Source organism: Ceratotherium simum, chromosome 21 (assembly GCF_057802395.1).
Source record: "Ceratotherium simum simum isolate JZ-2026a chromosome 21, ASM5780239v1, whole genome shotgun sequence".
Classification (NCBI taxonomy): Eukaryota; Metazoa; Chordata; class Mammalia; order Perissodactyla; family Rhinocerotidae; genus Ceratotherium; species Ceratotherium simum.
The window spans coordinates 50173909-50462266 of NC_141920.1; the positions used below are offsets into that span (position 1 = coordinate 50173909).

General features: G+C 47.4%; 4 protein-coding genes, 1 long non-coding RNA gene and 1 other non-coding gene across 12 annotated transcripts; 3 read left to right on the plus strand and 3 right to left on the minus strand.

Annotated features, from left to right (window-relative positions):
* Positions 1–94863: 94863 nt before the first annotated feature.
* CST7 (cystatin F) lies at positions 94864–111345 on the plus strand. 5 transcript variants are annotated; one of them, XR_015555672.1, is made up of 5 exons: positions 94872–94961; positions 97517–102230; positions 103276–103448; positions 103527–103757; positions 105335–111345. XR_015555672.1 is itself a non-coding variant. In XM_004441930.3 (4 exons), exons 1-4 carry the CDS (start codon positions 94892–94894, stop codon positions 106276–106278), a joined length of 438 nt encoding a protein of 145 aa, XP_004441987.1. In that variant the 5' UTR covers positions 94864–94891; the 3' UTR covers positions 106279–111345. The 5 variants fall into 5 exon arrangements, 3 of the variants coding, with proteins under 3 accessions (XP_004441987.1, XP_087301836.1, XP_087301837.1); XM_004441930.3 differs by lacking the exons at positions 97517–102230; positions 103527–103757 and having other exon boundaries at positions 94864–94961; positions 105452–105568; positions 106201–111345; XR_015555673.1 differs by lacking the exon at positions 103527–103757.
* Positions 111346–111429: 84 nt separating this feature from the next.
* On the minus strand, positions 111430–142979 carry APMAP (adipocyte plasma membrane associated protein). 2 transcript variants are annotated; one of them, XM_087445709.1, is made up of 9 exons: positions 142815–142979; positions 134837–134953; positions 130060–130175; positions 121843–121935; positions 120280–120375; positions 119056–119230; positions 118345–118479; positions 117760–117952; positions 111430–112597 (listed from the first exon to the last, which is right to left on the minus strand). In XM_087445709.1, the coding sequence occupies exons 1-9, from the start codon at positions 142904–142906 to the stop codon at positions 112388–112390; spliced, it is 1227 nt and encodes a 408-aa protein (XP_087301835.1). In that variant the 5' UTR covers positions 142907–142979; the 3' UTR covers positions 111430–112387. The 2 variants fall into 2 exon arrangements, with proteins under 2 accessions (XP_087301835.1, XP_014651888.1); XM_014796402.2 differs by lacking the exon at positions 120280–120375 and adding an exon at positions 120416–120532 and having other exon boundaries at positions 142815–142978.
* LOC147914311 (U6 spliceosomal RNA) lies at positions 122470–122572 on the plus strand. Its single transcript, XR_015555684.1, has one exon. It is a non-coding gene; the product is annotated as a U6 spliceosomal RNA (small nuclear RNA).
* A 72-nt stretch (positions 142980–143051) lies between the features above and the next one.
* Positions 143052–153539, plus strand: LOC147914312 (uncharacterized). Of its 2 annotated transcripts, none has more exons than XR_015555674.1 (3): positions 143052–143264; positions 145543–145605; positions 149092–153539. It is a non-coding gene; the product is annotated as an uncharacterized LOC147914312 (long non-coding RNA). The 2 variants fall into 2 exon arrangements; XR_015555675.1 differs by having other exon boundaries at positions 143052–143246.
* A 1315-nt stretch (positions 153540–154854) lies between these two features.
* Positions 154855–208952, minus strand: ACSS1 (acyl-CoA synthetase short chain family member 1). Its single transcript, XM_004441954.3, has 14 exons — positions 208601–208952; positions 199533–199629; positions 181971–182170; positions 174113–174288; positions 173562–173714; positions 170155–170302; positions 168747–168884; positions 164264–164356; positions 163000–163112; positions 162470–162596; positions 161579–161706; positions 161376–161439; positions 157735–157853; positions 154855–156544 (listed from the first exon to the last, which is right to left on the minus strand). Exons 1-14 carry the CDS (start codon positions 208935–208937, stop codon positions 156365–156367), a joined length of 2073 nt encoding a protein of 690 aa, XP_004442011.2. The 5' UTR covers positions 208938–208952; the 3' UTR covers positions 154855–156364.
* Positions 208953–233983: 25031 nt separating this feature from the next.
* Positions 233984–240617, minus strand: VSX1 (visual system homeobox 1). The gene is made up of 5 exons (XM_004441953.1): positions 240194–240617; positions 237653–237731; positions 237078–237201; positions 235761–235941; positions 233984–234273 (listed from the first exon to the last, which is right to left on the minus strand). Exons 1-5 carry the CDS (start codon positions 240615–240617, stop codon positions 233984–233986), a joined length of 1098 nt encoding a protein of 365 aa, XP_004442010.1.
* Between the last annotated feature and the right edge of the window lie 47741 nt (positions 240618–288358).

Genomic DNA, 288358 nt, shown 5'->3' on the forward strand with positions numbered 1-288358 from the left:
TTCCACCTCTGGTTCCGGTTTCGTTTCGTTTAGTTTGAAGCCCAGCCCCATCCCTGGACTTGGGTCCTGTGACACGTTCCAAGATCCTTAAAACAAAACTTTTGTTTTATTTCACCGGCTTCAATGAGGATTCCTTCTCTTGCAGCACAAATGTCTAAAGAGTGTGTCAGCCATACCCCTGACCTGAGCAGTGCATAGAGCTTTGATGAAGCTCCCCAGGGCCCTGAAATGTGTGTATGCAAACTGGTGCTCCTATGAGGGACGGGGGGACAGTGTTACACTGGGACTCATAGATCCAACCTTCCAAAATTACTAACACCCAGAATTCTGGGCCACACATGGAATTTTGAAGACCAGCTCACTGATGTTTAGATCCTTGAGCTCAGGGACTGCACTTCTTCTGTGCTGTATCCCCAGCATCTAGAACAGTGCAGGCACAGAGCAGACACTCCACAGATATTAGCTGAATAATTAGCCACGTCTACAGGAGCAAGGCCGCAGCCTGCCGTGCAATGGGTGTGAAGCCCAAGCTGAAACACCCTGAGCCCCGTCCACCTCTGCTACCTGCTGTGGAGTGGAGTTAGACAGTCGCCTCTGCTCCCCCGCCATCACATCATGGACGTCAGAACCTTCTTCATGGAGCTGCTTTGAACCTCGACTGGAATTGTCCCTGTAAAAGCCATTTGTAAACTGTAATGTGCTGTGCAAATGAGCTGATGATAGTGATGCCAGCTTTAGGACCACATGGAAAAGGCACAGCAGGTAGGTTAAGGGTTGGAAACGAAGGCTAGAAGTCCAAAAAAGCAGAGACGGGACAGATCTTGATTTAGGAAAACTTTAGGGAAAGGACAAGACCATAGTTAGGAAGGGTCTTGAAAGGCCAAGCCCTGGACCACGTAACCCAGCCAGGCCCAGGACCCAGGAGGACCAGGCTCCACACCTTCCTACGGCCGCTCCCCCATTGTCATCCTACACCCAGCCCAAGGGGCACCCCGTCAGGTGTCTGATCCCCTACTAGACGAGTGTTGACAAGGCCAGGATGCCTGTCTCCATCTCACTGGTAACCCACACTGTGCTCTGCCAGCCTCTTCCTACCTCCAGCTCCTTGGTGTGAAGGGAGAGAACTAAATGAGCTCAGTGGTTTTCTCAAGTTTTTAACAGCAGAACTATGTTTTCAAACAAAGCCCTGCATATATAAATGTCAAAGTAGCAGACCTACTGTTAGTATACACATATAAATTATAAATGGGTGCCTTTCCTATGTGAACGGTTTACAGTGAGTGTCTAGTTGGGGCGTGGCTGGGCCCAGGACACACTGTCCCCCATCCACTCAGCCCATCTCTTTGGTGTCTCCTTTAGCACTTCCATAAAACGTTAGGACCCAGGGAACACATCTGAAATGGCTGAGCAAGGTGATGTCCCCGGTGGTGTCTTTCTGCTGCAGAAAATAGGCAGGTGTGACCCCGACTCACAACTTCCCCATATGTCATCCTGTCCTCTCCCCAAGACACACTCCTCTATTTCTGTGGAAATGTGTCTTTTATTGCCCTTGTTTGAGGGAGATGACCTGAATGTGTGTGTGAAATCAAAGGTTAATAACACAACCCTCTCCAGAAGCCATCCTCTTGGTGGGCACAGAGCCCTGGCTCACCTGACTGCATAGATGCTCACTAGGTTTTCCTTTCTGAAACCACACATGGTGCAGCCACAGGAGCCCAAGGTGAGCCACTTCTCTACTCAGGAAGCATTCCAACCATCTGCTAATGCCACCTGGCCACAAGGGCTCCCGGAACACACAGGTGCTCTGAGTCATTATCAACATACAATAATGCGCCTCTGTTGGACAAACCATCCCACCAGTTCTGTTTAGAGCAGGTGTGTTTGTCATTTTGGGCTAGCTTCGCAGGGGATCGGGGGTTTTTTATTATTATTAAAGTTCCATCCACCTAAATCTTTGTGCCTACTGTTGGTTTACCTTCCTCAAGAATCAAAATATAAGCATTAATCATCTCAAGCTTGGGGACCGTTCCCGCAGTTGGCCGTTAACCTGTGTCACTGTGGCAGGTGAGGAAGGTGGGCAATAATTAGAAAAGAGAGGACGAGTATCTTCCAAGAGAAGACTGAACCAGGGTCATTTCTTTACTCTGCTTCCATGGCCAAAGACAGAGGTGACCCAGGCAGGATGACGTGGGACACAGCACACAGCAGGCAACAGAAAGCTCAGTGGGCCAGGACCACACCTTCCACACCAGCTCACATCTCCCAGAACCAGCCAACGTCGGAGCCAGAAGGAACCTGGGAGGACAGAAAGAAACTGCGAGGCTCAGAGCGGCGGGGTGGCCTGCCCAAGGCCACACAGCAGATGAGGCAAGACAGATACAGGACAGGACTCCTGGCCTCTGGTTTAGATCTCTTATAGCCTTTGTGGTGTCTCAAGAATAAGTTACTAGAGGAAGTTCAAGAATGAATGGGGAGCCCTGGGCCACGCCCAGGGCCAGTGCTGTGATCACAAGGGTATTTCAACCAAGCCCCAGGGCATTTCCAGCGTGGTGAGATCCTTGGCCAAACATGGGACTGGGGCCTAGAGATCTGTTCTCACCCACTGCTGCCCGCACCCTGTCCACCCCAGTCCACAGGTAAACCTTTACAGCTGACCCTTATTTTCTCTGTATGTGCAGTCATGGGCCTTGGAATCCAATAGTCCCAGTTCAAATCCCCATTCCTCACTAACTAGCTATTGGGATAACTTTGGGCTCATTACCTAACCTTGCAGGGTCTCGATTTCTTCTTCTATGAATTGGAGACAACACAGAATCCTCAAGGGCAATGACTAGTTCAAGAATACAAGATCCAGGGGCTGGCCCGGTGGCACAAGCAGTTAAGAGCACGCGCTCTGCTGCGGCGGCCCGGGGTTTGCCATTTCGGATCCCCGGGCGCGCACTGACGCACCGCTTGGCAAGCCATGCTGTGACGGTGTACCATATAAAGTGGAGGAAGATGGCCATGGATGATAGCCCAGGGCCAGTCTTCCTCAGCAAAAAAAGAGGCGGATTGGCAGATGTTAGCACAGGGCTGATCTTCCTCACAAAAAAAAGATTACAAGATCCAGCATCCTGTCTCAGTGCCTGACACGCTGGTGTAAGTCCTTCTCCAGAGCTCCCAGGGGGTCAGCCCCACACTGCCCGGCCCCTCCCCTCCCTGTCTCCCTCCTCCACTCCTGCTGGCTTCCCCTGGGAGCACTTCCTTGGAAATCACCTGCCCGTGAATCTTCATCCCAGAGTCTGTTTCCGGGGCCTTCTCTATCTATATCAACCCCTGAGGGTCAGCATCCTTATGGAGAGCTCCTGAAATTGTGCCTGCATCAGGGGTATTGCCCCCATGGACAGACACAGGTATAATTCTCCTCTTTCCCTTCCTTGTGGGGCCTTGCTGACCGTGGGGATGAGCTTTTCTGTCCAAATAGCAGAGGAGCTGTCTTGTCATCTTATTAACCCTGGGAAATTCCCCTGCCTTCTCGCCAATGAGAGAGCTTCCCTGATTCCTTCCAGGCCTCTGGCACAAATCCTTGGGAACTGAGGAGTTCTAGAGGGAACAAATGAGCACTCCCTGGGATTTGGAGGTGTGAGCAATGGGAAGAGTGCTCCCCTTTGCTGTGGAGAGCAAAATTCTGTAGTGCTTTGATTAAAAGATCACAGGGAGAAGAAGACTGAACTTCGACAGGACTTGTGAGGCTCTCCCACCACCGGTCCCACCCGCCCCACTGGCTTCTGGGAGCTTCCTTCAGTCCCACTTTGATTACTCAAGTGTAAAATCAAAAAGGACTGAGCTGGAAGATTCTACTTTGCCTTCCCCTGGCTCCCCAGTGGAGCCTGCCCGGAGCCTTGGCTCTGGTTCCGTCCCCTTGCAGGAGTGGATCATTCCTCCTTTTAATCAGACCCTCCGACTTCTGCATCATTTGTGCATCTCCACGGGTTCACATGAGACCCTGCAAAGCACAGAAACGTGAAAAGCCTGTTTCTGTGTGCGCAGACAGACATGTCTGTGCTGAGAGAAATGGGTGGGGGAGCCCTTGCTCAAGCCACGCAGTTGCCAGGAGCGCCTGTGACATTCCTGGAGGTGCCAGGCCCAGGGCACTAAGCCACTAACTCCGGTGATGGAATGCAGACTTGGGACAGAGGCAGAAGGTGGACAGAGTGTCCAGTACAGCCTAAGAGGTGGGACAAATCGACAGCCATCTCCGAGAGTAAGGCCAGAAATCAAGGTGGGTACAAGGCAGGAAAACTCGGTTTACAGAGGAAGCAAGCCTTATCTGACCTTATATGGTCACGTGATAACTAGGTGACACAGTCGTGCCACACCAGGGCTTCTCATGGGCCATCAGAATCCCCTGAAGGGCTGGTTAAAACCCAGATTGCTGGGCCTCAGTGCAGAGCCTCTGATCCAGCATGTCTGGGCTGGGCCCCAGGAATCTGCATTTCTTTTTTTTGCGTGTGAGGAAGATTGTCCCTGAGCTAATATCTATGCCAATCTTCCTCTATTTTGCATGTGGGATGCCACCACAGCATGGCTTAATGAGCGGTGTGTAGGTCCGTGCCCGGGATCCACACCCATGAACCCCAGGCTGCCAAAGCAGAGAATGAGAACTTAACCACTACACCACTGGGCCGGCCCCCAGGAGTCTGCATTTCCAACCTGCCTTCACGTGGTGCTGCTGCTGCTCTTTCAGGGACGTCACTTGGAGAACCACTGGCTACACCAGACATCGTCAGAGGCCCCCTGGCATACCACTCATCGCAGCTCACGGTTGCTGTTATTTACATAATTGTCAGTCTTCCTGATCAGAGCAAAAATTCCACCAGTGTTTACACAGGTCTTGATCCTTAGGAGGTGCCAACTTACACTGCTGAGTGAGTGAATGGCCTCAACAGCTGGGCAGTGGGGGTGCATTCCAGAAGACAAACTCCACACACACAAAGAATGAATATTTACTGAGCAGTTGCCAAGTGCCAAGCACTGCACATAGGCTATCTCTTTAAATCCTTACAATAATCCTATACAGAAGATGTTATGAATACTCTGTTTTCTCAGATGAAGGAACTGTGGATCAGAGAGGTTAATTAATTTGATCTAGGTCACACAGCTATGAAAGAGCAGAAGCAGAAGTGAGTCTCACAGTCTCACTGTGGTCATAACCCCTGTATCATAACCCGTACATCATAACCCCTACACCATAACCTCTACACCATGACCTTACAACATAACCCCTACATCATAACTCCTACACTATAACCCCTACAACATAACCCCTATACCATAAACCTTACACTGTAACCTTACACCATAACCCCTACACTGTAACCTCACACCACAATCTTACACCATAACCCCTACACTGTAACCCCTACACCATAACCTTACACTGTAACCTTACACCATAAGCCCTACACCATAACCTTACACCATAACCTTACGCCATAACGCCTATACAATTATCTTATACCATAACCCCTACATCATAACTTTACACCGTAACCTTACACCATAACCCCTACATCGTAATCTCTACACCGTATCTCCTACGCTATAACCTCTATACCATAACCCCTACACCATAACCCGTACACTATAACCCCTGTACATAACCCCTATGCCATAACCTCCACACCTCTACAGACACAAATCAAGAGACTCTTCAAGCATCCTTTCTCCTGAAAAGACTTCCCTGAGATCCCTGGCACCCACAGCCCAGGCGGAATTCACTGCTCATCTCTTTTGACTGGAGTTTCAGTCCTCTCTGAGAGAGGAGGGGTGATGACAGCAATGGCAGGAGGTAGGGGTGATGATGGAGGGAAGTGGGTAGGGTGATGATAGAGGAAGACAGGTGCAATGATGGAGGGAAGCAGGCAGGGGGATGACAGAGAGAGACAGACAAAAGCAATGATGGAGGGAAGGAGGCAAGGGGATGATGGAGAGAGACAGACAAGGGCAATGATGGTGGGAGGCAGATGGGGTGAGGACAGACAAGGGCAAGGATGGAGAGAAGCTGGCAGGGGGATGATGGAGGCACGCAGGCAGGGAAGCCCCGGGAAGCACCTAGTAGGCCATGCAGTAATGCTGGCACCTTGTTTTGAAGGTACAGGTCAGCTACGATAGGGCTTCAACATGGAAACAGGATCAGACACACATTTTCTAGACTGTTGTAGCCTGGATCCTCCAAAAACCAAGTCTGAGTCAAAGATGTGTGAGGCTGTGACCACAGGCACAGGCGTGAGGCATGGGAGAGTGAGACAGAGAAGGGGAAAGTCCATTCAGCACTGCCACATTGGGCTGTGGTCACTCAAGCCCGAGGCACTGCATGAGAAGCCTCATAACCCTCCTCGGCAGGATGCAGAAACACATGGCAGGCTGCTCTCACCTCAGAATGCTAGTCAGTAGCAGAAAGGAGGGGATCCTGACACAGGTCCCCGCATGGCTGAGTCACCGAAACATTACACGAGGTGAAAGGGGCCGGACACAAAACCGTGCCTGCTGTGTGTGAGTGCAAGAACAGACAAAGCAATCTGTGCTGAAAGGTCAGGATGGGGTCATCTGGGGGGAGCAGGTTTGGGGACTGAGTGGGACACATCATGAGGGAGACTCCTGGGGTGAAGAAATGTTTTATATCCTATCTGGATGATGGTTACACAGATGTATAAAATTACCAAACACTCATCACACTGAATCTGAAGATCTGTGTATTTTGTTCTATGTAAATTATACTTAAATAAAAAACAATAATAAATGTGGACATCTGACCAATAATAATCACTCCCCTCCGCAGGCACAGACAGTCCTAAAGCCCTTTGAATGTGTCAACACGGGAGAGATTGGGATACAAGCGAGGAATCTTGCCTTGGTGTTCACGGATCTCTCCCAAATCCTGGAACAGCACCTTTATTTATTGTATGAATAAATGAAGTCATGATCAACGGCATTCCATAGACTCAGTCACTGAATATTTGCTGAGAGCTAAGATGAGAGATTTTCCCACAATCCTACAGCTCAGGGATCGGGGACAAGCCTGACCCCACCATCCAACCTCTGAGCTGTCCCCTTGCCAGGCTGAGGGACCCCGACCCCCAGCCCCCAGTTCAGTTGCCAGACAACTGCAGACAGCAAGGAAATTCTGGCCCTCTTAGTGATGACTTTTCAGAAATTCTGAGCCCTTAGCAATTGTGCCAGCCATGTTTCCCAGCAAATTTCTCTCCCTCTGGGCATAAAGCTCATCTAAATGCTAAGCTGGGGTCCTGAGGACAACTGTCAGCTGAAACAGTAGAGGTTCCCAAGGCTACATAAAACCGGGGATCTTGGGACCTGGGAGTCAGTGCCTCTGCTAGGAAAGAAAGGGCATGAACCAGGGACTATCAGGTGTCCCATCCTTCTCACCTTTGCACTCTGCTCTCTTCACTAAGGTGCCCTCCCAGGTCACCTCCCCAGCGCCCAAGAGCTTTCCCTGAGCTGGGAAGATGGAGGTGCAGGTGGTGCATCTTCCTGTCAGCAAGGAAATGATCCCACAGAGGGAAACCTATCAGGCCAGAGAGGACTTCACGGCCACCATCGCTTCAGAGACTCTGACTAGGCCAATGCTGGCCCACAGGCATGTTCCAGAAGGCTGGACCTTGGACACAGGTGGCACAGAGCCCAGGTCTCTGCCATATCTGAGACACCATGTTCTCTGGACCCTCCACTCCCAGCTGTTTGGAGCATCATGGGGCCCACCAGCCCCTTTCAGGTGCTCTGAGGCCCCTCGCCCAGCTAGAAGGATCAGAACTAGCCATGTTCACCTCATCAAAGCCTTCTGAAGGCAGATACTGGCCAGGCCCAGGCCCAACCAGACCCCACAGCCCTGGCTTCTGGCCTGGGAAGACTTGAAAATCCCACCCAGTTTCGCTTCCCCAGGGAGATCTGAGCAGAGCAGTGCATTTCATCCTTTTAGATGATGCTTGAAGACAGACTTTAAATAAACCAACTTCATTTTACAAAATTCATAGAAATGAGGGTCATCATGTTTGGTCTAGTCCCCAAATCCTGAACGGGGGCTGCTGTCCACAGGGCTGTATCAGAAAGTCAACCACAGAGGGTGAAGCACCTCTGTGAACCTAGGAAGACCCCCTTCATCAGTCTTTTGCCCCAAAGCCTCCATTACACACCCATTCGGCAGTGACTTGTGTCCTAGATCCCACAAGGAGCTGGAGCTGCAGCCAGGACACTGGGCTGGAAGCTTCATTGCACACACAGGCTTGTGCTGGGAAAGAGCAAAAGGCAGCACTCACACATCCATTCATCTGTCCAAGGAAAGTTTGTTGACCTCCATCTATGCGGTGCACTGAATCTGTAAGGCCAGGGCAGGGCACCCACTGTGTCTGCTAAGGAAGGCTTCTCTAAGGGAGTGACGTGGGAGTGGAAACTGAAATTAAGAGGAGGAGCAGGCCATACAGAGCGATCAGGGAAGAGGCAGAGGGAGGAAGCAGCATGACTGCCCCACAGCGTGAACATAGTCAGCACGTGAGGAAACAGCCAGGCCTGTGTGGCTGGACATGTGAGCCTGAAGGAAAGGGGCAGAGATGAGGCCAAGAGGTGGACTGACGCTGGATCACACAGAGCCTGAAGTTGCCAGGGTTGATCCAGATAAGATGGGAGGCCGCAGGGACCAGGGAGTGCAGCAGGTAGTGAATTAATGGATCTGTAGTTTAATTACAGATTAATTAAACTGTAATTAATTAAACTTCCCTGCTATGCAGGGAAGAACTCGAAGGCAGGAGGAGTGGAACACGGACAGGGACAGGGCACTCTCACAGCACCCTCAGGAGAGACCACGGCGGCTTGGCTGGGGGGAAGGGGTCAGGTGCAAGAGGTCCTCTGAAGGCAGAGCTCAGGGGAGATGCACATGGATCGAGGGAGTGGTGGGAACAAAGTGAGAAAATCAAGGCTGGCTCCCAGTCCTTTGATACGTAATGCTGGGAAATCAGTGGTGCTACAAATTGAGATGAGGAAGCCTATGACAGAGCGGTGCTGGGGAGTTTTTTTGGGGGGGGGGGGGTAAGGCAAGAGTTCCATGTTGGCCAGATTAGGGTCAGGATGCTCGTTAGACAGCAAGCAAGATGCTGAGCAGGCGGCAGGTGCCGGGCTGATTCGGGGAATGGAGGTGTGACAGCAGTGTGAGAGCCACCAGCATTGAGGGGGCATTCGCAGCAGTGAGCTGGTGAGCCAGCTGAGAGCGGGAGGGTGAAGGAGAAGAGAGGAGAGCTGAGGACTGAGCCCTAAGGAGGAGCCAGCAAAGGAGAATGAAAAGAAGAGGCTGGGAGGGAAGAGGGAATCCGACCTTTCCAAAATGAGGGGGGACCAACCACTGCCCTCCAGAACTGGCTAACCAGTGTTGGAGTGAGGACCAGCCAAGAGATCTGGTAACGGAGGCCACTCGACATGAGCGGTTCTGCAGGGCAGTAGGGGCTAGAGCCTGATTCGATGGTTCCAGGGAGACTGGGAAGGGAGCAAGTGGACATGGGCAGAATAGACAACCGGTCAGAGGAGTTTTCCTTGGACAACAGGAAAACGGAGCCACAGGGGATGTAGGACTCAGAGTGTTATTTTCAATACAGGACATGCTTGAAGCAGATGACCATGATCCAGAATGGTGAAGTAGGAGGGAGAGGGGAATATAGGGGCCAAAGACGTTGAGAATTTGAGAAGAGCTGGGATCCAACAAACACTGGGGGAACTGAGGATGCTTGGAGGGGGGCGAGGCAAAAGAACCACAGGCCAGGAGCAGCCCGGCAAACTCAGAGCATTGATGGGGCAATGCCCAGTGGACGGGTAGCCAGAAGGAGGCAGGCTGTGCCTGCCAGGCAAGGGCGGGCATCAGAAATGAACTTGAACCAATAGAAAAGGGGCTACCAGATTTATCGGAAGGAGGGTTCCTTCAATTTCCCATCCTATCCCTTCTTTCTGCCCCCTTGCCTTCATTCCACCAATACCCAGTGGGGGTCAGTTATAGGTGCACTGCCTAATGTGTGGTACAGGACGGACAAGAGAGATGACCTGCTTTCAAAGGCATCATCTTGCAACAGAACAGAAGTTAGAAAGCCCAGTCCTAGAGCGCTCCTCTTTGCTTGTTTTCGTAAGAGGCCGACGGTCTCTTCAGAGCCACAGCACTCTGCTGGCCACAGTCCACAAAATGATGTCATCCCCCAACCAAATCCCTACTGTAACTTTGTAGGCAATTTTTCCTACTTCAAATTTAACACATAGTTTTAATACAATGTTTATGAAATGGGAACAAGACAAAAGAAGATGAAAATCCTCTGTATTCCTACTACCTAGAGATATTCCTACCTATGTGTATACATACCTATTACTGGTTTGGTTTATATCCATCATCATTTTATGCACACAGACATGTGTTCTTTTTATAAAAATAGAATAATTTTGTACCTGCTGGTTTATAACTGTTTTCACTTAAAAATATTTCATATTTATCTTTTCAAGTCATTAAGTATTCTTCAACACCATTTTTGATGGAACTCCACTCAACAGATGCAGCATCATGTAATGGGGGGTGGTCTGTGTGGTGGTGAAATTCTAGCCTTAGAGGACACATTGCCCTCATCAGACACCAGCTCTACTACTTATTGGCTGCCTTCACTGCTCCATGCCTCAGTTTCTTCATCTGTAAGGTGGGGATAATGATAGTATCTACCTCAAAGATTGTGGTGGAGGTTAAAAGGGATAATTTATGCAAAATGCTTGGTGAGACTTAATAAACATCAGCTAATGACAATTTATTTCCCCCTTGTCGGGAATTTAGCTTCTTCCCAATTTTCTATAAACAATGCTTCAATGAACAATGGTAATAGTCAAATCATTTGCTTATTCTAAAATATTTCCTAAAGATTCATTCCTAGAAGTGGAAAACCTTCTCATACCAGTTGCAAAATTGCCTTCCAGAAGGAGTCTTCCAAGTTATGTTACGACCAGGAGGATGAGAAGTGTCGGTTCCCCACACCTGTACAAGACTGTATGTGTGTATTTTTATTTGTTTATAAAGCTTTCCAATTGTTAAACAGAAGACACTACCTCACTGTTACCTTTCCTTTTTTATTAACCGTAACAATTTCTCAACATGAACTGACCGTTTGTTTAATCTACACGATGCAGCACCTGCGTGTGGCTCTACTCCATTTTTCAATGTTCACCTATTTTCTTTTTAACATGTGAGCATTCTTTATATACTACAAATATTAACCATTTGTAAGATAACCGTGTCATTTATTGTCCAAATCAGGGCACTTTTGAAAGTAAAAGTGTTGCAATTGATAATTACACAGGACACAGAACTCTGGAGCAGACCAGAGCCACAGTACACTAACCATCCACCACTCGTTGCAAATGTTTCCCTATTTGGCCATTTGCCTTTCAATTTTGTGCAAAGTGTTTTTGATGTGCAGAGATTTGAATATTTATAGAACCAAATCTCTCTCCTTGTTTTATAGCTTCTGGCTTTCATATCTTGCTTTGAAAGGTCTTCCCAAGCCGAGATTACAAGACTCCATGCGAGTGTTCCTAGGAGGTGTCCACCTGTCCCTGAAGGCCGGCTCCAGCTTCGCCTCAGTGTCCCAGACTCCAGGCTTCACAGAGACTGGGCAGGCGCCCTGGGAAGAGCATGTCCTGCTTAGAGCCAGGCAGTGCCAGACTGCAAGGGAAAATCCAGACTCCTAACCGAAATCACTCAGTGTCTGTATTTGGCAACTAATTACAGTTTTATAACTAAATAAATACTCTGCTAAGGAAAAAAAACCCACAGCAACACAGAGCACCAGTACAAACCAAATGTGGCCCACGAGCTGCCATTGGACAGGCTCAAGGCTTTTGCTTCTGTGACGCTTTCCCTGACTATCCTGGCTCGGCCTCTGCCTTCTTACAGCAGTTATCTGTGCTATCCTGAACACTGAAGATATTTCTCTCTTTGGTGATTATATACAACTGGATTCTTTGATTATAAGTGGAGTCTGGCCATGGGCTTTACTATGAGAGGTTTTTGACATTCAGACGGCAGGTTGTTGGTTTAAAATCTAAAATGTGGCTATTTTCAGCCCAGCCCTGAGGTCCAGGTGGTAGATAAGGAGCCCACACTTCTAGCCAGCTGCAGCAGCTCCATGGGACATGGCTGGATTACTTTTCCAATAAGGGCGGTGGCGCTAACGGTACCACCAGCAAGTAAGCAGACCAGGAGAGCTCATGAGGAGCAAAGTCAGCTCAGGAATGGAAACCATGGCCATCACCACATTGGTCCCTTGCTCTGGCCAACTAGGCTTGCAGCTGTGCCATTTGCTGACCATGCTGAGCGCCCCAGTGTGCACAACACTCTCCTACACAGGAAGCTCTGGGTCAACAGAAATGGCTTAAAGAGAACTGAAAGATGTTCCTCTGATATGTGATTCAAGCCAAGTGTACCAGCAACCCAGAAAGGATCTCCCTCCTCACTACATCGCCCAAGCTAATTACATGAGGTTTCTGCAAAATAGACTATTGATTTACCATCCACCGTCTCAAGCCAGTGTCTGGGAGACGGCCACCAGGGTCTGAGAGTTCATTCGGTGGACAGGTGCAGAAGTTTCTGCTTGGCAGCTCATCGAACCCTAATATTCCATTGATTTCACGGCAGGCAGCAGCACATGAAGCATCTCTTGCTCCTCAGTGAAAACTCCAGCCTAGTCTCTCCCTCTCTCACAGGTGCCCACAGCTTCCCAGGGTCATCCCCAGCACCAAGCTCCAGTGGCCAAGCCAGACTCTGCTCTTTGCAGAGCTTCTCATTGTGGTGTGGGGGACCACAATCCTCCACAGGCTGGGGGACCTCTGGTTCTTGCTCAAGGGGCCACAGGGAGGAGTCAGGTTATAGATTTCCCACTCAAAAATCTCTCACCTGCTTCTTACTCATCGCCTCTTGTCAATGATGTCTTCAGTGTATTTGACATCCAGAGCAGAACTTTTTTTTAAAGCCCACTTCATCTGTACAATGAAATTATTTTCAATAATAAGCATTACTGTAGAGCTACAGAAATAAAGACAGTGTGGTATTGGCATAGGACATCATATAGATCAATGGAACAAAATAGCCCAGAAATAGACCACACATACATGATTATTCGATTATTGACAAAGATGCCAAGGTCATCCAATAGGGAAAGGATAGTCTCTTCGACAAATGGTGCTGGAACAAGTGGACAACAATATGTACAAAATACATTTCAACCCACACCTTGCACCATATATGAAAATTAATTCAAATTGAATCATAAATCTAAATATAAAAGAGAAAACCACAAAACTTCTGGAAGAAAACATAAGAGAAAAATCTTTCTGACCTTGGGTTGGGAGGCAAGTTCTTAGCAAAAACACCTAAAGCATGACCCATAAAAGAAAAAATTGATAAATTAGACTTCATCAAAATTAAAACCTTTTGTTTTTCAAAAAGACAGCATTAATAAAATCAAAAGCTACACATTGGAAGAAAATATTTGCTGAAAAGACAGCACATCTGATAAAGGACGTGTAGCTGAAATACCTAAAGATCTCTCAAAACTCAATAATAAGAAAACAAACAATCCAACTTAAAAAGATGGGAAAAGATTTGAACAGACGCTTCACTTAAGTAGAGATATGGTAAAGATAAGGTGATAAGCACATAAAAAGATACTCCACATCATTAGGCATTAGCGAAATGCAAATTAAAACCATGATGAGTTACCACTACATACTACATTAGGATGGCTAAAATTAAGAACACTAACAATGACAAGTGTTGGCAAGGATATGGAGCAATTATAACTCTCATATAAGGCTGGTAGGAATTCAAAATGGTACACTTTGGAAAAGAATTGGGCAGTTCCTTATAAAAGTACACATACGTTTACCACACAACCCAACAATCTCATTCCTAGGTATTTACCCAGGAGAAGTCATCAAACAACACATTAGAAGGGTGAGTTTTACCTTGCGCAAATCATACCTCAATAAACTTCACTTTAAAAGTAAACAGGGGCCGGCCCGGTGGCGCAAGCAGTTAAGTGTGCCCACTCCACTGCGGCAGCCCAGGGTTCGCTGGTTCGGATCCCAGGCGCGCACCGACGCACCGCTTGGCAGGCCACGCTGTGGCAGCATCCCATATAAAGTGGAGGATGATGGTCACGGATGTTAGCCCAGGGTCAGCCTTCCTCAGCAAAAAAAGAGGATTAGCAGATGTTAGCACAGGGCTGATCTTCCTCACAAAAAAAAAATTTTTTTAATTAAAAAAAATAAAAAATAAAAGTAAACAATCATGGGCCGGCCCAATGGCGCAAGCAGTTAGGTGTGCACTCCGCTTTGGTGGCCCAGGGTTCATGGGTTTGGATCCCGGGCATGCACCAATGCACCGCTTGTCACACCAGGCTGTGGCAGCATCCCATATAACGTGGAGGAAGATGGGCACAGGTGTTAGCTCAGGGCCAATCTTCCTTAGCAAATAGAGGAGGATCAGCATCGGATGTTAGCTCAGGGCTGATCTTCCTTACAAAAAATTAAAAATTAAAAAAATTAAAAAAAACTATTGGGTAATAATCAGTAATGGTTTTTTATTTGTTATTTAGATTTAAAATGATTAACATTTTAATAGAAGCAGAAATTTCTACTATAAAAATATTGTTCAAACTCAGTGAAATATTTCATGTAAGAACTAAAATTTGCAATTACCAATAAGAAAAGAAAACCTCAAAAATAATTCCCTATTTCACTGTTTTAAATTTTAAACATAAATTTAAGCTCCAAGTGGTCACACCACTGAGTAGTCACATGACAGAATTGAAGTAACTCAAGTTCTACTCGTTTGTAAAGTACTTGTTTGTCTTTACAAACACTTTGCTATTGTGTTTAATTTAGAATCTACTGTGGTGGGTTTGGAAGATGGCAATGCAGCAAAATCCTAAACTCACCTCCTCCCACAGACACAACAAACCTACAACAATCTGCAGAACAATTTCCTCCGAGAGAGATCTCAAAACTGGATGAAAAGAACCTCCATAACAAGAGACAACACAGAGAGGGGTGGAAGAGGCAGAGACACAGTCCTGCTGAGGAAAAAAACCACATCCTAGCTTCAGTGCTTCATGGCCAGGAGTAATCTCAAAGGTATGGAGCTTATCCTGGAGGAGAGGAGGGTCTGAGTCCCACATTAGGCACTTGTGCCCTTGGATCCAGCACAAGACAGACGAGATTCCGTAATAACTGGCTTTGAAAACCAACAAGGAATACGCCCAGGAAAACTAGAACTTCAGAGAAAGAAAAACGTCCCTTAAAGAGCCCACAGGCAGACTCACTCAACCTGGAAACTAGCACAAAAACACCAGATAGAAAACTGCATGGTCTATTGGTAAGAGAGACTCGCTTACTAAGCTCAGAGCACATCCTGGAGAAGCAGGAGGTGGCTGGGCCACCCCCAGGGACTGCAACACTGGAGGCAGTCATTTTTGTGACCTAGTTCAATCACACTGACAGATGCTGGCAGCCACCATTGGATTACTTCCTCTAGCCTGTTAGCACAGGGTCTGCCCCACCCACTAGAGTACCCCAGGCAATCAGGCACAGCCAGGGCAGGCAGCCTGCCCCAGGGACTGGCCCTGCCCACCAGCAAGCCTGCTGCAAACTTGTGGGCCCACATAGCTGGGCTGTGTGGGACCTCTGAGGCAGGGTGAGTGGGTCTGAGACCATGGGGCAGGCTTGGGTCCATGTTGATGAGGCATGTGGCCCATGGGTGGTGGGGCATGTGGGCCCCCAGCAGACTTGTGCTGGTGACCATCACAAACAGCCACACAGGGGGTCTTCCCTGACTTCCAACACCTGAAACAATCGTGTACTGCCACGCCTGGTGCCAGCTCCACCCATATGCTCTCCTGAGGCAGCTGTGTATGGCAGGTTAGTGTAGCCAGATCTGGCCAGAGGCCTGCCCCAACCAAAAGAGAGTTTAAAAAAGCCGTGTGCCACAGGGGGCCACACCAGAGGCCTGCAGCAATTGTGAGCCCCTAAGCCTACCAACTAGCCACACTGGGGGCCTGACTTGCTTCACAACAAAACAGCAGTAGTTGTGTGGTATTAGACCTCATAGCCAGCTATGCTAGCACTCACCCTGCCCAATGAAGTGACCATAGCAGCCACACATGGCTGAGCCTTACAAACAGCTGGCCCAGGGACCCACCTAGCCTACCTGTGTGCCTGCAGCAATAGAAACCCTGCCACAACAGAAGGGCACATGCAGTCCACACAGGGGACACTCCTGGAGCATTTGGACAGGTGACAAGAGGGGAGTATATTGCTGGGCCCCATAAGGCATCACTTACATAAGGTCACATCTGCAAGATTGGGAGATGTAGCTGATCTATCTAATACATAGATATAAGCACAGAGAAGTAAGCAAAATGAGGAAACAAAGGAATATGTTCCAAGTAAGGGAACAGGACAAATCCTTAGAAAAAGAACTAAACAAAACAGAGATAAACAATCTACCTGATAAAGAGTACAAACTAGTGGTCATAAGGATGCTCACTGATCTTGGGAGAAGAATAGATGAACACAGTGAGAAGTTCAACAAAGTATTAGAAAATATAAAAAAGAACCAATCAGAGCTGAAGAATACAATAATGGAAATGAAAAATTCACTAGAGGGAACCAACAGCAAACTAGATAACACAGAAGAACAGATCCATGATCTGGATAAAAGAGTAGAGGAAATCACCCAGGCTGAACAGAAAAAAGAACTAAAAACAGTAAGGACAGTCTAAGGGACCTCTGGGACAACATCAAGTGCACTAACATCTGCATTATAGGTGTCCCAGGAAAAGAAGAGAGAGACAAGGGGGCAGAGAACTTATTTGAAGAAATAATAGCTGAAAACGTCCCTAACCTGAGGAAGGAAACAGACATCCAGGTACAGGAAGCAGAGAGAACCAAACGAGATGAAACCAAAGAGGCCCACACCAAAACACATAATTAAAATGTCAAGAATTAAAGATAAAGAATCCTAAAAGCTGCAAGAAAAAAGCAACAAGTTACATACAAAGGAAACCCCTTAAGACTATCATCTGACTCCTCAGCAGAAACCTTACAGACTAGAAGAGAGTGGCATGATATATTCAAAGTGCTGAAGGGAAAAAAAAAAAACACAGTTAAGAATACTCTACCTGGCAAGGTTATCATTCAAAATGAAAGGAGAAATAAAGAGTTTTCCAGACAAGCAAAACCTAAGGAGTTCATCACCACTAAACTGGGCTTACAAGAAATGTTAAAGGGCCCTATTTAAGTGGAAAACAAAAGGCCACAAATAGGAATAAGAAAATTATCAAAGAAAAAATATCACTGGTAAAGCAAATATACAGGTAATGTAGTGGATCAACCACCTACAAAGCTAGTATGAAGGTCAAAAGACAAAAGTACTAACATATCTATATCTATGATAAGAGGTTGAGGGATACACAAAAATAAAATAGGTAAAATATGATATCAAAAACATAGAACCTGGGAGGGGGTGTAAAAGTGTAGGGCTTTTAAATAGGTTAAATTTAAGAGACCATCAACTTAATATAGATTGCTATTTACACAGGTTATTATATACGAACCTCATGGTAATCACAAGCCAAAAACCAATAATAAATAAGTTTGTAAACAATAAAGAGAAAGGAACCCAAACATAACACTAAATAAAGCCATCAAGTCACAAGGAAAGAGACCAAGAGAAGAACAAAGGAAGAGAGAAGAACTACAAAAACATCCAAAAAAAAGTAACAAATTGCAATAATACTTATGAATAAGTTACTTTATCAATAGTTAGTTTAAATGTAAATGAACTAAATGCTCCAATAAAAAGACATAGGGTGGCTGAATGCATTAAAAAAACAAGACCCATATATACGTTGCATACAAGAGACACACTTCAGACCTAAAGACTCTCACAAACTGAAAGTGAAAGGAGAGAAAAAGATACTCCATGCAAATGGAAACAAAAAGAAAGCTGGGGTAACAATACTTATACCAGACAAAATAGACTTTAAAACAAAAACCGTAACAAGAGACAAAGAAGGGCATTACATAATGATAAAGGGAACAATACAACAAGAAGACATAACACTTGTAAATATCTATGTGCCCAACACAGGAGCACTTAAATACATAAAGCAAATAATAATAGACATAAAAGGAGAAATTGACACTAACACAATAATAATAGGGGACTTTGACACTCCACTTACATCAATGGATAGATCATCCAGACAGAAATCAATAAGGAAAGATTGGCCTTAAATGACACATTAGACCAAATGGACTTAGGAGATATATACAGAACACTCCATCCAAAAACTGCAGAATACACATTCTTTTCGAATGCACATGGAACATTGTCCAGGATAGATCACATATTAGGCCACAAAACAAGTCTCAATAAATTTAATAAGATTGAAATAATACCAAGCATCTTTTCTGACCACAGCAGTATGAAACTAGAAATCAACTACAAGAAGAAAACTGTAAAAGTCACAAATATGTGGATATCAAACAACACGCTACTAAACAACTATTGGATCAACAAAGAAATCAAAGGAGAAATTAAAAATGTCTGGATAAAAATGATAATGAAAATATGACATACCAAAATTTATGGGATACAGCAAAAGTGGTACAAAGAGGGAAGTTTATAGCAATACAGCCTACCTTAAGAAACAAGAAAAATCTCAAATAGACAATCAAGCAATACACCTAAAGGAACTAGAAAAAAGAAGAACAAACTAAGCCCAATCTGTAGAAAGAAGGAAATAAAAAAATAAGAGCACAAATAAATAAAATAGAGACTAAAAAAGACAATAGAAAAGATCAATGAAACTAAGAACTGGTTCTTTGAAAAGATAAACAAAATTGACAAAGCTTTAGCTAGACTCACCAAGAAAAAAGAAAGAAGGCCCAAATAAATAAAATCAGAAACAAAAAAGGAGAAATTACAACAGACACCACAGAAATACAAAGGATTATAAGAGAATACCACGAAAAGCTATATGCCAGCAAAATGGATAATCTAGAAGAAATAGACAAATTCTTAGAATCAGACAACCTCTCAAAACTGAATCAAGAAGAAATAGAGAATCTGAATAGACCAATCACTATTAAGGAGATCAAAACAGTAATCAAAAACCTCCCAAAAACAAAAGTCCAGGACTGGATGGCTTCCACAGTGAATTCTACCAAACGTTCAAAGAAGATTTAATACCTTTCTTTCTCAAAATCTTCCAAAAAGTTGAAGAGGAGGGGACACTTCCTAACTCATTCTATGGGGCCAACATTACCCTGATAGCAAAACCAGACAAGGACAACACAAAAAAAGGAAATTACCGGCCGATATCACTGATGAACGTAGATGTAATAATCCTCAACAAAATATTAGCAAAATGAATACAACAATACATTAAAAGGATCGTACATCATGATCAAGGGAGATTTATTCCAGGGATGCAAGGAAGGTTGAACATCTGCAAATCAATCAACATGATATACCACGTTAACAAAATGAAGAATAGAAATCACACGATCATCTCAACAGATGCAGAGAAAGCGTTCAACAAGATTCAGCACCCATTTATGATAAAATCTTTGAATAAAATGAGTATAGAAGGAAAGTACCTCAACACAATAAAGGCTATATATGACAAACTCACAGCTAAAATCATACTCAATGATAAAAAACTGAAAGCTATCCCTCTAAGAACAGGAACCAATCAGGATACCCATTTTCACCCCTGTTATTTAACATAGTATTGGAAGTCACTTGCCAGAGCAATTAGACAATAGAAGAAAATAAAAGGGATCCAAATTGGGAAGGAATAAGTAAAACTGTCACTATTTGCAGATGACATGCTTTTATACAGAGAAAATGCTAAGGAATTCACCAAAGAGTTATTAGAAATAATAAATGTAAATTCACAGTGCACAAAATCAACATACAAAAATCAGTTGCATTTCTGTACACTAACAACGAAATAGCAGAAAGAGAAGTCAAGAATACAATCCCATTTACAATCACAACAAAAACAATAAAATACCTAGGAATAAATTTAACCAAAGAAGTGAAAGATCTGTACACTGAAAACTATAAAACATTGAAAGAAATCAAAGACACAAAGAAATGGAAAGATATTCCATGTTCATGGATTGGAAGAATTAACATAGTTAAGACGCCCATCCTTCCTAAAGCCATCTATAGATTCAGTGCAATCCCTATCAAAGTCCCACCAACATTTTTCATGGAAATAGAACAAAGAATCCTATAATTTATATGGAACAACAAAAGACCCTGAAAAGCCAAAGCAATCCTGAGAAAAAAGAACAAAGCTGGAGGTATCACACTCCCTGATTTCAAAATATACTACAAAGCTATAGTGATCAAAACAGCATGGTACTGGCACAAAAACAGACACACAGATCAATGGAACAGAATTGAGAGCCCAGAAATAAACCCACACATCTACGGACAGCTAATTTTTGACAAAGGAGCCAAGAACATACAATGGAAAAATGAAAGTCTCTTCAACAAATGGTGTTGGGAAAACTGGACAACCACATGCAAAGAAATGAAAGTAGACCATTATCTTACACCATACATAAAAATTAACTCAAAATGGATTAAAGACTTGAATGTAAGACCTGAAAAACCATAAAACTCCTAGAAGAAAAAATAGGCGGTACACTCTTTGACATCCATCATGGTAGTATCTTTTTGAATATCATGTCTGCCCAGGCAAGGGAAAAAAAAGAAAAAAATAACAAATGTGACTACATCAAACTAAGAAACTTATGCACAGCAAAGGAAATCATGAAAAAAAATAAAAGATAACCTAACAATTGGGAGAAGATATTTGCAAATCACATGTCTGATAGGGGGTTAATATCCAAAATATATAAAGAACTCATACAACTCAACAACAAAAAAGCAAACAACCCAATTAAAAAATGGGCAAAGAATCTGAACAGACATTTTTCCAAAGAAGATATATAAAAGGCCAGCAGGCAGGTGAAAAGATGTTCAACATCACTAATTATGGAAATGCAAATCAAAATCAGAATGAGATATCACTTCATGCCTGTCAGAATGTCTGTTATTAAAAAGACAAGAAATAACAAATGTTGGAGAGGATGTGGAGAAAAAGAAACCCTTGTATACGGCTGGTGGGAATGTAATTGGTGCAGCCACTATGGAGTACAGTATGGAGATTTCTGAAAAAATTAAAAATAGAAATACCATATGATCCAGCTATTCCACTTCTGGGTATTTATCCAAAGAACATGAAAACACTAATTTGGAAAGATATTTGCACCCCTATGTTCGCTGCAGCATTATTCACAATAGCCAAGACTTGGAAACAACCTACGGTGCCCTTCAGTAGATGAATGGATAAAGAAGATGTGGTATATATATACAGTGGAATACTACTCAGCTATAAAACAAGATGAAACGTTGCCATTTGCAACATGGATGGACTTTGAGGGTATTATGCTAAGTGAAATAAGTCAGACAAGAAAGCCAAATACTGTATGATTTCGCTCATATGTGGAAGATAAAACAACAACAACAACAAACAAACACATAGACACAGAGATTAGACTGGTGGTTACCAGAATGGAAGGGCGGAGGGAGGAGGGTAAAAGGGGTCAATGGGCACAAGTGTATGGTGATGAATGGTAGTCTTTGGGTAGTGAACATGGTGTAGTCTGCACAGAAATCAAAATATGATGTACACCTGAAATTTATATAATGTTATAAATCAATGTTACCTCAATTTTAAAAGAAAAAGAAAGAAAGGATCTACTGTTTAAGCGCAAGAATACAGAGATTTGAAGACATGAATTGCATATGAAGCAAGCTCAAATGACTGTGAATGTTTGGGACCTGACTCTCAAAACAAAAGCGTATAATGACATCTAGGTGTGTTGGGGGCTTCCTCTACAGATGAGAGTTCTGCAGTTAACTGCCAGTAGAAAGCAATGTCTATTAAAGGATAAGTAATAAATATATCCTAATTTAAAGTACTTATATAACATATATAGTATACATATATATGACATAATATAACATATATAACATATTATATATAGTGTGTATAAATTTTACCTATCATACGTAATTGAAATGCAACAATAATCGAAGCGATCGTTTAGAACTTCCACCAACAGGAGTGTTTTTCCGGGAGTCCCATTTTGTCACTGGCATTGCTCAGCGTTGCCAGTGCAGGCCATAGGAAGCAGCCGGCGGCTCTCAGGAGGGTCCATCACTGCTGTTGGGCACCCACAGACAAGGGGAGGAGCACCGCCATCAGCACCGCCCGCACCTTCAGAAGGAGGAGAAGGGACTGTACTTCTGCCCAGGTCCCAGTGCACAGAGCAAGACAAGGTGAGCGGCCCCACGGCCCGAGGCGAGAGGATGGAGCCGGGGTGTAAATTCCAGAAAAGACAGGCCGAGGAGCCCAACGGACACACCTGCTGCATTTCTACCCAAATCTGGCCTTGTCTGCATGTCTTACGTTCCTGGTGACACACAGAAGAAATGGTTTTTGTCCGATTTACAGCTTTTTAACCTGCTAACCAACCACCAGGAGATATTCCTTGGCAACAAAACTTCTACTTGCCACCGGCTAACGTAAAACAATTTTGCTGTTAACTGCAGAAGGCGGTTTTATTTCCACAGCCTCCTTAGTTCTAGCAGCCATCCTGGCCACACAGAAGGTCTGAGCCACTTTGACCATCGCTCCTCCATAACCAAAGCAGAACAAGAGACAGATGGACTCGGAGTGCCTTGTTTATGCCCAGAACTGGGGGGCAAGCCTCGTGGAGTATCTTAATAACCTGAAACCCCAGTGTGCTATTGTGAGAACCAGGCCTTCATCATTCAAATTGGGACTCACCCACACCTCACACACACACTTTTCCCCTTCTAATTTGTCCGTCAATTTTTTTTTCCCCTGAGGAAGATTCTCCCTGAGATAAGATCCGTTGGCAATCTTCCTCCATTTTTTTTTTTTTTTTTTTTTTGCTTGAGCTAACATTTGTGCCAACCTTCTTCTATTTTGTACATGAGACATCGCCACAGCATGGCTGGTCAATGGAGTAGGTCCACGCCTGGGATCCAAACCCATGACATAGGGCCACCCAAGCGGAGCGCTGGAACTTTAACCCCTCGGCCACAGTGCCAGGCCCTCTCTATCAATTTTTGAAAATATGATGTTTAATAAAAATGAAATAAAAGATTTTTTACCACTTATACATATTTTCTAAATTTTTCACCATCCTTTCACAAATAATGATAAATTGTCTTGTAATTTGGTTTAGACAGCCCCTAGTGGGGGGGGAAATTTCCTGCTCCTGTTTCCTCCTTCTGAAGGAAGTGAGAGTCTTAGCTTCCTTCCAACTTTAAGGTTTTTCAAGGGACAGGAAGCAGGACAAAAATCAGAGTTGGACGGGTACATCAAGGACGGCCAACAGCACATGAACCGTGACCTCTGTTGACACACTCGTTCAGGGCCTATCACAACAACCTGGACTTCTCCTTGGGCAAGTGCCATCTTTGTGCCCCAGGTGGAGAAGTGAGAGGTGCTGGGATAGACGTAGGTGAGTTCCCCAGGGTGAGGAACACACCCAAAGGAGACACAACAGGGCTCAACCTAGAAGCGTGGAAGGCAGTTGCTCGGCCTCGCCACTCCTTGTCCCTGGCCCTGTTCCAGTCAATGCTTACCAACAGCCTGCTAATAGACAACTGCAGGAGACGCCAGCATGGCAGCCGGGGGACTGGCTGGGAGGGACAGCATGTGTATGGGGCAGCAAATCAGACAGGTCCTCATAGGCTAGTGTCAAACCAAAAACAACCAGACATGAGGTCCCGCATTTGAACTCAAAGGATCAGTCATCCAGAAATGAGATGAAAGAGATTTGAATTTTTTACCAGTAGTTCTGGTAAAAAAAAAAAAAAAAAAAAAAAAAAAAAAAAAAAGTCCTACTTTTTAGCTCACCACAAGCTGAATATGAACCAACACTGTCACGTGGCTATTAGAAATATTAATTAACAAGCTAAGACTTCCTCAGAGGGCATCTAAAAAATTTCTGTGGCTGCCGCCAGTCACCTCCGTGTCTCTGCTGCCCATCACCTACCTGTCCCTACTGCCTACCAACTCTGCATCCCTACTGCCCGCCACCTCCATGTCTCTGTCCCTATCACTTCTGTGTTTTTGCAGTTCATACCACCCTCTTGACTTCAGACGTTTCCAATGTCCATGAGACCTCTCCACCTAAACACCCCACAGACCCCTAAAACTGTACACCAACACCCACTATCCACCTGCCATACTCACACCTACATCCATCATGCCTACAGCCCGTTTTCCAAGGTCTCCAGGTGGCCCCAGCATTAGACACCTGAGCCTTGTCTCACACCCCTCCCATGTCTCCTCCTCACCTTCTGCCAAAGCCACTTCCCAGAGAGCATCCTCTGCTGACCACCACACTGCCCACCTCAGCTCAAGCCATCAACACCTCCTGCCTGGACAGCAGCAGTAGCCTCCCACCTGGTCTCTTTTCTTCATTCACCAAAAGACATCCAGAATAATATTTCAAAATGCAGTTTTTATTGTTATCACATCCCTTTGTAACATTCCCCATCTCTTATAGAATAAAGCACAAATTCTGTAGCAAGTCTTCCGAGGTCCCTCAAGATCCAGTGCCTGCACACCTTTCCTGTCCCACCTGCCACTCATTCACACAAAGGATATCCTCCCACACGTCACACATTCGTTCATACCAGACCCTCAGTAGGGATTGCAATTCCAACCCTGCTTCACGCCCCTTGGTCTAAGACCTAGCATAAATCTAAACTCTGTGAAGCATTCCCTCATCACCCTGCCCCCCACTCTCCTCTCCATTTGAATGCACTTTATTATAGCACTTTTCACAACGTATAATGAATCTCTGTTTACAAGTCAACCTCGACCATGAGACTGAGCAACTTGAGGGTGTTGGGAGAGAGGGAGAATCTCCCTCTGCCCTTTTCCTTAAGGTTCTTATGGCTGGCCAAATAATTAACATGACAGGTTAGCAGGAGAAAATAATACCAAGTTTAATAACGTGTATACATGGGAGAAAGCAGGGACACTGCGTTTCTCAACACAATAGCAGAAATTCTCATCTTAAATACCATGTTCAGCCAACGACAAAGGAGGATGTTGGCGGTGGGAGGAGTTAGTTACAGGAGATTACCACTAAAGCACAGTAAACAAGAGTAAGGTTATTATGCAGATTTAAGGCCTCACCTTCCACATTGATAAGCCTCTAGAAATGAGGCCATCCCCCCCCTCTTCCCAAAACAGAGAGGGAGATACCTTTACAAATGGAGATTTCCCTTATAAATGTAAATGTTTGTCTGGCAACTCCTTGCAGGGCCATCACCCAGAGAATGTGGCCAGAGAGACAGAACTTCCTATAAGATGGGCTTGTTGGTGCCTTTCCTATTGTAACATTTATCCTACATCATCTTTACAGCCATCATGATAGAAGATCTGTTCCAGGAAGGAGCCACCATGTCAAATTCTTTAGGCAGTTAGTGGGGGAGGTCAAATGTTCCTCAGAGAAAACAATCAAGGTAAAGAGATATATTTTAGGATGGCCAAATCTTGATCTCCCACAAGGGCAAGACCAGGTCTTGTCTTTGTAACCGCAGCACCAGGCGCAGAGTCTTCAAATGTTTGCTGAAGAAAAAAAGAAATTAATTAATTAATGCCTAAATGCATGGATCGATGAATGGATGAGTGAGTGGATGGATGAATGGAGGGAGTTTGGATGGGTGAAGGTTTGGATGGATGGATGGGTGAATGGGTTCCACCCTCCATTCCTTTGCACGTTACATTGCCTCCTTCCTAGCTAAGTCTCCTCCCAGGCATCTTCTCCTGGTGCCATTTACAGCAGTAGGGACTGTCACTCCAAAGTCAGCCCATGGCTCATTGGTGTGCAAGCATGTCTGTGAAAGATGTTTCTAATAAGACTCATGAAGCAGAGAAGCCAAGGCACAACAAGCCTGCCTCCTAATAAGTTGCTTCAGGAAGTTGTGGCATCAGCTGCCAGAAGAAGAAGGGGGCCTTTCCAGATGGGCAAGTGAGCCACACATGAGTTCCTGAAGGAACTTCTCAGGACCGGAGAGAAGTTGTCATATCTTCGTCTCTTGTAGGAAAAAAAATTGTGTTGGAGGAAAATGTAAGAGAAGAGACTGCCATCCAGAAGAGGAGTGGCAAACAAACTTCTCTGAACTTTTCATAGCTTGTGACTGCCAAGTAACCACCGACATTTTAAGCCATGCTGAATAATGAGCAGGTAGCAGTAATAGATTGCAGGTCCATTACAATGAAAAATGGAAAAGAATTTTATTGACTGCTAACTAAAATCTTATCCCCTTTCAGAGCATCTGGCAATAGAAGCAAAGGCATTCATTACACGTACAGGACTCGAGATATATGGGCAATCCGTGTATTTTATCTTTTGAGAAACATTCAAAGGACATGACATCCCAGTCTTGGGAAGATTCCAGCAATCTGAAGACATTCCAGCGGTGGTTAATTGCCAACATTCAGAACACCTTCAAAGGGCTGCATTTGTGTGGGTTGTCATTTTGTGCCATGCTATTTACCTATCTCTCATAATGACTCAAAGGCAACAGTGACTTGAATTCTGGCTGAAGATTTATTATACCAGCTATTGAGAGACATTTTTATGTTGAGGCCTTTTGTTTTGTCACCTGCCCTCTTGGCAAATCAGGGAGGCAATAAGAAAATAGCAGAACAGATCAAAAGGTGAAATATTTTCAAAGAAACTGTTATTATATCATAAATAGAGCTTTTCTCTAATTTAATACACAGCTCAGGGTTTCCAATGGCCATGGCCAACCATCCCTCTAAGTGAGGGAAAATGGATATAAAAGAAGAAAGAAAGAGAAAGGAAAGAAATAACTGGCCATTTTACATATGAGGAAACTGAGGTTCAGAGAAATTTTTTAAAAACTAACCCAGAAGATGGTGTCTTAGGCAGACTCTGACTCACCTCCTCCTGCGGACACAGCCGATTTACAACTACTCTTGGAAAACTTACCCTCGAGAGAGAACTGAAAACTAGATAAGAGGAACCTCTGCAACAAATGACAATCCTAATTAAGGTGGAAGAGACAGAAATTCCCTTCTGGAGAGAAAAACACCACCTTCACAAGCCGCAGCGCTACACGGCCACCCGGGGGCAGCCCAAAGGTCCGCAGCCCTCCCTGGAGGAGTGGGGGACCTGAGCTGGGGAACGTTCCCACTTGGGCATTTTTCGGACCCAGCACAATCGAGACAAGTGGCATAATATCTGACTTACTTGCTACTGACAACATTGGGGAGTACCCCCAGAAAAGCTGGTTCACAAAGAAATTAAAGCCTGTTCTTAAAGGGCCCACCCACAAATTCATCCATTTCAGAAAGCAACCCAAAATCACCACAAAGAAGGGTGCACAGTCCTTTGTCAAAAGAGACTCACCTGATAGGCTCTGAGTGCATCTCCTTGAGAGGTGAGACCTCTCCAGGGACTGGGACATTGGCAGTGGCCATTGTTGTGGCTTGGTGTGGGTGTGCTGACACAGATGCTGGCAGACACCATTGGAGTTCTTCCCCTGGCCCGCTAGCCCAGGCATAGCCCCACCCACTAGAGCACTGATTTAATCCACTCAGCCAGGGCAGGAAGCCCACCCTAGGGACTGGCTCCACCCAACAACAAGCCCTTGGGCAACTTGTGGGCCTGCTAAGAAAGTTGCCTGGATTCTCTGCAACCTGGTGAGTGGGTCCACCTCTGTGGGGCAGGGCATGCACAAGGAGCGGGTGGAGAGTGTGGGGTGTTGGTGGAGTGTGTGGGGCTCCTGCCTTGGAGAGACTGGTCCACTTCAGGAGGTCAGGGCATGCGCACAGGGCATGATTGTGTTCACAGGGTGTGTGGCCCTGGAGATGGTGGGGCCTGTCAGCTGCAGAAGACTTGTACTTATCAAACAGCCATATAGAGGATCGGCCCCACCTTCCAAAGCCTGAAACAATTGGGTGCTCCTATGCCTGATACCAGCCCCACCCTGATGCAATCCTCAGAGAGCTGAAAAGAGACTTCAATGCCAGAGGCTTATAGCAATTATAAGCCCCTGAGCCTAACAACCTGCCACGCTGGGGGCCTACTCACTTAATAGAAATACTGCAACAGGAGTGTGCTATTAAATCTTGCAGGCAACTGTGCTGGGGCTCCCAACACTTGATAAAGAGATTGAAGGGCCCACAACAACTACAAGCAGCTGAGCATTACAACAGCTGGCCAGGGGTACAGTTCAGCCTCCCTTGGCATCTACAGGAAGAACAACCCCCCCACAACAGAAGGACACATGTAACCCACACAGGGGTCACTCCTGGGACATTCGGAACTGGTGACAAGAGGGAAGCACACTGCCAGGCCCCAGAGGGCATAACTTACATAAAGTCACCTCTCCAAGATCAGGAGACATAGCTGACCTACCTAATACGTAGACACAAGCACAGGGAAAGAGGAATATTGAGGAGACAAAGGAATATGTTCCCAGTAAGACAACAGGACAAAACCCCAGAAAAGGAAATAAATGAAACAGAAATGAGCAACCTACCTGACAGAGAGTTCAAACAAAGAGTGTTAAGGATGCTCACTGATCTTGGGAGAAGAACAGATGAACTCAGTGAGAAGGTCAAAAAAGAAATGGAAGATATAAAAAAGAACCAATCAGAAAAGAAGAATACAATACAGGAAATGAAAAATTCACCATGGGGACTCAAAAGCAGAGTAGAGGATACAGAACGGATCAGCGAGCTGGATGAAAGACTAGAGGAAATCACCCAAGCTGAACATATAAAAGACAAAAGAGGGCCGGCTCCGTGGCTTAGCGGTTAAGTGCACGCGCTCTGATGCTGGCGGCCCGGGTTCGGATCCCCGGAGCGCCCCGAGGCACCACTTCTCCGTCCAACGTGAGGCCGGGTCCCACGTACAGCAACTAGAAGGATGTGAACCTATGACATACAACTATCTACTGGGGCTTTGGGGGGAAAAAACTGAATAAATAAAATCTTTAAAAAAAAAAAAAAAGAAAAAAGAATTAAAAAGAGTGAGGACAGTCTAAGGGACCTCTGGGACAACATCAAGTGCACTAACATCCGTGTTATAGGTGTCCCAGAAGGAGAAGAGTGAGACAAAGGGGCAGAGAATCTATTTGAAGAAATAATAGATGAAAGCTTCCCTAACCTAAGGAAGGAAACAGACATCCAGGTACAGGAAGCACAGAGAGCACCAAACAAGATAAAGCCAAAGAGGCCCACACCAAGACACAGATTGTCCAGAATTAAAGGGAGAATCCTAAAAGCCACAAGAGAAAGACAAGTTACATACAAAGGAAACCCCATAAGGCTATCAGCTGACTTCTCAGCCGAACCCTTACAGGCTAGAAGAGAGTGGCATGATATATTCAAAGTGCTAAAAGGAAAAAAATCTATAGCCAAGAATACTCTACCCAGCAAGGTTATCATTCAAAATGAAAGGAGAGATAAAAAGTTTCCCAGATAAGCAAAAATTAAAGAAGTTTGTCACCAAGAAACCAGTACTACAAGAAATGCTAAAGGGACTTATTCAAGGGGAAAGAGAAGACCACAAATAGGAAAAATTATCTATTTCCAAGATAAGAGAGTAATAGATACAAATGCACAAAAAAGAGGTTAGATATGATATCAAAAACATAAAATGTGGGAGGAGGGGAGTTAAAGAGTAGAGCTTTCAAATAGAGGTCAAACTAAAGAGAACGTCAACTTAATATAGATTGCTATATACGTAGGTTACAGTATATGAACCCCATGGTAATCACAAACCAGAAACCTATAATAAATACACAAAAAACTAAGAGAAAGGAAACCAAACATAATACTAAGGAAAGCCATCAAACCATAAGGGAAGAGAGCAAGAGAAGAAGAAAGGAAGAGAGAACAACTACTAAAACACTGAGAAAAAAAAATTTTTTAATGGCAGTAAGTACATACTTATCAATAGCTGCTTTAAAAGTCAATGGACTAAATGCTCCAATTAAAAGGCATAGGGTGGCTGATTGGATAAAAAAACAAGACCCATATATATGCTGCATACAAGAGACACACTTCAGACCAAAAGACATTCACAAACTGAAAGTGAAGGGATGGAAAAAGATACTCCATGCAAATGGCAATGAAAAGAAAGCTGGGGTAGCAATACTCATATCAGACAAAATAGACTTTAAAACAAAAACTCTAACAAGAGACAAAGAAGGGCACTACCCAATGATCAAGGGAACAATCCAAAAAGAGGATATAACACTTGTAAATATCTATGCACCCAATATAGGAGCACCTAAATATATAAAGCAATTATTAACATACATAAAAGGAGAAATAGATAGTAACACAATAATAGTAGGGGACTTTAACTCTCCACTTACACCAATGGATAGATCATCCAAACAGAAGATCAATAAGGAAATATTGGCCTTAAATGACACACTAGAACAGATGGACCTAGTAAATATATACAGAACATTCCATCCAAAAACCGAAGGGTACACATTCTTCTCAAATTCACATGGAACAGTCTCCAGGATTGATCACATGTTAGGCCACAAAACAAGTCTCCATAAATTTAAGAAGATTGAAATAATACCAAGCATCTTTTCTGACCATAATGGTATGAAACTAGAAATCAAGTATAGGAAGAAAATCAGAAAAGCCACAAATATGTGGAGATTAAACAAAATGCTACTGAGCAACGATTGGGTCAATGAAGAAATCAAAGGAGAAATCAAAAAATACCTGGAGACAAATGAAAATGAAAATATGACATGCCAGAATTTATGGGCTACAGCAAAAACATTTCTAAGAGGGAAGTTTATAGCAATACAGGCCTATCTCAACAAACAAGGAAAATCTCAAATAAACAATCTAACAGTACACCTAAAGGAACTGGAAAAAGAAGAACAAACAAAGCCCCAAATCAGTAGAAGAAGAGAAATAATAAAAATCAGAGCAGAAATAAATGAAATAGAGACTAAAAAACAATAGAAAAAATTAATAAAACCAAGAGGTGGTTCTTCGAAAAGATAAACAAAATTGACAAAGCTTTAGCTAGACTCACCAAGAAAAAAAAAGAGAGAAGGCTCAAATAAGTAAAATCTGAAATGAAAGAGGAGAAATTACGACACCTCAGAAATACAAAAGATTATAAGAGAATACTATGAAAAGCTATATGCCAACAAATTGGATAATCTAGAAGAAATGGATAAATTCTTAGAATCATACAATCTTCCAAAACTGAATCAAGAAGAAATAGAGAATTTGAATAGACCAATCACCAGTAAGGAGATCGAAACAGTAATCAAAAACCTCCCCAAAAATAAAAGTCCAGGACCAGACGGCTTCCCTGGTGAATTCTACCAAACATTCAAAGAAGACTTAAAACCCATCCTTCTCAAACTCTTCCAAAAAATTGAAGAGGAGGGGAAGCTCCCTAACTCATTCTACAAAGCCAATATTAACCTGATACCAAAACCAGACACAGACAACACAAATAAAGAAAATTACCAGCCAATAGCACTGATGAACATCGATGCAAAAATCCTTAACAAAATACTAGCAAATTGCATACAACAATACATTAAAAAGATTATTCACCATGACCAGGTGGGATTTATTCCAGGGATACAGGGATGGGTCAGTATTCACAAACCAATCAACGTGATCCACCATATGAATAAAATGAAGAATAAAAATCACATGATCATCTCAATAGATGCTGAGAAAGCATTTGACAAGATACAGCATCCATTTGTGATAGAAACGCTGAATAAAATGGGTATAGAAGGAAAGTACCTCAACACAATAAAGGCCATATATGACAAACCCACAGCTAATATCATCCTCAATGGTGAAAAACTGAAAGCTATCCCTCTAAGAACAGGAACCAGACAAGGATATCCACTCTCACCACTCCTATCTAACGTAGTATTGGAAGTCCTAGCCAGAGCAATCAGGAAAGAAAAAGGAATAAAAGTGATCCAAATTGGAAAGGAAGAAGTGAAACTGTCACTATTTGCAGATGACATGATCTTATATGTAGAAAACCCTAAAGAATCCACCAAAAAACTTAGAAGTAATAAATGAACATAGCAAAGTTGCAGGATACAAAATCAACATACGAAAATCAGTTGCATGTCTATACGCTAACAATGAAGTAGCAGAAAGAGAAATTAAGAAAACAATCTCATTTACAATTGCAACAAAAAGAATAAAATACCTAGGAATAAACTTAACCAAAGAGGTGAAAGATCTGTACACTGAAAACTATAAAACATTGCTGAAAGAAATTGAAGAAGACACAGAGAAATGGAAAGATATTCTGTGCTCTTGGATTGGAAGAATTAACAAAGTTAAAATGTCCAGGGTTAAAATGTCCAGGGCCGGCCCCATGGCTTAGCGGTTAAGTGCGCGCGCTCTGCTGCTGGCGGCCCAGATTCAGATCCCGGGCGTGCACCGACGCACCGCTTGTCTGGCCATGCTGAGGCTGCATCCCACATACAGCAACTAGAAGGATGTGCAGCTATGACATACAACTATCTACTGGGGCTTTGGGGGAAAAAATGAATAAATAAATAAAATTATAAAAAATAAAATAAAATAAAATAAAAATAAATAAAATGTCCATACTTCCTAAAGCAATCTATAGATTCAATGCAATCCCTATCAAAGTTCCAACAACATTTTTCACAGAAATAGAACAAAGAATCCTAAAATTTATATGGAGCAACAAAAGATCCCGAATAGCCAAAGCAATCCTGAGAAAAAAGAACAAAGCTGGAGGTATCACACTCCCTGATTTCAAAATATACTACACAGCTATAGTGATCAAAACATCATGGCACTGGCACAAAAACAGACACACACATCAATGGAACAGAATCGAGAGCCCAGAAATAAACCCACACATCTATGGACAGCTAATTTTTGACAAAGGAGCCAAGAACATACACACTCAAGAAGCTCAATGAACTCTGTGTAGTGTAAATACAAAGAGATTCACACCAAGACACATCATAGTAAAAACGCTGACAGACAAAGGGAAAATTTTTAAAGCAGTAAGAGAAAAATGACTCTTTGTGGACAAGGAAATCGCAATATCACAGCTGACTTCTTGTCAGAAACAGTGGAGGTCAGAGGCACTGGAACAACATATTTAAGGTGCTGAAAGAAAAAACTGTCAACTAAGAATCTTATATCCAGCAACAATATCTTTTAAAAAATGAAGGCAAAATAAAGACATTTCCTGGTAAACAAAAACATATGTTGCTATTAGACCCATTTACAAGAAATACAAAAGGAACTTCTTCAGAATTAAAGCAAGTGACCACAGACTAATTTTAATACACACACAAAAACAAAAACAAGGAGCAGCAGTAAAGGCCCAATAATTTTCAGCAGAGTGACCTTCAAGGCTACTATGCAACAAGAAAATAATGAGGCATTGAAAGCAGCGTTCACTGAAAGAGATGATAATGATGATGTTTATGCTGATGACAACAGTGCTCCATAGGCTAACAATGCAGGTCAGCTCACAAAGCCCTTCCACTCAGGCACAAACCTTTCACTTTCACAGCCCCACCAGCACCTCATCTATCTGCAGGACCACTGGACTGATCCCAGCTCTAGATTAATCAAATCGCTTGCTCCCTAGAGCTTCCAACAAAGGAAAGCATTGTCAAAGTCAGTAACATTATACTTGTATTATCTGTAACAGTGGATCTCAAACTCTCATGCGTCAGAACCACCAGAGGACTTTGTCAACTCAGATTTCCAGGCCCCAGCCCTGAGATTCCAGTTCAGTAGGTCTAGGGTAGGCCCAAGAATCTGATCTCTAGCAAGTTCCCAGGTGATGCTGATCCTTCTAGTCAGGAACCACACTTTGAAACAGCTTGGTTGACCACAGGCACAGCTGTCATCATTTCCTGAGAGTCTGTTGTCAAGCACTGTGCTGAATGATTTACACATAGGTTCTCACTTCATGTAGCCCTTACACAACCTTTGAGGTAGATAACATTGTCCCCACTAAGAGGTGACGTCCTTAGAGTGGGAAGCACAGTGTGCTATAGGAGAAGTAGGCAGGCCCTGATCAGAAGTCCCAATAGTGTATGCTGGCCATGTATCAAGCAGGGGCACTGCAGGCCTGCTTTCTCCAGTCTCCCAAGGACGTGCCTAGCATGACAGTCTTCAGCAAATGTTTAGTGAATAAAATTAATCCAATAATTTAATGCAAGAATAAAACACAAGGGACACATTAAAATAAAGGCTTCAGAAAAGTTGAAGCAAAATGACAGGAGGAACTCACCAGGCAAATACTAACAGAAAGAAAGCTGGTATAGCAATACTAATATCAGACAGGAAGCAGTAACGCAGATGAGAGACATTCCAGAATGATAAAAGGTGCCAATCAAATGGGAAATACAACAGTCCTAAACTTGTAGCATACAGTAACAGAGCCTCAAACATACACAGTGAAAACTGACAGAGCTGAAGGGAGAAATAGACAAATCCACAATCATAGTGGGAGATTTCAACCTATCTCACTCAATAACAGATGGAACAGGGAGACAAAAAAAAAGTCAGTAGGGATCTAAGAGACACAACACAATGAACAAACTTGATCTGACTCTCAACAATTGCAAAGTATGCATTGTTTCCAAGCGCACGTGGAGCATTTACAAAAATGAACGTGCTGGGCCACAAAGCGAAACTCATCAAAGCTCAAAGGACTGAAATCAGAGTATATCTATTGTGGAATTAGCTAGAAAACAATCATTTAAAAATAACGAGAAAGTCTCCATATGTTTGGAAATTAAGCAATACACTTCTAAATGCCACATGAGTCAATGAATTACTTCAGGGTGCCAAATTGCTCTTTTAAGTGTTTGTACCAACCTCAACTCTCATGTGTAAGAATGTCTATTTCCTACATTCTTGTCAATACTTCGTATTAACCACTTAATTTTTGCAAATCAGAGGGGATGATTTTGTTTCTTGTGATTTTAATTTACATCATCTGATCACTCACAAAGTCAACCACCTATCCATGTGTGTGTTAGCTTCCTCTTCCAGAGTCATCCGTTCACACCCATTGTCCATTTCTCCACTGAATTGCCAGCATTTTTCTTTTTAACTTGTAGAATTTATGAATGTTCAGAATATGCATACTTATCTGCTATATGAATTGAAGAAAAGATATCCAAAACAACACTATATGTTTGGAAATTTTAAAACATCTTCTAAATTACTCATGGAAAAAGAAAATAATAAGTCCACGAAGACATCATCACATAGATGAAAAATCCCTTCAAATTGAGCAATAGCAAAAACACTGCACAGCAAGTCTTGCAGTGTGCAGGCAAATTGATGCTTATAAGAAAGTTTATGCCATAAATGTCTAGAGGACTATTAGCTAAGTCCAACTTAGGAAGTTGAGAACAATGGCTAAACGTAAAAAAAAAATAGAAGGAAGAAAATAATAAAGATGAGAGAAGAAACTAATGAAATAGGAATAGATGGACTAGATATGGTCAATAACACAAAAGTAAGTACTCACTTGTACACATTAAAATGGTTGAGATAGTAAAAACAAATATCAAATTGTGTATCTTAAATATGTACAGTTTCTTGCATGTCAATTACACTTCAATAAAACTGCTTTTTTTTTAAAGGATGGTATTGAGCCTTATACAAACATGGAAAGACTTAAATAGTATGTATTAGCAAGTGAAAAAAGGCAAATTGCAGAATGGCATAATCTCAGTTTTGTTACTTGAAAAGGGGATTTGGGAGAGAAGGCAGGTTGAAAGGTGCCTCATCAAGCAGAGGTGGCCTCTGGGAAGGGAGATTGGCCATGAGCTGAGGACAGAGGAGGCCATGGAGACCCAGGGCTGGGTGCAAACTCAAGAGGGAGAAAGACACAGCTCCAACCACTCTGCTACCTCAGGCTCCTTCTTCAGTGGCTCTGTCTCCTGTCTTGGAAAGCACAGTGCCACGTGGAAGTCCCCAGACTGTTCTGCTCATCAGCAACATGGCAGTGAGCCTGCCAGTTCCCACATGCATACCCCATATTTGCTCACTCATCACATGGTCCCAGTGGCTCCTGTCCTCTTCCTTCCTTCCTTCTGGGGCAGATGCGTGATAACAGGAGCAGATGCTAGCCCTAAATCAGGCAAGGTGATATGAGAAGTGGCCCCACAGGCGGTGGCCACATGCTCACCTGGAGGACCCTGGTCCAGTGTTAATAGTATCCACATAACATGTGGGATCAAGAGCTGTTCTCGAAACTGGGTGACATGTGGGATCGAGAGCTGTTCTCGAAACTGGGTAAAGGACGGCCTGTTAGCACCTAACGGACACTGCTCAGCTTTTCTCTTAAGTTTCTTTCAAAGGGCTAAGTTTCCACCTACAAAGAATTTGAGGTTTTGTTCCTGCACAGATATGCCCAGGGGTGGAAATCTGCTCATATTCTTTCCGCAGCTTCTGGCAGGAAATCCGTGCTCCAGGGAGACACAATCGTGGCTTCATCAGAAACTCCAAGGGGCTTTCCTAGCAAACGAGAAGGCACTTGATCCACTTGATCTCATTTATCCCCAGAGTTTTCTCCTCCAAAAGGGCCTTGATCCCATAGCCTGAAAGGTTCCAGGTGTGGGAAGTCACCCCTTCCATCCCTAATGTAGGCAATCCTTGGCATCAGTGGTGTGTGCAGAGTTGGATGAGCCCACGGAGGCCATGTTGGGATGTGGTGTGGGAAGATGAAGTGACACCCTGCAGTGGGACAAGCCAGCTGTAGCATCACAGGCATTCAAATGCCTTATCCAGACCCTGCTCTCAGGAGCCACAGAGCAGTAGGGGAGATGGAATCATATATGAAAGATGATACAAGGGAGAAGATATGTTTCATTAAAAGCAATGCACAGGGAGGGCTATAAGGTTCATCCAAAGAAAAAATCTGCCATCTAAAGGAATCAAGGGACATTTTGTAGGGAAGCTGAGCCTTGAAAGGTGGTTCAGTTGGCACATGGGAATAGAAGGGAATGAGAGGCATGGATGGAGGGAAGATGGGTGCAAAGGCTTAGAGGTGGGTAACATTAGGCGTATGTATCAGTTACCTAGTGCTACATAACAAATGACCCCAAACCTAATGGCTTAAAACACCAAACATGTATTATCTCACACAGTTTCTGAGGGCAGGAATCAGGAGTGGCTTTGTTGGGTGTGTAGTTTCTGGTTCAAGGTCTCTCATGAGGTTGATGTCAAGCTATAGCCAGAACTGTGGTCATCCGAAGGCTTGACTGGGGCTGCAGAGTCCATGTCCACAAGGCTCACTCACATAGCTGTTGGCAAAAGGTCTCGGTGACTTGCCATGTGGGCCTCTCCACAGGGCTCGTGACATTGCAGCTGGATTTCCAAGCTCAAGTAACCTGAGAGAGAGAAGGCCACAGTATCTCTTATACACCAGATTCAGAGATCACCCACCACCACTGCCACCACTTTCCATTCATTAGAAGTAAGTGGCTCATTGCAACCCAGACTCCAGAGGGGACAATGAGGCACCACCCGATGAAGGGAGAAGTGTAAAACAATACGTAGACATTCGAATATATTTGAGGCATAATCAGAAGTTTAATTTGATAAAATTTGTGGAATAAAGAAGAACAGTGAAAAATAAGGTTGGAAAGGTGGGCTACAAGCAGATCATAAATGGTTTGGCACGCTGGGCTAAGGAGTTTCAACAGCCCGCAGTCCGCGGGGTGCAAACCAGTGCCTACAGGTGCCAGGCAGTCAACAAACGAGAAGAAGCGCAGCTGGGATGAACCGGGGAGTGATGGAGACAGCAGTAAACTGGGAACGTGGCCACCTCTGTCTAAGGAGGCATCTCCTGCTACTCAGATCTGGTCAAAGGTTCACACAGAAACGTGGACTCTTTTTTTTTTAAGTGAAATTGGAAGTTCAGATTTTTACCTGCAACTTCCCAATTTACAAATGTGGAAACTAATTTTTAAAGTGTCTAAACTCTGTGCAAGTCCAACAAAATGTGTCTGAACCAGAGGCCACTGCAAGGTGACATCCACGACCTTGGGTGCTGGGATCCAACGAAGCTGTGTGCACTCAGGGCAGCGTGATCAGAGCCGTGCTGTAGAAAGAGACTCTGGAAGCGGAGCCAGGACTGGGCTCGGATGGAGCAAGAGTGAAGGTGGGAAGACGCTACAGGTGTCCACGTAGTGGGGGAGGGGAGCCTCACCAGGCAGGCTGGCCAGCGATGCTTGATAAGGAGTTAAGGTGAACATATTTAAAATAAGCCTAAATGGAGGAGAAGAGACAAATCTTCCCTACAAAAAAAGTTAATTCACGTTGCTGCTACCCCTTCCGGAGGTAGAGTTTAGTCCCCTCCACCCAGCATTGAGCTTTGCTGGACTTAGTCACTTGCTTCCCGAGAACAGAAAGGGAGAAAGCAACTCGACACTGGAGAGACCTGGCAAACCTACATCAGCCAGGTGGCTGAGGTCAACCTCACTAGTCACGTCAGGTGGGTGACAGGTACCCCGGATAGGATGCGACTAGAAGGGCACTTCGCCTCTGTGTGTTCCTGCCAAAGCCCATCAGCCCAGTCTAATGTGAGAAAAACATCAGACAGACTCAAACGGAGCATGCTCTGCAGAACCCCTGACCAGTCCTCCTCACAACTGTCCGGGACGTGAAGACCAAGGAAAGTCTGAGCGACTGTCACAGGCCAGAGGAGACGAAGGAGACACAAGGACTAAATACCGTGTGTGCCCGGGGTGGAATCCTTGAACACAAATAACATTAGTGGGAAATCTGGTGAAATCTGAATCAAGTCTGGAGTTTAGTTAACAGCAATGTAGCGATGTACTGATGTGCACTATGATCTTAGTTTTGATGAATGTACTGTGGTAATTTAAGATGTTAACAATTGGGGAAACTGGATAAGGGTGATAGCTATTCTCTGTGCTATCTTTGCAAATTATTCCAAAATAGAAGTTGTTCACACACACACACACGCACACACACCACCTAAGAAGCTAAGCCCTCTGGCTGAGGAAGCCTCCTGGGAAAGAGAAGGGCCAGGGAGACGGAGGACTTTGCCTTCCAAACGCTAAGAAATACCTCAAAGCTTTAGCAAATATATGAATGAATAAATGAATGAATAAACGAATGAAATGCAAATGCTGGTGCAGAAATACATACATGGATCAAAAGCACATATTATAGAGCCCAAGGCAGACCCACAGACACACAGGGACAAGATAGACCATAAATTTGACAACACAAAGCAATGAGTAGCACACAAATTGGATTAGAAAAACTGGCACGCTACAGAGAGAGAAAGGCTAGCTCTCTGCCTCACCTCCTGAACAAACGTGGACTTCAGATGAATTAAATAGGAACAGGAAAATTACGAAGATCATTGAAGGAAATGTAGGAAAACAGTGTAACTCATGGCTGAAAATAAATTCCTTAAAAAATAATAATAATAATAAAGCAAAACCCGGATAGATCTGTCAATACCAGAACGAAGTGTTTTGATTCAATAAAGTACCCTACACAAAACTAACAGACAGATGACAGATTGTAGGCAGACATTTGTAACCTTGTAATCTGACAAAGGATTGATATCTAGATTGTACAAAGAACTCCCACAAATAAATAAGAAAAAAGACAGGAAACGTCATAGGAAAAAGGTCAGAGTATGAACAGGCAGGTCACAGAATGGGAGCCTTCAGGTTAGCAAACCACGGAGACGCTCCAACTCACTGGTAACCGGAGAAAAGCACGTTTGAAGCCTCTGGCCAAGTCGGAGCAGCAGGGATCAGATTTCTACCCCCACCCACCCGTACCCAAAACAACCAAAACACAGGACAAAACATGTGCAAAAACTATTTTCAAGATGGGCATCAGGCAGCAAAAGACAGGATGACTGAGGTGGGAAACAAGTACCCACAGCCAGGAGACAGCGTCCGCCTGCGGCGCAGGGGGCCCGCGGAGCCTGGGGTCTCCCCGCGCAGGGCAGCTCAGAGCTCCGTGAGGAGCGTGCGGTGCAGAGGGCGCTCGGAGACCCGCAGAGGCTCCAGGCCTCAGGTGAGAAAGGCTGAGCGCCTGCACGTGGGGAAACCACCTGAGGCTGGGACAGACCAGCTCACAAGCACAGGAGGGCATTCCAGGGGCTTGCACAGGGCCTGGACCAGGCCCATCCAGAGCAGCAGGAGGACCAGCTGCCTCTGCCCACCAGTCAGGAGTCGTGGGCCAGACTGGGAGCTGGCAGTTTCGGCAGGCACAACCCCAGAGACGTGACGGTTCAGTTGCTCGCCATTCTGCAGGCTGAGCTGAGCTTTCCTGCTGTCCTCACCAGTGGCCACTCACGTGGCTGCATTCAGCTGAAGGGTCAGTTGGGGGCTGGGCTCAGCCGGATGCTGAGACAGCTGGCCCTCACTCTCTCCACTAGTTTCAGGGCTCCCCAGTGCCCGAGAGCAGAAGCTGTCTGGCCTCTTTGCAGCTGAGGCCTGGACCGGCACAGAGTTACCTCCTCTGCGTTGTATTGGTTAAAGCAAGTCACAGGGCAGGGGGCTACACCAACAGGCTTGGTTCACCGGAGACCCAGTGTTTCGGACTACCACACAGCATGCCCCCAAATTTGCAGCACCCCCTCTCCTTCCTCCTCTACTGTGGCAGCCAATCCACCCCAAGTTCCATCCTTATCCCCCTTCCCAGGATTTCCACACTCCTTTGGATAGAAGCTCTGTCCTCAACTTCAGGCCACTCTCTGGGGTACTGACATCCCCGCTAGATTTCGCCAACCCTGTCCTCCCAGGGCAGGGTGACTGTGGCCAGACTGAGTCCCTGGAACAGCTTTGTTCATCTCTCCCTGACCTGAGTCTCACCTGACCCCAGGCTTCCTCTCCCACTGCACCCTCCTGGTTCCACCCAGCGCCCAGCGGCCCCTACGTTCCCACACAGAGAACCTCATTAGCCAGGCCAGGTATTCCCCAGGCCCCATCACTAGTGGGCAGGGTCACCGCACCTTCAAAATCGCCATCCTTGCAGGGCCCTGAGCTTTCGCTTCTGCTTCCTGTTCATCTCATCCTCTCCCCGACCCCACCCAACAGGCTTGGCTGAGCAAACTGGTCCCAAGATTCATGTTTGGTTTGAGGTAGAAGCGTGGCTTGGGTGGCCAGCGTAAGCTGCATCTCTCGCTCATCCTTCGGTAGAGGTCTGCATGAGGGCAGGCATCGGGGCATGCCCTGTCTACAGCCACACCTGCGGAACGCCTCCCAGTAGAGACGATCCTGACTCCAATACCCAGCGCATACAACAGGCATCTCTCAGCTGCTTTTTAAAAATATCTTTTGAATCAGTTTATTATTGAGATATAATTCACGTTCCATAAAAAAACACTTTTAAAACATACAATTCAGTGAGTTTTACCGTCTTGTCAAGGTTGTGCAACTATCTAATTTCAGAACATTTTCATCATCCCAAAAGAAATGCTATATCCATTAGCAGTCACTCCCCATTTCCCCCTCCTCCCACCCCTGGAAATTAGTAATCTACCTTTGTATCTGCTACAGATTTGCATATTAGAGGAATCATACAATATGTGTCCTTTTGTGTCCACCTTATTTCACTTAGCATAAGATTTTCAAGATTCCTCCATGTTGTGGCATGAATCCATACTTCGTTCCTTTTTATGGCTGAATAATACTCCGTTGAATGGATAGACCAGGTTTTGTTTATCCATTCATCCGTTGATGGACTCTGGATTGTCTGCATCTTTTGGATATTATGAACAATGCTGCTATGGACATTTGTGTACAAGTTTTGTGTGAACGTATATTTTCAGTTCTCTTAGGTATACACTTAGGAGTGGGATTTGTTGCATCATAGGGTAACTTCTGTGTTTAACTTTCGAGAAACCATCAAACTGTTTTCCAAAGCAGCTGCACTATTTTCCATTCCCATCAGCATTTAAGGGTTCTGATTTCTCCACATCCTCACCAACACGTGTTATTGTGTGTCTTTTTTTAATCATAGCCATCCTAGTGGGTCTCAGCTGATATTTACATGAGAAAATTTTATTTTTATATCCCAAAAATTCAAGACACAATTTTTAACAAAATGGAGGACAAAAAAGTCTTCACTTTCCAAACACAGTTGGCAGAATGTCCGAATCCCATGTGTCTTGAACAGAGCGCCAGTGGTCAGGTAGCAGCTTGTATTTTCCTAAGGTGGCTGCACCCCTCTCGCACCCGCACGCTGTTGTTCAGTGTGGCCCTGACACTCCTCCCACCAAGAGGTGGCCTCCATGTCCCTCCTTTCTGAACCTGGAGTGATATTGTGATATAATAAGAAATATATAGTTGGTCTCTGCCCTCAGTTCCCAGCACAGAGCTCCTAAAACCCTTGGGATTTCCTGAGTGGTGGAGGTGATAGGTGCATCTTTTGTCATAATAGTTGGTCTTAGTCCTGGATCCTGACACAAGACCTTCTAAGACCCTTGGAATCTCCAGAGTGATGAGTGTCTTTTGTATGCTAATGAGATGACTGGTGGCTGGGGGTCCCTAGATAACTTCAGGATGGAGGCTGGTCACCCGAAAGACCAAGGCATGATTAGAGTGTTGGAACTTTTAGCCTTACCTCCCAACCTCCTGGGAGGGGAGAGGGGCTGGAAATTGAGTTAATCACCAATGGCCAGTGATTTAATTAATCATGCCTACGTAATGAACCTCCGTAAAACCCCTAAGGGATGGGATTCAGAGAGCTTCCGGGCTGGTGAACAGATGGAGACGCCAGCACGTAGCCCACCTAGAGAGAGCATGGAAGCTCATGCACCCCTCCCCCCATGCCTTGCCCTGTGCATGTCTTCCGTTTGGCTGTTCCTAAGTTGTATCCTTTATAATTAACCAGTAATATTAAGTAAATTGTCTTCTTGAGTTCTGTAAGCCGTTCTAGCAGATTATCGAACCCAAGCCAGGGGTTACGGGAACCCCTGATTTGTAGCCAAGTCAGTCATAAGTACCAGAGGCCCAGTAGGTAGTTAGTGTCAGAACTGAATTGCACCCAGTTGATGTTAAAGAACTGGTTGTCATGGGTGAAAATCCCAGACACATTTTGTGTCAGCAGTGTTATGAGTAAAAACACCAGCATAGTACTGGGCCTCATGACTGCTTCAACCAGCAGACAGAGCAGTGCTGCCTGCCTCCCAGGGCTGAGTCCTAAAAGGCAGTGCAGCTTCCGCTGTGCCCACTGGTTCTCTGTCCTGCAGCCCTGAGCCCCAGCAGGAGAAGTCCCACTGCTGAGCCGCCATGCTGTGAGGAAGCCCCATCACAGAGTCCTGTGGAGGTTCCAGTGGACGGCCCAGTGAGCCCAGCCCTCGAGCCATCCCAGCCCAGGCTCCACACCTGTGGCTGAAAAAGCCTCCTGAGGACCCCAGCAGCAGACTTGGGGTCTCCCAACTGAGGCGTGACATCATGGAGCAAAGTCCAGCTGGCCCCCCATGCCCTGCCCAAATACTGGGTCTCAGAAGCTGTGAGCAGCATAACAGAATGGCTGTCTTAAGCCTCTCGGTTTTGGGGTAATTTTTCACACAGCAATAGTCCCTGCAGCCATGCTGGAGATTTGCTTTTGGATGGTGCTGGCTCCAAGGGCTCCAAGGACACCGAGGGCTCCAAGGGCAGCAGGGTCATCTCCTGCAACATAGCCACGATAAAGTCACTTTAGCTGGTGACCGAGAAGGTACGTGCTGAGCATATGACATCCTAGAATCATAGATTATCCCTTATGAGGAAGCGTGCTATGGGGTTTCAGCTACATGTTGGGGACATGTTTGGGGTTGTCACTTATGAATAAGCACTTTATGGTGTTTTAGATACATTTTAGGGGCTTGTTTGGAGGTTTGGATCCACAAGAAATGCATTATAATTTTTCCCATTTAAAGTATTGGGAACAGGCTCCTGGTTGGTGCTCTCAGACTAGAAGTCTCATTTCAGGAACAGATTGTGGGCATCAAGTGAGCGATGCCCGGACACTGAACTCCATCCAGCCTGACACCCTCAGGACCCCACAGGAAGGAGGAAGGACTGCCCAGCCAGCCAGTGTGTCCTCAGTTCAGGCTCTAATGCCTTCTGACCCCTTCAGATGGCGTCCCCCCAAATTCTAGCTGGTACCTGCCTGGTAGGGAGGAGCCCCTCTCCCTGGACCCACTCACCAGGTGCTGCACTGAGCTGCTTGCTAAACCGGACACCCTACGGCCATATGCGTTCCCCAAGCTGCTCCTTCCTGGCTCCACCTTCCCCCTGGCTCTCCTGGAGGCCAAGTGAGCCAACTGCCCCTCACTCACGCCCACTGCCCCTGGGGAGAAGCCAGGGGGTGAGTGTGGCCGGTGTGTAGAGAGGGCAGGAAGATGAGGGGGCGGGATTACTCCTGACTCCACTGGCTTCACTCTCTTTGCCAAGCCTTGGAGGCTTACGTCATGCAGAGGAGGGGAGAGAGCGGGTCACAGAAGAGGAAAGCTGGGGTGAAAAGAGGGTCACAGAGAGGTTTTGAAACATTTCTTGGAGGCCACCTGGTCACGTTCCCACCCAGAGTTTGGAGAAAGAATGAGGCAGGGGGTACTGTACTGCAGATGTTTCTGCTGCACCATAAACGAGAGAAGTAAGAGGAAGATTCACCAGGAGCCCTTGCTTCACTGAGAGCAGCTTCTGGGGGACCTTCTAGGACCTCATGAGATTAGACACGGGAGATTAGACACGGTTCTCCTGGCGACCCCCGGGGCTTAGCAAGTTCTCTTTGATCCTTAGAACAGAGCACTGAGCCCCAGATAAACCCACTACGCTTAGGGAACTTGTAAAGCCACACACACACATTCCCATGGTGGCCCTGGAGACAAGGGCACATGTGTCACCCTTTGCCCGCTTACAGCACACATCCTCCCCGCAGGGGACAGCAGTCAGGGTCAAGGCCGACTGAGGTCCAATAGAGGCAGTACCTCCTGGAACGGGGGAGACGACTCCCCGTTACTGAAGGCTGGTGCCTAGGCCACAATGCGGCCTGGGGAGCCCCCGCAAGAGGGTGGTGGTGGTGAATTTGACTCCTTCTGTCTGATAGTGCACCCTGGGGGGTGGCAACCAGCCCCAGCCATTCGGACTGGAAGGAGAAGACGTCCTGCCCAGTGGCCTGGCTGCCCCCACGGGAAGAGGGAGGGTCCTTCAGTTTGGCCCCCAGACCCCATGTGAGAAGGCGCCTGGCTCTCCATCTCCTCTCCTGCCCCTATCTCGTCAGAGCTGGCGCATGGCTGAGTGGGGTCCAGGGCACTTGGGTACAAGGACAGGCTGTCCTAGTGCTGTGCAGGCGTCCAAGACCTGAGACAGCATGGGGAAGAGGCCGGGGAGCAGTGTGTGATGTCAGGACTCAGCAGAGCCTGGCCCACTCCCAGCAAGGAATGAAGTGGAGACACGCCAACCGCCACTGCTTACCTTCCTGGACAACAAAGTGAGGGAACCAGCAGCCACCCAGGGCGGCAGAGCACCGCGGGCCCTGGGGCCGGCAGCGTACGAGAAATCACCAGGGTGGGAGGCATCGACAGCATCTGTGCGTGACGGCCGGGCCCACGGGAGCAGCCTCTCCTCCTGTCCTCCTGACAGCGCCCATCAGATGAAATAAAACTAAAGCTCACCGGGGCGAACAGAGCCCGAGAAGCCCCGTGGAGGCTCGTGCAGCCACAGGCACAGAGCAGAGCAGACCGGAGACTGGGGACTGTAGCCTGCAGGGCCCAGGAAGGCCGCGGCCCCCGGGCTCCGGCCACCCACACTGACAGCCCCGCCTCGCTGGACTGGAGGAAACATCTGGCTGCAATCGTGGCCCCCGCCGGCTGAGGCCTCAGTGGGGGATGGTCCCGTCTGGGCCAGACTGAGAGGAAGACCCCTGGCCGGCCAGTTGTCTTTCATCAGCTGGGGGGCTGAGGAGGGAAGGAGGCGCAGCCAGGCAGTGGAGACGTCCTCATTTACCTCCCGACACAGCAGACGCGAGCTCTGACTCAGCCCGGAAACAGCACCATCTGTCATGATAGAGGGGCCTGGGCTGCAGGCAGCTCTCTCAGCCCCACCATGTGACTGTGCTTGTCCCAGGGAGGGATGGGCCTGTGAGCACATCCCCAGGAGGACAGCCGGAGGGCGTGTGGCGGTGTCCCTGGCGCACTTTATATGCCCTGTGACGTGCTCGTGCTCACTCCACTGGGAGATCGCTACTGGGCTTGAGGAAGCCCGATGGGTAGTGTTTCGAAAGAGAAAGAAAACGTCACAGTTGGAGCCATCGCCACCAATCCTTGTACTGAAAAAGGAAGTTAAAAGAAGAAGAAGAACCTAAAGAGAAAAAGGCAACGACCTGCCTGTACTCACAGCATTTGGGACCACCTCAGACTCTGCCTGCGGCCTGTCTGGGGGCCCTGACACGGGAGTGTGCCTCAGTCACTTCACCCCACCCCGGGCGTCCCTCGCTCCCACCAGGGCTCCACCCACTCTGCTCGCTGCTCCGGACAGAGGCGGCCTGGGGCACGGCCTCTGGGAACTGAAGCCCCAGGAGAGCATGACCAAATGAGGGGCGGGGGGAACATGACTCTCCCAGCCCAGCACTACCCAGTCTTTCTCCTTCTCCCGTGCTCACTCACGTCTGCTCTCACTCCTGCCCCAGGATAGCACGGAAGCCCTCACTGGCAGTCCCAGATCTTTGCCCACAGCTTAGTGAAGGACTTCACAGTGAGAATGTAGCATGAGAACCATCTGACTGTCCCCTTTTGTGTTCTTTTTTTTTTTTTTTTGCTGGGAAAGATTCGCCCTGAGCTAACATCTGTTGCCAATCTTCCTCTTTTTCTTTTTCCCAAAGCCCCAGTACATGGTTGTATATTCTAGTTGTAAGTCCTTCTAGTTCTTCTACGTGAGCCACCGCTGCAGCACAGCTACTGACAGACAGGTGGTGTGCTTCCATGACCAGGAACCGAACCTGGGCCGCCAAAGAGGAGCACAACGAACTTGAACCACTAGGCCATCAGGGCTGGCTCCCCTTTTATTTTCTTGAATAAAGGGCTTGGGTGAAAACTTTTCAGGCTAATGTTTGCCAGTTAGAGTTCTAATCCCTTTACTTTCTGTCTGATAAAATTGGTCAATTGTATCAGCCGGGGGGCCTGGTAAGGAGAAAAAGAGAAAGCCCTGATATCTGGCCCAAAGTTCCCCTGGAACACCCTGGAGCACTGTCTCAACAGCCCCACTGCAGGGCCTGCCCCCAAAGGCCCCATGTTCAAGGTACTCCTGGTTCTCCTCTGCTGCTCCTCCCCTGAGTGCCACCCCCATCTCCTGGTGTTCCTTCTCCCCTGGCCCTGGGCCCCACTGCCTCCTGCCTTCCCCTTCAGACATGGCTGGGCCTCTCCAGCTCTCCATGCTCTGAAATGCCTTTTCAAAAACACTCTGATCAGCATCATTCATGCTAGGATGTAAGTAACTGCCAAGCTCCCCACCCCCACGTACAGTTGCCTTCTCGAAGGAGACCACTCTGGTCCAAGGCTTACCACACACACCTGTCTCTCCTCCCTCCCAAGCCAGCAAATGAGTTTAAAAGGGAATAAACCTGTTACCACAAAAAGAATTGGCAGCAGGCCATCAGCGAGCCAGCATGGGATTTCAATCAATTTCTGGAAGACAGAAAGCAGATGGAAATGAGTGGGTGGATGAAACAGAGAGTGGGAGCTGCATCCCAAAATACCAGCAGATGGGGGCGAGTGTGCCTGGAAGGACAGAGAGAGGGCTTGGCTCAACCACAGGGATGACGGTAAATTTGAGAGGAGCTGTTTAGAAAGAACACCTCAGACATATCCAAACAGGTAGGGGATCCGGTTTCCTGACCCTTAACCAGGAAAACTCGTGAGGACCAGCTCTCATCAGACCATAAAAGTTGTGTTTTCTTTCCTGGTAAGAGAAGCCCTTGAATCATGCCATACCTGGATAACAGAAAGCAGAGTGAAGGTTTTTCAAGTCCAGGTGACCAGTCGCACCTCCCTTGTGACCACTGACCAGCAAACCAGGTTACACCATAAAAAAGAAGCACCAACACCCAGGAACAGCCCCACCTAACCAGGGGCTGAGGCCTCCGAGGCTGGGGGATGGGGCTGCAGCCATCAGTAGTCTCCTGCTGCCCACTGGGCCCAAGAGGGACAGTCCAGCCCAGCCCTGTTGCCAGGATGTGTGCAGACATGTCCAGGACATGAGAGATACCGGGGAGACACAGAGCACCCCACCCAAACAGGGTCTTGGTACTACAGTGTGACACGAAAAAAGAAAGCCAACTGACAACAGAGCACTTTACAGGCACCGGAAACTTCCACCCCCATCCGCTCCTCCTTCCCCCACCCCCACAGACACACCACGTTTGGGGTCTGGAGATGCCTGTTATGATAACAATCCCTTACATGGCACCTTCTGCACACCGACCTGCCCACAAGCTTTGTATGGCCCAACCCTTTAATCCTCATTCTGACTCTATGCAACAGGGACCATCACCCTTCTTTCACAGAAGAGGAAACCAAGGCACACAGCGGTTGCCAAGGTCACACAGCTGGGAAGTCAGGGAGCCTGGATTTGAACACAGGCAGTCTGTCTCCAGAGGGCGCTCTCAACCCTGTGCTCAACTGCCTCTCAACAGCACATTGTTCATCCTTTAATTTCTGTGTTTTAAATTAACATACAGTAAAAGTCATTGTTTTGAGTTACAATTCTATGAGTTTTCACGACTATATACAGTCATGGTGTAACCAGACTAGAGAGTCCAATCGCCCAAGTTCTTGGTCAGCGTGAGAGAGGAATCCAGACACCGACACGACGGCAACAGCAAGCAAGTAAAGTTATTAGATGAAAGGTCAGATACACTCCAAGTGAGGAGCGGGCAGTGCCAGAGAACGCATCTGCCCCGTGTCTTGGGTTAGTTTTATTTTTATTTGGGCTGTTTAGAAGGGAATTTGCATTATCTGGTTATCCACCAATAATGGTCTTTCTTCCCCCCACACGTCGGGAGGGGGAGTTCTTGACCTTCTAGGGGAATCTCTGAAACTGTCATGGCAGCCATCCCCCATGGAAGGGGGGCTAATGCATATGGAATTCGTATGTAAATTAAAGAAAGATCCGTGTCCTCTAGAGGCGTAGAACAGAAGGCTTTGTATGCGCTGTTTGTGCACCCGTTATTTTATCGTCATGGTTGATGGCCTCAGACTCCGGTGATGGTGCCAGGTGGATCTCAGTTCTGCTTTATCTGCATTTTGTCGGATGCCAGCAAGATGCTTCACTGATGCGGTAAGGTCTCCAGCCATGGTCCCCCACTCATGTCTGCCTAGCTACCTATCTCAATGGAACCACCACCACAATTAAGATTCAGAACAGTCTCATCACTCCAAAACACTCCCTCATGCCGCCCCTTTGGGGTCAGCCCCCACCCCAGCCCCAGTGCCTGGCAGCTGCTGATCTCTCCATTCCTCCATCAACAGCACATTTTTAAGGATAAGCATGTTGGTGTTCAGGACTTTGCCCAACCCACAGCCATGGGCTCTGGAGCTTGGGGGTAACACAAATTGAGATAGAAAACATGTGAGTGACAAGACCTTAGAACAGTTTTTGACACATGACTCCACACAACTGGAGTCAAACAAGGTGCTGGTCTTGCCCAGCTTAGAAAAACTGCACAAAATTTCACTAAGACCAGAGCGTAGACTCCCCAGGTCTTCTCATTCCTGCCTGTCAAAAGGTAACAGTGCTCACCACCTGATACGGGATCCACACACGAGAGAATGAAGCAGGAAACCTACCTCACGCCATCTACAAAAATCAACTCAAAATGGATCCATGACCTAAATGTAAGACCTAAAACTTTGGGGCCGGCCCCGTGGCTTAGCGGTTAAGTGCGTGCTCTCCGCTGCCGGCGGCCCGGGTTCGGATCCCGGGTGCACACCGAGGCACCACTCCTCCAGCCATGCTGAGGCCGCATCCCACATACAGCAACTAGAAGGATGTGCAGCTATGACAGACAACTATGTACTGGGACTTTGGGGGAAAAATAAATAAATAAAATCTTTAAAAAAAAAAAAAAAAAAAAGACCTAAAACTTTAAAACTCTTAGAAGAAAACCGGGGGAAATCTTCATGACATTGGATTTCACAATGATTTCTTAGATATAACACCAAAAGCACAGGCAACTATAACAACCACCAAAAAAAAGAGCTCCGCCACGTGACTCAGGACATTAGGGACAGTTGGTGCCCTTGGACTTTGGTGCTAGACACAGCATTTTGTGGTCACTAGTGTCTGCCTGTAAATAATGAGACCCACAGCAAACTAAAGATTCCAATTGTTTGTACCAGATGTGGAAACAGACATTCTGCCCCTCTCTTGCTCACAGCCTTGTTTACACGAGAACTGAGGCATGCGGGAGTCTGGTGACACGTGTATGCAGCAGAGTCAAGGACCTGGGATGGACAGGGATCAAGGGAACTGCTCATGCACCTGCATGGCAAGGCAAAGCCCCACAGGGGGTAAGTCCTGGGAAGGGTGGTGGCCAGTCTAAAGTTCTCTGTCCCACCTCTTGCCAGCTCTATTTCATAATCATCCTCAATATAGGTGGTCAACATTATAAATCAAAATACAAATGCAATCATTGACTTCATTATGTTATCAATCTACTTAAGGCATTATGTATGGTTTATTGATTTTTTAAAGAGGAAAAGGCCTCATTTCTTTATATGCACATTCTCTTCTGGACTTATCAGCACTGCTTACACACAGACGTCAAATCAAATGAGAAATCCAGACCTCACGTAATAGGCAATAGGATCCATTCTGGGCTCTTGATTGGGATTGTCACTGGAGGGAAGCAAAAACTTGAGGTTATTCTGATAGCCCTATGCAGCCCTGGACAGAAGAGGGAGCCCAGACCTCACCCAGCCAGAGTCCCATGTGGAAGAATTGTTGTTGCCACATCCAGGGCTTGTGCCCACTGTGGGCCCTGGAGCTATCCGGATAGACCTCATGGAAACAACAGTAATAATAACCATTAATTAGACTAGTTCTATGTGCCAGATCCATCTCCCTCTCAGGTCAACCTGGGAAAACTGAGCCTTGGAGAGATTGAAACTCCTGAAGTCATGCAGTGTAGATGCAGCAAAGCCAGGATGCTGAAACTAAGCTGCTCTGGCCCTGAAGCCAGCACCTTCAACCACCAAGCTGTGTTGCCTCCCCTGTGCACTCTCTCCCTGACTCAATTGGTGATTGCCATCAGTGTCAAACACCTCCAAATAAAAGTGATGAGGAGCAGGAAAGAGTGACTGAAATACAGAGCTCCTAGGACATAAAGCTCAACAATATTTGTTAACATTCTTCTCAACTTGTGTATAAAACAGGACTACTCCTCTCTTCCATTGACAAGCACTTTTGTCATTGGAACAACAATCCAACCCACCACACTGCCTCCCTCCCAGTAGCAGGATTATACATCCAGACCTTGCCATGCAACTTTGCAGTTCCCCTACTAAAGAGGTAGAGGGTATTTCCCTGCCCCTTGCCTCTGGGTGTAGCCAATAGAATAAGGTGGAAGTGATGGTGTGCCAACTCCAAGCCAAGGTCCCATGAGGCCTTGTGTCTTTGTGCTGCTGCCAAGGCCATGAGAGCATGCCCAGGCCAGCCTTCTTGAGGATGGAGGCTTGTGGAGCAGAACCACCCTGGCCTCCATCGGCCCACTCGCAGCTAGCCTGCAGGATGCAGCTGAGCTTCGGAGCTGTTGGCCACACAGCAACAATTGGTAGGCTTAACGGTTATTACCTCATTGGAGGGAGATAGGCATTCTGGGCGCCATGCTTCCATCTCACTGCTGAGGAGGTTGAGGTTCAGAGGTGCTCAAGATCACATAAGTGATATGTGATGGGGCTGAGAATTAAATGCAGGTCATCTGACTTCTAGGACAGAGCACTTTGTCCCTTTCCTGCCACCATTTGTAGAACTGAGCCAGAGCTCCTGAAATTATCTCTAACCAAATGATTGTTTTCCACAGGAGCTGTCTCTTTCTTGGACTCTGCATCAAATTGGCTGGTTTCTGTTAAAAGCCAACACAAATGTGAAAAGAGGAAAGCTCTGGAGATTGACCAGAGCTTTTCTTTACAGGAGGGGGCCATGAGCTCCACGCATCAGGCTGGGATTTAATTGTACTCTCTTTGTTGATAAGGCCTCATGGAAATGTACTTACTTGTGGTCTCCAGCTTCCCAGCTAAGCCTTGTTAACAAATATGTGAAAAATAGAACTAACCTTTTTAAAGATTTAACACCAAATGTGAACTCAATCCAAAACTCGTGATTAAGAGGTGTGGGATATTCTAAAAGAAAAATCTTGTTTGTCAGCGTGCTTCAGGGTTGGGGCAGAGTCCTCGGGCACTTGCTTTTATACAGAATAGGCCTAACTTCTATACTACTAATGTTATCGAACCAAGCGGGCTGGCCTCCTGGTGAGTTAAACCAGTGGAAGTTGTTTCACAAAGTAAAGAGTATTTGCAGCAAACAGGAGACCATGAGGAATCATTTCCCAAGTCATGATGTCCTGGAACAAAGGGAAGCAGGAACTTTTATTTGGTTGGGGAATGAATATTCAAAAGGGAGAGGTGGGTATTCGCTTGCACAGGCTCAGTTGGAGAACATGCTTCCACATAATGAGGCCTAAGCTCCTCCTGGAGAGATCTTAGGATTAAAAGTAAGGCAAAGGTCATGGGCATAGCTCTCCGTGGTGAGGCTTGGTCAGTTTCAAGATGGTTGGTGGTTACATCTCCTTAACACACAAAAGGAAAAGAAACAACTTGGAAAAACAGTTAATTGTTTCCAAACCCACCTTTGAATTTCTCAAGGTGCCTAGTCAGTGACACTAATATTACAATAGCATTACCTACCTTCACTTCTGATAACTCAAGGAATTTTTAGAAGCCCAGTTCATAGGCACAAATTGAGTATTGAAACATGAGTCAGTGCTCCCCTATGGACAATTACCAGCCTGCTAAATTTCTTAGACTCAAGTGTGGCAAACAAAGTTAGCTGGCAGACATTTCTCCTTTTCCTGGCCAACAAATATCACTGGTGTTTAGACAACAGTGGCCCAACCCTAATGTGAAGCAGGGAGCAGAGGGAGGATCATGACTGCTCCAAGCTAGACTTAGGAGCCCAATTCTTTTTGTAGTGTTTGGTTCACATGTGGGCATATGACCTGGTTCTGGCCAATGAGTTATTAGGAAAAATCTTCTGTGGACTTCGGAGGAAGACATTTTTCCTCTATGTTAGAAAGAAAAGAGAAGCCAAGATAGATCGATCTATCCATCTAGTTATCTCGCCTCCCAGGCTATCCACTTGCTCCTTGCCTTTGAAAGTGATAACGTGGGGAGATAGTATGGGAAAACAAAGCCTGGAGCTGGGGCAGCCATCGTGCAACCATAAAGTAACAAGCCTGAAGACAAAAAGCCAACAGGCTGAGGATGGCAGAGAAGAAAGACATACAGAGCCTGGGTTCCAGATGACAACAATGAGTCCATGAATCAGCCCTGGCACCAGCTTCCTCCCTACTTTTCATAATGTGAAATAATTATGTGGCTTTTTAAGACACTATTAGTTTGATGCTCAATTTTTTTGCAGTTGAAAACAACAACGTGACACACAGGTGCAACAATTGGTTTATGAGGCCATCATAATCCTAATTCCTAAATGTGAAAAGGACATTTTGAGAATAGAAAACTAGAGGCTAATCTTTCTAATAAGCATAGATGCAAATATCTTAAAGAAAACATTAGCAAATAAAATCCAGTAATATGTTTAAATGGTAATAGAATGTCCAACTTGGTTTTATTCCAGAACGCAAGGTTGACCTATTATTTGGAAATCACTTACTATGTTTCAGCACATTAACAGAATAAAGGAAAAACACAAGACCATTTCAACAGGTGTAGACAAATATTTGATAAAAAAGCCACACATAGGTGGGGACGTGAGGGGCTATGGTGGGACTGATCTGGATGATGGTTTCACAATTGTGTTCACTGTGAAAATTCATCAAGTTATAATGTGAATTGTTTGTCTTTCCAAATTTATGTTACATTCAATTTGAAAAGCTTACTTAAGAATGATGGCCCAAATTTTCTCATAACAATTAAAGATATTTAATGATAGGTTAAAATCTCCCCACATAGAAAGCACCAGGCCCAGATGGTTTTATAGTCAGGTGACAGATCAGGTGATAGATCAGATGACAGATCTCTGCAATTGCAGAACCTCTCCAGACTATGTAAGAAGAGTTTGATTCATGAGGATGGTAAAACTTTGATACCAAACCCAAGTGGCTTACAAGACAAGCTCATTCACAAACATTAATTCAAAATCCTGCACAAAATTTAGGAACTTGAATGTAGCATTTAAAAACCGATAGCATTATCAAGTGGGATTTATCTCAGAAATGCAAGGTTGGTTTGAAACTGTGGAATGTAGTTTACTACATAATGGATAAAAGGAGAAATGTCAAGATCATTAGTACATACAGAAAAGGCATTTGATAAAATTCAATACTTCATACAAGTTAAAAACTCTTAGCAAACATTCTGGGAAGACGGGTGAGTAGGAAGCGCCACAAGTCTGTCTCCCCCCTTAGACAACAATTGCGCTGCAGAATCTGGCTGATGTAACTATTTGGGAACTCTTGAGTTTATTGAAGGCTTGCAATGTCCAGAGGAAGTCTTGAACAGCAAAACTGTGGTTAATTTTGGTCAATTTCTGCTCTCAACACAATAGCAGCTGTGCATGTGTTCCTGGAACAGCTTGCACACAAATTTGGAGACCCAGGGTCAGCAAAAAGGACCCTGTCCTCCAAATATGAGGGATTGTCTTCTGATCACTGCTGCTTCTGATCTCAGAGTTGCAGACAAAGAGGTGGGAAGCCATTGTTCTTGCACCTCCCCATTATTGCAAGCCCCTCCTCCTTCTGCTGAAGTGACTTCCAGGGGATTTAAAGATCCGATGCCTTTTTTTCTCCCTTCATTTTTCTCTTTTCCCCTTTTGGGAGCCATTAAAGACTAGGACATTCAAAAGCAACTTCATATACAGGGGAAATTAGAAAGTCACTGTGCATGCCCAGGAGAAGGTGAAGCCTCAGAAAAGACATGAGAAGACCTTAAGTATATACCTCAGGCTGACCTTCAGCACAAAGATAGCCTGAAACAATAATAAAAAACAAAAATAATAAACAAAAACAAAAAAACAGCACACACTGGGGAATGGGAGAATCTGATTTCCACAGTTAGCTCATTATTAGATTCAAAAGTCCAGTTTTCACAAAAAAAAATCACAAAGCACACAAAGAAACAAAAGTATGGCTCATTCAAAGAAAAAAAAATTAACAGAAACTGTCCCTGAAAAATACCTAATGGCAGTTCTACTTGACAAAGACAACTATCTTAGACACTCAAAGAACTAAAGAAAGATGTGGGCAAAGTCAAGGAAAGAATGTATCAACAAAATGAAAATATCAATAAGACATAGAAAACCTAAAAAGAAACCAAAAAGAAATTCTGGAGCTGAAAAATATAATAACTGAAATTAAAAATTCACTAGAGAGGTTCAAAGGCAGATTTGAGCTGGCAGAAAGAATCAGGAGATAGGAATTATTAAGTCTGAAAAAAAAGATTGAAGAAACGTGAACAGACCCTAAGGGACCTGTAAGATACCATCAAGCAGACCAGCATAGCCATTGTGAGAGTCCCAGAGGGAGAAGAGAGAGAAAAACGGGCAGAGAGAGTATTTGAAGAAATAATGGCCAAAAACTTACCAAATTTGATCAAAGACATGAATATAAGCATCCAAGAAGCTCAACAAACTTCAAGTAGGATGAATCAAAAAGACCCACACCTAGACACATTATAACCAAATTTTCAAAAGACAAAGAGAAAATTTTGAAAGCAGGGAGAGAGAAGTAACTCATCACAATCAAGGAGTCCTCAATAAGATTATCAGCAGATTTTTCAGCAAAAACTTTGAAGGCCAGAAGGCAGTGAGTTGATATATTCAAAGTGCTAAAAGAAAACAAACTGTCATCCAAGAATCCTATATCTAGCAAAACTGCCCTTCAAAAGTGTGGAAGAAATTAAGACATCCTCAAATAAATGAAAGCTGAAGGAGTTTGTTAGCACTAGACCTACTCTGCAAGAAATGCTAAAAAGAGTCCTGGAGATTAAAATGAAAGGCCACTAGACAGTAACTTGAAGCCTTCTGAAGAAACAAAGATCTCAGTAAAGGTAAATACATGGGCAACTATAAAAGCTAGTACTATTTTAACAATGGTGTATAACTCCAGGGTTTTTTTCCTACACAGAAACAATTATTAGTCTAAAAGCCAACATTATTATAACTGGTTTGTAACTCCAAAATCTAAAACATTTTGTTTTCTACATAATTTAAGAGACTAACGAATTTAAAAATAATATTATCTTATATTTTGGACATAATCTACAATGATGTAATTTTGAGACATCAACAACTGAAATGAGTGGGACAGAGAAATCAAAGGAGCAGAGTTTTTGTGTGTTCTTGAAGTTAAGCTGTTATAAATTTAAATTAGAGTGTTATAACTTTAGGGCATTAAATGTAATCCCCATGATAACCACAAAGAAAATAGCTAAAGAATATACATGAAAGGAAATAAAAAGAAATTTGTTTCACTACAAAAAAACACAAAAGAAGATAGTAATACAGGAAATGAGGGACAAAAAAGCTATAAGGCATATAGAAAACAAATAATAAAATGACAGAAGTAAGTCTCTCCTAAATCATAATGACTTTAAATGTAAATGGATTAAATTCTCTAATCAAAACACAGAGATTGACAGAATAGATTGTTTAAAAACATGAAACAACTATATGCTATCTAAAAGAGACTCACTTTACATCCAGACACAATGAGTTTAAAGTCAAAGGATGGAAAAGGATATTCCATACAAATAGTAATGAAAAGAGAGCAGGGGTGGCTATATAATATCAGAAAAAATAAACTTTAAATCAAAAAAGTTTACACGAGACAAAAAAGACATCATATATTAATAAAAGTTTTGATATAGCAAGAAGATATAACAATTAAAAACATTTACATACCTAACAGGCCATCAAAATACATGAAGCAAAAATTGACAGAATTGAAAGGAGAAATAGACAGTCTACAATAATAGCTGGTGACTTCTCTATCTCACTCTCAGTAATGGATAGAATAACCAGACAGAAGACAAGCAAGGAAATAGAGGACTTGAACAACACAATAAACCAATTAGATCAGACATATACAGAATGCTCTACCCAACAACAACAGAATATACATTCTTCTAAGTGCACATGGGACATTTTCCAGGACAGACCATACATTAGGTGATAAGTCTCAATAGATTGGAAAAGAGAGATATCATACCAAGTATCTTCTCAGACCACAACAGGAGGAAGTTAAAAATGAATAGCATAAGAAAAACTGGAAGATTCACAAATTTCTGGAAATTAAACAACACTCTCTTAAACACCTATGGATCAAAGAAAAAAATCAAAAGGGAAATTTGAAAATACTTAGAGGTGAATGAAAACAAAAACACACATATCAAAACTAATGGGACACAATAAAAACAGTGCTAAGGGGGAAATTTATAGCTATAAACACATTTAAAAAAAACAAGATATTATGCCGCTGGTCTCGATTGTGCTGGGTCCACAAAATGCCCACAGCGGGGGCGCTCCCTGGCTCAGAACCCCGCGTCTCCAGGGAGGCTGCGTACCTGTGAGCTGCTCCCGGCGGCCGTGAAGACACAATGGAATACTACTCAGCCATAAGAAACGATGAAATCCAGCCATTTGTGACAACATGGATGGACATTGAGGGTATAATGCAAAGTGAAATAAGTCAGAGGGAGAAGGTCAAATACCGTATGATTTCCTTCATTAAGTAGTAGATAATAACAACAATAAACAAACACATAGGGACAGAGATTGGATTGGTGGTTATCAGAGGGGAAGGGGGGAGGGAGGAGGGTGAAAGGGATAATTCGGTACATGTGTGTGGTGATGGGTTGTAATTAGTATTTTGGTGGTGAACATGATGTAATCTATGCAGAAATAGAAGTACAATGATGTACACCTGAAATTTTTACAATGTTATAAACCAATGTTACTGCAATAAACAAAAAATTAAAAAAAAAAAAGGAAGATCTCAAATCTACACTCTATCTTTACAACATAAGAACTAGAAAAAGTAGAACAAAATAAATCAAAGCTAGCAGAAGGAAAGAAATGAAGATTAAAGCAGAGATAAATGAAATAGAGAATAGAAAAATAAGAGAGAAAAATCAATAAAACAAATATTAGTTCTTCAAAAAGATCAACAAAATTGATAAATCTTTAGTTAAGGGAAAAAAAGAGAAAAGACTCAAATTACTAAAATTAGAAATGAAAATAGGGACATTACTACCTATTCAACAGAAGTAAAAAGGATTATAAGAGGATAATATGAACAACTGTATGCCCACAAATTGGATAACCTAGATGAAATAGACAAATTCCTAAAAACAAAACCTGCCAAGCCTAAATCACAAAGAAATAGAAAATCTGAATAGACCTGTAACTAGTAAGTAGATTGAATCGCTAATCAAAAATCTCCCAACAATAAAAGCCTGGGACCTGATGGCTTAACCAGGGAATTCTAGCAAATATTAAAAAAAAAAAAAAAAAAAAAAAGAACTAACACCAATCCTCAAACTTTTCCAAAAAGTTGAAGAGGAAGGAACACTCCCTAACTCATTCTATGAGGGGAGCATTACCTTGATACCAAAAATAGGCAAAGACACTAAAGAAAAGAAAACTACAGACTAATACTCCTTAAGAACATCGATGCAAAAATCCTCAACAAAATACTAGCAAACTGAATTCAGCAGCATGTTAAAAGGATTATACCCCACGACCAAGTGGGATTTATTCCTAGAATGCAAGGATGGTTCAACATATAAAAATCAATCAATGTAATACACCATGTTAACAGAATAAAAGAAAAAACAATCATCTCAATTGATACAGAAAAAGCATTTAACAAAATTTAACACACTTTCATGATAAAAATAAAAAACACTTGAACTGTCTCCAGTTGAAGATGGCAACACAGGAAGATCCTGAACTCACCTTCTCCCACGGACACAACAAATCTACAGCTATATATGGAACAATTTCCTCTGAAACAAAAAGACCAAAAAGAGGTGGAGTGACCGCTTCACATTAGGCAAATGAGGGGGAAACCACACTGAAACAGGTAGGAAAGGCTGAGACACAATCTCACCATATACCCCAACCCCAGTGCAGCAAAGCACAATCAAGAGGGAACTCAAAACCCAGAGATTCTCCCTAAGGAGCAAAGGGTTCATACCCCACATCAGATACCACAACCTTTAAGACTGGCATCTGAGAGATGAGCCCCCAAAACATCTGGCTTTGAAGACCAAGAGGTCTCTCACTTATGAGACCCACGGGGCTGTGGTGAACTGAGAAATGACTCTAAAGGGCTCACACTCAGACTCACCCACCCCAGGGTCCAGCACAGAAGCAGCCCTTTGAAAAGCACCCAGACTTTATGTGAAAGACACTCAGTTGCTAATTTTAAAGCATTGGTCTGAGGGGTAGAGGCCTGCTGGGTGGGACACTTTCCAGAAACAGAGGCTGGTGGGCATCATCTTCCTGCTTTCCCTCAGCCTCACTAAAGGCGGCAGGCACTATCTTTTTCTTTTTCTCTTTTTCTTTCTGTTTTCTGTTTCTTTTTTTTTTTTTTTTTTTTCCTTCTGCAGGTGCCATCTTTGTACTCCACCTCTGCCTTGTTCCAGCCAGTGAGGGACATCTTTGCACTCTCCCTCTGCAGTGCTCCAGAACACCAATCTCTCCCAGAGGGGCACTGCTACACACGTCTAGTGCTCCGGTTTTTACATCTGGTGACCCAATTTTTACAGCAGCCACCCAGGGGACACCTCTTGATCACCAGGCTCTAGAAGCCAGAGGTTCTTACATTCCTGGGTCCCATGGGACTGTAACCATCAGAGAGACAGTTCTCTGCAGACTACCACTCCCAGGGCACTGCACAGACAGCAGACTGAAACATACCCCAGTTTTTCTTAGAAAGAGGCCTATTTGCTTGCCCAGGAGCTTTGGTCTGAGGGGCAGGCTTCTGGTTTGGCTCACTCATAGGGGTCTACAGAGGGGCTCTCAGGAAATGGAGGCCAGTGGACACAATCTTTGTGCTCTCCCTCTGCCTCACTCCAGCTAGCTGATATCTTCCAAAAAGGAGCCTATACCCTTGTCTGGTGCCCCAATTTTTGCAGCTGCCACCAGAGAACACCTCTGCATTGCCTAGCTCTGGTGGCCTCTGGGGCTTACTCTCTTACGTCCCACAGGACTGTAACCAATGGAGAAAGCATTCTTAAATAGCTACCACCCCCAGGGCACAGAAAGAAGCAACAGACCCAGGAGCTCAGTCTTTCTGTGAAAGAGGCCTATTAGCTTATCATCATAGCTGCAGCCTGAGGGGCAGGCCTCTAATTAAATGCATATCTAAGGGCTGACTGTAAGCCTTTCCTGAGACCTTGGAGGGCAAGTGCTATCTTCACACTCTCCCTCTGCCATGCTCCAGAGCACCAGCATCTCTCAGAGGGGGGCTCTTATACATGTCTTGTGCTCAGTTTTTACATCTAGTGCCCTGATTTTTGCAGCTGCCACCCAGCAGATGCCCCCCAGATTGCCTGGCTCTGGTGGCCAGGGACTTGCATTCCTGGGACCCATAGGACTATAACAATCAGAGATAGTTCTTGGCAGGCTACCACCCCCAAGACACTGCACAGACAGCAGAGTGAAACACACCCCCAGCCTTTCTATGAAAGAGACCTACTTGCTTGTCCTGGAGCATTGGCCTTAGGGGCAGCCTTCAGGTTTGGCACACATCTAGAGGCTACAGAGCTGCTCTCAGGGAATGTAGGCTGGGGGGCACCATCTTTGCACTCTCCCTCTGCCTCACTACAACTCACTGGTATCTCCCAGAAGAGATCTTCTACACTCATCTGGAGCCCCGATTTTTGTGACTGCCTCCCCGGGGACACCTCCAGATCACCTGGCTCTGGTGGCCAATGCAGTTTATGCTCGCAGTCTCACAGGACTGAATATATGTGCATTCTCTAAAAGCTGCTGCCTAGGGTCTGGATTCCAATCAGCCTGAATCTAGATGCTGACTGAGATCCTCCCTTTTGGGACACTGACTGGTCTTGGCATACCTTCAACTATTGGGAGTTATTAAAAAATAAAATGCTGCTTGGGGAATCACAAAGCTTTGAGAGACAATCAAGAGCTAGGGCAGGGTTGAACAATAAGTTTCATCTACTACACAAGGCCAATCCTTCAAGACTGGGAGAGGTGGCTATTTCATCTAATGCATAGAAACCAACACAGCAAGTCAAGCAAAATGAAGAAACAAAGGAATATGTTCCAAACAAAAGAACAAGATAAAACCTGAGAAAAACACCTTAATGAAATGGAGATAAGTAATTTACCTGATAAAGAGTTCAAAGTAATGGTCATAGTGATGCTCACCAAACTCAGAAGAAGAATGGATGAACACAGTGAGAACTTTGATAAAAAGATAAAAAAAAATAAGAAAGTCCCAAACAGAAGTCACAGACCTGAAGAATACAGTAACTGAACTGCAAAATACAAAAGAAGCGTTCAAGAGCAGACTAGATGAGGCAGAAGAAAGAATCAGTGAACTCACTCAATCAGAGCAGCAAAAAGAAAAAAGAATGAAAAAAGATGAAGATACCTTAAGGAACTGATGGGACAACATCAAGTGGACTAACATTCACATTATAGGAGTCCCAGAAGGAGAAAAGAGAGAGAAAAGGGCAGAAAACTTATTTGAAGAAATAATGGCTGAAAACTTCCCTAACCTGGGGAAGGAAACAGACATACAGATGTAGGAAGCCCAGAAAGTTCCAAAAAAGATGAACCCAAAGAGGCCCACACCAAGGCACATTATAATTCAAGTGTCAAAAGTTAAAGATAAGGAGAAAATCTTAAAATCAGCAAGAGAGAAACAACTTGTTACATACAAGGGAATCCTCATAAGACTAGCAACAGATTTTTCAGCAGAAACTTTGCAGGCTAGAAGGGAGTGGCACAATATATTCAAAGTGCTGAAAGAAAAACCTTCCAACCAAGAGTACTCTACTCAGAAAAGATATCATTCAGAATTGAAGGAGAGATAAAGAGTTTTCCAGACATGCAAAAGCTAAAGGAGTTCATCACCACTAAACTAGCCTTAGAAGAAATATTAAAGGAACTTCTTTAAGCTGAAAAAAAGGGTGCTAATTAGTAACAAGGAAACATATGGAAGTATAAACAACACTCAAAAAACTAGGAATAAAAGGAAACTATCTCAACATAACAAAAATCATATATGAAAACACAGCAAACATCATAGTCAATGGAGAAAGACTGAAAGCTCTGCCTCTAAGATCGGGAATAAGACAAAGTTGTCCACTTCCACCACTTCTGTTCAATACAGTACTGAAAGTCATAGCCAGAGCAGTTAGGCAAAATAAATAAATAAAAGGCATCAAAATTGGAAGAAAGAAATAAAATTATCTCTGTTTTCAGATGATATGATCTTATATGTAGAAAATCCTAATGATTCAACATACAAAAGTCGTTAGAACTAATAAATGAATTCAGCAAAGTAACAGGATACAAACTCAATACACAAAAATCAGTTGCTTTTCTATACACTAACAATGAATAATCCAAAAAGGAAATTAAGGAAACAATTTCATTTACAATAGCATCAAAAAGAATAAAATACGTAGGAATTAACTTAACCAAGGAGCTGAAAGACTTGTACAATGAAAATTACAAAACATTTCTGAAAGAAGTTAAAGAAGACATAAATAAATGGAAAGACATCTCATGTTCATGGATTGGAAGACTTAATATTGTTAAAATGTCCGTACTATCCAAAGCAAGCTATAGATTCAATGAAATTCCTATCAAAATCCCAATGACATGTTTGCAAAAATAGGAAAACTCATCCTAAAAATCATGTAGAATCTTCATGGACTCTGAATAGACAAAACAATCCTGAAAAAGAAAAAGCTGGAATACTCACAATTCCTGATTTCAAAACTTACTACAAAGCTACAGTAATCAAATCACTGTGGTACTGGCATAAAAACAAACGTATAGACTAATGCAATAGAAGTCCAGAAATAAACCCTAACATATATGGTAAAATGACTTTCAATGAGGGTGCCATGATCATTCAATAGGAGAAAGACAGTCTTTCCAACAAATAGTGTTGTGAAAACTGGATATCCACATGCAAAAGAATGAAGTTGGACCCTTACCTAACACCATATAAAAAAATAACTCAAAACGGATCCATGGCCTAAATGTAATACCTAAAACTGTAAAACTCTTAGAAGAAAACATAAAGCAAAAACTTCACAAAATTGGATTTGGCAATGATTTCTTGGCTATGACACCAAAGGCACAGGCTACAAAAGAAAAAATAGACAAATTAGACTTTAGGAACAATTCAAAATTTTGTGCATCAAAAGACATTACCAACAGAGTGAAAAAGCAACCCACAGAATGAGAAAAAATATTTGCAAATCATATATCTGATAAGGGATTAATATTCAGAATATATAGAAAATTTCTAAAACTCAACAACAAAAAGACAACCCAATTCAATAATGGGCAAAGGACTTGAATAGACATTCCTCCACAGAAGATATACGAATGGCCAGTAAGCAGCTGAAAAGATGCTCAACATCACTAATCTTTAGAGAAATGCAAATCAAAAACTACAATGAAGTTATCACCTCACATCCATTAGGATGGCTATTATTTAAAAAAAAAAAGTAAGATAAAACAGCAAATAACAAGTATTGGTGAAGATGTGGAGAAATTGGAACACTTGTGAACTGTTGGTGGGAATATAGAATGGTAGAGCTGCTGTGGAGAATAGTACAGTGGTTCCTCAAAAAATTAAGCACAGAATTACCATATGATCCAACAATTCCACTTCTGGATATGTACTCAAAAGTATTGAAAGCAGGGTCTTAAAGAGACATTTGTACACTCCTGTTCATTACAGCATTACTCACAATAGCTAAAATGTGGAAGCAACCCAAGTGTCTATCAGCAGGCAAATGGATAAGCAAAATGTGGTATATACATACAATGGAATATTATTTAGCCCTAAAAAGGAAGGAAATTTTGACATATGCTACAACATGGATGAACTTTCAGGCCACTATGCTGAGTGAAATAAGCCAGTCACAGTAAGACAAATACTGTATGATTCCACTTATATGAGGTACTTAGAGTAGACAAAATCATAGAGACAGAAAATTGAATGATGGTTGCCAGGGGCTGGGGCATAGAGAGCAATGAGGAGTTGTTTAATGGGTATAGACTTTCAGTTCTACAAGCAGAAAGTTCTGGAGATGGATGGTGATGATGGTTGCACAACAACACAAATATACTTACTACTACTGAACTGTATACTTAAAAATGGTTAAGATGATAAATTTTATGTTATGTGTATTTTACCACAACAAATGGAAAAAAGAGATCAATTAAAAAAAAAAAAACTCTTAGCAAAATAGGAATAGAAAGACAGTTGTTCAACCTAATAAGGGTATATACAAAAAGACTTGAGCAAACCTCATACAACATGCAAAAATGTTAAAAAAAAAATTCCCGTTTAAAATCAGAACATGACAAGAACATCTACATTCACAACTTTTATTCAACATCAGGCTGGAGGTGCTTTGCCAGCCCAAGAAGACAAGTAAAACTCTTTTTTAAGTATATAAGAATTGGAAAGGAGGAAACAAATGTGTCATTTACAATTGATTTAATTGTCTACATAGAACACCCAAGAAAAAAGGAAAGTGACAAGCAAATTATGAGAATTAGAGTTTAGCAAGGCTCCTAGATAATAAGATCATATTCAAAAATAAATTGCATTTCTAAAGCCCAGAAAATGTTAGAAAATTAATTTGAAAAATAACAGTTACAAGTAAAAATTAATTAAAATTTGTAAAGGTACATAGGAACAAATATAACAAGAAATGTGTGAGACTTTATGAGGGGAAAATGAACAAAACTGCTTGGGAGACATTTAAGGAGACCTAGGTAAATGAAAAGCTATGGATAGGAAGACTCAATAATGTGACGATGGCAGTGCTCCACAATCATCAATTGATACAATGCAATCCAATCAAAATCTCCATGAGATGGTTTGTGGAAATTCACACGTTGATTCTAAAACGTATATGGAAGGGCAAAGGGCTTGGCAGAGCCCAGGTGGTCCTGAGGAAGGAAAGCTCAGGGGAAGACTTGCTCTACTAATTGTCAAACTTATTATAAAGCCAAAATAACACAGGGATAAACAATGGACAACAGAACAGGATGTGGAGCCCAGAAACAAACCTCATGTACTTAACACAGGGCAAAGGCAGAGTTCAGATCAGTGGAGGGAAATGAGCCTGGAGCAGTTGGTGAGTGTTACGGAAAACAGTGGAAACGGACCACCAGCCCATGCCATACACACCACCACACAGATGAAGACCTAAATGTGACTGCAATACCATGAAGATTTTAGGGGCCGACATAAGAAACTACCTTCCTGACTTTGTAGAAGAGTTCATTAAACAAGACATGAGATTGCAGACTGGTACATTTACTGTTGTTATTTAAAACTTGTCCCTCAAAAGGTGCCACGCAGATGTCAGAAATCCAAGTCACACACTAGGAGAAGATTTGCAAGACCTATTTTAAAACAAAAAGAATTTGAAGCCATAATATAGGGCTGGCCCGGTGACTTAGCGGTTAAGTGCGCGCGCTCCGCTACTGGCGGACCGGGTTGGGATCCAGGGCGCGCACCGACACACCGCTTCTCCGGCCATGCTGAGGCCATGTCCCACAGACAGCAACTAGAAGGATGTGCAACTATGACATACAACTATCTACTGGGGCTTTGGGGAAAAAAAAAGGAGGAGGATTGGCAATAGATGTTAGCTCAGAGCCGGTCTTCCTCAGCAAAAAGAGGAGGATTAGCAGGGATGTTAGCTCTGGGCTGATCTTCCTCACAAAAAAAAATAAAAAATAAAGCTGTAATATATAGAAAACTAATAAAAAATATGAAAAATACAAACAACCTAATAGAAAAATACATTAATTTGCATTTCACTGGAAAGGAAACCCAAATGGTCAGTAAACACATGAAAATGTGCCTAACTTCATTGCTAATCAGGGAAACGCAAACTATAACTGTTACCGAATCAAGTGGGCTCGTCTCTTGGTGAGTTAAATAAGACTCTACACCACTGGGAGTTGTCTCTCAAAGTAAACTGTATTTGCAGCAGATAGGAGACCGTGAGGAACCATTTCCAAAGTCATAGCATCCCCGAACAAAGGGAAGCAGGAACTTCTTTTATTTGGTTGGGGAATGAATATTCAAAAGGGAGAGGTGAGTATTCACTTGCACAGGCTCAGTTGGAGAACATGCTTCCACATAATGAGGCCTAAGCTCCTCCTGGAGAGATCTTAGCATTAAAAGTAAGGCAAAGGTCATGGGCATAGCTCTTGTGGTGAGGTTTGGTCAGTTTCAGGATGGCTGCTGGTTACATCTCCTTAACATACAAAAGGAAAAAAACAACTTGGAAAAACAGTTAATTGTTTCCAAACCCACCTTTGAGTTTCTTGAGGCACCTAATCAGGGACATAACCACAAAGAGTTACAATTCCACACCCACCTCATTGGAAAAAACAAACTTTAAATCTGAAGATCCCGAGAACTGGCAGGAATGTGGAGCCAAGGGAGCTCTTGCTGGGAGGAAGAGGAATGGCACACTCCCTTGTACTCTCAGCTAGGGAGGCTGCAAGTTCTCGTTCCCTTTGACCAGAAATTCTGTTTCCCAGCAGTGCCCTAGGGAATCTCACCTGTGCACACAAAGACCTCAATTAGGGCTCTGATTGCAGAGATGGAAGACTGGAAACACACAGGATTGGGGAATAAATTGTCACATGTTCTCTCCATGAGACCCTGTATGACTGCTACACTAATGAGCGGAAGTTACACGTATGAATATGAATAGTTTTGAAAACTTAATGTTGAGTGAAAGAAAGGAAGTTACAGGAGATTATGGACTGTATAAGATTCTCCATATAAACTTTAAACACCAAAAAAGTACCCTGCATGCCCAATTCTGAGTAGTTGAGCCCACTTGGAGAGGGGGGAGGAATGGAGCAAGGGATACACAGAAATGGCTCTCAGCTGTACGCATAATGCTTTGTTTCTTTAAGAAACAAGTAATCCAGAGGCTGGTCTGGTGATGTAGTGGTTAAGTTCACGAACTCCGGTTCTGGGCCCAGGCTTCACATGTTCGGATCCCGGGTGCAGGCCTACACACTGCTTATTAAGCCATGCTGTGGATGTAGAGGAATATAAAGTAGAGGAAGATGGGCCCAGATGTTAGCCCAGGGCCCATCTTCCTCACAAAAGAAATAAAATAAAGTAAAAGTAAGCAATCTGAAGCAAACAGGGTAGATGGTGACGCTGGTTGAGTCTGAGTGGCAGATGTCAGGTGCTTATTGTAGTACTACTTTGGTGCATTTCTGTATGTTTGAAATATTCCACAGTATTAAAAATTAATATGAGTTGTAAAGAATAAAACCTCAGGTTTGTAATCCCTCCAGAGTGGTTGGTCCCTCTTTGCTGGAGCCAAAGACTGCCCTGAAAGTTATGAACAAGAAACAAAATCCCAAAAAGAAGGCGCTGGGTTAGGACCAGCGCGGAGGAGAAGGCACCTGCGGACTGCAGGGTGGCTGCCAGGAGGCACGGCTGAGTCAGCCCTTGGCATTGAGGGGTTTTAGGAACACTGCCAACCTTCCTAAAGACCACGCGTGTAAAAGCAGAGAGAGGGCCAACCGAGCCAGGAAAACCAGAGGGGTGCGGTCATGAGTTCCCCGTTCCCTGAAAGCGCTGATCAAGTGATGAATGCAGCCGGTGCGCATGTTACAGGCTGACTGAAGAATCCAGGAGGATCCGTGCGCCGTGCCACCGCTGTGACCTCAATTACCATCAGCAAGAAACAAAATCCCCCCCCCAACGAGACCGCCATGAGGAACTTCACCCACACACCCACCCCGGGGAAGGGTCCAGGCCTCCAGGACCCGCTCTGGAGCAGAAGGGAAAACGCGGGGCTGGGCTCACATCAGACTCTGAAGTCTGAGGCTCCTGGGTAAATCCCTGCCCTCCTCGCCTGGCCTCAGCCACTTGATACAACAGAGTCCCCGTTCAGCGCTCCGGCCACAGCTCCGCACGTTTCCCCGCTGGTGAGGCACAAGGTTCTCAGGGGGCCGCATGGTTGCCCACTGTCACCCCGCTAGAGAATGAAGAGGCCTGGGTTCAAACCCAGTGTGGCCGACTCCAAACCCAAGTGTCTTCCACTCTAACCTCTTCTCCCAAGGAAAGCAGGAGGCAGAGGCCTGGGGTCCGGAGTGTCAGGGAGGACCCTTCAGAAGGGCACCCGCTCCCCGGATCTGGGAGTAGCAGCCCTGGCGGCAGATCCCTGCCGCGGAAGCTGCAGAAACCGGGGCAGGCCGGGGCTTGCTTTCCCCCAGACTGGCTGAAACCATCACCATCAAACCGCAGGAGAAAAGGCAGCCAAACCTCGCGTGCACCACCACGACGAGAGGGCTGCTGGGCTCACAGACAGGAAATGATATTCATAACTAACTGGCTCCCACTTCCTGGACTCGGGGAAGTTTCCTAGCTGTGCATTTAAGCCATTTTGAATTCTCCAGATTTTTTTTAAGATAAAAGCAACTGCTTCATTCCATTTTGTGATGCTCTTCATCTTATCCTCAAGCTGCTTGGAGTAGTTTTGGCAGCATAATTATGTTCTCTGGCGAAATTTATTGTGATGGAGAAAAAACACTTTCAGTCCTGTTTGTGAAGCCACCCTGCACTGCTGCAGGTCGCAGGTCATGCTCCTGCAGGGCCATCGAGGAGGCTGTGGTCACCTGCCGTCTTGAGGTGCCGAGGGGACTGCACAGTGCCGGGGTAGGGAGACAAGCCATTCAGTGGGGTGGGGCCAGGGTGGGGGGGGCGTTGAAGTGTGGCCTTTTGCTGCTGTCAGGAAACTCAGCCTGCCCAGGCTCACCTTTGACATAAAAGATACCCTCTCGCTTTTTCAAGTCTGAAAACCACAGTTTCTCTTTTGCAACCTCATTCCTTCTTCCTCCTGGGAGATCAGGGGCTACCTGAAGGCCTACGTGAGAGAGAGCGGTCTGCCGCCCAGCTGGGGCACAGGTGTGCTCCTCGCGTGGAAATGGGAAAACGGGTGCCCCTGAGCTGAGAAGATACTTCAGGGTGAGCAACATGTTATATTTATCCTTGACAATGAAAGGACTTTCCCGGAGAGCCAGTATTTTAGATTGAAAATCATAAAATTCTTACATGGAACATTTTTCATAATAAAACATAGTTTTGCAAGTTCTGTATTAAAAGGTCTAGAGCAAACATTTAAGTAGACGTGAACCCTCTCCCCATCTCATGCCACAGCACCACAGGAGTCTGCAGCACGCAGGTCGGCTGGATTTTCTCAGATCTCCTCCAGTCCCTGGTACTTGGACGTGGTCCACAGGCCAGCAGCGCGGGCCTCCCCTGGGAGCCGGTTAGAAATGCACAACCTCAGGCCCACCCCAGACTGCTGCATCAGAATCTGTGTGTTAGCAAGCCCCCAGGGAGACTAGCCCACTGGCGAGCGATTTATATCTCCCAGAGTGGAGTGTCCACACGCCCGAGGCACGGCACATCTCACCTTTCACACCTGCCCTCAGGCCGTCTCTGCTTCTCAACCTGCCACAATGACTTTCTCTACCCCCACCTCACAGAGCTGTTGCAAAGTAACTGGATTTTGTGCAGGGTTCAGTTTTGACACAAGGACTAGGAGGACATGTACCAACATTCTAGAAGGGATTCTCTCTAGGTGGTGAATAATTTCTCATTTCTTTTATGATCTACATTTTAGCTTTCAAATTTCATGCACTGAACACTTCTCTTTTGTAATCACAGCAAAAAGAATAACTAATTTTAAAAACAAATAAGTGTGAACATAAACTAACAGAGCATGCGAAATGGTAGATTCCTCATAGGTGACCTGTTGCATTCAGCACATGTCGGAACAGGCCGGGCCCAGGAGCAGCCTGCCCAGTTTCCCCAGCTGGTCAATCAGGACCTGCTTGCAGCTCCCGACCCACCTGGCTTCTGGCCCACTGCTGTCCCCTGTGCGCTGGAACCCTTGCAGAGAAGCACTGTCCAGGTACCGTGTTTCCATTAGCACCAATGCTGCCATCAAGCCAGCCCTTCCCCCCACTTAGAGAGAGATGCCTGGCCAAACCACAGGAGGGCAGCTACAAAACCCAGGATGGAGAGGGGGCCCTTTCCACAGGAGAGCTGCCTCAGTGCGTCCATGAGTGCACGCATTATCGGAGGGCAGAGCACGGCCCTCAAGCTCTCGCCACATTTAAGAACTAGAGAGACTGAGAAGGAAAAGGAAACCATCATTTCTCAGCCTGTGTTGGGAAGAGTGAGCTGGTGCTGGGGATGGGGATGTGAGCAAAGCTGGTTGAACAAGGCTGAGCAGATTGCAAATCTCAAATAAAACGCTGGTCCGAAGCTGTGGACCAAATTCCATGCACGGCACCTGATCCCCCACTGATCCTGAAGCTCGAGCTCCCGGGGGCTCCCATTAAGGCCCTGTGAGATCTTGCACAGGCCCCGAACCCTCTCGGCCACACCTGGAGCTGGTCAGAAATGCAGAATCTGGGTCCTGCCAAGACCCACTGAATCAGATGGGGCTGGAGGGGGGCAGCAGGGGCTGGCCAGCAGCTGCCTCATTTCCCCTGTGGTCTCAGCCTCTCTGTGGGTTGTCCATCAGAATCTGTTCTAACAGATCTGCACCTGATTCATACGCCTGTTCAAGGCTGAGAACTGCTGGTCAAAAGGTTCTCTGCAGTCCTGAAATAAGAGGTTTGGGGCCCTTAGTTTTCCGGGGCAGTGCAGAAGGGAGGGAGCTGCTCTCACATAGCGGCGCCCAAACTGTGAGCTGGACGGCAAGGAAGGCCGAGGTGAGCTCGTGTCTGCAAAGGGAGCGGCAGGAAGCTCAAGCACTCTTTTCTCCGGGGCCCAGATTCTCTAAGACGCTTGGAGCTCAGGACCCACCAGCCTCTCCTGCAGGGAGCACTGTGATGGGGAGGTGTCACACGGACGATTTTCCACCTATGAGTTAAACCGCAAGACACGGAAGCTCTGAGAAGTGCCAGTTTTGCCCCGGCTCTGTTCCTCGCTACACGCAGGGCCCAGTTGTGCCCATCTGTGGTGTACCCTAATCTCCCCTCGGCCCAAAGGTGAAGCTCATTAATCCCCAAACCTCCAGGGCCCCAGAGCTGCCTTGGCGTGGGGCATCGGCAGACACAGGCCCCCCAAGTTTTGGAGGACAAGACGGAGAGGCGAAGGTGACGCAACAACCCCACAGCTACAGCTGGAGGACTGTGGCACAGACTTGGATGTCTTGGGTTCAGATCCTGCTCTGCCACAACTCACTGCTGACTGGCAGGTTACGTGACCATTTTGTGCCTGGTGTTCGCAGCCAGAAGATGGAGATGGTTCAGCACCCACCTCACGAGGTGGAGATGTTGTGGGGACAGACCCAAACTCAGAGGGGCCGAAGACATCAGTGCTCAGGAAATGGCAGTCCCAGCCCCATTTGGGAGATGCGGGCAGGTCTCCCCTCGTCATTTCTAGAAACAGGAACTGCAGGCAGTTGTAGTTTCTCAGCCCAGAGGGGTTCTTAGGCTGAGACTTGCAATCTTATTCCTCACCCCTCGCTACAGGGCCTTTTCCTGGGAAGGGCACAGAGACTCAGCAAGCCCTCCGTCTGCCATGCCATCTGCGTCTGTGAGAAAGGGACACTGCAGGGCAGAGTCAAGGAGTCGAGGGGCCCATGGAGGGACATTCCCTAGGACCCTCATCACTGGGTGGGAAGACAGCCCTGGGCCCCTACTAGGAGTGACATTGACCAACTGGCCAGGAAAGCAATCCCAAAACCAGCCTCAGCATGGAGCGACCAAATCTGTGTCTAGTTCAATGAAAGAAGGATTTTCCAACCAAGACATGGTCTGGCAACCAAATGCAGTAACCCGAACTCTGGAAACATCGTGGAAGGGAAGTTGGGCCATCCGACCCCAAGACCCTTTCAGACATGAAGATGCTGGAACTCCAGTCACAGAGCCTGGGATTCACGCTGGAGACAAGTGTGTTTCCCATATGTGTCCCATGGCCACCTTGTCTTTCCCAGGGGACAGTAGACACCACCTCCGCTGGGTGCTCTGACATCAAAGGCCGGCGTGCAGGCCCCTTGCGAGCACAGGGCCCATGGCAGTGTGGACTGCCCTGTGTGTTTGCTGTCGTGCTCCCAGCACCAGACCACATAGAGTCAGCACTCACTGTGGGAACCTTGTCTGGAGCCAGGTTCAGACAAACCAGCTGTGAAAAGCTCTTGTTGGGGCCACATCTCCCTGTGAAGGGAATCAGGTGGTATCAGGACTTCCCGTGAGACAATAGCATGGAGGGCATGTTTACTAACTCATCCTCACAAAGAAAGTCCAGGTGGTCCCCAAGACCCCCCTGCACCCCACAGAGATGCCCGGGTCCCTGCAAGTTCCTCTTTGCTAAGCTAATTAGTTGGGATTCTCTCCCTTGAATGGAAGTGTCCTTGGGCAGTGCTAAGACCCTGAGGGGAGGGGCCCCCTCTGAGGCTGCCTAGATTTCCATATCCTTCATGGGAAGAACTGGCATTTATGGAGCACTGGGCAGACTTGGCATATGGGCTTTACATACCCTGTGGTCAATCCTCATGAGAACCTATGGAGGTGGGTGTCTCCCCCACTTTACAGCCAGGCTCAGAAGGTTCATGGAGGGTGAGTGATGGAGCCTGACGTAGGGGCTGGCACCTTCCTCCAGAGCCACCCCATGGGGACCTGTAAGAGAACTGACGTAGAATCGTTTCAAGCAGCTTGCTTCCCTAGTGTACATTGACCTTGACCTCCCACCCTATTTACCACTCATGCTTTGACCTGCAAGAACCGCCATGCAAAGGAAATCACATACCCCTAAACTCACAACCTGTCCACCTTGAAAATACTGGCCTATGCCGTTGTCACACAGACACCAATGAGATGGAGCAGCCCTTGCCGGCGTCCACTTGGTTCCATATCGACTCTGTCAGATTGTCTTCCTAACCTGTCCCACTCCCACTGGCCATGGTGCAGCCCTCAGCAGTGTCCTGGCTCCTCAGCAGCTCTCCAGAGATCCACAGCAGACCTTCCCCAGCACCTCCAGCACCAGCCCCTGCACCTGCTGACTGCCTCTGCTCCTTGAGTCATCTTGTCTGAAGCCTGCCATCTTTGTTCACATTCACAGGCACACACATGCACACACACAGACATTCACACTACACCCAAAAAAACATATACGCACACAAACATACTACACACAGACACAGTGTTCACACACACCATACACACCACACACAAATACACACTTCACACAAATACAGACACCCACAAATACATACACTCCCCCAAGGCCCATGTGTCTATAGCTGACTCTACTAAAGATGGGGAGAAATGGAGAGGACTTACATTTAAAGCAAGGTAACTTTGTATTTCACATCAGACTTCCCACCAGAAAAGTGCTCAAGGCTTCATCCAGCTCCGCCTCCTGCCCCCCACGTTTGCATGGCCCTTGATCCTCCCTCCTGACCCGCCCAAGGTCACTACCATTCCTTATGGGGCATGATTTCTTATCTCTTCATCTTCTCTTTCCAACACACACCATAGAGCCTTCATTTCCACCTCCAAGTCCTCCCAGCCCTTCTCCCTTGGGAAGGGACTGTGGATCCGCATCAAGTCAGTGCTGGGCCGAGGCTCGTGCAGCACCTCTGTGAGCCCCTCTCAGGACACATGAGGCCCCATACTGGGGACACCATATGGGGGGGCCCACAGAGAGGCTGAGACCACAGGGGAAATGAAGCAGCTGATGGCCAGCCCCTGCTGCCCCCCTCCAGCCCTGTCCAACCAGTCGCAGGAGCCGCCTGGGGCAGCCTGGGACCAGACCCGCCACCCTGAGCCCACACAGGTCCTGAGAGGGAAGAGCTGCAGATGATGGTCACTGTTTCATGTCACTAAGTTCGGGGTGGTTGGCTACATGACAATAGACCCTCTGACCACCTGCCAATCTCTGTATCAGGTCTCCATAGCCCTGCACTGACTTCCCAGAGCACAGGGGTAATGTTTCCTTGGACTCTGCATTTCCACAAAACAGTCAACAGCTGACAGAAAAGAAGAAAGGGAGGGACGGAGGGACAGAGGCGAGCAGGCAGTCAGGCAAAAGGAGAAGAGAAACCAGACCGCTAAACTGGAAGATCTCTCAATCTCTTGCATTCAGGAAGACCTCGTCCAAGGCAGGTGGAGGGCCTGTTTCTCCTTCGGGTACCCAAAGGCCTCGAGAGCCCGACGCAGGCCAGGTGCCCCTCCTCCTCACTCACACTGGAGCAGAGCTGTCCTGGGGGAGCCAAGGTCAGCTGGAGGTCAAGCCCTGCTCAGGACCCCACACCACCACTTCAGCCGGCGTGCTGGGGCCTGTGTCAGAGGCAGGCTGATGGTAATGTCCCCCTCGCCCAGCGAGGCAGGGACATGGCTGCCTAGATAAAAGGCAGAGGGGCGGCTGCTGCCTGAGATCACCAGCCACTGCTCCACCCAGTGGCCGCCAGTTGTGGCTCTTTATCCACGTGTCCCGTCCACGCAGCAACATAAACCAAAGCCTACAGAACTGGCACAGGAATGTGGCCCCTTGTGTAAAGGTCCTGGGTCCCCAGTCCCCAAAGCGAAAGCACAGTGGTACCTGTTCTCATCTATCGTGTATATTTGATTAAAAATCCGTCACCCAAGATACACCCGAAGATTCGTGCACAAGGATGTTCACCACAGAATATTCATCTTTGTGAAAAATTAACAACAATGGGCTGCACAAATAAGTTACCTGCAAGAGATTACTTTGTAATATAAAAATGACATTTTCATGTGAAAAGTCATTTAAGCTACATGTTTATGGTGTGTGTGTTACCGAACCAAGTGGGCTTGCCACCTGGTGAGTTAAATAAGACTCTCCACCAGTGGAAGTTGTCTCACAAAGTAAAGAGTATTTGCAGCAGATAGGAGACCATGAGGAATCATTTCCAAAGTCTTGACTTCCTGGAACAAAGGGAAGCAGGAAATTTTATTTGGTTGGGGAATGAATATTCAAAAGGGAGAGGGGGGTATGTGCTTGCACAGGCTCAGTTGGAAAGCATGCTTCCACATAATGAGGCCTATGCTCCTCCGGGAGAGTTCTTTGCATTAAAGGTAAGGTAAAGGTCATGGGCTTAGATCTTGTGGTGAGGCTTGGTCAGTTTCAGGATGTTGGTGGTTACATCTCCTTAACATACAAAAGGAAAAGAAACAACTTGGAAAAACAGTTAATTGCTTCCATACCCACCTTTGACTTTCTTGAGGTGCCTAGTCAGTGACATGTGCACTCGTGTGTGTGTATTATATTTCAATAAAAAGTTTATCCAAAAATTACCTTTTTAAAGAATACTTGATGACATAGTTAAATGCTAACAATATAATGTTAAATAAGAGAGAATTGCATATACAATATGAGCCAAATCTTAAATATATATAAAATTTTAAAATATATATAAATGCATGTGTGTGTGTCATTGAAAGAAAACCCCCAAAATATTGAGAGATTATCTGTGGATATAGAGATTATGTGCAAGTTTTCTTATACTGACTGTACTCTGTGGTATAATGATTCAAATTTTCTACATAGAACATTATCACTTTGACAGATTAGATAGATGATAAAGAGATAGAGAGATAGATAGCTAGGTAATGGATAGATAGATAGATGATAGGTAGGTAGATGATAGAGAGAGATAGGTAATAGATGAATAGATGATAGATTGATAGATAATAGATAGACAGACAGATGATAGATAGATAGATAGATATAGATATAGATAGATAGATAGATAGATAGATAGATAGATAGATAGATGATAGAAATGCCACCAAGGCGTAGTTCCTCTCAGCCGTTTCATTTGATGTTGTCGGGGGAAGAGGGAGAATCTCCCTCTGCCCTTTCCCTTAAGGTTCTTCTGGCTGGCCAAATAATCAACAAGACAGGTTAGCAGGAGAAAATAGTACCAAGTTTAATAACATGTATACATGGGAGAAACTCAGAAATGAGTAACTCATCCCTCTGTGTAAGCTGCTTGCTTAAGTATTGCAGCTAAAGGTGAAGGAATGTGTTGGGGCTGGGTAGTGGCCTGGGACTTCAGAGGGCAGAAGGACAATTCTTTTCAGGGTCATCTATTGATAATTTGGTCAGGGAGAGATAGAGTTTTTTGATAAAAGGGACTTGGTGCCCCTCCCATTGCAACATCTATTTTACATTATCTTTATAGCCATCATGATAGAAGATCTGTTCCAGGAATGAGCCACCATGCCAGATTCTCTAGGCAGTTAGTGGGGGAGGTCAAATATCCTTATTGTCTTCAGCTCGAAATAATCCGCATACCAGAGTGGTGCTTCCTGGGGCAGCTTGCCCTGAGCACCATCAATGTGTAGACATCAATGGATAGCCGAGAATGTTAAAGGATTCAAACCCTAGTTATGTAGGTGTCAATTCTTTGAAAAACATTTTTGTTTCCATAGAAACAACCTAAGTATCTGTCGACAGATGAATGGATAAAGAAGTTGTGGTATATATATACAAATGGAATATTATTCAGCCATAAAAAGAAGGAAATCCTGCCATTTGTGATAACATGGATGGACCTTGAAGGCATTATGCTAAATGAAATGTCAGACAGAGAAAGACAAATACTGTACGGTCTCACTTATATGTGGAATCTAAAAAAATAAGCCAAACTCATAGAAAAAGAGATCAGATTTGTAGTTACCAGAGGCAGAGTGTGGGGGATGGGGGAATTGGATGAAGGGGGTCAAAAGGTACAAACTTCCAGTTATAAGATAAATAAGTCCTGGGGATGTAATGTACAACAGGATGACTATACCTAACACTGCTGTATGGTATATCTGAAAATTGCTAAGAGAGTAAATCCTAAAAGTTCTCATCACAAGGAAAAAAACATTTCTTTCTTTTTTTTTTTTTTTGGAATCTGTATGAGATGATGGATGTTAATGAAACAGTGAGGTAGTCATTTTGCAATATATGTAAGTCAAGTCATCATGCTGAACACCTTCAACTTATACAGTGCTGTATGTCAATTATATGTCAACAAAACTGAAAGAAAAGAAAATCTGTGATTGATTTTCTCTGCAGTCCTTCAAACAGCTCTCCAGAGCCAACGAGGAGGAGAAAGACACTCAGAAGAGGGGGCTTCTGTCCCAAACTTCCATTTGCTGTGGCCTGTGGCACGCATTGGCTCACACTCGATGAGCTCCTCTTCCTCCGGACGAGGCGGTGTGGCCCCATAGTGCTCAGCCTGCTGACTGTCATCCACGGGGCGGCCCTCCCCACGGGCCACGGAGACCCTGCCATCAGTTGGTTGGGATATAACGGCGCTGAGGTGGGCAGTGCTGGTTCCACAGAGGCCAGGAGCCTGGCTCTCTAGCACAAAACCCACCAACGGGAAGAAATGCTCAGAAACCAGCTCAGCCACCACAGAGGGAGGTTCAGATTCAATCAAGACACATTTGATCCCAACTAGGATCAGTGCTCTAAAAAGGAAATGCATTCAGAACACTTGGACACAATTACAAACTGAAAAGCTTCCTGTAAAGCAAGCCATGATAAAAATCTTGCCTGGAAACCCCAACCCTGAATTCCCAGGGAACCCCGAAGCAGCCACACCCCCTGCGAGCAGGGCTCGGGGAGTGGAGGAAACACAGGAGAAAAGCAGCTTAATGAGAACCTGGGATCTCTCAGGAATTGTTTGAAACATGTCATCAGAAATGACAAGGTGAAGAGCAACAGAGAATGCTGGAGAGAAAAGGGGGAGAATAAAAGGAAAAGAACATTTCTGAACAGGAAAAAATCACGTAGGTAAATTTCACAAATCAGTTTTTAAGATGAGTTCACAGAGAAGCACGATTGGGCTGCAGTGATGATAAGAGTTTTATTACCTACGAGACGGAAAAACGAGTTAAGCAACAACACCCAGTGCTTATAGACTCAGGGACACGACACTCGCCCTCTGCTGGAGGCGCTGGGACTGGACTCCTACAGCCTTTTGGGGCAGAAATCTGCAATAGCTGTTAAGTTTCAAAACACAGGCATTCTACGGCCCAACGACCTCGCCCTCGTGCCTACCCCGAGAGAGAGTGCACTGGCCTCGGGGACCCGAGCACTCCGTGGCTTGCTCCTCTACTTCTTCTCCAGCATTGTTGAGGTGGCAAGAAACTGGAAACAACCTGAATGTCCAGCCAAATTAAAAGATAAAACTCTTTAAAAAGAGAACTGGTTAAATAAATTGTGGTAGAATCATTCTCTGGAATATTAAGCAGCAACCAACAAGAATGACTTAGATCCCTATCCATGGCCTCAGTGGATGAATCAATGCACCGGGGTCTCTGGTGAGGGGGCTTGTTTACTCTGCAACACTTTATTTTCTTCCTAATTTCTACTTCCTATGTCTGTGTTTTAACATAAATATTTCTAAAGCAGCACAGCCTTGAATTAAATTTAAAATGGTCTGAGAAAAAAAATATATTGTTTTTTGTTTGTTTTGCATAGGGGTCGTCCTGGAGTGGACATGAATGTGGAGAGGGCACAGGGCCCCAGAATGTTCCTTCTCAGCCTGGGCTCAATCTTAGTTGCATGAGTGCTCACTTTATTTTTATTCTTTATACAGTCCACATGGTTTAAATGCTCTCCAGTGTGTATGTCAAATTTCACAATAGATGAATTTTAACATTATGTGTGAACTTGGTTTCCCAAATCGTGAAATATGTCATAATTCAGTTTGTTCTAGTTTGTTCAGTTTGTTCTAGTACAGTGTAAAAAAATGGAGAAATGTTCATCAAAATAGGGAAAAATAAAGCAGTGCATTATCTGGTGGGGAAATCTACCAAGTGTTTGGGTAGATTTTACTTCCCTTACACCTATGGGAACTTTTACTTCCCTTACACCTATGCTAGCCTTAGTCTTTATCTTTTTTTACCTTTTGACCCTTTCACCCATTTCACCCACCTCCACCCTTCACCACTGGCAACCATCAATCTGTTCTCTATATCTATAAGCTCAGGTTTTTCTTAACTCCACATATAAAAGAGATCATACAGTATTTGTCTTTCTCTGTCTTTCTCTTTCTCTGTCTTATTTCACTTGGCATAATGCCCTTGAGATCCATCCATGTTGTTACAAATGGCAAGATTTCATTCTTTTTTATGGCTGAATAATATTCCTGTGTGTGTGTCTGTGTGTGTGTGTGTGTGTGTCTGTGTGTGTGTATCACATCTTTATTCATTCATCCATCAATGGACACTTAGGTTGTTTCCATATCTTGGCTAGTGTAAATAATGCTGCAATGAACATGGGAGTGCATATATTTTTTTGAGTTAGTGTTTTCATTTTCTTCATGTAAATATCCAGAAGAAGAATTGCTGGATCATATGGTAGTTCTAGTTTTAATTTTTTGAGGAAACTCCATACTTTTTTCCACAGTGCCTGCACCAATTTACATTCCCACAACAGTGCACAAGATTTCCCTTTTCTCTACATCCTCACCAACACTTGTTATTTCTTGTCTTTTTGACAATAGCCATCTAATAGAGGTGAGGTGGTATCTTATTGTGGTTTTGATTTGCATTTCCCTGATGATTAGTGATGTTGAGCACCTTTTCATGTACCTGTTGCTGAATATACTGTTAAATGAGAAGAATAGTTTCCTGGGTGTGTAGTGTACTCCTATTTAAGCAAAAAAAAAAAAAAAAAAAAGATCTCATATATGTGTGCATATGTTTGCAGGAGCTTGGAGACGATGTGGAAGGATGCATAGGAAGCTGTCAACACCGCCTTCCTTGGGGTGAGGGGTGTGTGTGTGTATGTGTCATGGGAATAATTAAAATTTTAAATTAAAAATCCTAAAGTTACAATCCAAGCTTAGTAGAAAGCACTCATCAACATTAAAAACTTCTGCTCATGAAGACAACATTTAGATAATGAAAGAACAAGCCATAGACTAGGAGAAACTTGTGTATATGTATACGTGATAAATGATTTATATCCAGAACATATAAAGAAATACAAGTCAATAATAAAAAGACAATCTAATTGTAAAATGAGCAAGAAACATGAAAAAATGCTTTACAAAATAGGATATACAGATGTCTAATAAGTACATGAAAAGATTCTCAACACCATTAGTTATCAGAGAAATGCAAATTATAACCCCAATGAGACACTGTTCTGCACCCACCAAAATGGCTAAAATTAAAAAGACTGACAGTGTCAAGTGCTGGTGAGGATGTGGAACACCAGGAACTCATGCAGTGCTGTTGGAGGGAAAAACGGTACAGCCACTTTGGGAAACAGTCTGGCAGTTTCTTATGAAACTAAACATACATACACCTCCCCAATGACTCAACAATCCCCCCAAGAGAAATGAAAACATATGTCCCCACAATGAACGAATTGTACAAGAATGTTTATAGCAGAATTTTTCATAATAGCCAAAACCTAGAAAAAACGTCATGTACAACAACCAGGAAAGGCACAAACGAAACCTGGTCTGCTCATAGAATGGAATATTCCTCCGTAAAAACGAATCGACAAACGATACACCCACCCACATTTAATCTCAAAAACATTAGGACACAAAAGACGTGTGGCAGGGAAGAGAGTCTACTGTGCGATTGCGTTTACACGGGGTCCACGGACAAGGGCGGTCTGTGCTGACGGATCACAACGTCAGTGCGGAGGGAGCGGCGGCTGACCGCCAGGGGCGCGCGGGAGCCTCCGGGGCGGAACTGCTCGCCATCTCCACAGGCCTGCGGTTACCCGAGTGCCTGTACTTGTCAAAGCCCATGGAATCGTTCACTTAAGATCTTCCATTCACTGTGTGTAAACTTGACCTCAATCGAATCAAAGCAGCAAGCCTCAAACATCAACACGCGGATTCATCTGGATTTGGAGCGAAAGGGAAGGCAAGGGGACCTGCAGGGCTGCCGCTCACACCGGTGCCCCCGGGAGCACAACGAGGGGCGTGAGGGGAGGAGGAGAGGCCAGGAAAGGTGCTGGCTGCTGGCCACCCTGGCCGGGCCCTTGGATCCATCCGCTAGAGCTCTGGGACTGGGGAAGGTGCCCCTGGAGAGGCGTCCACCCACCACCTGTCCTGGTTGTGGCTTGCTGCCCCCCAGCCCTTCCAGTCCTGTGAGCTATGCAAGGAGCCATGGGTGTGTTCCGGAATGTCTGCAGGTGGCCCCCGGAGGGCGCACATGCTGACAACTTCCGCCACCCCTCTGACAGCTGGCTTCCTGCTACCACTCGCAGAGGCCAGGCAGCTGCAGATCCCAGCCCACCAAACCAATGGAAGTCAGCAGCTCCACATCCACCTCTGGCCGTGAAGATGACCCCCAAGCCTGGCCTTCTGAGGGGCGAGATTCCTGCCCTCGCTTTCAAATGGAGGGAAAGGGGACCCAGGCAGGGGCGACACACCCTCCGCTCCACAGCTTCCGAGCGATGGTCAAGACCTGAACTAGAGCCCCAGACTCCACGTCTGCGCACTCAAAGTCCCAGAGACGAGCAGCCTCCATTGTCATTTCTGATGGCGAGGACCTGCCCTTGAGCTGGAGCCAAGGAAGTGACTTAATCCACTCTGCTTCGGCACAGAGCACCTTCATCACTTCATCACTTCATCATGGCTGTAGAACCTCCGAGGCAATTAGTCATGGGGGAAGGCGGTGGGCTGCGGAAGGTAATAAAACATATTGACACCGGCAAGAGTTAATTAAAGCTTTTACAAAAGTTCGCTCAAGGAGGGCCTTTTGAGTTCAAGCCAAACCCCAAAAGCATTGAGAAATTAATGAAATTCCCACTCGTCTCCAGCCTGGACATCTACAGAGGTACTAAGAAGCCATCAACAATGAACACAAGTTTACGCTTTCTTTCATGACTTAATTTCAAAAGCAGAGTGTGAAGGACAGTGTCCCCAGTCTACAGAAGGAGACAAGGGCATTCTTGGGGACATACACTTGCTTTTCGTACAGAACATTCTAGCTTTGGCTTGTGAGGAAATAAATTGGGCAAAGAAAGGTTATTGTGTGCGATGGTTCCTCCAGGTCTAATGATGACACTTCTCCCAGGGACTTGGCTGGGCTCCCATCCCCTGATGGTCAGCAGAGCCAGTGGACACTCAGGTAGAGAGGAAAGCCACAGAGAAGCTGCTGGGACAACTCAAGCCGGCACCTGAGGGGACGCGCAGCCTGCAAAGGACACCACACGCAGAACAGGACAAGTCACCACAGGCAAAGCCCCTGCCCCCATGGCCAGCAGCCTGTCGTTGGTCGGGCTGCCTAGGAGAGGGTGGGGCGGCCTCCCTTAGGGAAAAGACTGGCATCCTCAGGCCAGAAGCATGCTTCCAGACCTATTCCAGAAGGACACCCAAGACCCTGGCCACCACTTGAGGCCTCCCAGGTATTTGAGGGGTAACTGCACCTCCCAGTCGCTGTGTAAGCTTAGACCAGCGATTCTCAAAGTGGGGTCCTGGATGAGCTGCCGCAGTCTCACCTGGGAGCTTGTCAGAAAGGCGTGTTCTCAGACCCTGCCAGAGACCTCCTCATGGGGAAGCCAGGAGTGGGGCCCAGCCACCGGGCCCTAACAATTCCAGGGCCTCTGACTCTTAGTTCCCTTCCATGCCTTCTTTTGAATAGTCACACCTGGGAGAGCCTGTCATTGGCCCCTGGCACAGAAGGGGACTTGGTGACACCCAGAGCAGATGGAATGAGGAACTGTAACCGGTAGTGAGTTTCCCATCTGCAGGGGAGTTTAAACAGAGGCCAAGCAGTCACTGGGCAGGGTGGGGTCCCCAGGATTCAACATCAACTGAAGTGCAGCTTACTTTGTAATGCACAAAAACAATACGACAAATTGATGGATGGATAAAGCAAAAGTTGAAAAAGTTAACTGTGGAATCTGGGATGTGGGCATATGAGTGTCCACTGAACAACTCGTTCAACTTTTCTGAAAAGGTTTGGAAAATTTTATAATAAAGTGTTTCCAGAAGAAATCAAGTGAAGAACTGAGTTTGAGGACAATCCTGTGATCCTGGATTCGTGGTTCTCTGACACCAGCACCCTACCACACACACAATGTGTAGATCCAGCCAGTCTTGGGGTTGGTCAATACCAGACGTGTCAGGGGTAAACCCCCAGCAGACTCACCTACAGGAGCAAAGAAGGTCACTAAGGACGGGACAGAGGTGAGGGAAGCGCAGAAACCAGCCCTAGACTTGCCCGCAACAAGGGGCTTTGCTCGAGAAGGACCAAGTCAGGGTCCTGGAATTGCAATCTGGAAATTTTATATAAGGGCTACAGAAACCAAGGGTGGAGGGAAAGCTGGTAAAGTATGTTATCCTGGGTTCCGTGTCAGCATCAAGCCAAATGAATGACATTGAAGACTTACAGACGCCCGAGGGAAGACGCACCCAGGGCACCTAGTTAACATGGTAATAAGCAGGTCGTGAGACGCAGAAGGGGGATTGAGGCGGAGATGCCATCTCCGTCCACTGAAATCAGCAACACTTGTGTGAAAAACGAGGAGGGGACACGTGGAGGAAGGCCAGTCAGGCCCCGGGACAGGCAGGTCAGGTGGTCTGCCTGGGAATCCCAAGGAGACTCCGCTGTGCGTGGAGGTCTACCTGATCCGCCCGGAGCTTTTACATGCTCCTTCCCAGCTCCACCCCCAGACCCACAGAATGGGGTTCACTGAGGAACAGGTAGTCTGCATTTTTACCAAGCTTGCGGGGCTATTCTGACAAGCAGCCACCTTAAGAACCAAGAATCCCACCTGAAAGCTCCCGGGGCCAGAGGCAGGTGCCCATGGCGCCCAGCGCAGCCCAGTGCCTCGGTGCTGAGGAGGGACGCTGCCAGGGCAGGGCAGCCCTCAGCCCGGGAACCAGCAGCTTCCTTACCCTCCAGGGGGCGGGCTTTGAGACCCCCAGGGGCCCTGTGAGAACCTGCTCATCAGCCCACCTGCACAGGTCGTGTCCCTGTTGCACTCCTCCACCCATGTCCCCTGGTGTGGAGATAAACAAAGACCACCGGAATGAGAACACGCAAAAGCCACTTATTCAGAGCTTGTGACAGCAGGGAGTCTGCCACCATCTCCCGCACGTGGCAGAGACTCGGAGGTCGGCCAGGGAGTGGGAACAGTTTATGACGGAGAAAAGGGAAGCTTCAGGTTGGCCCTGGAGGCGGTGACTAGAGTGGGGCGTCCCCTGCGACTGTTTAGAGGGCATATTTGGTGTTCTTCTCTGATTGATGTGAAGTGGGATGCAGGGACAAAAATTAGAGAAGCTGGCAGTTATTGACCAAGCTTGACCGTTGGGCTGTTTGCTGCTGAGGTGGAGGTCTGGCTTCCTGGGCTGGTGCTGCAGGCTGCAGTCAGGTTCTCTTGTCATGTGTGGTCCGGCCACCGTCTGTTAGTGTATATGTCCCTCCCTGGGCCCCGCCTGGATATGCTAGGTACACTCCAGCCTTTCTCTCAGGGTCTGTTCCAGGGGATTCAGCAAAAGACCTGCCTGAGGGATGAGGATGAAGGTTAAGTGGCCTGTGAGTCAGCTGAGCCATGGCCTCCCCATCAGAGGCCTCACCAGCTCTCTGCCCGCCTCACATGGCCGCAGGGAAGGCCTATCTCAGGCCAGCCCTGAGCTCAGCAGCAGGGGACAGGGGTTTCTTCCTCCTGATACACCCTGTGGCCAATACAGTAATGGCCCCCAGAAATGCCCACGCCCTAACCCTGGAACCTGTGACACGGCACTTCACAGAGCAAAGGGACTTTGCAGATGTGGTTAAGGACCTTGAAGTGGGGGGATTCCCCTGGACCACCAGGGTGGGCCTAATGTAATCACAGGATCCCTAGTCGCAGAGTACCTGGCTTTGGACAGAAAGTTGTGAAGGGGAAGATGGGTCAGAGAGACGCCGCTCCCCACCCCCCGGCAGTCAGCAACCCCCATGTCCCAGTCCTGGGGCCGCACCAGGCTCCGGACACCCAGGCATCCTGCCCTGCACCTTCTCCTTCTCATCCTCGGGTTCCAGCATTGTCCAGGAATTGCCAAAGTGCCAACGCCAAACCCCTGGAGGGACGGTTACCCCCGACGGTCCTTGGATAGAAAAACCTGGTTCCAGGGACTGTAGCTCATGGTGGCCTCTCAACAGGACAGACGGGGGATGATTTCGGGTGGATGCAGAGTCAACCAATGCCAGGTCACAGGTCACACTGCTGCCACTGCTCTGCAGGGGGACTTAGCCCCGGGACACGTGTCCCGCTGATGACTGCAGAACAGTTCGCTCTCAACACCACCACTTGTTCCCCTCAAGCAAACAGTCTAGGGTCAGGCAGCTCCAAGAATGATGCGAAGATGGAAGACCACATGACGAGGCCTGGACTGGCCTCCTCTGTCTCCAGCTGCAGCCACATGGAAGCAGCACGGCTGTCCCAACAAAGAGCATCCCGACACCTGCGTGCCATACCTTTGCTCACACGGCTCTCTCCGCTGTTGCCCCTCTCCTTTCCTTCCCAGAAAACTCATATGCAGTCATTAGAACCCGACTTCAATATCTCCTTTGTGGAGACTGTGCGTCCTACTTGTTGCGGTGAGTTCCCTGGGAGTGAATGAGGTGGCACTAGGTGAGCAGGAGCCGGGTGGGGAGTGAGGGCAGCTGGAACTCTGGAGCAGCCATGGGCATGCAGAGGTGTCCTGCCATGAGCTGAAGGGGTTCAGGCTGCCCCTGGAAAAGGGCGTGACCCCGGGCCAGGCAGCTCCCTTCAGCAAAGGGTAACCCTCCCAGCTGCTGGGGGAATGAGCGCCCCAGTCCTGCCAGGGGCCTGTGATGCCCACAGGCAGCCCAGACAGAGGGAGCAACACCACCCTCTGCTCTTGCTAGACGGTGCTGGCCGGCTGAGTGACGCCCGTTCTCCCCTCCGGGGAAGCTCCTGGGGTCCAGGCCTGGGCCTTGGTCACCCTCAGGGCAGGCACACACTGCTCTGCAGGCAGAGCTCTGGTCTCTGGCCATCCACCCAGATCTGAGTGACAGGCTGCTGCCTCCTTCAAAATAACTTGATGATAACCCTCATAAGTAACAACGCTGTGAGTCCCTGACAGAATGACACAGTGGAAGCCTGGGCAGCCAGGCGGGGAGTCCAGCCCTCCTGGAACCACTAGGCCAGGTGCAGAGTCCAGCACCCACACAGGAGAGCGTGTATCAGGGCTTCTGAGGACGCGTCTTACCTGCAAGACGTAAGGCGAGAGGAGCAGAGGGTGCTCGTCCCATCCTGTCAGTCCTAGGTTCTATTTCTGCTCTGGTGACCAAACCAGAACCCAGCAACTGGCCAATGTGGTCAGTGGACCAGGCTGACCCACCAGGCCCTGAACTTCAAAGTCCCGGGCTGAGAGCTCTCCCATTCCACACAGAAGAATCATGTGTAAAGAGCTGGCAACTCTGTCCTTCTGCAAAGTTCACCAGGCTATGGAAAGAGAGGGCTGCCAGATTTAGCAAGTAAAAATACAGAACGCCCAGTTAAATTTGAATTTCAGATAATGAATAACTTCTAGTATAAGTATATTCCATGCAATATTTAGGATATACTTATACTAAAAATTTATTTGTTGTTTCTCTGAAATTAAAATTTAGCTGGGTGCCCTGTATTGTAACTGGCAACCTTAGGTAACAAGATGTCAGAAGCCGTGCCAGGCCCTTAAGTCACCTCGGGGAGATGCCACAGCATTGGCAACAAGTAAGGCGGGTTGTGTTCAGCCTCCAAGAACCAACCTCACTTAAGTCTGCTGAAAACTGAGCACGCCTGTGGCCTCTGAACCCAGCTCCGCCCTTGGGTCTGGGCTTCCGTGACCGCTGGGAAGTTTCTCAGTTCTCCTGGCAATAGCGTTACCAACTTCTCCACGCTCCTGACTTGCTGGCCACTGGATACCGTCCCCGCCACAAACCTGTTTCCCATCTGTGTCAGTTGGGCCCTTTTATGCTGAGAAAAAGAAAACAACGGGAAAATGCAACTCATATGGTCTTAAACAGAAAGGGAATTGATGGGAACTCACAACTGGAAACTCGACAGTCTGAGCTTCCTGGGGGTGTGGTGCTGGGACGTGTCACCCCTGAGTCTCCACCTCTCCCTCCTACAGCCTCCTCCTCGGCCGGGCTGTCCTCCTGTACCCAGACGGCTACCTGCAGCCCTGGGGGCTCCATGCTCTCCAGTCATACCCACTCAAGGAAGAGGGAAGGAAGGGGGGAGCAGGATGGAGAAAGGGAAGACACCTTTTCTTCCCCAACTATAGAACACAGTCTTTCACTGGGCTCTGACTGAGCCGCCGTCACTCACCTGCCCACCTCGGAGCCCACTGAGTTGACGGGAGCCCACAGAACCCCTCCACGAGCTGGGGCAGTGTCAGCCCCTCCCGAACCCTCCGCTGCAGGGCTAGCCCACCTACCGACCCACGGCCCTGCCCTTGGCTACACCCAGACGACAGCAGGCAGGTGGCACCTGCACTGATGGTCAAGTCAGGAGGCAGGGGTCCTTCCAGGGAAGTTTAGACTTTAATTCCCTCTGGACCCACATGAGGCAGATTACTTTCCAAGGACACCCACAATGATATGTCTCTCCCACATGCTCTTCTTACAATGTGAAGGTGACACTGTCCCTTGGAGGGGGGGGTGTTGTCTTTGTTTCCCATCCTTTGAATCTGGGTAGGTCTGTGGTTATGGCAGAAGTGACACTATGTGACTTTCAAGGCTAAGTCATAAAGATGATGCAGCTTCCCTGGCACTGCAGGGGAGTATCATTCTAGAATCTGGCCACCATGCTGTGAGGAGGCCCCAGCAGCCACAGGGTGGTGTTCCGGCCACAGTCCCAGCTGAGGCCCAGCCAACACCAGTCAACTCCAGACATGGGTGTGAACAGGCCTTTGGACCCCCCAGGTGACACCCCAGACCTCATGGAGAAAGGCTGTCCTCACACGGTCCCCGACCCACAGAGCGTGCGGTCATAACACAACGGTAGTTGGTTTACACCACTAAGCTTTGCGGTGGCCGTCACACAGCACTAGGTGAGGGAACCCCACTCCTGCAAGGCGCCAAGATTCTCTGGACGAGGCCCAGTGGGGTGAGTGCGGAGGGGCCGCAGGCCCTGAAGAGCTGCCGGGTCTTCCGACTCCCTGAGAACTGAAACTGCAGAGAGCTTTGCAGTGTAGACTGCATTTCCTCAGAGAGGTCAGAGGGCTGATGAAATCCCCATGACTGTTACGAGCAGGCTGGGGACTGGGGCGGGCCTAAGAACTGGGAGAGCGCAGGCGCCAGCCGCAGCGCATGAGCAGCAAGTCCAGGGGCCCTGAGCCAAGCGGGGAACTCGCACTCGGTGAGCCGAGCTCCTTTCTCGGACCACAGTGCCTCCAGGTGGACAACGTTCTCCTCACTGGCCCGACAGCTCTGGAGACTGAGAAAGATCAAAGCAAACACACGTCCTCAGCCCCACCACTCAGGTAGCCACCACCGACTTTCAAACACGAAGGACAAGCAGAACAGAAAGGTGTCAGAAGACCACCTGATCATCCTCTCTATGGCGACCGGGTTTTGTGTGTCTTCCATACAGTGTTGAGGTACACACACGCGCGCACACACACACACACCCCGCCCGAGACTCCTGAGGCCACTGCACTCCCTGCTCTGCGAAGCTCTGTGACTTTTTGCGGACGGGACACTAAGGCCGCCTGCTCTTCTGCTCCTTCCCAGGGGGGAAAGCCATGGGAGCCCCCCACACTACCGGGCCGAAGTCACTGAAGCCACTGGGCCGGAGCTCAAGCCCAACACGCCCACCACGAGGCCCACGGGCCTCCCACCGCCTCCAATCAGGGTCAACTGCTTGGTGCCCAGTGCGGCAGGAGCCCTCTAGTGACCGCGTCTAGGAACACCTCCTCCATGAACCCAAAACCCCAGGGCCGGCTGCTGCTGGTTATCCCTGGTAACTCACTGCCGGGCTCCTGGCCTTGCCCTGTCGCCTGTCTCCATGGCCCCCTACCTTTCCCACACTAGGACCCTCAAACCCAAGCCCCATATGGTGGTCGGAGACACCTTGGGCAGAGGTGGCTTCATTTTGCCATTGCAAATACTTCTGAGTATGTGCACATTATACCTGCTTTCTAAAGGCCCTGAGAAGTCTCGCATACCTCGTGCATATTTGCACAAGGAAACCTTTGGGTGCACACCCATATCCAGCAGTTTGGGAAACACCTCTCCAGCTCTGATGACAGCCTGACAACCTGTTGTCATCGGGCACTCTGTGGGCCAGCTCCCAGCTCATAATGCCCTCCTCCACATCACCTCATCTAAACCCCACAAGAAGCCTAAGAGGTGAACACTGTCACACCTCTCTCTCTCTTTCTTTCTTTTGTTACAGACAAAACTGCCAAAAACAGACTGGAGTTTGGAGAAGTTCGGTGATCCACCCAGCGTCCCACAGCTAGCACCAGGAAACCCCATCCTCATCGCCTCTCGAGAACACAGCATTCTGCAGGTCAAGGAGGGCTGTGGAGTTTCCTCTGTGCAGAAACCTCTGCACACGGACTCCTCCTTCTTGGAGCTCTGTGAGGGTGGGAAGGGCACTGGCTACAGCTGGGCTGTGGAGCAGGGACCAGTGGCTGGGAGAAGGGGCCTCACTGTTCCCACGGCCCTCCAAGGGTGCTGAGGGAGTATCATTATCATTACAATCATTATAAGTATCACTATAGACTCACCATTTACAAATATTTGGTGTGTTTCAATTCCCTGTAGTCGTTATTCTTAATGATGCTAACTTGTCCCCTGGGGCTAGTGGGAGCCTCTTCGGGTTGGCTCCCGTGCTCTTTTGATGTGACCCCAGTGGTCCTGGATGGTCTCCTGGCTCCCTGGGAAGACAAGATGTCCTGGCTCATCACATACGTTTCCTGCCCTGGCCTGGAGTTGGCCGTCTCCCTGAGCAGCCTGGGTTCATTCTGGTGACAAGTTGCATTGAGAGGTGCTCAGTGCCGCCTGGCTGGTCATTTCTGAAGGTGTCTCCGATGGAGAGAGTCAAGTGTTTGTACTGACCTTTACTTAGCAAGTGTGGCGGCCAGACTCTAAGGTGGCTCCCACGATGCCCACCCTGTACTCGGGCCTGTGTCATCCTCTTCTCTTGAGCGAGGGTGAGACCTGCGACTTGCCTCTAAACAATAGAATATGGCCTTCCACAGTGGCGCCCGGACTGCAGCCTGAGAGACCCTGAAGCAGGGGCCCAGCTAAGCCATGCCCGACACCTGACCCACAGGCGTTGTGAGATCATGAGTGTGCGCTGTTGTAAGCACTGAGTGCTATTCGTTATGCAGCAGCAGTAACTAACCCAATAACGGGATACGCTTCATTGATTTTCCTTTCAAATTGAAAAGAGACCCACAGTGGAGGCAACAAGTCAAGCACCCTGAGAGCAGGGCTGGCCGGAGGCTCGCTGCAGTGCCCTCTGAAGTAAGATTCAGTGTGGTGGAACTGACCGGGTGGCCTCCAGCTGTGTCCCATGAGCTGCAGAAGATGGGGTGGCAGGAACAGGAAGTGTCAGAGGACAGTTGGGGAGACTGGGCCCCCAGGGTCTGTGCCCCCTAAGCTGCGCCTCGCTCTTTTTTAGCCGGGGGGGTGGGGCAGGAAGAGCTCCCAGGAGACCCGCCCCGGGGAGAAGGGGACATAGACCACCCTGTCACTGCCGAGGTCTAGAAGTCTGGATCTCCTCAAAAGAGATGGCCAGCACTTCCTGTCCCCGGAGCCAGAGAGAGAAGGGTCCTCAGTAGCGAAGGCTGGGCCTTAAAAGTCCTGACTCCAGAGGTGCTGGAAACACCAGACTCAACGGCTTCAGAACCAGCAGAATGACGGCTCTGGGGGCGTGGCCACATATGCTGGAGAGGAAGAGCACGCACACGGCCTCGGCTTCTCCAAACCAGGCTTCCCTGGCCCACCCCATGTCCCTCCCACATCCGTTCACACCCGCGAGGACCAGGCGTCTCATGGAGGAGCCCTGCTTTATGCTCAGTTAGTGGGCAAAGCTGTGCTCGTCACATGGTGGGTGACAGGTGGCCAAGCAGTGGGCACAGAGTGGAGGTCAGAAGGACATCATGCATGCCAGCGGGAAAAGAGGAGGAGAAGAGTGACACAGTGGATCCAGTCAGTGTTTCCCAAACCTCAGGGGCCGGCAATTCTCCTGGAGAGTGTGTGAACACAGATCCCTGGGCCCCACTCACAGAGAGTCTGATTCGGAAGGTCTGGGGTGTGGCCTGAGAATCTCCATGTCCGTCAAGTCCCCCGGAAATGCTGACTCTGCTGGTCCAGGGGCCACACTTCAAGTAGCAAGGGGCTGAAGGGTGGATGAGTGACGAATGGATGAAGGATGAACGAATGAATGAATGACACCCAGTACATCACCCCGCAGCAGTCCAGGCATGCCTGGGATGGGACAGGAATAGTGCACATAACATGTACACACAATCACACACATGCAGAGAGACAGACACAGACACACATATGCACGTTTGCACACACATGCTTACATGCACAGAGATACATTACAAAGCCTTTCACGCAGACTCACAGAAACACATACACATATAAACATACAGATGTGCAAGCACACAGACACAGACATACGAACAATACACACACACACAGACACATACAGGCACAGACACATGTACACAAATGTATTAGTCAGGGTTCTCCAGAGAAACAGAACCAATAAGTGTGTGTGTGTGTGTGTTTGTGTGTCTGTGTGTGAAGAGGTTTATTATAAGGAATCAGCTCGTGCAATTATAGAGGCTGAGAAGTCCAGACCCAGGAGAGCTGATGGTATAGCTCCAGTCCAAGTTCAAAGGCCTGAGAAGCAGAAGAGCCAGTGATGTAAGTTCCAGTCTGAAGGTAGGAGGAGACAAACGTCCCAGCTTGAAGACAGTCAGGCAGCAAGAGAATTCTTTCTTACTCAGCCTTTTATCTTACTCAGGCTTTCAACTGATTGGATGAGGCCCACCCACATTGGGGAGGACAATCTGCTTTACTCAGTCCACCAACTGAAATGCTAATCTCATCCAGAAACATGCTCGCAGACACACCCAGAGTAATGTTTAACCAAATATCTGGGCACCCCATGGCCCAGTTAAGTTGACACATAAAATTAACCATCACAGCATACGTACACAAACACACATACTTACACACATATGCACATAAACACATACATACATTTCGTACACACTGAGAAACATACACACATTCACACTTAGACACACATAACAACAGAAACAAAGACAGATTCCTGGACACACACACACACACACACAGAGACACAGAGAGATGCAGACACACATCTGCACAGAAACACCATGCACACACACGTGCACGTGCATACCTTCCCCTGGGGAACCCTGTAACAATGCTGTTGTAACAGCTCCTTCCTAAGGCCCTTTGTGACTTAATGAGGGCCTCCTTGTGCCCTTGTTCACCCCACAGGCTTGGGGGAGGCGATGCTGACCATCACCCACATTCACAGATGGATGGGCCAAGCCCCAGAGAAGATGCAGTGACTGGGGCAAGTCTCAAAAGCCCTCTGAGCTTCACCCAGTGCCTCTGAAAGCGGGAAAACCCACAATGCTAACAGCAAGCAGTAATGATCACCTGCCCCTGCACTGGGCAGGGACACCAAGGCCGTGGCACCCCGCCTCTCCTCCAGCCCAGACCCCTGCTGGGGACGAATCCTAGCCGTGCCACAGTGATCAAGGCACAGAGCCTGTGGAAGAGACACCACCCTGGAGCCCTCGTCTCACAGCCCATGACTGCCAAAGTGTGAGCATCCCGGCACTGGCAGAGCAGGTCCAGCAGAACATGGGGCGGTCACAGCCACTGTTTATCGGATGCCACCGTCTGCCACGCCTGCGCTGACAGCAGTCCTAACAACCAGTCTCTGAGTAGCCAGGAACCCTAGAGGCCCCAAAAGTGTATGTGGCTTGTCCAGGCCACACAAACCCAGACATCCCTGTCTGAAATCCAGTACGACCCCACAGGAGCCCCTTGGGGCAGAGCTTCCACTAGAGGTGTTCAAGTGCGGCTCCTGGTTCAGAGAGTCGGCGGGCCCAGACCGCCTGGGAGCCTCGAGGCTTGGCATCCTTCCTCCCTCCTCTGTAACCCCGAAGTCAGGAGGGTGCACAAACCGCCCTGAAGCTAAGACCAAACAGCTTGCTCTATCCCAGCCTTGAGCATTTACATTGAGGGAGTCCCCACATCCTCACCATAGCCCTATCAGGGGGAAACTGAGGCACAGAGAGGGTGTCCCCCACCTAAAGTCACCCAGATGTTAAAAGGCAGAGCTGGATTCCAACAAACTATCTGGCTCCAGAGCGCCCACTCCCACTCGCTGGGCTGGGTGTAGAGAAGACTCTGCCAGGGCACCAGGGCCTCTGGGCCACACACTGGTCCCTCTCTTCCTGTGCCAGCTTGGAGCCTAAGATGGGAGACAATCAGTCCGTTAACCAGCAAACACTGCTCTCTCTCCATTCCAGGGGCAGAAATCGCCCCAAGGGAGGGTGTGCACTGACGAGCGGATGTACATCTTCTGAAACTGCAGTCTGCACCCAGCTTTCCTGCCCACTTCCCTGAGGATGCCCCTCACACCGGCAGACCACAGTCTCCTGCCCGGGCCACACAGACCCGTATCTGGGGCCTGAGAAGCGGACGGTTTGGAGAAGGAAACCCAAGTTATGCTGCTTCTGAAAATCTCTGCCGGTTTTTTTAACGTAACGTCTGTCCCATGTGTGTTTCGAGGGTAGAACATCGCAAGGGGTTTTGTTCACGGTCTTATTTTTCTTCCTCCTCCCCCTGCAAAGAACCGCTGTTTGGAAACTTTTATAAAGGAAGCGGTTGACTTTGTAGCCGATAAATGTAGAGGTGAGGAGCTTCTGGTCAAAATGATTCAGCAAGAAACCAGCCCGCCTCCCCCGCGAGCCCAGGGCCGCCAGCCCCCGCCGGCCGGCGGTAGGAGGGCGGGGCCCCAGCACTGCGCCCGGGGCGCAGCCCCGCGCCCTGCAGGCCGGCCCCAGCGCAGACCTGCCTCGCGCAGCCATGCGGCCGGCCAGGGCGCTGCTCGCCCTCTGCGGCCTGGTCTGGAGCAGCACGGGAGGCCCTTCCCGAGGTAAGAGTGTCCCCTCGCGCCCCCGCCCGGACTGGGGCCCCGGCGGCCCCGGGCGCTGTCCCGAGACTGGCCGACGCCGGGAGCCAGGAGCCTGGAGCCTCCTCCCCGCCGGAGCGCAGGCCATCCCCGACCCGCCGGCCATCCCCGACCCGCCGGCTCCAGGGGGTCCTCGTCCTGCTTCGGCTGCCTGCGGGGAGCAGGGGTGGGGGTCTGGGGACCGCGTGGGGACGAGGGAAACGTGTTCTGTCCCCTGCCACTCCCGGTTCTGCACAGCGACCTGAGAACAGCCCCCCTGAGGGAGGCCCCCAGGGTCTCTCCGCAGGGACCCAGCGCAGGGAGATGATGGTTAGGCTGCTTCTATCTGAGGGCTCGTTCCTCTTGCCTCAGGCTGCTGTCCTGTGCCTTGGCTCCAGGGACCCTAAGGATTAGACACTTTCTTCCTTCCTGCCAGGCCAGCGCTGGCAGGGAAGGCAAGGAAGGGAGATGCTGTCTGTGCGCTGGGAAGCTGAGGCACAGTGAAGTTAGGTGACTTGCCCATGTCACACAGCCAGTGAGCACCTGCTCCCCACACGTGGCCGCTGATGCCCTCCCAGCACCAGAAGCATCCGCCACGGATGCTGGTGGAGACTGGGAGGACCCCTTCCCCACCTCGTTCAACCAACGAGGAAGCTGGTGCCAGAGGGCTGAAGTGACCTGCTCAAGTCACAGCCCACTGCCCAGCAAGTGGGGACAGTGCAGGTGGCTGGTTTCTGCCCTCCTCCCTCATGGGAAGGGGGCTGGAGCCTGGTCACAGGTGACCAGGTGGAAGGTGTTCAAGCATGACCAGTGGCAAGGGGACAGCTCCAGCTTTTCGGTCGTGGAGGGGGTCACACCCTCTTGTGGTGACATTGCCTCAGGTCCCGGGACCAGCTCGAGTGGGTGCTGCTCAGGGGCCATGGGGCAGGACACCCTGCCTCCTTCCTCTGCCTGAGCATCGTTCTTAGCTCACAGCGGGCAGCCCCGACCCCTCTTGCCAGCCTCATAAGGCCCTCTCCTCCTGGCCCTGTCCTGATGGGACACCACTGTTTTCCTGTGCCCCTCCCTTAGTGCTCGTCTGAGGGGACAAGCCAGGGGAAGAAGCTGGGTATTCCAACCAGAGAAGCGCACTCCTTCTCAAAACCTCCGTGAGGGGTCTGCTGGGGGGATGTGGAGACAGCATCCCAGCCGTGCTGGGATGTAATCATTTGTACTTACTGTCAGTTGTGTTCCTAAGTTCCTTCTGCCTGCCTCAGTTTCCTCACCGAGCAAAGCTGGGACAGTACGGGATTGTGTGCCCTCGAAAGGAGGTGCTTACTTGAACCCCCAGAACACAGCTGGGTGGGTGTGGCCCCATAGAATTAATGGCAACAACCGAGTCACTGAGTTTTGGTGTTGTGTGAGAGGGGCGCAGGGCGACATCTCCAGGTGAGCAGACAGTGCACACCAGCACCTCTGGGCTTGTCATTCACTGCCCACCACCCCGGTCCTGAGGCACGGCCCTCTAGACGGTGAGCTCCAGGAGCCGGCCGACAGGCCCTCCCCCAGAGTCCCAGCACCTGCCCACGACAAGGGCTCCATGACTCTGGCGCTGCTTGGGGAAGGGCAAGTGCCGCTCCCCAGGGGAAGGCGCACCCAGCTGACGTGCGGAGGGGCACCAGCAGGGACCGGCAGTGTTTGGCTCTTGGGCACCCTGGCTCCCGTCTAGGGGATGGTTTCACAAGCTGGGGTTTCCTCCGCCTCCCTCCACATCTAGAACACTCCTGAAAGAGGAAGGTGGCAGGAACCCCAGCCTCCCCTGAGCACCCCCTTTCTCTTCCATATGCAGGAATTCCCCAGCAGGGCAGCTCATGGGGTGGGGCCCCTGTGGGGTGGGGCAGGTTGGAGGGGGCAGGGGCCCTTTCTAGAGGGCCTGGCTTCAATCTGTGGACTGACAGCCAGTGTCCTAGGTTCTAGTGCCCTCCTATGGGACATGCACAGGACAGCGTGCCATAGTTTTTCAGAAAAGTAAATTAAGGGATGTTTACCAAAAACACTTGCTACTGGATTATTTTACCAACTGTTCTTTGTCAGTTGACTGTGAAGTCCTTGTCCCACACCTCTTATTCGACAGTTGCCTGTAGGCTCAGTGGTAAGTGGAGGGCAGATTATATTCTCTTTAATCTGCATAGAAACAGTTAACTGTTGCTGCAACTAACACTCTGGCTCCTACTGTGTCCCCAAGCCCTGGAGTCACCTGTTCAACTGCAGATGTGATTTAAACTCAGAGATGTTTTCATGAAGAGTCTAGCCGGTCTGTAAATGAAGTACTCCACTCATAGAGGACGTGGGTCAGAGCCCTCAGAGGTGGGCCGCAGAGCCCGGCACAGGAATCGGGGGACCAGTGTTACAGTTCTGAAGAAGGGGGTGTGGAGGTGGAGCAGGAACAGGACAGGATGTTAGAGTAGAAATCATTTGTGATTTAGATGGAAAACTTACATTTTTAAGGGAGAGATATCAAAATGTTTGCTTGAAGCTTTGCTTCCCATTCTGATCACCAGGGAGAGGCCGGTGACCCTAGACTTCTTTGAATCATGGAATGTTGAAGAGGACTAGGGGTGATTTTACAGAAGAGGATGGCCCAGAGAATCCATCGGTGCAGGGCTCGGAACAGCGGAGGAGCCCCCCCCACCCCCGGATCAGTCGTCCTGGTCCCTGCAGCTCCCTGCGGTGCTGTTCTCTGGCAGGGCGGGGAGATCTGCAGACTCCCTCCTGTAGCTGATTCCCCCTACATTTTCGGTCTTAGTGCCAGCTCTACCGGGCCTGTTGCCTGAGGACACCAATATGCACGAGCCCAGGGAGGGGTCTACACCCGCTGGAATTCAGCTGTCCTCCCTCCAATTCCTTCAGCATCTTGCATCTCCCCTGTGCTGTCTCCTCTATGGTCACACCTGTGCGTCCAGGGGGCGGCACCTCCATCGCAGGCAGGTTGTACCCTGCTCAGTGCCTGGCTCAGCACCGCTGTCATCCTAAATTCCCTCCAAGTCCACTGACCTCCCAATCTCTTGCCATCAGAGTCATTTTTTTCAAGACCAGCTAAAGAGCTGTTTCTTCCCTAAGAGCAGTAGAGGGGTCCTTTGTGGAGAGTCCCGCCTCCAGGGCTGGTCCAGCAGCGTCTGCACTGGGGAGCGAATTCCTGCGTCTTCTCTCCTTCCTCACAGAGCCATCCTGGCCACCCCTGTCGGGGTTTACCCACCTCCATCTTCTCTGTTCCCAGAGGGCTTCCCACTGGCGGTAGACATGGCTGTGTGTGGCTCACGTCCCTCCCCCCGGAGGGCTCAGCGCTGCATTTCCGGCCCTGGGGCCCTGATGTCTTCTCTGTGGGCTCTCCCGGGTAGGCCGGCCTGGGGCGGGCGGGGAGGGAGGGAGTCCCGCTCATTGGCAGTCCTTCACTCCTTTCTGAGCTGCCTGTCCTGTCCCCACCCCAGCACTGTTCCTGTGCAGAAGAGTTTTCTGTTTCTTCTCACACAGCCACTCCTCTACTGATTGCCTCTCTGTTCACGTCACCCAGGCCGTCACCATGCCACCACTCTGAGTCACGGGGCCCCCATTGGCCCCACACCCAGCCTCCCACTGAGTCCTGTCACTTCTGCCTCCACGCTCAGCTCTCTTGCCCCCTCACCTCGGTCGTCTCCGCTGCTTTCTAACTGGTCCCCCAGCCGCCCTCCCTCAGCTCTCTGTACGCACGTGCAGGCAGGTTAGAGTCACTCCTGGAACCTGCCCCGCTGAGTCCACGGGCCGCCTCCTCTTGTGGACTGTGCGCTCCCTTCCTCCTGTCTCTGAGTCATCTTAGCATTGCCCACAGCACCTACAAGAAACACTTCTCTAATGAGTAAACAAGAGCGTGATCTCTGGAATGAGTTCAACCTGAGTTTAAACCCGCCCTGCACTCCTTTGAGGCCTCAGTTTCCTCACCTGAAGGATGGGGACATGCACGCCCCTGCAGAAGAGTGAGAAGAAGGGGAAGCAGAGGGGCCTTCAGAGAACAGCTCGCACTCGCCTCGCCCCCAGACTTCAGCTGCGGGCACAAACCCCAGATCCTGGTGCCTGAGGACAGGGAGGCCCCACTGAGGGGTGGGAGGGGCTGGGCAGGGCCCCCTCCATGTGCTCAGCGCTCTCGTCCCTGAAGGAGACCTGCCCCTTTGGGACGCTGATTTCCTCATGATCAGCCTTCCCTGTTGACTTCTCCTGAAGAACCATCCTAAAAATAGGTTTGACCTTTAAACTTGTTTAAAATTAGAAATGGAGCCTTCCTTGTTTGTTTAGATACCTGTGCTGATGAGGCTTTACTGAGGTGAAGCCTACATTTTAGGAAACATGTAGTTAAATAAAAGTAAACCAACTTCGATATTTTTCATAACCTTTTTGTAACTGTACCGAAATCGCTTAGGAACTGACCTCACATGTTTGGAAGCACATTCATTTGAGGTTCCCTGTAACCTAGTTTCACTTCATTTTTTTAATTCTGTTAAATTCAAGTGAAATTAAATTAATCTGTTTTTTTAAAAAAACAGTTAACAGTGGTTACCTATGCGATATTGACAAGGATTTCTAATGTTTTTGTTATACTATTCTGTATTTTACAAATTTCCTACCCAAAATAGGTAAGCTTATAATCAGTAAAAGCAATAAATGCAATTTATAACAAAGAAAAATAGCCATATTAATCCATGGGGTCGGGGAGGCGGTCCTCTAATCTCTAACAACAATACACTGAAGGCTCGATCTGTCCACAAAGGTGGCTTCTCTCTTAGCTGTTCAGACTACAGTGATGGGCAGAAACCAAGCTGTTTTCCAAAACATTTTTTGTTAAGACTGAAATCCACACTCAGCTTCCTGTCGTCAGTAAGGCCCGGTCCCCCCAAGTTAGCATCAGTACGCTTGGCACCAGGAGACCTCCCAGTGCCACCTGGGTCAGAGCCACCTGGGGAGTCTGGGGAAATGCAGATTCCAGGGCTAACCCAGCCCGACTAACCCGGCTGCTGGCGCTTTTCCTTATTTCCATCTTCAGAGACCTTGAGTGAAGGTTTCAGCCCAGCTTCTGTGGGGAGGTCATACGAGGGCTGGATTATTGCAAAGGAAATCCCAGAGGATGGTTGTGGGGACAAAGCTATGGGGAAAATGCAGACCAGCAGATGGCCTTACCTCTATGTTGGGAAGGGCCCCAGTGATGTGCTAGTTTCAGGGGGGACAGAGGGCCAGGTTCTTCAGGGTGCTAAAGCATAGGGAGCCTCACAAAGGAACCGTGAGCTTGGTCCTGACGTTTTTGCCTTCCAGCCCAGGGAACCAGCTGGGGAAGACCCGTTGGCCAGGTGGTCCTGCTTGGTCAGGCAGTGCCAGCCCTCCCCCGATGGTGGGACGCCCCTCAGGGTTGCAGAACTTAGCTGGACCCATGCCTCCTCAGTCCCCTCCCAGCACTCCTTCTGCTGCACTGCCCACAGGGGAGAGGAGACCGGCAGTGGGCTACGCGGTGCATGGGCCAGCCAGATGCCCCACTGTCCTGGCTTTCGCACTCGGGGCAGGGGGGTCAGATGTCCAGGTTCTAGGGAGGGCAGACCTCATGTGAGGGTGGAAATGGCCTCCTCTGGAACCCTGCTCTCTAAGCTGGTAAGATCTTACACCCTGGCAGGGCCTCTCATCTCACCCTGTTCTGTCACTCGTGTCACCCAGGCCCCTCCCCGAGAGACTGACCCCACCCTGGGACCATATGGACAGTCTGCTTCAGAGACCCTGCACCCATCTATAAAGCTGTCACCTCTCTCCTCCCAAGGCTGCAGCCCCCCAGGGCTCTAAGGCGCAGCCCTTACCAGCAGGCCAGAGCAGGCACATAGCGCCATCCTGCTGGGGGCAAATCCTCCCGCAGTTCAGGCTTCCTGTGCCCACCCTAGCTAGCCCACCCGCCCTGATTGCCAGCCCCTAATTCCTCTCAGCTCCCTTCTGTCAGTCCTCGTGAACAGGGGATTGCTTGTCCCCAGTGGGACATTCCATGGGAATAACACTTCTGTTAAAGCCGTGCGCCCTGTCAGTTCGTGCTGCTGTTTTCCTGCCTACCACTCACATTTCTTCACAACCCAGGGAGCCAGCTGGGTCTCAGTCCCTGAAAGCTGGAATCCCTTGCCACCGTTATCTTCCCAGACAGTACGTGTCTACAACCCAAACACACCTGGATCTCCAGGCTCAGCAGAGGCTGCCAGTGAGGAGGGGGAGGGGACAGGGATCTCCTTGCTGTCCGTTCTCTAAGCCTGGAAGCCTGTCTGGTTAGTGCCACTGCTGCCCACAGGCTCCGGGTTTCCACGACCTGCTGCTGTGGCACCTCCACAGATGAGCTAAACCCGGCCTCCCTGACTGAACGCAGAGGCCTGTGCCACAGCTGCTCCCCCGCGTCATGGCCACGGGAAGCAGAGCAGTTCTCCAGGGCAGTGCAGTCCAGTGGGACCCTCTGCAAGGATGCAACATCCCTCTCTACACCAGACAGGGCCACGTGCCACTGAGGAGCTGAACCTTACCTTCCATTTAACTTATGTAATAAAACAGCAGACTTGGCCGGTGCCTGCCTTGTGGGACAGCTCAGCTCTGGATCATCTCTGGCACACCAATATTTCAGGAGAATCTAGGGGAAATTCTTAGTAAAGAGAAGCAGCTTACAAATCCAAAAACGCTCTTCCCCATTCTCTTTGTCTCCTCAATTTATTTAGATTTTTCCCCAAAGCTTTAAACTTTTTGTTATTTGAATATACAGGTAGTCCATGGCCATTGTAGAAAAATTGAGAAACATGGAGAATCCTAAAGTCCAGTCACTCACGAGCCATCAACCAGAAAAGGCTGCCATAGTTGTTGCTACACAGAGTCTGTGGGGCTTTTGGTATCCTATTTTCTTTATAATAAAATCCAAAGTTCATAACTTGAATTAGCAAACACCCACGCAAGGCCCGGCCTCACTCTCGGCACTCTGGTCCCCTGAGGCTTCGGACGCCACTGCTTGCTCTCAGACCCCGTCAGGATCTGCGCAGATGGCACAGCCTGACCCTCGTTCCCGCAGACAGACCCCGACGGTTCCTGTCCCGCCTCTCCTGCTGCTCTGATGTTTCTCTTGCCTGTTTCCATGTGGAACGTGAGCTCCAGGCCGCGGGAGCCTCTGCGTCCCTGAGCCTGCAGGACAAGGACAAGGACTCAGACGGGGCCCGGCACGCGCCTGTGAGCGAGCTGGACGATGGGGTGAGGTCCAGGGCTTCTTCAGGGAGGGGTCTCGGGTCTGCCCGGGCTCTGCTTCTGTGGAGCTGGGAGTGGATGACATGGAGAGCAGAGGAGAGGTATGGGGTTCCTGTTCTGCCCGGCTCTGTCGGATGCTGGGTGACATGACTGTTGGGAGAGAATCCCTCATGTTGCTTCCGCCATCTTTTATCCAAATTGGGGCCTCCTTGGAGCAGGAAGAGCATGGAAGGATGGAAGAAATCCAGCCATCTGTCCCTCCTCCACTGAGTGCCCACTCTGTAGTGGAGCTGTGTGGGATGAAGTCGCCCAGGCCTGGCCCCCATCCACAGACTTGTACCCCAAACAGCATGGCAGGAGGCAGCACATGCAGGGCACCAGGTGCTATGGCGCTGCTGGGGAGCAGGGTCGTCAGGGAGCGGGGGCCCTCAGGGAGCGGGGGTCCTCTGGGAGCAGGGGCCCTCGGGGAGTGGAGGCCCTGGGGGAGCAGGGTTCTCTGGAAGTGGGGGCCCCTCTGGGTGGGCTGCCCTGGAACTGAGGTGGAGGATGGCAGCAGCCTCCTTAGAAGTGAGAAGGCAGGACGGGCCTTTGGGCACTTCCTCATGGTCCACTTCTTGGGGACAAAGCTGAGTCGTCGGGGCCAGATGGCAGCCTTGAAGGCCAGCTGCGGCGACCTCTCCTAATACCTTGAGGCTGCATCTTGTCCAGAGGCTCCACCACCTGGGGATGTGTTCAGGTTTTCTTTAACACATGTTGGAAATAACCCTGGGTCCTGAAAGGGGCTGTGTGAGCAGGGACAGGGGGACGGGGACTACATCTTATCCATCATTGTAGCACCCACTGCACATGGTCCTCAGCTCTACGTATGTGTAACCATGGGTATGCACAGCAAATGCACTGTTGGGGTGAGGGGTGGACAGGCAGGGGTGGGTGGGCAGGAGGCCACATTGGGAGCAGGGAGGAAAACTGCACCAAGGCATGAGGTGTGACTCCTGGACCGAGGGCCCTGCTAACAGCATTGTTCTTGTCTGGTTCTGTGTTTCTCTCTCAGATTTTTGTTCCCAGATCCTTAACTCAGATGTGAAGCCAGGATTTCCCAAAACAATCAAGACCAATGATGCAGGAGTCCTCAAAGCGGCCAGACACAGTGTTGAAAGGTTCAACAACTGCACAGACGACATCTTCCTCTTCAAGGAGTCCCACATCAGCAGAGCCCTGGTCCAGGTGAGGGTCTGGCTTCTGCCTCCTGCGTCTGGGGGACACCCCTAGGACGCCAGGCTGTAGCGCCTCCTATCTTACCAGGGCCCACCTGTCTAGTGCCCGGACCATCCAGAACACAGACCCGGGCCAGGAGGCTGACAGCAGCAGCCACAAATAGCCTGTGAGCAGCCAAAACCAGTGTCACCCAGAGTGGAGCACAAAGGCCCGGAGCCTCTTACGTATACCACGCTTCTCCTGGGCAGAGCCACCAGGCCAGTGGCCCACAGCACAACAGGACTGGGACCGAGGAGGGCAGGAGCTGAACAGGCTACTGTAGGTGGGGGCTGAAGGCCGCAGGGGAGGAGCCAAACTGAGGAAGGTGTGAACCCTGGAGCTGGGCCCGGTCCCTCAGAGCTGCCTGCTCTGCCCCGCCCCCGCCTGCACCACAGCCCCACAGGACTTCTTGCCATTCTCCACCCCGCCTGCCGTGTTCTTGCCCTTTGCAGAGCTATGCCCAGGCTGCGCCCCCTCCCCAACACACAAACCCTCAGCCCGCCCAAATGTCACGCCTGTGAAGTTGCACACACTGGGAAGTCCACACCTCCTCAGTGACCTCTTACAGAGGGTGGCACTCTCCCTCCTAGGGGGACCCTAGGGGGCAGAGCAGGCCTTGTCACCTCTCTCCCCGACAACACAGGGTCAGTGCAGGCTATGGGATGCAGAGCAGTGAGGAGGTGGGATCAGGAGGTGGCTACCCGGCGGTCCCTGCCTTTTGCTAAACCCAGGGATAGCGTGCAGCCATTCAACAGCAAGTGTCACATTCATTGCTGTGGAGGCTGGCTTGGGACAGGACCCACACACTCGCGTGGATATGCAGTGGAGCACGGAAGGAGAGGCTGCAGTGGCTAACGGTGTTGACATGTTCGAAAGGTTACCCCCCCCCCGTCACAGGATTACAGGCGATGTTTATAATCTTTATGCTTTTTGGCAATTGCAAACTATTTAAGAGCAGTATGTTTTTACACTTAGAAGAGCATGTTGTAGAAAGGCAGTCTTGTGTGGGATGGGCTTTATAAGGCTTTCCACGGAAAGAGCCAAAGTGTCATCACCTCAAGGGCTCAGCCCCAAGGACCATGGGGTCTCTGCTCGCAGGCTCTCCCCCTCCTGCAGGAGGGCTGCAAGGATGAGATGCTCTGTGCCCGACCGAGGCACAAGGGCTTTGTGAGGGAGGACGGGAAGTTGACCCTCAGTGATGTTGGGAACGACTTTATTTCACTTAGTACTTGGTGGGACTGAGACTAAAAACTGAGGAATTTTTCTCCAACTCCTCTGAGACCACAAATGAGGAGAATGACCTAGGTTGGTCCCATGTTCAAGTGGAGAAGGGCTATTTTGAAACTGAAAACAAAAACAAACCCACCGTTGCCACCCAGGGCAGGGCTAGCAGTCAGCACAGACCGAGGGTGGTGGTTAGGGCACGGGGGCGGGGGTGGGGTGGCGGTAGGACTTCATCTTTGGCTGGGGGCCGGGCAACCCCAGTCTGATGTGCCCCCTGATGGAGAGTTCTGGGCAGGAAGGAGACATCCTAGGACAAGACACAAAGCCCACCTCTCGTCCAGAGGTATGTTCTTGCCATTCTCCACCCCGCCTGCCGTGTTCTTGCCCTTTGCAGAGCTATGCCCAGGCTGCGCCCCCTCCCCAACACACAAACCCTCAGCCCGCCCAAATGTCACGCCAGCCTCCACAGAGAGCTGGCACACGAACAGAGAGCTGGCACGTGAGCAGGAATGAGAAGATGAGTGAATAAGGAAGGGACAGGGAGGGGTCTGGGCTCCAAGTGGTGGCTTCCTTCCCAGAGCTCTTCTGGTAAGTTCTAGATATTCCCTCCACACCGCTCACTCCCTTTTTAGGGGCACAGCTGGGCATCTTTACCACCTGTCTTCATGCTGCCTCCTGCTGCTGGAGGATCTGCCCTTCCCTTCCGTGCTGGACCAAATAACCCCTGTTGGGCCCGCTGTTCTCTGTAGATAGTGACAGGCCTGAGGTACATGCTCGACGTGGAAATTGGCAGAACCACCTGCAAGAAAACCAAGCACCCTAGTCTGGACAACTGCGACTTCCAAACCAACGGCACCTTAAAGCGGGTAAACAAAGGGGTCTGTCTTCCTCAGACCCGCTCGCTGCCATCCCGGCCCCACCCCTCCAGGCCTTTGGGAAGAACCCATTGGTCACTTCTCCGCCAGTTCCCCTCTCACTGCTGAGGAGACCGGGACTCCCAGCCCGGTGCAGTGCCCACAGACCCGGGAGAACAGAGGGCAGACTCCCAGAGAACGCTGCCAACAACCCACCCTGCCCCCTCGCTCCAAGAGGCACATGTCCAGGCGATAAATGCTGTGGGTTTGGGGTGGGGGAGGTTCGAGCCAACAAAGAGCTTATATATATAAGAAATCGTGTATATATGTATATAAGAAATTAAATATATATACACACGTACACATACATGGAGAGCAAATGTGACAAATTTAATCATAAATATAGGTGAAAAGTATATATTCTTGAATTATTCTTTCAGCTTTCCTGTAGGTTTGAAAAAACGCGGGGCAGGGAGAGAACTCCTCAGTAAAGAAAATGCACACGTACACATATGCACACATGTGCATACACGCACACACTGCCCCACAGGTAGCAGCACGGGCCACTGGCCTCTGCAGGGTACATCAGGAGGGCGGCCCCTGTGACAGGCAGGGCAGTTCTCAGGTGCCCCTCTTTGTTTCAGACTCTGAGCTGCTACTCTGAAGTCTGGGTCATCCCTTGGCTCCAGAGGTTCGAGGTGCCTGTTCTCCTTTGTCACTGACTTCCTCTCAGCAAGACTGCAGCTGGGATGATCACGCATCACCTGTGCTCTTTATTGCCCTCAGTCCCAGCTCCGTTCCCGGCTGTCACAGACCCTCTGGGCCTTCGGAAATAGTATCTCATGAGTGAGCAGAATGGAAGTGCCCGTGGGTTCATGGCAGAATAGCTGGGACAGAAGCCACCGCCCCGTGACTAGATTAAATAGATTGCATTTTCTTCTAAACTTAATGAATTTTACTGATGCTGTGCACCTGATTCAGGGTCTAAACATATGGGACTGAGTCCTCCAACGGGAATTATTCGGGTTCTTGACCCCTGAGGGAGCCCCCTCCCACTCGATTACCCTGTGGTCTCAAGCTTGCTGATGAAAGCCCAGAGATCCATCCTCACGTCTGAGTAATCATTACAGCACTGGGCGGGGGACACGTCTGCTATTGAGCATCTTGACCTTTCGTGGATGAATAAAGTTATGAATAAATGTGAACAAAGAACTGACCATCTCAAAGCAATGGCTGTTGCTCTACCTATTAAAGGGAGAGTCAGGAAGGTGAGGTGAACACTGTGAGGAGTCTCCCTCACTGAGTGGTCTGACTAGTCTCAGTTACTTCCATAAAGCCCTCGGAAGCTTTTCCAGCCGTTAGCTGCTACCTAAAATGGATCCAAGACCAAGGCAGCCGGAAACAGGCCAGCCTGTATCCACATCCTGAACCGGCAGAGCCAGCAGCATCCCACCTCAGAGGGCACTCACCCACCAGCTGGGCTTTCTTCTGATTGGTGGCCATCCACCCAAGTTCTCTCTGCTGCCTTTGAGGACCCAAGTTCTCTCTGCTGCCTTTGAGGCTAAACATATGTATAGTTGGGACAGATGGGGTGGGACGGTGCTGGGACCACCCCTCCAGACCCAGCCAGGAGAGGGAGCCTGCCCCAAAAATCCATCCAAGAGAGGGAGCACCCCCCACAGACCCATCCAAGAGAGGGAGCACCCCCCACAGCCCCACCCAGGAGAGGGAGAACCCCTCATAAGCCCACTCAGGAAAGGGAGCATCCTTCCACAGACCCACCCAGGAGAGGGAGCATCCTCCCACAGACCCACCCAGGAGAGGGAGCATCCTCCTACAGATCCACCCAGGAGAGGGAGAACCCCCACAGACCCACCCAGGAGAGGGAACATCCTCCCACAGACCCACCCAGGAGAGGGAGCACCCCCTCCCACAGACCTGTCCAGGAGAGGGAGAACCCCCCACAGACCCACCCAGGAGAAGGAGAACCTCCCCGTAGCCCCACCTACGAAAGAAAAACAAGGTTAAGGATGGACATGCTGTGCTGGGAACCCTGGGGAAGGAGGAGACTGCTGAGCTAGAAGGTCCCTGGAGAAGACAGAGTTTGCACTTGTTTGGAAGCAGTGCAAGGCTGAACCACAGAGGAGAAGCCCAGGAGCTTCCCTCAGAGGAGAGAAGAGCCCAGATACCCTGTGCCGGTAAGACCAGTGCGAATGCAAGGGCCACTCACTTGGGACTTTGTCCTCTCCAGTCCCTCTTCAGACTACGGATCAGTACAACATACGTTGTCGCCTTTAGAAAATATGGACTTGATAATTCATAGGAAACAGAAAATCTGCATTAAATATGTATGGCAATTGAGCACACTGTAGTAAACATAATCAATGTGAACAACCAAAATGAATTACCTTTGGCATCCTTCAGTGATGAGAGTAACTGTAATTCCAAATCCTCATTCATTTTTGCTGCCTTGACTTGCCTCCTTCAGGTCATTTAATTCAGTGACAGCGGTGGCAACCATGCCACAGACATTTAATTTATTCGCTGATTCTGAAAGCCCCTGAAAGCCATCCTTTCATGAAGATAAACGAGTTCACCTAGCGCTGTTGACCCCATACATTAACAAGATGGCAGGCACACCTGGAGTGACAGAGTCTCAGAGCCAGACAGGGCCTCAGACACAGCTGGATGGGGCCTACATGACCTATGCAAGATGATGCAGCAAGAGAAGAGGAAGCCCCCATGCTCTGAGCTCCCATCCACCCTCAATTACATTTAAATACGGACCAGAGCACATCAAAGTCAGGCTTCTCCAAAATACTTAGGCCTCCAGATGCATCCAGCCCACCTGGCCTCACAGGCGGAGGTCAGAAATGGAACGAATGCATTCCATTCATTCCATTCGTTGGGGAGGGCAGCCTCACAGCACCCCTACTCTGAGCTGCGTTTGAACTCCCCCTTTGCCCAGCCAGGAGCCAGGGCTAACCTTCCCTCCAGAAGGGAGGGAGGAGGAAGCCTCAAATCCTAATCTCAAAACTCGCAGGTTTGAACATCAACCTATACCCACAATTTTCAGATCATTTGAAGCCAGGTATTTATCCTTTCCGTTAAAGTAAACAAAGAGAAATCTTATAACTAAGGCAAACTAGCCACTGCAGAAGCCAGTTGGCCGTGTGGCCCCCAACCTCAGGCTTCTGCAAACTTTCTTTACGTGGGGCCCTCAGGGCATGACCTCCAGGTGACAGGAGCTCTACTTTTTAATAGTCCACTGTTTTATTATTCCTAGTCTGTTTTATGGATTATCCCTCACAGAAAAAAAGGCTCGTCCTCAACTCACTCAAACCAGCTACGGTGACACCAGGAGGAAAGGGGCCGGGTGGCAAGCCAGTGTGAGGCTACCCTAATTTCTGGAAGCCTGCAGCGGGCGTACCTTTGCCTTCTGCAGAGACGTATCTACCAACCAAACTACCGTGGACATTTGTTCCAGCTGACCGAAGAGCAGGCCCACAGGCACTGTGCTAACTTGACTGTGCCAAATCCATTAGCTTGTCTCATCATGACTTCGACCACTGTGAAAGATGGTTCTCTCCACACTCAGTACACTAAAGCCCACCTGAGAAGGAAGTGCCAGAGAGCCACGCAGTAGACTCAAATGAAAGAAACAAAACACCCACATGGAGATGGCGTAACTTACCGCAGGTAACAAATGTCAACCAGTGATGACTTGAAGTCCTGTATTGCCAACCCAATTTTACCTGTTTTGTTTTGTTTTTTCTCCCCAAAGCCCCAGCACATGGTTGTATATCCTAGTTGTAAATCCTTTTACTTCTTCTATGTGAGCCACCACCACAGCATGGCAACTGGCAGACAGGTGGTGTGGTTCCACGAGCGGGGAACGAACCTGGGCCGTTGAAACAGTGAGCACGCCAAACTTTAACCAGTAGGCCATCAGGGCTGGCTCGCAATTTTATCTGTTTTTTAAAAAAAACTATCAGCTTTACTCATACTAGAGCGAATGATTCTGACAGAGGGAAGCTGTGCCATCATCTAATGTCATTGTCACTGAGAAAATGTAAAGTTAAGTACCCAGGATTCTAAGACATACCAGAATTATGACCAAAAAGAAGAAACACTTTTGTTCAAGATCTCCAACTGACCAAAACCAGCCAAAATTCTAACAGACAGCCCTGCCCGAGTGTTTAGAGCTTTTCCCCGGCCTCCCCCTCCACACCTCCTCACCAGCGGTACACAGACTCTCAGGGATCAGCTCCACTGCCCGCTGCTCCTGACGTCTGCCCAGCCTAGCCCCTTTAGGCTGCTGGTGGGCCCAGGCTGTGATGAATGTCCCACCTGCCCACAGGGGCCCTTGTGAAGCTGTAAACTACACTGATGCCCGGGCTGCTCCAGACACCCGGGCATCCCAGAGGACTCGGATGTGCAGCCAAGGTCTGACCCCTGGACTGGGCAGTGGCCATCACAGATCCCGGTCCTGGGAATGCCACCCTGCCTCCTCCTCATGTCCCAGCTTCCCCAGCAGATTCTGCAGTCACAGCATGGGTGCTGGATCAGCTGTGACTCTGGGCACATCACTCCCCTCCCCCAGCCTCAGTTCCCATCTGTAAAACAAGGCCATATGTCCTTGCATCATTACAAGGTTGGTGTACATGAAAACACTTTCAAAACTAAAGACCTCTCTGCAAGTGTATGTTGATGATAAAAATCTCAAAATGGGACCTCTGTCCTATAAAGGGCAAAGACTGAATTCTGATGGAGTTCTTGTAATAGATAATAAAGAAGCACAAATGAATGAATCACTTGATTTAATTTCAAAAGCACGTTAGTAATTCACATTAGAGCAAATCTGTTTTATGTCTACAACAAAAGCATATCACATATTTAAACCTAATGAGGCTATATTTTGTACCTCACCATGGCAAATTACCAGATAAAACACAGGAAATGACACTTTGAGACAGAAAATCAACATCTGAGTCAAAATCAAGACTCCTTTGCTGAAAACTGTGAAAAGCAATTTACCAGCTTCTTTGTATCGGCAAAAATTAAGCACTAAAAGCAAAGCCTTCTGTTCTCAATCAAGAAGTCAACTTATATAGGCTCAGCACATTTAAATTGTTTTTTATGGCAGAATGATCAGGTTTTACCTTATATTCCTGTATACTCGATATATGGGGCACACCATTATCTGTTAAAAAGTATTTAATAATCACCACGCAATTTCTTTCCTACCAAGTTATCGAAACAATACGAAGTTGTTCGTCTGACACAACGTGGGTCACGTCTACCAAACGGAAGCCCATGTGACTGTCTTACGACTGCTGCACACAAAGCCAGCCCTGAGCAACCACCAGATCTGACTCCTCCCCTAAAATGAGGCTGGACCAGCACATCTGCCGCTGGGAAAGGGAGCAAAGGGGTTGCTGCCAGCCAGCCAGTGAAACAAGTCACAAATGGTTCAGATTTTACCAAGGCTGTCAAACCTCTTCGAATTTTAATATCATTACCTGTTTAAAATATTGTGTTTGTCAGATTATTAAAAACAATTCCAGACACAATCTCTTGTGCATTCTCATAAACACCCAGGAAAGAGAGGAAGAGATATTAGCCCCATTTCGTAGGCTGGAAAACAGGAGAGCAGTGTGTATCACCTTGCCCAAGAATGCATCAACACCGGGAGGCACGCCAGAGGCAGCGGCCTGGAAGAGGTCCTGAGCAAATCAGAGGGACTGCTCGTCCCTAAAACAAGACCTAAACAAAAACAATCCGTGTGTCAACACTCGACAGAATCAAATTTCAGTCACTGTTAAAATAATTATATTAAAGTAGAGCAGAAACTCCCAGGCAACACCATCAAAAAAGGTTAATCAGCAGAAAAATCAATTTAATCATTATTATTACACGGGTCTCCCTGATAAAATCAGGACCAGTGTGCAGACATATTTCTCAGGATATACAGCAACTTCAGGCTTGTGACAGTCAAGCAAAGATGACATTAACGTGAACTATTCACGTCTGTGGGTCTAGATGTGAGGAACCAAGGTGTGCAAAGAGGACTTCCCTAAATTCACCCCTGCGGTGCCCAGCCATTGGATCCGTCAATGCATGTGGTAGGTTGCTCACAGAGAGAAACCCAGTGAGTCCTCGGAATCAACATGCTTTTCCTACGCACTTACTGAGGTCCTTGCCTTTCAGTGTTGATGGGGACTCAGGAAAACCTTCTGGTAGGGAGGGAGGCTGGTAATGGGAGCTATGGAAGGGAGCGCCCATGGACCCAGGGCCCGTGTCCTGCACAGCTCTGGAGAACACAGTTCTGACGTCTTCACTGGCACAGCTGTGCCCACTGGCCTCAAGCACTTATGCACTGAGCTCTCCTTGTCCTTCCCACGTCCCTCCCCCAAAGAAAGGTTTTACTTCATTAAAATGAAGAGTAAAGACATGAAGCTGGCAGGACAGAGCCAACAGCAGAAACAAGATCCCCGGACAGCTCATCTACTGCTCTATCCCCAAATCCTGAGGCCTGTTAAAGTGTATGAAGTCTCCCAAGTCCTAGAGAATTACTGTACTTAGAAGGTTTTTTTAAAGAGAAAATGGCTTTACGTGGACTTATCTTCCCTACGGCAGATGTTATGCTTCCCTGTAAATGCAAAGTCAGACCCAGGTTGGAGGGGTGTCCTGCCAGGACCCACACACCTGCAAAGTTGCACCACAATTCCAGGACCAGCAGGGCAGATGAGCAGGGCTGTGTCCATGGCGCCTCCTGGACCAGGTGTGGTGCCCAGTGTGACGACTCTGGCACAGCTGCGGTTGGGGCTGCTACACAGACTGGAGGCTGAGTCTGCAGAGGAAAGGGGACCTGAAGGAGCCCAGGTACAGATGCCCGTCCTGCTCGTGCACTTCGCTGAGGTAGGTGACCACCTGCCCGTCGGGATCATGCAGGCTTCTCTGGAACGCCCCACTGTCGCTGAGTTCTAGGACGAGGCTGTACCGTGGCACAAACTTCATCACCGTCTCCTGACTAAACAGCTGGAAAGCAAGCACAGTGCAAGAAGAGTTTACCTTCTGACTGAGAGAATGACATGAGCAGATCTGACCTGTTAAAAACAAGACAACAGGCCCAAAATGGAGTCGCTTATGCTAAGCCCCACGACACCAAACCGAGACTTAACTTAATTACAGTTTCAGCTCTCCCAGAAATGGAATCTTAAACCAGTCAATCAGCAACTGCCTGATCTGCACCAGGTAGGTGATCTGCCTGACAGACCCCTGCCATCCCCTGAAGGAAAGGGACCTGCAGTCACCAACCCGCTTCTCTGCCTAGAATACCATCCTTGATCCTGCTCCTGTCTGCCTATAAAGTCTCTTGCCTTGTACAGCTTTGGAACTCCTTTCTGTCTGCTGGATTGGATGCTGTCCAATTCATGAATCATTGAACAAAGCCAATAAGCTCTTTGACATTTACTCAGTTCAATTTTATTTTTAACAGACCCCACAGTCCCTCACCACTTAGTAAGGGCCCAGCTCCTCCAGTGACAGGGAAGCCACATAAGGCAAAGCCAGGTTAAACCAGCTCCCGGCTCCCAGCACACAGGGCCTGCCCCACCGCAGGCCTCCCCACCCCCTGTGCAGACCATGCCAGGGAGCCTCCTGTCACTTGCATCCAAAGATGCAAGGCTAGCCCAGCACAAAGACAGCAGCTATCTAACAGTCCTCGTGGCAATGCCCCCCAGACCCGCAACACTGGCGCCTCTCTGGATGACCTGGCTGACCACAGAGAAGCACAAATCACAATCGAGGAAGACACAGCACATCAAGGCCTAGAGTGACGTCAAGCCCAGAATGCCAGGTTAAAACTCGTACAGCCTAACTAGAATAAAACCAGTACAGCCTAACTAGAATAAATGCCACGCCCTCTGATTAGGTTTCAAATATTTCAAATGTGCAAGGTACAAATGATGGAGATTTGAGAGTGGTTCACATTAAGGAAAAAATACCCGGGCAGGTTAAATGAACGTGTCCCTGCCCCATGAGACAAGGCAGCTCTCCGTGAAGCAGCTAGAAAGGGAGGGAACACCTCCATGCTGAGCAGCGCACCCTCCAGGAGCCCCTGGCTCAGCTAGGCAAGGGGCACACAGGGCTAGTGAAGGGTTTTAAGCAGAGAACCCACATCGTGAGATACACAATTTCCAGCAGAGCAGAAAGACTCCAGGCTGGAAATGATGACAAAGTATGCCACTGCATAAGACCAATGAGTGAAAATTAACAGGCAGATTTCTACCTTTTACTGTAAGAGAAAATAACCAAACAATTCCAAATGTTCAATGAATAATGTCTCCTAGTCATTGGAAATGACCAAATGAAAAATTTGACTGTGTTCAAGAAGGTTTTACAGTGATGTATCAAAGTTGCATTATAGCTCAAAATATTCCATAAGGCTTCCCACGACCCATGAAATGCCACCTCCCTTCAGTCCTAGGTCCTCCCTCTCTGCTTTATCTGATCCCTAAGAGATCTCATCCCCTCTCAGTTTTAGTCACTTTCCCAGAAAGCTCTCAAATCTCCCCCTCAATTTCCAACCCCAGTGCTAAATTCCTCACTGCCTGGGACCCATCTCCACCCAGGGTTTCTAACAGCCCTTCAAATCCAAGACTCCCCAGCTCAGGAGAAAGGGCCCGACACCAGCTACTGATGCCAGGAACCCGGCCCTCACGTTTGACTCCTGTCTGTCTAAGGCCTGCAAGCCAAGTACCACAGGGTCTTGTCATCTGCTGTGTATATACCACCCCCACCCTGGGCTCTGCCCCACCCCCTCTCCTGGCTGCTGCAGCCACCTCCACACCAGGTCCCCACACCAGTGGAGCCTGCTACAGAAAGCTTTCCACACAGCAGCCGCAGGTACCTTCTCAGAACATTCTCTGTACTACATCACTCCCCTCCCAACAATTCAATCAAGAAGCAGCTTGTGGGCTGAGCAGGGTAGGTGCGTGCAGAGGGTGGGGGAACCCCAGTGGCCCAGACCAGGGAGTCAGTCTGAGCCCACACTGGGGGAAGGGAGCAGGCAGCGGCACGGAGTAGGGTGTCAGAGTCCAAGGGCAAGATGGTGTCCCCGCAGTGGGCAGCCTGGCATGGGCTGTGAGAGCCCAAGAAGGGTGTGACAGTGTCCCCGGAGTGGGCGGCCTGGCACGGGCTGTGAGAGCCCAAGCAGGGCGAGGAGACTGTTTACCTGGGGAACAGCTTGGTGTAGGTATCAGAGCCCTTAGGGGGAAAGGCAGGCCCCTGCATGTGGAAGGAAGAAGGCGGCCCAGTGTGGGGTGCTAGAGCCCTAGCAGGGGCCATGTGACAGGGGACAATGGCTACACATTGGTGACACTTAAGCAATCTGATCAAATAGGTGTGAAGGATAATGGGATCCAGGTTTCTCGCTATTAGAGAAGGAAGTACCATATTTGTAAGGGGAAGAAAACTAGAATAAATCCTGTGGTCTGGGACTGGAAGGAGAGATACCAGCATTACTTTAAATAAACAGATGACAGATAGATAAATGTAGCTGCAAACATGTGTATGTATGTTGTATTCATGTATATATGAATGAATACAAATGCATATATTCCCCGGCTTTGTCCATTGAGGGGGCCTGGGAGCAGCGACACCCCAAAAGCAATGAGCACACTTAGCACCAGATCTCCTCTAGAAGGAACCAGGGCTCCTTGGGGAAGTGGTTGATTCCAGAGCTGGGGCAGAGAAAATACAAGACGAGCCTGAATAATGTGTGGTGCCAGAAAGCCAGGAGTCACTCCAAGAATGATAGGGACTTGTCCGAAGGTCGAGGAGCCACACTGAAGGGGCTCCCACTGGCCACAGCTGGACAATTTGAGCATCAAGATAAATAATGATAGTAACAGATTATAACCCACTGAATAAAATAGGCAACCAAGATATCATACTGATATTTACTTAGTTAAAAAGTACCTCCCCACAAAATACTAATTAATTACAAATGGAAAAAGAGTGCCTTCACAGTGGAGAAGCCTGGCATTCACCACTAAATCAGATGGCCAATGCTGCCACCACCAGCACTGGACAAAGTTGACAGCATGCCCCTGCTGACAGGACGTACTGAGGACACTTCGCTTCCGTGGACTTCCTGCCAGAGACACACAACTGAATCTGACCATGAGAAACAGCAGACAACCCAAACCGAGGGGCACTCTGCAGCATAACCACCTGCAATCCTCAAAGAGATCAACACTGAGAGCTGCTCCAGACTGAAGGAGAACAGAGACGTGACAACCAAAGGCCATGCCTCACCCTGGGTGGAGTCCCCTGCATGAAGGACATCACTGAGGCAACTGGAGAAACCTGAAGGGGTCTGTGGATTGGACAGTCGCAATATATCCATGTAAATTTCCTGTTTTGAAGGGTGGTCATGAGGGAGAATGTCCTTGTTGTAAGAAAAGCACGCTAAAGCATCTGAGGGTGATTGGTTTTCAGGTCAGCAACTTGCAGATAGTTCAAGGAAACAAGTTCTTTGTACCCTTCTCGCTACTTTTCTAAGTCTGATATAGTCTCAAAACGAAAAAACAAAAAATCCTCAATAACTACGATCACATTTTGAATAACATCTAACCTCCTTTTCAGGTCTACAAGGCCTGTGGTCCTCTCCACGTTGCTCTCCAGCTGCCATCTCCCCGGCCACACAGAGATGCCCAGCTCTCTCCGCCCAGGGAACATGTCCCACTGTGCCAGCTCCTTCTCGAACTAACAGTCTCAGCTCTCTAATGACTCACTCATCCAGCGGTAATTTCTGGACGCCACTGTATGCCAGACACTGTCCTAGGTGCTGAGCACAAAGCAGGGAACTAAACAGAAAAATACCTGTCCTGATGGAGCACTTTCCACTGGCGGAGAGACAGACAACCATCACCTACAGATCACATCCCTGCTGTGGGAAAACTGACAGGTACAGAAATTGAACATACTGCACTCAGCTAAGGGCTTTATGTGCATATTCTCATTAAATGTTTTCAGCACCTAATGAAATGCTTTATTCTTCCCACTTGACAGATGGAGAAATCAAGGCAGAGAGACCACAGGTCATCTGCCCAGCGTCTCAGAGCTGGTCTGGCCTTCTTCAAAACCTCTCTCCTCACCCACCCTACCATTCTGCCTCCTCCTAGTCCCAGCGGGAACAGATGCTGGCTCTGGAGCCAACAAGACAAAGAGGAGGGATGTGTTATTTCTGAACGGATTAGGATTTTCCACAGTGACCCACTGAACTCAGAATAACGCTGAAGGCCGCAGGCCAGCCTGACTGAGTAGGTGTATGCAGGCCGCAGCAGGGCCCAGAACCATACAGAGTCAGTAATTGCTGCCTGGTACCTTCCAGGACCTTCAGTCACAAATATTTTAGTATTTATTCCAATATTTAATATCAGTTTCAAATATCTATTCAGCTCATGAAATGGAGCATGTTGGAAAAGAAGATTTCTGCATGACGGAAGCAAGTTACTCATTCACAGCGTAAAAGGTGTTGAGTTACACTCAGGGCGTTTCATGGAAGTCACTGGAAGATGGTAGCATGAGGGATGTTTAAAGGCTGTGTTGAAGGGTCTGTGGCTGGCCGTTGGTGAAGTGGGTGCTTTTTTTTAACGGAAAAGAGTGTGGTCTGCTGAGAGGTCAAAGGCAGAATCCCATGGAGAAGGGCGACTGACAGGAAGGTTCCCAGATGGCAGGAGGGAGCAGGAGGGATGGAGGCCAAGGTAAGTGGGCCTGTATGTGTGCCCACAGGAAGATGCGCCTGATAACCATTTGAGGAGGAGCACTGTCATCTGCTGGGGTGGTGGAAGGATAAGTCGCAGGGTCTCGAGAAGAGAGGAAAAGATCTGAAATAGCCATCACAGAGAGCGGAGAAGTGAAACTGACAGGCAGGGTAGAGGTCCCAAAATGTCATGATGATGAGGGTGACAATAAAAATACCCAGACAAGGAAACCAGAAGAAAAAAAAATCAAATGGTTCAAATGTTTAAATTTACATTTCAGGCTGAAGAATAAAATGCGTGTTAAAGAAGTCACTAAATGTACTAAATATTATAAGCAGAACTAGAATTTTTAGAGCTATAGAGGTCAAAACAGATCATAATTAGATGCATTTTCCTTTTGTTTTTTGGAATTATAGTTTTCATAGTTACCTTAAAAATCATTCTTTTAATACAGGGTCTCTCGGATAAGAAATCCAACATGGAAAACCCGGGGTTGGAGCGAATGGTCGCCATGCCGACCCAGTAGCCCCCAGAGCTGCTGGGCCGGATGTTGTCTGGGAATCCAGGCAGGTTCTCCACGAACAGGTCAGCCCCGCCCTTCATCAGGCCAGACACGTAGAATCTGAAAAATTCACCCAAGCAGGCGGTGAGCAGCAGCCCCTCTGTTTAAGGAAAACTTTAGCCAAGCATCAAATTGGTCTTGGTCCAACAAGTTTATGGAAACAATTGCGAATGTGTCCATCATGAACCAGGGCACAGAAGTTGTGGGGAGAGGGGCAGGCCAAGGCCAACCTAGCAGGGAAAGGGACCTGGAATGCACAGTCACCATTAAATCCAGGCTCTCCCAGGCCATGACGTTCAGGTAGGCGGAGAAATGGGAAAAGAAAACACAGCCTTGAATTTTACTTTATCATTACTACACAAAGTAGAAGGCGCCCTGCTGCATCTCCATGTCCATCACAGGCCAGGATGAGCTCTGGTAAACACTGACAGCTTGGCTGACACCAGACGCACCTTCTTATCCTCGCCATGGTCGTCTCCGCCACCAGGACGAAGTCCTCTGCAGGAGAGAGCTGCACGCCATTAGGGAACCGCAACCGGTCCAGTAAGACCTTCACCTCCTTGGTCTCGGTGTCGTACTCCAGCAGGCTGTGGGGCGCCAAGAGCAAAAGGTCACATGGGGACAGTCCATGGCCCCCCTCTGGGCCCTGGGGCAGGGGCCTGTGGAGGGGACTCAGCCTCACACTGGAGTGATAGGGCTCCTGGAGTCCTCTGCCCAGACCTGGCTCCAGGCTGGCCCCTGAGGGCCCTTCTCATCCAGAGCAGACCCAGGCATCCTTCAGAGAACCCCCCAGTCAGTTCTCTCACTGACCTAGGAGCCATCTCAGCACCAGGGAGGGCCACCATGTCTTCAGCCTCACAGGAGTCCCCCTTCAGACAGGTGATCTGAAACCCAGGCCTGCCTGTGAGGTGTCTCCCAGACCACCCAAATCACACCCTCAGACGGCTTGGCCTCTTTTCATTTCATTTCCTCAGAGAGAAATTGGGAACATCTTGCTCCGTTTGCCGCATGGCTTCTGTTTCCAGAAGCCATGAAGGTCTCATCTTAAAAGCTGAAATATTGTGCTCAGAAACACTCCAGTGGTTCCTAGAAGTAACAGCTCTGCTGAAGTCACCTGCCCGACTGACGACCTCACTGCGCACAGATCTGGAATGAACACTCACCGCCCATCATCCGTTCCCTCCATAACCAGAAGCAGATAATCTCGTCTTTGCCATTTGCTGCTAGAATCCGTAAAATAAATCTTCCTCCCATCCTGAGTTATTGTAAGATCATTCACAAAGGACATTTTCCTGCCCTCAATGGGTGTCTCAGAGGAAAGCAGCAGCCTCACTTCACCTGAGGTAGGTGGGGAGGGGGGAGACAGAGAGAGAAGGAAGGCAAGGAGGGAGAGACCTGTTTTCACTCTAAGAACTTGTACCTCAATAATTTCAAAACATTAATCAGCCTGACTGATTTAAAAAGAAAAACTAAAATGAGCTTCTCCATGTCATATGTCAGAAGATTTATTCCTTCTCACAGTAAAAAACAGTGTTTTCCTTTCTTTCATCTGTTAGGTAATGAATATTTTTAGACGAACTTCATTAAAGACAGAATCCTCCCTCTAAGGATGAGGAACTCTTTCTTTTATCAAGACCAACGGACTTAAAAATCTATTAAGAGTCTTAGGTAAAAAGAAAATTTTCTATTTGTTTGCTTGAGAGAAATATAAAATGTTCCACTCATCTGCTTTTAAATAAAGAAATAGGAACAGTAGTAAATTTTTTTAAATTGCAGAGCAAACATTTATGGAGGGCTAAGCTCCTACCATGAATATTCTCAGTTACACCCTCACAACAATCCCACAAGGCAGGCACTACTATTATTCCTATTCCATGGGTGAGGAAATTGGGCAGAGAGAGGCTGAGGAACTCGCATAGTCACACAGCCAGCAAACGGCAGAGCTGCGGCCACCCAGGTGGTCATTCTGCGGTGCCCAAGCCCAGGGCCCCGTGCCCCACCCATCATAACTAACTCCTCCATAGCCTGACTCTCCCCCACTGAAGCACATACAGCAAATATTATAACACTGGTCACGGTGACATCATGGCCAGTCAGGGGAGAGAAAGGAGAGGAAGAGCTGGAGGAAATAAAAAATGAAGACAGAGATGAAGGGGGAGGAAAAAAGAGAAGACAGAGGCAGAAAACAAACAGAAAGACAAGACATAGTGAGAAACACAGAAAAATAAAGATGGAAAGAGGAGGTCTAACACCCTCACAATGAGTTCCTTTGAGACCTTCTGGCTAAAACCCAAACACCACAGGAAATTAGGACATGGACCAAATGCAGTCATGAGGAAAGAGTTATATGACACTAATACTGGCTGGTACTGGGAGGCAATACTTACAGTACTCTTCAATGAATAAGAAAACATTACAGTGTCCGGTAGACTGTACTGAATAAACTCTACTGAATCCACTTGTGCACATATTGGCTAAAAGATCTGAAATTATCACAGAAGGAAACAAGATATTGTTACATACGTTTCCAGGGATTTACTTCAAATAGTCCCTTGTATGCATCAGCCACAAAAAGGGTCCCGTTGGGCCCTGCCCGGATGCCCAGGGGTCTCCCACAAGCAGGCTCATCATCTCTGGTTTCTAGGGAACAAATGGATAGGAAACGGTGGCTAGTCCCAGATTCTACCTGTACCCCCGTTGATGTCCAAGCACCTCATCCATCCCTTCCTAAATATACACTGTGCTGTAGAGAACAAAAAAGACCATGGTATTAGAGACAGACTTGGCCCCCAGCATGCCAGCCCCCTACAACTTATGACGATTGTCCAGCATGTCCAGAGGGACCACCTGAGAATCTGGAGCTGGACATATGCACAGCAATTGGTACACAAGAATCATGTTCACATCTGCATCCCCAGCCTTAACAGTTAACTTAGGAACATCAGCAGGACCCAGGCCCCAACTCCAGAATCCCCCCAGAACCTCAGGAGTTGGGTTTAAGCCCAACAGCCTGACCTGAATACTGTGCCTGTCTAGGAGCATGACAGTTTTCCCTCCACCTGGCATAAAGGAAGAGTTACTATTTTATTCCTTAGATTAATTCTCCTGCTCTACTACCTAGAATCTTTTTAAAGCTGTGGCAATGCATACTTACTGCAAGGTGCTTACTGTAGGGTGCTTACTGTAGGGACACTTACAGCCAAATATAGAGTGGAAAAAGCAGGTTAAATAACCAAGTGTAGAGTATGATTCCATCATGTAAAACCATATGTGGATGTGAGTACCCATGAATAGAAAGATATCTGAAAGGTCATTCATTAAAATGTTAGTAAGTTACATCTGAGAAGACTCTGAGGTGATTTTTACTTTCCTTTTGGTACCTTTGTGTTGTTCACATTTCACAATGAAAGTGCATCATTTTTACAAAAACATTCTAGCTATTAAAAAATGATAACTAATAAAAAGTCTGTGGGCTACCAGTTTTTCAACTATGAGATCCTTCTACTCTAGTTTTCTAAAACCTGAGTGACTTAAGGGTATTGTCACTTTGAATGACACTGCTGAAATTCCTGAGAAGCCAATGTAGGAATTACATCTAAGCATCCAAGTAATGACAAAGCCAAGTGATTTTCTACAGCAGCACTCTGACAACACAGGCCCCTGCGGATGGCAAGGGGTGGGGCCCGTGAGGCAACCAGCAGGTGCCACGGCCACTACCTACCGGGAAACTGTGACTGCAGGGTGACAACCAGGCACCGTGAGGTCCAGGGACCACACAGCAAACGAAGAGTTCATGGTAACACCCAAGACAGGCTCTATCTGCCAGGGGATCAGGGGCTCTTTTTCTCTGAAGGAACCTGACTTCAAGGGAAATGAAGTTCCACACGGCCATTCGTCACTTTTAGGAATGACTGAAAGAGACACAGTCGGGGGGACTGTCACTGACTTACTGCACGGGCCTGAACCAAACCGGGCGATGGTCTCTACTTCACCATCCTCAAGTTTTACAACACGGCCATCTGCTGTACCAGTAAACATCACATCTGTTTAAAAAAATAAAAAGAAATAAAAGTGTTACTGGGTTAGTCTAAGAACTGTGATCATACCATCTTCTTCTATAACAGAAGTGGCTTGTGTTTTTATCTCCAGAGAGGAAATGGCAGTTCTGAAGATGAAGAAGTGATGCGTGGGAACAAAAAGTCCTTAAATCACACAGCAATAAAATCATGGGGGCCTGGTGAATCAGGGTGTGGGCCTGAACCTGACTGCAGCAAGGGTGCAGCAAACACCAGTGAGTGATAAAAACTGTGAAGATGTTCTACTCTCAAAAGAGCATGGACTCTCAGGCTGACGCTCAGCACTCAGGGGCACATGTTTGAGTCTGCTTCATGTCAGTGTCTGCTGCTGCTGCTGATTATATCCACCTAAAGGGGAAGAAGTGCTAGGAAGTCCCTCAGCACTCAGGGGCACATGTTCGAGTCTGCTTCATGTCAGTGTCTGCTGCTGCTGCTGATTATATCCACCTAAAGGGGAAGAAGTGCTAGGAAGTCCCTCAATATAAAATTAAAACACGTTAAGTGCTCACTTCAGCAGCACATATACTAGAACTGGAACAATGCAGAGATTAACATGGCCCTGCACAAGGATGACACACAAATTCATGAAATGTGCCTTATTTTTTAAATGTATATTACAAACTCTAGGGCAACCACTAAAAAAATTTTTTTTTAAATATAACACATGCTGAGAAAAGAGAGAAAATGGAATCATAAAATGCTCAACTGAAACTACAAAAGTCATAAAGAGAGTAGAAGACAAAATTAGGAACAAAAAGCAGGCAATGAATAGAAAATAGCAAAAAATATGGTAGATATTAATCCAACTGTATCAACTATCACTTTAAATATCAATGGTCTAAATACACCAATTAAAAGACAGAGACTGTCAGAGTCGATCAAAAAAAAACAAAACTCAACTATATGTTTTCTATAAGAAACCCTCTTTAAATATAAAAACACATATAGATTAAAAATAAAGTGATGGAGAAAGATTACACCGTGCTAACACTAATCGAAAGAAAGCTAGAGTAGCTGTATTAATCTCAGAGAGAGCCAACTTCAGAGCAAGGAACATTATTACGGATAAAGAAGGCATTAGATAATGATAAAGGACCAATTCTTAAGAAGACATAACTATCATTAACATGTATGTGCCTAACAACAAATTGTCAAAACACATGAGGCAAAACTGATAGAACTGCAAGGGGTGATAGATAAACCCACTATTAGAGTTGGAGACTTCAGCATACCCCTATAAGAAATGGACAGATCTGGCAGACAAAAAATCAGTAAAGACAGAGTTGAACTCAAAGTACCATCGATCAACTGTATATAATTGATATCTATCAACTACTGCATTAAACACAGCAGAATATATATTCCTGTCAAGGCCACGTGGAACATTCACCAAGATAGATCCCGTTGTGGGTCATAAAACACACCAGAACAAATTTAAAAGAATAGAAATCATATAATGTTTGCTCACAGACCACAATAGAATTAAACTAAAAATCAATAACAGAAAGATAGCTGGAAAATCCCCAAATACTTGGAGATTAAACAACACACACTTCTAAATAACAAACTGGTCAAAGAAGAAATCTCAAGAAAAAATTTAAAACATTTTGAATTAAATGAAAATGAAAATACAACTTACCATGCTCTTGGATTGGAAGAATTAGGAAAAATGTCCATGCTTCCTAAAGCAATCTACAGATTCAATGCAATCCCTATATTTTTCACAGAAATAGAACAAAGAATCCTAAAATTTATATGGAACAACAAAAGACTTTGAATAGCCCAAGGAATCCTGAGAAGAAAGAACAAAGCTGGAGGTATCACACTCCCTGATTTCAAAATATACTACAAAACTACAGTAATCAAAACAGCATGGTACTGGTACAAAAACAGACACACAGATCAATGGAACAGAATTGAGAGCCTAGAAATAAACTGACACATCTATGCACAACTAATCTTCCACAAAGGAGCCAAGAACATACAATGGAGAAAGGAAAGTCTCTTCAATAAATGGCGTTGGAACAACTGGACAGCCACATGCAAAAGAATGAAGTAGACCATTATCTTACACCATACACAAAAATTAACTCAAAATGGATTAAAGACTTGAATGTAAGACCTGAAACCATGCAACTTCTAGAAGAAAACATGAGTACTACACTCTTTGAAATCGGTCTTAGCAGCATATTTTCAAGTACTGTATCTGACCAGGCAAGGGAAACAATAGAAAGAACAAACAAATCAGACTACATCAAACTAAAAGCTTCTGCACAGCAAAGGAAACCATCAAAAACACGATAAGACAACCTAACAATTGGGAGAAGATATCTGCAAACCATATATCCGCTAAGAGGTTAATCTCCAAAATATATAAAGAACTCATACATCTCAACAACAAGAAAACTAATAACCCAATTAAACAATGGGCAAAAGATCTGAACAGACATTTCTCCAGAGAAGACACACAGATGGCAAACAAGCACATGAAAAGATGTTCAACATCACTAATTATCTGGGAAATGCAAATCAAAACTACAATGAGATATCACCTCACACTTGTCAGAATAGCTATAATTAACAAGACAAGAAATAACAAGTGTTGGAGAGGATGTGGAGAGAAGAGAACTCTCATACACTGCTGGTGGAAGTGCTAACTAGTGCAGCCACTATGGAAAACAGTATGGAAATTCCTCAAAAAATTAAGGATAGAACCACCATATGATCCAGCTATTCCACTGCTGGGTATTTATCCAAAGAATACAAAAACACCAATGCGTAAAGATACACACACCCCTGTGTTCACTGCAGCATTAGTCACAATAGCCAAGACTTGGAAGCAACCTAAGTGCCCATCAAGGGACAAATGGATAAAAAAGATGTGGTATGTACACACAATAGAATACCACTCAGCCATGAAAAAGGATGCCATTTGTGACAACATGGATGGACCTTAAGGGTATTATGCTAAGTCAGAAGAGAAAGCTCAATACCATATGATCTTACTCACAAGTAGAAGATAAAAACAACAACAAACACACACATAGAGACAGAGATTGGACTGCTGGTTACCAGAGGGGAAGGGGGAAGGGAGGAGGGCAAAAAGTGTAATTAGGCACATGTGTGTGGTGATGGATTGTAATTATTCTTTGGGTGGTGAACATGATGTAATCTACACAGAAATCGAAATATAATGATGTATACCTGAAATTTATATAATGTTATAAACCAATGTTACTGCAATGAAAAGAATTTAAAAAAAAAGAAAATACAACTTACCAAAATTTGTGGGATGCAGTGAAAGCAGTGCTTACAGAGACATTTATAGCATTGAATGCATATAATAGAAAAGAAGAAAGATCTAAAATCAATCATATAAGCTTCCATCTTAGGAAACTAGAAAATGAAGAGCAAATTAAACCCAAGGTAAGCAGAAGAAAGAAATAATAAAATGAGAGCAGATATCAATGAAATTGAAAACAGGAAGTCAACAGAGAAAATTAGTAATACCAAAAGCTGGTTCTTTGAAAAGATCAATAAAATTAATAATCCTCTAGCCAGGTTAACTAAGAAAAGAAGAGAGAAAACAGAAAATTACCAATATCAGAAATGAAAGAGAGAACATCACTATAGACCCCATAGACATTAAAAGGACAATAAAGGAATATTATGAACAACTCTATGTCCACAAATTTGATAATCTAGATGAAATGGACCAATTCCTTGAAAGATACAATCTGCCAAAGCTCACACAAGAAGAAATAGACGATCTGAATAGGCCTATATCTATTGAAGAAATAAATCAATAATTAATAATCTTCCAAAACAGAAAGCACCAGGTTCATAAATTCTACCAAACATTTAAGGAAGCAATGATATCAATTCTCTGCAATCTCTTGCAGAATATAGAAGCAGAGGGAATACTTCCTAACTCATTCTATGAGGCCAGCTTTACCCTAATATCAAAACCATAAAAAGTCATTACAAGAAAACTACAGACCAATATCTCTCATGAACAAAGACGCAAAAACTAACAACATATTAGCAAACAGAATCCAACATTGTATAACAGGAATTATACACCTCACCAAGTGGGATTTATCCCAGGTATGCAAGGCTAGTTCAGCATTTGAAAATCAATTAAGTAATCCATAATAGCTACAGGCTAAAGAAAAATCACATGATCATATCAATAGATACAGAAACAGCATTTGACAAAATCTAACACCCATTCATGATAAAAACTCAGTAAACTAAGAATAGAGGGGAATTTCCTCAACTTGACAAAGAATATCTACAAAAAACCCCACAGCTAACATCATACTTAATGGTGACAAACTAGAAGCGTTCCCACTAAGATCAGGAACAAAGCAAGGATATCTTCTGTCACCACTCCTTTACAATATTGTACTGGAAGTCCTAGCTAATGCATTAAGACAAGAAAAGGAAATAAAAGGTATATTGATTGGGAGGGAAGAAATAAAACTGTCTTTGTTCACAGACGACACGATTGTCTATGTAGAAAATCCCAAACAATCAAAAACAACAAAAAACTCCTGGAACTAATAATGAGTGATTTATAGCAGGGTTGCAAGATACAAGAATAATATACAAAAGTCAATCACTTTCCTATATATCTGCAATGAACAAGTGAAATTTCAAATTAAAAACAGAATACCATTTACATTAGCATCCAAAAGAATGAAATATTTAGGTCTAAATATAACAAAATACGTACAAGACCTGTATGAGAAAGACTACAAAACTCGGATGAAAGAAATCAAAGAACTAAATAAATGGAGATAGTCCATGTTCATGGAGAGAAGATTCAACACTGTCAAGGGATCAGTTCTTCCCAACTTGATTTATAGATTCAAAGCAATCCCAATCAAAATCCCAGCAAGTTATTTTGTAGATATCCACAAACTGATTCTAATGTTTATATGGAGAAGCAAAAGATCCAGGATAGCCAACACAATATTGAAGGAGAAGAACAAAGCCGGAGAACTGACACTACCTGACTTCAAGACCTACTATAAAGCATACAGTCATCAAGACAGTATGGTAATAGCAAAAGAACAGACAAATAGATGGATGCAACAGAACAGAGTCCAGAAGCAGACCCACATAAATATCGTCAACTGATCTTCAACAAAGGAGCAAAAGCAATACAATGGAGCCAAGACAGTCTTTTCCACAAATAGTGCTGGAACAACTGGATAGCCACATGCAAAAAATGAATCCAACACAGACCTTATACCCTTCACAAAAAGTAACTCAAAATGGATCACAGACCTAATTGTAAAGTGCAAAACTATGAAACTCCTAGAAGATAACATAGGAGAAAATTTAGGTGACTTTGGGTGTGGTGATGACTTTTTAGATACAACACCAGAGCATGATCCATGAAAAAATAATTGATAAGCTGGACTTCATTAAAACTAAAAACTTCCGGGCCAGCCCCGGTGGCCTAGTGATTAAGTTCAGTGCACTCCACTTTGGTGGCCTGAGTTCAGTTCCCAGGCATGGACCTACACCACTCATCTGTCAGTGGCCATGCTGTGGCGGCGGCTCAGATAAAAACAAAGAGGAAGATTGGCAACAGATATTAGCTCAAGGCGAATCTTCCTCAGCAAAAAGAAAAAGAAAAAAAAAGAAAAACCTAAAAAACTTCTGCTCTGTGAAAGATACTGTCAAGAGAATGAAAAGATAAACCACAGACTTGGAGAAAATATTTGCAAAAGATACATCTGATAAAGGACTGTTATCCAAAAAACTTCATTCTCAACAGTAAGAAAATGAACAATCCAATTTAAAAAAATGGCCAAAAGACTTAAACAGATGCCTCACCATGGAAGATATATAGATAGCAAATAAGCACATGAAAAGATGCTCAACATCATACATCATTAGGGAAATGCAAACTAAAACAATGAAATACCACTACACACCTATCAGAATGGCCAAAAATCTAAAACACTAACACCACCAAATGCTGGTGAGGATGTAAAGCAACAGGAACTTTCATTCACGTGCTGGGGGGAACACAAAATGGTACAGCCACTTTGGAAGACAGTTTGCCAGTTTCTTATAAAACTAAAGATACTCTTAAAATACAATTCAACAATTGTGCTGCTTAGTATTTACCCAAATGAGTTGAAAACATAAGTCCACACAAAAACGTGCCCACAGATGTTTATAGTAGCCTTATTCATAACTGCCAAAACTTGGAAGTAACCAAGGTATCCCACAATAGGTGAGTGGATATATAAACTGTGGTACATCCTGACAAGAGAGTATCATTCAGCAATAAAAAGGAATGAGCTATAAAGCCATGAAAAGACATGGAGGACCTTAAATGTACATTACTAAGTGAAAAAAGCCAATTTGAAAAGAGTACATGCTGTATGATTCCAACTACATGACATTCTGGAAAAGGTAAAACTATGGAGACAGTAAAAGATCAGTAGTTGCCAGGGGTTGGGGGCAGGGAGGGATGAATAGGGCACAGAGGATTTTTAAGGCAGTGAAACTACTCTGTATGATAATATAATGGTGGATACAAGTCATTATACATTTGCCCAAACCCACAGACCATACAACACCAAGAGTAAACCCTAATGTAAACTATGGACTCCGGGTGATAATAATGTGTCAATATAGGTTCATCAATTATAACAAATGTATCACTCTGGTGGGGGATGTTGATAAGCGGGGAGGTGCATCTGGGGGTATGGGGTATATGGTGAATCTCTGTACTTTCCCCTCTATTTTGCTGTGAACCTGTAACTGCTCAAAAAAATAAAGTCTATTTAAAAAAATTAAAGCATGTTAATTGGTGAATAGTCTCCCCGGCCTCTCCTGAGGCTACTGCCTCCCTCCACTGTCTGCAACATGCCAGCTAACCCCCAGGACAACCTCTAGATGAGGCAGCAGCAGCAGGTCCCCAGAAGCCTTCCTGCAGTCCACACCCGCAGGGGCGTAGCCAGATAGGTCCCCACTGTGCCTAACCAGAAATGTCACTAAGAGAATATAACCAGCTCCAAAGAGAAAAAAGGGGAGACCTGGTGACAGAACACAATGAGATGTCAGACCAAGTGGAAAGGGAAAAGAAAAGCATTCTCACTGAGAGATTAAAAAAAAAAGATTACTCTAACTCCTCAAAGTTCCAGTTATAAATATTAATATTTGATTTGTCACCAAAAAAACAAAATCTGTGAAATTTATTAATAAATGTCAATGTCTTAAGAGAAATACAAAGTTCTATTAGACCTATACCTATATACCCATGCCTCACAATTTTGACTTTGCCAGCCAAACAAACAATTGCAGAAATGCACCAGTCCTTGAGTCGGGCGTCAGACAGCAGGGGCTGGGAAAGAGAAGCTCGTCACCACCACCAGAGGGGCAGCCTTGACCTGCCCCCTTTGAAACAAAACAGAAGTCCACTGGACACACGTGTCCACAACCACTTCACGGAAACACATCGTCCTGTGGAATGACGATCAGTGCGCCGAGTTCCTCACACCATTTTAAGGTCAGCAACCTTTTCAGTAACTGTTTCTTTTGATTCCTAAGCTTAATTCTCACTCTAACAGACAGAAAATGCCTTGCTCCAGGTGGGTAGAGACTCAAGAATTAGAACCAGACCCAATCCTAGTTCTTAGGTTTGGGTAAGTCTTAAACAGATAGTTACCCTTAAATGTACCCACCAAAGTGAGCTTAAAAAAGAAAAAAGTAGAAATAGTGAGAATTGTTCCTGTTCTTTTCAAATGAAATCTATACAAACTGTTGAGTAATACTTACCTGACTTTGATAAATGAACTAAACACCAATGTCTCCATTTGTCCTTTTTTCTTTCATTTGAATGGGTCCAACAGTTTGAGCAGAAGAAAGTGCTCTATAGACATGAACTCAAAATTGCCCAGACTAAAGTGCCCTGCAACTTGGAGAGGGCGACAAGCACAGGGACCTGCAGCTAAGAAGGATGTCCAGGGCACTCCCAGCAGGAGCAGGGTGCCATTGCAGCTGCTCCCACAGAATCCCCCACCCAAGCAACAGACAGCTTTGAAGTCCAAAGGGCTTACTTACCCCCAATATTTGCTATGGACTCTGGCCCAATAAGTTGGTTTTCAAATAGCCTTTCCGCCTGTCGTAACTTCGTATTTGGTTGCAGAACACCAAGCAAGAGAGGGGGTTCTTTGAAGCTGCAAAATAATGCAATTATAGGGATTTTTCACTAAAAATACATGAAGAAAGTGTTTACTGAGGACCTACAAGGAGGTACGTGCATAACTCGCCCTTCTTTGATAAAGAGGGCACATTCCAAAACATCCTTAGTTGCCAGAAACACAAATGATAAGGAAAAAACTTTCTAGGATATCAGAAAAGACCACAGCACAAAACAAAAACAAAAATATAAATATGATTAATGCAAGAACCTTGACAATCACCTGCCACCTGAGAGCACCCTGGGGCCTCTGCCCACCTGAGCTCCTCATCACCCGTCCAATGCCTCATGGCAAGTTAGACCTCCACACAGCCTATGATTCACATACCCTGGTGTTTATATTCCCCGTGGCTGCCCAGCCACTCAAGTGCAACTAAGACTGAGGGGAGCCATGTGACATTTCACAGCTGACGGCCTGCTTCATGGAGAAGACAGAACAAACTGGAGGAGACGGTCCTGGGACTGGTGCCACCGTCCCATAGTCCAGCATATGTGCACTCTGCCTCCCACCTGTCCCTCTCAGGGCCCATTCTCGCTTCTCTCTGAAGCCAGCCTCCCCTGGGCCCCGGATCCCTCCCCTCACACAGAAGCAACTCCAGGAACTCTTCTCTCTCCATGGGCCCTTGCCACCCACGAGTAACTACGCTGTTTCTCCCAATCCACCAGCAAATTGTGCTAATGCCACCTTCAAAAGACAGACCTCGCTGAACCCCTTCTCCCCATGTCCTCTGCTACCACCCTGGTCCAGGCCACCATCTTCTCTTCCCTGCTTCCTCCCTCGTCTCCCACCGCCTGTTTTCAATCCAGCAGCTCGTGTGAGCCTTGTGAAATACAGGCAGATCATGGCATTTGTCTCTCAAAGCCCTGCAACGGCCCCTAGCCCCTAGAGCCAAAGTCCTCGCAGTGGCTGTTGGCGCTACACAGGCTGGCCCGGCCTCTCTCACATCCTCTCTGCCTCGTTCACTGTGCGCCTGCATAGCCCTCCTCCCTGCTGGTTCCGCAGAGGCCTCTCCCATCCCAGTCCTCGCATTGCTGCTTCCTTCACTCTCACCTTTTCAGTGAGGCCTGCTGCTACCACCCAAGTTAATCTTCAACACCTCCCCCAACAGCCAGGGCCCCTACCCCACCCTATTTTGTCCACAGGACTTTTCAGCTTCTCACTTCTCTGATATGTTCACTGTCTGTCTGTCCCCACTGAACACACAGCCTGTGAGATCAGGGATTTGTGTCTGTTTTTCGCTGCTATATCCCAAGCACCTGGCACACAGAAGGCTCCCAAAGAACACTGTGTGTGTGGGGGGGGGAACATCTCTAATTCCCTCCTCACCTTGCCCTCCAGCAAGGCAGTTTCCTAGCCAGCCCACCGGAGTGGGAGTGAGAGAACTGAGGGGGGCGCAGTTGAGGCTGTGGAATGATGGAAAAGCTCTCTGCCTTGCCCACCACAGCCCCGCCCAGCAAACTACTTCCCTCTTTGCCACCCACTCTGAGTCAGCACAACTGCCCCCTGAATTAAATTCCTGTCCTTCACTCTCTACCCTGCCTCCCAATTGTGGCTTTCTACCTGCTTAAAAAAACACTCTTGGTTTAACTATAAGTTTTATTTCCAAAGCAGGAGAGCAGGACTGCAACCTGTATGCTTTGGTGAAAACAGCCTGGGCTATGGACATGGACACAGCTGGGTTCAAATTCTGACCATGAGGAGGTCACACCTCCCGAGGTACACACGTGTGAAGATTCAACAACACAGACAAGTACATAAAGCCCAGGGATACAGGACGGCACACCTGGCACTCAGCTACCCACTCCCACCTAGTTCTTAGACCCTGCCTAATTCCCTACACACAGGAAGTCCTCAACAAACATTTGTAGACTCAAACTAACCACTATATCAAGCACTGTCCCTGCACACAAAGAGCCTGAGTATTATCTCAATAGGAAGACAAGAAGAGACCTCATAGGAGAAAAGGCAAAGGATGGGCAAGAAAGGGCCCCACTCCTGCAGCTGGGCTGTAGAAGCAGCAAGGAAGAGCAGCTCCAGGAAGCCCAAGTAGCACTCCGCGGCCAGCCAGGCCCTGCAGCCTCTGTTTCAAGCCAGTGAACTCCTGTTGACTCATATTAATGCCTGTTAACTCTTGCTAACTCCTGTTAACTCACATTAATTCCACTAACTCCATGCGTCCTGAAATGTATCCTGAAAGACACGGTCAACATCCTCCGGAAATCAGGATGTCATGTACATTGTGCCTATGACAGTCCTGCAATCTTCCAAACAAGGAAAAGGTCACTTTGCACAGCAGGTTTTTGGCAAAGCCCTGCAGCTTCATGGTAACTTGGCTCAGTTCAACTTTGCTTTGAACTGAAACCAGTGCGTAATAATCCACTCTGGAAGGGTTTCCACCCCTTTGTCTGCTGTCACACTCCAGGTCTCTCTGTTCTCTCTGATTTCTCAGAGATTTCTGTGTGTAGTCTAAGCTCTCACAGGAGGTCACTCCGCACCCTGGAGGGAGACTCCCCGCTTCCCCACCTCCATCAGCTGACCTCCTGCCCCGCCAGTTAGCCTGATCCTGTTTACCACTGCACCCCACCTCTGCGATGACCACGAAGACTGAGGCAGAGCAGAAGCCGACAGCGCTGCTTTTCTGTCCTCCTCAACACTGCACCACGTGCCCCAGACACGGGTCTCCCCCTTCTTCACTCTTTCTTGCTCTGAACAGAGTTTTAGAGAAGCCCTTCTTGCTGCTGTCATTAGCATTTTCCCCAAACCTCAGTTTATTTCTGTTCTTACACTTTCTGCCAGTCTTCTGCTTTTTGTTCTGCATGTTGGGGGCCCGTGCTTCCAATTTTTGAGCAAGTCATTCCCTAAATCTGAGCCCCCGGAAGAGATCACAGTCAGTCACACTGGCTTCACTGGGTTTCTCCTCCCTTCTGTCCTGATCGGGCTCATCTACTTCACAGACACAACTCTTTTTGTACAACTTTAAATCCTTACTGGGCCACGTTTCCCTTCAGCTTCTGATCAGAGTACACACACTCATCTTTCCTCTGAATTTCCTCACCACTCTTTCCAACATAAATTCATCTTTACTGAGATCAAAGGTCTTCAGTCACTGAAGCTCCAACCCTCTCCCTCCAACCCAAAAGCTCCGTCTTCACCTCTCTCTCCACTTTCCTCCTCTTTTCTGAGGCTAGCTCCCCAGCCCAGGCTTTCATCTCCAGCTGTGGACACAGTGCACGCCTGCCTCGCCAACTGGATTATCCAGAAAGGCGCACGTCAATTTCTATTTGGGATGGGCTGAGTTGCATCCTTCTACACGTTGACAGGAGTTAGCAAGAGAGGCCCCTCCCCACAACGTGTCCTGGGAGCCCCCTCGGAGAGGACATCCAGTATGTCCTTAGGCCCAGTTCAGGCAGAAAGACACATGCAAGGGCCCACCGGCACACCAGGAATTACAGAGCCAACACTGTTATAAGTCTAGAGCTCACAGGCCTTCACTCATTCTCAAACTAACCTGAGCTAATCATGTTTTTACAGCACCTTGTGTCGTCAGTAATTCTAAATCCAACAACAAAGGGTTGACTCATATACGTATGTCAATTAAAGTCAGAATTGTCTTCTTTGTATCTTTGTATCCAGCTGGGTACCTACTTCAACCACAGGAGGTGCTGAATACACTTTTAGTGAATTGAATCCAACAGAAAGCCTTAAGTTTTATTTATAAAACACTAACATCTTATTCAGTTGTATATGCTATATTTACTCTATAATGAGACCCGGTTCTTGTCTGAAGTTTTTAAAGCCTTATATGGACTAACTCACTTAAAATAAACTTCAGACAGCTTCACCTGCCCCGGGCAATTTCAAGTGGAAAAGGGAACTTACTGAACCAGACTGCACAACCCTCTCACACCAGCTCGACATCAGTATCATGAATCACACCAATAAGAGCCTGGCTCTGTATTACTAGAATTACAAACGTGAAAACATTTCATGGGACCCCTGCTTTGTCAAGTCATAATGGACTGCATTACTCACAGACCCCCACTGATAAAGGGCAACTTCCCACACTAGAACACTAATTACACTATTTTTTTTAAATCTGTTACTTACAAAATTTAAACAAGATAACAAATTTAACCTTCATTTGTGTGTGCTTTTGCCACTTCAAATGAATTCAGGTTAATTATATCTAATACTTAAACTTTGGGTTTTTTCTGATTTTTATTTTTGGTTTGTACAGTTTTGTTTTTGAAACTATAACATGGACTACCATACATATTTTCTGTGTAACATCTAATTAACATAACCCAGGCACTGAACAAATCACAAATCTCTATTTTTCATAGTAACTTACCTTTCAGATCAGATTGGTTTAAATACGCTGGAAATTATTTCAGCCTTTTTTTTTTTTTTTTGCTGAGGAAGATTCGCTCTGAGCTAACATCCACTGCCAATCTTCTCTTCTTATATGTGAGCCGCCACCATAGCATGGCCATTGACAGATGAGAGCTGCAGGTCCATGCCAGGGAACCAAACCCGGCCGCCAAAGTGGAGTGCACCGAACTTAACCACTGGGGCTGGCCCATCAGCCTATTATACTTTGTCAAGCAACCACTTCCAAGAATTCCAGGGTAGCTCACCTGAGAGGCTGTGGATCTATGGGAGAATCCAGCAGCATCATGGCTCCAAGCAGCGGAACAGTGAGGGAAACAGCCAGCATCAAGAAGGTCACTCGGAAAACTCTGCTGCTAAAGGAGCTGCCGGAAATAAAATATGCATAGGCAATCAGCAGAGGCTCAGAGAGGACGAGCTCTGCTGGTCTGGAAGCCCTTCCAGAAGAGCAGGCCTCTTAACCCAGTTTCTCCACTACAAGGCCACTGACCTTCATGGCTTCTGATTAAACTTCAGCACTGTTTGCTAGGATTAGCAAACATGCCTTTGTTCTTTTTTTTTTAATCTTCCAGCTGAGTGGGACACTCTTATCAGTTGTTTTCCAAACAGTATGATAGGCTATATCTTGACTCCTCTAGCAGAGTTTTTAAAGAGGGCAAACTCGAAGAACTGATGAACACAAAAAGTAATGAGAGAAAGAGTTGCCCTGAGGGAAAGGAGACACTCATCTACAGACAAGACAGGTGTTCCCCAAAAGCCCCTATTTCCTGGTACATGGATTCAAGGCAGCAACACTCAGTACTGTGTGCCCCTAAAACTCTCAGGTTTTGTGGATAAAAGAGACAGAGATAAATTCATGGAGCCAATGGAAGGAGAACTACTTCCTGAGCATCCAATCCCCCAGTCATTTTGCAGATCACACCTTTAAGAACTCAAAAGGAAATCCCAGATCTTCTGCCTGGAGGAGTCTGCCAGATACTGACAGTTATTTACACAGAATCTATAAAATTCAAATTCCAATTCATCACTACTAGAGCCTTGGAAAGATCTGAAAGCTGCCTTGGGAATCTTGTGTGAAGTTTCTGGACAAATGACCAACAATGACTAAAATCTCCTTCAAACAATCCTTGCATACATCATTACTTATCAGGTAAACAAGTGAGCACATTTAGCCTCTTGTTACTAAATAAACTTTATAGGATCATTTGCTTACATTAAGTGCATTCAAATTTACTAAACACTTGACATCAAGATTAACTTAAAGCAAATAAAATCATGAGCTCCTAAGATGGAGAATCCTTTCCTATCAAAAAAAAAAAAGTTGACTTTAAAGAAAAAAATCAAGACACCTTCTTTTTTTTTTTTTTTTTTTAAAGATTTTATTTATTTTATTTTTTCCCCCCAAAGCCCCAGCGGACAGCTGTGTGTCGTAGCTGCACATCCCTCCAGTTGCTGCATGCGGGACTCGGCCTCAGGATGAACGGAGAAGTGGTGCCTCGATGCGCACCCGGGATCCGAACCCGGGCCACCAGCATCGCAGCACGCGCACTTAACCACCAAGCCACAGGGCCGGCCCTCAAGACTCACTTAAACTTGATTTGAGGGCAGAGTATTGTTCAACTTTTGACAGGACAGTCTTCTGCTGTATACACCTGTTCCGGGGTAATGTAGAAATGTGGGGGCCTGGGCACCAGCCCTAACTTTCCCAACAACCAGCCAAGCCACTTCAGGCGAGTTTCTTTACCCAAAGCCCACGGGTTCCCCATTGTGAAATGGGGTTTGGGGCAGGGTAATTGCAATGTCCTGCCCAATTCTGGACATACATGATTTTAAGAAATGAATACAGCAAAAAATAAAATAAATCATTCTGTTTCTATTGGGGTAGGTGGAAATGAAAGGCAAAGGGAAAGAAAGGCAAAGAAGAGGAGAAGGAGAGGCTTTCAGAATGCACCCTGCTGACATTTTGGATAGCGCCACTGAAGAGTGCTTGAATTCTGCCAACAATCAGAATGGGCAGCAAACATATTCTCCCCTAGAGCTGCCAGAAAGGAACACGGCCCTGCCGACACCTTGATTTCAGCACAGTGAAACCTGTCCAGGACATCTGACCTTCAGAACTGTAAGATAATCAATTGTGTTGCCGCTAAGTGTGGTCATTTGTCACGGCAGCCGTAGAAAACTAATACAGTTTTCTAATTAAACTAATTTTGCTACCTGGAACTGGGGTGCTACTGTGACAAATACCCAAAAATGTGGAAGCAGCTTTGGAATCAGGCTGTGGGTGGAGGATGGAAGAATTTTGAGGAGCAGCATAGAAAAAGTCTAGATTTCCTTGAACAGACTGTTAGTAGAAATTGGATGTTAAAGGCTCTACTAGCAAGGGCTCAGAATGAAGTGAGAAGCAAGGCAGAGAAAACATACATCATCTTAGAGAATACCTAAATCGTCGGGAACAGACTGTTAGCAGAATTATGGGCACTGAGGGTGCTGCTGCTGAGGGCTGAAAAGGATGTCAGGAACAAGTTATTGGATACTGGAGGAAAGCAGATCCTTGATACAGGTGGCAGAGAGCTTGGCTGAACTGTGCCCTGCAGTGATGTGGAAAGCAGAACTCGTAAATGATGAACCAAGACATTTCGCTGAGGACATTTCCAAGCAGAGCTGAAGGTACAGCCTGGTTTCTTCCCGCTACTTTCTCCTCCAGAGCAGGACAGTCATGGGGACAGTGCTAACCACTTCTTTTTTCCTTTGGCATTTCCCCTTTGCTGTTGAGAATCCTAATCTGTATTTATTTTCCTTCTAACAGCCTCCCCAAAACAAATTTTGTTCCTAACTTCCTTCTCATATAGGGTTCAAAACCCAATCCCAGCCAGGTCAAGTGCCAAGTTGTCAGTCTTTACCCCTTTTGCTAGCTGGGAAAGGAGGTGGTCCGAGTCCCAAACCAGGCTAGGAGAGGCTGAGAGAGCCCAAGCTCCTGGAAGAAGACAGGCAACCACAAAGGGAAAAATCAGGCCAAGCCCTACACCTCCCAGTCCTGTCTCCAAACCCCAGGGCCACACAGCCTTCTTCTAATGTGAGTGACTTAGGCCGGTCAAGGGTACAAGAACACAGTGCATGGAAATGCATACATGGCACTGATGAGCTATGAACCTGACATGACAGCAGGCTAATGCAACCTGAGAGGTCTGCAGCAGGGAAAGGGGTAAGGACCATGAAGGAAAATGACAAAAACAGTGAAAAGAAGAACATGCCAGGCAATGTGCTTTATGTGGGTAACTAGGCGGAACACGCATCTCTCTGCTTTACAAATGACGGCAGGGAAAGGCACAGTGGCTGCCCACAGCCCACTACCAGAACTGGAAGACATGATCAAGAGCCAGGTCTGACTTCAGGCTTGCAGTTACCACAGCAACGACCCCTGCCAAGGACAAGAGGACAGGAAGAGGACGCCCGGACCTAGAGCCCCCGGAGTTGGGGTTTGAAACACTGTCTGCAAAGTCGCTGGTGATACGCCTACTCTGGACATCTCATATAGATGGAATCACACGACACGGACCTTTGTGAGTGGCTTCTGTCACTTGGCATAACGTTTCGAGGTTCACCAAAGTTGCAGTGTGCATCCAGTACTGCACTTCTTCTTACGACTCAGCAACATTCCATTTTAAGTACAGACCACAATTTGCTTATCCACTCATCTGCTAACGAACATTTGGGTGGGAAGAGGAAATGGGGAGTGATTACTTCTGGTACAAGGTGTTTTCATGGGGTGATGAAAAAGTTTTGAAACTAGAGAGAGCTAGTGGTTGCCCAACACTAAATATCACTGAACCGTACACTCTGAGGTGGTTCATTTTACGTTACGTGACTTTCACCTCAAAAAAGAAAAGTTAACAGTGATGAAAATGTTCTAAACTTAGATTGTGGTGACTGGTGCAAAACTCTGTGAATATACTAAAGACCACTGAATTGGACATTTTAAATGGGTGAATTTTATGGTGTGTGAATTACACCTTAACAAAGACGTTAAAAAAGAATACGTGCTTTAAGGGGTTGTTGAACTTTAAGCCCCCATTTCCAAACCTTGACCACAGAGGTGGAATGACGACAGCAGGGAGATTAAGGCAGAGTGAGTGAGGAGAAGCTGCTAGAACAGGTCAGGGCCAGGGGCAGATCCCACAGAGCCCTGAGGGCCGGGGCAGTGCCCGCTAGCTCGCACGGTGGATGTCCACGAAGGCTGAAACATCGAGCACTGCCCTAATTCTTTACTCAAGGAACCGTGGCTGCACAGGTCATCTCACACATGTTCAGAGAAACACACTTTCCCCTTGCTCGCACTGACTGAGCCCAGTTCTGCTTTCAGGAGCAGCAAACCCTTGCCCTCCCTGACAGCCCTCCCCAGGACCAATGCCCGCCATCACACGGCCCTCAGGTCTCTCTTCTCTGGGCGAAGCATCCCCAGTCCTGCAGGAGCTCCTCAGATGGTGGGGCTTGCAGAACATTATCTTTCCTAGTTGTTTCAGAGTTTGCCAAAGTCCCCCAAAACATGTGGTGCCCAGAACTCAAAGCAAAGTTCTAACCTAAACCATAAACTGTCATTCTACAAAATAGTTTTAATTGCCAAAACTGAAAAATAGGGGGATTTCACATAAAAATCTGGGTTTCCGGCTTTGCTTGAAAAAGTGGGAGATCTGGCCCTATAAAACCCAAAGCTGCAGGGCAGCTGCACAACAGTTTCCACTCTTCAGAGGGGCATGCACTCTCCTCTTCTCCCCAGCCCCCACACTTGCTGCAGACCCAGCCACATCAGGCTGGTGTAAGAACCAAACAATATGACTGACGTATGTGCAGTTCTAAGACCAGGGCCTGGAACACAGACGGTGCTCAGTAAACGGTAGGGAGCAGGACCGCTGCTCCCCTGGAGGCACCTGAGTCTGTGACTGTCAAGGGGTACAGAGTTCCAGGGGGTGGGAGCGGCGTTGACGGCTCCAGTAACTGTGCTCTGGGCACCACTTATTTTACCCCAAGGTTCATTAATTTTTTGGCAGGCCCATCTCACAGCTGGTTCCTGAAAACTCATAGTCAACTACAATTCTACCGTTCCTCCATTCTGCCGCCTGCCTCTGCACATCTGCCTGACCTTAAATAAAGCACACTCCATTTATCCCCATCCATCTTCACTGACAAGCTGCTGCGTGTTCCCATCATACTCTCCTTCCCCTTCTGTGTTGATGCACCCAGAAAGGCTGGCAACTTCCTTCCCAGGTGCCGTCTGGGAAATCAACTTGTTTGCTCCAATCTCTCAGAAGAGCCCCAAGTGATGTTTACCTCCTTGAGGACATCTGCACCCTGAAATTTCTTACAGCCTCTAAGGGCAAGAGAGCAATCACGGTGATGCAACAGGATTTGACAGTTGCTGTTGGCTCAGCACGATTTACAAAATCCCTATCCTATCATTTCACCAGCCAAATCTGAAGGGGGTTCTCTAACCCCTTCTGCACACAGGACATCAGGGCCTCACGTCACGGCCTGAAGTCCCGACCAACAGTCTCCGAGAGATCAAAAAACCTTGTGATTTATATGGATAATCTGTAGCCCCAAATCCACAAAGGACAAGACCCCCAGGCGTCAAGGCGATCCACGAAACCTAAGAAAATCAAACAACAACAAACAGTCTTTTTAAGTGACTGCACCTTGATTTTGTTTATTTTTACACGCCTTGAAACTGCGGCTCCTAGACTGCAGATGTCATTTTAGCATTGAAAATAAGAAACAAGCTAAAAGAGGCATCTGAAAACACACACCTGGGGGAAGGGCTGAGAAGAAAACTCTGGATTCCTGACTCCTCATGACAATGAGTTTATGATGGCCCCACCTGTTCCCCCACACCGCCTTTCTTACTCTTCAGTCTTAAAAAGGGAAAAGGATGAGGGCCAGCCCTGTGCCGTAGCAGTTAAGTGCGCACGCTCTGCTTCGGTGGCCCGGGTTTCGCAGGTTCGGATCCCGGGCACACACCAACGCACCGCTTATCAAGCTATACTGTGGCGGTGTCCCATATAAAGTAGAGGAAGATGGGCACGGATTTTAGCCCAGGGCCAGTCTTCGTTAGCAAAAAGAAGAGGATTGGTATCGGATGTTAGCTCAGGGCCAATTTTCCTCACCAAAAAAAAAGGAAAATGGACCGAGATTTTTAATTAGTCTAATATCTTTTAGAAGTTTCAGCTCCAGTTTAGAAGCTGAAAAAGCAGCTGTCAGATTTGCACTGTATTCACCCCTCACTCCTGAACACTTACAGATGAACGTTAACCACAGCTCTCTCTTCCCAGACGAACTACGTTCCAAAAGAGGAGGAATCACTTCAGTGTGACAACCATTCTGTCAATAAAGTTTCTATAGCATTTAGGGAAACTGATGCCAAATAATAATAACTACAAGCCTGCACTGGTATGTTAAAGTGCTTAGCTCATCTATGTTCCACACCGAATAAAAGGATTTAACGACCAAATTCCCCATTATAGCTCAAATACAGAAATTCAAGAGCTTTGGCATAAAACCTTATTTCCAAAGCATAATTTAAAAAATATAGTTCTCAATCATTGTCCAGCTGCCAATTCTATCCTTCTTCATTCATTTTCATGTCTCTTTTGACTCCATTACTCATAACTATATAAACCACTTCACTCACACAGATCTCAATGACCTCATCAGTAAAACAGAGCTAACACCACCTTTCATGCCAAGAGCCAGGAGACCAACCAAGGTATCACTAGATGTCCCTTTCACTAAAAAATCCATTGTCCCACTTCTGTTCTGTTAATTGCATAATAGATCTTTCAAGGCCTTCTTTATTCTGTAGTACATCTAAAGTTTATTCTATAGTTGTCAAGCTTCTACTTCCTTCAGATTCCTTTACTTCACCCACAATACACAATGCTTTCCTGTCTTATGGGGAAACCCTCAACTTTTAAGGTAATCAAGAAGACAATTAGATGAACTACTAGAAATGACCACAAAAGAAATGAAAAATAGAGGAGAATCGCATGAGAAAAATAAGAATAACTATAAAGTTATAATAATAAACGTAGAAAGGAAAGTGGGTGACAAAACCTCACTTTGAAAGAGACCACTACAGATATAGAGAAAAGGGATCAAACAAATAAGACAAGAAAGAAACACAGGAAAGTAAGAACAATGTTCATGGACAGGGAAGTCAACCTATCTTAAACACAATGTAAAAGCCACACTGGAAAAGATCAGCAGCAGATGATGACTTGGGGACATCCAATTTACCCTACCGTTAAGTCAGAAATCCCCACAGAGAAACTGAAAAACAACGTAATTAACTCTGCGCCTCTGCCCTGGGGCCAGGAGTGTCCAAGGAACAGGCTGAGAGTTGGGCCCACCCAACAAGTGCCCTCAGGTAGTGAACGCCCTGGTTTTCCACAGGCTGCCTCTCCTGACAAACTCAGGGCCAGGTGCTCTTTCATTTCTCATGTAAAAGTGTACGTAGCAATGCCTTGTTTTCACGGTTTATGTAGTAGAGCACTGCCAGTCCTTGCATGTCCTTTCCTAAAGGCTCCTCAGTCATCAGCAGATGATGACTTCACAACATCCACAGCGAAAAGGTAACCAACTTGTCTCGGTTTGCCCAGGGTTAGCGCGGAAAGTCCCGCGTCCTTGGAAACCCCTGAGCCCAGGGCAAACCAGGATGGATGGTCACCTAGTCTGGACTACATACGCAGCATATTCCCGACCTTTCCACTGGTCCCGGAGTCAGCTCTTTTCGGACCTCCTTTCAGGAAAATGAGAGCGGGGGACGGGGATGCGCAGGGCCGCGGCCAGGAGGCTCCCCCTGGGATAAGATAAGCCGGAGGACAGCACGGAGGGGAAGAGCGAACAAAGGCCGTGGTGGACGGGCGAGAGGGAGCGCTCTGGAAGGTGGACGGGAGTGAGGGGCAGGAGGGGCGGGCGCGGCGCGAAGCGGCCTGGGCACCCGAGGGCCGGGGAAGAAGGCTGCGATAACGCCCGGAGGACCTGGCTGCTGGAGGGCCTGGCAGGTGCCCCCGCTGGCCGGAGCGTTTCCTCTTCCGTAAGAGGTGCTGTGCCGCGGGGATGAAATGGAGGGAGCCTGCAGCGCTGGGCACCGCCCGTACCCGCTGCCGTTATCGCCGCCGTCAGGCCTGGGAGGGCGCCCGCCGCTCGGGACCCCGGTTTGCGGGCTCGGCCTACCTGCCGTCCTTGGCCTCCAGGGCCCGGCCATCGTCCGTGACGACCTGCGGCCGCAGGGGCCGGCGCTGCCGCAGCCCGTCCGCCTCGCTCATGGCACAAACACCACCTCCGCCCACCCGGCTACCATCCGAACTGAGCAGCGCGGGCTCAGAACTGGCCACGCGCGCAGCCGGCCCCGCCTCCGCCGGCCGCGCAGGGAAGTGACGTAAAGTGGCACCGCCTCTTCCGGCCGCGGGCAGGCGGCCTCTGGGTGTCGCTTCGCGGCTCTTCGCCCCGAACTTCGTGGTGACTTCGAGCGAGCCGTGACCTCGGGTCTCCCGGCCGGGCGCGGGACTCGGAACCAGCCCGAGCGAGCGCCAAGGCCTCTGGGGCCCGGAGCGCGCGTGCTGAACCGGGCTCGCCCGGCCCGTCCCTTGCGCGTCCCGCCGTCCGGTCAGTCTGTTTCTGACGGTTAGAGGACGGTGATCGTCGTGCGCATCGGCGCTGCTGGGCCGCGGTGTTGAGTTAGTGTCCTAGAGAGGATGGCGCTGCCTACTGGGTGACAGAGACCCCTGTTCCCACGGCAGCGTAAAAAATAAGGAGTTCGTATTCTTGGAGGCAGGGGAGTGCAGTAACCCCCGCCTGAAAACTATATGACTTTTCCAAACCGATCCGGTTAAGGGGGAAACTTAGGCTAGAAAATGTCCCTTTGGTTAGGCCTGGGTGTTGAGTATTAAATATTTTTGTTATAACAGGCGTTTGATAAAGTTAATAAAAGGGTAACCCTTAGAAGTAAAGACCGATGTATAAGTAGAAACTAACATTAATTACAATAACTAAAGTCCAAGAAAGCATGAAGCAATCATCAGTTCGTTCATTAACAGTATTTTAGTGAGCCGGGTATATTTCTAGGTGCTGGAGATGATGGTGAGCAAACCACGGACAATCTCCCTCACTTAGGAAATTAAACTGAGGGAGTCGACTTTAATCAGATCATTATAAAATTAAATGTAAAGTTTTAAATGTAATAATTGCATTAAAGAGGAATAACATGGTCTTGTGAGAGCATTTGACAGGTGAAGGAGCTGAAAGATTAGTAGGATTTGGGGAAGAACCAGGGAGGAGGATTTCCAGGCAGAGGAAACTAAGTCCAGTTACTCTGCATCATCTCTAAAAAGGCATGTTCAAAATGAAGTGTGTTGAGAATTGATGTCCTTGTTGCACCTGAAGGCATTCCTGTTGCCAACGTGCCATTATCCTTCTCGGTGCTAGATGGCGCTAGAGTCACCCATGACTCCCATAAAAGATGAAGACCCAGCGTCAGGGAGGTGAAGAGTTCCTAGGGATCCCAGGTTATAATTCAGGCCTGGGCAACATTTTACCTCATTCCGTGTCTAACGCAACCAGTCTGTATCAGGGATGGTTTTAACAGTACTGCCTGATCTGTCACCTTCCTGCCTGTTTAGATTATCCTTCTTGAACTGTATCCCGTGTTTCACGCACTGGTGATTGCTTGCTGTCTCTAACCCTATGCCTTCCTCCTTTTGTCCATATTGTTTCTTCTTCCTCTGTTATGCTTCCCTTCACCTACACTTGGCCAAAACCATTTTTATCACTCGGGACCCACTTCAGGTATCACTGCTGAAAATACTTTCCCTAATTTCTCAAGCAGAGCATCTTTGTTTCTAAGGCACAGTGATCATGCCCCCAGTTATAAGACTTAGCACGTTTCATTGGGGTTGTTGATATTCCATGCCCAGTGTTGAAGCCTACCAACCAAAAATAGACAGGAACATATGTGAAAAAGAAAATAATAATAATAAAAAGTTAGGTATTTTGAACTTGCTGCAGCAAAGGAATGCTCCAGAGGACCTGCAAGTCTCCTCAGGATGGGGGAGTTATGGAAGCCTCCTTGTGGGGTTTGGGTCTGGAGTTAGTTATAGATAGTCTTGGCTGGGATGGGTCAGAATTTGTAAACTAGGAGAGTCACTGGAGGAGTCAGTGGTCTTATTATCTCTGGAACACATGAGTCCATCTAGAGGTATTAGGAGATCAGCTTGTGGTCTTATCTTGGAGCACATGTTCTGAATGAGCTAAATTAGGTAAATGATCTGAACTTAGATCATTTGTGTTGCATGGCATCGTTTAGTACCGTTTTTCTGTTTGCAAGTCATGGTGAGGTCTGCTTTGCTAGTTGTGGTTTGTTTCAGTTCTCAGTCCCCCCACCCCACCCTCCAGCCTAGCTGCCACCCAGCTATTGGCAGGCGGATGGGATCGCTATGATTGGTTAGACCAGGTTTCCCAACTTCAGCACTATTGACATTTTGGGCCGGATAATTCTTTGTTGGGGGAGGTGAGGAGAAGCTGTCCTGTGCACTGTAAGATGTTTAGCAGCATCCCTGGCCTCCACCCACTGGATGCCAGTGGTATCCCACCTAGTCATGATAATCAATAATGTCTCCAGACATTGCCAAGTATCCCCAGGGGGACAAAATAGCCCCTGGTCGAGAACCACTGGGTTAGACCAACCAGAACCCACCCTCCAACCTTGAGACTGTTGATGAGGTGGGCTTGCATTGAAACTCTGGCCCACATGGAGGGCATTTATCTGTCCCAACAAAATCAGTTCTGCCAGCATGGAAGAAGAGCCAGTGATGGTGGGAAGGCCCCACAGCTAAAACTAGAAATACTCTCTACTTCCAGTCTAGTACTTTTTCCCAATCCTATGTTGTTTCCATTTCTTCCACAGGTATCTCCTGAAAGCCTTCCAGGTACTCAGCTAAGTGCTGTGACAAAACAAAGGTGAGATAAGGTAAGCCAACCTGCAGGCACGTCACAGTCTAGGAGGGGAGTTACGAAGCATTATAACCAATATAAAACAGTGCCTGAGAAGAAGCGCAGAGTGCCTTGGGGGCTGCGAGGGAAGAGTCCCATTAGGGGGGAGTGACCAGAGAAGGCTTCTTGGAGAAGGCAACCTGTGAACCAGGTCTTAGGTAAGTAATATAAGGGGCAGGCTGAGGAGATGGGGAAAGACAAGGAACAGGCTAAGAGGAAAGCGTGGGGTGCCCAGGAATTGGCTAACAAGGGTTGATGATCAGGGTAAACCTCAAGGTTGTAAGTCATCAAGGAAGAAGAATTGTCTGAAAGGGGCAAAGAGGAGCAGAACTAGGCTGAACCTTCCTCCCTCACCCGAATGCAGGAGAGCAGCAGAAGGAGTGGCTTGCTCTGAACAGGGTTTCAAGCTAAGTTGTGATGGGCAGCTCTGGTTTCAGCTCAGGTGGGACAGTGGAAAGTTAAAGAATGTAAGACTAGCTTGTTCACAGTAGAAAAAGCATCTCAGAGGTCATTCAGTTGCCAAAAACAGACATCCACAAAAGCCAGCTTAAGATGAGGGAGAGATTTCTTGGAAAGATAGGGGGTTATCTTATGGAACTCCAGCGCAGAAAGTAAAGCCAGGCCTCACACGGACTGAGCGAGGCCCTAGAAAAACAGGAGCAGAGTTCCTCTCTGCCTCCCTGGTGCCTCGCCGTGTGTTGTCTGCATTCCTTCCATGATTCTGTGGAGGTTCCTGGTGCTTGGCTGGCTGCCTTCTCTTTTGTTGCCCTCCACCGTAGAGCCAGAAAAGATGCATGGTCGCTTTTCCAGCTCTGAAGCTAAGGTGGTCACGGGCAGTGTTCTGACAGCAAGATGAAAGCAGAGATCTAGGAATTCTTTCTCTTTCTTTTTTTGGTGAGGAAGATTGGCCCTGAACTAACATCTCTGCCAGTCTTCCTCAATTTTTGTATGTGGGACGCCGTCACAGCATCACTTGATGAGCAGTGTGCAGGTCTGCGCCCAGCATCCAAACCCGCACACCCTGGGCTGCCGAAGTGGAGCACGCAAACTTAACCACTACGCCACCAGGCCAGCCCTGGGATTTCTTTTGACCTCTAGGAAAGTTTTTGCTTTTCCTATAAAAGGGAGAGATGGTACTGGCCTTGCCCTTTCTTCTCCTACCTTGAACCCCAGAGTTATGCTTAGAGCGGCAGCAGTGTCTTATGACTGGGTGACGCTTGAGGTCTAAAAGACAACACACAGAACAGAAAACCTTAGGTTCTTGATGGGACCATTGAGCTGCTCACCCACTGCCAGCAACCACTTACCCTGGGCTTCTCGTTATATGAGGAAAACAGTCCCTTGTGCATCTGAGCCACTGTCAGCTGAGCAGTTTGTGCTTGCGCCTGAATGTGTTCCGTCTGATATGCCAGCATTCTCTGCTTGGACATGCCCATGGCAGAAAATGAACGCAGCAAGCCCAGCTCTCCATGACTTTCCATTTCAAGTTTCCCACACCAACTAACTACAGTCTCTGATTCCTGGACTGAGAAGCTGGTTTTCCCAACTTTGGTGAAGTGCCCAAGCCTGACTTATTATTTGTGTTAGGAGGCAAGATCCCAGGGCCCCCTGAGCATTCGACAGGAATCAAGACAGCAGACTAGGCAGTATCAGTGTGAGCTGGGCAGGACCAGCACATTGAATGATGTCTGCCCCAGTGAAAAGCAGGTCGGCATAGAAGTAAGGATTATAAATAGGTTGACTAGAGAAAACTGCCTTAATTGCCCTAATGAGAATTCTTAAGGTCAACCCAGACTCAGTAGGAAAAGGTGCTCAGTAGGAAAGACATTCGGCAGTCAGCGTCTGCCATGTGCGTGGACGTTCATAATTGTTACTCTGTTGAAAAGTGAACTTATGTTATTCTCTTGGGACTCTTAACACTGACATTTCATGGTTGTTATAAGTCACTCGTTAACCTCTTGTTTCATTACACCCAGAAACCATTTCTTTAAAGCAACTAATCGTTTCTCTTTGGACGATTCCTGCTCTGCCTTTTTGAACAAATGCATGCATGCTTGTCAGCGTTAAGTGTTTCCTTGACTCTCAGGAATAAAGAGATGCGTGGTTGGGTGAGATGATGTCCTTCTTTGGGAAATGAATTAGCCCAAGGTGTGTCTGTTTGTCCAGAAGGCTGCTTGACAGAAGTTTGGACCTGCAGGAGCAGGGAGACTAGACAGCTTCTCTTGTTGCAAGAGAAGTTGGCAGGCTGACTGTTCCAATAGGCTTTCTAAACTCCTTAGTACTTACTGGTTGGTTAGTAATGTTCTAGGACAGCCAACATCCAGCTATCTTCCCTTTTCTACTTCCGGGTTTATTTAGAGCAGGATTCTTGCCCTCTGTTTTGTCACCTCCTTGGCCACAGTTGGCATCCTTTGGTGTGGGTTCCAGGGGCACTCACCAACTCCTTCTCTCCTACTTGGAATAAAGACTGGTGCAGGCAGGGCTTCAGTTTGACATTTGGCCATAGCCACTGTGATGGAACCCTCAGGTGGTGCATTTTGGAGGGTCACAGCTTGCCTCTAGCATGAGGTGTCCCCAGTCTCCCCATATCCTTAATAGAGGGAGAAGAGGAATCTGGGCAGTTGAGCAAAAGAGTGACCCTTCTTCCCACCCCAAATGTAGAAATAGAGGCCTAGCTTCTTTTTTTTCCCTCCTCCTCTTTTCCCTCCAGAGAGCAGAGTAAGTGAAAACAAAATGATTCCCCTGCTGTGATACTTGTAAACCAAGGCAGCAGGCAGGAGGGTTTTTGTGTCACACAGGTAGCCCACAGGGGTTTGGTCAAAACCATTGCATTCTTTACAAGCCTGTGCTGTCTTTCACAGTGGTTCCCCTCTGCCACCTCATGCCACTATAGAATTCCAGAGTGCCTTTCTCCACTGTGGAATCCAAAGCTCCATTCTTTACCACACGGCTAGGCAAGCAAGACATCTGTTAATTCATTCAACAGTTATGGAGCACTTGCCGTGTGTCAGGCCCTGATCTAGGTACTGGGAACAGGAGGTGAATCCTGCCCTCAGGGAGCTTACCTTCAAGTGAGGAGGGCCGACTGTAAATCGGCCTTGCTTCACAGTGGGCTAAGAAGGCAGGGAGTTTGGAAGCTGCTGTTTTGCATTGGGTGTGAAAGATTGAAGCAATTGACACTGAGTTGTGAGTAACGCTTCCTGAGACCCTATGAAGGCCTAGTCCATTAGCTGCATGTGAGTGGGAAGATCATTTCAGCAGGGGTCTTAGTGTTGGTTTTAGTTGCATTGTTGATCGTTGTGTGTACTGCAGACACAAGCTATGAATATCTTCCCTTTTATTTCACTGAGTGCCACAGAATCCTTAAAGGGAAGCGAGTCTGGAATACAAGGCATTTATGAATTCACAGAAGGAAGGTTTCCTGAACTCATGAACTGATTTTAAGTATTTACCTTTTCTCCAGGGTATTTTCTCGTTCTGCTCTTTGTCCAGCATTTACACACCAGAGACATCACTAAGCAGATGGGCACTTCTTCCTTCCCTTCCCACTCCACAGTGCTGCTTTCCCAGTTTGCTTCCTGTTAAGTCTCCTATGCCGGGAGGACTGTCCTAGTGGTTAGACGCCATAATCGGAGTGTTGTGACCTTCACAGTGTGGCAACTCGACTCAAGGCATTATATGAAGGTAAAAATAAATGTGTATGCTAGGCAGCAGTGGCAAATGCCTCAACTGGTCATCATGAATTGTGTCACCCAGAGTGCCGAACTTTAAGACAGTGGTTCTCAACTTGGCTGCATGTTAGAATCATCTGGGAAGCTTAAAAATATGCTGATGCCTGCATCGCACCCCAGAAATCTTGATGTAATGGGTCTGGGGTCTGGCTTCACCATTGGGAGTTTTAAAGCTCCCCAGATACTTGTAAAAGCCAAAGTTGAGGATCACTGCTTAGAGGGGATCTCGGAAACTGAGAAATACATCTGGCATTCCAGTTTGGGGGAGGGGCAGGGGTCTGAGTCCAGTGTCCCTAAGATTGGAGACCAAGAGAATCACCCCACCACCAGCCTGAAGGACTGCCTACCTGCAGGAAACATCAGCTCTGGGCTGAGAGGGGCTGGAGGGACTTGATGAAACTCCCTCCTCTGGGCTGGGACCCTGAAGAGCTGTGATCTGGCATTGGGAACATAGATTATGAGGAGAAATGGGTGGGGGTGGCTTCTGACCTGCTGGGGGTTACCTGAGTTTTTGTTTTACATCAAGTTGTTAAGCTGTACATTTATGTTTTGTACACATTTTTATTTATGTTTGTTTTATTTCACCAAAAAAAGTCTAAAAAAAAGCTATTGCTTGGCTTGAAAGTTCTCTTTATCCAGGTCACTTTCTTAAATTGAAATAGAAGGAAATACATTTACTGTTGGGCTTCATCAGTGATCCCCAAAAGCTGGTCATCAGGGTGTGGCCAACTGTGTAAAACAGCTGGGAATTGTTAGAAGTTCAGATTTCCAGCCTCCTGAGCTTCAAGCTCAGCAGTTCTGAGGTGGGGCCCAGGAACCTGTGTTTTCATTGAGCAACCAGGTGAGCCTGGTACTGGTCCTTGGAAACTTTGCCTGGTGACCACCACGTGCTCCATGGACAGCAGCATCTCATGAACAGAGGCCAGGCGGGGCACTTGGACTTTGAGACCCCTCTGGACCCGAAGAATCCACAATTCTGGGAATAGCAGTCGGCATGCAACTGGTTTAGAGCCAGCTTTGAGAAAAAGTAGAATTTATTTTTATTGGTGTCTTAATTACTTGAACTCAAGAAAGCAGAAATCTCCATCCAGCCCAACAGTTTGGAAATAAAATGTTAACACAATAAGTTGGTTCCAAAACATAATTTTTTAGAAGAGAATTTCATAATAAAATGTCTCTCTTGTCCCTTGAATATGGAAATAATACAAAATATCTTCATATGACCAAATCATAAAGGCTATCTCTGAACCAAAGTTCTATATAGAGACAAATCTTGAAGGTTATATTAAGTATTAACTACAACCCTTTAGAGAAAATGTTCCCAAAACAAGGAATGGCTAGAAAAGTCCCAATTTGAAAATTATTCTACATTTTGTCACTGGCTAATATCTACCTCTATAGCTAATGACTGATTTATAATACACCCTATCAGTAATTCCCAGCTCTTTAAGCTTCAGGATCAAGATAATCTTATACCAGGTTTTATTTATTTATATTATAATGTTCCTCCTATTTGTGTTACATTTCTCACCTCTACAGCATAAGAACCTATGTACAGTCTGTATTCGTGGATTATGTCCACAAAAAACCCCACATCTGTAGGTTAGCAGTTGTGTTAGTCTCTTCAGGCTGCTATAACAAAATACCACAGACTGGGGGCTTATAAACAACAGAAGTTTATTTCTTACAGCTCTGGAGGCTGGGAAGGCCAAGATCAAGAAGCTGGCAGATTTGGTGTCTGAGGAGGGCCCGCTTCTTGGTTCTTAGATGGCCATCTTGTTGCTATGTCCCCACATGGCAGAAGGAGCAAGAGAGCTCTCTGAGGCCTCTTTTATAAGGGCACTAATCCCATTCATAAGGGCTCCACCCTCATGACCTAATCAACTCCCAAAGGCCCCACATCCTCATACAATCACCTTATGGGTTAGGATTTCAACACATGAATTTGGGGGAGACACAAACGTCCAGTCCTTGGCAGTGGTCAAGCATACCTTTTGTTCCATGCTGCAAAGATGTGCATGGATGTCCATTTCAGTCTTGTTTCTAATATAGACAAATTGAAATCATCTTAAATATCCATTAATAATGATTAGATAAATTGAGTGGCTTGCCATATGCAGTCATAACAAAAAAGATGGGTCCCCGTGTACTGATGGGGAGATATTCATGTTATATTGGGAGGGAAAAAACAAGTACAAAGTAATACGCACAGGTCCTCAATAACTTGTGAGATGCTTGGGTGGAATTCAGAATCTTTCACATTTTAGGAACACTATGCAAGACTTTCTCTCCATGTCATGGCAGATGAGATAACTGAGCCTCACACTGTCAACAGGGACAGTGATGAACAAAATATTTAACGCATTCGCTTAAAGACACTGGAGAGCCTAAACGTGGTGAGGAATTACTGGACCAGGATCCAGGAAGGACTGAGCCCAGGTTGGGAGCCACTTTTTCCCTGAGTGCATTTTCAGGTTCCAAAGGAGAAAGTTGAGAGGCTGAGCCATGTTTCTGACAGCCAGTTCTGAGTTAGTTGGTTTGGAGACACATTTGATAAGATTCCTCGTGAGTCCTGCAGATGGAGCAGCAGTTGCCCACAGAGCTGACCAACTCAGTGACATGCTTGTGTTGGTTTTTCTTTCTTCCCGTTTCACACCCACCCCCACCCCCGTTCCTCACACTTGTTCCTGGAATCACATTTCTAAGTAAGTTACCTGCATGCAAGCCTTTATATCTGGCTCTGCTTTCAGGGCAGTCGAGACTAAGGCAGGAAGTGAGAAAATAGAATGTGAGAAGTCCCAGCATATGAGAAGTTTGGGGTCCTCAAAAAAGAAGAGAGGACAGGCAAAAGCTTGAGAGAATGATTGAGATATTTCCAAAACTGGTTAAGATGGACATGAAGCCACAGATCCTATAAGCCCTGCAGGGTCCAAGCAGAATAAATAAAAACAAGTCAACAAAAAAATAATACTGTAAAAACCAAAAATAACTGGTATTCACAGGCCCAGAAATGATATATTTACTTTAATTCTCTTATGCAGCAGAATTCCCAAATGATGAAAGAAAAACTTATATAACTCAGATTAGAGGTCACGAAAACTCAAATTGGCATCACCATCTCTCTTCCCCGCCAAAAATCACTGTCTCGAGGAAGGCTTCCTCTTGGCCTGGATTTAGGCTGCTGCTTACCCCTAGCCAAGATACCAATTCACAGAGCTACTCAGAGGTCAACAGCAAGGTGCCTTAAATAAATAATAAAAATAAAGCAAAATACAGTGCTGTTGATATTCCTCAAAAGTCTCTCAGGAAGGGGCCACGCCTTTGGTTTGAGCATGGGAGTCAAGGGTGCAGGCTCTGAAGTCAGACAGGCTCCATCCAAACTCCCACTCTGCCACTTTTCCCACCTCTTCTGCAAAGTGGAGCATCTGCCTTGGAAGGCGACGTGAGGATGAAATGGGGTGCTGGGATCAAGAACCTGCTTAGAGCCTCCCTGCACACAGCGCTCAGCAGTGTAAGTTCCTGTCGTCATTCCAATGTTGGGTATCATGAGGGCAGTTGACGCAGCGGTGCACGTCAGCTCTGCGAGGACTAAAGGCTGTTAATTCCACAGCCAAATCTCCACTCTTCAGTCAGGCCAAGGGAATGGGGTGAGAGTTCATACTACCTTTTCTTCACCATAACTCAGTGCCGCGGGTGACCCAAGAATGAGCGTGTGCCTGAAGCATCTCATCTTAACTTTTAGTTAAATATTGTGCAGTCAAATCATGAACGTTAGCCATGATTTCTTTTTTCTATTTAATAGGACATATGTCCCTTTGGGGATTAATCATGTGGAAAAGCTGAATTTTCACTTTGAGTACAACTTTTATCAACTTTATGTGGGAATTAATTCTTAAAAGGTACTGCATACTGCTTCTTTCTAAATCTGAATATAATTTGCCTTCAGGACTTATCGTTATTAGGAATGTAATATATCACACTGGCCTGGAGATGTACTTAATGTTCAGATGAGCCATCTCTGAATCCCGGTCTTATCCCTTTTCCATGTATTTCCATACCATCAGATGTCTCATCTCTGCTTTCACTATAGCTGTCTGCTCTTCTCTCTGCTTCTCAGTGCCACTGACTTGGGTCTTTGTCAGGACATTTCAATTATGGCTGAAAACCCAAAGCAGGAAGTGAAGGCCGTGGTAGGGTGGGCCGGGGCTCTGTGTGTCTCCTTGGGGCTCCATTTCTCACGTGCTGCTCTCCTCTCAGTCAGGCCCTGCACACGGCAGCCAGGAGGCTGCTGTCGCTCACATCCACATCCTCACATATCCAGTGGTGAGTGGGCAATGGCCCCTTTTCCAAAGGTGTCTTCGTGTCTGTTTCTTGGTGGCCCTGACAGTATCACGTGGCCAGGCCTGGACCTGTTATGTTATTTAGGCCAGGGACTGTGATGCTGGGAATGACCATCCAAAGCCCCTACTAGATGGTCCCCAACAGAAATCAGGGTGGCTTTACCAGCAGAGGGATGGGCAGGACAACCTGACTTGTTGAAAGTCTGTCTGTAACCCTCTCATGATGCCCTGCCCTGGGGAAGGATGTGTGGCAACACACTGTTCCAGGAAGAGAGCAATCCTGCCGTGACTTCCCACAGCATCCAGAGGTGCAAAAATGTGTCTTTTCCCAATGAGTTCCCTTTCCATGCATTCAGAATCTACCTCAGGCTTGCCCCTGGGAGCCCTCCCCAACCTCCCTCCCCCTCCTCCCTGGGGCACAAGAACAGACACTGTCCCTGGGAACAGCCATTCTCGGCGCCTGCTTTGGAGGCAGCATTGGTCTAGGCTTTGGTAGGAGCTGACTTGGGCCTTTCAGATCCCACCTCTCATGGCACCAGTTCAATATGCTCTCCTAAAGTCTGCTTCTCCATTCAGTGGAGACAGAAAGCCTCATCCACCTACTAGAGTAAGGATAACCTAGGTTATGGGATGTCTCGCACAGGTGAAGCTTGGATGGGCAGACACTCACGGATGTAGTCTGTGATACTGATTTTGGCTGCTTAGAGATCTTTTTTGCTTCCTTGTTCTCATCTGTGTTGTAGGCTAGCACTCACCGCCAGAACTATGTTCGATGATGGGAACGTTCTTACCCGTGCTGTCCAGTCTGGTAGCTGTTGGCCACGCGTAGCTACTGAGCATTTGCACTGTGGCTACTGTGACTGAACTGTGTATTTTGTTTTATTTTATTGTATTCTATTTTTTTTTTTACTTATTTCTAAATAGCCACATGTGAGTAGTGTATTGGACAGCACAACAATCTAGAGGCAGGTAAATTTACCAAATAATAGTCTAAGATAGGTGACTTCTTATTGTATATTTCCTCCCTGTAAGACAATGGATTTTTTTTTAAGTGTTCTATTCTGAGTGAATAGGCCCCTTCCAGTTTTCTCCTTAGGATTATATTCAGCAACAAAGAATGGCATTATTTGATCAAAAACATCCCCACACACAGAAGAGAATGAACAAAATAAAGCTTTATTTGAACTTCCCTGCAGATTATTCTGAGGCTCTGGTCACTGTCCGAGTTTATATCTAAGTCATTTCATAAATAGTGCCATAACTACAGTCCTCCAGGTCCAGCACAGACGTGACAGGTCCAGGTGCATGGTTCTCTGTTACTCAGTGCTGTAACAGATGATCACTCAGTGTATCTGCGTGCTTCAGCAGGGCCACCCCGTTGGGTGTCATGGGCGTACTCACCTACTCGCTGAGAGGCCAGCACAGCTACCGTCCACAGTAGGTGTTCAGTACCCCAGCCACCCCTTGAACACCTACACAGCTGCAAGGCACCATATACTGTAGCATAAAGATAAAGACAATCTTTCTCTGTCCTCAAGGACCCAGCTCAGCAGGCTACCTTCACCTGTGCTCCATGCCATCCATCCTTGTATACTTGTCTAATAAATAAGCACTTTGTAACCTAATGATCACATCATCTTGCTAATGTTCAGAGTACTTAAGGCACCTTAAAAAGAGAGAGAGAGACTTGATTCAGAGCTCCAAGTCTCAGTGGTTCTTACCACCCCAACCACAGAATGAAGGACAGGCAGAGTTTAAAGGGACCCAGTTCTAGCCAAATTAGTGCTCTAACAAGTCACCTGAGTTTTCATTGGCTTCCCTGAACGACTCCACATGTTTGGAGCATGTTGACCTCTTACCAAGAGGCATCCAAGGTGGGGAGGGGAGTCTTTCCAGATCACAGCTTGAGAAACAGAGCACACAACTGGAGTAGCATGAGAACTAAGAGGTGGGCAGATTCATGCCATCACTTTTAGGAGTTAGTTTCAATATACACAAACCAAGGCAAAGAGAAATGTACACCAAAAAAGGATGCTGCAGGCTTGAAAGTTCTCAAGATAGCTGTGTTTAGACAGAGGTACAAATATTTCCAATTCAGACTTCCAAATATGCCAAACAATAATTAAAAGTGCAACTTCTGATCCTCTCCACATCTCCCCATGAGCAGAGGCAAAAAAGGTGATTTTCATATTTCTAAATGTTAAAAAGAATGTGTACAAGTAAAGCCACTCATTACTTGTGTGTGTGTACGTTATTATTCAAAAATATAAAAGTATAAAAATAAAACCTCTGCCTTTTGTATCTAGAAACATTTGGGAAAACATGGTTGCCTCTAATTCTCAGTCATCTGAGCAGGCTCACTTTACCAGGTGTTTCTTCTTCCTGTATTGTCTGGAGAGGACACAGAAACGGCTGACAATGACTTTTCATTCGACGAAACCAAGTTCAGGACAGTGGAACAAATACTAACCATGTCTGATGGTACCTCTTCATGGGTTCTCCAACAGAAGGAAGGAAGGAATTTTAGCACAGACTTCACCTTAGGGACAGTGTGGATTACGTGCTGGGGGAGGACTGCTTCTGGGATGTCTAGGAATAAGCCAGCTTAAGAGCTCTGTTCTAGGACAGTTGGGGCTTGGGCACTGGGGCTTGGTCAAAGAGCCCATCAATGAGCAGCAGCCCTCTTGTCTTTGTACTTCTGGTAGGCACTCAGTATTTCTCTGATGACACTGGGGTCCTCCAGGGTGGTGATGTCCCCCAGATCCTGAGCACCGCCTGTGATTATCTTCTTCAGAAGCCGCCGCATTACTTTTCCAGACCGAGTTTTTGGAAGACGTTTTACTACCTGGCAAGGAAAGGGTACAGCAGTAGAGTCTGGGGTGGCCCAGACTCCCAGCCAGCGTCAGACTGCATTGAGATAAGAAGGGCTCTGCCCTGGGATGACCCCCTCCCTGGGGAATCAATAATGAATGTCCCATATAGGATCCCGCCCCAGAGAATGGTGGGGGCCCAGGGTCTCTAGTTTTATCCTCCTACAATTTGGACCTAAAGCTCTTACCAAACTGAAAGAATCAACCATGGGTCATGCTGAAGCCCTCCACCAGGCAGGGTCTACCCATACGTGGGTTTCCCTCCCTGCTGATCCATCTGTTTCTCTCCTCAGCTATAGTAGTGAGGGCTCCCAGGCAGCAACAAAACCAAGCACAGGCCCTGGCACCTCATCTCCACACCGTGGCCTGGGCCATAGTTAGTTTTGTCTCACATAAGAGGTGAGAGCTACTTAACAAGAAAAAGGTTGTCTTGCTTAGTGTTTGAAAATTTAGCATTTAACCTTTTCAAACAACCACAGCCCATTCAGTGGCAATGGAAATACATTGAGCTGTGTTTGGGGTCTTTAATAGTGACCTAAGGGGAGTTCAGGTCTCCCTGAAACTCTGGTCATCAGGCCGACAGTCTGACTTTGTATGACAAGAGGTGAAGGTGGGGCCCCTCCTGCCTCTGAGGACTATCTCCAAACCAAAGAACACTATGAGGGAAATGTTAACAAAGAAAGGAGTAAAGAGCTAACTAACAGGGCTAAAAAGGTGGCCCAATTCTTCCCCAGAACTGACTGCAACACAGACTCCCTCAGATAGGGGTCTGGCGGTATCTCCCTCACCGGCACCAGGAAATGTGTTCAGAAGCCACATGGGCTGGAGAACTCTGGGACTTCCCACATGTTTCTCTATTTAAAATCTCTACTTTTCTTCCTGTCCTGTAACTAGCCTCCATGTACCAAAGAGAGCATCTCATCTTGCCCAACACTATCCCCTAAACAGGTGAGTTGTGTAAACTGCTGCTGTCACTCTGCCCCACTCCCTGTCTCTCTGAGGATGCAGCAACCCACGATCCTCACCTACCACCCAGAAAACCAAACAGCTAATGTCAGTCTTGCTGTTTATGGAAGGGATCACAGTTACTTGTTAATTGTGGGAATCGAAAAAGGAGGCTAAAAACAAGCAGGACAGTCGCACCTGAGGTGGAAGTTCCACTCACCAGGATCTCATCAGGCACGGCATACTTGGCAATCTTGGTAGCCACTGCTAACCGGAGCTCATTCACTACCACGTCAGAGTCACCTGCATTGTCTCTCAACACGATGAAGGCAAATGCGGCTGGAAGGAAAGCCAAGGTTTGGGACATGTCAGACTCCAAACTACCTTCTGAGGCAGAGTGCTGTACACAAATCACTCTAAATCCAAATGGTGCCCTTGTTGGGCACCAGATGTTGGTGCCCTTGTACCAGCTGGTTTCTTTAGTGGCAGCCCTAAAGATGCATTATCGTTTTCATCAAACCGGAAGCGATTCTAACAGCTCCTCTGAATATCCCAGGTGGGCGAGCATGTGTGGTCAAGAGCTTGGCACTGCACCTATGGTCTTGACCAGCTGTGCATGTGACCTTGGACGTGGGACTTAACCTCTCTAACTGTCCCCGAACCTGTGAAATAGCCCAGAATGTGGGCTGATGGGAGACTTACTAAGAGCTCCCATGAGACAGTGCATGGGGACATGGCACGTGGCACTAACCTTGTGGGCACGTGTCCAACATGGTAAGCACTGGCCACAGTGGCCATTTAAATTTAAGTTGAGTTAAAAATGCCATTCCTCAGTTGCATGAGCCACGTGTAGCTAGTGGCTGCTGTACTGGAGGGCAGAGAAGGACAGTTCTATCACAGCAGGGGCTCTGAGGGCAGTGCTGGCTGACCCCTGTTTTAGCACAGACACTGTGTTTTGTTTGTTGATATCCTACCATGTTCCAGAAAGGATTTACAGGCTGGCTGGCTGTTAATTTACAGACCTGGCTCCCACAGGTCTCTAAATACATTTCTTTTTCATCCACCTGGGATAATCTCGTTATGTGGTGTGACATAGGGATCTGATTTCATTTTCTTCTCCATATGAGCAGTCACTTGTCCCAGCACCATTTTGGACAGTCTGTCCCTTCCCCACTGACCTGCAGTGTCCTCCCTCACACATGAAGTTTCCATCTCTACAGCCCTCCTGTTGTTCACTAGCCTGTTTGTTCCTGCGTCAGTTCCACCCCATCTAATTCTCCCCTGGCACATATCACCTAACACGCTGGTAGTGTCCTCACTGATCATGTTATGGTTGATTGACTGTCTCTCCCCTCTGCTTCCTGACCCTCCAGCATGTCAGCTCTACGGAGCAGGGACTTTTGTCTGTTTCACTCACTGCTATGTCCCCAGCATCCAGAACTGTGCCTGGAACAGAGTAGGTGCTCAACAAGTGCTGCCTAACTGCATCAGTAGATGCCTGTTTCCTGAATAAGCTACAGTCTGTAAAGACCTAGAGCCTTTGCCTGAAGGCCCCCCCATTTCTACCTGGCAAACTCCTATTCATCCCTCAAGTCCCAGTTCAACTGCCTTACACTCTGTGTTCAGCTACCTTTTCTGACTCTGTCCATGAATTGAGCTGTGGCACTTGCTGTGTGTAAATGGTTGTTGGTCCCCCCTAGTGGAGTGCCCACTCCACTAGGTTGTGAGATCTTTGAGGGAAAGAGCTGCATTTTTTCATCTTAGGAGTTGAGATGCCAGGCAGTCTAGGTCCATACACAGAGGCTCAGAGGAAGGGGGCAAAGCCAACACCTGAGCTGGCTGGGAAGGCCAACCGAGAGGTCTGCCGTGGGTCTAACCAAATTTAATTAAAGTGTAAAAACCACCAAAGCAACACATATTACCAAAAGTTAAAACACTGTAGAAGTATATAAAATAAAACTGCACCTCCCCTCCCTGCCTCTCTCCTTTCATCCCTCCCCTGAGAGGCAGTGTGGTATAATGGTTAGGAGGGACTGCTCTGGCTCCAAATCCTGGCTCTGCCACTTGCTAGCTGTGTGACCTTGGGCAAGCCACTTAACCACTCTGTGCTGAAGTTTTCTGCTTGTAAGCTGGGGAGCTGACAGTACCTGCCTCACGGCTGCATGTCAGGATTGAATGGCGACAGCGCCTGCACGGGGCCCACACTGAGCAGGTTCTCAGGGCTGCTGGCTGCTATCCCCAGACCCAAATTTTAAACTTAATTTCTAGGCATATACAACCACCTTTTAAACCCTACTGGGGTCACAATGGACATGCTGCCCTGCCGTGTTTCCCCCTCATCTCTAATTGGTGCCCTTCCCTGCCAGTCACTTGTATCTCTAATGAGATGAGACTGGAAGTGGGCCTGGATTGTTGAGTTCTGAGAGCAGAGATGCGTCAGGAAAGCCTCGACATGGGAGGAGGAGCCGGCTGAGAACCAGGAGGAGGTGCACAAGGCTGAGCTCAGGGACTGCTGAGACAGGCCAATGGCAGAGGCACAGCACATCGGTCAAATCAAGTGCAAACAAACAGAGTGGGGACAAATAAATACACGACAGCCTTTGCAGAGGGCTTCAGAGCTCACCAAGAACTGTTAATGGGTTGCTCTTGTATTAAAATGGATAGATGCTCAAGTTTGTTAGAAATCAGGAAAATGCATATCATCATACCCATGATATACAAATTCTCCCCCACCAGCCTGGCAGACATTAAGACCTGGCAATACTAGAGTTGCTTAGGATGCAGGGAAGAGGTGCTAAGAGCTGCTGATGTGAGCATGAAGTGGCCCAAGGCCTCTAAGAGTCCCACGTGAGGACCTGTTCCCATCTCTGGCCCCTTCCAATCTCTAACAGCTCTCCCACACATCCCAGTCTCCCGTTAACAAATGGACAACCCCCTCATGGGCACATCCTTCTCATGGCAACTGAAAATGCTTTTTTTAAAGCACTTAAATGTTAAATTTTACAGTGGGTCAATTTAGAGAAAATGAGTAAATAATGGAACACAAATAATGCCACACAAATGTGGCAGGAAGCCAAGTGACATTTGGGACACACTTTGACACAGGATGTCCCTGACAGCAGGAAGGAGAGCATGCAATCCCAGGCCATTCGGCTGGGCGTTAGAGGTCAGTCTGCCCAGCAGTGCAGCATAGGGTCAGCGAGTGTCTGGGTCACACCAGCCAGGCCAGTGTGGCCACTGTGCACCTGGCATTATAACACTCAGGTGATCCTGCCCCTTCCCGGACCCACCCGCTTAGAAACCAGCAGGCTTTGGAACAGTATGTCCTCAGTAAAGACTATTCTGCTCACTCATTCTGCGTTCCCCTGGCGTGTCGCTGTGCCGTGGGAACCACAGGTCAAATTCCTCCAAAAAGAGTCCCAGAGCAGCAAAAGAGCTGCTCCAGGGCATACTCCAATCTGCTGGCAGTGTGACGGCCGCAGAGTTGGCACCAGGTGCTGTGACCGAACACGTGCAAGGAGACACTGAGAGCAGGGCAGGGCATTTCATTATAGGTCCTCTGTAACAGGGCCACCAGAGGCACCTCAAGCTCAGCTGGGGGCCAAACAGGTCACGGCTGCTTGGGGATGAGTGTCCTTAAAGGACAGCAGAGCTAGGGCATTTCAGAAATCTGGCCCTAGTCTAACGTGTGCTGTTCAGCCTTCCCGCCCAAAACCTCCACTGGAAAGAGAAGAAAACCAACAGCTTGACCCGTAGAAACACCCTACCACCTGTCCATCCTCTGGAGTCTGTTATTTTTACAGAGGTGCCTTGAAGGGTGTAAGACCAGGAATTGGAGGAGTTCCTTATGTGGAGGCTCACCTTCTCCTTTGATGTCGTGGGGGTAGCCAATGACAGCGGTCTCTGGCACTGCGGGGTGGTTAGCCTGTGCATAACACAACGACAAGGCAAAATACGTGGGAGGTGAGACACCTGAGTCAGCATGCAAATTACCACTCCAATCTGAGGCCAGTACAGCCTTGTGGAGGCACAGGAGCAAAGGAGAAGGCCTAGCCTGTGCTCACCATCGCATCCTCGATCTCCGCGGTGCCCAGCCGGTGGCCACTGATGTTGATGACATCGTCCATCCGCCCTGTGATCTGGTAATAGCCGCCCTCGGTTCGGTGAGCCCCATCTCCAGTAAAGTAGTAGCCTGCACCACAGCAAGGGAATTCAGCACCAGTACCTTTGAACTAGGAGCCAGCAGGGCTCCCATTGTTCCATGAGAGATGCAACAGGACCCACGTCCTGACCTCACTCTACAGAAGAGAGCTCTGAAGCCCGTGCCCTGCTGATTTCCTGCCTGCTGGCCCTCCTTGCCACCCCTCTAGTTGGTGCTGTCTGGCTGTGTGCTAGTGAAAGGGCAGATGGCTTGGAGACAGCAGAATATGAGGACTCAAGACTGCATATGTCTGGGGAGCAGAAGATATACAAGGGACATGCTTGAGCTTCCCAAAAAGTGAGTCTCATTTACAAGCTTGAGATGATTGGTTCCAGCAGGCACACTGTAAATGAATTTACAACCCAATGACACAAAAGCAAACTGGGGGAAAAATCAGAAGTAAACCAGAAGAAAACTCGCAGCCATGACGACAGTCCTCCAAGGTGGTTTCCTCCCTCTTCTTTCCTAATAGCCTGAGGAGTGCACACCCCGGCAGGCCAGGTGCTAAGGGCTGTGCGAGCACTCCCACTGACCCCAGGGAGCTCCCTGAGGTGGGACTGTTCCCATTGCAGAGACAAGGAAAGTCACAGAGGTAAAGGGGAGGGGGCAGGAGTCAAACTCATCCTCCAAAGAGCCTATTCTCACGCGAGGCTGCCCTACACTCACGATCACCATGACCTCAGACGTTTCTCTGAGGCCGTTATTCCAGCAGGGTGCAAAAAGGCGTGACCTGATACCACTGCAGCTGGCTCACCTGGATAAGCCTTGAAGTAGGTGTCCAGGAATCTCTGGTGGTCTCCGTAGATGGTCCTGGCCATGCCCGGCCAGGCCTGGGAGAGGCACAGAGCCCCTGAGACATCGCCGCCCTCCACGACGTTCCCCTGCAGACCCGGGAGACGTGTGAGATGTGTGAGAGAACGGGCAGACCGAGAATCGAAAACTGGCAGTCAGCATCTTCTCCTAACTGCTTGGCCAGAGGCAGAAAAATGACGAGCGTGCCCCAAAAGGAACTGCCCAGAGCTTTCTCCTCTGCAAGGAACCCGCCCCCCGAGGGCTTCTGAGGAGGACCCTGAGCTCGCCCACATGGCAGTTTTATCCACTGTGTCTCTGAGAGGAGACTGCACAGTGACTGCTGCGTGAGGACGCCTGCCCTTCCACCCCTCCAGACCCTGGGCACGCACGACATGGGAGGGGGCAGAGGAGGCCAGGAGAGTGGAAAGGAGCACAGTAGCTCGGAAGGGCACACGCGGAGGAGGGAGATGCCTCTGCGAGGCCCTCACTCACCTGCTCATCCATGAGAACCGGGATGATGCCAAAAAAGGGCCTCATTGCCATGCCGGGGAGGATTTCTGCTCCTTCTTCTGAGGGCCGTGGCGCTATGCAGATGCCACCCGTTTCTGCAGGAAGGGGAAGAAACGCCAGGTGGGCCTAGGGACTAGTGACACATTTATCCAGACCATGCTGTCAGCAGGGCCGTGATGGACACACAGGTGCTCTCCCAGAGTGGGAGGTGGGTGGAACTGCCCCTGTGTGGGGCAAGGAAACAGGCAGGGACATAAGGACCTTTGTCTGAGGCAAAACCAGACTTGGGTTCTGGTCCCCTCCACTGTGGAAATGAGGGTGGGGCCTGAGGTGGGGGGTTCAGTCCCAGGAGCTGCAGTGCTCCCCAGCAGGGTGGCTGCTGGCTTCCCCTCATCCAAGGTCCCTGCCTGTCGAGCCTTCCTTCGGTGGAAAAGGGCAGAGCCCACCTACTTGCACAGGAAGATGGAAGAAAAGAATTGCTTCTGGGCCAGTACCCATTCCCCACAGACCAAACACTTCCCTCTATCAGCCTGCATGGAAATGCCTCATAAGACTCAGCTGTCGAGGATCTCTGTCCCGTGCCTTCCCGAATGGATGACAACTGAGCTATACGGAATGTCTCACTTTCTGGCTTCTTGAAGGATGAGACCTCAGAGAGCTACATTTACTACATCAGTGGTGGTCTCTTGCCCCAAACATCCAGTCAGAAACCCAAGAGAAGAGGGGGCAAATCAAAAGAAAATGGCACAAAAAAAATTCCTTTCCCACTAAAATTTAAATAAGACTCATGGTCTCCTAAACAGCAGACTCCATGCTCATCCAATGTGCCTGTGTTCACAAAGCAGCCCTACAAGGAAGGTGGACATTTAGCTCAGCACCAACTACACATCAGGCCTGGGGCAAGATGCATTAGTTGCATCATCTCATTCCATCCTCAGCCAGGGCCTGTAAGTGAGCACTCCCTTTTTACAAACAAGGAAACCGGGGCTCAGAGCAGTCATGACACATCCCAAGTCTTACACCTCTGAGCTTTCTCGCTCCAGACACTAGGTTTTCAGCAATCACATACGCTGAGGGGCAGTTGGATTGCATAGCCTCACACTTGATCCTCTGGAGTGGGCGCTTAGCTGCACCGTCTCAGTTCACTAACATGAGAGCACAGCTGTCACATGAGGTCCCACGGAGCCAGCCCCGCAGCCGCTTCTCCAGGCGTGCCCTGACCCCTCCTCCTCAGGGACGCTCTCACCTGTCTGCCACCAGGTGTCCACCAGCGTACATCTGCTGTCCCCCACCACATTGTGGAGCCACTCCCAGGCCTCGAGGTTGATTGGCTCTCCCACTGAAACCACACACGAGAGAAAAAAGATATTTCTAAACCTCAATAAACTGGAAACCAAAAGGAATAGATTTTTAAGGGGAAAACAGCTCTATAATTTTCCCGAAGGACATAAAAGAAGCCTTGAAAAAGCCATGAGATCCGTGGTGTTATGGCCATCAAAGAAATACAAATTACTATGAGGTACTTTCATCATTAGAGGATCAAAAATGAAAAAGTTGACAAGAATGTGGAGGAAACAGAATCTCACATACACAGTGGGAGCATAATTTGGTACAGAAATTTTGGGGAGCAATTTGGATGTCTTAATATTTAAAAGTGTATATACCCGATACAACTACTTTAGACAACTGTTTGGGATGGACTCGAAAGATATGTTTATCCTATTACTCAAAAATGTTACTCCTGGCGTATATCCCACAGAAATAAGTGCATGTTTCCACCAAAAGTAGACATGAACAAAGATGTTCACAGCAGCCAAAAACTAAAACTGTCTATCAAGAGTAGAATGGAGAAATAAATGGCAGTTCCTTCATGCAGTGGAATACCATACAGCATGAAAATGAGCAAACCGCTGCCACAGCCAATAGAGATGCACCTTAGAGTCACGGCCCAGCATGGGCAGAAGGCATGAGAGAGGCACATGCCGTACAAGCCCATGTATATGAAGTTCAGGAACAAGAAGATGAATCCATGGTGAGAGCAGTCAAACAGTGGTCAAGGTTATGGGTTACTGACGGGGAGTGGGTATAGGAGCCTTCTGGGGACTGGGAATTTCCATGGCTTGATCTGGGTGGTGGTTATATATTTGTATATACATATACACAGAAGTGCTTATGGCCTCTGACTCTGTAGCCTGACTTCTTCTCAGTGTCTACATGCTATGATCTGAATGTTTGTCTCTCCCCCAAATTCATATGTTGAAATCCTAACCCTCAAAGATGATGGTATTAGGAGGTGGGACCTCTGAGAGACAATTAGGTCATGAGAGTGGAGCCCTCAGGAATGGGATTAGTGTTCTTATAAAAGAGATCACAAAGGCTCTCTCGCCCCTTCCACCATGTGAGGACACAGTAAGAAGGCCCTATCTGTGAACCAAGAGGAGGCCCTCACCAGAACTCAACCATGCTGGCGCCTTGATCTTGGACTTCCCAGCCTCTACAGCTGTGAGAAATAAGTTCCAGTTGTTTATAAGCCACCCAGTCTGTGGTGTTGTGTTATAGCAGCCAGAACGGCTAAGACACTACCCTAATGAAACACCCATTCAGCCAGAATGCACCAGTTGAGATATACTTTTGCTAAAATGGTGTAATACTGGTTGCCTCTTGCTCAGGACCACCTACAATGCAGCAGCTAACCAAGGCCTGTCCTGGTAGGGCAGCTGGGTGTTGTGTGTCTCGCCCCTGCATTCACATACACCCCCAAGGAGGCAAAAAGATGCCACTGCAGCACTGGTTGATAGGCTGGGAAACTGCCAACAGCCCTAATATCCAACCACAGGGATGTGACTGCATGGACCACAGCAATCCCCACAGGAGGGTATGAGCAAGTTTTCAAACAACCGGGCAGAACCATGTGGAGAACTTTGCATACTGTTAAGTTAAAATCCACATTACAGGGGCTGGCCCGGTGGCGTAGTGGTTAAGTTCTCTACTTTGGCAGCCCGGGGTTCGCAGGTTCGGATCCTGGCAGTGGATCTACGCACTGCTTATCAAGCCGTGCTGTGGCAGGCATCCCACATATAAACTAGAGGAAGCTGGGCACAGGTGTTAGCCCAGGGCCAGTCTTCCTCAGCAAAAAGAGGAGGATTGGCAACAGATGTTAGCTCAGGGCTAATCTTCCTCACCAAAAGTAAATAAATAAACAGTACAGGATAATAGCACAGTGTGATGATGTTCATGTTAAAGAAATCGTCTCAGAACCAAGCTGTGTCTTTTGCACAGGAATTTAACTGCAAAGAAGACACCGGAAGGTGCACAAGCAACAGGGCCCCCTGGAGCACTGCTCACAGAGGACATCAGCTTTCATTTCCACGTTCCAATTTTTTCTTTTCACAACAAGAATATGTCTATGTGTTACTTGTGAAATGGAAAGTTTTTAAAATTTTTTTTTAAGAAATACAACTCGGGGTAAAACTCTTGAGTAAGCTAGATTCTTCTGACTGAGAAAATTAAATGAAGTCAACATGCCCAAAGCCTGGTGTGCTGTGAGGGCTAATCCAGCTGCCTCGAATGGGCCTGAGCTGTGGCACCGAAAGAGGAGACCAGCACCTTGCTGACTCTGGCCGAGGCATGAAGCACCCTGGGCCACAGCGCTGCTCTGTGCCCCAGCTGAGGAGTCGCCAGGTGCTTTTAACCTGCGTGTCAGCACTGTTTATCAATAATCTGGTCTCAGGGAAACCCATGCAGGGCTCTGCTGTTGGTGCTGATTACACGGCAGGAATATGCCCACAAGACCAGCAAAATACACAGAGCCCAGCTGAGCCTCTGTGTGGGCTCCCTGGTGCAGAGGTGTTCCATGCACATGGTGGTGGTGCCTGACCCAAGAGAGAAAGTGTATGTGGCCACAGCCCTTAGGAGCGAGGACCACAGGAGCCTGCACCGGGCCTCGGGGGACCCCTGGCTGAGAACTTTCAGCTGGGGCATGCACCCCACTCTAATGCAGCCACAGAGCACCTCCTTCTGACGTGCTCAGAGCGTGTGCCTTGTCATTTGGGTCTTCGTGAGTCTTCCTTAGTGACCGAATCCTGTGAGTGCACCTGGAAAATCAGACCTCACCTTTCACCCCTGTCCCTACCTCACTCCCTAGGCCCACTCAAGTGGCTTGCAGATGATACCTGCAGGATCTGAGCAAGTTTCTGTGGCCCTGGCCACCCCTCCACTTTTCTCAATCCCCAAGCGCTGCCTGGCCCAGAGGGCAGGGGCACATCACGGGTCCCCTGTGCTGTGGAGGGCAGGTCCTCTCCAACTACATGGGCTCCCAGTCAGGAACACACAGGCCTCACCCTCCAAGCTCCAACATGCCAAGAGAGGCATCTTAGACTCACCACCATCTAGAAAGGAGCCCAACACTCTTTCTGCTGACCCCACCTGGAAAATTCTCAGCCATCCAGACACAAACTAACCTAAACCACAAGGCAGGCCCTGAGTAGGGAGGAGCTGGGAGCAGGAAAATGTGTCTTTCCGGCAGGGGCCCAGGCCTGTCCTGGATAGGGAGGCAGCACTGTCCTCCAGAAGCCAGAGTCTCTGTTTGGAGCCCTCAGGACAGCATCTGGGCCTCCTGCTCCTGGGTCAGATGCTCAGCTTCACAATGAGCAGTCAACCCTCACCTGACCCTCTGCCTTTCCCTGTGTGTGGGCACAGGGGTACCGAGGACAGCTGTGACTGGGAGCTGCCCACCCAGCAAGATGGTCAGCACGAGAACAGATATCTGTGACTGGAGCACAGGCTCGTCGGAGAGCCCGAGGCCAGAGCAACCAAGGAAATCCACAGGGAGGAGAGGCACAGAGAAGGCCCTGAGGGACAGTCGGAATCCTGAGAGGCAGGGAGGCGGCAGCAGGGCACTGCAGGCAAGGGGAGCAGAGCGAACCAGGCTCTAGGACCTGTACCAGCGCTGCATGCCCACATCACCAAGGAACGCACGCACACTGTCACCGACCTCCCTTTTCCCTGGACGTGTTTGGCAGAAAGACACATCCCCAGTGCTACCTGCCCCACATGCTTCCTCCGTGAAAAAACACCAAGCAGAACCATGTATTCACCCAAGGAGCCTCCCCACCCTGTTCTCCCTACTGACCACACATGACAACACGTGTAGGGGCAGAAATTAAACACAGCAGGGGAAAGGAGAGAGAACAGGCCTGGGTACCTTCCACCTCCTGGTACTGTCTGAACTAACCCCACGTTACCCTATCATCATGTGACTTGGTGGCAGCTATCAAAATTACAAATGGAGATAACCTTTGATCTTGCGTCTTTCTGGTGGAAATGTCTACAGTAAGGGCAGCACACAAGGGCAGAATGACATTTATGACAGTACTTGGGCATATCGACACCCAGCCACAGGGGAGTGCACAGTGAACTACAACTGACTACTGCAGCGCAATCCTGGGCAGCCACTAAGGAATAGGGCTCCTTAAGGAGTTGGTAAGGACTCATAATAAAGACGAAGCACAGAACTCAGGCACAGAAAATGTCTGGAATATTGTGCCCCAGACGGTTAACACTGTGGGCTCTGGGGAGGGCCTTACAGGAGGGACCTCTGCTTTCTACTCAATGCATCTGGCATTGTTGGAATCACGAGAGACAGAGTTTTCATGATTAAAACTTTCTGAAGCCTGCATTGCTCTGACATGGCATGCACACCCTCTCCTGTGGCAGAGCAGGCTGCTCACCTGACCCCAGGGTCCGCAGGGAGGAGCGGTCGTACTTCCGCACCCAGGCATCGCCGTACTTCAGCAACAGCCGGACAGCCGTTGGGGCACCGTAGAACTGATTGATCTTTAACCTCTGTACTGTCTCCCAATACCGACCTATAAAAAGGCCCAAATTCCCTGTCAGTCTGAGAGCTCACCAGACATTATCTATTTTAAACCTATTTAGAGAGCAGTCAGCAGATGCTCTGTGCTGGATACATGCAAACAACTGCATGTGTTCATAAACCAGGATTCAACTTCCATCACTGAAAGGGGCAGGAGCCCTCTGGGACAGGATTCCCTGTGGCAGTCATCTCCCAGCACACCCCATCTGTGGCTGGCCCATTTGGAAACAGCCTTCACCTGGCTCCAGACGGCTGCATCCACATGGTGTATCCCACATGATATAGCGAGAAATCAGTTCAAAGGGCTAGTACTGTGATCTTAAAAATAACCTGTGTGGCCTTAACATAGAACTTTTATTCAGTCACACTTAAATGGTCTCTAAAGTGGTGACTGGACAGCGGCGGCCACCACTGCATGACCCCAGGGAGCAGGGCAACTGCCTAGCACACACCTGATTTCCCATAAACCCCACAACTCACCACCATCCCTTCTACACATGGGAAGCTGAGCTCTGAGTGGCTGAAGTGACGTGCCTAAGATCACACCTAAGACATGGCTCTTAATCCCCTAGCTATGCCTCCTATACATTCTTCCTAGGGTGCAGTCCTCTCGGGAGGCTGGAGAGGAGCAAGGCGAGGTGACAAGCTCCATGGTCATAACTGGCAGCGCTGTGGGATGCTTGGGCAAGAGCCTTCTGGCAGAGCCACCACTATTCAATTACATTAAAACAAATACTTGGGGACACTGTGCTGCATGGGAGGAAGATGCCAAGGTGAGCAAGACATGGCCACGTCCTTGAAGCGATCTCAATTCATGGAGATGGCTCCAGGCCACACACGTTTTCTGACAGAATGGCCCTGAAAGCACAGGTGGCAGGGCCAAGGAAAGCCCCCTCCATCTGGGGAGACCTGGGGAGGCTGGCAGCTGGCCTGGGCTTTGAGGAAGGGCTGGATCTGGTCAGGTGGCCAGGGAAGTGAGAGGGACAGTGCTGAGGAGACAGCCGAAGGCAGGCAGCTACATTAGAGAGACGGAAACACTGGAGTGGGTGGTTCTGAGATGGCTTCCAGCACCAAATTGGACCCCCTTCTATTGCGCACCTGGCTTCAGCCCACTTGGCAGGGTGCAAGACCCAGCAGCTATGCCACGGGACCACAAGAACCACAGCCAGGTCAGAGCACAGGCCTCCACTCTACCCTCCTATGAACCTTCGTCCTTCCTCACGCTCCCTCCTGGGGACCCTGTTTGGGTCCCCAGTCCTCACCAGCATCAGGGTAAACCGGGGTGCTCTCAAAAAGGACGCTGGTCGCTCCATTGCAGAGGGGCCCGTACACTACGTAGCTGTGTCCTGTGATCCAGCCGATGTCGGCCACACAGCCAAAGATGTCGCCTGGCCGGTAATCAAACACAAGCTGCAGAAACAGGAGGAGAGGCCATCAGGAGCCTGTTGCCCCACGTTCCCACGTGTCACTAAGAGTGATCTATAATTGCGAGACGCAGACGCTCAATCGCCACTGAGAGCAGGATGAGTAAGTGCACCGCGGTGGCTTCCTGCAACCTCAGCAGTGAAAACATGAGTTACAGATACACGCAACAACAGGCTGACTCTCGCAGTCGAGAGTGTATATGGCATGAGCCCCAACCAGACAAAGCCGATTTGTGTGCCAGGGGCTTCGCTAGTGCCAGCCTGCTGGGGGACTGCCTGTGAGGGGCACACCAGGGCCTTCAGAAGCTGGAAATACCCCATATCCTGATATGGTTGGTGGCCACACAAGTACCCACAGGTGAAACTTCATCTAGTTGTATGTTTAAAATATGAGCATATTTCTGCATTATGCCACAATTTTTAAAATCTCTTAAAAACTACAAAAAATAAAAGCTAGAAAGACCAAGAAATGCCTCAAGCAAGATCAGCTTCTAAGAATCTGAGAGGAGGCTTCTTTCCTGCGTTCTTGCCAAAGGGTCCAACCTGAGCTTGACCCCTTCTCTGGATCCAACTGCCCCTTTGCAGGAAACACAGAGGACAGAGGGGCAGACAGCTGGGCGCTACAAAACACAAAGTTTAAGGAAATGGAGGGGATGGGGGGAAGCCTATAGGTTAAAAAAAGGGCTTAAAAGACCCCCTTTTAACATATCCAAAAAATGTCAGTAGACAAGAGTAAACTACGGTATCCAAGGATACACGTTTGGGTGACAGAAAAAGGAAAACACAAGGCAGTGAGGCTCTAAAAGCCAGGAGTGGGGGTGGGGCTGTGGTTGGAGGGGCCATGGAGGGGCTTCTGTGAGGCTGGCAACATTCCATTTCCTAACTGAAGTAGGGTTTTCCTTATAATAACTCATTAAGCCACACATTTGATTTGGGTGGTTTTCTGTATCTGTGTTCTATTTTGCAATAAACAGATTTTTAAAAAATTCTTTGGATGAGTGGCCCCAATCTTCTGCTGCCAGACACAAGCACAGAGATTCTCCAGGAGTTGCCAGATGGCACAGTGGTGGTCTCTAGATGGCCATGTCCCCAAGGTAGAGAGAGGATTCTTTCAAGGAAGACGGCACTTTCCCTGCACTGGTAAGGCAGGACACCCACATCCCAAAGCCCCACAGCATTCAGAAACAGAAAGAATTTTTAATACAACTCGGACCCAGATTGCCAGGTCTTTCCCGGGGCTGGCGATTTCTCTCCCTGCAGTTCTTGGATGGAGAGCAGGTGCCTGGGGCCAGCCGTTCTCCACAGGGCCCAGCAGGCAGCTGGCGTCCTAACCCCGCTGCCCACCTCCAAAATCTGCTTACACTCCATCATCCCTGAAGAAGCCAACAGCCCTCATACCCTCTGTATGTGCGCATATGCATGTGTTCACAGAGACGTGTGCACACACACACACTTTTATCTACAGAAGACCGAAAGTTTCTATTCCTAAGGCTTAAAAAAACTCAGTGTACTGAAGAGAAATTCAAAGGTGGTCCCCATCCTAGATCCCCACTTCTTTTGCTCATATGGACAGTGTCCTTGTAACCCTCTGAAAACCTACAAAAATGAAGAATCTTGCCACATCTACTGATTCCCTAATGTTAATTTTATCATAAATTGATGGAAACAATTTGATCCATTCTGTGACTTTCTTTGTATTTGGTCTCAGTGATTACATTTTCCAGAGAGGAAGGGTGGGGTTTTCCGGATGACAACACTGAGGTCTAGAAAGGCTCTTTGACATGCTCAAGGTCACCCAGCGGCCAAAGGACAACTGTTTTAATATAGATTTGTGTTCAGCGTAATACCTCGTCTGCTCAGCCTGGTTCTGTAGCCCATCCATCTTTCTGCCTCACTTTCAACTTCCTTAGTGCTGGGCATGAGTGGCCACCAGTGGGACCGGCGCATGCCTGCTGTTTCTGCCTCCCAGCACCCGCTCCTCATCCATGCTCATTCCAAGAGGTTCACCTCCCGTGTGACCCAGCCTGGCATATCAGCACATTCCACCCTCACCCCTGGCCACAGTGACTGGGTCAGAATAGGGCCACAGACCCCAACCACGCCAATGATTTTGCTGGGATTGTTGAGGCTCTTTCCAGCCCCTGGGGCAGCCAAACTGAGGAATCAAAGCCTGGTAGGGATCCTGGTTGGCACAGAGGAAGGGGGCTGAGGCGGAGAAGATACACCACCCAAGAGAGTGTCTGAGCCACGCTTCGATGGGCCTGGGCTTTCCCAGCACCCGGCCAGTCAGTTCCCTTTGCTGCTGGCACCAGCTGGAGCTGAGTTTTGCCTTCTGCAACAAAGAGGGCCTGGGCCACAGACGGTATCTCAAAACCCAATCCCATTCCCCAAGTGGAAAGTGTCCACCACTCCCCAAGGCGACTAGGGATGCCACCTTAAACTGCAATCCCCCCAACCACATTTAAATGAGTTCTGATTTTTAAATGCATTTACTGGAATAAAAAATGTGCTATATCATTTGCTTTATAATCCCTAAAGGGTGGTCCACTATAATGCAATTTCCATGTGCTAAATTTGAGTTTCCTTATAAAAGTAGATCTTTTATAATTTTTAAAAATTTTACTTTTAAAATTTGTCCCCAGTGAGCAGGACCTAGAGGCCACAATACTTTTAGGGGCCCACAAAAATGTTTTACTTTCTTTTAAAATCAGAAAAACAAGATCTTTAAAAGGAAGAAAGCATTTTAATATATAATAGCGATATTTTCATCTTTATACCAACGCAGTTGTAAAATATAATTTCTGACATTTTTTAATGGAGGAAGGGGCCCAGGAAGGCCAAAGCGCCTGGGGCCCCAAGCATCAGAACGCAGCTGCCAGTGAGCACGCCAGACCTGGTGAGGGCTCGACTCCTGCAGGCCCTCAAGCAGACGGACAGCAGAGGCACAGGTGCGAGGGGGCTACAGGTCAGCAGTGAGACTCAAGTTTGGGACTCAGACTCCTCCAAAGAGGACAGAAACATGGCCCTCACGCCCACCCACTCCACGGCGCTAGTGCCACGACTCACAGCAGCCCTGCTCGTGAACAGCTATGGGAAAACAGTAGCACCTCACACCCATGGGCACTATTTTATAGAAGGAGGAGTTCTAGCCCTAAATCCAGCCCCACCTGGCCCCCTGCCCAGAGCCCTGCCAGGGAGCCATGGCACCATGCACCCTCACCCACCCGCCCCACAGAGGCCCATACCCTGTGTGTCAGCGCAGCATACAGCAGGTAGCCTGCCTGGGTGTGGACAAGTCCCTTGGGCATCCCGGTGCTCCCAGAGGTGTATAGCATGAAGAGCATGTCCTCGCTGCCCATGCTCTCTGGGGTGCAAACAGCGTCCTCCTTGGCCATTTCCTGTAAGGGGGAAGACACAAACAGCCCCATCCAGGGCAGTTATCCCCTCCCCCTCCACTCAGCCTCCCTGAGAAGACCTCTCCCTCAGCGGCTGTAGGACTCAGCAGACCAGATTCAGAGTTCACCTTCTCTGGCCTGCCCTACTTCAATTCCAGATGTGAAAAAGACACAAAATAAAAGGATGGATCTAATCATTTCTGTTACATTAAGTGTTTCAGTACGTTTGTGGTCTTTGAATTCCATCTTCCCAACCAGGATGTAAGCCCATCAAAAACCACAGAGAACCCTGAGCACCTCTGCGGGACCCGGACTGAGAACCAAAATCTCACAAGACTCAGACCCAGTTAACCCAATAATAACCTCTCCTCCCCAAACTGCACAAAGCGAGGTAAACCCACCTGCTCGAGAGGGATGTCCAGGTCGCCCATGTGGACCTTGTTTTCCGTCCTGTGAGCCACCAGGACGTGCTGGACAGTTGGGCAGTACTTCACAGCTTCATCCACTATCTTCTTCAGCTCTACCACTCGTCCTCCCCGGATCCCCTGGTTGAAGGTGATAACCACCTTGCACTTGGCTAACAGAGAGACAAACACGGACATTTCTGGTGAGTTTCCTCCCCACTGTGACCCTCACAGCCCAGACTGACAGCCACACATTCCAGGCCTAAGAGTGTGATGGAGAAAGTCCAATCTTGAGTCAAAGAGTCAACAAAAAAGTGAGGGGTCTGCCTGCTATGCAATCTCTGTGCTCAGTGCACAAGCACCAGGCCTTTTCCCAGCTCTGAGGAAGAGCAGGAAGTGACTGGAGGTATGTTACTTTGAAGCTCAACTCTTTCAGACTTCCACCATTCCCTCCCACCTGCCCTGGGTGCTTTCCCAGGTGAGGTGCCATTACACTGCCCCCAGCCTCAGCCACCATAGTGGCAGAGCAACACCAAGATGTAGAGACCAAGACAACTGGGTAGCCAGAGACCAAGCCCCAACATGTCCTGTGCGGTCCTTGCCCTGTCCAGGGCCAAGAACCTTCACTGCCCAGAGAACAGAGATCACAGCCCCCATGGATGCAGGAGCTGCCAGCCCCCACCCTCATCTTCAGGGGAAGGCCCTCCAGGCTCCAGACCTGCTCTTCAACGACCCAGCTAGGCTCAGCCAGGGCCGGGGCAATGCTGGGAGACCCAAGCTTCCATTGCTAACCGATGGCGAGGCCCAGAGCAGGGAATCAGGTACAGACACAAACTGGGCCTCAGGACCACAGGCAAAGGAATGACCCTCCACACTGTGCCCCAATCTGGGATGACCTGGAGAGATCAAGGCTGCAGTGGGTTATTATACAGCTGGCCCCTAAGGAAGAGCCTGGAACAAATATTCAGTTGTAGTACTGACTGGCAAGGCCCCACACACATCCCTCAGACCTTTAATCACTCTGCACCAAGGGCTTCTTCTGGAGCCACAGGTAGAAGTGCTGGGGGATTACCCCAACCCCAGCAGCCCTCAACTGATGACTCTCAAGAGCTGGGGTGTAAGTATCCCAACTCCCTTGCCCCTTAGGGAGGTCATCCGGATGCATGTGGTCCCATCATCTTGCAGGGTTTCCCTGTGGGACTAAGCTCAAGGCACCCACTGTGGAAGCTGGTCTGGTTTGATTCCTCTTCCCAGCGCCCACAGTGCTTCCCAGCACCACCTCCCAAATGAACTGCCTACAATTGAACTCTCATCTCAGGGTCTGCCTCTGGGGAAGCCCTACTGAGGCACCAGTCTCCCTCCGCTTTTCAGTCTGAAAGTGCTTTCCAGCAACATACACACACTCTTTCTTCCTCCCAAGAGCCCTAGAGATGATGTGGCTTTGAGGGCTACCTGGGAATTCTCTAGCACAGGCCTTTGCAGTTGGATGACCCAGGAGGGTCATCAGGGGTCAGAGAGATACTCCAGACTGCCTGGAACACCAAGGGCAGTGTCATCTAGCTCTGCACACCAGGGGCCCCCAGCTGCACACCCTCTGCTCTTCAGGCCTTGGCAATCCGTCACACTGGGGAAACAAAGTCAGGCAGGCAGAGCCTGTCTGAGACCTTCTGGGCCTACATCCCTGGAGATGGATTTGGTCCAGGAAAGTTCCCTGTGAGAGAGGAAGGGAGATGATCCAGCAGGTAGAAGGGACTCTTTTCAAGGGGATGAAAGACTAAGACAGGTCAGGACCCCCAGGAGAACACAGTGGCCCCAGCCCATCCCGGGTGCTGGAATCCTCGCTGGTCCCCTGTGCCACATGCCTCACTCCTGGCACTCATTTGTCTGAGGCCTCTCCACCTGAGTAGTTCTCAAGTGCAGGAAGCTGTGCACACACCTGGCCCCTGAGAGGTGCTTGGGGCACACGTCTCACCCTGTGGCTCCCCGAGGGTGGCGGCACATACAGGGCAAGTGCACAACATCAGGGCACAGGCAGGAGCAGCCTGACGCTTTGTCTGAGAGATTTGATTTTACCTCCCTGGTTTTTGAGCAGGTATCAGCATCTGTATTAGTTTTCTATTGTTCCCACAGCTAATTACCACACACTTAGTGGCTTAGAACACCCATTTTTTAGCTTGCAGTTCTGTAGTCCAGGTGAGCTCAGTGGGGGTCTTTGCTTAAAGTCTCAAGGCCAAAATCAAGGTGTCAGGGGTCTGGGCTCTCATCTGGAGGCTCTCAGGGAGAATCTGCTGCCAGGCTATTCAGGGTGTTGGCAGAACTCAGTTCCATGTGACTGTAGGACTGACTTGCTGACTGTCAGCCAGGGACCATTCTCAGCCTCTAGAGCCACCTACATCCCCTGGCTCATGATCTCCTGTACCTTCAAAGCCAGCAGTGGCAGGTTAAGTCCTTCTCACTTTGAATCTCTCTGACCTCACCTTCTGCCACATGTCTTCTGCCTCCAGCCATAGAAGTTCTCTACTTTTAAGGGCTTATGTGATTAGATTGGGCGATTTTAAGGTCCATCACATCTGCAAGGCCCTTTTGCCATAAGGTAACATATTCACAGGTGCTGGGGGGTTAGAGCATGGACGTTCATGGGGGCCATTATTCTGTCCCTACAATGCCTCTCAGAGCCATTCTTCTGACCCAACCATCCCCACCATCCCTCTGTCTCTCTCCACTCCTCACACAGCCTCAAGTAAGAGGGAAAATAAAGGGAAGAGAATTGGTCAGAGCCTGGAGGCCAGGCTAGAGTACTGGAACTCTAGAATAGTACATACTAACTGAGGTGGCTGCCCGCTCATGGTGAGCCCCTGGTGGCCATGTTCACACTCCCACCCTCCCAGTGGCAGATTAAAGATAACTGCAAATTCTTTGACCGGGTCTCATCGAGAAATAGGGTCTAGGTCCCCTCTCCTTGAATTTGGAAAGGCCCCTGGCTGGTTTGACCAATGCAGTGTAGTGAAAATGATGCTATGTGTATTCTGTGCCTGGCCTTTAAGACAACTGGCAATTTCCACTTCCTTCCTGTTGGAGCCATGAGCCACCAAGTAACAAGTCCGACTATCTGAGGTTGCCATGCTGTGAGGAAGCCCAAGTTAGCCATGTGGAGAGGCCACGTGAGGAGAAAGAGATGCCTGGCCAGCCCCCAACCATTCAAGCCAACCCAGCTGATATCCCAGACATCATGGAATAGAAAATAGAATAGAAAAAACCATTCCCACTGTGCCCATCTGATTCCTTCCCCACAGAATCATGAAATATAATAAAATTTATTCTTTTATTATTTATATTGTTATATTTTATTATATTTACTTATATATTACATTATATTTATTATTATAAATTTATTATTGTTTTAAGCACTAAGTTTTGGAGTAGTTTGTTACGCAGCAGTAGATAACCAAAACGCACCCTCATTGAGGCAAGAGGAGACAGATCCTGTCCCAACAGTCTTGCCCCCAGGAACCTGACACCTGAATAGCTGGACATGAAGGCTGAAGGGTATTGGGGAAGAACTCTCTTAATGGCAAAGTTCTACAGAAAAGTTACAGGAGTTCCCCTACAGAGGCCTTGAGAGCTGACCTGACCCCTGTGGTCTGATGGCCTGGTTGTTTAGGATTCCTGAGGTTTGTGGTTCTGGGAGCTGCCCCAGCATCCAGCTACTAAATCTCCATATGCTAAATTCCCAGAGTCAACTGCTATTGCTTGTTTCAAAGAATCTTCACAGAAACACTTGGTAACTACAGCCACATCAGCAAGAGAGGAAAGGGGCAGCCTAGTGTAATGCTAAAAGCCATGAACTCTGTGGCAGGATGCCTGCATTCAAATCCTGGCTCTGTCACTAATAATGTGGCATTGGACAAGTCACTTAACATCTCTGTGTCTCAGTTGTCTTTAAAACTGTCTTTAAAAAATGAATATAACCTCCCAATGAAGAAAAGTCCAGGACCAGATGGCTTCACTAGTGAGTTCTACCAAACTTTTAAAGAGAAATTAAGATCAATCCTTTTCAAACTCTTCCCAAAAATTGCAGAGGAGGAAACACTTTCTAATTCATTCTATGAGGCCAGCATTACTCTGATACCAAAGTCAGACAAACACATCAAAAGAAAAGAAAACTACAGATCAATATCCCTTATGAACACTGATGCAAAAATCCCCATCAAAATGCTAACAAACTGTATCCAGCAGCATATTAACAGGATTATACATCATGACCAAGTGGGATTTATTCCTGGAATGCAAGGATGGTTCAACACACAAAAATCAATCAATGTAATACACCACATTAATAAAATGATGGATGAAAACCACATCTCAACTGATGCAGAAAAAGCATTTAACAAAATCCAACACGCTTTCATGATAAAACCACTTAATAAACTAGGAATAGAAGGGAACTTCCGGGGTCAGCCCCGTGGTGTAGCAGTTAAGTGTGTGTGCTCCGCTGCTGGTGGCCCAGGTTCGGATCCCGGGCGTGCACTGACGCACTGTCTGTCAGGCCGTGCTGTGGTGGCATCTCATATAAAGTGGAGGAAGATGGGCATGGATGTTAGCCGAGGGCCAGTCTTCCTCAGTGAAAAAAGGAGGATTCGCATGGATGTTAGCTCAGGGCTGATCTTCCTCATTAAAAAAAAAAAAAAGAAGAAGAAGAGAACTTCCTCTGATAAAAAGCATCTATGAAAACCCACAGATAACATCACACTCAATAGTGAAAGACTGAAAGTTTCCCCACTATGATCAGGAACAAGACAAGGGTGCCCATTTTCACTACTGCTATTCAACATTGTGATGGAAATTCTAACCAGAGGAAAGAAAGAACGAACAAAAGAAAGGACATCCAAATTAGAAAGGAAGAAGTAAAGTTATCTCTGTTCACAGATGACATGATCTTATATGTAGAAAATCCTAAGGAATCCACAGAAACTACTAAAGCTAATTATCAAATTCCACAAATTTGCAGGATACAAGATCAACACACAAAAGTCAGTTGTATTTCTATACACTAGCAATGAACAATCCACAAAAAAAAAATTAAGAAAACAATTCCATTTACAAAAGCTTCAAAAGAATAAAATACTTAGGAACAAATTTTACCAAGGAGGTGCAAGACTTGTACACTGGAAACTACAAAACACTGCTGAAAAAAATTAAAGCAGACATAAATAAATGAAAAGACATTCATGTTCATAGATTGGAAGACTTAATATTGTCAATATGGCAATACTCTCCAAATTGTTTTACAGATTCAACGCAATCCCTATCAAAATCCCAACAGCCTTTTTGCAGAAATGGAAAAGCTGATCCTAAAATTCATACGGAAATCCAAGAGACCCAGAATAGCCAAAACAATCTCACAAAAGGAGAACAAAGATGGAAGACTCAAGCTTCCTGATTTCAAAACTTACTAGAAAGCTAAAGTATCAAAACAGTTTGGTACTGCATAAGAACAGATGTATAGATCAGTATAATAGAATAGAGAATTCAGAAATAAGCCCTTGCCTATATGGTCAAATTATTTTTGACAAGGGTGCCAAGACCATTCAATGGGAGAAAGAACAGTCTTTTCAACAAATGGTGCTGGTACTACTGATATCCACAGGCCAAATAATGAAGGTGGGCCCTTACCTCACACCATATACAAAAATTAACTCATGGATCAAAGACCTAAATGTACCAGCTAAAACTATAAAACTCCTAGAAGAAAACATAGAGGCAAATCTTTATGACGTTGGATTTGACAATGGATTCTTAAAGAATACACCAAAAGCACAAGCAGCAAAAGAAAAAGAAATCAATTAACTGGACTTCATCAACAATTAAAAACTTTTCTGAATCAAAGGACACTATCGGGAGAGTGGAAAGACAACCGACAGAACAGGAGAGGATAATTGCAAATCATATGTCTGATAAAGGTCTAGCAACCAGAATATACAGAGAACTCTTACAACTCAACAACAAAAAGACAAACAACCAATTAAAAATTGGGCAAAGGGCTTAAGTAGACATTTCTCCAAAGAAGACATACAAATGGATAACAAGCACAGGAAAAGATGCTCAATTATATTCCCTCAACAAGCACAGGAAAATGCATATCAAAACCACACTAGGATACCACTTCATACCCACTAGGATGGCTACAGTTTTTAAATTTTTTTTTTGAAGAAAATAACAAGTGTTGATGAGGATTCAGAGAAATTGGAACTCTCATACGTCACTAGTGGGAATGTAAAACAGAGCAGCTCATTTGGAAAACAGTTTTGCAGTTCCTCAGTAAGTTAAACATAGAATTACCATATGTGCCAGCAATTCCACTCCTAGGTATATACCCAACAAATCGAAAGCAGGTGTTCTTGCACACAAACATTCATAGCAGCTCTAGTCACAACAGCCAAAAAGTGGAAACAAGTCAAATGTCCATCAACAGATGAATGGATAAACCAAATGTGGTATATCCATACAGTGAAATATTATTCAGCTATAAAAAGAAAAGAAGTACTGATACATGCTACAACATGGATGAACCTTGAAAGCATTAGGCTTAGTGAAAGAAGCTGAACACAAAAGGCCACATATTGTTTTGAGTTCATTTATATGAAATATCCAGAATAGGTAAATCATAGAGACAGAAAGCAGATTAGTGGTTGCCAGAGGCTGAGTGGAGGGGGAAATGGGGAACACCTGCTTAATGGGTATAAGAAGTCCGTTTGGGGTGATGGAAATGTTCTGGAATAGACCATTGTGATGATGATGGGCGCACAAGATTGTGAATGTACTTAATGCCACTACAGTATACACTTAAAAATGGTTACAATGGTAATAAAAGGGAGAGAGAAATAGTAAGAATACTATCTCATACAGTATTTATGAGGACTAAGTTAGTTAAATGAGATGACTTTTGCAAAGTGCTTAGAACAGTGCCGGACACATAGGACGTGCTACAGAGTTTAGAGAGAGAAAGAGAGAGAAGAAGCAGAAAGAGGGATAGCAGCACCAACACTTGAAAGTGGAGGGAGAAACACTGCAAGGGAGTGGAAAGGTTTCCTAGCCTTGTCTAAAGAGGGTGGTCAGCAGGGGGCTGAGAACTCCACCCTGTAGCTCTGTCCACTACCCAAAGCAAGTCCTACGAGACACAAAGAACTCCCAATGGCCCCCTTGGCACCCTCCTTGGGGAGCCAGGTCAGGAACTCTCTCTAGAATCTCACTGGAGCAGGGTTCAGACTGCACAGACATGGGGCACAACCCCAACATTGGGCCCTCTGACACCAGAAAAAGGAAGTATATTGTTCTGCACACTGTCCGGGAGACTCTGACCCACCTATGGAGAGAAAGTCTTCAAGATACCTCACAGGCCCCCAACCCTGACTCCAGGCCTCCGGAGATGGTCCCCATCACTCTTCACGAGGGAAAGCTTCCAGCTATTGACCCATGGGACTTTCCCTGTACCTCCCTAGGCTCATCTCACCCTACATGTTTCTTCCCTCCTCCACTGCAGCCATGCCAGCCTCCTGCAGGCCCTCACACACACTGTGCTCTTCCCACCACTCAGACAGCATCTAGGCTGTTCCCTCCACCTGGAATCTTCCCTCCCTTCTTCACCTGGTTAAATCCAACACACACATACTCAGATTTCAGCTCACAAAACATATGCTCATTCAGCCATTTGCCTGTCCCTGGTAGTGTCTGTCATTTGTCTGTGTGACTTTCTTTAATGTCTGTCTCCACTCTAAGTCCCTGATGGCCAGGCCCCAAGGGACATGGAGCAGGGGATTCCGGGTTCCTCCCTCCCTCCCCCTGCCCTCAAGCTCACCATCATTGATTCTCCCAGCCAAGGACTCCGCACTGAAGCCAGCAAAGACAACTGTGTGGACGGCTCCGATCCTGGCACAGGCCAGCATTGCAGCCACAGCTAGTGGGGACACAGGCATATAAATGGCCACACGGTCCCCTCGACAGACTCCATGCCTCTTCAGCGTGTTGGCCAGGCGGCATGTGGTCTCCAGCAGTTCCCTGCCGCACAGAGAAGAGAAGGCTATCAGAGACCGGGGAGAGCCAAAACGCAGACTAATTGGGGGTGGAATAATTCTGCAAACTGCAAGTACTGTGCACCTAGCCAGTGCCTGGAGGACAGCAGGCACTCAAATACTTATTGCATGGAAAGTTCTTATCCAGTAAACAGTGTTTTTAACTTTGTAGATTGGTATTGACAGAGATTCACTGCCACACTGCCGAGGTAAAATGGCTGTCCATGCATCCATCTAGAGCAGGACTTCTCAGAGACCAGTGTCCACAGCCTAGATGGTCATATCCCTGAGACTTCTGAAAACATTCGCCTCCGAAAGAAGGATCTCATAAGTAAGACATTTAGCGAGGTAGTAAGGCCCCAATTTTCTGAATCAGCACTGGCAGTGGCACCAAGCCAGGCTCCTGCCAGGCCGGGACCAGGACTCAGGCAACAGACCCAACGCTGCGAAGCCACAGTGGATCGCGAGGGGAGGTGGTGCAGGACAGCCACCCTCCCTGCAGCGCTAGGGCAGGGCTGGCGGTAGTGAGAGCACCCCACTTCTCTCTGTGCTGGACGCTGAAGCGGCAGGTGGGATGGAGATGGACAGGACACTAGCACGGCCACCAGGCACGCACCGACCCACTACTCCCGCATCCACGCGACCCTTCCCGCTCTCCCTGGAGTCGCGAGGTTTGCCCGCCAATCAGAGCCCCACATCTCCCTGAACAAGCTGATTGGCTTAGAGGTTGGCACGCGACCAAATACTGCCCAACCGGAGCCAACAACAGTCCTCTCCGGAAAACCTGAAGTCCGCGGGAGCTGGCCCTGGTCTGGATGGGCCGGAAGTGGAGAAAAGCAGCCCAAGAGCGGCTGGGCGCTGGTTCAGCGTTGTTCTAGCACCTGATCCTGCCGAACGTGGACTTTGCAGATAACTCTCTTCCCATTTTTGCTGTACATGGTTTGATTTTAATTTATTATTTAATAAAAAGAACAAAGAAGGACAGAATAAGGCGAAACCTCCCTCTGGTTGGCGCAGGCCGCACCCTGCCCTCTGCATGCTCGTCTGCGGGCCGGAGATCAGACTCCTTCGAGCTCCGTAGGGCGCTTACGAGCGTGTTTGCATGGTTTCCCTGTGTGCAAAGGGTCGTCAAGGAAAGGGCTCCGGAGAAAAGCAGAGCTCAACAAGAGGCCGCCCGGGAAACCGCAACGGAATGAAAATGAACGGTCCCCATCGCAGGCAGGGATCTCAACGGGGCCTTTGTTACTTCCCAAAGCCATCGTGCAAGGAGACCAGATGAGAACCAGATCACAAGTCCAGCCTGCTCTTCGCTGGCCACTGGCGACTCCTGCCCAGGCTGGCTCCAGCGCGCCTCTTCTGCAGAATTTCATCTTTTCTCTGTAAAGCTTTAAGAAGAAGGACAAAGGCGCCATTCAGTGGTACCCCACCCACCCCTCGGCTAAGTTTATGATGAAAGAAAGAGCACCCCCCTCGACAGCCCTCAACACCAAACTCCACAGAATCCAGGGCCCAGAGACACTCCTACTACTCCAGAGGAGGTGGCTGGGATGGCCTCTGAAGAGGCAGCTACGGTCAGTAATGCGGAAGAGTAACTCGGGTCCAGCGCAGGCGTCATTTTCATAGTTCTAAGGACTTAACGCCTCAGGGCAGTGCTCTAGGAGATAGAGGCTTGAGTGTGTGTCACACATCAATGGTGATGAAATTCAGTCCTTATTCTGCGGACCAAAGGCAGCAGTTTAAAGTCAAAACAAATGTGAACTGTCCAGAGAGGCCTGGGTTAGCTTTCTGCAGTAGCTGCATAGGCATGGAAGCTTACCTTTCTCAGCTGCCACGTGATCACCAGAGAAATAGCAGGCGCCATCCACCTTGTGTCATAAGTATTAACGAGAAGCGTCACCCACCCAGGACCCTGCCAAACATTCAGTAGGTATTATCTTTCCCATCAGATGTCTTTATTTGAAATCATTTTCTAAAATGACTAAAACCAGCTAACTCACTTTGGTGAATTCCTAAGATGTTAAACATTCTGTTTTAGGCACCATGGGGGTGAATGGGGCATTAGACAAAGAAAATGAGAGGGAGTATCCTCCAGGAGCACAGGTCTGACTGCGGAAATGAAGGCACATGCATGAGAGTGTGAAGGGCATTATCACCTCAGCTTCAGTGGTACAACTGTTGAGGGCAGCAGGGAGAGCATTCTGGAAAGGTTGACTGCAGGGAAGAGGAACAAGCCAGCAAATGAGAAAGGAATGAGTTAATTGTACCTACAGAGTCAGAAGTCACCCAGCTGTCAGAGCTGGGCAGTTGACCTATAGCCCTGGGGGAGTGTCTGGAGACCAAGCCAAGGTAGCCCATATATTGTTCCCTGGAGGACTGAGGGGCCTCGACATGTACACCCCAGGTGGAACTAGGTCAGGTGGGTCCCACACTCTTGCTGCCTCATCCAGAGAAATTTCTGATAAAGAATTTGATCCAGGTAAATCTCTGAGCTCACTCCCCTTCCTATCCGCTCTGCCAAGGCCATAGACCTCAAGGTCGACGGGATCCTTGAAGGTCAGACACTGCAGCCTCCCTGGCTGCCACAATCTTAATCACAGCAGTCCAGCCTCTGCTTAAACATCACACTGCTGGAAGTTACCACCTCACAGGGCTGCTTCTATCTTTGTCACTTTAGAAGAGAAACAGTCTTCCTAAAATTGGACCAAGATTTGTAGCTGTTTAAATTCCACCCCTTGGTCCTACCTCCGCCCTTTAAAGCTGCCCAAAATAAATCTAATTTGTCATTCGATGACAGCTCTTCAAATTCCTCAATACTCCGCCCCCCCCACTGCCCCGTAAGCCCTTTCCACTCCCAGGTTCTCTTGTCCAGCCCTCCAGGACCCCACTCACATTCTCTAGACACCTCCAGGTTACCAAATGACCCCCACATTCCCATGGTGTCTGCCCAGAGCAGAATATGGGTACACCCAGACCCTTGACTTTAACTCTATATTTAACCCTGTAAATTAAGAGCACATTGATTTTTTAATACCTGATACACGTGGCTCAAATTCAACATGAGGTCACCAACTGCACACACACACACACACACCCCCCCCCCCAGTACACAGAACAGCTGCTCTTTAACCAGGGCTTTCCCATATTATGGTTAGGGAATTTTTTTTTTTTTAAAGCAGACTTTCCATTTGTCCCTATTTAAGTCTATCTCAGTTTCTCCTCATCTTTCCAGCTAACCCATTATTTCTTAAGCTTAGATTATTCATTTTAAACTTTTGCTTTTCATTAGCAATCACCTCCAGACTTCTACCAATGGAAAAAATGGTCAGCAAACCTAAGTCTTCAAATCACTGAAAAATAAATGTTATTCAAGTGATCCTCTTATTCCAAGTACTCAAAAAGTGTTCAAAAGCATGTTCTTGGATATTCATGACTTCTCAAAGACTTCCACAAACCGAAATGCTACTGTTTCTGTGTCAAAAAGATAATGCAGCCATTTGGTGACTGGTGCTTTGGGCTGTCGCTGCAGGAAACACTGGCTTCCTCCTTGCCTGTGGGATCTTTCCAAGGGACAGTGACATGTAGCTTTCTGAGAAATAACCTCACTAAAATGAGTTAGAGTTACATTTTCAAGTGCAAAGAGAAATATAACATCTGTTATTCAGGTACTGAGCAAACACCTAAGTTTGTCTGCAGTGTAGACTCCTCAGGACCCAACCCTTCAGTGTAGACATATGCAAATAACGTACACAAATACATAAATTTGGCCTTGTGTTCATGGTGCTTAACACCACTAAAATGCTAACTGGCCTTGGAGGAAGGAAGGAGACCTTCTATAGCCAACTCTTAGACATCAACTGGGAATAACGTTTATCCAATGCTCAAGACAGATCTGACCACAAGTATTTGTAACCAACATGACACCTGCCCAAACTCAGACAGTATAAAGACCCCCTGATCGAGCTCAGTCCAACACAGGACACAGCTGGAAACAGAGTTCAGAAGAAAAAACAGGAAGAAATACACTCATATTTGTTTATTTATCTATCTTCCAATCAAGGCTGTTTTTTCATGGTTTCTATTTGAAAGTATCTTTCCCTCCTAGCTATTTCTCAATGACAGCCCAGGGAAATAAGATAAACCATGTGTGTGTGTTGTTGTATTTAAGACATAAACAAATTGGGAAAGCATGATTTGCTCACTTCCTACAATTACTCTAGCTCTTAGTGTTCATTAAATAAACACTAGCTGACAGACTGACCTTCTTCACTGTCCGTCTGCCCCACTGAGCACAAGCTCTCCTCGGGCAGGGATTGGGGGGTTTACTGCTTTCTTCCCAGCGCCTGGAGCTGAGCCCAGCTCGGAGAAGGTGCTCCATAAATATCTGTTGAATGAATGGGAACAGTAGGGAGTGAAACAAGAAGAGCCCTGGCAGGCGCAGGGTGTCCACTCTGCAGATGCCTTCCATCTTCCTCGAGAGAGGGCGAGGCTGCCATCACCTCAGCGTCACAGTGGCAGGAAAATGTCCTGCCCTTTGAGAGGCAAATGCGAAGGACCATCCCCACTGATACCAACCCCTAGCTACTTTTCTCTTCAGTTTCTTCTGCCAATTAGGGAAGTAGAGCCAGGTAATCGTGTTGATGTGCGAATGTTAAGGCCCATGACAGACACAAAGATTTCAGAGTCACTGCCCTCCTCCAGGCCCGGGTGCTGCCAGGGGAGTGTCTGCTCCATGGTCCAGATGCAGAACATGAAAGGACACCCATCTGTCCAGGGTACACTGTCTCTAGAACTTGATATTCTCTTCTGCAAGCCATTCTGGGAGACAGAGGTAGTGAGAGAAGAAAGGATCAGCTTTAGGAAAGTGGAACATAACAAGAGGGACCCCTTCTTGCACAGGGAGAGTGTGGAGGGCCGGGCAGGGCACGTGGATGGCTCATGAATCATGTCTCAAAACCAGGCCTAGGGATGAACTCCTTCTCTCCAGGCAGACTCCTCTGACCCAGACATTACTGCACCCACTAAATCTGATTTAATGGTGATGAAATTTGCTCACTCTGCTACTTTCTGCCACTGAGAGAACAGAACCCAGTAAATCAGCTGAACGAGCTCATAAACCGAGGATGAAATGCCTCACACATCGTTATGTGATTTTGTGACCATGACCTTTAGCAAAGAGGAGCTGCCGTGAAATATACAGCAGTAGGCACACTTAAACAAGAAAAACTCCCAAAGCTGCTGTTTGCCAAGGAAGGCCCCAGGCACACTTAGGGTTTGCAGGAGATAAGGTGAATTGCCACTGGTGACACCAGGTCAACCCTTGAACTTGGGATCACAAAAGCTGCATTTTCCTAAATTTCTTACAGAAGTATATTCTCCTTGAGACTTCGCTATACTCTGAGGAAAATACTGGATTTGGAGGGATTTTCTCTCAGGAGAGTGTCTCATTGGAGGCCAAACATCTGTTCAGAGGGACGGTGTTCCACCCCAGGTCCATACACCCCTGGGGCCTTGATTATCTCATCTATAGAATGGCCTAATAATAGGACCTGCTACCAAGGTAATTGTGAGGACTGACATGGTCTGTGTGTTTGTGTCCCCTCCACACTCACATGTGAAAATCCTAACCCCCAAAGGTGATGGCATCAGGAGGGGGGCCTTTGGGAGGTGCTTAGGTCATGTGGGGGGAGCCCTCATGAAAGGGATTAGTGCCCTTATAAAAGTGACCCCACAGAGCTCCCTCGCCCCTTTCGCATGTGAGGACATACGGACAAGGCACTGGCTATGACCCAGGAGGAGGGCCCACACCAGAATGCAACTGTGCTGGCGCCCTGATCTTGGACTTCCAGCCTCCACAACTGTGAGGAATAAGTATGTGTTATTTATAAGCCACCCAGTGTGTGGTGTTTTGTTATAGCAGCTGGAACAGACTTAAGACAAGGACCAAATATGAAGTCCCAGGCACATACAAAGACACCCTACAAGCAGTAGCTATAATTATTGCAGGAAATGATAGAAAAAGAAAATTAGTGAAAATTGGCGGTTCCTTAATATAAGTTTGGCATCTCAGGGCCTCTTCCTAGGAGGGAGAATGAAAATGCCAGTCTGCGTTCATGTAAGTCTCAGGTGTCCATGCATTGGCTCGGGGATGAGACTCACAGGGTATGCAAATGCCTCGCAGGAAGCCCTTGCCTGCACAGCCCATCTGCTCTGTGTCCCGCGGCGGGTGCTGGCGGGAAATCCTCGCTTTGGGGTCAGGGGTGGATTTGAGAAGGATGCATCATCCACAGCCTGGGCTGCTACCAGCCTGCAGGGTCCAGCCACCTGGCCCCTGGCCTGTGGTTCCAAGAGGCTGCAGGAAGGCAGGCCCACCCCACATACTCTGCACACCCCACCTGGCTGTCACCCACTATGTCACCCTCCATCTCCACCAGCCCTCCCAACTTCTCCAGCCACACTTGCTGCCCAATGTGAGCTCCTCAGGCCAGCCACAGCCACCTTCAGAGCCACTGTCACCTACCTCGTCAGCATCAAGGGGCTGGTTACTTCCCCAGCCCCCATGTATTACTATCCAGAATGCCCTCCTCCTTCCTCCCTACCCCTATTCACGTTTCCCTCCTATGGAAGGACGACAGTAACAGCGATTCAGCAAATGTCCTGTGCCCAGGCCTGCTCTGAATCCTTCAGCACCACTTAACTCTCGAAATATCTGGGGCTATGAGCTATCATCACCCCCCACCCCCATTTTCCAAATGAGGAAACTGAAGCACAGAAAAGTTAAGTGACTTCTCAAGATTGTTCAACTGAAAGGGTCAGGGCAGGATTCGAACCCAGGCCTGGCTCCAAGGGTCTTGCTCTTAACCAGTTCTCATAACCCTCAGCATCAGAACAACTCGCTTTCCATTGCACAGGTTCCCAAACTGCATGATTTTTGCCATCTGCCAACTCTATTGTTTTTTATGTAACACTTTGGGGGGTTGGCCTATTTTTTTAATGTCAATTTATTTTCAGAATAAACTGAGGGCTCTGGACCTGAGCCGGACCCTGTTCAAAAGGGAAATTAGCAAGACAAGTGTTAAAAGTTTCTGATAATCGGGATGGAGGAGAACAGGGAGGGAGGGGGGCTTTTCCTTCATCATTCGGTTTTTGGCTCCACACTCAGGACTTCCTGCCCCAGGGTCCATCTCCCTAGGCATGTCCAGGTCAAACCCCACATCCTGAGCATTTCTCTCTCATTCTGACACAGCCCAGCCTGCGGCCGGCCTCTAGACAAGCCCTCATAGAATGGAAGTAACGGTCAGACTTGAGAAAAGCTCTGTCCTCTTCCCTAATTAACGCCTTGGACCTCAGCACTTGGCCTTCAGCCTGAATCTTGTCTCCGGAAAAGAAGTTCTTTCCTTTCCAGACCCAAAGCCCAGCTCGCGTCATTGAGGCAGCCAGGAGCCAGCGCACCAAGAACCCCAGAGGCTCCTGCAGGCTGGCAGCCCTGGGCGAGAGTGCACTGGTGACTCCAGTCCTGGAAACCAGCCCTGAAAACAGCTGGTGCCCTGGCAGGACATTCACCCGCTGGCCGGACAGACTTGTTTACCTCCCAGGGAAAACCACAGAAGTGATGTCCTTTCCCTGGCAGAATTTGGAAGAAGATGGATTTAACCTTCTAAAAACAATCACTTTCCCGTGTGGTTAAAAAAAAAAAAGCCACAGGATGTCTTTCAGGTCCCACTCCAGGTTTATATGCCCACATGTCATCTGGCAGGTCTCTGTGCATTGCTCCACGCAAGTCCATGGGGCTGCAATAGCTACAACAAAACACAGGTGGGCGAGGTCACCCAGGAAGTTTCAGATGAGACACGAGGTGGGGGCTGCCCTATTTCTCAGCACATTCCAAATTAACACCTGGAGGAAAGTAAGCAGGGAGACACAGCCACACCGGGGGGAATTCAGAGGGTACAAGAAATTGGGGCAACTGCCTCGGCCGAGATTGCTTTCCTGGCCTCTTGGTAGCAGCTCGAGAAACACGAAACTGCTGAGAAGAACCGGAGGTACATGGAGCCAATGCTGTGCCAGCAAATGTTTAACAACTAGTTTTCTCAGGGAAAACAGCCAATTGTCGTGGTGTCAGCACTCCCACCAAGCTCGGTTTGCAGCTACCAGCATGGCTTTCTGAATAACTGAGCAAGGAGCTGGAGGAGGAGCCCTGTGACACCAGACCCGACCCGGGGCCTTCAGCACCCCAGAAGCAGCCTGTGACCCCCCCATTGAGGCTGTCCTTAAAGGCCACTTCAATTAATTGTTTCCTTCATAAAAACAATAATTCTTGACTAATTATTTAATTCATTTTATTTAATAATCATTCATTTAATAAATAAATAATTGCTAATAAAAATTAAAGTTGTTCACTTGGAAGGAAGGGGAGGAGCACATGCACACCTCTCTTATTACACTCCCAGTTGCCTCCTCCTCCAGGCCACAGGCCCCTGACATGGGGTGTAATGTGCTGAGTTCTGTGTAAGTTCAGAAATTAGGCTTCCACAGGCTCCCGCTCCCATCCCCAGGACAAAGGCAGAGAGCACCCTCACACACACCCCGTGGCAGCCCTGTCCCCAGGGCCACTGCAGATGGCTGTGCAGCCCCACCCTGCCCCAAGGCATTAGCCCCAGGACACTGAAGTCCACACCAGGCCTCATGCCCTTTTGGAACGGGCACTTTTGTGGATGTGGGCACAAAAGTGCCCCCATTTGCACAAGCTGATAAGATGCCAAAGATGCCTCTCATGTAAAACATCATCCTGGAAAACTGTCCACAATTTAGTTGTAAAGTCTAAAAATAATTGGTTTATAATGTGAGAATAGAAGACTGTCCCTTTGGAAAACAGCCTGGCCTGCAATGAATCTCCATCTAGTCGGGCCCACACTCAGTGACTCAGTTACAGGGTAAAGACCGGAGCCTATTCGTTAGAGCAGACCTTGAACAGCTGCAGTGACCAAAGGCCTTTGCACACATGAGTGACTCAGAAGATTTGGTCACCCGCACTGGGAGGAGGGACCACCAGGCCCCACTGGAGCAGCCTGGGATCTGGGCAGCTACAGCCCCGGTCCCCATACTGTAACAGTCAACCTCCCAGGCATCAAGCAGAATCTGGGTCCACAAACCCACCCTGGACTAGACCTGCCTGTGGTCACCATGGCATTGTCTCACTTGTGTCCAGTCCAGCCTCCCCAGGGTGCATCCTCCACCTCAGACACCTCACATCTGAGCCACCTATGTGTGGCTCAGGTGGTATCAGACAGCTGCATGTGAGAGTGGTTGCAAGGTATGCTGCTGCCTTGCTGCCATCCAGCACGGTTGGGAGATGCTGGGGTTTTCCTGGAGAGGTTCCACTAGCTGCTGAGAGGCACCGAACCAGCAATAATCGCGGTTTCCTAACCCCTGGACCAAAGTCACAGCGGTGAGTTTGCAAATTTAGCAGTGCCTGTGGGGTCTCCTGAGTCCATTCTGATTGTGCCAGAGGTGGGGGCTGGGAGTCAGCCCAGAGGCTGCTCCTCCGCCCCGTGGCTTTGTAAGCACCCTGTATAAACTCACTTTCTGCTTAAAAGAGCGGCAGTGACTTCCCTTTTCTGCCACTGAATCCTGATGGATATGTTCCTGCTGGCTGGGGCCGGCAGCCGCATTACCAGAGATGCATCTTTAAATAAAGATTCCCAGGCCCCACGGGGAGATCCTGACTCAGCAGGGCCCAAGCTGGGCCTGGGTATTATGTTGTCAGAAACCTCCCCAGGGGACTCAGGCACATCCGGAGCTGGAAGTTGCTGCTTTCGATGCCATGGAGTAACACCTCACTACAGCTCCAGCTGTGTGGAGACCATTTCTGAAGATGTTTGCATCTGTTAAGACCCCACATGCCCTCTTCTGAATTCCATGCCCACACGGCTTCATCAGCTTGCTCAAGGCTTTTCTCCCCAAGCGCCCTTCGAGCTGAACCAGCAGGGAGAATAAAGCTGTGGTGGCCCAGACAGGGAGCAAACGAATCCACCCCATCTGCCAGTGGCCCAGAAACCTAGCTCCAGGCTTCTCAGAGAAAGTTTAACTGGATGTGCTGATGGGAAATTGTCAAACCTCTCACCCAGCCCGACCCCTACTGTTACCACATTCAGATGAAGTCCAAGACAGCCACCGGGAGGGTCAGGAGAAAGAATGAAGGGTGAAGGAGCTCCAGGCTGGGCAGCCCTTGTTCTGAAGAGCAGCCAGCACCCATCCATCACCCCTTCCTCTGGCACACACAGTGAACCCCCCTGCCTCCAGGGCACTCCAGCCCATGGGCTTTCTGCTCCTCGCTGTCCCACAATCACAGCAAGACTCCACAGTGCTTGGCCTCGCCTTCTCCTGCAGCTGTCCCTTGTCCCTCCTCCAGGCCACCAGTGCCTCTGGCACTGAGGAGCCCCCTCCTCCCCAGCTGGTGTAAGCACTTAATGTGTCTGCTTGTCCAAGGTGGGGCAGGGGCCGACATCTGGAACGCATCGCCCTGGTCAGTAAAAGGGCATATTGTGTGCACACACCCCGGGGAACCACCAGCCTCGGGCCATCACAGAGTTAGTGCTGCAGAGCGGCAGGCTCCATTTACACCTTCACCTCCTCCCTCGGGCTGGGATGGAAGACAGGTTCCTCAGCACATCACCATAGCCAAGCAAAGCTGAGTTCAAACCCTCTTTCTGGCCTTGCCAGCTGGTGAGCAGGAGAGCTCCTGAAGCCGGCTGGGCGTCAGGTCCTGGGTGTTAAAAGCAAGGATGACCATGAGTATGAACCATCATCAACCCGGGGCTGCCCCTCAGGCCGCAGGGTCAGGCGTGACTTCAGGAGGACAGAGCTGGGGTACCCTGTTCCCAGCCCGGCCTACAGGATGGCTACTACAACCTTCCGGGAGTTGTTCCTGGTGCCCCTTGTCCCAGGCAGGCCCTGACAGGGACCAGACACCAGGCAGGGCCGTGTGACGCCACACGCAAAGCTGTGAGTCAGGCTTACCCTGCTGTCTTGACCCTCCAGGAGCAGAAGGGAGAAAACAAAATAGGAACAACAGAGCCCTGTCCCAGAAGACTCATCTCCAGGCGACCGGAGACAAGCCTGTGCCCACCCCTCCTCAGGAGCCTGCACAGAGCCTGTCCTCCACCCCCACCCCCAGCCTCCCCTTGCAGGGCTGCGCCCCTCCACTCTGGGAGCCTTCCCACCCCCCCCGACCCCCCACCTCAGGAGCCTGGGCCCCTCCCCCAGGCCCTCCTTGGAGCTTGCAATCTCCTCTCCCCAGGCTGCATCACTCCACCTCCCACCACCCAGCCACCCCCAATACCCCCTACACGGCAGAAAGGGGTTCACAAAAGCAGGGATCCAGCTCCAAGGGAGGCGTTTGCTTGTGTGTGCTCCTTGAAGTAAACCTCTGCCCCTTTTGGTCTCCAGAGAATTCTCAGACAGGTCCCCATCAAGGAGGTTTCCCTGGACATAAAGATAGACTCTCTCAGTGTGGGTCATTCCTGCTGCAGTCCCAAGATACGGCCATTCTAAAACATGAAATTCCAAGAGCCTTACCTTGCCCAAAAGAAAGACAAAGAAAAATATGTGGTCACGTACAGAAAGATTCAAAACACTTCCCAGCTTCAATATCTACAGCCAAAGTCTTAAGAAAAGGCAGATGCTGGTTTAAAGGCAGCACGATCCGAGCAACCCAGGGCTTCTACCGGAGCATGCAGGTTCCCAACCAAGTTTGCAGTCGGAGTTACTCAGAGCTCGGAGGGGAAGGAGCCCCGCCCAGGGTGCTGCCCTCCTCTCAGGCAGGGAAGCTGGGGCACCGCACCGGAGCCCAGAGCCACAGGCCTCTCCTCCTCCCGAGGGGAGCCCACTGAACAAGCCGACTTTGCCCGGCGTGACAGGTGATCACCAGGGCTGGTTCACCTCACAGCACCCCACCCAACCTCATTATATGCTGGTTAAGGACCCTCCCACTCAACTGCCCAGATATTTTAATAAAGGAGTTTGCTCACTAAAGTAATTAATTTGGGGGTAAGGAGAAGAGCAAGGTGCAAGGGTCAGGCCCATGAGAAGGGGAGGGGCTATCTTTTAGCTGACTTGAGATTATTCTCCCAGGTGAAGTCCTCCCCCTGAAAACGCCACCCCATCCCCTCCCGGCCCCAGCAGCCACAGAGCCACCGTGAGGCCTTCCCTGGTCAGATCTGAAATCCTCTGCTGGTCTCCCTTCAGCTGGCCCCGACCTACAGCTAAACACGTCCCCTGACAGACACCGTTCTGGGCTTTCATCCCCCACCCGCGTGCTGTTCAACACCCAGCCACTCAGTGAAGGAGAAGCATGTTTCCATTCTGCAGTGAGAAAACTGAGAGTCAGAGAGGTGGAGGGTCTCCTGCAGGTCACACAGCCAGGGGGCAGAGCGGGCGCGGAGCACAGGCCTCCACCTCCACCCACCCTAGCCGCCTCACCCTACGGTGCGCTCACCCACCATCGCCCTCTGCCTTCAGCATCATGCCTGCCCCTCCTCCGCCTCTTAAAAGCCAGCCCTCCACAGGACTTCCCCAAGGCCTTCTCCAACCAGGCGTCCCTGGTGAGGCTTCCTGCTTCCTACCGCTGGAGCCCACAGGGACCGGCCACTTCTGTGACCTCAATAAATGGCCACGTTTAAAGACACCAGGGCCAAGGACACAAACAAGCCTCTTAGGGAGGTGCCTCCAGGCTGCAGGGCCATCCTGGCTCCCTCTGCCATGTGTGTTGGTCTAGCTGCTCCAGAGAGAAGGGTGCCCCAAAGAGCCAGGGCCCACCTTTTCTTCTCTGTGGGCCCTCCACTGAAGCGCTAGGCCACAGGGAGTCTCAGAGACACCCAGTGGCTGGCCCGGCACGCCCAGGGAGAAAGCCGTCCCCTCGGTGTGCACTGAGGGGCTGAGGCGGGCAGGGTGGAGGGGTCCTGGAGTCCCCTCTGCTCCTCTGGACAGGGTTCCTCACTGTACACAATGCCCCCTCCCCAGTAAGAAGGCCCAGATGGGACAACCCCAGCAATCACGCCCTGCAGGGGCTCGACCCACAGTGAAAACGACACTCGGCTCATGTTGCAGGTACCTGTGGGACAAGGCCTGCCCATCGTGGTGCCGCACGTGGACGCCCAGCTCTGCCGCCCCGTGGTTACCACACTGGCCGTGACCCGCGCTGAGCCATGCTGCTGTGCTGGGACAGCGCTGGTCTCCTCTGCTCCCCCGTCTTGTAGATGAAGACGCTGAGGCCCACGGTTGACGGGCCTCTAGGTCTCAGCGCTGGCCAGGGCCCACAGTTGACGGGCCTCTAGGTCTCAGCGCTGGCCAGGGCAAAAACCTGCTCCAGCTGAATTAAAAGGGTCACATTTGGGCTCAGGTTCTAGTTCAGACCCTCTTCAGAAAAGCTCAGACCAAAGAAGTGCTGGTTCAGAGCTTTGGTAAATACGCTCAGCACAGCACCCACAACCTGCCCTCTCCTCTGTTTCGGGGTACCCATGCACACCCCACATCCCTGCACACAGGGCTTCAGTCTGCTCCACTCCAAGCCTTGTGTCCCTCCCCAGCTTGGAAATCCCTGGCCCCTACGCCCTGGGCTCCAGGCAGGCAGCCGTCTTGAAGCCTCCTGAATCTACCCAAGATCCCCCCCGACCTTACTGAAGGATAAGGATGTGTGTTTCTTCACACCCCCATCCCCAAGGGCCTCTAGAATCTGCCTACTCGAACTGGATGTGAAGGACAATCTCGTAAAACAGGCACCATGCTGGAGAAGCTCACGTGGACAGTTGGAAGGAGCAGTGCCCAGGGTGCTATCTGGCCATGCAGCCTGGGGAGCCACCCAGGTTATCTGCACCCCGCCTGGCCTCTGCACCCTGCCCTCAGAGGCCTCAGGCCTCCCTCAGGCAGCACAAGGGAGGCCCAGGGTTCGCAGTCCTGTTGGTTCACTATGAGAAAACTGCTTCCTCAGGCTGGCTCTGAACACACCTCTCTGGGCAGAGGAAGGCTAGAAATCGGGCAGGGGAGGCCCTCTGGCCTCGGCTCCAGCCTGAGGTCACAGGACCCCTCATCCCTGGGAGATGTGCACAGACCATCCCAGCCCGACCCCTGCCCAGCAAAGCGCCCCTGTCCCTGCGCTCCCCGGTGGCAAGTGAGCAGCACACCTCCGGAGGAGGAAGCTGGACAGACCACAGCCGACGAGGCTCTCCTCCCTCCAGGGCCACACGGCCGGCGCCCCCCGCAGCCTCAGCAGTCTGGCGGGGGCTCCTCGGAACTGGTGCCGGCTGGTGTCGCAAAGGGAAAGAACTGATGGGGCAGGCAGGGTGGGGGCAGGGTGAGGACACGAGGCCTCTGCAAGTTTCCTACAGCCGATCCCACCACGGCTCCCCCACCCAAGGGAGGTGAGGTTACAAATACACACCAGTGTTCAGAAGAGCAGACACTCGAAGGAACCCGAGAGTCACCACAGCCCCAGCTACATCATCACAGCCGCTCCCGGCACAGGAGGCAGAGCCGCACCCGCAGCCTGGGAGAACGCTGCTGGGACGGGTCCCTGAACACAAAGAGCAAGCTGTAGACATGTAGAAATGGAGAAGGAACATGTTCAAAATGTACGTGTGCGAGCGCACGTGGTGCACAGACATGTACACATGTGTGTGCACGTGTGTCTGCGCAGACACACGGCAAACAGAGGCTACTGCCGTGAGAGGATGGAGGTGCCACTGAGCATTGAGGGGCAGGAGTCGTTGGTTCACCTTACAAGCTCGACAGTGATTCTCCAGAAACGCGCCTCGACAAACAGATTCAGCAGACCCAGGACTGAGTGGCTCTGGGCACCTGAGGAGGGAGGCACGTCACCAGAGCTTCGGACGGACGAGGCGGGCAGGGTCCCCAGGAGACAGTAGTGCCGCCAGCACCCCACGAGGTCTCGGAAGGGCTCCGGCTACGAGTCTGGAGCTTGGTCTTCAGGCCAATGAGGCCTGTGACCGTCCTGGGCACCTTGGGTGCACTGCAAGAGACCCCGGGCAGGAAAGCACTTATTTTAGTGGCGGTTTGTATGCTGGCAGGACGACCAGCACCAGTGTGTAGGTGGCTTTCCTCCAAGAGAGGAGGAAGAAAATCGCACGTCAAAAACCTCAAATGACCAGGAAAATAATTAACCCAAGTGCCCCCAAAACTTGCTGCAATTACAGACAACCTGCACACACACTTTTCTTACTCAAACAGTAAATAGAAATAGTCACCTGGGACTAAGCCTGGCTAAGGTTTGTAAAACCACTTTGGGCTGTCCATTTATTTTTGGAGAGACAATAATAGATATTTTGCCTGTACTCATAAGTTTGTTCCTTTCCCGGGGCTGCTTCGGTACAGTGGAACTGAAGTTGTTCTTAGCTGGAGCACGCTGCTGCAGTCCTGAAATTCCCCCGGTGTTTACATTTAACCACACATCTCGACAGGCCCGCCGGAGCTGGCTGCCGCTGCCTAACGCTGCCGAACACTGACTCCAGGTGCACACAGGTGGCGTCCGGCCAAGGTGGGGATCACGTATGGCCCACCCGCCCCTAGGGCCCAGGTACGCTGGAGGCAGCAACGGAAGGAAATTAGTCCATCGCTGGACCTGCTTTATCTCTAGCATCCAGTTGGCTAGCTCCTCCACCCCCACTCACAGCATCTTAATCTTGTATGAAGAATCACACAGAAATCAAGTTGGGCCAATACTAGCTTGTTTGTTTATTAGAGCAGCGCTCCCCAAAGGCCCGTCTGTGCAGGGGCCCTGGGGATTGGCCTCCATCGTCGGGGGCCCGAGGCTCCCAGGCAGCGATGCTGCAGGTCGGGGGCCACACGCAGCCAGGAGGAGATAGGTGGATCCACGACTGGCAATCAAGACTGTGATGGACTGTGACAGCCGGGGTTGCTGGGGAGGCGGGGACAAGGAGGGAAGTGCCCACTAGGAGTGGCGGCAGGTTAACGAACATCACTTTCCTGTAACCAAAAGTCGACTTGAAGACCCTTTTACCAGGTGTGGGGAATTTGGTCTGTGGTAAAACCTGAGTCTGAGAAACAAACAGGAAACTTGGGGTGCCCAGCGGACCCAAAGTCACCCATGTGACAAGGTGACTGCTGTTCTCAGGCCCCCAGGGCCTGGACCTGCTTCTCTGACCACTCCTCCCACCAGGGCCCCTCACTCCCACTGCCTCAGCCGCGTGCACCTTCTCCCTGTTCTTAGGACACCCATGCTTACTCCCCCTCAGGGCCCTGGATGGCCCAGATGCTCTTCCCCCCATCTTCTCATGGCTGTTCCTTCTTGTCAATACGACTTTAGCTTGAATGTCACCTCCTCAGGGAGGCCCTCTCTGACTACTGCAATCTAAAGTGATCACCCAGCCCCACTCTGCCATGCATTGGGGGATTGTTTGTCACTACAACATAACCCAGCCTGTCCTGACTGATACAATGGCACTCAGTGAAACTTGTTGAATGATTGGACCAGAAAAGCCATAAGCCACTACCAGGAGAGTAATCCTGCTCATGCCACTTGATGGGGGTGGAGCGTGGTGATAAAGGACACACACCTTAGGTTCATGGTGGGCCTGAGACAGCCTCATAAAGGTAAGCTGAGGCTGAAGCGAAGGGGGTTCTACCCATGATGGAGGGGAACCAGTGCCCTGCAGTGACAGCCCACCAGGACCTCTGGGGGAGGCGGTTGCGGCAGGAGGCATGGCTTCAGGCAGGCGGGGGTTACTGCTCCTGGACTCTGGGTTTGTTCCAACCCCCAATGCGCACACAACATCCAGAAGCGTGCTTGGCACATAGAATGTGAAGGATTTATTTAAGGAATCAAAGAATACAGATGTTAGGCATATCCCTCTTTAAAAGACTCGATCTTATTTACTGTCCCACTCTCATAAGCACACCACAAGTAAGAGGCGGGGGGCTGGTTGTCATTACTCCAGCGTGTGTTTTATTCAGCCTGCGTTCACGTTTACTTTTCCTGGGACCAGAGAACATTTCCAAAGCTGAAACATCCCCCCCAGTACTCAGATAACCCCCGCCCAGAACCAGACACAAGCACACAGGACTGTGCCAAAGCCTCCCCATGCCTTGAGCATTCCTCATACTTGTTTCCAAAGACCCACTTCCTTCTATGGGGATCTAAAGACACCAAGTATTGCCAAGGTGACCAAGAAGGCTGGCCTCTTCCGGGCTGGGCAATCCTGCTCCTGTTCACAGCCCTGCAGAGGGCTTTGTCTCCGGCGTCTATCACAAACAGAGACATGGAGGCCCAGAAGACGCTGCCGGGCGCTGCCACGCCCACATGAGGGGACACACGGTACCTGTAGGTGATCCTCACTTCAGTTCCAGGCTCGTCTCGCTCCCAGATCAAAGCGACGCTCTCCGGGGACTTCTGAACGTGCTGATCCAGGCAGTTGACTGCACAAAAACAGGTTTAGGGACATTAAACTTGGTGCTTTCAGAGCCGGAGTCAGGGAGGGTCTGGTTTGCTGTAGCCTGTGCTACTCTCCACTGAGGTGGACCCTTCCCTCAACAAAGGCAAGGTTGCTACTTCCTTGCAAGAAGGGGGATTGTCAGAGCCTGCAAAAACGAGACGATCCTACAAAATATGACCTCACAGGTGCAGGGTGAGCTGTGAATACTCTGAAGCAGGTGCTTCACACCAGTAGTCCCAACCCTGGCCACACGTTGACATCACCTGGGCCACCCCAGGGGACCCTGACCCAGTTGGCCGCATGGTTTTCAAGGCTCCCTGGTGGTTGACTGTGCAGCCGGGGCTGAGCGCTGCAGCCTGAGCTGTTGGAGAGAAATCTTCATGCGGACAGGACGCCCCTGATTCAGGATGCAGCTCATGCAGTGGCCTCTCAAGTGTGGTGGAGGTGCAATCTAGGACAAGGACCCACATCCCTTCTCAGGTGTCCAGACAGCACCCTACACCAGCCTCTGCTCCAAGAAGTGATGCAACCATGGGGAAGTGCCATGCTGGTTTTCCGGAAGGCTCTGCTCCTCTCCCCCTCCACTACCCAAGCTCAGATCACATGACTACCCACAAAAAACAGAAGGTCAGTTCTGCCAGTTTACTGTAAACCTGAAGATTAGTAGGATCATGTTCACTTGCTAATATCCTGCTCACTACTCTTTTGATTTCAGAGGGAGCTTAGCTCTAGCTGGTTAATGCCAGTGCTCCTTCCAACCAGCCCTCACAGCCAGGTTTTCATCACCCATTTCCCCATCAGTGGGGAAAATAAACACCACGAAATAGCTTTGGGGGCCAGCTGCCATCTGCCCACCTAGTCTTTAGAGTCACCCCAATGTCCAGGTATATAATTCTTTTCTTTTCAGGGAAGTTACTTATCTTCCCCAAATCAATCTCCACTATATAAATGGGAGATGCATTCTCTGTCATGTCTGTGATGATCAGGATCAAGCGGAAGACTTATTGTTCAAGTACTGTTAAGTGAATACAGGTCCTGTAACCAACTAAGAGATCCCTGCTGTGAGTTGCAGAGACTCTCATAAACATTTCCTGATGGAATGCCGTTCTGACAAAAGTTATGGGAGAGCCCATCCATAAAAGAGCACGGGCTCCCCCCATTCTTGAGAGGGTGAGCGCACACAAAAACATTTACATACTTTAGCTTCTGTGTGTGTGTGTGAATTACATTTTTCCCTCTTGGGTTATTTTATCTATCATTTACTCTTCTAATTTAAAAAATTTCATTTCAACTTTATGGCTCCTAACAGGTATACAAATTATACCTCAAAAAATTTAATAAAGGAAGATAGATGTCATGGAAAAGTTTACTAATACTACTTACTGAAGCAGAAAACTTCTTTGAATTACTAGAAAAAGGGAAGAAAGCCCAAAAAATAGAAGAGAGGAAAAGCAAGAAGACAAACTGAGAATAAGGGGCTTGGTGGCAAAACCTGGATTTACACAATAAACCTGACATCAGTGTGTGTGTGTGTGTGTGTGTGTACTCAAACTGGTCCAAAGTTTAGAAAGCAAGAGTTTTCACACTAAAACCAGGGATTCTGGCTTCTCTTGAACAATCAGCATATGAGGCCACACCCTCGCTTGAGAGCTGAGGTGGTGACCACCCCTCAGCAGGCACAGGCCCTGTCCCCCACCAACTGCTGCCTGGCCCTGGGGGCCTGATGGATGGAACAGGAAGTGGTGACCCTGGGCAGGTCATGACAAGCCTTGGAGTGCCCAGCTGAGGACCAACAGGCTGGGTTATAGCCGTGCGCTGAGCAGGGGTCCCGCAGGAGGAAGGTGCTGCTCCCGTGTGGCATGAGCACCACTGGGGAGCTGGTTACAGATCAGCTCCTTGACCCCACCCCACACCTGCCCTGAGAAGACCCCGGAGACGTGTGCACGCACTCCTATCCAAGAAGCCTGCTCCAACACACCTTCTCCCACTCTGAGGTGAACCATCTTAGTGACACTGAAAAGTGGCCAGCTCACATATAGCTTAGGAAACAGGCTCCAGGTGATCCAGTGACCTGACCAAAGTCCAGCCAGGAAGCAGCAGGAAGGGCCTCAAAACACGCGTGACACCTCATCCAGGACTCATCTCCGCTCGTCACCTGCTCCCAGGTGCAGCTGGGGCTCCGGGACGCGCTTCTCGCCAGACTTCAAGCCAAGACCCTCACAGCCTCGGAGCCCAGCAGTGCATCCTGCACCTGGTTTACGACAGGTAGAAGGGCAGAGCTGTGGAAGGTGGAGGGGGAAGGCCTGCCAGGAATGGACGGCACCCAGAGTAAGACCGGCCATGTGTCCCTCTCTTCCCGGAATCCAGGCAGGTCAGCACTGAGCCCCACGTGCAGTGTCCCCAAGGTGCCTTTCCTGCACACAGAAGTTGCTGGGCAAGTGGCTGCCAAGGCCCCAGTGATCTGTCTCTCTTCACTGGTCACGCTCGTTCAGGTGAGCACCTTCCTGCCTCCGGGCCTTTGCATGGTTTCTCCCTGCCTGAGGGATGCTGTCCCACTCTCCCACTGCAGCCCCTCACCTGGTTCCCACCCTCCTGCAGGTCCCGGCCCCCAGGTCCTCACTGTCCCAGTGAGCACTTCATGCCTCCCTCTAACTCTCCTGAGATGTTCACAGCTTGCGGCCCCTCTGTGGACAGGGCCAGATGTCCCGTTCATGTTTGTATACGTGCAGCCTAACCCAGAGAACAGAGCAGATGGAGCACCATAGTTCTGCATGACGGACAGACATTCAAGTCCTTGAGCTGAAGGAGATACTGGGGTCTAAATGACAACAGGTTGCCCCCACGCCCAGGGGAGGGAACACACCTCTTCTTGTCTTTGTGGCTTTGTCCCTCAAGAAAGTCTCTTTTTGGCCTAAATCAGCACTTCTAAGTCCCCCAGAATCTCCCAGAGGGCTTGTTAGCACACAGATTGCTAGGCCTCACCCTGAGTCTCCAATTGAGCAGGTCGGGGTGGGCCTGAGCATCTTCACCTCTAACAAGGCCCGACTGATGCCGTGCTGCTGGTCCAGGACCATGCTCAGACAGACACATCTGCACGCACATCTACTTTGCACGTATACTCCGGATTCCAGAGGGTCTTTCCTTTTCTTTTTTTGCTTTCTTTTTTTTTTTGTGAGGAGGACTAGCCCTGAGCTAACATCCGATGCCAATCCTCCCCGTTTTCTTGAGGAAGACTGGCCCTGGGCTAACATCTGTGCCCATCCTCCTCTACTTTATATGGGACGCCGCCACAGCATGGCTTAGCAAGCAGTGCGTCGGTGCACGCCTGGGATCCGAACCTGCGAACCCCGGGCCGCCGCAGCGGGGCGCACGCACTTAACCACTGCGCCACTGGCCGGCCCCGGGTTTTTCCTTTTCTTATGGTGACAGAAGTAATTAAACACGCTTGCCTGCTCTGTAACACATCTGGCCACGCCCTCGCTGGAAGGCAGCCTGGAGTCACGGGGAAACCACGCTCCAGAGTCTGGCCCCTGTCCAACCACTCACTAGCCATGGACCATGCACTTGTAATGTAATCTAAATCTCTCCTTCCTAACCCGTAGTGGGGGGTAACGGTTCCCGACTCTGGGAGTGACTGTAGGAATTAGATGCCATTGGAGAGTTTCTTGTCATGGGGTCAGATAGTGTGGCAGTGTTCCCAAGGGAAACAGTTCACTGCTGCCGTGAATGACGCTCAGGTGACACAGGCACCTAGAGAAAGCACAGTGCAGGGTCTGGGGTGACAGGGCCTTAAAATGCCATGTATGAGTTGGCTTTTAACACATATTTATAGTTCCTGCTATTGCCTCAATTGCAGGGAGAAAAGAAGGGAGGGAGGAAAGAAATTCTTACATCTCCCCATTTAAAAAGTAACTCCAACCAAAGAACTGGACAGCGGGACAAGAAAATGCCATTTCTAAGCACATTCAAGAAGAGCTGGGCAAGGAGCAAGTGCAATTTAAGGCTCAGCTCAAGCGCCGCCTCCTGTTTCAAGCCTTTTCCAAATTTCCTAGCACACAATGATCTCTCCCTCTCCCTCCCTCAGTGGCTCACACTATTAAACGCCTACTTACTCTGCCCAGCGGTCCGCATTCTGGGACACAATGCAAGCTCTGCACTGCAGAGCTTCCCAAGGGCAGGAACCACGTCCCTGCAATTCCTTTATTATGGGGGGTGGGTGGGTGACACCATAATTCTCCCCTTGCAGCAGTAAAAACCTTGAACAAGTTACTCTGGAATGGATTTGCTCCCTTACTGATTTGTGGTCCACCTCTTCATTAGAATGCAGGCTCTGTGGCACTGGGGCATTTTCTCACTGTTCATCACTATACATGAGTTGGAGGCTTTATTTCCACATCTGTACAATGGGATCACCAACCACTTCACGTTGGCGTCACGAGGACAAGAGGAGATGGGGCTCCGTCGTGTTCACCTAAGTGCAGATCTGCACCCAGGCTCCACACGGCCCCGCAAGCAGCTGAGCAGATGCCTGCTGGTGGTACAGGGAGTTGGTGTTTTGTTTTTAAAAAAAGATGACAAGAGGCTTATCATTTTCACTATAAAGATGGCACACACTTATGTAGGAATTTTCAAGAACTCTTGTTGGTTGTTTAAATACATCCCTCCTGCTCCCCAACTTTAAGTGAAACTTCATACAGAAATTCAATTTTAGTCAAAAGAAATGAGGGAGTTAATATTCACAAAAGGATTCACAATCAGTTTTCTTTAAATAGAAAATCTCCCTGGCACATTTTAAGATATTACATAGTCACAAAAATTGTATTTGCCAACTTTCCAGAAGCACTTGCTATTTAAAGTAAGTCATGCCTCTGACAACTGGGGAGCATTCAGACTCTTTTGGAGGACTCTCCTCCTGAGACCTGGGGTCACATTTTCATTTAGAGTTCCTTGAGAGACCTTACACAAGTTACTTTAATCACTGAGAGAAAAATGAAGCCCAGGAGGGTAGCACCTTGCCATTCTCAGTGTGTCTGCCTTCTGAATTACTGGGGCATGTTATAAGGAAGAGAAGGGTATAGCAAAATAGTTTCCATTGCTTCAACTAATGTTCCAAAAAGCATCCAAGAAACAATGCTTGGGTAAAAATAGTTTCTCTACACTCTTGCTTGAAAGTAAGAATATACACACTTTAAAAAAATCAACTCAGGGCTGGCCCTGTGGCTTAGTGGTTATGTGCGTGCGCTCCGCTGCTGGCGGCCCGGGTTCGGATCCCGGGTGGGCTCCGATGCACCGCTTCTCCGGCCATGCTGAGGCCGTGTCCCACGTACAGCAACTAGAAGGATGTGCAGCTGTGACATACAACTATCTGCTGGGGCTTTGGGGGAAAAGTAAAATAAATAAATAAAAAATTATAAAAAAAAAAATCAACTCAGAATTTGGTGTTTAGAAAATAGAGTTTAGTTTTAGTTGTGTGTTTTGAAAGCAACACATGTCGTTACCCTCCGGTTCTGCACTTGCAACTTCCTGACACCTTGAGTTTACATACCACAGAGCAAAACCAGCTGTCAAGCCCTCCAAAGGACAGAGCCAAATTGCAACGACTGGAAAGAATCCTTTATAGAACCTGGCTCTCCAAATACCTCTGGAAAGCAGTTTTACATAAACATAATAGAAGCAAGTCACTGCAAGGGGTGGAGGCTCTACCTCCCTGGCCTATGGGCTCTCTGACCTTGTGACTGCACCTGGTGACCCAGCTATCCCAGAGCTACAGGATGGACTTTGAGAGCCATGTTGTCCGTCCGGCCTTCCCCTCCAGCATTTCCCCTCCAGCATTTCCGAGCCCGCTTCTCACCTATCCCAGGCTGATCAAATGCAAACCCATGTGGCCCTGTTCAGAGGAAACAGCACTCTTAGCAGCACTGCTGAAGGCCAGGCTCAAGGTCACAGCCCCCCCCCCCCCCACGATTCATTAATAAATAACAAAGGCCAGTGATTAGGTGCTAGTAACGTGCTAAAGACAGTCCACAGTGCTTTTCTCATTTAATGCTAACAACAGCCGTAGGTATCCCCAAGTCATACACTGCTGGTCAGAAGAAGCCTAGCCAAGCCAAGCCAAGCCTGCCTTGGTCTCTGGGACCTCTGGTCGCCGACGTCCCCTCAGCCCAGTTGCCACACTGTGAGAAGCCCTGGGTAGGTGCTTTGGGCCACAGCTCCAGCTGAACTCAGCCTGCAGGCATCCCAGCCCAGGCCCCAGGCTGGGGAGTGAGAAGTAGGCACATGACAATTCCCCGCCCCAGACATCAATCAGGGCAGAGGCAAGCCATCTGAGGCCAGCTGTCAGGCCCTGTCCAAAGTCCTGACCCACAGAATCTGTGAGTGATAAAACGGCTGTTGTCTTAATGCCGCTAAGCCTGGGAGCTGTTTGATAGGCAACAATAGTAACTAGAACAGAATTCGGTTACAGATTACCTTATTTTACAGACGAGGAAACACATGCAAAGAACAATAAGAGGAAAGCAAAGATTCAAACCTAGGTGTGATTCTAAAGACAGACCTGGAACCACTAAACTGTACTGCACCACCTATAACCTATTTTTGTTTGTTTCATAGAGTCATCGCCAGTTCACTAATCCCAATTCTGCCCATGTTAGGAGTGCCTTGATCCGCCTCGTTTGGAGTACTCAGGTTAGTGGTTCTCAACCTCGAGTGTGCATCAGGAGCACCTGGAGGACTTGGTCAACACAGACTGCAGGATCCCACCCCCAGGGTTTCTGGTTCTGGCTGTCTAGGACAACGCCTACGAACTTGTGTTTCTAAAAATTTCCCAGGTGATGCTGATGCTGCCAGTCTGGGGACCACACTTTGACAACCGCTAGTACAGATCTTCCTGAAGGGGTAATGGGAGTTTCAAGAGTGATGCTCCTATGGAACAAGCCGTCATCACGCTATCACAGACTGATCAGGCCAAAACACCTCCACCATTGCACAACTTTCTAGGGGGTCCCAGGGCAGCCAGCACCTGGCCTGGTCCTTCTTCATACCATTACTTCTGTGGTTTGCAGACACTGGCAAAGGGCAGAGAGATTCCTGATAGATGAGCAGGTGGGCATACACATTCGAAGTGAGAATGCTGCCGAAAAGCTGTTTTTCTTCAAGGCAGTTCTCTGAAGCTCAATTTCTGGCTAAGGTAACCATAAAGGCTGCATCCTCAGGAGAAATGCGAAAGGAAAAGGAGGGAGAAAAATTGCTTGCTGACCACACCTGACCCTGACGGAGTACAGCTCACAAGGTCCTTGCTGCCAGCCCCGTGAGGTCCACCCCACTGTTTTATGTGAGAGATTGCAAGTGTGCATGAGCCAACCTTGATCGTTGACAGCAGCCTCAGGCCTCCCAAGCCCCAGGCAGCTTCCAAAGGAGCTGCACACTTTCTGCTCCTTTCCTGCTGCAGGTTGCTCTCGTCCTCTTCAAGGGCACATTCCACCAGCTCTGCAAACCTAACAGTTTGTTTTTTTTTCCCACTAGTTCAAGGACACCTGCTGCTGACTCAATTTTAGAGAAAACCCTTATCTACTAAGTGACTCATTTTGATTAAACCAGCAAAGTAATATAGAGTATGAAAAAAAATCTGGTCCAAAGTTCCCTGAAGTTTCTTTGTTTGAAAAATAACTGCAAGACACTACCTATAATTTTATGGCTATTTCTGAATATAATAAATAAAAATCGCCACTACTTATTGATCACCAATAAGTGCTGCGCCCGTGCCATATTTTCCAGCACTCCGTCCTCACAACCAGCCTAGCAGGTGGGCTTATCACCCCCAGTCTACACAGGAGGAGGCTAAGACCTGGAGGAGTGGAACACCTGGGCCATTAAACGGTGGAGTTGGGTGAGAGGCCAGATCAGGCCTCAGGTTCAGGGCTTGGCCAGGCACGACCTTGCCATGAAGATCTGCAGGTCCTGTCCTTAAACACCCCCTAAACCCCACCTAAAGGGTTACACCATTCATGGTGACATCACAGCCCCTCTGACCACCCCTCCTCCCCAGGCCGCCCATCCCCAGGCCTATCCTGTCCTGCCACACAGCATCCAGTTTTTGGGCATTCTCCCCTAGCTGTGTGGTGACACAGTATACTCTCCCCAACACCCCAATCCCAAACCTTAACGAAACAGTTGTGGATTCAGTCTCAGCAGATACCAGAGGATCGACTGGCTAGTGGAACTGGTTTCTGGGATCTCGATGGCCACCAGGTCTAAAGCGAGCCGGGGGTCTTGGGGGCGCAGAAACTGAGAACTGGGAGGCCGTGCCATTCCTCCCTTCCCGCCCAAGGCCCTGGGAGCCAGGAGAGAATCGATTCCAGCTGCTGGCCCCGGGTTTTTTCCTCCGTCGGCCAGCCGCAGCAGCTCGATATGTTTCTGTGGGCAGTTTCTCCCCAGGCGAGTCGCCGGCACGGCAACTGGCGGAGACAACAAACAGAGGCTTTTGGGTTTTGCCTCCGGCCCCGGGACAGGAGCGGGGAAGTCCCGGCCCCCGGGCGCCCTGAGCCTTCTGCCTCAGCCTGGCCCGGGTGTCACCCGCCGCTCCCCGCAGGTTGCGCTCCGCGGTGCGGTGGAACCCGGTAGTTAAACTTCGGAGACGACCGATCGATGGAGGAGTCGGCCGATCGAGAAGCCAGCTGGGGCAAGGCCAGCAGCTGGGCGACCAAGCTGACGCCGGCCCGAGCCGGGAAGGTGGAGTCGGGACGCGGGGTTGCAGCTGGTGGGGGCTGGAGGCTCTGGGACCGGGTGGGAAAGGGGCGAGGGTGACGTGGCTCCACGGTTTAGAGCGCAAGAGGCAGAATCCCGGAGGAGGGGACTCCTGGGGGCTGCGACCCGCCTGGCCCGGGGACTCTGCCGCCTGCTGGGTTCTGTGAGTCCCCTCGGGACGCGTGAATTGGGGCGCCCCGCAGCAGACTCACCAGACACATTTAACCGGCCTCCCAGGAACCAGCCGATCTTGCCGCTGCTGAAGTCGCAGTCCCAGACCGTGTGGTAGGGGGTGTCCCACACTAGCGTGTCGCGCGCCAGCGGCCCCCAGAAGGCGGCCGGCTCCCGGGCGGCCTGCGCGCTCAGCGCCTGGTAGGAGCCGGGCTGCGCGGCGAGGGCGGCGGCGGCCGCGGGGGCGCTGTCCCACAGCCCCGAGGCCGCCCGGCGCGGGACACTCCCCCCGCGCGGCGGCCGCACCAGCTGCCCCGAGCGCCCGCGCAGGCTGCCCAGGAGCCGCCCGACGCCGCGGCCCAGGCTGCGCGCCGCCATCTCGCCCGACGCCCCGAGTCCCTCTGAGCCCCGAGCCGGGGCGGCGAGCCGGGGCCCCCTTCTGTCTCCGCGGGCCCCGCCCCGTCCCCGCCCTCCGGCCACCACCCACTCCTCGGGGCCCCTTCCCGGTCTGCAGCTGCCTGCAGGAGCCCGCCCCGGTCCCCACCCCTTCTTCTCCCGCCATAGGGAAGGGGACGGCGAAGGAGGAGGGGGAGCAGCCTAGGGAGGGGGCGCCGGGGAGCGCGGGGCGGAGCGGGTCCCCGGCCCCGGCGGGGCTGCTCCGCGCCCCCCTTGGCTGCGCTCCCGCCCTCGCGCTGGGCGTCGGGCTGTTTTGGTTTCAGTTTGTGCATCTTCAAGTTCCGACAGCTGCGCCGCGCAAGGAACAGAAGAGACACGTGCGTCCCGGCCGCGGGCTCGGGCCAGCGCCCCGACCCGTCGGGAATTCAGGAAGGAGCCGGCCCAGGACGTCAGCGACTGGTGGAGCGAAGCGCACGGGTGGGTCCGGGTCCGCCGAAGTTAGGTTGTGTCGGCATCTCAGAGGCTGAAGTCAGTGTTCATCCCTTTGTGTGCCCTTGAGAGTGAATCCCCACGCGGCCAGGCTAGCGTGGCTCCCCCCCGCCCCCTCCCCCCCACAAGCAGCTCCCCCGTGGCCTAAGTGGGCGGATCGGGAGCCCTCGGGCCAGGAGGCTCTGGGGACCTGGGAGCGTGGTCTGGGGTCCGGTGCTCTTGTCACCCAGCTGCCGGCCTCAGCCCCGCCGGGTCGCCTCCTGCCTGGAGGGAAAGTGTGACAGAGAAGCAATCGCGCCAATAATCTCTGCTGATTTGGAGCCATGAGGGTTTTCTCCGATTGCTCCAACATCTGTGGTCTGGGCTCAAACCCTGGCTTTTCTAGCCCTATGACCTTGGGCAGGTTCCTAACGTCTCTGTGTCTTGTTTTCCTTTTCTAGAAAATGGGAGTAATATCTCTCTCCCTAGGACTGCAATAAAGAATAAATGAGATGGTGTCTGTGAGCTGCTTGGCCTGGAATGAGCACACAGAGAGCTTGATAGTGCAGGGAGGTTCTTGTTGTCAAGCCAGGAAGGATAGATGGAAACTTGTCTCAGCCAGATTCTTAAACATTTCAACACCCAAGAAGTAAACAGATGATAAAGAAGGTACACAGGGGTGGGGGGAGAGATTTTGGAAAACTGGTTGGTTGAGTTCTTTGGGTTTGGAAAAGATTCCTTCCTGTTAGCTGAGAGATCTGCAGAGGGGAAGACCCTGTGTTCAGAGGAGCTTCTGCTGTCAGTCAGCCCCAGGCCTTCCTGAGTGTTGAGTGCCTACTTCCTGCCAGAGAAGAGAGGATTTTGAGGCTGGAGAAGCAGTGATCATAGCTAGCACTGGCCATGTGCCCTGCTCTGTGCCAAGCACTTTACCTGCATTTTTTACTTAGCTTAAAAATTATCTAGTGCTATCAACTCCACCAGTTATCAACCCCTAGTGGAACAAATGAGAAAACTGAGCCCAAACAAATCAACAGACTCCGTAAAGAGCACACAGTGGGCTGACAGAAGAGCAGCGCTGGAAGCCCCGCTCCCGCCTCAACACGCACTTCACTACTTGGCCTGAACCCCCATTTTTAATAGAATACATAAAATTGTACACAGAGAAAAACCATAACTGTGGCAGGAGGTCCCCAAGATGGCCACCGACACTTCACCGTGCCCCACCTCCACCCCGTGCGTATGTGATAGCACGCTGCTCCGTCAAGAGGGGAGCCTGCCTCCGCCCTTGAACCTGGGCAGGCAGGATGGCTTTACCGTGGACCACGGTGGGTGTGCCATCCTGACAGGCCCAGGCCCTGTGAGGCCTGCAGCTGCAGCCCCTGCCCTCTCGGAACCCAGCTGCCATGCTGTGAGGGTGCTGGTCTAGCCTTCGGGAGGAAGAGACCCCACAGAGAGAGCAATGAAAAAAGTATATAGTCCATTGTACTTTAAAATAAAGTACATAGTTCCCATTTCCTTCAGTTTAGATAAGGAGAATTGATTATGTGTACATGAAACATTTCAGAACCAACCAGGTGGTACAGAATTGCACTTCCTGCAGCCCAAGTTACCTAAGAAGCGACTGAGGACCTTCCTCCTAAGTGTCACAGCCCCTGTGGCCAAGGCCGTCCCTGCTGCATCTTGGAAGCAGATCTCCCGGAACTAGAACAGGTGGAGCCACACCTCGCCCCACCCCCACTCCCACCCCCACCCCCAGCCACGTCCACAGGGCTGCTTCCGGTGGGGCCTCAGCAGTTCTGAGAGAGCAGCAGGCCACGCAGGCAGTGCTGGTCGTGGTTTCTCCCCAAAAAGCCCCTGGCCTTAGCATGAGCAGAGCCCTCTTGTGCTGAAAGCTGAAGTTGGCAGGTGCAGAAGGGGGAAGGACTGGGAGGTGTCCGGTAGGAGCCTGGGGCTTACCTTGTATCTCAGGCCTGATGTGCAAGTTGGAGACAGTGATACAACTGCGATTGTTGACCCTCACAATCCTTGGAGAGAGATGCTCTAGTCCTCGCTTCACGTGCGGGAAAACAAGCACAGACAGGAGAGTCGCCCGCCCCAGGCCTCACAACTAGCAAGTGGAGAAGCGTTAGCTTTCTGCCTCCAGAGCTTACAGTTTTACCAGCTTGAGGGGTGTGGTCCTCCAACACCCCTTTGCCGTTTGCCTTCATAGGTCCTACCACCCATATTACTCGGAGAGTTGCAGCACTTGGATGCTCCTAAGAAATAGTCTTTGTTGGTAACAGATCTCCTGGGAGAGCCGCCTGCCCCCAGTCAGCAAGACCTAGCGTTGAGTCACCACATCCATTCACTGTAAAGTCGGCTGCCTCAGAGAACCTGTAAAGCTCTCTGCTTCCTCTTCCCTACATCTCTTCCTTTCCTGTTCTCTCCATTCTCCCACTTCTTCCCTTCAACGACACACAAAGGATATCTGTGCAGCCCCTCCTGTGTGCACAGCCCAGCGCTGAGGACTGTCAGCTCGACAAGGGTGAACCAGACACACCCCCTGAGCTCAAGGTCACCACTTGGGGAGAGTGGGGATACAGAGAGACATGCCAGTTCAAGTGACTGAAATGCAAACCAAAACCAAAACAAAAATCCGTAACAAGAGCCTTGAATCGGGTCAGAGGAAGGAGAGGACCCAATTGGCTGGGAGTCTGGGAGTGGCTTTACAGGGTAACAGGGCTCACCTTCCCCTCCGTTCCCATGACCTCAGTGGTGACAATGATGTGTGGAGAGGCTTGTGTACATCCGCTTCAGCAGTGGGGGCTCCATGATTCTGATACAGTTGCACACCAGATCTCTGTGGAGGTGCATGCTCCACCCCACACTCTGCAAGGTGAACCCAACAGTGCACAGCAACCCCAGGACCAGAGGGCTCACCACCAAAGAGCAGGAAGACGGGAGGTAAAAACCAGGACCGACTTCAGACAGCACTGGGCTGGCAACAGGGCATCCTCCTGGAGCTGGGGCACCCCCCATCTGAGGGTGGCACCACGTGTGGAGCAGCCAGACTTTGTGGTGGGGTCTGTTCTCGGTAAGCTCCAGTAGCGAGCTGACTAAATTCCATCAGCACCAAACCCTGGAGACTCTTCACTCGCTTTAGCCCTCCCAAGGCGTGAAAGGCTGGGGCAGTCATCCGTCCACAACCCACAGAAAGCGGATCGCTTTTGGCTTCACTCGTGGCCTGCATGAGACCCCGTGCAGCCTGCAGTGGTCGAGAACGTCACTGGTGAAGACAACGGCCATCTCCTATGACTGGTAGTCATCGATACCTGGAAGAACCAGTGCCCTAACCCCCGGGGCCACAGGGCCAAGGGGACCCAGAGCAAGGACCCCCACCGCTGTCTCCTCAGGCTCCAAGCTGCCTCTCCTGAGTGGACACCCTTGCTGTGGCAACAGCACAGTCTGCTCCCACTCAAGGCCAGGCTGGCGCTACTAGTGAAGATCACACAGACACATGAGGGGGCCTCTGATGGCCAAGGTGGAAGCAGTGTAAGCTGTGGCTGCCGTCACTGTGGATCAAACCCTGCCTTTTTCCTTTGTCAGCCCCCAAAGTAGCCTAGTGGACAGAGACCACTGGACAGGGAGCCAGGAGACCTGGACTAGACCTTGAATCAGCCCCAGCCCGCCATGTGGCAAGTCCCCTGATGTCTCCAGGCCTCGGTTTTCTCATCTGCAAAATGAACAAATGGGAGCCAAATTCTGGATCATTTAGCTCTAAAATTCCAAGTGGTGTATTCCTCCCAATAAGGACATGCCAGACTTAATATCCAGAGTTTCTTCTGTTTCCATAAAATCACAGCTTCTGCCAGTGAAGGGGACTCCCTAGATGTGTGGGGGACTCCGTAGATGTGTGGGGGACTCCGTAGATGTGTGGGGGATTCCCTGGATGTGTGGGGGACTCTGTAGTTTGTGGGGGACTCCCTGGACGTGTGGGGGACTCCCTAGATGTGTGGGGACTCCCTGGACGTGTGCGGGACTCCCTGGACACGTGCGGGACTCCCTGGACGTGTGCGGGACTCCGTGGACATGTGGGGACTCCCTGGACGTGAGGGGGACTCGCTGGACGTGGGGGGGTCTGCCTGGACGTGTGGGGGACTCCCTGGATGTGTGGGGACACGCTGGACATGTGGGGGACTCGCTGGACGTGTGGGGGACTCGCTGGACATGTGGGGGACTCCCTGGACGTGTTGGGACTCGCTGGATGTGTGGGGGACTCGCTGGATGTGTGGGGCACTCCACAGATGTATTTAAGGACTGTTGCGCCTCAGCTTTGGAGATCTCAGGTCCCACCTCTTCCCATTCATGGTCTTTCTTTGGCTTCCATCTCCGTAGAATGCCCCCCGCCCTGCCCGATGGCCACTGCCCCTCTGCGGGCAGCTGCAGCCGCTGTTTCTCCCGCTACTTTAGGGCTCCATCAGAGACATCATATCCACCCGAGCTCACAGCTGAGTGATGCAGTTGGGAATAACCATTGTGGTTTTCTTTTAAAGCTGGCCCGTCTAGAACTGACTTTATCCTGGACTTCATTGCAACCAGGGATTGTTGGTCTGATGGATTTCTGGTCCAGTAGCTTCTGAGAATGGCAGCCATTTCTGGCTGGGAAGGTTTGTATTTTGACTCATGTAAAATAACAAATTGAGGGGTAGACAGCTAGGAAAGGTGCTCTCCTCTCGCTCGTGGAATTTCCTTTGAGTTCAAATGATGACTCAGAGTGGGGAGGTGACAGAAGAAGGAGGATGCTTATACCCTAGATGGCAAAGGGCATGGGACGGCCAAGTTCAACCCTGCTCAGAGACGCAAACTCCCAAACCAAGACAGAGTCATCCTGAACAGCATGTGGCTTTCCCACACGTTCCAGAAAGGCCCAGTGGCCACTTGTCCTCGTGGTCCATCCTATGGGTTCATCATCGGCAGAAGCCTGTACAGTCCACTGACTCTGAGCCAAAGGTCCTGATGCCCACCAGCAGCGCGCCACGTCCTCTTTGAGGTCTCAGTCCAGCGGCTATCCTTGCTCCCACGTTTGTTTGGCAGTGATCACCCTGGTTGCTTGGCTCCTCCATAAGAGGCTACAAGGGGAGGGAGGGAACCAGGGAGCAGCCTTTGATCAGGTCTGAGCTGTCGGCCACCTCCTCCTGCCCCGAGGCAGCCAAGGCAGCTGAAACTGCTGTTGCCACCTCTGCCTGTGGCCTCAGGAACCCTTGGGCTTCCCACCTCTCAGTTCAATCAACCCAAGTGCGAGGGTTTAGGATAGGGGCAGGACTTTGAGACAAAGAGCATGGCAGGGCCTGTGGGGACATTGCTTCCTCTGGGGCCAGTCCCTGTGGGTCCCAAAGAGAGATTAAACAGGGCCCAGAAAAAGAGCACCATCTGGGGATCCAAGAGGATGTGTATTGATTGAACAGGAGCTCCATAAACGCTGACTGATTGTTGAAGGGAAAGATGAGTGACAGGAAACAAAAGGAATCTAGCATCATCAGCGGAATTTCTCACATCACTGAGTTTCATAAATTTTAAAGCTGGCGAACACTGCCACCTGGCAGTGGACTCTACCTTTACCTTTAAAGCTACTTCCTATCCTATCTGGGGATCTAAGGAGAACACAACACATTCTTGGCCATCATGTCATCATCAAGTGAAGTCCAGGAGCATTTCCTGAATGATGAAGCCCTTGGAATAGTCTTTGTCTCTTTAGGGAATTGATCAACAGAGATTGATTGTGTTCGAGGCAGTGTGGCACTCCTGAACTCAAGGGGTGGACCTTCTGGTGAAGGAAATGAGAGAGCTGTTATATACGGGAGAGAGAGAGATTCGATCAAGGCAGTGGACTGGGTACGTGAAATAACAAGATTTATTTAAACATCTGATAAGTTGGTAGAAGATGAGGCCTTTGTGTTTTAGTCAGTTTGGGCTGCTATAAAAAAGTACCATAAACTGGGCAACTTAAATGCAGACATTTACTTCTCATAGTTCTGGAGGCTGGGAGCCCGAGAGCGAAGTGCTGGCAGAGTCAGTGTCTGTGAGGACTCGCTTCCTGGTTAATAGACAGCAGTCTTTTCTTTGTGTCCTCACAGGGGAAAAGCAAGGGAGCTCTCTGCGGTCTGCTGTACAGGCACTAACCCCATTCGTGGGGCTCCACTCTCAGGACCCAATCACCTCCCAAAGGCCCCGCCTCCTAATGCCGTCACACAGGGGTAGGATCTCAGCATGAGTTTGGGGGACACAAACACTCGATCACAACCCTTGGTTGAAGAGAAATCCTGAGGAGGAGCCCCTGGCAGATGGGAGGCAAACAGGGTGGAATTAAGGAAGGAAGCTACAGCCCAAAGCACATGTGGAAGTTGGAAGTGACTTGGAGAGGCCAGATGTGAGCAGCAGGAAGATGCTCTGGGGAAGCATTGGGCTTTCTGGTAGGGAGTCTGGGAGATGTCAGGGGAGAGGAGAGAAAACCATGCAAAAGTTCGTGTCTGGATGAAGAAATGAGATAAACTCTAGATATTTATAGAAACACGTTTATATATGCTTAAAATTTAAGGATAATTCTTTGAAAATTAAAAATAGAGTGTGTAACTTCAAAAACTTTGGTGAGGAAAACGGAACTAAAGTTGGCCAATCAAATAAAAAAGGCAGGAATAGCTGGGATGGGAGAGGGAACAAGCAAGCATGGTAAGTTAGAAAATATAAAATAAGATCAAAGGATATATCCAAACATGATATCAGTAATAGCTATGAATTAATCAAATTTCCCCATTAAATAGAAATTGTAGCACAGAGTTAAAGGGATAGAATATTTGGAAAAAAGGATACAAAACATAGGGTATGGAACACATACACACATGTTTGGAGTTCCAGAAGGAGAGAGTGGGAAGAGGCAATATTCAATGAGTTAAAAGCTGCAAGTTTTCCAGAATTAATAAAAGACAATACTCAGTTTCAGAAAGTAAACAAATTCCAAGCCAGTTAAATAAAATGAAATCAGCACCTCTACACATCATAGTGAAGCTGTCAAAAACCAAAGACAAACAGCAAGTCTTAACAGTCAAAGAAAAGGCAGATCACGGACCCAAGAATGATGATTACATTGACAGCTGGCAGTGGAGGGAAATCTTTAAAGTATTACGGGAAAATAATTGTTAACCATGAACAACAGTGTAGTTAGTGAGATCATCTTTCAAGAACAAGTACAAAATACACCTCAGACATACGGAAACCAATAGAGTTCTCTGCTCTAGGACCTCTAGACCAGGAGGAAGAGAAATCATCCCCAAATGAAGATGTGAAATGCAAGAAGGGCAATGAGCAAGGAAATTGTTACACTTGTGGGTAAATCTAAACAGACATTAGCAATATGAAATTATAACAATAATGTCTTCACCGTGGAATTAAAAGAAACAAGATAGAGGCAAAATCCTGAACAACAAGAGCATAGAAGTTGATGGAGAGGAATCAAAAGTAGCATCCTATAATCTTTCCAATGCTTGGGATAGTTTTAAGTTTAATTTAAATATGCGTGTTGAAATTTCTAGATTAACCACGAATAAAAACAGAATATATGACTTTTAATTTAGCAGTGAGAAAAATGGAATAAGAAAAGTCTGATGAGGGCCGGCCCGGTGGCTTAGCGGTTAAGTGCACGCGCTCCGCTGCTGGCGGCCCGGGTTCGGATCCCGGGCGTGCACCGACGCACCGCTTCTCCGGCCATGCTGAGGCCGTGTCCCACATGCAGCAACTAGAAGGATGTGCAGCTATGACATACAACTATCTGCTGGGGCTTTGGGGGAAAAAATAAATAAATAAAATCTTTAAAAAAAAAAAGAAAAGTCTGATGATCTGAGAGATGCAAAGAAAGGAGAAACAAATTTAAAAGAAACAAAGAAAAGAAAAGGTGGAAAATTTTTTTAAATAGACACAAAAAATAAATTAGTGAAAGTAAATTTCAAAATGTCAATAATTATATTCTATGTAAATGGAGTAAATTCTCTCGTTAAAGACAAAGATTGTTGAGATAGATAAAAAGTCCTAACTAGATACTTCTTCTCTAAACCTCAAATGTAAGTATTCAGAGATATTGATAGTGAAAGCATGGAAATATTCACCAAATAAATATGGATTAAATATCAGACAAAATGCACAGTAATTCAAAATGCAAGAGGAGAGATAAAGAGGGAAATTATGTGTGGTAAATAGTCACGAGGAAGATCCAGGAATTCTTAACTCGCATATACCTAAAAATACAACTCCAAAAGCATAAAGCAAAAATTGACAGAAATACAAGGAGAAAATGACAAATCCATCCTCATTATATTTTCAGGCCATGTACACACAATCCCAAAAACCATCTCATAAAAATTGGAAGAGTGACTGGATATCACTTAGATTTACAAAACTTACTGTTTCATTGGATTCAAGCTTTGTTTACAAAACTGAGTTCAATAAAACCAGTTTGTGTGTGCAGAAAGAATTTTACATCATAGTAGTTCTTTCAGATTCCATGATATGTCTGTCATGGCTAAGAATGTTGCCCCACCCCGTACCTCACTTGAGACCCTTGAGGGCGTGTGAGCAGGTGGCCTGGTTTGGGAGGTGATCCAGGGAAAGAGGAATGGGGAACTGGGGAGCGTGAGACAGAGAATCAAAGGTTCACTCTCCAGTTTGTCACCCCTGTGGCAACTGGGGCTGGGTCCCCCCAAGACCTTCGAGTTGCTTTGTAGCCTGCACTTTAGAGTTGTCCAGCCCAGAGGTGGAAAGGGAGCATTTATCCACAGAGATTCCACCCCCACTGGACATGAGTACCTATGTGCTGTGAACTTCCTTGCACTTCCATGTCTCACAGGTGAGAGTAGCAGGCAGGCTCCCAGAAGCACCCGCACCTCAATGTCTGAGAAGCCCAGGCGGAAAGCAAGAGATACCCAATGCAGTGGCCAGACTTGCAAAGCCAGTTGCTGAAGCAGGAGTAAGAGACGTCTGAGAAGATGTGACGTGGGGCACAGGCGTGTCCCAGTCAGAAATTTCTTGGAGGACTCTTCATTGTATTACTTGGTAAAGTAAATGGATTTCTACACCCCCCACACGCATGCACATACTCCCTTGCAATATCGGTCCTACATTGGTCATTATTATGGAATCCCTGGCCCTCCAGGGGCTCCCTACACATGACAGTAAAAGAAATCCCAGAATCACCCTACCTCAACAGCATCCATCGTCCCTTTGCTCAGGATAGAATGTAACTTTAGTCACTGACAGTGTGTTGAAGAGAGAAAGAGAAAAGAGGTGGTCTACGTGGTCTTCGGTGGAAGGGCGTGAAAGAAAAGTCCTGAAATGGTAATATGAGACTGAACGAATGGCCAGAAGGGTGGCTGATGGGGCAGTTACATGAACAAAGACATTTCAAAGATCAGTGGTCAAAGAGGAGATGACCACAGCTGGTGATTCAGAGGGTGAGTTGGTAGGATGAGGGTAGAAAAACATAGAAATTCCTCTACATAAACATGGTCAAGCTGTGAATTTAGATGGATGCTGAGCTACAAGGCAAGGCAAAAGCATATCAACATACTTGCCAAGGGGGCGGAGTCAAGATGGCGGCGTAGGCAGACTCTGAACTCACCTCCTCCCGTGGACACAGCCAATTTACAACTACTCGTGGAAAAATTACCCCTGAGACAGAACTGAAAACTGGATAAGAGGAACTCCTGCAACAACGGACAATCCTAACTGGGGTAGAAGAGGCAGAGACTCCCTTCCGGAGAGGAAAAATGCCGCCTTCACAAGCCGCCAGCTTCACGGCCGCCGGGAGCAGCTCACAGGTACGCAGCCTCCCTGGAGGCGCGGGGTCCTGAGCCGGGGAGCGCCCCCGCTGTGGGCATTTTGTGGACCCAGCACAATCGAGACCAGCGGCATAATATCTGACTTTGCCTGCTACTAAAGCATTGGGGAGCACCCCCAGAAAACCCGGTTCACGAAGAAACTAAAACTGGCTCTTAAAGGGCCCACGCACAAACTCACCCGTTCCAGAAAGCATCCTAAAATCACCAGAAAGAAAGGTGCACAGTGCTTCGGTGACAAGAGACTCACCTAATAGGCCCTGAGTGCATCTCGGTGAGGGGTGAGACCTCTCCAGGGACTGGGTCATTGGCGGCGGCCATTGTTGTGGCCTGGTGTGAGCGTGCTGACACAGACGCCATTGGAGTTTTCCCTGAGACCTGCTAGCCCAGGGTCTGCTCCACCCGCTAGAGCACCGATTTAATCCAGCTCAGCCAGGGCAGGCAGCCCACCCTAGAGACTGGCCCCACCCAACAACAAGCCCTCAGGCAACGTGTGGGCCTGCATAGATTGGTGACTGGATTCTCTGCAGCCTGGCAACTGAGCTGACTTGAGCGGGACAGGGTGTACACAAGGAGCGGGTGGAGAGTGTGGGGTGGTGGCGGAGTGTGTGGGGCTCCCGTCGTGGAGAGACTGGGTCTGCTTGGGGAGGTCGGGGCGCTCACACGGGGCAGGACTGTGTTGACTGTGTGTGTGGACCTGTGGGCAACAGGGCTTGTCAGCTGCAGAAGACTTGTGCTTCTCAAAGACCCACATAGGAGGTTTGCCCCACCTTCCAAAGCCTGAAACGATTGGGTGCTCCTGTGCCTGAGGGCAGCCCCACCCAGCTGCAATCCTCAGAGAGCTGACAAGAGACCTAATAGGCTAGAGGTTTACAGCAATTCTAAGGCCCTGAGCCGAACAACCTGCCACACTGGGGGCCTACTCAGTTAAAAGAAATACTGCAACACAAATGTGGTATTAGAACTTACAGCCAACTGTGCCGGGGCTCCCCACACCTGATAAAGAGACTGAAGGGCGCACAACAACTACAAGCAGCTGAGCATTACAACAGCTGGCCAGGAGCATAACTCAGCCTCCCTGGGCGCCTATAGGGAGAGCTAACAGGCCACAATAGAGGGACACACGTAGCCCACATAGGGGCCACCCCTGGAACATTGAGAACTGAGGGAAGCACACTGGAAGCCTCCTAAGGCATCACTTACATAAGGTCACCTATCCAAGAGCAGGAGACGTAGTTGACCTACCTAATACGTAGACACAAGCACAGGGAAAGAGGCAAAATGAGGAGGCAAAAGAATACATTCCAAGTAAGGGAACAGGACAAAACCCCAGAAAAGGAACTAAGTGAAACAGAAATGAGCAACCTACCTGACAGAGAGTTTAAACTAAGAGTGTTAAGGATGCTCACTGATCTGGGGAGAAGAATAGATGAACTCAGTGAGAATGTCAACAAAGAAATGGAAGATATAAAAAAGAACCAATCAGAAATGAAGAATACAATACTGGAAATGAAAAACTCATTAGAGGGACTCAAAAGCAGAGTAGAGGATACAGAAGAACGGATCAGTGAGCTGGAAGAAAGACTAGAAGAAATTACCCAAGGTGAACAGGTAAAAGAGAAAAGAATTAAAAAGAGTGAGGACAGTCTAAGGGACCTCTGGGACAACATCAAGCACACTAACATCCGTGTTATAGGTGTCCCGGAAGGAGAAGAGCGAGACAAGGGGGCAGAGAATCTATTTCAAGAAATAATAGATGAAAACTTCCCTAACCTAAGGAAGGAAACAGACATCCAGGTACAGGAGGCACAGAGAGCCCCAAACAAGATAAACCCAAAGAGGCCCACACCAAGACACATCATAATCAAAATGTCCAGAATTAAAGATAAAGAGAGAATCCTAAAAGCCGCAAGAGAATGTCAAGTTACATACAAAGGAAACCCCATAAGACTATCAGCTGACTTCTCAGCAGAAACCTTACAGGCTAGAAGAGAATGGCACGATATACTTAAAGTGCGAAAAGGAAAAAACTTACAGCCAAGAATACTCTACCCAGCAAGGTTATCATTCAAAATGGAAGGAGAGATCAAAAGTTTCCCAGATAAGCAAAAATTAAAGGAGTTTGTCACCAAGAAACCAGTGTTACAAGAAATGTTAAAGGGACTGATTTAAGGGGAAAAGAGAAGACCACAAATAGGAAAAATTATCTATTTCCACGATTAGAACGTAATGGATACAAATGCACAAAAAAGAGGTTAGATATGATATCAAAAACATAAAAGGAGGGAGGAGGGTAGTTAAAGAGTACAGCTTTCAGACAGAGGTCAAACTAAAGTGACCATCAATTCTGTATAGAAGAAGTAAGGAACAGAGAAGGACTACTAAAACACTGAGGGAAAAAAAAAAAAGTTAAAAAATAGCAGTAAGTACATACTTATCAATAGCTACTTTAAACGTCAATGGACTAAATGCCCCAATTAAAAGGCATAGGGTGGCTGACTGGATAAAAAAACAAGACCCATATATATGCTGCATACAAGAGACACACTTCAGACCTAAAGACACTCACAAACTGAAAGTGAAGGGATGGAAAAAGATACTCCATGCAAATGGCAATGAAAAGAAAGCTGGGGTAGCAGTACTCATATCAGACAAAATAGACTTTAAAACAAAAACGGTAAAAAGAGACAAAGAAGGGCATTACATAATGATCAAGGGAACAATCCAACAAGAGGATATAACACTTGTAAATATCTACGCACCCAATGTAGGTGCACCTAAATATATAAAGCAATTATTAACAGACATAAAAACAGAAATAGACAGTAACACAATAATAGTAGGGGACTTTAACACTCCACTTACACCAACGGATAGATCATCCAAACAGAAGATCAAGAAGGAAACATTGGCCTTAAACGACACCTTAGAACAGATGGACCTAGTAGATATATACAGAGCATTCCATCCAAAAACCGAAGAATACACGTTCTTTTCAAATGCACATGGAACATTCTCCAGGATTGATCACATATTAGGCCACAAAACAAGTCTCCATAAATGTAAGAAGATTGAAATAATACCAAGCATCTTTTCTGACCACAACGGTATGAAACTAGAAATCAACTATAGGAAGAAAATCAGAAAAGCCACAAATACGTGGAGATTAAACAAAATGATACTGAACAACGACTGGGTTAACGAAGAAATCAAAGAAGAAATCAAAAAATACCTGGAGACAAATGAAAATGAAAATACGACATGCCAGAATTTATGGGATACAGCAAAAGCGGTTCTAAGAGGGAAGTTTATAGCGATACAGGCCTATCTCAACAAACAAGAAAAATCTCAAATAAACAATCTAAAAATGCACCTAAAGGAACTGGAAAAAGAAGAACAAACAAAGCCCAAAATCAGTAGAAGAAGGGAAATAATAAAAATCAGAGCAGAAATAAATGAAATAGAGACCAAAAAAACAATAGAAAAAATTAATAAAACCAAGAGCTGGTTCTTTGAAAAGATCAACAAAATAGACAAACCTTTAGCTAGACTCACCAAGAAAAAAAGAGAGAAGGCACAAATAAGTAAAATCAGAAATGAAAGAGGAGAGGTTACAACAGACACCTCAGAAATACAAAAGATTATAAGAGAATACTATGAAAAACTATATGCCAACCAATTCGACAATCTGGAAGAAATGGATAAATTCTTAGAATCATACAACCTTCCAAAACTGGATCAAGAAGAAGTAGAGAATTTGAATAGACCAATCACCAGTAAGGAGATCGAAACAGTAATCAAAAACCTCCCCAAAAATAAAAGTCCAGGACCAGACGGCTTCCCTGGTGAATTCTACCAAACATTCAAAGAAGACTTAATACCTATCCTTCTCAAACTCTTCCAAAAAATTGAGGACAGGGGGAAGCTCCCTAACTCATTCTACGAAGCTGAAATTACCCTGATACCAAAACCAGACAAGGACAACACAAAAAAAGAAAATTACAGGCCAATATCACTGATGAACATCGATGCGAAAATCCTCAACAAAATACTAGCAAATCGCATACAACGATACATTAAAAAGATTATACACCATGATCAAGTGGGATTTATTCCAGGTATGCAGGGATGGTTTAACATTCGCAAATCAATCAACGTAATACACCACATTAATAAAATGAAGAACAAAAATCACATGATCATCTCAATAGATGCAGAGAAAGCATTTGACAAGATCCAGCATCCATTTATGATAAAAACTCTGAATAAAATGGGTATAGAAGGAAAGTACCTCAACATAATAAAGGCCATATATGAGAAACCCACAGCTAATATCATCCTCAATGGTGAAAAACTGAAAGCTATCTCTCTAAGAACAGGAACCAGACAAGGATGCCCACTCTCACCACTCCTATTTAACATAGTATTGGAAGTCCTAGCCAGAGCAATCAGGCAAGAGAAAGAAATAAAAGGGATCCAAATTGGAAAGGAAGAAGTGAAACTGTCACTATTTGCAGATGACATGATTTTATATATAGAAAACCCTAAAGAATCCACCAGAAAACTTTTAGAAGTAATAAACGAATATGGGAAAGTTGCAGGATACAAAATCAACATACAAAAATCAGTTGCATTTCTGTACACTAACAATGAAGTAGCAGAAAGAGAAATTAAGAATACCATCCCATTTACAATTGCAACAAAAAGAATAAAATACCTAGGAATAAACTTAACCAAAGAGGTGAAAGATCTGTACACCGAAAACTATAAAACATTTCTGAAAGAAATTGAAGAAGACACAAAGAAATGGAAAGATATTCTGTGCTCTTGGATTGGAAGATTTAACATAGTTAAGATGTCCATGCTTCCTAAAGCCATCTATAGATTCAATGCAATCCCTATCAAAGTTCCAACAACATTTTTCACAGAAATAGAACAAAGAATCCTAAAATTCATATGGAACAACAAAAGACCCCGAATAGCTAAAGGAATCCTGAGAAAAAAGAACAAAGCTGGAGGTATCACACTCCCTGATTTCAAAATATACTACAAAGCTATAGTAACCAAAACAGCATGGTACTGGCACAAAAACAGACACACAGATCAATGGAATAGAATCGAAAACCCAGAAATAAACCCACACATCTATGGACAGCTAATCTTTGACAAAGGAGCCAAGAACATACAATGGGGAAAAGAAAGTCTCTTCAACAAATGGTGTTGGGAAAACTGGATAGCCATATGCAAAAAAATGAAAGTAGATCCTTACCTTACACCATACACAAAAATTAACTCCAAATGGATTAAAGACTTGAATGTAAGACCTGAAACTATGAAACTTCTAGAAGAAAACATAGGCAGTACGCTCTTCGACATCGATCTTAGCAACATCTTTTCAAACACCACATCTGACCGGGCAAGAGAAACAATAGAAAAAATAAACAAATGGGACTACATCAAACTAAAAAGCTTCTGCACAGCAAAGGAAACCATCAACAAAACGAAAAGACAACCTAACAATTGGGAGAAGATATTTGCAAACCATACATCTGATAAGGGCTTAGTCTCCAAAATATATAAAGAACTCATGCATCTCAACAACAAAAAAACTACCAACCCAATTAAAAAATGGGCAAAAGACCTGAACAGACATTTCTCCAAAGAAGATATACAGATGGCCAAGAGACACATAAAAAGATGTTCAAAATCACTAACTATTAGGGAAATGCAAATCAAAACTACAATGAGATATCACCTCACGCCCGTCAGAATGGCTATAATTAACAAGACAGGAAACAACATGTGTTGGAGAGGATGTGGAGAGAAGGGAACTCTCATACACTGCTGGTGGGAGTGCAAACTGGTGCAGCCACTATGGAAAACAGTATGGAGATTCCTCAAAAAATCAAGGATAGAACCACCATATGATCCAGCTATTCCACTGTTGGGTATTTATCCAAAGAACTTGAAAACACCAATTTGCAAAGGTACATGCACCCCTGTGTTCATTGCAGCCTTATTCACGATAGCCAAGACTTGGAAGCAACCTAAGTGCCCATCAAGGGACGAATGGATAAAGAAGCTGTGGTATATACACACAATGGAATACTACTCAGCCATAAGAAACGACGAAATCCAGCCATGTGTGACAACATGGATGGACATTGAGGGTATAATGCAAAGTGAAATAAGTCAGAGGGAGAAGGCCAAATACCGTATGATTTCCTTCATTAAGAAGTAGATAATAACAACAATAAACAAACACATAGGGACAGAGATTGGATTGGTGGTTACCAGAGGGGAAGGGGGGAGGGAGGAGGGTGAAAGAGATAATTCGGTACATGTGTGTGGTGATGGGTTGTAATTAGTATTTTGGTGGTGAACATGATGTAGTCCAAGCAGAAATAGAAGTACAATGATGTACACCTGAAATTTTTGCAATGTTATAAACCAATGTTACTGCAAAAAAAAAAAAAAAAAAAAAAAAAACATACTTGCCAACAGGTGGCACCAGTGTGTTATTTGTGATTATGTCTTATTTTTGATGTTTCTTTCCCTCTCTCTCTCTCACCCTCCCTCTCTCCCTCCCTCATTCTTTCTTTGGAAAGAGGAGAGAAAAGGCAGCCAATCTTGGATGAACTTTTAAGAAGGGGGGATCCAAAAGAGTCAGAACCATGCCATGGGTATCTACAGTTCCCTCTTGACAGCGAACTTGTGTGGAACCTCAGAGTGATGGACAAAGCCCTTTAATACGGAGAGCTGTTTCTGTAAGAGCAGCTTTCTACATCTGTAACTTGGACCTAGATGTCATGAATATGGTTTTACTCTCATCAACTAGGTAACAAATACGAGAAGGAATGTAATAAACTTGGGAGATCGGTGCTTTCAGTTCTAAGGTTGTTGGACGTTTTGCATGTCTGGGAGCCCTGCAAGTGGGCAGTCTGATAGCAGGGTCCATCGCGATGACACAGGGGAATGGGCATGCCTGTTTTGGCAGAACAAAGCTGCATGAGAAATTCCCCCGAGGAGCAAACTTCAGAAGCATTAGAGGGTGTAGCTGAAGGGTGATCATGCACCAAAACAGGGTTTGAAGCAGACTGTTCTTTGAAAAAAATCATGTAAATAGGGGCCTGGATGAGCAGAAGTTAAAACCAGAAAATAGAGTATTTTGCAACAATTCTTGGAGAGGCAGGTCTCCCTGGGGCTACTAGGGAAATCGCCTTACCCATGACAAGACCCTTGGTCCCATTCCCAGGATTCTGAAAACCTTTGCAGCCCGTACTCAGCTTCTAAAGTGTGGCCCAAAGAATCTCAAAAGCAACATCAGAATCAATGCCCAGAGTTCATTAGCTACCATTACATGCCCAGCATGAGCTCAGCGTTGGGACATACAGAGCAGAAAGAAGTCTAAGTCTCTCAACCTCCAAAGCACTGACGACTCAGATTCCTAGGACACCAGCTGGAAGAGCTTGTGAATGCCTGAGTAGAGGAAAGTGACTTACTCTCCTAGACAGAAAGAATTCTTTCCCAAATCGGGCATAGCCTTGTCAACCTCCTTGGCCTACTCAAAGGATTTGAAACACAATTAGCATGCCTGCTTACTTCCAAAATATGTGCCTTCCAACAATGCATCCCTTATTTTAAAAAACTGTATCAGATAATTATATGTTCCTGTTAAAAACCCAAATAATGCAGGAGGATGTACAGCAGAAAACGGGAGTCCCACCCCCAGCCTTTCCACCCAGAGTCAACTTTTTAATCCTTTCAGCTGCTCACTTCAGTGGTTCCCACCAAAAATGTATAACCTGAAATCTAATCGTGAAGATACATTAGACACACCCAAATTGAGGGGGCATTTTATAAAATAATTGATCTGTATTCTTCAGAAATGTCAATGTCACGAAGGACAAAGAAGGGTTGAGGAATGTTCTAGATTGAAGGAATACATGATTCTAGAAATGAAGGAATACATGATTCTAGAAATGCAATACGTGACTCTAGTCTAGATCCTGTGTGGAAAAAGAAAATTGCTAAAGGACATTATTGAGTCAATTGGCAAAATTGGAACATAAATAGTGGATTAGATGAGTCTTGTATTCAGATTTATAATTCTGTATTGTTTTCAGATTTAGAATATTGTAATCAATGCAGTGTTTTATTTGATAAAAGTGTTGCATTCAGATTAGAATGCTGTATTTAATTCAGTATTATATATTGTATCTAATTGATACCATATTGTATGAGAAAAAAGTATAGTATTCCAATTTAGAATATGGTACTCAGATTTAAAGGACTGATTCAGATTTTCTGAAGTTGATAACTATTCAGGTTATGTAAGAAAATGTCCTTATTCTTAAGAAATACACACAGTATTAAGATATAAAGAGGCAGGTACAGCCACTATGGAAAACAGTAGGGAAGTTCCTCAACAAATTAAAAATAGAAATACCATATGATCCAGCATTTCCACTTGTGGGTATATATCTGAAGGAGATGAAATCACTATCTTGAAGAGACATCTCCACCCCCACATTCATTGCAGCATTATTCACAATAGCCAAGACATGGAAACAACCTAAATGTCCATCAATGGATGAATGAATAAAGAAAATGTGATACACACACACACACACACACACACACACGGGAATATTATTCGCTCATAAAAAAGAAAACATCCTTTCATTTGCAGCAGATGGACCTTGAGGGCATTATGCTACATGAAATAAGTCAGACAGAGAAAGACAAACACTGTATGATCTCACTTATATGTGGAATCTAAAAACATCAAACTCATAGAAACAGAGAGTGGACTGGTGGTTGCCAGGGGCTGAGGGGTGGGGGAAATGGGGAGACGTTGGTCAAACGGTACACACTTTTAGTTATAAGATCCGTAAATTATCCAGATCCAAGGTACAGCATGGTGACTAGTTCCCAATACTGTGCTGTACACTTGAAAATTGCTGTGAGAATAGAGCTTTAATGTTCTCACCATAACAACAACAACAACAACATGGTAATTCTGTGAGGTGAAGGATGTGTTAACTGACCTTATTGTGGTAAACATTTCATAACATATACATGTATCAAATCATCACATTGTACACCTTAAATTTACACAACAGTATATGTCAATTATATCTCAATAAAGCTGGGGGAAAAAAAGAGATACAGGAGCAGATTATGTAAGCAACTTCCTTGCAAATGGTTCAGAAAAATATATAAATATATAAAATATATATAAATGTATAATGGGTAGATAGATAGAAAGAAAGAAAGGGGGTGCTGTGGCTTGGTGAACCTAGCTGAAAACAGACCCACAAAGTTGCAAGCAAAATAAAATTGTTGTTTTAAGCCACAATTTTGGGATAACTGAAGCATCTTCTAAATCCAAATATTTAAAAGCTTTATAGTTTTGCCTTTCACATTTATGTCTAATCCACCCAGAAGTGTTTTCCTGTAAAGTATGAAATCGAGCTTCAATTTCATTTTTCCCCAAATAGATAAACAATTGTCCCAATAACTTATCAAAAAGTCAACCCTTTCCTTGGTGGTCAGCCTCTGTATCCACACGTGTGTGGGATTCTTGCTCTTAATTCTGACTCACTGATCTGTCTGTCCCCCGAGCCAATACTGTACAGACGTAATTATCACAACTTTATCAAAGTATTGACATGTGGTAGAGCAAGCCTCCGCCTCCTTCTTCAAGAGTGTTTCAGCTTTCCTGGCTCTGAGTCTTATAAATGTGAGAATCAGCTTAGCAAGTTCACTTAATTTCTCTGCAGCCCAGTTTCTCACCTGCTGGGAGAACTGAAAAAGACAATAAATATGGAAATGATTTGTAGGCTCCAGGGAACAATAGAGTTTTAGTTTATTGTATTTATACTGCTAAACCTAAGGAAACAATATTGATCTCTATATCTTGTTCTTCTATCATTTCTGAAATATCCCCTGAGTTCACAAATGTGTCTCATGCGTGAGGGGCCACCTCCTGTTACTGACAGGCAGCTGGGTGTGCGAGACTGGTTCATATTAGGAATCCTTCCAAATTGACCTTGCTAAAATTGTAATTTTTAAAAATCTCCTTTTGCACTTTTACAGCCACATTTCAGCTGGCAAACAATTTTGAAAGCTGGAAATGATTCACTCCTGCTGTCAGTCTGTGGTCAGATTCCAGATTGACCTGCTGCATGATTTGAGCAAGGATTTAAGAGGACCATGTGGAAAACACCTGCTTGTTTCCTCTTTATCAGATCGGCACTTGTGAGAACCAGACAGAAGATGTAAGCAAAGTATGGACTCTTTATCATAAGAAGTTTTCACACTGTGTCTTTAAAAGAGTTTTTATTCTGTGTGAACTTAACCCTAAGTTGAGAAAGAGGCATCACTACTTTATTAACACCACGAATAGCTATTTTATTTTGTTTATTTATTTATTTTTTGTGAGGAATATTAGCCCTGAGCTAACATCTGTTGCCAATCCTCCTCTTTTTGCTGAGGAAGACTGGCCCTGGGCTAACATTCATGCCCGTCTTCCTCCACTTTATACGTGGGACACTGCCACAGCATGGCTTGACAAGTGGTGCGTAGGTCTGTGCCCAGAATCCGAACCCACGAACCCTGGGCTGCTGAAGCAGAGTGCGCTAACTTAACCACTGTGCCATCAGGCCAGCCCCCTAGCTAATTTATTTTTATATACTAATTTTACAAAACTTATAAAATATGGGGGAAAAAAGTATCCATTTACCCATGGTCCAAAGGTAAATGCTATGAATATTTTTAAAGGATTTTCATCTGCTTTTTTGCTTTTACGCACAGGTTTCTTTTTTTCTTTTTTAATGTAACATACACTATTTTACAGCCTGCCTGTGACCTGCCTTGTTCCTTGGCTGGTCAGTAGTCACTCCCCTTTCTTCTTTGCTAAAAGAAGCCCAGTTAGATTTTGTTTTAGGGCAGTACTTGGAGGAGGTGGGACCACAGCCAAGCCCCAGAGGTGAATTTTGATTGGTCTAAGCCGAACAAGGAATTCTGGCTGCTTGACTGGTGACTGGTTTAGGCCTGAGCGTGACATGCAGTTCTGACCAAAGAGGAGTGAGAGGAGGTCTGCAGGTATCCCACTGACCTTGCAGGGACAAGCCTGAGTGGGGGAAAGGCTAAAAATGGCAGACAGGAAGGACAGAAACTTCCTGGGTTCCGGGTGGTGTGCCTGAGCTGCTAAAAGACCCAGTCTTCAGATTCAAGTTATGCGAGACAGTGAACCCATCTCCTGCATTGGGCACAACTTGTTGAGCTCTTGGTACTTAGAGCAACCCAGCTGACATGCCCTCCCCTTAGGATGGTGTCCTGCTGTGTTCCTGGAGCTCTTCCTAAATGTTGTTTACAGAAAGCATTCCAGCCAGTTATTATTCCAAGATTTACTCGGTGGATCCCAAATTGTTTAATAGTATGATGATAGTAAATATTCTCATTTGAGTCTTGATGTTAATAGGAATGCCAGTAACGTTACCACACAAAGGGCACGATCTGCTGGCTGCAAGACAAAAGCCAATTGTCAAGAGGCAAGATGGTGGAAAAGAAAGGGCAGTTTATTACAGCTTGCTAGCAAGGGGGAAGATGGCTGACTAATGTCTCAAAGAACCATCTTAAGGGGGCACAAAATCTTACAGCAGTTATATAGGCCATTGGACTATAGGGGAGGGGGTTAGGAATGTTGACCTTCTGGTGATACAGACTGGGAGTCGCCACACCAGATCTCTCAGTTTTCACTGATGATGGCTGTCAGCATAGACTCTCTGTTCGGGGGTCATCACATTCCTAAGAAACTTGAAAGAACAAAGTTATCGTCTTATCGCAGCTGGGAGATAGATGCACAAGCAGGGGTCGTAAAATCTACAGAGCAGTTAGATCTCCTGGAGGGTGCATGTCCAGCTGGGTTAGTTTGTCAGAGGTCATTCAAAGTTACAATAGGGCTTCTCTTCTACAATATGGCTTCCCTCATGTCAACCTTGTCTTGAGCCGGTATCAGTAATAGTAGTAACAACAGTCAATATTTATTTTGCTCTTCCTCTGCCATGCCAGAAACTGCGTTAAGTACATTACTTGTGTCCCCTCATTTAATCTTCAGGAAAATGAGAATGTTCCAGTATTACCCCCATTTTATGACTGAAAAAACTGAGAAGTCAGAGAGGTTATGTAACTCATCCAAGGTCACACAGCTAGAAGGTGACAAAATCACCTCAAAAACTGGGCATATATATATACACACACACACACATATGCATGTAGGTATAAACTATAAAGTATTAAGATGCTGTTTTGAAATAAGTTCTCTTATGTTAAGAAAGCATCTTTCCATTCCTACCTTTTAAGATTTTTTTTAAGGAATAAGTATTTATTGAATACCTTTCAACGTCTATTATGATAAGCTCTTTTGTTTGTTTGAGCTGTTAATAAAATGTATAAATAATTTCCTTTCACAAAATTAAATTATCTTTGCATTCCTGGGGTAGACCTTCTGTAGTCCAAGATCATTTTCATTATACCATTGAATGGTAAACATGGGTACTTTATTTAGGAATTTCACATTCCCGTTAATGGAGCTAACCAGCGAGTTTTGAGGGGAGGGTTGCACTATCTATGTTGGGTTTTAGAACCAGGATTGGGTGGGTGTTAGAAACTCTCCCACCTCTTTCGTGTTCGGGAACAATGTACGGACCACACAAATGAACTCTTCCTTGAAAACGTTCAAGAATTCTCATGTAACTCCATCTAGATCCAGAGCCATTTTACGGTATAATTGCTTTATGACTTTCTTGGTTATTGATCTTTCATATGTCATGCTTATTCTGGAGTCAATGTTAGTAATAGGTATTTTTCCAGAAAATGCATTCATTTGTAGGAGAGTTTTGAAACATATTAATATACATTTCCATTGTGAATAGTATTTTCTTATACATTTAAAATGGTCTCTATTACTGGTTCTAGTCCCTTTCTCTTTGCCTCTTCCTGTTTTCTCCTTTTTCTTTATAACATTGCATAGAAATTTGTCCAATATTTGTATGTTTTTTATGCAGAACCAGTTAAGTTTCTTTATTTCATTTTTATTCTGCTTTACATATTTATTTCTACTTGTGTCTTTTCTTCCTTTTATTTAGGGGTTTTTCACTCAGCAGCATTTCATGAACATCTTTCCACATAAATAAATATGCCTTATTGTTATCATTTTTAGTGGCTGCAAAATAGTTTATTTTATGAGTGTGATGTATATAAGTTGCAAAGGTTACTAGCTCCCTTCCCCAAACTCAAGCCTGGATAAACTAAGGCAGAGAGATGGCAGCAAGAATCTGAGAACTGGCTGAGAGGCAGAAGATGGTCCAACACTGGCTCTTTCACCATTCAGTCTCAGGCTTCAGCCATGATCCCTATTAGCTAGAATGAAGAGAAGAGGGTAGGGCTCCTTGTTTTCTGATTCTACAGTAAGGAATAGGTGACATTTAATTCTCACAATAGTATGGAACTAGCATAGGATGAGAAAAATAGGCCAAAAGAAGGGAGCCTCTGTTTTCTCATCTGGAGAGATGAGAGAACCAGGCCCAGCCTTACGGATGGGCTGATTTCCAGAGGAAGCCTCGAAAGTAGCAGTTCCCCAGTTTCCTTCCTTGCTCTGTCTTCATGAAGGTCTGCATTTTCCCTCAACTAGATGTAAGCTCTCTCTGGACTCTGAACTCTAAAAGGTGAATTCGACACAGCTGCTGCCCCACAGGAGTTTACAAAGCTACACATGATTAGTGCTGTGGCCTGAAGAATGAATGCTTTAGATGTTCCGCGATTGAAAAGGAATGACAGAGGAGAGCCCTTCTCAGGGGCTCAACGGTAACGGAGATGCGCACATGTGTAACAGAAGGAGTGCCTTGAGAAGCAAACACACCACAAAATGTTTATTGTTAAATAATAAATAAGTGGCAAAGGAAATACAGGAAAGGAAACATTCATGAAATCCGAGTCACTAAAGTGCTTTCAAACATAAATTTTAAGAGACCAAGAAGCCTCGTCTGACCTTCAAACACTGTTTATAGATATTCAACAATTGTTTAAACATGGTCCCACGCTATTTCAGAAGGGAAGGGGAAAGTGTGGCTTTCTGTGTTGTTTGAGTTCCAATATGCATAGCCTATCAAATGACACTCAGGAGAACACAAAATTATTGCCAGACAAGAGAACTGGAATGTCCAAAGCCAAGTTCAAAGTCAAGATAAGAATTCGTTCATATGTCTGTATGGGGTCTTCACTATTTGTAAAGACATCTGAGTCTCTGGAGGTTAAATAACTATATTTTTGAATTCAGAGTGAGGACATCAGACCTAACCTATTAATCTACACAGTATATTGAACCAAATCTCAAATGATGCCCAGCAGGAAATAGGCTTTTTGAACTTTAAATCCTCCCTCCTCAAGTTCTACAAAAGAGAAGCAAAATTTTACAACAAATTGATTGGTTCAAGTGCATTTAAGGAATGGTTTCCATTCTAGAATGAAATAGGAGTTTCCCTAAGTCACCCATTTGTCTTCTTAAAGCAAGTGGCATTGCATTTTACCCTGACACCATAAGAAGAAAACACAACTGAGAGTATTTGTCTTCCACAGCTTTCGTCTTTTGAACAATGTACAAATTCCCAGCCTTGGAGGGTGGACCTGCGGGCCTCATTGAGCTCCCCCTCTCCCGGGCTGGAGCCCCTCCAGCCCCCTGGAGTCTGAACATCCCTGAGAGCCAGTCCCCTGGTGTGCTGTCTTGGTCTCCTGCCGTGCGGAGCTGGAGAGGTCAATGGCCACAGCGTCCAAGCTGTTCTCAGGGCTGCCTTCATCTGATCCTCTCTGAGATCCTGCCTGACTTTTGCTAGAACCTTCCTTGATGTGGTCAGAGCCCCAGAGTTCTGCCATCTTTTCTTCACTTCCTGGTTTCCTTATCATCCCTGTGGATTTTTTATGCATCCCTAGCAAAAAAAGGAAAAGAAAAAATAAAAATAGATATCTCTAAATTCAGCGATTAAGTAAATTTCTTCCTTGTCATTCTTCTCTAAATCCCATTAGAACTGCCCTTGTCGGCACTTGTCTCCGGGGCCTCCAGGAGGCCTCCCACTGCGAGGCGTTGAAAACTAGCCTCTGCCAGTCATGCGCAGCCGGTAAAGGTGCCTTGTTTGGATGATGTGGTGATTTTTTAAATTTTATTTTAAAATTCGTTGCCAACATTTTAAAATCAGAGATTGCACATCAAAAACCAGACTTCCAGCTTCTCTCAAAAAGTCAGAGTGTCTGGCAGTACTGGGCCCTCTTTCTTGTATGGCCACAGACCTCCGGTGCCCATTAGCAACCCGCCCACCCCTCCTCGGCCCCCTGCCCAACCCTCTCCCTCAGTCTCTTCAATCATTGAGGGCAAAGTCAAAACCATAGTATGCCTGGAGTCTCCAGTCCCAGCACAGTGTCTGGTGGGAGGGGGCTCAAAAAATGTTTGCTGAACAAAAACCCTCCCCCATCCCCCACCTAAGATGCTGCCCAACCCCTGACCCCAGTCTCCCTCCCTGCTTGGGGTGCTGTCTTGTGATTCATTTCTCCAAGCCTGCTGGTCTCTGGTAACAGCAAACAGACCAATAAGGTGCCGCTTCCTCAGAACGCCCAGCCCTAAGCTCGGACCACATCAGCGTAGACTGTCATAGCACCAAAAGTCTAAGGGACAGAAGAGCTCCGTGGAACCTGACCTCCTGACTCCCATATGCAAGGGGTTCATCAACTCCAGGTTTCACTGCTCTGCACTCTCCTGTCTCCTATTACCATGACCTCAATGGTATGGTTTCCAAAAATTCTACTTGCACTCGACATTTGGGAAACATATTTCACATAATTGAAGTATATCATTCCACTCCTAAAACCACGGCCTGATGCGACCTTTCCACACAGTCTACACAGTCCCAGTGAAAAAGAAGACAACTGGGCCGGCCCCGTGGCTTAGCGGTTAAGTGTGCGCACTCCACTACTGGCAGCCCGGGGTTTGGATCCCGGGCGCGCACAGATGCACCGCGACTCCAACCATGCTGAGGCCGCGTCCCACATACAGCAACTAGAGGGATGTGCAACTATGACATACAACTATCTACTGGGGCTTTGGGGGAAAAAAAAAAGGAGGAGGATTGGCAATAGATGTTAGCTCAGAGCCGGTCTTCCTCAGCAAAAAGAGGAGGATTAGCACGGATGTTAACTCAGGGCTGATCTTCCTCACAAAAAAAAAAAAAAGAAAGAAAAAGAAGGCAATTGACCAGATAATCTAAGCATCGTAATTAATTAAAAATCAGATGTGATATTTGGGACCTGAACCTGAGTAAATTTACATTGCTTTGCTTTGCAAATGGCTGCCTTATGTGGGACCATCCTCCCCCCCGCCCCCCATCTCTGGCCCTCATGCTCACTGCAGGGCAATCTTCCTTACCTAGGAGCCAGGGTGCACAAGAGCTCACCAGGCGGCGGTTGGCAGAGTCGAGGATGGAGTCGGGCAGCGGGATGCAGTGTCGCACCATGGCCCCGTAGAGCCCGTACTCCGCCATCACGCTGCTGCCGCCCCAGCGCTTCTCCTGCTTCCGCCACTTGGCCCTCCGGTTTTGAAACCAGACCTGGTTGGAGGCAGGAGGGGAAGTAGAGGGGCGTACAGAGGAAAGAGGCGGTGAAGAAGGACGCTTAGCGGTGTCCCTAGCACAGAGTTCTAAAAAGGGCCAACTACCCACTCAGGGGGGCATCTAGGACTCAGACCTTTCAGGAGCTGTGCCACCGCTCACTCAGCACTCATGGGGTCCTGCGCCACCAGTTTCCCCTCAGGTTGTCCACAGTGTCAGGAATGACACACATCAAATCTAAATATTCCCACATTGTGTAAAGAAGTCCATTTTTCACATTGATTGGAAATAGTTCACCTGGGCAATGGCCCCTCCTAATCTCAGGTTATTGGATTGCATTATCTTAATAAAAGAATAGCATTGAATATTGTTTAGGTGAGTTACTGTAATGGCGTATCTTCTGGCCTGGAGAAATGGCTAAGGTGTATTGTCAGCAAAGAGGCTAAGGAGTATAACGTGATACCTTTTTGTAAAAACAAAGAACAAAATTCTATGTGTATATGTGAGTGTGTGTGCATTTGTGTACATATATATTTTTTGGGGGGGCCAGATAAATATATGCCATGGAGATTGGTGTGCAGAAAGGTCCCATCAGGCTGTTTACATTGGTTTCTTTGAGTGTTTGTAGTGGAGGGATAGTCATTTTTTTCACTAATATATCTTTATATAGTCTCTAGTTGCAGCACACATTATTGTGTGATTTTTAAGAATGATTTAATAGAAGGAAAAACGGCGTGTGGGGCCGGCTGGCACAGCAGTTAAGTGCACGCGCTCTGCTTTAGCGGCCCAGGGTTCGCGGGTTCGGATCCTGGGTGCGCACCGACACACTGCTTGTCAAGCCATGCTGTGGCGGCGTCCCGTATAAAGTAGAGGAGGATGGGCACAGATGTTAGCCCAGGGCGGATCTTCCTCAGCAAAAAAAACAAAAGGAAAAAAGGTGTGAAGGTTGCAGGGAATATCCTCTGGGAAAGAACACAAAGGACGGCTCTAGCATTGTGGTGCTTGCATCTGAATGACCCCCAGTCTGCTGTGAAGGGGAACGTGTTGGGCTGTGCAGAGGCGGCTGTGGGTTGAGTATGTGGGGATAAGATGTTCTCTATGGTGTCTTTGGGAAGGAGAAAGGGGACTCCAGACACCTGTATTCGGTCTTCGGGGAGCTGGGTTTTCACAGCCAGCATTTCCCGGGCGTACACGTCAGGGTAGTGGGCCTCACTGAATGCCTTCTCCAGCTCTTCCAGCTGGTGGGCGGTGAAAACAGTCCTGCAGGGAGGCCAGAAACACACGTGGGCACGTGTCCACAAGAGGCCCCAGGCTTCCCAGCCTAGAGGACCCCTGGGGCTGCCTCCCCCATTGTCCATGCCCCAAAAGGCCACCTCATCATAACCGGGCATCCCACCTCTGAATGATTCGCCTCTGGAAAGTACAGAAGTTTGGTTCAAACAATACAGAGTTCTTTAGCTTTTTTCTCCTCAATGAATTTCATCAACTCATTCTAAGAAGACCCATTTTAAAGGCCCATAAAATTGTGTCTGTAAATTGCTACAAAGATTGTCCTGCAGCCTCCTGGAAATTGCGGAAATATGTTCTTAAATGGCTACCGTTCCCTTCCTACTGCCAACCAGTTGGCCACTAGGCCTGCTGTAGCCCAGAGCCGTGTGTTTTCAGATGCTGAGTCCCAAGGAAAGGTCAGAGAAGACGGCCTGGCCTGTACCTGTGCCGCCGCTTCTTCCTCTTGCTCGGGGTGGGGGGCGCCTTCAGTCCACTCCTGTCTGCAGGTGGGCTGTCCTCACCTGTTAGCACAAGGAGAAAGAGAGGACTTTAAAGGTGAGCATATTTTTCATTTTATTTTCAGATTTTAATTTGAGGATTGAAGCAATGGACCTGTCAGAGAATGAGAGTGTTGACCAGGACAAGCCCGCATTTGTAGCACTCACTATATTACAGGTACAGTGCTCAGCACTGTCCATGCATTATTGCAATTATTCTTCATAAATTAAAAGAACTCCAAGGTAGCTGCTATTATGATTCTATTTTTACAGATGACAAAACTGAGGCACAGAGAGATTAACTAACTTTCCCCAAATCATACAGGTAGTAAATGATAAGTTGGGGTTCAAACCCCAGACTGTGTGAAGCCAAAGCTACTTGATCACTAATTGCATTTCCTAACCCCACTCAGCTCCCAAATTCATCCACTTCCTTCTGCCTCCAACTTCCTCATCTTAACCAATACACCAACATTTCTCAAAGGGAGGGCTGAGGTTTGCGACATCAGAACCTTTGTCAGAACTGCACTCCCTGCCCCGCTGTACCAATTCTGAATCTCTGGAAACAGAGTCCAGGAAACTCATTCTTGACAAGTGTGCCCAGATGATTCCTAGATGCACATGCATTCCTAGGAGCCCCACTCCAGTCTGCTTTATCCTTTGATATCCATTATATCATATGTTAGAAGGTTAGAAGACTAAACTCTTGTCAGATTCACTGTTAATAAGCATATTTGGGGGGGCCGGCCCGTGGCCTAGCGGTTAAGTGCACACGCTCCACTGCTGGCGGCCCCACCCAGATCCCAGGCGCGCACTAACGCACTGCTTGTCAGGCCATGCTGTGGCGGCGTCCCACATAAAGTGGAGGAAGATGGGCATGGATGTTAGCTCAGGGCCAGTCTTCCTCAGCAAAAAGAGGAGGATTGGCATGGATGTTAGCTCAGGGCTGATCTTCCTCACACACACAAAAATAATAAAAAAAAAAAGAAAAAAGCATATTTGTTTCAAAATACTATAAAAATAAAGGCAAAAATAATAAAATATTAATTTTATTCCTACATCAATTAGCTCACCAGAAAACTGTATGCTTGGATTATAATATTGTAATATCCATGCTGTCCAATCTGGTACCATTAGACACATAAGGTTATTGAGCACATGAAATGTGGCCAGTCCAAATTGAGACCTGCTGTAAATGTAAAATAGTCAGTGTATTTAGAAGACTTAGGACCTCCCAAAAAGTAAAATATTAATACTTTTTATATTGATTACATCTAAAATGATAATATTTAGTGTGTATTAGATTAAATAAAATATAGTATTTAAATTAATTTCACCTATTTATTTTTCCTCTTTAATGTGGCTTTGAGGAATTTTCGTTACACTCGCAATTACATGATGTTTCTATTGGACAGTGTTGCTCCTGATCTTCCAGAAATGCCCTCACAGACTAAGCTGTAGTTGCATTTTGCCTTTCATTTAATCAGTGCTCACAGAGGAAAGCACCCATCCTATGAAGGTGGTTTCTGCATTTTTAGTGAAACAACTAATAGGGGGTTCATTGCATCTCACACAGAGACTCCTGAAATAAAGTCGTTGTAGAGCGGAAGGAAAGCCCCCTCGCCTGATGCTCTGGCGGGCATCCTTTACTGTTAGTGGAGGCCCAATGTACTCTTTTTGTTTGGGCTGCCAGGATGCTCAGCTCTAGGTTCTACTGCATAGTTTCAGTCCATGTTTTCTTGTGTCATTCTCCATTTTCTTACCCACACCCAAACCTCTAGATATCTTGGCCCTTGCCCTTTACAGAATTTCATTGCTTCCTCTTGTTGCCCCATAATCCGCCTCGACTTCTTTGAGGAAACAGGCGGGCTCGGAACAAAACGCTGAGCATAATCACAATGTAATTGGTAAGGCTGTTTCTCACTTGTGGGGAGGAGGGCGGGCGGCGCGAGGAGGGAAACCCGGTACCCAGACTCCCTTTTCAGCACCCCGGAAGAAGGACAGTTCCAGGCCTCCGAGGCCGCGCTCTCCAAGGACCCGTCAATCATTCAATCAACTCAGCAAACATTTGAGCGCCCGCCAAGTACAGGGTTCCGTGCTGCTGATGAACAAGGCAGGCCTAGGAGTCTTGGACTTAACGCCATTCCCAGAGGCCGAGAGTCGCGCGGGTCGCGGGGGGAGAGGCCCTCGGGAGACCGCTGTTGGGTCGCCGAGATCCCCAGGATAGGTCCGGAACCGGGTGGTGGTATCCGCAGACTTGGCGGGGACCAGATCCCGGAGGAGAGGCAGGGATTTGGGGAGAGGCAAGGGGCAGGAGGTGCGGCTGCGAGAATACGCCTCCCCCGACGGCACCACGCTCCCGGGTCCCCGCTTCCTTTAGATCTGGGATGCTGGGGGTGGGGCTCAGTGGGACGATGGGTGTGTTACCCTGCACAGCCCAAGCCCGAGGGAACAGAGGCAGGAGCGGGATGGCCTGGCTTGATTACCGGACGTTGAGACGCTCTCGCTGCGCTTCTGGTGGCCGGGCGGGGGAGGCGGGCGGCCGGGGGCTTGCGGGGCGGCAGGCTCGGGCCCCTCGGGCGGCAGGAACGGCACATCGGCTAGAAGCAGACAGGGCGCCCTAGCGGCCACGGGCTGCTGCGCGCCGAAGCCGCAGAGGAGACCGAGCCCCAGCGGGAGGGCCCCGCGCGCCAGGCAGGGGCCGCCGAGCCCGGGACCTGGGCAGGGCGTCGCCGCCGGGCCTTCGCAGCCCGATCCCGGCCCGGGGCCGCCAGGAGACGGCATCTCGGCCTCCAGGCCCAGCAGGTCAGTGATGGCGAAGCCCCGGGGGCGCGAGCCGGTGGGGGAGCCACCGGGCACCAGCGCCCTGCTCCTGGCGCGCCCTTCGGAAAGCGCGTCCCGGCCGGTCATGGCTTCTCAGTCGGCGAGGCTTGACCCTCTCTAGGTCACCTTTGCAGAGGGGGCTCAGCTCAGAGGACGCTTTATACGACTGGGCCTCCCGTCAGACCCAGAAGGCCAGGAGGGCTCCAATCAGCCGGGCGCTGACGCGTCATCGCTCCGGACCCCGCGAGATGGGGACGCCACTAGTTCCCCTCCCTTGGGTCGCCGCCCTCCCAGCTGCAGCCTCCTCCTTCTCCCCTCTCCTCTCCAGTTGTCCCCCTGCTCACTCCCACTCCCGTTTTCTCGGTGGGAGGAAAGTAGGGAGGGGACAACGACCCCGCTATCTTCCAGTCCCTCTGAAAACCGCAGCTTCCAGACCCCGGCGCGGTCTTCCTTTCCCTTCCAGATTGTCTGGGTGGCAGTCCCGCTCACAGCTGCCCTGAAGCCTCCCTCCTACCATCCAGTCGCGCATTAAGACCTAGGGCCCCATTCCCAACCACACTCCCACAGCTACCTTGCCAGCCCCCCCAACTCCACCGGCGGAGCCAAGAGGGCCTTCCCCGAAAATCCCCAGGGAGGAAGGAGAGGAAAACGTTTATTTAATCCGTGCCCACTCCACCTCCAGCCAAGTCCACACCCCAGCGCTCTAATGGCGGGTCTGTGGGGGGTCGCAAAATTCACACGAGCTGGGAGAAGGAGAAGTAGAGAGACAGGAGGGAGTGGAGTAGACCGGGCTAAGATGATGGGTAAGGGTGTCAGATTTAGAAAACTAAATTACAGGAGGTCCAGTGAAATTTGAATTTCAGATAAACTTATACAATTTTAGTATAGTATGTATCAGTATTTTATCTGGCAACCCTAAAGGGGAGGGGCGCGGTAAATTGGAAAATAAGGACCTGTCCACTGGGACCCACCTTTCTTCACGGAGGCGAAAAAATTGTCAGATTTAATGAGTATTTAAAGAGAGCCTGATTTTCATGTGAAATGCCCATATTTGTTAAAGTTGGCGCCAAAGCACGTGGATAAGACATCCCTGGCTCATACGCGGCAAACCTGAGCCCACTCAATCCGAATCTCCCGGAGCCCTGAGCCCAGCCTTCTCGAACGTAGAACCTCCGAAGCAGAATCTCTTCAGTCGCACCCCCTGAGGGCCGAGAAGTTGGAGGTCACCCAGCCGCGGGAGGCGGCCACTCTCCCAGCCCAGCCGGGACGCCGCGCCGTTCGCTGCGCGCACGCCGGGGCCGGAGCCCGAGCCCAGCAAAGTGGGTCTCCCGCTCGCTGCGCCTTCGAGTGCGTCCTCTGCTACCCACGTAGATTAAACGAGGGGCTTCCGATAAAGATAATTACAAGAGGCTACGTATTAACTTTCCATTATTAAAGGAAGACCCAGATCTCCCCTCGCAAGCTGTTCTCGGGATTAGCAAAACAATAACTTTCCTTTGGGATAATTGTTCTGCGAATCGCTCCGGGTCGGGGGCGGCTTTAAACGCCGGCGTCGTTTTCGGCTCCGCCAGAAATTTCTCCCCAAATTTATCTCTGAGTTTAGGGGAAGGCGTTGGGAGTACAGGACCCAGCCAACGTGCTCTGGCTTTTTGCCGGGCAGAGTAGTTGTTTGTAGATCAGAATTGGGCCGCAGTTAAGGAAGACACCTAACGATCCACACATTTGCAGACCGAATCCGGGGCAGGCAGGCGGGACAACTGGCCCTAAGGTGGCCCAACCTGGGTCACTGGCAAGCGGAGGGTCTAAGAAGCTGCTCATGGGCTTTCACCGACGCACGCGCCGCGCCTGAGCTTGGAGTGCCTGAGGCACCCCCCCTCGCCTGGGCTAGGGTCTTGGAGCCTCCCTCCTCTTGCCTCTGTCAGGGGAAGCAGTAGATCGCCGAGAGAACAGACCTCAAATAGATGGCCAGGGACCCAGGGGTACCAAAAGGCCAGGCGGGAGGAGCCCAATTTCGGCCACCCCACACGGTGACCGCCGCACAGTGCCGAGAGCGCACAGGTTTCCAGACCCTTCTGGAAGGATCTTAGAAAACCGATTTTGTAGATGGAAAAAAAACCCTGAAGCTTATTAACGCGCTCACACCGGACGTGGAGAGAGAAATCAGGAAAGCGAAGCAGAGGGAGAGACCAGAGAAAACGAGACGGGGCTGGAGCTCTGAGGGGACCCTGCAATTCCTGTTCTGGAGAGACCCTAACGCCTCCTCCGGCCCCACCTGCTGGAAGGGGCTGGCAGGATCAGAGTAGGGGGAGAGCTGAACCCTGGGGCGCCTTGCTTTTGGAAGCTTGGCGGCGGCGGGAGCGCAGCGCGGGAGGGCACTTTCACCGCCCCCTCCCCAGTGAGAAGAGCCCCTCCTCCACACCCGCCCCCCACCCGCGCACTAATCCATGCCCCCACTCCCACCCCTAGCTGCTGCAGGGGTCCTGGGTCCACTCGAGCGCCGGACTTGGCGGGATCAGTTCAGAGCCCCGGCCCCTGCGGATGGGGACGCAGCGTCCGCCAAGGTGGGGGAAGGGCTTCTAACCCTTTAGGAGACTTGGAAAGGAGATTCACTGGCCGCAGAGCCCACCCACAGTCCACGCCCCCGCAGTGCCTAGACTACGCGGTGGGCGCCAGCGTTTGGGGAAGTCCTCCGCGCCCCGGCAGGGTGGGGGTTAGGCTCTTCCCAGCCCCTCTTTCCACATACAAATCCGCCGCCAGAGCCAGCGCTCGAGAGCGTCCCCGCCTCGAGTCACCGCCCGGAGTCGTTTTGGAACCCTAAATCCGTTAAGGGGTCCGGATCTGCCTTCATCAGCCAGGATTATCCGGGATTTAACTAATCAGTGAGGGTTTCTCCGCTCATTATTTTTCAGGGAAGTTTTCCAGCCCCTCTCTGTCGCCAACCATGCATATGCGCTCAGCTTCTCCCGGCCGCCCACGCCTCCCTCCTCCCGGCTGAGCCAGACTGAGACTGGACCGGGTGTGAGTGGCTCAGCAGAGACCCGTCTTGGGCTTTTCGGAGCCACCTTGGCCCCCTGGCAGTAGTAAGTACAGATACAATAGCAGTGGGATGCACATGCGGGAATAAAATGTATCGCGGTGTGAGCGTCTGCACAAAGGAGTCCTATGGCCCTGTTCCTCTTCTGATTTTCCTCCTCCTCTCTGTCTGCTCCTTCTCGGTTGCTTTTGTGTCCCCTTAAAGACAGGGTAGCGGACGCTGTTTTGCCTTGTCCACATCTCATGCTCTGCCCATTCCGCCTGCACGGCTGCAGGGCCTCCAGAGCCCACACCCGCATTTCTTCGCCTTGGGACTTTCTCTATCTCCAGAGTCCACGTTGCCCACTAGTCAGAGGTGCCAAGGATAAACACGTGCTAGGAAGGTTTGGACCAAGACTGGCAGGAGCTGGAGTATAAGTACGCCACCACCCCAGGTCTGGAGTGGAGTGACTCGGCACGCATTCCACTCTGCCTCCAGAGCCCCCGCAGGGTTGTGGCCGATGAGTTGCTGATTATCACATCCCATATTGCTCTCTTCCCTAAGTGCTGTGGGTGCCCCGCCCAGACCCCCTTTCCTGGGTTCTTGCTGCCCCCCTCAACGTACGCTGCTAACAGCTCACCTTTGCCCCTAACCTGGAGAATTACCCTCTGCTGTCAGAAGCCCCTAACCCAGGCCACACCACCCACACCCACACCCATACACAACTTTTGATTGGCTGCTACATGAGGCATGATAGGAGGCTGCCCTCTTGCCTCCAGAGGGACTCTCTGCAGAGCCATTTCTGCTCCAAACCCCTCTCCACTGCTGGAGCAGGCCAAGGCTCGACTGGACCTATGGGCAGCCGCTTGCCCAGCTCTTTCCCTCCTTTCTGGCCTCCCTCACCCCTGAGACCTCTCTACCCCAATAAAGCTCATGCATTCAGACCCTGTCTCTGCTTTGCTTCTGGGGACCTGTTCCCACCTTGCTTCCCCACACCAGTACTGGTGTTCCCGGAAAGCATCTCACAGACAAACAACTTATCCTGGAGTGTTTGACTCAGAGTCTTCTGGGGAAACCCAAACTTACACATTGTGTTTCTCAGGCTCCCCTTAAGCACCCTTCTCTCCCCTTCTCATGGAATCCCATGGTGCAATTACCATCCGCCTGCCAAGAACTCCCAAACCTGTCTCCAGCGTGGGATGTGCTTGTGAAGCCCGGACTCATATCTCCTATGGCCCCGTGGACATCTGTCCTGGAGTCGCCCAAAAGCACTGAAACGCAGCCCACGAGTGCCGAATGCATCATCTTCCCCCTCAGGTCTTCATCTCCCCAAGTCTTCTTTTTTTTTTTTTTTTTTTTTAATTTTATTTATTTATTTTTTCCCCCAAAGCCCCAGTAAATAGTTGTATGTCATAGCTGCACATCCTTCTATTTGCTGTATGTGGGACACGGCCTCAGTATAGCCAGAGAAGCGGTGCGTCAGTGCGTGCTCGGGATCCGAACCCAGGCCGCCAGCAGCAGAGTGCGCACGCTTAACCGCTAAGCCACGGGGCCGGCCCTCCCCAAGTCTTCTTTACCTCCACTCCCAGGGGCCCACACCAAATCCTGAGTGTCATCCTTGACTCCTCAATCTCCCCCCCAGGTCTACCTCCAATTACTGAAAATAATATGAGGAAAACAACAACTGACACCTTGGATTCTTACTGTGGACAGCTACTGTTGTAACACCTTATCACAATGCTCCCAGTTCTTCCTGAGCACAACAATAGGGTAGATACTGTTAGTGTCCTCATCTTTCAAGTGAGGAAGCAAAGATCCAGGGAGCTCAGATAATCACGTACATTGCCCAAGGTCACCCCCACTGCCAAGTGGCAGAGCCAGGATTTGAACCTAAACAATGTGGGGCTAAAGCCTGACTCTGGGCCACTAGCTGCCCTGAGTGCCTCCTCAAATCCTCTCATAGCCATTGTCCCCTCTCCGGGCCCATACCCACACTGGGGGTCAGGCCAAGCTCTCACTTGCTGGAGTGGAATTTATTTTTCGGTCTAGGGCTACTCAGTACCCAAACTTGTTTTGGGGTGTCCTACAGAGGTGGCCCCTGCAAAAGACAAGGGAGTAGATGCTTTCTCTTCCCAGTCCCTGGCAATTCAGTTATTCCCTGTGGCCTTCACCCGACTGAGGGAGAGTTGGGGATTTTTGTACAGTAGCAGTGGTGAGTGTCCAGTGGCTACTCTGCATACCTGGCACCCTCCCCACTGTTCCCTGGCAGGATCTGGCCTCGTTCACAGAAGCCTGGCCCACCGTGGCCTTGCTCTTTTTCACCAGCCTTGCATCAGTCAGAAAAAAAAAATGGTGCCATTCAGTAAACTTGTTTGCTGCATAAACTGGCCAGATGTGGTTTCTGTGGTTTGTACCCAAAAACTCTGTCCTAGGCACTGGGCTTCCACCTCTGACATCTCCCCCACCTTTCTGGTGCCCCTCCCCAAACCGCTACCAATCCATCTTTATTCCACAGCCACCGTGATCCCTGTAAAGCACAGCTCTGTTGCTCTCAACTTCAGACTCCCCATAGCACCCCACTGCCACAAGCAATGCTCACTCCTAACTCCTTCCTTCTGACTGAAGAAGCAATTGTATTGCATGCCAGGCTATCAGGGGTCAACGATCCAGTTATAAAACTGACCCAAAACTGCAGGAGTGGCTGGGATCAGGACCTACCACTCTGTTCATCACCCCACAAGAGCAGCAGCCTCTGAGCTCCCTTCTTTGGCTGAATGTTCTGGTTACTATTGCATTGTAACAAATTACACCAAAATGTAACTGCTTCAAATAAACCATTTATTTTGGTCACTGTTTTGTGGATCAGAAATTTGGGGAGAGTTCCGCTGGGCCATTCTGGCTTGGAGCCCCACGTGTGGTTGCCATCTGTGTCTTCAGTCCTCTGAGGGCTGGGCTGGGCTGCACATCCAAGGTGGCTGGCTCCCATGCCCACAGCTGATGGGCCTCATGCCTCTCCAGCACGGCAGACTGGGGCAGTTGGGAGCACCCCAAGAGAACCAGGCGGAAGCTGTGTGGCCTTTGCTGACCCAGCCTCAGAAGTCACAGGGTGTCACTTCCATCACACTCCATTAGCAGGGCCACCTTATGACTTTTTAGGTCCTCAGTACTCTTGCACTCATGGGCCTCTTCCTCCATAAAAAATATTAAAATTATATTTTATGACTATGCTATTTAAAAGTGAATATAATGCAGTCTGGATTCATTATTGTATACTCATTATTATCATATTCTTCTTTCCTTCTGATTTTAAAAGAAATTAAAACACGTTCACGGGCCCTAAAAGTATGGGCTCTGGGCAGTGTGCCTGCCGTGCCAAATCAATAAGTGGGCCCTGCTGTCAGCTAAGCAGCCACAGCCCACCTAGATCCAAGGACAGACCACAGACCCCACCTCTCCACAGCAAGAGCACATGTTTTAAGACCACCACACCTGAAGGGCCAGGTGCTGAACAGCAGTCACCAGCCGTGGAGACCCAGTACAGAGGGTTCCTCCCAATGCTCCTTCTCAGATCCCCTCATGTAGCTAGAAACTTTCTTCCGAACTCCTGCAGGACTTGATGCTCCTTAAGCCATCTTGCCTTGCCCTTCAGTTCTTCTGAGTCTGTCTTCATCCTTCACTTGGCTTTAGGTATCCAGGACCAAGTCTTACTAATAATCACATTCCCCAGAAAAATGCTCTTTACCTTCCAAGACAGTGCTTTTCATCTGGCTTCTGGAATGGTCTCTTCACTTGAGACCAGTGATTCTCAAAGTGTGGGCCCTGGAGCAGCAGCAGCATCACCTGGGAACATGCTAGAGATACAAACTCTGGACCCCACCCAGACCCGCTGAATCAGAGACTCTAGGGATGGGACTGGCAATCTGTGTGTTTACAAGCCCTCCAGGGCACTCTGCTTCCCACTCAGGTTTGACAACCAGGGTCTACTAGCAATGCTTCACAAACCATGTGTCCTCATTTGTTTAGCAAATATGGTCTGAGACACCTCCCCATCACTCTCAGCGCCCTGAGGCACTGTGAGCAGTGCTCAAGGTCAGCACAGGGACAGTGGTGAGCAGCCAGGTGTGACCTTAGGGAACCAGCACATCAGGGCACAAAACAGAAGAGAGAAAATTTTATTTTTAAATGTTATATATCAAAAAATATATTAGTGGGGCCAGCCCAATGGCGCAAGCGGTTAAGTGCGCGCACTCTGCTGTGGCGGCCCGGGGTTCGCCGGTTCAGATCCTGGGCACGCACCAACACACTGCTTGTTAAGCCATGCTGTGGCAGCGTCCCATATAAAGTAGAGGAAGACGGGCATGAATGTTAGCCCAGGGCTAGTCTTCCTCAGCAAAAAAGAGGAGGATTGGCATTGGATGTTAGCTCAGAGCTGGTCCTCCTCACACACACACACACAAATATATATATATATATATATATATATATATATATATATATATATATGTAATAAAACTAATAGCCCCCAACAGTGGAGCACCTGCTCTGTGCCAGGTGCGTGCTGTGTTTTACACATATCAATTCATTTAACACTTGTGACAACTCTAATGAGGGAGGTCCTATTATTATCCCCATTTTGTGGATGAGAAAACCAAGGCACAGAGCTGTAACTAGCCTGGGAGGTCAGGATCCGATCCAAACCCTGACTGTCAGGCTTGAAGCAGCAAAGTCATGATGGGGAAAATGACAATGTCAAGGGGTTTCTTACACTTGTCTGGGGTTTAATATTGTTTTTGTTTTTAATTTCCAAGTGCTTAAGGCCTGTAAAGGTCTTAATTGTGCACTGCTCCAATTGCTGCCAGTCAATGATGTGGGCCTGAGGCAGCTTTCTGTGAAAGGCTCCCGAGCCCATGGTCGGTCTCTTCTCTTTAGGTCCTGAAATAATAGGGAAATCTCGGGTAGGAATCCAGGTAACACTTTGGCCCCAAAGAGTATATTTCCCCTCCTCCTTCTGCAACCTTTTGCCCGTTTCTCTCCTCTTTCCTCTCCCCTCCCCTCTTCCTCCTCAGCTCCTCTCTCACTTCAGCCCATCAAAAGGGCTCATGGCCACCCTCCTTAAGCACCATCTCTGAGTCAAAGACCAAGACCAAATTAAACTCAAGAGTGGGCACAGCACCCAGCACCTGAGTTGGGGTGCCCGGGGCAGAGAGGAGAGACCACAGAACATCTACATGGTCTCCCCAGGTGGGAGGGGCAGACACCAGCAGGCAGACGCAGGTGTGTTACTTGGGCATGGAGTGGGGTGAGGGGTGATGGTGCAGGCCATGTCAGCCAAAAGATCGCGGGAAGCGGTCACTAAGGGCAGGCCGGAGCTGTTGGTGAGTTTCATTTCCTAAGCATTAGGTCATCTACTGGCAATTGAGAAAACTATCTGATATCAAACAATAATGTGCTTTTAACCAATTCGTAGTAGAAGTGAAGGTATGATTACGGTCCTGGCTCACAAGTAGCCCCTGAGGCTCTGGGCAAAGGTAAGAACGATTCTCCCAGGGAGGTATGACTGCAGGTTCCTGCCCGCTCACTGGGGGCCCCTATCACTTGAAGGAGGTCCTTGCTTCTCCGTCTGCATCCTGCTCCCTCTCAGCTCCCTCCAAGACACCTCTCACAATTGTAATTATTCATTTGCCTGCTGGTTTACTGCATTTTACCTGTCTCCCTTACCAGATGCTGTAGCTGGCACTGTCCGTGGGCTGCCCACCAGCCCACTCGCATCACCTGCAGCATCTGTAGACAGTTAAATACACGGACAGCTTCCTACCTCAGCACCTGCAACTCTTTCTGATGATGTTCTCAGGCCCCAGGAGTGCTCTGGCCAGGCCTGGAGTCCTGAGGAGGTAACGCCCCCAGCAGCAGTCCCCAAAGGATGATTACCCCAGCATCCTTGCCAATCAGGGCAACAAGGCTGAGGTGGGCTCTGCACAGTCACTCCAAGGGCCCCATCAGGACTGAGCCCCAGCAAACCCCACTCATGATCTCAGCCCCCGCTCCCCTACCAGGGCTGCCTGGTTTCACCTTCCAGATGATCTATTTCACCCTAATCCCTGTCTCAAGGTCTGCTTTGGGGGGACCGAAACCTATGTAGTCAATAAGCTCCACGAGAGGAGGCTGGGGCAGCCTGGCAGCACTGAGTGCCTGACGCCCAGCACACGGCTGGCTCAGAGTGCAGCTCGGCCAAGGTTTGCGGAGTGAACGAATTCACGGGTGGATGGACGTGAACTGTGTGCCTGTTGCTAGAACTTGAGTTGCTCCTCATTCACTCAATACTCCTCAAGAGTCCCCTCCTCCAATCCTATGCCCACACTCAAGGCCTGGTCCAAGGAAGATGGGCTGTGAGCACATCTCTTCCATGGTAATCTCAGACTTGAGGAAACAGAAAGGAGCCCCACCTCAGAACTCTCACAACCCAGCCTCAGACTGGTCCCCCCACCACAGGGATAGGCTGTGTGCTTTATTCCTGCTGAGTGCCTCTTTTACAAAGCTGTTTTATTTTCTGTTTCCAACAAAGGTTTTGAAATGTGTGGCACGAGCAGCTACCCCGCAACTGTGTTTTAATTTGTGTTGGGTTTTCACTCATGAAGGCTAAGGGAAATGACAGCTGAGGCTGGGGCGGGCATGCATACTTGTGTTGACCCAAGCTCTGGGCAGGATGGGGCTGGAGCAAGCCATCTGGAGCAAGCACTGCCCAGACTATCTGCTCCGTGAGCCGGAGCAAAGGCCTGCAGCATGCTTGCCTGATTGACGAATCTCACTTGCTCTAGCTCACTCCCCACAAACACACTAATAAATGAGACAACCTCAAATCAACCAGAGAAATCCTCATTATATAGGAGGAAGCAGAAAAGGAGAAGGTATGACAGTGAAAATCCACCCATTGCAGACACTGGCTGCCATATGCATTAAATCAGCCCTTCCTGAGCACAACAAAGATGCCTCTATTCAAAGGGCAGCTCCCCAGAGAGAGAGGAAATGGCCAACACTGAGACATTTTATTCCTACAGCTATATTACAGGCAAGTCTTTCATCTGCTAAAGAGGGAGAGTCTTCGGAGGTGGTTTATATCCTTGGTCCTCTCACTCTTAGAGGGACTTTCATCACGTACTCCTCACGTTGCTGGGTCCTCACTGTGATTTCCTGGTCTGAGGTCTCCTGTATTTCATTTGTTCAGAGAAATTATCAGATGTTATCCTTTTTAATATTGCCCTCCTCCATTCCTTCTAGTGTCTCCTTCTTGAACTCCAATTATTCTTCGGTTGGATGTTCATATTCTCTCCTCCATGACTCTTAGACCTCTCTTTCATATGTTCTATCTTTCCATCTTTTGCCTCGGCTCTAACTTGATGTTCCCTAATTCTCCCATAAGCTGTGCCTAATCTACTTTATAAACAGTCTATTGTGTTTAAGCTCAGTGGCTGTATTTCTGTCTGATTTGAACACACTCATTTTAGAGTCACATAGAACAGGGTTTGGTATCTGAAACATTCAGGGCAATTCTGCCATCTGTTGTTTCTGCTGACTCCTGCTCATAGGAGTTTTTTGTTTGTGTTTATTGACTATTTTTTTAGAGCGGTTTTAGGTTCACAGTGAAATTGAGCAGAAGGTACAGAGATTTCCCGTATACCTCCTGCCTCCACATATGCACAGCCTCCCCTACTATCAACATCCCCCACCAGATGGTACATTTGTTACAACTGATGAACCTATATTGACACATCATTATTTCTCAGAGTCCATAGTTTACATTAGGGTTCTCTCTTGGTGTTTTACATTCTGCCAGTTTGGAGAAATGTACAATGACATGTATCCACCATTATAGTAGCATACAGACTATTTTCACTGCCTTAAAAATCCTCCGTGCTCCGGCTATTCATCCTCCCCTGTCAACCACTGATTTTTTTACTGTATCCATAGTTTTACTTTTTCTAGAACATCATATAGTTGGAATCATACAGCATGTAGCATTTTCAGATCGGCTTCTTGCACTTAGTCATATGCATTTAAGTTTCCTCCAGCTCTTTTCATGGCTTGATAGCTCATTTTTTTTTTAGCACTGAATAGTATTCCATTGTCTGGATGCACCATAGTTTACTTATCCATTCACCTCCTGAAGAACATCTTGGTTTCTTCTTAAGTTTTGGCAATTATGAATAAATCTACTATAAACATTTGTGTGCCGGTTTTTGTGTGGCATAAGTTTTCAACTCCTTTAGGTAAATACTAAGGGGTGCAATTGCTGGATCATGTGGCAAGACTATGTTTAGCTTTGTAAGAAACCTCCAAACTGTCTTTCAAAGTAGTTGCACCAATTTGCATTCCCACCAGCAATGAATGAGTGTTCCTGTTGCTCTACATTCTCACCAGCATTTGGTGTTGTCAGTGTTCTGGATTTTGGCAATTCTAACAGATACGTAGTGGTATCTCATTGCTGTTTTAATTTACAATTCCCTGATGACATACAATGTGGAACATCTTTTCATATGCTTATTTGCCATCTATGCATCTTCTTTGGTGAGTGTCTCTCAAGGTCTTTGGCCCATTTCTTACTCAGATTGTTATCTTACTGCTGAGTTTTAAGAGTTCTTTGAATATTTTGGATAACAGTCTTTTATGAGATGTGTCTTTTGCAAATGTTTTCTCCCAGTCTGTGGCTTGTCTTCTCATTCTCCCGACATTGTGTTTGGCAGAGCAGATGTTTTTAATATTAATGAAGTCCGACTTATCAATTATTTCTTTCATGGATTGTGCCTTTGTGTCTAAAAAGGCATCACTATACCCTAAGGTCATCTAGGTTTTCTCCTTTGTTATCTTGTAGAAGTTTCATAATTTTGTGTTTTACATTTAGCTTTATAATTCATTTTGAGTTAATTTTTGTGAAGGGTGTGAGGTCTGTGTCTAGATTCATTTTTTTTGCATGTGGATGTCCAGTTGTTCCAGCACCATTTGTTGAAGAGACTATCTTTGCTCCATTGTATTGTCTTTGCTCCTTTGTCAAAGATCAGTTGACCATATTTATGAGGGTCTATTTCTGGGCTCTCTATTCTGTTCCATTGATTTATTTGTCTATTCTTTTGCCAATAACACACAGTCTTGATTACTGTAGCCTAGTAAGTCTTGAAGTCGAGTAGTCTCAGTCCTCCAACTTTGTTCTCCTTCAGTAGTGTGTTGGCTATTCTAGGTCTTTTGCTTCTCCATATAAACATTAGATTCAGTTTATCAATATTTACAAAATAATTTGCTGAGATTTTGATTGCGACTGCATTCAATCTATAGATAAAGTTGGGAAGAACTAACATCTTGACAATATTGAGTCTTCTTATCCAGGAACATGGAATATCTCTCCATTTATGTAGTTCTTTGACCTCTTTCATCAGAGTTGCATAGTTTTCCTCATATAGATCTCGTATGTAATTTGTTAGATTTATACCTAAATATTTTACTTTGGGGGTGCTAATGTAAATGGTCTTGTGTTTTTAATGTCAAATTCCAGTTGTTCACTGCTGGTATATAGGAAAGCAATTGACTATTGTATATCAAGCTTGTATTCTGTAGCCTTACTACAAGTACTTATTAGTTCCAGGAGCTGTTTTTTTTTTCTTTTTTTCCTCCAATCTTTGGGATTTCCTACATAAACAATTATGTCATCTGCAAACAAAGACAGTTTTATTCCTTCCTTCCAATATGTGTACCTTTTATTTCCTTATTGCATAGCAAGGAGTTTCAGCACAACGTTGGAAAGGAATAGTGAGAGGAGATATCTTAGCCTTGTTCCTGATGTTAGTGGGAAAGATTTTAGTTTCTCATCATTAAGTATGATGTTAGCTGTAGGTTTTTGTAGATATTCTTTACCAAATTGAAGAAGTTCCTTTCCTTTCCTAGTTTTCTGAGAGTTTTTATCATGAATGGTATTGGATGTTTTCAAATACTTTTTTCTGCATCTATTAATATGATCATGTGTTTTTTATTCTATTGATGTGATGGATTATATTAATTGATTTTCAAATATTGAACCAGCTTTGCATGCCTGGGATAAATCTCACTTGGTCATGGTGTATAATTCTTTTTATACATCATTGAATTCTATTTGGTAATTTTTTGTGTGTGTGTGTGTGTGAGGAAGATCAGCCCTGTGCTAACATCTGCCAATCCTCCTCTTTTTTTGCTGAGAAAGCCTGGCCCTGGGCTAACATCCATGCCCATCTTCCTCCACTTTATATGGGACGCCGCCACAGCATGGCTTGCCAAGCGGTGTGTCGGTTCACGCCCAGAATCTGAACCAGCGAACCCTGGGCTGCCGCAGCAGAGCGTGCACACTTAACTGCTTGTGCCACTGGGTCAGCCCCTATTTACTAATATTTTGATGAGCATTTTTGCATCTATGTTCATGAGAGATGTTGGTCTGTAGTAATCTTTCTTGTAATGTCTTTATTTGATTATGATATTAGGGTAATGCTGGCCTCATAGAATGAGTTAGGAAGTATTTCCTCTGCTTCTATCTTCTGAAAGAGATTGTAGAGAATTGGTATAAATCTTTCCTTAAATGTTTGATAGAAATCACCTGTGAACCCATCTGGGCCTGGTGCTTTCTGTTTTAGAAGGTTATGAATTGTTGATTAAATTTCTTTGTCAGATATAGGCTCATTCAGATCATTTATTTCTTCTTGTGTGAGTTTTGGCAGATTGTGTCTTTCAGAAAATTGATTCATTTTATCTAGGCTATCAAAATTGTGGAAATAGAGTTGCCATAGTATTCCTTTATTATCTTTTAATATCCATGGGACCTGTAGTGATGGTCTTTTATTTTTGATATTGGTAATTTGTGTCCTCTCTCTTTTTCTTAGTTAGCCTGGCTAGAAGTTTATCAAGTTTATTGATCTTTTCAAAAAACTGGCTTTGTGTTTCGTTGGTTTTCTCTATTGACTTCCTATTTTCAATTTCATTGATTTCTGCTCTAATTCCTGTTCCTTTCTTCTGTTTACCTTGGGTTTAATTTGCTGTTCTTTTTCTAGTTTCCTAAGCTAGAAGCTTAGCTTATAGATTTTAGATCTTTCTTCTTTTCTAATATATGTATTAAATGCTATAACTTTCCCTCTAAATACTACCTTCACTACATCTCACAAATTTTGATGAGTCATGTTTTAATTTTCATTTAATTCAAAACATTTTTTAATTTCTCTGGAGATTTCTTCTTTGACTCATGTGTTATTTAGAAGTGTGTTGTTTTATTTCCACATACTTTGGGGTTTTTCTAGCTGTCTTTCTGTTATTGATTCATAGTTTAATGCCATTGTGGTCTGAGAGCAGACACTGTATTGTTTCTATTCTTTTAAAAATTTTAAGGTGTGTTTTATGGCCCAGGATGTGACCTATTTTGTGAATGTTCCATGTGAGCTTGAGAGGAATGTGTATTCTGCCATTGTTGGATAAAACAGTTTATAGATATCAATGATATCCAGTTGATTGATGGTGTTGTTGAATTTAATTATGTCCTTACTAGTTTTCTGCCTGTGGGATCTGTCCATTTCTGATATAGGGGTGTGAAAGTCTCCAACTATGATAGTGGATTCATCTATTTCTCCTTGTGGTTCTATCAGTTTTTGCCTCATGTTGTTTGATGTTCTCTTGTTAGGTGCATACACATTAAGGATGGTTATGTCTTCTTGGGTTATTGACTTCTTTATCATTATGTAATAGCTTTTGTTATCCCTGATAAGTTTCCTTGCTTTGAAATCTGCTCTGTCTGAAATTAACATAGCTACTCCTGCTTTCTTTTGATTAGGATTAGCATGGTATATTTTTCTCCATCCACTTGCTTTTAACCTATATGTATCTTTATGTTAAAGTGGGTTTCTTGTATACAACATATAGTTGGGTTGTGGTTTTTGATCCACTTTGTCAATCTATGTCTTTTTTTTTGCTGAGGAAGATTTGCCCTGAGCTAACATCTATTGCCAATCTCTCTCTTTTTTTTTTCTTGAGGAAGATTAGCCCTGAGCTAACATCTGTGCCAATATTCTTCTGTTTTGTATGTGGATTGCCAACACAGCATGGCTGACGAGTGGTGTAGGTCCGCCCCCAGGATCTGAACCTGAGAATCTGGGCCGCCAAAGCGGAGCACATTGAACTTAACCACTACACCATGGGGCCGGCCCCAACAATCTTTGTCTTTTGATTGACGCATTTAAACCATTGACATTCAAAGTAATTATTGATATAGTTGGATTAATATCTACCATATTTGTTACTTTGTAAAATTTGTTGCTCTTGTTCTTTATCCTAGTTTTGTCTTCCACTCTTTTTCTGTCTTTTGTGGTCTTAATTGAGCATTTTACATGATTGTATTTTCTCTCCTTTCTTAGCATATGAGTTATACTTCTTTTTTTTACTTTTTTTCATTGTTGCCCTAGAGTTTTCAATATATGTTTACAACTAATCCAAGTCCATATTCAAATAACACTATCCCGCTTTACACATAGTGTGAGTACCTTCTAATAACAAAATAATCCTATTTCCTCTCTCCTATCCTTTGCATCATTGCTATCATTCATTTAGCATACATTTATATGTGTATATATTATGTATACATAAGCATACATAATCAAATACATTGTTGCTATTATTATTTTGAACATGCTGTTATCTGTTCAATCAATTAAGAATTAAAAAAATAAAAGTTTTTATTTTACCTTCACTAAATCCTTCTTTAATACTCTTCTTTATATAGATCCACGTTTCTGACCTATGTTGTCTTCCTTCTCTCTAGACAACTTATTTTAACATTTCTTGCAAGGCAGGCCTACTAGTGATAAATTCCCTTACTTCGTGTTTGTCTGAGGAAGTCCTTTTTTCTCCTTCACTTTTGAAGGATAATTTCACAGGGTACAGAATTCTAGGTTGGTAGGTTTTTTTCTCTCAACACTTTAAATTTTTCGCTTCACTCTCTTCTTGCTTGTATGGTTTCTGAGGAGAAGTTGGATATAAATCTTATCTTTGCTCCTCTATAGGTAAGGTGTTTTTCCCCTCTGGCTTCTTCAGGATTTTTTTCTTTACCTGTGATTTTCTGTCATTTGAAAATGATACACCTGGGTGTAGTTTTTATTGGCCCTTGTCCTACTTGGTGTTCTCTGAGATTCCTGGATCTGTGGTTTGGTGTCTAATATTATTTGGGGGAAATTCTCAATCATTATTGTTTCAAATATTTCTTCTGTCCCTTTCTCTCTTTCTTCTCCTTATGGTATTCCCATTACATATATGTTACATGTTTTGTAGTCGTCCCACAGTTCTTGGATAGTCTGTTCTGTATTTTTAAGTCTGATTCTTTCCTTTTCAGTTTTGGAGTTTTCTATTGAGCTATCCTCATGCTTAGAGAGTCTTTCCTCAGCCATGTCCAGTCTACTAACAAGCCCCTCAAAGACATTCTTCATTTCTGTTACTGTATTTTTGATCTCTAGCATTTCTTTTTGGTTCTTTCTTAGGATTTCCATCTCTGCTTACATTGCCCATCATTCTCACATGCTGTCCACTTTATCCATTAGAGCCCTTAGCATATTAACCATAGTTGTCTTAAATTCCTACTCTGATAATTACAACATCCCTGCCATGTCTGGTCCTGATGTTTACTCTGTCTCTTCAAATTGTGTTTTTTGCCTATTGATGTGCCTTGTAACTTTATCTTGTTAGCCATACCCGATGTATTAAGTAAAAGGAACTGCTGTAAATAGGCCTTTAGTAATGTGATGATGAGGTGGGGGTGTGTGGGAAGGAGAGGCATTCCGTAGTCCTATGATTAGGTCTCAGTCTCTTAGTGAGTCTATGCCTCTGAGCTGTGAGCGTCACAAGTGCTTCTCGGATTTTTTTTTTCCCTCCTCTCAGGTGGAACAGGATGGCTAGAGTGGGCTGGAGTTGGGTATTTCCCTTCACCACATGCAAGTCTAGAGCTGACTAGAGTTGGGTATTTCCCTTACCCCAGACTTTGATAATATCCCAGCAGATTAGGCTCTGGTTAACTAGTTTCTCCTGAGGGCAGGGCTTGTTAAGAACAGAGTGCTCTGGCATATTTCAAAATGGTCCCTTGTCCCCACCCTCTACCAGAAGCACAAGGGGATTTTTCTTCAATTTTTACTGTGGGAACATGGTGGAACTCTTGGAGGTACGTCTCACAAAATTGTGGCAGATCCTCTCTGACTGAGTCTCTCTCCCTGGAGTTTTTAACTCTCAGACTTGTCCACACTGAGCCTCCAGCAATTCATCAATTACAGTCCAGGTTTCCCTGCCCTGGTGCTGATTCCCACAGAGGTTTCCCCTCCTGAGTCTCTGCTCTGGTGAGTTGTTATTCTCTGTGTTCATCTGCTGGTCTCTCCAAACTTGGGGGCAGCAGTTTGCCTTGTGTCCTCATCTTTCTTATGGATCCAAGAAGAGCTGTTGATTTTTTTCACTCTGTTTAGCTTTTTACTTGTTGTTAGGAAGGGGTGGCAACTTCCAAGCTCCTTATATGTGGAACCAGAAACTAGCAGTCATGTCATTTTTTCATGTGCTCTGTAATAATCAAATATTGTCCTCCTGTTCCGTATGACTTTGTCTGTGGTCACCTTATGTAGGTTTTTCTGACCCTCCACTTGTATTTACTTCTTCTAGATGACAAGAAGGTGTTATCAGCTGGGCACCACTTTCTATGTTAATTTTAGGATTGGGGGTTCCTGGACCAATCAGTTAATGTAAATTAGAACCCCAGGCCCACATGATGGCAAGCTTCTGGTTACAGATTATTAGGGAAGGCATTTTCCTACGCAGAGCCTAGGCCAGAATAAATAGTCCTCCTATGACCTTCCTTTGCTCATGGTCTTTCACAGAGAGTGGCTTTTCAAGGGTATCAGCTTCTAATGGAGGACTTGGTTCTAATTGTTTCCTGTTAGGGAAGTAAAAATACAATCAACAATGAGACCTCTCCACATTGACAGAGAAAGAAAGATAACTGGTTCATTACTGGGTAAACTAACAGAGTACATGCATGTAAGTAGCTCGCGAGAGATGCCAGAGTCAGAATAAAATTCCACATAATTTATACAACAAAGTAGGTACAAAGCCCACCTGGAAACTGAGGTAGCTATTTGTTTAGTTAATCAACATCTTCTGAAGAATAATAAAACATCTCTTATCTCCCAAAAGACACATGGTTATACCTTCAGATAGGCTGCTACATTAACTCCACATTCCAAGGGGTTATGAGGCCTATGACCCAGCAGAAATATCTGCACTCTAAAACTTAGAACTGGGCTTTTCTAGTCCCTGGAGAGATTTATCTACATTCCAAAGGTTAGAGAAAGGACTCAGGCCCACTATGCCCCCCAAAGAGACACCCTAAGAAGGGAATAGGAAGAAAGTGACCTCTTTCCTCCTTATTCCTTTTTATTTACCCTTGCACTGCCTCACACAGGCCCACGTTCTCTCCTCCTATTAAAACAAAAGCCCCCTCAATACAATATGGTAGTCTGGCTTGGATTCTGGAACAGAAAAAGGACACTAGTAGAGAAACTGGGAAAATCTGAATAGAGTTTGTAGTCAATCAATAGTAATGTACCAGTGTTAATTTCTTAGTTTTGATAGATGTACCATGGTTATGTAAGATGTTAACATTAGGGAAAGTTGGGTGAGAGATGTGTGAGAACTCTCTGTACTACCTTGGCAAATCTTCTGTAATTCTAAAATTATTTCAAAACAAAAAGCTTAAAAAATTTTAGAAGGAGCACAAATTCAGAACAAGAGGTGACCAGCCCTTCTTCCTCTGGGAATCTTATAAACCAACCAACCAACAAAAAGAAGTCCCTGGTTACTCAATAATCACTTTAAATGTGAATGGTTTAAATACACCAATTAAAAGATAGAAACTGTCACAATGGATTAAAAAACAAACAAGACTAAACTATATATTTCTACAAGAAACCCACATTACATATAAAGACACAGATAGAGTAAAAGTAAAGGGATGGAGAAAAATATACCATGCTAACACTAATCAAAGCAATCATCAGAACAAGAAAAATTATCAGGAATAATGAGGTTATCACATAATGATAAAGGGATTAGTTTCCAAGAAGACATAATAATACCTAACATGCATGAACCTAACAACAGAGTATCAAAATACAGACGGCAAAAACTGATAGAATTAAAAGGAAAACAGACTAATCCACTATTACAGTTGGAAATTTCAACACTCCTTGATCAATAATTGACAGATTCAGTGGGCATAAATTCAGTAAAGATATAGCTGAGCTGAACAGCACCATAAATCAACTGTATCCAATTGACATTTGTAGAATATGTCATTCAACAATAGCAGAATACACATTCTTCTCAAACTCACATGGAACATTCACCAAATAGACCATATTCTGGGACATAAAACACACCTAAACAAATTTAAAAGAATAGAAATTATACAAAGTATGCTCTTAGACCACAACAGAATTAGACTAAGAATCAATAACAGAAAGATAGCTGGAAAATCCCAAAGTATTTGGAAGTTAAACAACATACTTTTAAATAATACATGGGTCAAGAAGAAAACTCAAGAGAAATTTAAAAATATTTTGAACTAAATGAAAATGAAAATACAACTTATTAAAATTTGCAGGATGAAGCAAAAGTAATACTCAGAGGGAAAGTTATAGCATTGAATGCATATATTATAAAAGAAGAAAGATATAAAATCTATAATCAAAGCTGCCATCTTATGAAACTAGAAAAATAAGAGAAAATAAAGCCCAAAGTAAACAGAAAAAAAGAAATAATAATAATTAGAGCAGAAATCAAGGAAATTGAAAATAGGAAATTGATAGAGAAAATCAATAAAACCAAAAGCTGGTTCTTTGAAAAGATCAATAAAATTGATAAACCACTAGCTAGGCTAACTGAAAAAAAAGAGAGAGAGAGACAAATTGCTAATATCATAAATCAGCCATCACTGCTGATCCTATGGACGTTAAAAAAATAATAAAGAAATATTATAAACAACTCTATGCCCACAAATTTGATAACTGAGATGAAATGGATCCAATATCTTGAAAGACATAAACTACCAAAATCCATATAAAGAGAAATGTATACTCTGATTAGGTCTACATCTATTAAAGAAATCAAATCAATAATTAATAACCCTCAATAAAAGAAAAGACCAGGCCCAGATGGTTTCACTGGATGTTTTCTACCAAACATTCAAGGAACAAATGATACCAATCTACAATATCTTCTAGAAGATAGAAGCAGAGGGAATACTTCCTAACTCATTCTATGAGGTCAGCGTGACCTTAATACCATAACCAGATAAAGACATTACGAGAAAGGAAAACTACATATCAATATTTCTCATGAATATAGATGCAAAAATGCTCATCAAAATATTAGCAAATCAAATTCAACAATGTATAAAAAGAATTATACACCATGAACAAGTGGAATTTACATCAGATGTGCAAGGCTGGTTCAACATTTGAAAATCAATTAATGTAATCCATCACATCAAGAAGCTAAAGAAAAAAAATCATATTGTCTTATCAATAGATGCAGAGAAAAGCATTTGACAAATGTAACACCCATTCATAATAAAAACTCTCAGCAAACTAGGAATGGAAAGGAACTTCTGCAACTTGATAAAAAATGTTTACAAAAAACCTACAACTAACATCACACTTAATGGTGAAAAACTAGAAGCTTTTCCACTAAGATCAGGAACAAGGCAATGACATGCCCTGTCACCACTCCTTTACAACATCGTACTGGAAGTCCTAGCCAATGCAATAAAATAAGAAAAGGAAATAAAAGGCCAACAGATTGGGAAGGAAGAAATAAAGCAGTCCTCATTCCAAAACGACATGACTATCTATGTAGAAGATCCCAAAGAACCAACAAATAAACTCCTGGAGCTGATAAGCAGCATTTAATCCTGCAAGATACAAGGTAATACACAAAAATCAATTTCTTTCTTATATAGCAGCAATGAACAATTGAAATTTGAAATTAAGGGCCGGCCCCGTGGCTTAGCGGTTAAGTGCGCGCGCTCCGCTGCTGGCGGCCCGGGTTCAGATCCCAGGCACACACCGAGGAACCGCTTCTCTGGCCATGCTGAGGCCGTGTCCCACATACAGCAACTAGAAGGATGTGCAACCATGACATACAACTATCTACTGGGGCTTTGGGGGGAAAATAAATAAATAAATAATTTTAAAAAAAAAAAGAAATTTGAAATTAAAAATACAATACCATTTACATTAGCTCAAAAATTTTGAAATACTTAGGTATAAATCTAACAAAATATGTACAGGATCCATATGCAGAAAACTATAAAACTCTGATGAAAGAAATCAAAGATCCAAATAAATGAAGAGATATCCATTGTCCACGGATAAGAAGACTCTGTTGTTAAGAGGTCAATTCTGCCCAACTTAATCTACATATTCAACACCATCCCAATCAAAATCCCAGAAAGTTATTTTGTGGATATCAACAGAGTGATTCTAAAGTGTGTATGGACAGGCAAAAGACAGAATAGCGAACACAATAGTGAAGAAGAAGGACAAAGTCAGAGAACTGACACTACCTGACTTCAAGACTTACTATAAAGCTACAGCAAGAAATAGTGTAGTTCATGAAAGAACAGATAAATATATCAACGGATTAGAACAGAGAGCCAAGAAATACACCCATATAGTGAACTGCTCTTTGACAAAGGCACAAAGACAATTCATTGGAGAATATGGTCTTTTCAACAAATGGTGCTGGAACAATTGGACATCCATACGCTAAAAAAGAGTCTAGACACAGATCTTATACCTTACCCAAAAATTAACTCAAGATGGACCATAGAGGTAAATGTAAAGCACAAAACCATAAAACTTCCAGAAGATAACAAGAGAAAATCTAGGTGACTTTGTGTTTGGCAATGAATTTTCAGATATAATATCAAAAGCACTATCCATGAAACAAAAAACTGATAAGTTGGACTTCATGAAAATTTAAAATGTGTGCTCTGTCAAAGACACTGTTAAGAGAATGAAAAGACAATACACAGACTGGGAGAAAATATTTGCAAAATACATATCTTTAAAGGACTTATATCCAAGATATAGAAAGAACTCGTTAAACTCAACAAGAAGAAAACAAGCAACCCAATTTAAAAATCGCCAAAAAATGTGAACAGACACCTTACCAAGGAAGATATACAGGTGGCAAATAATTATATGAAATGACAATCAACATTATATGTCACTAAGGAACTGCAAATTAATACAACAATGAGATGCCACTACACACCTATGGAATGACTAAAATCCAAAACACTGACAAACACCAGTTGCTGGTTGGAACATGGAACAACAGGAACTCTCATTTATTGCTGTTGAGAATGCAAAATAGTTCAGCCACTTTGGAAGACACTTTGGCAGTTTCTAACACAAGCTAAACATAGTTTTAACATATGATCCAGCAATCATACCCCCAGGTATTTACCCAATTAAGTTGATATTTTATGCCCTCACAAAAGCCTATATGTATTTGATGGTGCCTTCTTCATGGTTGGTTGGAAGGGTAAAGGGGTTTAATGGAAAATGGAGAACCTGATAAACTCTTCCCCATGGGGGGTTGGGAGGGTGAAATGGTTGATGGAAAATCTAGGTTATGACAATGCCACCAGAGCATGGAGGTTTGGTGGACAATGGATGTTATGATGCTTTCCCCTTGAGTGGGTGGGTGGGTGGGGGGGTTGAAGGAAAATGGGGAGTATGACCACACCTTTCCCCACATAGCCAGGGAGTGGCAGTAGTAGAGAGAATGTGCTGACTTGACCCCATAAGGCCCTAAGTGGGGTCTACACAGGACCATATTGACCTGCTTGGAATGTATAAGATAGGGAGAGCAGGGAGGAGGGATCTCTGAACTAAAGCTTGAAAGATCAGCAGGAGTTTTTATAGGGCCAAAGAAAATCCTGTAATACCAAGGAGAGCCCCACCTATGCTTTGGCATGATAGGTCCTCGAGGCTGCCTCTCTTCTGCCTTTTGGCCAGTGTCACTTGAACCCCAGGGCCCTCACCTCAACGCCTCCAGTGCTGCCCAGTGACCCCCCAGTCTCTCTCCTAGGGTCCACCCACACCAGTAGCATCTAGAGACCACTTACCAATCCCTGATATCTCCCCCACTCACCCCATAGCTGTCGTTGAGCCAACTGAGGCAGAGCTCAGACCCCTCATGGGGCCCCTGGGTCTGCATCTGCTCAGACTGTGCCCATAGTCTGTCCCACTCGGGAACCATTCTCCCTGTTGGCCCTCAGTCATCTCTTCCTACCTCAAGCTCTCAGCACCTACCCTAATTGCCCCACATGCAGCCTCCCCTAAGGACCTCACCTGTCAGGGGTCCAGCCCCATAGGATCTCCAGCCTGTGTCTTCTCAAGGAGGGGAAGGGCGTCTCCAGCAGGCAGACAAGAAGGTGGAGTGCAGTCGCTGTGTATCTCCTGAGCTCCTGTTGGACACTGGACAGGCTAGTGGACTGCCCCATGACCTCCTTCATCAGCTACCCACAAGAATGGAAAGTAGAAGAATGTCCTCAAGCTAGCAAGGGCCTAGGCAAAGGGAATCTGAAATTACCTGTGTATCCACGTTGGGGCTGTGATGAGCAAGGAGGTGGCCCATGGCAGGCATGGAGCCAAGCATTTTCATGTGCTCTTCATGAGGTTCTCCCCACGACCCTGGGAGCTGGGTCTCTCATCATGCCCACTTTCAGGGTCACAGCAGTCACCTGCCTGAAATTATACAGTGAGAAAGGGGTTGGGCAGAGAATCCATGCCCCTTGTCAGCACAGGCAGTGCAAAGCAAGGCCAACAGTACTGCCTGTGCTGACAAGAGCATCTTGACCTCACAGAAGCAGAAACACAAAGGCTCATGAGGCCACAACTTGGCATGTGTGAGCACCTTCCATGTGTGGGAACCATGCTCAGGACTGGGGATACAGAAGGCGACACAAACGGGGCTGCCTGATTTTAGGTTGCTCAGTGTCATGGGGAAGGGAGACATGAATCAGATGGACCCACAAACATATATGTGATTACAGTTGTGACAGAACAGTGAAGAAGAAGTCAGGGGGGTCTGAGTTAGTGAGGGGCCAGGAGGGCACCCTGGAGGAGATGACTGAGAGTAAACAATGGACAGGACTAGCCAGAAGGCTGATACTCCAGGCCAAGGGAGGAGCACATGCAGAGGCCCAGGGGTGTGAAGGAGATGGGCCAGCTCTTGGAACTGGAAAAAAGTTGCTGTAGCTGAAAAGCAGGGGGCTTTAGAAGTTGTGAGCATGGGCAGGTAAGAAGCCCCATTCCTGGGACCACAGCAGCTGATCGGCAGGTGCAGGCCTAGCAGACCCCTCACCTGGGGAGCTGTGGAGTGGGGAAGGAGCCCTGGATAGTCCGGATCAGTGCATCTGCATATAACAAAATGCCACATAACAGTGACTGGGAAAAAAGAACATGAAGTTCTTCTCCCTCATGTAAAGAAGTCTGGCTTCTCCATGCCAAGATTAGGGCCCTGTCTCCATCTTTCTGCTCCATCACCCTCCTGTGGCTTCCATCCTAGAGGTGCCACCTGAGGGGGTACAGCCATCACATGCGCACTCCACGTCTGCAGGAGGAAGAAGAGATGGCAGCGAAGGGGCTTCTACTACGCAGCTCTTCTACTCAAAACTTAGTCACATGACCACACCAGGGCTCAAGGGAGCCAAGAGACTCATCTTCTTAGGATGAGTGCGTGGCTCATAAGGCAGAGGAAGGAGAGGGTGTGTGCACTGAGATGCCAGAGCTGCCTGAATAGCTGCGCACACCCTCCTGGCTTATCCCACGACAAGGTCATCTGAGAGTTTGTAGATGAATTCCTGGTCTGTAGGCAGCCTCCCTCCCTGCAGGGACCGGGGGAACATAGGCTTCAGGATTCACCCTCCTCTGGACGAGGCCTAGACTTGTCCTCTTGCTTTCACAGCAGTGACCACAAGGAGTACACTGGGTCATTCAGGTTCTTGATCTTTCTGGTTTTTTGCTTGTTTTGTCTTGTTTTACACTAGTAAGGGTATTGATCTGGGTGAACAGCTGTGCTCTGTTGATGGCCCAGGCTGTAAACCATTCATTACACACTTTTATTCATTACACTTGTGTAGCACTGACTTTGAGGTATGCAAGATGCTAGGACACTGGAGGACACAACAGAATGAGATATGACTTTGACCTACAATGGCCTATGTCTCATCAGGACAAGTACAAATTTTGGTAGTTAGAAAGTGGAATTGGCACAAGAAATATTTAGATAAGATATTTAGATTATTCTGGGGATGAAATGGATCAGCTAGGGTGCCTTCAGCTTCATGTCACAGAATTTCTGGTCCAAAGTGGCTTCAATGCAGGTGGCTATGATCTCACCGACAAGGAGTCCAGAGTCAGGAGGCTCCAGGGTTGATGAGTTCATCCTGTCAGCAGGGGCTGGCCTTTGCATCAGCTCCTCTGGGATTCTCTTTACCTCTTTTCTCATGGTCTCACTTTGGCTGCAGCAGCTGCTAATATCACATACTCACCTCACCAGGTCAAAGGCAGAGAGTGCTGACTGATTCCTACCATCTGCCTTTCTTTAGTTAAAAAGATAAAACTTTCCCAAACTCCACCTGCCTCCTACAGAGGTGTCCTCTCAGGCTTTATTGGCCAGAACGCGGTCAAATGCCCTCCTCATCCCCAACCAAACCTAGCAAAGAGGAAGAGGAGGACCATGACTGATTTCCTCCAGTCATGATTCATTCCCTGGGGATGGGCCTACTTTCTCTGAGCTGATTTGCACCAGGAAACCAGAACAATTTACATTTTATTTATTCCTATTACTGTTCTTCAGTGTAGAAGAGAGAAATGACTACAGGGGAAAATACCAACAATGTTTGCAACAGAAGGCAAGGAGGTCAAGGATCAAAAGCCCAGGTATAGATAATGGATTGTCATTGTGGATGTAGAAGTCACTGAAAATGATGACTGGTGTAGTGGTGCAAGCAGCCAGCAAGGCTAAAGTCTTCAGTGATGACCACAGTGATGGGGAAGGGGCAGACAACTGCATAGGAAGGGTGATGGGTGCTGTCCAGAAAGGTACTTCCATGTTCTCAGATGGGCAGTCTAATCCCTCTGTTGCCCTGGACCCTGGGCCTAATGACCCTTCTTCTTCTTGGGGTTTCGCCTCCCCTGTCTGTGCCCCAGGCCGCCTGCAGCCCGCCTACCCTGCACTCATCTCCCTTTCCCAGAGGTCTCCTGCTTGAACTGGCTGTCAGATAGATGGGAGAAGCTGCTGCAGCACAGGGAGCAGTTGCAGCATGGAGAGGCAGGCCCTTTCGCCATGGAAATCCTGGGTGGAGCTTCAGCAATGGCACAACCCCAGGAAGAACCCACAACACAGGACGAACAGCTGGCCCTCCGTCGGCTTCCGGATCCCTGAGGGTCCTGGGAACACTGAGTGGGTCTGCCCCGCGTGAGCGGGTCACTGCCCCCAACCCCAATTGCTCCACCTGTGAAATGGAGACTCTGCGATGAGGGGAGGGAGCCAGGTGCTGCAAGGGGCAAGTGCCAACATAGGTACTGGCCTGCCCCATGGGGGGTGGGGGATGGCATCTGGGCAGTGATGTCAGGAGAGCCACGGTGAGAGCCACCTGGTGATTGGCCAGAGGTGCAGCTGTGACGTCATGGGGGGGTATTGTGATACAAGGGTTGGGTATAAAAGTCCAGGCACCTCTCGGAGGCCTCACTGTGGGGAGAGATGGTGCATCTGCCTGGGCTCTGCCTGCACTTCACAGGTTCTCTGCTGCTTCCTCCTCTCCAGACGACAGCACGCCCCCACCCCGCTTGTCCTGCCCAGGGCCTCTTGCCCACACCCTGTGCTCCGCCTTCGTGGTTGTGTCTACCTTCCCGACCCTCTGCAGTCCCATGAGTCCCCACACCCACGCCTGGGACTCACGGACCCGCGCCCCGGGCTCTCCTCACCTACGAGTTCCCATTCAGCAGGGGAAGTCAAGCGCCAGGATTCGGAGTACAATGGACCCTCACCCAGCTGGTGAGGGCCCCTCTCAGACCTCCGGCATCCCAACCCAGCTCAGCACAGGATGGTCGAGTCCCCCGGCCACCTGACTGACTGAGAGCCCCCCTGACCCATCTCAGCACAGAGAAAAGGAGTCCCCAGACACCCGGTCAACTGCGAGCCCTCAAACCCAGCTCAGCAGAGAGCAAGGGAGTCCCCAGACGCCTAGCCCACCTGGATCCCTCAGGCCCAGTGCAGCCCAGGTGTGCCCTGAGGGTCCCCCAGACACCCAGCCAACCACGAGAGCCCCACCCGCTCCCAACCCAGCGCAGCAAAGGGCAGCCATGGACCCTTGCTCCTCGCCATCCAAGACCCCACCCAGTCGCACACCACGTGTCCAGCCCCAAGGTTTCCCTTGCCGTTCCCTGAGTCCTCATCTGCCTGTGACCATCAGCACCTCTGCCAGGCCCAAGTGAGCTGGCTGGAAGACACTGCTACCTTGTAGAAGAAAAATACCTTATACCAGTCATCATGAGCCCCACCACCACACTGCACTCTGGGAATCTGAGCCCAGAAGTTGCAGAGAGTGAGAAGAATGGCCTCAGAAACTTCCCATCACCTCCTGGCAACCTGGGCCCTGACCATGTCCCTGGCTCCCGGGTGGTGCCCCAACTGCCAGAAAGGGAAGAATCAGTCCCAGCGGCCCCTCCCACCCCACCACGATTCAATCAATCTGTAAAACAGAGCGAAGGCCAGGAAATGGGGCAGGAAGAACAACCTAAACACAAAAAAGTAGGGTGTCTTGACCCAGATATGAGAAATCTGAGGCCACCAGTCCAGGCAGAAATCTGTCTCCAGTGGAGGGCTGGTCGGGGGCTGTCTGTGAAGGCAGAGGTTGCTGCCTCTGTTGGAGGCAGACTCAGAAGCTCCAGTGGTGCTTGGCCAAGTGCTGAGGCCTGGCCGGTGCTTGGAGCCATTCAGAGCACAGTCTCTCTGATGGGTCACTGTGCCAAGGTGCTGGTGGGCTCATGGCCTGAAGACCACTGGCCTGGGACCAATTTCAGCCTGATGACCTGGGGGCATATCACTTGGGAGCCGTTTTCTTCTGGGAAGTTCTCTTGTTTGAAGGAGCAAAGGCTGCCATGCCCTAGAACAGGAAAATGACAAGAAGTTGGAAGAGCTGTCCGTGGAAACCCAACTTAGAGAGAAAGGGTGGACAGACTCTGAGGAAAAGCTGAGATTGACAAAAACAGCTCTTAACACCAACAAGGAAATTAATAAAAATCTAAGGAAGTGTCTGAGCTAAAGGATTCCGTAAAAGTGTGTGAAAAAGAAAATCAAAAGCTGAAAAGTCTGCTTGTCAACTTGGCATCACAGGAAGGACACAATTTAAAGAAATTGCCAGAGGACCAGGCCTCCCTGGACACAGCACTGGATGAGGACAGGGACTGCGAGCAAGTTCCAGAAGAGACCCAGGTTCTGAGAGCAAAGGAGTCCTTGGCCAAGCTCCTCCAAGCTGAGGACAGGTCCTCTCGATGGGAGGGGGAGGCGTCACAAGAACAGGCCGAGCACTGGTGTCAGGGGCAGGCTGAGGTCTGTGAGCTGGAAAGCTTCTATGGAGAAATGTGGGGATTCCTGGACGCTTTTGCCTTCCAGGCAACATTTTCACAGTACCAAGGAGTGACGTCCCCACACACGCCCACGCCAGGAGAGCATAGAAGGGGAGGTAGGGCAGAATGTGGGCTATCTCCTTGACTGGAGGTGGTGTGAGCTTCATGATGTATGTAAGTTTTAAATAAATGTGTTGGAATGCAAAAGAAGTGTCCCCGGGGGTTGTGATGTACAGCCTAGGGTCACAGTCACTGCACCACACCACACAAGTCTTCACGTTCTCCAGCTGATTGGGTTTCAAAAGAGCAAATGTCTAATTTGACCCTCAGAACAGAGCCATGATGTGGGCAGGGATCTCCATGGTTCTGAGAAAGTGTCAATGAACTACAGAGAGCTGATGCTGAGCACAACCTGCCTGCCCGACCCGTCAACACTTTTCATACATGTTGACTCCTCCAAAACTCAAAGCTGGCCGCTGAGGTGGGTGCCATCCTGAAGGAATAGAAAGCTGAAGCAGAGTGCCCACACACAGGTATTTCTGCACAGACCGTTTCTGACCCGAGACCTCACAGCCAGTTTGTGGCTAAGCTTGGGTTTGGACCCCAACATTATGGCTCCTGTCTTCTCAACCGCAGGTTCTTGAATGATGCAGGCCTTTGACGAGCAAATGTGAGGGGAAAGAGCAGGGTGGAGAGAGGCCAGAGGCGTGGGACGCATTTCCTGTCTCTGGGTGAGGTGGGATGAGGTGTGGATGGCAGAGGAGAGACTGGAGAGAGGGGGCCAGGACGGTGGCCTGCATGCTCAAAGCCACAGAAGCACTGCAGGATTGTGGGGAGAGACGTGGGATTCGCTCTGGCTGCACTAGGTGCTGGGGTGGATGGTTGGAGCAAGGCAGAGCAGGAGACAGGTGGGAACAAGTTCATCTGAGAGACTGGAGAGTGTCCGTGGACATGGAGAGAAGTGGTCACCTCCATGAGGCAGAGCTGAGAATTGGTGATGAATTGGATGGTGAGGGGCAAGGAGGGATGAGGATGCCAAGGTTCCAGGCTCCACCCCTCTGGGGCAGTGGTCCTTGCAGCTCCAGGAACTGTGGGCTGGAGCTCAGGTGATGTGCGGATCCCAGTGAGCTGGGTCTGCCTGTGGCTCAGGCTGTGGTGGAGGTGGAGAGCCTGGAGCTGTGGCCCAGGGGTAGTGCTCGAGGCACACACACTCATAGCAACCAGCATAAACCAAGGAGAATCATAAAGAAGGCTATCTGGGGGAAGAGGTGAACCTGAGGGGGACTTGGATGGTGTCTGAGCCATTTCAAGGGCTGCTGGTTTCAGGAGCCAGTGGGAAGGGTGGTGGAATCTAGGTAACTTGGACTTGAGGGGTAAGTGGCTGAGAGCCGGTGTTATTGTCATAAATGTTGGTGTCAGACAGTGAGGACCTGGTGGGGGTGGGATTTGAGGAGCAACACAGTGATATACAGTGGGGGTGAACACTGTGTGTGACCTGGACCTGTGGGCCAGTCCTCTGTTGATGCAAATAATCCATAATCATTCTATAGTAGAGAGTTTTATTCGAGCCAAACTGAGGACTATAGCCCGGGAGTGCAAAGCACTCCAGAGAAGAGTGATTTTCAGCACAGTTATGTACCATTTCCAAACAGAGAGACATATACCTAACATGACATGGGTACATTGTTTCAAGGGTTCAAGGAGATGTTTTGTTACAGATCAGCAGTACACAGCAAGTCAACAATGGCCTTGGTGCTGTGGGAAAGAAGGAATTCAGTCTTATCTTTAAAGAGTGCCGGCGTCAAAGGAAGGGAGGCGTGAATTTTTTTATCTTCAAAGAGTACATTATTTACTTTAGGATAACGATGAAAGCAGAACAATGTAAATTTGACAGGCCATAAGTCAGGCAACTCTAGTTAAAATAAAATTCAGGCCAAATCAGGTTCAAACCAGAATGGCTTCCCCATATGCTTAAAAATATAAAATTTCTTATATCACCTCTCACAGACATAAGCAGCATTTCACACTCATCTCCTGTCAGCTGGGGACCCCAGGTCTCCTGCACTTGGCAGGGTCCGAGGTCAGAGGGCACGAGGAGCACCTGTGTGATCCCAGCACTGGGAACCTCCTCTGGTCAGCTGCTCAGACCCAGCTCACCTGCACCCAGGGTCCCCAGACACAGCAGCCTCCTGAAGGCCAGAGGGGCCACGATCTGAGTTTGGGAGAGTGATCTGAAGCTGCTCACACTTTATGAGATCCTGGTCCCTTCATCTGAAAGATGCGGGTGACTCAGGCAGAGATGAGGTTGGGTGAGAGGGAGGCAGGAGATGGCAGGGGTGAGGGAGGGGGCATCAGGGGCAGGGACTGATGGAGTACCATGGAGAGAGGGAGGGAAGAAGGGAGGGTCGCGGTGAGTCAGCTGCTTGTCCTGGCCCTTCCTTCCCAAAGGCAGAATATCAGCTCTTGGAGGAAAGCACTCTGGGTGCTGCCTCTGCCCCCACCTAGTCTTTATATATATTCACAGAAAGCTGCAGATAGCACAGAAAGATCCCAGGTGCCTCTCACCCATTTTGCCCCAGTAGTAACATCTTACATCACTGTAGAACAATACTGCCACCGGGAAACAAACCTGGGCACAATATGCGTGCCTGGTTCTGTCATTTTACGTGTGTACATTCTCATACCCAGCAGCACAATCCATGTGCAGAATGGCTCCATTAGCACCAAGATCTCCCTCATGCTGCCCACCCCTACCCCCACCATTCCCTCTATGGCAACCACCAATCTTCTCCATCTTGGGACTTTTGTCAATTCAAGAATGTTACATGAGTGGAATCATACAGCTATGACATTTTGAGATTGGTTGGTTTTTTTTTCACTGAGCGTAATGCCCCTGAGATTCGTCCACGCTGTGTGTATCAGTGGTTCTTTCTTTTTTATTGCTGAGTAGGGTTCCATAGTGTAAACATACCACAGTTTGTTCATCCATTCACCTATTGAGGGGCATTTTGGGTGTTTCCAGCTTTTTGGCTATTACAAATTAACCTGCAGTGAACATTTGTGCACAGGTTTTTGTGTGAACTTAAGTTTTCATTCTCTAGGATAATAATCCAGGAGCATGATTGCTGGGTTGTATGGCACATTTATGTTTAGCTTTTTAAAGAACCTCTCAAACTCTCCTACCAGAGTGGCAGTACCGTGTACATTCCCACCAGCAATGTATGAGAGATCTGCATTCTTGCCAACATTTGATGTCATTATTTTTTATTTTAACCAGCTGTTCTAATAGATGGGTAGTGATATCTCATTCAAATTTTTATTTGCATTTTCCTAATGGCGAGTGATGTTGAACATCTTTTCATGTGCTTATTTGCCATCTGTATATTCTCTCTGGTAAGATGTCTGTTCATATCTTTTGTCCATTTCCTATTTGGATAGTTTGGTTTTTTACTGTTGAGTTTTGAGAGTTCTTTATATATTCTAGATACAAGTCCTTTGTCAGATATGTAGTTTGCAAATATATTCTCTTAGTCTGTAGCTTTTCTTTTCATCCTCCTAAAAGAACTTTAATAGAGAAAAAGTTTTTAAGTTTAGTAAAGTTCAATTTATTAAGTGTTTTAAAATAAATACTTGGATTGTGCTTTTAGTGTCATGTCTAAGTACTTTCACCAAACCCTAGGTCTTGAAGATTTTCTCACATACTTCCTTCTAAAAGCTCTATAGTTTTATGTTTTACTTTTAAATCTATGCTGTGATCAGTTTGAGTTCATTTTTGTATAAGGGGTGAAGTTTAGGTCAAGGTATTTTTGTTAATTTATTTTGTTTTGTTTTTGTTTTTGCCTATGGATGTCCAACTGGTCCGGCACCATTTACAATAAATTGATTTTTCACCTTTGTCCAAAATCAATGAGACATACTAGTGTAGGTCTACTTCTGGATCCTCTATTCTGGTCCATTGATCCTATGTCTTTCCCTCCACAAATTCCACAGAGTCTTGAGATGGAGTTTACTGATTCCTCCTATTTTATTCCTTTTCAAAATTGTTTTCAGCAGTCCTAGTTCATTTGCATTTCCATATAAACTTTAGAATAGTCTTGTCTATGTCTATAAAAGAAGACTTCCTGGGATTTCTATAGGACTTGTGTTAGATCACTGTATCAATCTGGGGAGATTTGACATCTTTACTGTGTTGCACCTTCCAATCCATGAGCATGGTATGTCTCTCCATTCATTTAGATCTTTGATTTCTTTCATCAGTGCCATATAGTTTTTAGCATACAAGTCTTGTACATTTTAGATTTATATCTAAGTTATAATGATTATAAATGGTATATTTTTAAATTTTGGTTCCACATGTTCGTTGCTAGTGTATAGAAATAAAATTGATTTTTGTATGTTTATTTTGTATCCCAAAACCTTGTTGAACTCATGTATTAGTTTCTTTTTTGTTTTGTTTTGTTCTGTAGATTCACTGGAATTTTCTACATAGACAATCATGCTATCTACAAATAGGGACAGTTTTATTTTTCTCTTTCCAATCTGTATGCCTCCCCTCCTCCCTTTCTTTGTCTTATTGCACCAGCTAGAACTTCCAGCACTGTGTTGACTAAGAGTGGTGAGAGAAGATCTCCTTCCTTGTTCCTGATCTTAGGAGAAAAGCAGTCAGTCTTTCACTGTTCAGTATGTTACCTGGAGGGGGTTTTTGGTAGATGTTCTTTATCAAACTGAGGAATTCCTTTCTGTTTTGATTTCTTCTGAAAGTTTTTATCAGAAATGGGTGTTTAATTTTGTCAAGCACTGGGCCGGCCCCGTGGCTTGGCGGTTAAGTGCGTGCGCTCCGCTGCTGGCGGCCCGGGTTCGGATCCCGGGTGCGCGCCGACGCGCCACTTCTCCAGCCATGCTGGGGCCGGGTCCCACATACAGCAGCTAGAAGGATGTGCAGCTATGACATACAACTATCTACTGGGGCTTTGGGGGGAAAATAAATAAATAAAATCTTAAAAAAAAAAAATTTTGTCAAGCACTCTTTTTGCATCAATTGATGTGCTCATGTGGTTTTTCTTTTTAAGCCTATTGATATGGTGGATTATATTGATTGATTTTCAAGTATTGAAACTGTCTTGCATCTCTGGAGTAAACCCCACTTGGTTATGGTGTTTCCTTTTGTTTTATAGTGCTGAATTCTATTTGATAATGTTTTATTGTGGACTTTTGGCATCTCTGTTCATGAGGGATATTAGTTTGTAGTTTTCTTTTTCTATACTATTTTTTGTCAAGTTGAGTATCAGGGTAATACTGGCTGCATAAAATAAGTTGGGAAGTGCTCCCTTGTTTCCTATTAATGGAAAATATTATGTAAAATTAATGTTACTTCTTCTTTAAATATTTGGAAGAATTCTCCAGTGAAACAATCTAGGCCTAGAGATATCTTCTTTGGGAGCTTTAAAATTATAAATTTAATTTCTTTGATAGTTATGGGGACATTCAAATTATCTATTTCAAATGTGGGATGTGTAGTAGTTTGTACTTGTTGAGAAATTGGTCCATTTCACCTAAGGGGTCAGTTTGTGTAGGTAGAGTGTTCACTTATTATTCTTTTGATGTCTGCAGAGTCTGGACTGATATCCCATTTCGTTCCTGATATTAATCACTTGTGTCTTTTCTTTTTCTTTATCAATTTTACTAGAGGTTTGCCAGTTTTATTTATCACTGTTTCATTGATTTTCTCTATTTTTTTCAATTTCAGTGATATCTGCCCTTATTTTTATTGTTTCCTTCCTTCTGCTTTGGGTTTATTTTGCTCTTCCTTTTTTTAGTTTCTTAAGGTGCAAGTTTAAATGATTGATTTGAGACTTTTCCTCTTTTCTAAGGTTAACATTTAATGCTGTAAATTTCCCTCTCAGCACTGCATTAACTGTGTCCCACAGACTTTAATATGTTGGATTTCATTATAATTTAATTTAGTGCAATGGTTTCAATTAAGAGACTTGCTCTTTGACCCATGGATTATATAGAAGTGTGTTGTATAGTTTCCAAGTGTTTGGAGATTTTCTTGTAATCTTTCTATTATCTTTTAGTTTGATTCCATTGTGGTTGGAGAACACACTCTGTATGATTTCAATTCTTTTAAATTTGTTAAGGTTTTTTTATGATACAAGATACAGCCTATCTTGTTATATATTCTGTGGGCACTTGAAAACAATATGAATTTTGCTGTTGTTGGGTGGAGTGTTCTATAAATGTCTGTGTCAATAATCTAAACTTGCCCCTTAAGAAACTAGAAAAAAAAAGAGCAAAATAAATCCAAAGCAAGCAGAAGGAAAGAAACAATAAAAATAGGAGCCGGAATCAATGAAACTGAAAAAAGAAAAATAGAGAAAATCAATAAAACAGAGATCAATAAGATTGACAAACCTCGAGCAAAATTGTTAAAAGAGAAGACACGGGGCAGCCCAGTGGCATAATGGTTAAGTTCATGTGCTCCACTTTGGTGGCCCAAGTTTTGCGGGTTTGGATGCTGGGTGCGGACCGACACACCACTTATCAAGCCATGCTGTGGTGGCATCCCATATAAAGTAGAGGAAGATGGGCACGGATGTTAGCGCAGGGCCAATATTCCTTAGCAAAAAGAGGAGCATTGGCAACAGATATTAGCTCAGGGCTAGTCTTCCTCACACACAAAAAAAGAGAAGACACAAATTAGGTCCTGTTGGTTGTTGGTATTGTTAAGTTTTGTCTATATGCTTGCAGATTTTCTGTATAGCTGTTCTATCACTTGTTGAGAGAGCAGTTTTGAAGTCTGCAACTAGAATTGTATTCTTTGTTCAGTTTTATCAATTTTTGCTTCATGTATTTTGCCACTTTGTTGCTTGTTGCATATACATTTAGGATTGCTATGTCTTCTTGGTTTTATCATTATGTAATTGTCTTTCTCTGTCTCTGGAAATTTTCTTTCTCCAGGGTCTACTTTATCTGATATTAATATAGCCACCCCTGTTTTCTTTTGATTAATATTTACACAACATATCTTTTTCTATCCTTCTACTTTCAACCTGCCTATATGGTATATTTGAAATGAGTTTTTTGTAGGCAGAATATAGCTGAGTTAGATTTTTTAATCTACTCTGCCCATGTATTCTTTGTTTTATTTACACCGTTTACATTTGATATAATTAGTGATATATTAGGGCTTAAGTCTGTTTGTTTTCTCTTTGTTCTCTTTGTTCTTTGTTTCTTTTTTTTTTCCTATGGGTGACTTGAACATTTTTTAGAATTCCATTTGATTTAAGTGTTTTTCAGTGTATCTCTTTGCACAGTTGTTTGTGTGTTTGTTCTAAGTATGACATTATATGTACATAACGTCACAGTCTCCTGGTCTCCACATCTTACAGTTGAGTGATGTGCAGGAACCTTACCTCCCCTTAGGTCCACTCACCCTCTCCTGTCTATAATATAATTGTCTTCAATATTTCCTTTACTTATATTGAGAACCACTATCAGACAAAAATGTTACAATTTTTGCTTCAACCACCAAACATAATTTAGAAAAATCAAGAGGAGAAGAAAATTCTATTGTATTTACCCATATTTTCACTCTTTCTGTTGTTCTTTCTTCCTTTGTGATGTTCCAGGATTCTTTTTTGTTTTATTTTTAATTTCTTTCCTATCAAGAGCTTTTTTTAGCCATTCCTCTAGGGTAGGTCTGATGGTGACAAATTCTTAGTTTTCCTTCATCTAAGAGTCTTGATTTCCTCTTCATTCTTTAAAGATATTTTCATTGAATATAGAACTCTGGGTTGACAGTGCTTTTCTTTCAGCACTTGAAAAATATTGTGACACTTCTGGTTTCTAATGAGGAAGCCACTGTCATTCAAGTGTTGGTTTTTTTCCCCTCTAGGTAAGACATCATTTCTCTCTCATTGCTTTCAATGAAAATTTTTTCTTTGTCTTTACTTTTCAGAAGTTTGATAATTATGTGTAGTCTTAGTCTGCTCAGGCTGCCATAACAAGATACCACAGACTGGATGGCTTAAACAGTAGAAATTTATTGTCTCACAATTCTGAAGGTTGTAAGTCTGAGATCAGGGTGCCAGCATCATCAGGTTCTGGTGAGAGCTCTCTTCCTGGCTTAAAGATGGATACCTTCTTGGCCACAGGGAAATGGAATGAACATGTAGTAATTTCTGAATTAGAGCAATATAAATGTTGCTAAAAACACAACATAAGTTGAAAGAAGAGACAGCAGAGTGGGAGGGAAGCTGGGGACTCTGTCCATCGTCTACCCACTTGATGAGGATGACCACTTGGCATCTCTGGACTTGGAGGGCAGGGGCCTTGCTGGGCGCTGGACACAGAGGAGAGGACGGCAGAGGGGGGTCTGGGGTCTGAGCGACAAAGCTGCACAAATCCCATAGAGATGGTCACCTCAACTCCCCATCAGTAAGTGGCCTCATCCTCCCATTTGCTCACACCCCAAACCGGTGTCATCCTGGACCCCCTCCTCCCCATGCAGCCCTCTGTAACTGTGGCCAAGCTCCCCTGGCCCAGGCCACCATTCTCTCCACAGGAGCCTAAGTGACCATCTAAGCACATTCACTGCATCCTGCCTGGCCCTGCTTGAACCTCCTGTGAATTCCAGGATGCAAGCTCCTCGCCTGCCCCACCCTCGGGGGACCCCAGGCCTGCATGTCACCCCCTCCGCTGGCCGCCTCTCCTGGAGTTCTCCTCCCCATCTCCATGCACCTTGGCCTCCTGGGGACCTCCTGGGGACCCTTGCAGAGAGGGCCGCCCCCCAACACTAGCTTGTCACCCAGCCCCTCTGTCCATCCTCTGAGCTCCTTGTGCTCCTCCTCACGCACTGGTCCAGGAGGTTGTTGGAGTCATTGAGATTGCTTTCCTGGACTGGCGTCTGTCCTCGCAGAATGTGACTTCAGCGGGCACAGGGACTGCTCTGAACCCCTCAATCTAGTCAGCGCCCAGTAGGTAGTTTGTGCCAATGAGCGCATTGCTCTTTAGGGCAGGACACATTTAAAGAAACAAACTTGATCTAGTTCTATGCAGTATAGAGTAATATCTGAACAGTAGCTGTTCATTCCACATTAACCCCCAAATCTTTATTAAGCGCCTATGCCTTAGGCATGGTTCCTGTGAACAGGACAGGGTCTCCCCTGGACCAGCGTGGGCTGCTCTGTTGTTGGTGAACCTCTCAGTGAATGCAAGTGGAGACAACAAGTTCCTGGGGCAGACGGAGCCTCAGGATGGCAGGACCACCGGTGGGGGACAAAGCCTCAGCTCCGAGGGGCCACAGCTGCACGTCGGGGGACAATCTAGGCTCCTGGCACTTCACACCGATGTGGAGCAGGCGCCGGCCTCACCGCATCCTGGCCTGCGCTGCTCAGGGCAGCATCTGCAGCCTCACGTGGCCACCATCTCAGAACACCAGACCGGTTCCTGAAATGGGAAAAGGAAAATGAAGAACCAGTTTTTTAGAGCACAGAGAAACATCCAAATAAAAGGAACGGTGGCTTGTCCGCCTGTGGACAGCTAGAAAGGTTGCAGGCCGTCCAGTTCATGGGCTGTTCACACCAGCGGCTTCTGGGTGGTGCTGGTCCCTTATGTCCCAGACACTTGCAAGCTTTGGAAAGGCCACTGGTGCTCGGGCACTTCTACCGCCGTGAGAGGAATGAACTTGATGCTTCTCACGCATCACTTCTTCATCATGTTGGGTTTAGGGGACAAGGCAGGTGAACATTTCTCTCTATAAATGTTGTGGAGAAGTGCTGTGTCAAGAGACACTTGGTTCTGGCTGGGTTGGGGTGTTGAGCAAGCCACTCAAGAGAAACCTTGTTTCATCTGTCCCAGTCTGACCCCACCCAGGGCTCCCTCATACCCACTCACGCAGAGAGAGACTCAGTAAAGGTTTGTTGAATGAATGCGTGCACAGAAAAATGAGGCACCAGGGCCAGATGGGGTATGGGTGGCAAGTGGTCACAGTCCAGACTCGGGAATCAGGGATGGGCCACCCCGAAGCAGGACTCCCAGGCTTCTGATTTCAGGAGCCAATAACAGTCCAGGCATGCCATAGGGTTGCCACCTTTCTATTTTCAGAAATAAAAGCATAAAGCACAGTTCCATCCACACTGTCACCTTCTATTCGAAGGAGGGAGATTTTCCCACCAAGTGGGAAGGACATGACTTAGAGAAAAGCCAATCCTTTCTGAGAAATGGAGATGGGTGGCTGATTGTCCAAGCCAAGTACCTTTGAGGGTGAAGAAGCATTCTCCACTGTCACAGGACATGGGGACAACAGGCGTCACCAATGGTCACACTGCCAGGAAAGGGTGGCTGTGACCTCCTTGGGCCCAGCCGCAGGTGCGCTGCAGAGCCTGCTGTCCTGGAAGGTGCCTCAGGGAAGCAGGTGAGGTCAGTGCGTCAGCGCTCCTGAGAGGCCAGGACGGGGACACAGTGGGCACAGCTGGCAGGCGGTGTGGTGCTCCTGCTGGTCCCCTTGCGTCCCTCTTGCTGCTTATGTTGGCTGCCCCCAGCTTCTGCATTGTGGGCCCCCCCAGTCGTCTGCAGAGAACTGCCCTGTGTGACTGGCTCACTTAGGCCACAGGTGCAGGGAGTACCTGGCAGTCGCCCCCAGGGCACCCGAGCCCTCGAGCCTTCTGCTGGCTGGCACTGGAGGAGGCAAGTGTAACTTGTGCCCAGGCCCCACAGGATGAGATGGCACCCGTACCGCAATGCAGCCTCTGGCATGCTTTGCAGGTGGACTTGGGGGCCTTTGGGGAAGCAGCCTGCCGGCCAGGACAGCCGCACACTCAGGATGCCACAGGTCGGCTGCAGACACAGGCTGAAGCTGGAGGGGAAGCTCTCCCTTCAGACACCACAGCCGGGTGGGCTCGCGCCCCAGGTTCTGTGCACTCTTTCACAGCAGCAGAACAAGAGCAAGGGACAAAGACGGTGCAATGGCAGGTGGAGTGATTTCTCACCTTTTATAATGGACGGGTAGCTATTTTAACTACGCTTGTGTCTTCTATTTAAATAAGCTAAATGTCCCCCCAGTCACCATCTCTGGTCCCACGTTTCTTCAACCACATGATCATTTGGGAAACCTCTTGGATGACTATGACAGTCAAGCCCTCAGCCAGCCTCAGGTTGGTCCCCTGCCAGCTGCAGGAGAAGAACTTCCTGGGCTGGGAGCCTCCCCACATAATGGGGGTCCTGCTCCTGCCCCTGACCCCTGCGTGCCCAGCTTCTGAGAGCACGGGATCTCGGCAGCGCTGAGAGCCAAAGTCAGAGGCTTCCACACTCCGAGCCAGATCAGCACCACAGCCCTCGTCACCCCTCCACCTTCCCACCCCCAAACAAAGCCTGCCCAGCAGGACCCTGCTGGAGCTCCAGAACCATCAGCATCAGCATGGCCCTATGTGGGCAAGCCAGGACCAGGATGTCAGAGCAGTCAGGTGTGGGCTGGAAGAAATCACAGGACACAGGATTTGAAGATAGAGTGTGGTGACAGCTGCTGACCTGTCCACCAGGCAAGCCACCAGGCAAGACCCTCAGCAGCAAAAAGATTATAACTCACTGAAGGCTCAGATGATGGTTAGCTTTTTTTAGCAATGAAGTATTTTTTGATTAAAGTATGTACATTGTTTTTTTTAGACATAGTGATATTGCACACTTAACAGACTACAGTATTAGTGAAACATACCTTTTATATGCACTGGGAAACCAAAAAATTCATGTGACTTGCTTTATTGTGACATTCGCTTTATTACAGTGGTTTGGAACCAAACCCGCAGTGTTGGAGACACAAGGTGTGCTTGTGTATGAATGTGCATAGACCCTTTTTTCATAATATCCAAAAACTAGAAGCAACCAAGATGGTTCTTCAATTGCTTCATAAGTAAACAAAGTGTCATACATCCATACGGTGGAATATTATTCAGTGTTTAAAAAATGGGCTATCAAGCCATGAAAAGACATGGAGGAAACAAATGCATATCACTAAGTGAAAGAAGCCGATCTGAAAAGGCCACATACTCTATATAATTCCAACTCTATGACATTTTGGAAAAGGCAAAACTATGGAGCTAGTAAAAAGATCAGTGCTTGGGGGAGGGAGGGAGGGATGACCAGGTGGATCACAGGGGCTTTTCCAGTGAAACTGTTCTGTGCAATGCTGTAATGGTGTGTACATGACGTTACGCATTTATCGAAACCCATAGAATGTACAACACAAAGAGAAAACCCTAATGTAAACTGCGGACTTTAGTTAATGATAACGTACCAATACTGGTTCATCAATTGTAACAAATGTACCACACTAATGCAAGATGTTAACAACAGGGAAAACCGTGGGGGCGGGGGGGTGGTGCAGGGGTATGTGGGAATTCTCTGTACCTTCTGCTCAATTTTTAAAAATAAAGAAAAAGAAAAAACGGTCTGATTACTAAAGCTGGCGAGGCCCACGGGGGAGAACCTGCTCTCAGGTCCCACACTCCCTTGGTTTTCACTCTCATTTTTGGTCCCTGGAAATTCCGCTTAAATGTTGAGAGATAAGCTATGACTCTAAAAAGGCATTTGTTATATATTTTTTAAATTCTTTTATTGAGGTCATATTTGCTTGTAATAATGTTTGTTACATTTTGTTCAGCATTTCTAGGGAAGGTCCTCTGTATTAATCAGTTCACAATTATTGCTAAAAATGGAAATCAAATACTCTCCTTCAGATAAAATTTTCAAGGTTCTTCTGGTTGCAAGTGTCAAAACAACTTGAATCAATTTAGGCACAGGCAAATTTATTGCCTTATGGAATGTGATACCACTCTGATAACTGAGGGAAGGACGGAGTGCAGCTGGACCCTCAGAAAGAGCTGCTGGGACTCCTCTCCCTCTGGCCTGCATCCCCAGGCACAGCTGGCTCTTCCTTGCCCAGGTGCATCCCACCCTTGCTGGACAGATGTGGGTTCCATGGCCCAGGAAGGATGCCACTGGGTGGCGAGCTTCTGGACCCCATACCCGGACCACACAGCATGCCTCTGCTGCCGGCCCTCTGGGCCCTCTAGAGTTGGAGGAACCGACGTCCACTGCAGGCACAGAGCATATTGCCTCTACTCTTTCACCTCTTTTCTACCTTCCCTTTGTGGAAGGACATGATGAAACTGTCCTGGGGGAAAGGAGGGAAGGAGACAGATCTGGTCAGAGGTCTGTGATGTTAACCACAAAAACCAGATCAGGAAAGCAGAACATAAAAAGGAATGCACTGGAGGAATGTGAGAAGCTCTAGAATCAAAGGAAGAGTGGATAACCTGGTCCTCTAGAAGGAGAGGCGCTGGGGCAGCTCTGCATTCAGAAACTAGAGCAGGCCCTTCAGTGGGCTGCCCTGGAGAGCTGGCTGACTCGACCACATCCTGTCCTTGCTTCACTCTCTAGGAGATGCAGGTGGGATGCCTGGCTGTGTTGGGGAGCAGGGAATCTCAGTCAGACACCACGAAACAAGGAAGGGCGCGTCCCCAAAGGGAGACACAGGCAGCCCCAAAAGAAGGAGGAAGGTTTGTGGGGCGGGCAAAGACTGCAGACAGGGGTCTTAGAAGAACAGGGCTGCTGCCAGGGCCAAGAGTTAGGCAAGAGAAGGAATAGCTCCCCATTATAAAACTAGATGAAATTGCAGCCACATCATGTGATGAGTCGTGTGTTTACATCTTAGAAAAACTAGTAGGGGACACCCTGGAGCTCTGTTGGAGGCACGTGAACCTGAATCAGGATTATGGCAGGGCCCAGAATACATACCACTCCATCCCCAGTCATGGGGCTAGGGGATTGTATTGGGCCCATCTCCTTGGAGTCAGCAAAGCTTGAGCAGATGACACCCCCCTTCAATCAGCTGGTTCTGGAGGTTGGCAAGACCCAGGAAGGAGTGCATCTGTCACCTGAGGGACTGAGGGAGGATGGGAGTTTCTGGAGCTGGGTGGGCTCTGGCTGTGGCCTTGAGAAACTGCAGGAAAAGGTGAGGGAGGTTGAGAGAGAATGGCCTGCTTGTGGACCCACTCCTCTGTCCTTTCCTCTCGTGCTGCTTCTCCAGGTCCTCCTGACCCCTGGGTGAAGGCCTCGTGCACCTCATTGTAGGCAGGTCAGGGGCGCATCTTGTGGGGAGGAGTGGTTCAGTGGGGGAGCCTGGAAGAAGGATAGTCACCCATGGCAGGAGGTAAGTCACAAATGGGGCCAGAAGGGCATCAGCCCTGTGGATCGTCCAGTGCTTTGGGGGTCAGTGAGAGCCCCACCTGCACGAGGACCCCACCAGGATGGAGATGAAAAGTCTTTCCCTGCCAGAGTGAGCAGGAAATAAGGAGCCCTGAGTCTCCCCAGATACAACTGCCCCACTTCCTCAGTAACCTTGAGGGTCTATACGAGGGACAACTCAAGGGCAGAGAGGAGCCAGGACCTGAGAGGTCACACCACCCGTGCTCAGAGCCTGCCTTTCCGAGCTCCCGCCACTCACAGCTGGCAGGGCTGCAACCTGTTCTCCACCGCCCACTCGGAAACTCTTGACAGCTACCCTAATCATGGCTGGAGGGGTGCACGGATGCAGGCCCCGCCCAGCTAGGCCACACACTGCTGTCTGCAGCCCCATCACAGGTGGTCTCATCCTTCACAGATAAGACTCAGGCTCAGAGAGGCTGTGTGCCTCCTGAAGTCACACAGCAAGAGGAGCTGTCTTATCCCAAGGTTCTCCACATCCCGATCTGCGAGTCAGTCAGTGGTAGGGCTGTGCCAGATTCTCCTGAGTCCCGACAGTGAGGAACTCAGGAGAAACAGTGACATGACAATTGTTTTCATCAAAAGGATAAATTGTCACAAGGAATGTTCTTTCCAGCATACCATACATATTAATATTTTTAAATAAAATTATTATAGTACTCTTTAACTGTTTCCAGTGTCATGTAAATAAAAGGCAATTTGATGCCCACCATCATCCAATTAAAAAAAATGCATTAAATAAACCATGTATGTACCAAGTTTTTGGTCCAAATTGTGTAGCATAAGTTAAACTTAAATTGCATTCTATTAACCAGTATGAGTGTATTTCTGCAAGCATAGTTATGTTGAAATAAAGTTTTAAAAAGAAAAAAAAAGTATTAACAAGAGTCTCTTTACCAGTCAGAAATTTAACATTGTTTCTTTTACTCCTTGAATTTATATTTCCATTCCACTTCTCCCATAGAATTGATCCTAATATCATAGACATTTTGTGCTTGAAAATCTTTCACTGAGCACTCTGTCATATGTCTCTATAACAAAAATATATATCATTTTAATTTTTAAAAATTTCCTACAACCAATTATTTTTTAAAAAATGTCATCTGACTTGAATTGTAACAACTACTATTAATACACAATTGAGCAATACATCATAAATATACATCATAAAATATAAATTTTAAAGAATCATTAAATATTAAACTTTCAGTTTTTCTGGAAATATGTCTTTTATTGAAACAGAACTTTTTCAATTACTTCACATATGCATGGATGAATACCACTTGCTGCTAGCATGAGACAGTTTACAGCATTCGTTTCACTTTATTTCTCTGTTTTGATCTATGGGGCGTTGAGATAGCCTGGTCACATAAAGAAGTGGATGGACCAGAAGCAGTTTCTTCATAGCAATGTCACTAAATTATTTGAACCCGTTTTGATTACATGCCCCAAACCCCATTTTTAATTGATCATCTATTAGCTGACAACCTAATTAAGTGCTCTTTCAATTTGTTAAAACAAAGAATAAGAAACTACCCTACATGCAAAGTTATTTCTTATCCTGTCATTAGAGTCTTTTTCATTTTCAAGAAAGTATAACCAAAAAGACTTCACTTAGTGATCTACCAAAGACTGTGAATTGCACCTATTATTCTTTCACTTACAGGCACTTTGATTATTACCGTCCAGTAAGATCTGTTATAGGTACCTTGTTTAAGGAACAAAACTATGAAACTGAGGTAAAACTGGAAAATCTACATTTTAGAAATGTTCCTGGAAGCTCTGAACAAAAACTAACATATTCCATCTATTTTCATTTTGTATGATATCCTAAAGTGCTTAAAAATAAAATGGGTGACAGACGGACAGAGAGACAGATATACATCTATACACACACACATAAGACAGACTTTACAGTTATGTTTACGACAGATTCAGCAAAGCCTCTCCACGTCTGAGAGGGAGGAATTAATCCTACTCACACGAAGCCAGTTTTCTCAAATTCAGGAATTGATTCCTAGACTATGTTTTAGGAAGATGCTCATCCTGTGTGTGCACACAGTGTCTGTTCTGCTAGTAGGAGAGCGCTGTAATCCGGGTCACAGCACGAGTGGAATGGTTGTTGCTGAGTGCGTTATTCATGGTGCGTTCCACAGCTCACTCCCCCAGGAGGGAGAGAGCAGAGAAGTGGCTCATGAGTGACAGCAGGAGACTTGCATGCAAGTTAAAATATATTTTTATTTATACTTTAATATTTCATGGATTTCCAGTACTCAACAACATTTCGGCAAAAGTCAATGAAAATATTTCTCCTACAAGCCTAGATGAATGTTTAATAGTATATAAAAACTAGGAACTTATTTCCAACCTGTATATTCTTTTCATGTGCAGATAGAATGTGGATCAGTCAGAGGTAAAGGTAAACATTTTCACCTCCTTTGCCCTGACATCAAAACGTACAGCAGACAACCAGCCCACACCCTCTGCAAGCTTTTTCCCATAACTGAGAAGTCTAGGGTGCGGAACTGGCCCGCTTCCCAGCACACTAGTATTTCCCAGGATGGTTTTTGTGAATGTTAAATATTCTGATTCTAAGGAAGTGTAGTCAGATGATTGGCACCTGCCCAGATGCCTTTCACTGGGCTGGCACTGCCATCTCCCTGCTGCTGTGAGAGTTGGTGGCTACGGGCTCACATGGGCATCCTTCCCTGGAGAACCACCCAAGGCTGGCAGAACCACCTTGCCCCAAAACGCCTGTGGGAAGAGTCCCAATTTCCCCCCAGGGGTGGCCACTGGCTGACTGAACGGGTCCTTAGGTGTGGCCCCTCTCTCAAGATGGACTCACTGTTGTACAGCCCGTGCTCCATATCCTTGCTCAGCTCCTTCCCCTGCCCCATCCCACCTTGGCACTCCCTTTCACTTGAGACCCCTCCCTCAACAAACCACAGGCACCAAATCCCCGTCTCAGGCTCTGTTTCCGGGAAGCCCACCTAAGCCAAGTGGCTACTGAAGGACTGACCTCCAAGACTGTGGTGGGGACGGGACTGTAACTCATCGAACTGGACACGAAAAAGGGTGGATCTTACTACTTTTCAATTTCACCTCAATAAAGTTGCCTTAAAAAAAAAGATGAACCTCCATGGAAAAATAGTTACTATTACAGAAAGAAAAGAGCTCTCTTTATAACATGTTAACCAAGAAAAAACTTCAGAAAAGCAAAAGGGAGGCAGGACAGAGGATCCCTCGCCTGCGTTTAAACTAGCCTCCTGGCTCTCTGGCAGTGTAGCACCTCACAGGCGGGAAGACTGTGCTGATCGGGGTCATTCCCACGGGGTCCCAGGTGCTGACCACAGGGCCAGGACGTGATTAAACTCACCCTCTTGGAAGAAAAAGAGGAAGCAAGAGACAGGGAAGGGAAGAGAGAGGTGGGAAGGAAAGACACAGACCCAGGGCCACATCCCCGACCGCCCGTAATGGAGGTCTTCTAAACGCCTGTGGTGATCCTCATAAAATCAGAGCTATAGTTTCCGTTTTGCTTTTCAAAAGAGTGCTGCTCAGAGCTCTAAACGCTTTCCTCTGCCTGGCTGTGCTGCGTTTACAGGCCAGCATGTGATTATTTGGGGTCTGGTTTGTTTTTTTTTTTTCATATTTGTTTTATTTTTCACTGAACAGCTGCATGTTAATAGAACGTCCCCTCACTGAAGGATTTGCTTGGGATTTCTGTAATAAAATAGAAGGATTTGCAACAAATCATGGAAGAACCCTCTGCAAAAGTGGTATTTTTCGAGTGATTATGAGGCCCAGAACATATTGTCATACCAGGGTTGCAAGCCTGCCCTCCCCGTTGAGTGATGGCGACAGATGTCCCCTGTTAATGTCCAATGTTTAAATGTCACTGCAGAGGCCCCTCCTCCTCTGCAAGGCTCGCTTGCTCCCCCTTGGTCCACAGCCTGTTCCTTTCTTTCTAAAGCCAGTGTCCCCACTTGTCAAGAAAGCCACATTTCCCTGCGAGTTGTCGGCCTTCTCCAGAGGTGAACCCGCATGCCCTTCCTTCCCTGCCGCCTCCTTGGCTCCAGCCCTGGGACACTGTGCTGAGCAGAGGACACTTGGGGACAAATAGTACCATTGCTGCCAACTGAAAATAAAAGCCAGGGTGGACACATCTTCAGGTGAGGGCGGCCACGAGCAAGGAAAGCAACAGGGAAGAAATGCTCCTGAAAATGGTGGCTAGTCCCCTCCTGGGAATTTATCCTCAGGAAATAATTTAACAGAAATAAAAAGCTCTATTTACATGGAGGTTCACTGAAGCCTTTGTTATAATAGCAAAAAACTAAGAATAGCTTAAAACAGTCTTCATAGGTGGATAAATAAATGGTGATAAATTCACTTGATTGGTTATGTGGCCATTAAAACAAGAATTAGGAGATTCTTGGTTAAATATGGTGAATTGAGCAGCAACAATTGATTTGTTTCCCCAAATCAAAGTAAAGGGAAAAGACATATAAATCCACAAAGGCAAATGGGGTAGGAGATAACAGTTGACAGGAAAGGTCAACAAAAATTCAGAGAGAGACAGTAAATGGGAGACTGGTGCTCAGTGAGCAGAGCAGGGAAGGCCTGAGTACTGTGGAGGGGACACCACTGAAACGTGGGCCATCATGTGCCACAGAGTCCCAGAAAGGTGCCGGATTTGGAGACCCCAAGTACCAGCGTGGGCAGGCTGAGGCCTGGGGCTAAAAAGGGGCAAGTCTGTAGGAGGAAAAAATGGACTCCCAGGAATCCATCCTTTTTCCCCACAGGACTACACTTCCCCCTGCCCTCTG

Excerpts from the sequence above, each read along its gene's own strand:
- ACSS1 (XM_004441954.3), bottom strand. The coding sequence starts at position 208,937 with ATGGCGGCGCGCAGCCTGGGCCGCGGCGTCGGGCGGCTCCTGGGCAGC. Across the intron at positions 174,289-181,970 it reads GGCTGGGAGAATCAATGATG|CCAAGTGCAAGGTGGTTATC; the intron begins GTGAGCTTGAGG and ends TCTCTCTGTTAG. Across the intron at positions 170,303-173,561 it reads ATGCTGCGCTGACACACAGG|CTTGTGTTTGATTACCGGCC; the intron begins GTATGGGCCTCT and ends CTGTTTCTGCAG.
- CST7 (XM_087445710.1), top strand. The coding sequence starts at position 94,892 with ATGCGGCCGGCCAGGGCGCTGCTCGCCCTCTGCGGCCTGGTCTGGAGC. Across the intron at positions 94,962-103,275 it reads CACGGGAGGCCCTTCCCGAG|ATTTTTGTTCCCAGATCCTT; the intron begins GTAAGAGTGTCC and ends TTTCTCTCTCAG. Across the intron at positions 103,449-105,451 it reads TCAGCAGAGCCCTGGTCCAG|ATAGTGACAGGCCTGAGGTA; the intron begins GTGAGGGTCTGG and ends TGTTCTCTGTAG.
- APMAP (XM_014796402.2), bottom strand. The coding sequence starts at position 142,906 with ATGAGCGAGGCGGACGGGCTGCGGCAGCGCCGGCCCCTGCGGCCGCAG. Across the intron at positions 121,936-130,059 it reads GTCCATAGCAAATATTGGGG|ATGTGATGTTTACTGGTACA; the intron begins GTAAGTAAGCCC and ends TTTTTTAAACAG. Across the intron at positions 120,533-121,842 it reads GTTTGGTTCAGGCCCGTGCA|AAACCAGAGATGATGAGCCT; the intron begins GTAAGTCAGTGA and ends TTTGTTCCCTAG.
- VSX1 (XM_004441953.1), bottom strand. The coding sequence starts at position 240,617 with ATGACCGGCCGGGACGCGCTTTCCGAAGGGCGCGCCAGGAGCAGGGCG. Across the intron at positions 237,202-237,652 it reads AGGAAGAAGCGGCGGCACAG|GACTGTTTTCACCGCCCACC; the intron begins GTACAGGCCAGG and ends GCCTCCCTGCAG. Across the intron at positions 235,942-237,077 it reads TCCCCGAAGACCGAATACAG|GTCTGGTTTCAAAACCGGAG; the intron begins GTGTCTGGAGTC and ends GCCTCCAACCAG.